General features: G+C 40.7%; 3 protein-coding genes across 8 annotated transcripts in view; 2 read left to right on the top strand and 1 right to left on the bottom strand.

The window, feature by feature from the left end:
* The first annotated feature begins 16,079 nt into the window (after positions 1–16,079).
* On the top strand, positions 16,080–174,970 carry lrp8 (low density lipoprotein receptor-related protein 8, apolipoprotein e receptor). 4 transcript variants are annotated; one of them, XM_018690820.2, is made up of 19 exons: positions 16,080–16,311; positions 17,336–17,461; positions 92,545–92,667; positions 112,145–112,273; positions 127,399–127,773; positions 130,711–130,833; positions 132,430–132,552; positions 135,568–135,687; positions 136,721–136,846; positions 143,474–143,645; positions 146,317–146,541; positions 147,251–147,369; positions 148,814–148,953; positions 155,022–155,163; positions 157,370–157,522; positions 158,959–159,351; positions 163,122–163,190; positions 166,362–166,534; positions 168,584–174,970. In XM_018690820.2, exons 1-19 carry the CDS (start codon positions 16,245–16,247, stop codon positions 168,620–168,622), a joined length of 2,937 nt encoding a protein of 978 aa, XP_018546336.1. In that variant the 5' UTR covers positions 16,080–16,244; the 3' UTR covers positions 168,623–174,970. The 4 variants fall into 4 exon arrangements, with proteins under 4 accessions (XP_018546336.1, XP_018546335.1, XP_018546334.1 ...); XM_018690819.2 differs by having other exon boundaries at positions 166,344–166,534; XM_018690818.2 differs by having other exon boundaries at positions 166,362–174,970.
* Positions 174,971–184,402: 9,432 nt separating this feature from the next.
* On the bottom strand, positions 184,403–255,526 carry kank4 (KN motif and ankyrin repeat domains 4). The gene is given in 11 exon segments (XM_051077119.1): positions 184,403–187,868; positions 190,106–190,306; positions 190,846–190,988; positions 191,118–191,337; positions 191,785–191,869; positions 193,967–194,239; positions 197,601–197,694; positions 201,228–202,616; positions 202,619–204,634; positions 205,173–205,246; positions 255,205–255,526. Coding segments are annotated over 10 exon segments (4,557 nt in total). The 5' UTR covers positions 205,189–205,246; positions 255,205–255,526; the 3' UTR covers positions 184,403–187,748.
* Positions 255,527–258,654: 3,128 nt separating this feature from the next.
* Positions 258,655–259,401, top strand: part of usp1 (ubiquitin specific peptidase 1) — an 8,669-nt gene continuing 7,922 nt past the window's right edge. For 2 of the 3 annotated variants that reach the window (XM_018690815.2, XM_018690816.2), the window contains exon 1: positions 258,655–258,970. The gene's annotated coding sequence lies outside the window, so the exon portion shown is untranslated. The remainder of the gene's footprint in view (positions 258,971–259,401) is intronic. The other variant, XM_018690814.2, reaches the window with a different exon arrangement.

Below are 259,401 nucleotides of genomic sequence, written 5' to 3'. Positions count from 1 at the left end.
CGAGTTGCGTTGCAACGAGTTGCAAGGACCCTCTTGTTTTCGTTCGGTTTATTATTATTATTATTATTATTATTATTTTTTTTCTTCTTTTTCCGCCTCTTTGATCGCCTTTTTGAGGGCCTTAAAATGCGTCAAAACTCCTGAAAATTTGCAGACGCGTCAGGCACGGCGAAAAAATTTAAGAATTTAGGGGTCTTGAGCATGGGTGTGGCAAAATGGCCTCGGTAGCGCCACCTACATTTTTAACGGAACAGCCCCTCAAGCCCGTTGCGCCTAAAAATCTGAAAATCTGCACACATATGTAAACATTCCCATGACGCACCAAAAAGTCTCTTGGAGCCATATTTCTAAACCCAACAGAAAGTATTTTTTATTTTGACCGGAAGGTGAAAAAATTGTGTGTTTTTGGCCATTTCAGGGGTCGCTTGAACGCGAACTAGTCCTAGACGCATTATCCGATTGGACTTCAAAATTTGATAATTTGTTACTTAAGACATAGACGAAGTTAAATTGCAAAAGTTTCGGACTTTTCATTGAAGGGCGTGGAAGTTATGGCCCCTCAAAGTTCGATCACTCGCCACAAAACAGGAAGTTGCTTTAAATTTGCTATATTTCGGCCATACTTTGTCCAAACTGCATCAAACTTTACAGGATTGTTAATGGTACCTATCTGCACACATCCATATGTCAATATTCATACAATTGTTGTAGCACCACCTATTTATAGCAGGAAATGACATATTTTATAGTGTGATGTCCAGTTTCTAGACGGGTGACCAGATTCACTTCAAATGTTGTCAGGACAGACTTAAGGATTTTTGGAAGACTGGCTCCGAAAATTGTGAGTTTGGGTCGAAGCGTGTGCCGGTTCTGGCCCGTCAAAGTTCGGAAACCCAACTTCCTGTTTGAAACCTCAGATTTTGGGGTAACTTCCTGTTGCGACTCTCTACTTTATCCTACAGATGGAGCCATTGTATTACTCTTTGATGGGTTTTTGGAAGGGGGTCTCTGTGTGTTGTGTGTCTGTGTGTGTCTGAGGGGGGAGGGGAAGAGGAGTTGATTGTGTCTGTGAGAAGCTGCCACAGGGAGGTTACAGTCAATAGAGCCATGATCTGTCACAGATGATGAGCTCTGAATAATATTATCACAGAAAATAATTAGCATAAAAGCTTTTATTTAAAATTTTTACATCTGGGAAGTGTGAACTGTTACGCCCAGCGTGTGCCCTGCGACCTGCAGTTGACCCCGCGGTTGCCGGGGTCCCGCGGTCGCCGCTCCCCGACGGACGCCGGGTGCGAGGGCCCGTTCAACGCTGCTCGCAGCTTTAATTATTATTATTATTATTTTTTTTCTTCTTTTTCCGCCTCTTTGATTGCCTTTTTGAAGGCCTTAACATGCGTCAAAACTCCTGAAAATTTGCAGACGCGTCAGGCACGGCGAAAAATTTAAGAATTTAGGGGTCTTGAGCATGGGTGTGGCAAAATGGCCTCGGTAGCGCCACCTACATTTTTAACGGAACAGCCCCTCAAGCCCGTTGCGCCTAAAAATCTGAAAATCTGCACACATATGTAACATCCCATGACGCACCAAAAAGTCTCTTGGAGCCATATTCTAAACCCAACAGAAAGTATTTTTATTTTGACCGGAAGGTGAAAAAATTGTGTGCTTTTGGCCATTTCCAGGGGTCGCTTGAACGCGAACTAGTCCTAGACGCATTATCCGATTGACTTCAAAATTTGATAATTTGTTCTTAAGACATAGACGAAGTTAAATTGCAAAAGTTTCTGACTTTTCATTGAAGGGCGTGGAAGTTATGGCCCCTCAAAGTTCGATCACTCGCCACAAAACAGGAAGTTGCTTTATATTTGCTATATTTCGGCCATACTTTGTCCAAACTGCATCAAACTTTACAGGATTGTTAATGGTACCTATCTGCACACATCCATATGTCAATATTCATACAATTGTTGTAGCACCACCTATTTATAGCAGGAAATGACATATTTTATAGTGTGATGTCCAGTTTCTAGACGGGTGACCAGATTCACTTCAAATGTTGTCAGCCCCTCCTTGACAATTTTTGGAAGAAGTCCTCCGAAAATTGTGAGTTTTGGTCGAAGCGTGTGCCGGTTCTGGCCCGTCAAAGTTCGGAAACCCAACTTCCTGTTTGAAACCTCAGATTTTGGGGTAACTTCCTGTTGCGACTCTCGACTTTATCCTATAGATGGAGCCATTGTATTACTCTTTGATGGGTTTTTGGAAGGGGGTCTCTGTGTGTGTGTGTGTGTGTGTGTGTGTGTGTGTGTGTGTCTGAGGGGGGAGGGGAAGAGGAGTTGATTGAGTCTGTGAGAAGCTGCCACAGGGAGGTTACAGTCAAGAGAGCCAAGAGCTGTCACAGATGATGAGCTCTGAAAAATATTATCACAGAAAATAATTAGCATAAAAGCTTTTATTTTAAATTTGTTGCAACAAATTCAGGTTTCTTACACTGTTTCCCTTATTGAAAACTAAATTCTACCTGAAATGTATCAATAAAAATCTTCTTTTGCAGTTAATGTCACCAGTTTATAGTTTAGTTTTAATAGCATTCCCTGTCACTGATGTGCCTTTAATTATCGGTTCTATCAGGGATCATTTATGTGTTTATCTTACGGGGGTGAGCCACCTCACAGGTTGGTTATATTACCTGTTGACCTCAGCTCAGTGAGCTAAGACAATGTTTAATGCAGTGTTTTTTCTGATATGAAAATGGATATTATTCAGCACATCTAACCTCAGCAGGCCCCTCTTCAGAAACTCATATCTGCAGATGTCAAAGCTGGCTCAAAAAATTAAACTGGCTTCAAATTAATTTGAAGGAATTGTAGGTTATTTTGAATTCATGTAATCTTACCATATGTCTCCCCTTGACCAAAGCTGAGCGTGGATTGATGCTGTCTTTACAGTTTGGTTTTGATCAGTTAGGAAAGTTACGACGGCAACAGGAAAAGTGCATGTCTACATCCACCGGCGTCGAGGTGAACCAGCTGAATATAAGCCACTCAAGTTGACGACAAGTGCATTGAAAAGTAAAAGCTGCTGGCCTTTACCTTTTCTTTGTCAAAGCGCCTGTTCAGCCAGTAGTTAGTAAAGTAATATTTTCAGCGTTGTCCACAGTCTCATGACATGTTTAACAGGAAGCACAGCACGCTGGTTAAGCTCATGGCAAACTGTTACTAACAGCTAAAATGAAAGCTTGTCTGTATGTAGTCTAACTGGTTAGTTTGTCACTAATCTCCAAATTTTGCAAATTGCTATAAACTTCACTCTCTTAAACCAGTAACAGTCTGAGCTGGACTGATAGGGGTCTGTATGGATAAAGATAAAATCCGAATGATACCCATCCCTACAGCTGGTTAGTGGCTTCGCCCTGACTTTAGGCAGCTGAGATATTCACTGTTCAAATAACTTCATTATAAGCCTTGTTTAAGCATAAATGATTTATATATGCACCCAATAACAGAACTTAAAAAAATGCTTTTGCTCAAAGCTCAAAGCTTTTAAACTCAAGTTAAAACTGAGTTTTATCTCCTTTTGGGAGGGGGTATCTCTCTCTGTGTTTGTGTGTGTGTGTGTGTGTGTGTGTGTGTTTGTGTTTGTGTTTGAGGGGGGAGGGGAAGAGGAGTTGATTGAGTCTGTGAGAAGCTGCCACAGAGAGGTTACAGTCAAGAGAGCCAAGAGCTGTCACAGATGATGAGCTCTGAAAAATATTATCACAGAAAATAATTAGCGTAAAAGCTTTTATTTAAATTTTTACATCTCGGAAGTGTGAACTGTTACGCCAGCGTGTGCCCTGCGACCTGCGCTGACCCCGCGGTTGCCGGAGTCCCGCGGTCGCCGCTCCCCCGACGGGCGCCGGGTGCGAGGGCCCGTTCAACGCTGCTCGCAGCTTTATTTTATTATTAGGGCCCGAGCAACGAGTTGCGTGGGCCCAACGGGGCCATGCAACGAGTTGCAAGGACCCTCTTGTTTTCGTTCGGTTTATTATTAGGCCGAGCAACGAGTTTATTATTATTATTATTATTATTATTTTTTTTCTTCTTTTTCCGCCTCTTTGATCGCCTTTTTGAGGGCCTTAAAATGCGTCAAAACTCCTGAAAATTTGCAGACGCGTCAGGCACGGCGAAAAATTTAAGAATTTAGGGGTCTTGAGCATGGGTGTGGCAAAATGGCCTCGGTAGCGCCACCTACATTTTTAACGGAACAGCCCCTCAAGCCCGTTGCGCCTAAAAATCTGAAAATCTGCACACATATGTAACATCCCATGACGCACCAAAAAGTCTCTTGGAGCCATATTCTAAACCCAACAGAAAGTATTTTTATTTTGACCGGAAGGTGAAAAAATTGTGTGTTTTTGGCCATTTCCAGGGGTCGCTTGAACGCGAACTAGTCCTAGACGCATTATCCGATTGACTTCAAAATTTGATAATTTGTTCTTAAGACATAGACGAAGTTAAATTGCAAAAGTTTCGGACTTTTCATTGAAGGGCGTGGAAGTTATGGCCCCTCAAAGTTCGATCACTCGCCACAAAACAGGAAGTTGCTTTATATTTGCTATATTTCGGCCATACTTTGTCCAAACTGCATCAAACTTTACAGGATTGTTAATGGTACCTATCTGCACACATCCATATGTCAATATTCATACAATTGTTGTAGCGCCACCTATTTATAGCAGGAAATGACATATTTTATAGTGTGATGTCCAGTTTCTAGACGGGTGACCAGATTCACTTCAAATGTTGTCAGCCCCTCCTTGACGATTTTTGGAAGACGTCCTCCGAAAATTGTGAGTTTTGGTCGAAGCATGTGCCTGTTCTGGCCCGTCAAAGTTCAGAAACCCAACTTCCTGTTTGAAACCTCAGATTTTGGGGTAACTTCCTGTTGCGACTCTCTACTTTATCCTATAGATGGAGCCATTGTATTACTCTTTGATGGGTTTTTGGAAGGGGGTCTCTGTGTGTGTGTGTGTGTGTGTGTGTGTGTGTGTGTGTTTGTGTTTGTGTTTGAGGGGGGAGGGGAAGAGGAGTTGATTGAGTCTGTGAGAAGCTGCCACAGAGAGGTTACAGTCAGGAGAGCCAAGAGCTGCTTTACACGCGGGATAAAAACTTCAGTTAAGATTTGAGCTGTCACTTGAGAAAGCATCATGCCAAAAACTAAGGAAATCACTGTAGACTTGAAGAAAAGAATTGTCGATGCTCAGGAAGCAGGAGAAGGATATACAAAGTTATCACAGCATTTCCAAGCGTCAAGAACTCAAATGAGAAGCGTCACCGAGAAATTCAAGGAGAGCCACACTGTGCAGAACAAGCCTGGCAGAGGTAGGAAGCCAAAGATTTCAATGACCCTGGAAAGAAAACCAGTGAGAGACCTGTCTAAAAACCCCATAAACGCTGCCAAGACACTAGTGAATGACTAAGTTAAGTCTGAAATTGTAGCCTCAAAGAAGATTACATGAATTCATGTAATCTTACCATATGTCTCCCCTTGACCAAAGCTGAGCGTGGATTGATGCTGTCTTTACAGTTTGGTTTTGATCAGTTAGGAAATTTCACAAGGGGTCAGCTGATTTTTTCGTGTTACTCAGTGTACGGCAACAGGAAAAGTGCATGTCTACATCCACCGGCGTCGAGGTGAACCAGCTGAATATAAGCCACTCAAGTTGACGACAAGTGCATTGAAAAGTAAAAGCTGCTGGCCTTTACCTTTTCTTTGTCAAAGCGCCTGTTCAGCCAGTAGTTAGTAAAGTAATATTTTCAGCGTTGTCCACAGTCTCATGACATGTTTAACAGGAAGCACAGCACGCTGGTTAAGCTCATGGCAAACTGTTACTAACAGCTAAAATGAAAGCTTGTCTGTATGTAGTCTAACTGGTTAGTTTGTCACTAATCTCCAAATTTTGCAAATTGCTATAAACTTCACTCTCTTAAACCAGTAACAGTCTGAGCTGGACTGATAGGGGTCTGTATGGATAAAGATAAAATCCTAATGATACCCATCCCTACAGCTGGTTAGTGGCTTCGCCCTGACTTTAGGCAGATGAGAAATTCACTATTCAAATAAGTTCATTATAAGCCTTGTTTAAGCATAAATGATTTATATATGCACCCAATAACAGAACTTAAAAAAATGCTTTTGCTCAAAGCTCAAAGCTTGTAAACTCAAGTTAAAACTGAGTTTTATCTCCTTTTGGGAGGGGGTATCTCTCTCTGTGTTTGTGTGTGGGTGTGTTTGTGTTTGTGTTTGAGGGGGGAGGGGAAGAGGAGTTAATTGAGTCTGTGAGAAGCTGCCACAGAGAGGTTACAGTCAAGAGAGCCAAGAGCTGTCACAGATGATGAGCTCTGAAAAATATTATCACAGAAAATAATTAGCATAAAAGCTTTTATTTTAAATTTTTACATCTGGGAAGTGTGAACTGTTACGCCAGCGTGTACCCTGCGACCTGCGTTGACCCCGCGGTTGCCGGGGTCCCGCGGTCGCCGCTCCCCCGACGGGCGCCGGGTGCGAGGGCCCGTTCAACGCTGCTCGCAGCTTTAATTATTAGGGCCGAGCAACGAGTTGCGTGGCCAACGGGGCCATGCAACGAGTTGCAAGGACCCTCTTGTTTTCGTTCGGTTTATTATTATTATTATTATTATTATTTTTTTTCTTCTTTTTCCGCCTCTTTGATCGCCTTTTTGAGGGCCTTAAAATGCGTCAAAACTCCTGAAAATTTGCAGACGCGTCAGGCACGGCGAAAAATTTAAGAATTTAGGGGTCTTGAGCATGGGTGTGGCAAAATGGCCTCGGTAGCGCCACCTACATTTTTAACGGAACAGCCCCTCAAGCCCGTTGCGCCTAAAAATCTGAAAATCTGCACACATATGTAACATCCCATGACGCACCAAAAAGTCTCTTGGAGCCATATTCTAAACCCAACAGAAAGTATTTTTATTTTGACCGGAAGGTGAAAAAATTGTGTGTTTTTGGCCATTTCCAGGGGTCGCTTGAACGCGAACTAGTCCTAGACGCATTATCCGATTGACTTCAAAATTTGATAATTTGTTCTTAAGACATAGACGAAGTTAAATTGCAAAAGTTTCGGACTTTTCATTGAAGGGCGTGGAAGTTATGGCCCCTCAAAGTTCGATCACTCGCCACAAAACAGGAAGTTGCTTTAAATTTGCTATATTTCGGCCATACTTTGTCCAAACTGCATCAAACTTTACAGGATTGTTAATGGTACCTATCTGCACACATCCATATGTCAATATTCATACAATTGTTGTAGCACCACCTATTTATAGCAGGAAATGACATATTTTATAGTGTGATGTCCAGTTTCTAGACGGGTGACCAGATTCACTTCAAATGTTGTCAGGACAGACTTAAGGATTTTTGGAAGACTGGCTCCGAAAATTGTGAGTTTGGGTCGAAGCGTGTGCCGGTTCTGGCCCGTCAAAGTTCGGAAACCCAACTTCCTGTTTGAAACCTCAGATTTTGGGGTAACTTCCTGTTGCGACTCTCTACTTTATCCTACAGATGGAGCCATTGTATTACTCTTTGATGGGTTTTTGGAAGGGGGTCTCTGTGTGTGTGTGTCTGTGTGTGTCTGAGGGGGGAGGGGAAGAGGAGTTGATTGTGTCTGTGAGAAGCTGCCACAGGAGAGGTTACAGTCAATAGAGCCATGATCTGTCACAGATGATGAGCTCTGAATAATATTATCACAGAAAATAATTAGCATAAAAGCTTTTATTTAAAATTTTTACATCTGGGAAGTGTGAACTGTTACGCCAGCGTGTGCCCTGCGACCTGCGTTGACCCCGCGGTTGCCGGGGTCCCGCGGTCGCCGCTCCCCCGACGGGACGCCGGGTGCGAGGGCCCGTTCAACGCTGCTCGCAGCTTTAATTATTATTATTATTATTTTTTTTCTTCTTTTTCCGCCTCTTTGATCGCCTTTTTGAAGGCCTTAACATGCGTCAAAACTCCTGAAAATTTGCAGACGCGTCAGGCACGGCGAAAAATTTAAGAATTTAGGGGTCTTGAGCATGGGTGTGGCAAAATGGCCTCGGTAGCGCCACCTACATTTTTAAACGGAACAGCCCCTCAAGCCCGTTGCGCCTAAAAATCTGAAAATCTGCACACATATGTAACATCCCATGACGCACCAAAAAGTCTCTTGGAGCCATATTCTAAACCCAACAGAAAGTATTTTTATTTTGACCGGAAGGTGAAAAAATTGTGTGTTTTTGGCCATTTCCAGGGGTCGCTTGAACGCGAACTAGTCCTAGACGCATTATCCGATTGACTTCAAAATTTGATAATTTGTTCTTAAGACATAGACGAAGTTAAATTGCAAAAGTTTCGGACTTTTCATTGAAGGGCGTGGAAGTTATGGCCCCTCAAAGTTCGATTACTCGCAACGAAACAGGAAGTTGCTTTATATTTGCTATATTTCGGCCATACTTTGTCCAAACTGCATCAAACTTTACAGGATTGTTAATGGTACCTATCTGCACACATCCATATGTCAATATTCATACAATTGTTGTAGCGCCACCTATTTATAGCAGGAAATGACATATTTTATAGTGTGATGTCCAGTTTCTAGACGGGTGACCAGATTCACTTCAAATGTTGTCAGCCCCTCCTTGAGGATTTTTTGGAAGACTGGCTCCGAAAATTGTGAGTTTTGGTCGAAGCGTGTGCCGGTTCTGGCCCGTCAAAGTTCAGAAACCCAACTTCCTGTTTGAAACCTCAGATTTTGGGGTAACTTCCTGTTGCGACTCTCTACTTTATCCTATAGATGGAGCCATTGTATTACTCTTTGATGGGTTTTTGGAAGGGGGTCTCTGTGTGTGTGTGTGTGTGTGTGTGTGTGTGTTTGTGTTTGTGTTTGAGGGGGGAGGGGAAGAGGAGTTGATTGAGTCTGTGAGAAGCTGCCACAGAGAGGTTACAGTCAGGAGAGCCAAGAGCTGCTTTACACGCGGTATAAAAACTTCAGTTAAGATTTGAGCTGTCACTTGAGAAAGCATCATGCCAAAAACTAAGGAAATCACTGTAGACTTGAAGAATTGTCGATGCTCAGGAAGCAGGAGAAGGATATACAAAGTTATAACAGTATTTCCAAGCGTCAAGAACTCAAATGAGAAACGTCACCGAGAAATTCAAGGAGAGCCACACTGTGCAGAACAAGCCTGGCAGAGGTAGGAAGCCAAAGATTTCAATGACCCTGGAAAGAAAACCAGTGAGAGACCTGTCTAAAGAACCCATAAACGCTGCCAAGACACTAGTGAATGACTTAGTTAAGTCTGAAATTGTAGCCTCAAAGAAGATTACATGAATTCATGTAATCTTACCATATGTCTCCCCTTGACCAAAGCTGAGCGTGGATTGATGCTGTCTTTACAGTTTGGTTTTGATCAGTTAGGAAATTTCACACGGGGTCAGCTGATTTTTTTCGTGTTACTCAGTGTACGGCGACAGGAAAAGTGCACTAGGTCCACCGGCGTCGAGGTGAACCAGCTGAATATAAGCCACTCAAGTTGACGACAAGTGCATTGAAAAGTAAAAGCTGCTGGCCTTTACCTTTTCTTTGTAAAAGCGCCTGTTCGGCCAGTAGTTAGTAAAGTAATATTTTCAGCGTTGTCCACAGTCTCATGACATGTTTAACACGAAGCACAGCACGCTGGTTAAGCTCATGGCAAACTGTTACTAACAGCTAAAATGAAAGCTTGTCTGTATGTAGTCTAACTGGTTAGTTTGTCACTAATCTCCAAATTTGGCAAATTGCTATAAACTTCACTCTCTTAAACCAGTAACAGTCTGAGCTGGACTGATAGGAGTCTGTATGGATAAAGATAAAATCCTAATGATACCCATCCCTACAGCTGGTTAGTGGCTTCGCCCTGACTTTAGGCAGATGAGATATTCACTGTTCAAATAACTTCATTATAACCCTTGTTTAAGCATAAATGATTTATATATGCACCCAATAACAGAACTTGCAAAAAAATGCTTTTGCTCAAAGCTCAAAGCTTGTAAACTCAAGTTAAAACTGAGTTTTATCTCCTTTTGGGAGGGGGTATCTGTGTGTGTGTGTGTGTTTGTGTTTGTGTTTGAGGGGGGAGGGGAAGAGGAGTTGATTGAGTCTGTGAGAAGCTGCCACAGAGAGGTTACAGTCAGGAGAGCCATGAGCTGTCACAGATGATGAGCTCTGAAAAATATTATCACAGAAAATAATTAGCATAAAAGCTTTTATTTAAAATTTTTACATCTCGGAAGTGTGAACTGTTACGCCAGCGTGTGCCCTGCGACCTGCGTTGACCCCGCGGTTGCCGGGGTCCCGCGGTCGCCGCTCCCCCGACGGGCGCCGGGTGCGAGGGCCCGTTCAACGCTGCTCGCAGCTTTAATTAGGGCCCGAGCAACGAGTTGCGTGGGCCCAACGGGGCCATGCAACGAGTTGCAAGGACCCTCTTGTTTTCGTTCGGTTTATTATTATTATTATTATTATTATTTTTTTTCTTCTTTTTCCGCCTCTTTGATCGCCTTTTTGAGGGCCTTAAAATGCGTCAAAACTCCTGAAAATTTGCAGACGCGTCAGGCACGGCGAAAAATTTAAGAATTTAGGGGTCTTGAGCATGGGTGTGGCAAAATGGCCTCGGTAGCGCCACCTACATTTTTAACGGAACAGCCCCTCAAGCCCGTTGCGCCTAAAAATCTGAAAATCTGCACACATATGTAACATCCCATGACGCACCAAAAAGTCTCTTGGAGCCATATTCTAAACCCAACAGAAAGTATTTTTATTTTGACCGGAAGGTGAAAAAATTGTGTGTTTTTGGCCATTTCCAGGGGTCGCTTGAACGCGAACTAGTCCTAGACGCATTATCCGATTGACTTCAAAATTTGATAATTTGTTCTTAAGACATAGACGAAGTTAAATTGCAAAAGTTTCGGACTTTTCATTGAAGGGCGTGGAAGTTATGGCCCCTCAAAGTTCGATTACTCGCCACGAAACAGGAAGTTGCTTTATTTTTGCTATATTTCGGCCATACTTTGTCCAAACTGCATCAAACTTTACAGGATTGTTAATGGTACCTATCTGCACACATCCATATGTCAATATTCATACAATTGTTGTAGCGCCACCTATTTATAGCAGGAAATGACATATTTTATAGTGTGATGTCCAGTTTCTAGACGGGTGACCAGATTCACTTCAAATGTTGTCAGCCCCTCCTTGACAATTTTTGGAAGACTGGCTCCGAAAATTGTGAGTTTGGGTCGAAGCGTGTGCCGGTTCTGGCCCGTCAAAGTTCGGAAACCCAACTTCCTGTTTGAAACCTCAGATTTTGGGGTAACTTCCTGTTGCGACTCTCTACTTTATCCTACAGATGGAGCCATTGTATTACTCTTTGATGGGTTTTTGGAAGGGGGTCTCTGTGTGTGTGTGTCTGTGTGTGTGTGTTTGAGGGGGGAGGGGAAGAGGAGTTGATTGAGTCTGTGAGAAGCTGCCACAGGGAGGTTACAGTCAAGAGAGCCATGAGCTGTCACAGATGATGAGTTCTGAAAAATATTATCACAGAAAATAATTAGCATAAAAGCTTTTATTTTAAATTTGTTGCAACAAATTCAGGTTTCTTACAGCATTTTCCTTATTGAAAACTAAATTCTACCTGAAATGTATCAATAAAAATCTTCTTTTGCAGTTAATGTCACCAGTTTATAGTTTAGTTTTAATAGCATTCCCTGTCACTGATGTGCCTTTAATTATCGGTTCTATCAGGGATCATTTATGTGTTTATCTTACGGGGGTGAGCCACCTCACAGGTTGGTTATATTACCTGTTGACCTCAGCTCAGTGAGCTAAGACAATGTTTAATGCAGTGTTTTTTCTGATATGAAAATGGATATTATTCAGCACATCTAACCTCAGCAGGCCCCTCTTCAGAAACTCATATCTGCAGATGTCAAAGCTGGCTCAAAAAATTAAACTGGCTTCAAATTAATTTTAAGGAATTGTAGGTTATTTTGAATTCATGTAATCTTTCTCCATCACCCTTTCTGTTTCTTTCCATCTCTCTACTCATCTTCTCCCATATGTCTCCCCTTGACCAAAGCTGAGCGTGGATTGATGCTGTCTTTACAGTTTGGTTTTGATCAGTTAGGAAATTTCACACGGGGTCAGCTGATTTTTTCGTGTTACTCAGTGTACGGCGACAGGAAAAGTGCACTAGGTCCACGGGCGTCGAGGTGAACCAGCTGAATATAAGCCACTCAAGTTGACGACAAGTGCATTGAAAAGTAAAAGCTGCTGGCCTTTACCTTTTCTTTGTCAAAGCGCCTGTTCGGCAAGTAGTTAGTAAAGTAATATTTTCAGCCTTGTCCACAGTCTCATAACATGTTTAACAGGAAGCACAGCACGCTGGTTAAGCTCATGGCAAACTGTTACTAACAGCTAAAATGAAAGCTTGTCTGTATGTAGTCTAACTGGTTAGTTTGTCACTAATCTCCAAATTTTGCAAATTGCTATAAACTTCACTCTCTTAAACCAGTAACAGTCTGAGCTGGACTGATAGGGGTCTGTATGGATAAAGATAAAATCCTAATGATACCCATCCCTACAGCTGGTTAGTGGCTTCGCCCTGACTTTAGGCAGATGAGATATTCACTGTTCAAATAACTTCATTATAAGCCTTGTTTAAGCATAAATGATTTATATATGCACCCAATAACAGAACTTAAAAAAATGCTTTTGCTCAAAGCTCAAAGCTTTTAAACTCAAGTTAAAACTGAGTTTTATCTCCTTTTGGGAGGGGGTATCTGTGTGTGTGTGTGTGTGTGTGTGTGTGTGTGTGTTTGTGTTTGTGTTTGAGGGGGGAGGGGAAGAGGAGTTGATTGAGTCTGTGAGAAGCTGCCACAGGGAGGTTACAGTCAAGAGAGCCAAGAGCTGTCACAGATGATGAGCTCTGAAAAATATTATCACAGAAAATAATTAGCGTAAAAGCTTTTATTTAAAATTTTTACATCTCGGAAGTGTGAACTGTTACGCCAGCGTGTGCCCTGCGACCTGCGTTGACCCCGCGGTTGCCGGGGTCCCGCGGTCGCCGCTCCCCCGACGGGCGCCGGGTGCGAGGGCCCGTTCAACGCTGCTCGCAGCTTTAATTATTATTATTATTATTTTTTTTCTTCTTTTTCCGCCTCTTAGATCGGCTTTTTGAGGGCCTTAACATGCGTGAAAACTTACCAAAATTTGCAGACGCGTCAGGCACGGCGAAAAATTTAATAATTTAGGGGTCTTGAGCATGGGCGTGGTAAAATGCCCTCGGTAGCGCCACCTACATTTTTAAACGGAACAGCCCCTCAAGCCCGTTGCGCCTAAAAATCTGAAAATCTGCACACATATGTAACATCCCATGACGCACCAAAAAGTCTCTTGGAGCCATATTCTAAACCCAACAGAAAGTATTTTTATTTTGACCGGAAGGTGAAAAAATTGTGTGTTTTTGGCCATTTCCAGGGGTCGCTTGAACGCGAACTAGTCCTAGACGCATTATCCGATTGACTTCAAAACTTAATAGTATGTTCTTAAGACATAGACGATGTTAAATTGCGGCAGATTTTGAGTTTTTGTTGAAGGGCGTGGAAGTTATGGCCCCTCAAAGTTCGATTACTCGCCACGAAACAGGAAGTTGCTTTATTTTTGCTATATTTCGGCCATACTTTGTCCAAACTGCATCAAACTTTACAGGATTGTTAATGGTACCTATCTGCACACATCCATATGTCAATATTCATACAATTGTTGTAGCGCCACCTATTTATAGCAGGAAATGACATATTTTATAGTGTGATGTCCAGTTTCTAGACGGGTGACCAGATTCACTTCAAATGTTGTCAGCCCCTCCTTGACAATTTTTGGAAGACTGGCTCCGAAAATTGTGAGTTTGGGTCGAAGCGTGTGCCGGTTCTGGCCCGTCAAAGTTCGGAAACCCAACTTCCTGTTTGAAACCTCAGATTTTGGGGTAACTTCCTGTTGCGACTCTCTACTTTATCCTACAGATGGAGCCATTGTATTACTCTTTGATGGGTTTTTGGAAGGGGGTCTCTGTGTGTGTGTGTCTGTGTGTGTGTGTGTTTGAGGGGGGAGGGGAAGAGGAGTTGATTGAGTCTGTGAGAAGCTGCCACAGGGAGGTTACAGTCAAGAGAGCCATGAGCTGTCACAGATGATGAGTTCTGAAAAATATTATCACAGAAAATAATTAGCATAAAAGCTTTTATTTTAAATTTGTTGCAACAAATTCAGGTTTCTTACAGCATTTTCCTTATTGAAAACTAAATTCTACCTGAAATGTATCAATAAAAATCTTCTTTTGCAGTTAATGTCACCAGTTTATAGTTTAGTTTTAATAGCATTCCCTGTCACTGATGTGCCTTTAATTATCGGTTCTATCAGGGATCATTTATGTGTTTATCTTACGGGGGTGAGCCACCTCACAGGTTGGTTATATTACCTGTTGACCTCAGCTCAGTGAGCTAAGACAATGTTTAATGCAGTGTTTTTTCTGATATGAAAATGGATATTATTCAGCACATCTAACCTCAGCAGGCCCCTCTTCAGAAACTCATATCTGCAGATGTCAAAGCTGGCTCAAAAAATTAAACTGGCTTCAAATTAATTTTAAGGAATTGTAGGTTATTTTGAATTCATGTAATCTTTCTCCATCACCCTTTCTGTTTCTTTCCATCTCTCTACTCATCTTCTCCCATATGTCTCCCCTTGACCAAAGCTGAGCGTGGATTGATGCTGTCTTTACAGTTTGGTTTTGATCAGTTAGGAAATTTCACACGGGGTCAGCTGATTTTTTCGTGTTACTCAGTGTACGGCGACAGGAAAAGTGCACTAGGTCCACGGGCGTCGAGGTGAACCAGCTGAATATAAGCCACTCAAGTTGACGACAAGTGCATTGAAAAGTAAAAGCTGCTGGCCTTTACCTTTTCTTTGTCAAAGCGCCTGTTCGGCAAGTAGTTAGTAAAGTAATATTTTCAGCCTTGTCCACAGTCTCATGACATGTTTAACAGGAAGCACAGCACGCTGGTTAAGCTCATGGCAAACTGTTACTAACAGCTAAAATGAAAGCTTGTCTGTATGTAGTCTAACTGGTTAGTTTGTCACTAATCTCCAAATTTTGCAAATTGCTATAAACTTCACTCTCTTAAACCAGTAACAGTCTGAGCTGGACTGATAGGGGTCTGTATGGATAAAGATAAAATCCTAATGATACCCATCCCTACAGCTGGTTAGTGGCTTCGCCCTGACTTTAGGCAGATGAGATATTCACTGTTCAAATAACTTCATTATAAGCCTTGTTTAAGCATAAATGATTTATATATGCACCCAATAACAGAACTTAAAAAAAATGCTTTTGCTCAAAGCTCAAAGCTTGTAAACTCAAGTTAAAACTGAGTTTTATCTCCTTTTGGGAGGGGGTATCTGTGTGTGTGTGTGTGTGTGTGTGTGTGTGTGTGTTTGTGTTTGTGTTTGAGGGGGGAGGGGAAGAGGAGTTGATTGAGTCTGTGAGAAGCTGCCACAGGGAGGTTACAGTCAAGAGAGCCAAGAGCTGTCACAGATGATGAGCTCTGAAAAATATTATCACAGAAAATAATTAGCGTAAAAGCTTTTATTTAAAATTTTTACATCTCGGAAGTGTGAACTGTTACGCCAGCGTGTGCCCTGCGACCTGCGTTGACCCCGCGGTTGCCGGGGTCCCGCGGTCGCCGCTCCCCCGACGGGCGCCGGGTGCGAGGGCCCGTTCAACGCTGCTCGCAGCTTTAATTTTTGATTATTTTGGAATAGTTTGACTGTATTTGGCTAGATAAATATGATATAAAAAGTTTGGGAACCAGCCCACTGTACGTGACTCAGCTGTTTCTGCTGATATGACTTTCTTGGCTAATAACCCTTTTGATGTAGTTTTTCTACCTACTACATTGACCGCAGGCACCATCACTCGCTATCCCGCCCATAAGCGTCACTGATTCAAATTGCAGCCGAGGCAGAGAGGGGGAGAAAGACGCGAGCGAGGCTGAGCAGCAGCACACTCTCTCACACACTCAGAGCAGAGGCAGTGAGAGGAGCACAGAGCGAGTGAGAGGCTGGGGATCCTTCAGTGGTTTTTCACTTGCATGAACACATCCGTGTATACCCCCCACAGGATCTAAAGATGTGGACAGAGGTCGGAAAGCTCGTGCTATTACATTTGTTACTCATGGAGCTCCATTGCGCTAAAGGTAAGACACTTATCTCAGCGAAGGGGGTGAATTTGCATCGTATCACGGACGGCAGCGCTTTAGGGATCGCAGCCTACTGAGAGAAACGACCTGTCTCTCAATGGGGTCCGCGTCCTCGGAACTGCTGCACTAATGTGCCTTTCAAAGACTTTGTGTCGCTACATGCATGCAACGGCTCACACCTGGATGTCCACTGTTGCCCGGGCTATGAATGCTATCACGGGTGACATAAGGTGACAATACGCGGAAGAAAAGATAGCACAACCCAACACGTGTCCAAATGCAGTACGCCGATATTACAGCGGCTGTTTGTATTGATATGGACATAAAGTGCAGGCTGCAATAACCTGCGTTTGGTTATTAGCAGCTGCAGTTTAATAAGGCGTAAACAGATTTGCCTTAAGAGATCTTTGTGTTTAAGTGCCAGCAGGACACTGGTTTTAGGCAGCCGTGGTCGCATTAAAGGTAATCTCTTGATACATAAACAACAGGCAAGCTTATTATAAGCATAATGCAAAAGTATAAGTCATATTTTAACAGGGTTGGATTTGAGAAATCACATGAATTTACCAGTGATTACAGCAGCACTGCAAAAGGAGGAAACCTATCTATTAGGTGATTTAGAGACTATAGCACTAAACAACCTCCCAGTACCCAGGGTGGGTAAAAAAAAAAATAAAAAAAAATGTTTGCAAACAACACTCTCCTGGGAAGTATGTGATCCATTTCAGTGCTGTTTAAAACGTGGAGATAGCTGCAGTATATCAGTTAACCTCCAAAATTTAAGAAGCACAGCAGTGTAAACAGTGTTTGTGGTTGAACCCTCTTTTGCTACAGGCTGGTCTTGATGAAGTGCTTATACAGCCTCTTTCCTGTAAATGACTATAATTTCCCCACTGTGTATCTATGGTTCTTTATTGCAGTTTATGAATCTCAACTGTCATATCCTGTTACACTGATATATATTTTCCTTCAGAATCTATCGCCATTCCTTCTGATTACTTGTTCTTTTCTGACAACACAGGAACTCATACAGAGTCAGAGTGTGAAACCGGGCAGTTCCAGTGCAAGAACGGACGGTGCATCCCGACCCTGTGGAGATGTGACGATGATGATGATTGCTCAGACAGCAGCGACGAGGAGAACTGTCGTAAGTAGCCCTGAGTCTGTTACACTGGCAGATAAACATCATCTCTTTGTTTGCTTCTCCATGGACCTTGTATAGACCTGCCATCATGCATGTTTCAAACAGAAGACTTAATCTAGTACAAGGATTCCCAAACATGTGAGGGATCTGTAAGTCTACTTGCATTTGGTGCCAGACCATTACTTGATGAGATTATGCATTCTGCCTTGATATGAGCTGGCGCATATATGGATAACAGTATATGCTGTAGACAACTGATTATATCCAAGTTGTATGAAGTTACACAGAGAATAAGCTTCTTATCATTTTGCTTTGGGCCCCTCTGGAATCTCCCTTTCAGCTGTTAGTCAATGCAAGATCTGCTGATTCTGGACCATTGGTCAGGTCACATGGCCACAGGAATTTTACTAATTTCTTAATAATTTCACATTAGCAAACCTCTGACACAAGCAGAGCTGCTGCCCCGCTGGGTCACTGCAGGGCCATTTCATGATATTATTATTATTGTTACTATTATCCATATCTTGCTGTGAGCTGCGTCATCATGTCAGTACTGTTATCAGCGAGACAGTTCACCCTGCTGTACTGTCTGCTAATGCTTTGGATATATAATGGCTTCACAGATCGTTGTATCTGAAATAAGGTGATAAAATTGCTGTGTTAGGTGTCATGACATCTCAGTGTTGTGTAATGCTTAGGTATGGCTGATCACAAATTGGCTGCTTTTCTGTTCTCCAAGACACTTCTGCTTCTGTGGGCACTGGGTTTATAACTGGAGTTACAGAATACAGAACTGCATATACAATACTTGGCAATCAAACATTGTATTACATCCCTCAGGAAAGTGTGAAAAAGACCAGTAGTATGCGATTCTGGTTTAAGTGCCTCGGACTATGTCCCATTCAGGAAATTGCTCAGACAACCAGCTGAGTAATCATCGCTTATAAATTTGTCACGGTACTAATTGCTTGAATGGTTATATCAGTGGCCAATTGATTCATCACTTATCTTGGGGACCAGCACACCAAACCCATGATTCTCTCATCTCATAAGCCCACCGTGGCGGTGGCCGCCGATATCTTGGGAGTTTCCTGCATGAATGTCGTGACATTTACAAGCACGTTTCATTGACTGGAGAAACTGATTGGTATTATTGGACATTTAGTGGGCAATGCTTGGTGGAAGTGGAATTAGATTTTAATTAGCTCCCCTAACAGGTGATGTTTACTTTGTTGTTTGGTATAGATGTTGCGCGTACTGAATGTGAAAATGCTACAAGGTGACAGACTCCTGTTGTAACTGAGCCACAATGTCTGTGGCAGAAATTTGCTCTGCCTCTTTCTTCTTTCTTCATTCTTTTAGCTACATATCCTGTAAGCTTCAGATGTGGTTATGCTTTCCTCTTGGGTTTCTCTGTCACTCTCCCAATGTCTTCCACACTCTGTCTCTACCTTTATGTACTTTTTCCCTCCTGCTGTGCCTTATAGTCTCTTCCGTCCCTTGCTCCCTCTCTCCCTTCGTTGTACCCACCTTGCGTGCTCTATTCTTTGAGTGCTTCAGCTCTCAGCCTGTGTTGGAAGTTGGGTGCTTCCTTCTAAAAACCTGTCTCACTTCCTCAGCATTGTAGAACCCACTAAGGGGCTTTCCTCCCCCCATTTTTAAAATCTCTTGTGGACACCTTGGCAGTTCGAATGCCAAAGAGGCTATGCCCACTTGTCTTACGCCCACAAAGAGCATCAGCTGACAGGTTGGTTGGAGATAAATCCAACAGCGTGACTCTGGTTGCCGGAGCGATGCTCAGTGGCTGGCAGAGTGCCAGCCCTTCGAGCATATGCCAGCACTACCACTGTGCCCCCTCCCTAAAACCCAATATCACCAGCAAAGCTCAGTGGGGAGAGGGAGGAGGTTGAGGAGGAGAAGGAGGAGGAGAAGAGATGGGACAGATTTGATTGAGAGGAACAGGACGGTGTAGAGCAGAGATGATGAAAATAGGAGCAAAGCAATTTGGAGGAATTGGGGGGTGGGGGTGGAGAGAGGAGATAATTACGAGGGTGAAGTTAGCTTAGCAAATGCAAAAAAAAAAAAAAAAAAAAAAAAAAATAGTTTCACTCACGGTATGGCAGAGATAAATAGGTTTGATATAAGTGTCATTTGAAATAGGCTGTACATCAGATGATTGACATAGCTCTCTTGGCTGTCATTGGTCTTCACTTCTCACTTTCAAGATGAAACTTCATAATGAAAGACTAGAAAATGTTAACGGTCAAATGTCTCTTCATTACGGTCAGATGATAAGATCTAATATCTGTCTGTCTTTTAATATGTCAGTGCATTTTATGTCCTTTTCTTGTGTTGTATTACTTGTGATGCTTGTTCTAATTAATTTCAATGTGTGAATTAGACTTCTCTGTGGTTAACGTTTAAACTCTTAAGAACCATAAAGCACAAGACCTATAAACACCTACATCATTGAGTTTTGTTGTTATTTTGACTCATGTGATTCCCCTACAGTCTGTAGGCAATAATGTGCACGTAAATACACCTGGAATGATTCTGTCACACAGTACACATCCTGGCCAGGTACGCAGGTGTGTTTATGCATGAGCTACAGTGTCTGTGTGTGTGCCATCAGTCAGTAGTCACATCACCCATCTCTTTGTACACATGCAGGTCTCTCACAGCAGGGATTACCTCTGTAGCATTCTCCCACTAGCTGCTATATTCGAATAAGTCTTGCTAGATTGGGTTGTCTTTTGTGCCTTGTCTCTCCTTTCTTTCATTCTCTCTTCTTCCTCCTCCTCCTGCTGCTCTCCTCCCCTCTCTTCTCTTTCATTTTCAACATGCCTCTTGGTAGATTCAGCTCTTGTTGCCCTGGGAGACGGTAAAGTGGTGGTAGGGTTTTTTTGTGCATGTGTGTGCCGTCTTTGTAGTGAACACAACACTCATGCACATGTGTATGCGTACACACGGCAACTCTCCACCTCTGCACGGCTCTGTATGACCTATATTTCGGTTGTGGAATATACAGAAAAAAGGCCTTATCATTTTTACAGCGGATTTAAGTGGATTTAAACATGCCTAATCCAAAGTGCCAGTGTAAAATCATCTCATATCTGAACCTCGTGTTAGCTTTCAATGCCCCCCCCCACCCACACACATTGCTGTATAGTAGTCTCCTCCAAATGGCCTTGGTCACACTGCACTACAAAAACAATGTCAGAGTGATTATCTTGAAATCAGTTGCAATGATAAGTGGTGCAACAGATACTCTGTTAATCAAAGAGTTGATCAATGGAAAATTAACTGCCATTAGTTTTGATGGTTGTCTAAGTCGTTTATCAAGCAAAAATGCCAAACATTTGCTGGTTACAGCTTCTTAAATCTGAATATTTTCTGCTTTTCTGTCTTTTATATAATGTTTATTGAATATCTCTAGATTTTGTGTCATTGGTCGGATAAAACAAGCAATATAAAGATGTCACCTTGGACTCAATTTCCGATACTTGTAGATATATAAGTGTTAGTTGTGGCTCTAGTAATGATTCACATGGTGATAAACACATGTTAAGTTAAAGGATAGGAGCAGATTCCCGATCTTAAACCCCCAATGAACCCTGAAAACCTAGTGTTTCACAACAGTTACAGATAGGGGATAGAAAGAGAATACATAAGGGTGGGAAGAAAGTTTTTGTTGTGTTAAGTGTCAGTGTGCATATGTGTGTGTGTGTGTGTGTCACAGCAGGACAATGAGTCTGAACAGGTCTGAGAAGGGGAGCGTCTCCTCTGCAGTCTGAGATCAGCTTCCCATAGAGGAGACATCACAACACATTTCACGCCACTGCTGTGTGTGTGTGTGTGTGTGTGTGTGTGTGTGTGTGTGTGTGTGTGTGTGTGTGTGTCTTTTTATCACACACTGTAATAAGAGACTGCAGAGAAGCGCTTCAGGCATAAAAGGCATTGTACTGCTAGGCTCACAGAAACACATTTTGGTCACCTGCTGACACACACACACTGAGCTGTGGCACAGCTGGGGTCAGACTTTTAATGGGAGGAGTATGAGGTCAAGGGGACCAGTGGCTTAATCAATTACATACAAACACACACATACAAACACACAATGAGTATGTAGGAGCTGAACTGTGTGGCACCACACGTATAGATTAAAACAAGAGAGACACACTGCTTCTGCAAGAACAACAAACACACACACACAAAGATTTGAACTGAGGGTCAATGCCAGCATTCATCATATTAGTGCTGAGTGCAGTTTCTGAACAGGTATATTTTCTATTTTCACTTATCTAAAAACCTAAGCGTAAACTTACACCTTCGTTCAGTGCAACCACACACACTGACACACACTGACACCCCACTCCATCATTTGGTTTTCCGGACTAAGGACATGGGGTGTGTGTGTGTGTGTGCATCTCTGTGAAAAGTGTAAGCAGCTGCAGTGCCTAGTCTCCAGAGAATGAGAACCACTGCTGTGCTGTGTGACTACTGAGGCACTGTGGGACTCGCTTTGTATGTGGATGTATGTGTGTGTGTGCGTGCTTCATCTGGTTGGCTTTGTGTGTGGAGAGAAAGCATTTCATAAACAGATGACAGCACATAAAGACACATAAGTCACTGAAAAGAAAAAGCAGTTGTTCTGAAACTGGCTGGTTGGTAAACTTGCCAGTTAAAGGACAGTTCTGTTTTCATATAATTTTGGTTTTAAACATTATTTCAATATTATTCCAGTTTTTCTGCACAATGAGGAATCATTTAAAAAAATTTAAATGTGCTCTTTTTTGGTTAACCATGAATGTTTTCTTGTCTGTAATGCATAAAGAAAAAGAGCCTCTGATTTTTAAATCATGAGAACATAAGCACAAACCGTACCGTAAGTGTCAATGATTATTTTCCTCAGTAGCCTGTGCTAAGACTTCAACTTATGTATGTTGAACTTCTGGCAGCCCTGTAGCTAAACGCTGAGGCAGTATGTGGCCACATACACACCAATAAATTAAAACAACACATCTCTGTGTTAATAAAACATGGGGCTTCTTATTGGAGATGATACTCTCTGGCCCTCTGTTGCTCTGTTGACACATTAAAGGGTAAGACTGCCAGCTGGCCAGATCTCCTTGAAACATGATGTATTCCTTGAAGATTGAATATTAAACATAATCAAGTAGACAAGTTGTCACATGCAGCACTGCTATCCTGACAGACGACAAGCCCAGAATGTGCCAGGGCGCCACCTTTGTCAGACACTGTATCATGCTCTACAAGCTAACAATACCTGGTGTGCTGAATAGGTGTTGGGTGCAGCGGTGCAAAACAGCAGCAGGGTAATTTTAGCTGAGGTCAGTGCTGGCCTGAGGCATTTGCTCTCACTCTCTTTCTTTCTCTTCCACCCTTTCCCTGTGTCCCTGTTTATTGTTCTGTCTGTCCTGCTCATTTTTGCCCACTGTCTACCTCTCGCTGTCTCTTTCTGCATCTGTTACCCCTCTCTGTCTCTCAGTGTGCCTCTCTCTCTGTTTGAAATAATGCCTTTGTATTGACATGAAGGGCAGGGGTATGAGTTGCCACAAGCCTACGAGGAGGAAGCAGACACTGTGAGTGTATGTGTGTGTGTGTGAGAGAGAGAGATAGAGAGAAAGTGAGACTGTGCTGTCCATCTACATACTTCTAATCCAATTAGCGAGTGTCTCAGTGGGTGAGACTGCACTGTGAGAAGTGTGTGTCAGAGAAAGCAAAGATAGGAAGAACTAGTGAGTTTGCATCAGCCTGAAGGCTCGTTTCTCTTTCTCTTTGTGTATGTTGATACTCATATAAAAAAAAAAAATAAAAAAAAACAGCTGCGTTGCCCCAATGTTTTTTCCCTTTGTCTTTCTCCATCTCCCCTCACTGTGTCTTTCAAAATAGGGGCGTATTTATTTGCAGAAGAAAACTTTCACTCCACATTTATTCCCAGTAACCCAACAAGGTTATTTTTTGGTGGGAAATTATAAAATATCCCTTCACAAAAGCATAATGAAAGTGGAAGAGCATGATAAAATTTCTTAATTATGGCAAGTTCTTTTGGGATTGGGATTGCCACATCAAGAGTTGATTCAAACCCATCACAGTTCCAAAGTATCTTGAGTGAGTGTTGATTTTCTACCAGCATCCTAATGTACAAGTCATAAAGTTGGTACACTGGAATGATGCTAGGTTTATTTCTTTATTATTGTTGAGCCACAGGTAGCAGAAATTACAGCTCAGGTAGGCTGACAGTACCAGTTCACACAATGCTAATTAAGTGTTAAAGTTGCCCTAAACAATATTTTTATATTAACAATTGGAATTGAAAATTGGAAATGACTGTTGTAATGTGAGATGGTACCACTTGTAGTGAGGAACCCACAGAGAATTACCACCCACTGTGCAGTTCTTTTAGCTCAGTGTGTTGGTTATAGGGCCCTCAACACTACTCACCAGCAGTATTGTAGAGTTTTCAGTAAACTTCCTGATAAACCCACTGTATGTTACCCTGCACCAATATGCAGACAGACAAAGCTGGTAGTAGCTGCTATGGAGCCAAATGCTTTTCTCAAGAGCTGGTGACCAGAAACAAATAAAGGAGAATGAACATTGGACTTACATTCACCAAGCAGACAGAAACATAATCACAAATAAATGCTGCTCTGGGTCTGCTGGATGTGTACAGTAAATATAAGCAACTGTTTGCTAGTATTTTCTGTTTGCTAGCATGGTTGCATGTCAAATTTATGTGGTGATAATATGTCAGTGTTGTGTTGTACTGCTTGTAAGTAGCCACAAAAATCAATTTGCTGTGTTTAGTATTTATTTGTAGTATGAATGCTTTTGTGAGGTGGGTGCAGTTTGAAACTAGAATGGCACTCAGTAGAACACATATATCCACCAAGGCCTGTCTAGATCTTACAATGGAGCCCCTTTAACCAGATCCACACCAAAATGGAATTGATGGGTTCTTCCCTGGCCCACGCCCCATCACTCCACCAGGTTTGGTGCAAATTGGTTTTGTATGTTTTGGATAATCCTGCTGACAAACAAACAAACAAACAAACATTGGGTGAACACATGCCTTCCTTCCTAGAGGTGATAAATTGCTCTTTCTCAATCACTGGCCATCTATTGAAACATGAATGTCAAACAAAAACTTTTAAATGACAGGAGAAGCTGCTTAACACACCTACACTCTCATCTATTTTCTCCTGTACAGAATGGCGAGAGAGTACAGCTGCCAGATGGTGAGGGCCTGCAGCATAGTCCTGGTGTCACAGACAGTCAAGGTGTTCTTTTTAATATAAAAAAAAAAACCGTGTTCGTGGCTTCTGCTTCCACCTGCGGAAGAATGTGGCTGACCCTGAGCATAACATAACTGCCTCTAGCTTGATGAATGTTGCAAATAAAGTAATAGAAGGTTATCATGATTATTCAAGGTGAAACATACTGTGAATGGAGAAGGAAGAAGGAGGAAATCAGTTAGTTGGAGGAAGTATCAGTAGAAACTTTGCCAAAGAAAAGATGTTGGCAGTCTGAAAAGTGATACTTTTGAGTGAGTCTTTGTTTTGGTACTTTGTTAATTCTTGTTCTTCCTCTCCTGTTCTCATTATCTCTCTTCTTTTCTGTATACAGTACTCCCAGTCCCCTCTGTCTTTACTGTCAGAATTAGCTCGTCCGTTTTCGACAGATTTGCTGGTGTTGTTTGTCTGCACCGCTCTGCTGCAAAGTCACTTATTGTTCAAAGTCAAACTCCGATAACACTACAATCCTATTTCCCCACCGTGTGCATGTGTGTATGTATAGCTATGTGTCATTCTCGTGTGTCTCTTCTTTGTGCCTGTGTTGTTGTGTTGTGCTGTTGTTATCCCCCCCCACCCCACCCTCCCTTCCCCAACCCAGCCGTGTCTGACAGGGTATCATGGCATTAATCCCCAGCTCAGATTAACTGAATGTCTTCATGTGCCTCCATTTTATTATTTACATTTGCTGTAATCCTGTTTTTCACCTTGCGCTCTGTCGCCTGGTATGTGCAGGCTGAGAGCGGCGTATGAAATGACAACTAAGAATGCTGATGAATAAAACATGGCTGCTAATACCAGTCTGCTGGGCTGACACCGAGATAGGGCCCTTGAGTGCTGCATGTCAAAAGTTTTCATGAGAAGTTTTACACGGAGGCTACAAAGTGGAGGAAAGAGAGTTTAGTCTGGCTCTCTTTTCTGATGATATTGCCTCAAATTTCCTTACTATATTTGCTATCTCTCAGTCTTTCTCTGTTCTGCTTCATTTTTGTCTCTATACTTTTCTTTTTCTTTCATTTGTCTTTACTCTGTTGCTCTAAATTCTACTCTTTTTGTATTGTCTGCCATTGTTCTCCCCTCTCCTCTCAGTCTCTGTCTGTGACTGGAGAACTAACTGTTTTTCTAACTGTTTGTTCACCTTGATTCATTACATCCTACCCTGTCTCAGTGTCTCTTGTCAAATAAAATGGGAAATTGTGCTTCGAAGCTGGGAAGCAGGAAATCAGTTTGGTCAAAGCGGGAGTAAGGGTTGTGGCGAATTTGGTGGGTGTGAATTTGTGCCCATTGATAAGAATTTGTATTTTGATTCTCAGATGGGTGACACTAGATTTTCTGGCCTAACACCTGCAGAGAGAAAACAGATGGAAAGAATCTTTGAAGGTGTCAAAAACAGAAAAGGTCTTAGAAAATATGTGTAAACAGAGGTTACCCTTCCATCTCTGGCAAAAAATATCTCGTCATCATATTTCATTTAGCAATAGCTGGTTTCTCAAATGTATTAGCTATTTTTCACTGTTTAATTTCATTGTAAATTTAATTCCTTTGGGTTTTGGACTGTGGTTCTGACAGTACTGACAATTAGAAAACATTGTCTTGGATTTTTGACTCTCTGAAAGGTCATTTTTCTATTTCTTTCTCACATTTAATAGACTGAGTTAATTGGCAAAATAGTTGTCAGCACTTATGAACCCTAATTAATAAATTAGATGGTTACTTTTTGTCATTAATGTAAGACTAATTTTATATCAGACAGAAATTCCAAAGAAATGTTGCCTGAAGTGACAGTTCAACCCACACTATAGTCAGTGAAAGTTGATGAAACCAACAACCAAAGCAACTTGAGGATCACCAGCTTGAGAAAATTAGTTGAGATCTTCAACATGTTTTTTTTCCTCTCCCCCACGTTTCTTCCAGTCCAAGTCCACACCTTTCTCACTGTCGTTCTTATTTAGTGCTCCTTCCCTCTCTCTCTTATGCTCTCTTCGTCCCATTCCCTCCATCTGGCTTTTGAATGAAGCTGTTTATGTAGATTACACTACACAACATATCTCCTTCATACACACGCCTTGCCAGCTCCTAAGCCTGAGAGCGAGTCTTTTACCTCGAGGGGATTGTGCTTGTCATTCGTTGCAGGATGTTAGGGCAAGGTGGTGGTGGTGGGGTTATTCTTTGATAATATAGCCAGTGCTCAGTAATACTGGTTATCAAAAAGAAGAAAAAAAAGCTGGAGTGACACAAAATCTCTCTTTCTCTCCCTCACCCTCACACACACACACACACACACACATACACACAGCCAGTGTTTTTTAGGATGTACAGAGTGCTAATGTAAAACTTGCAGCATGCTTTATTATCACTTTGCATTAACACTCCATCAATCTGAAGGGGTAGGGGAAACCAGGAGGTTACATTGATGAGGACTACATTTTCAACTGCTGACTGAGAAGAAAAAAAAAAAATCTTGTTCTGATTATCCTCTGAAACTCCTGGTAAACACGCATCATTGGAGGTGTATCATAAGTAGAAAATAAAAGCTGATACGCTGTGGTTGCTGGTGCAGCATGAGGAGTCTCTTAGGATGTATTGACGTGCCAAGATGCTCTTCAGCTATTAAGGATGTTTAGCTGCTTTGCAAAGCTTTCAGCTTGTGCTTTAAAGATGCTTCGTTGAAAGGTGGAGGCAGATGTATTGAGGGAGAGTAGATTCTGGTGGGAGAAATGGTCTTCTATCTGTTGTGCTTGTTATGACGTAAAAGTGACATGTTTTTTACCCAATACCCTTCCCTCATCTCTCTCCATCCTCGCCTCCTGCAAGGTCTCTATCTTTTTTTTGTCTTTCTACTTTCTTGGCATGTGGTCACGGTGTGTTTAACCAATGACGACTCTCTCCCTCTGTGCCCTTCGCTCTCCACCCCCACACCCTATTATGTGTCATTGGAAGCAGCGCTTGAATGTTTGGAAGCAGGGTGACACCTTCTCAAAGGAGCCTGAGAGGCCCCCTTTCTTTCACATACACACACACACACAAAATCACACTCTTAAAAAGATGCAGTGACAATTGGTTTTGTGTGTGTGAGCATAATGAATGGTGCTGTGACCTTGCATGCAACATCTGCATCATCTTGTCGAGTTCAATACTCTCTGTAGGAATTTTCACACACATTTATTTCCTATTTTAACAAAGCTCCTCATGTTTTCATTTGCTTTTGAAATCACTGTCCTGAAACTTTTTTGTTTGTCTGCTCCTGTTGTGATGATATTTGTTTGCATTGGACAGGTCTTGGAGGTTCAGTGTAATTGAATGAAGGAGGGAGATGTATGCAAAAACACACAGTGTACCGCTCTGTCTCTTTCATTTTGTTCCTCGTGCCATCACTTCTTTTTTCCGTTTCCCATCCCCTCCCTCTCACAAACACAAACACATACAGATGTGTACCACAGCAACAAGGTCTTAGCTGCAGCAGCAGGCTGAAGAATGAATACTGTGACCTTTTCTTTGACATACTCATAACCGAAAATAACCAGTTTTGTACAAAAGTGATTTTTCCCTTTGTTTGCTTGCACAAAGTTTGTACTGACGTTGTCTGATGTAGGCTTTGTGGCCATGGCTTGCTAATGCTGCACTCTTGCTAGATATATTGATTCATACCTGACCTGTATGTTTCTCATCTTTTGATGTAAGGACTTACTTTTCATGCGTTGGATCACTTTTAAAAAGGTTTTCATCGTGGAGTAGTTTAATGCTTTTACTGATGAACAATTTAAACCTTTTCTACTTGAGTTTTCTCTACTGTGCTCATTTTTTTTTTTGCCCTCCTTTTTCTCCACTTTTCTGCTTTAGTCACATTGCAATTCTGTTTTGCAGTTTCCTTATTCAGTTTGTTATCTGCATTGTAAACTCCATCCTATTGCCTTTCTCTCAGTTTACAGCTGATTGATTCTACTAGTAACCAGAAGTTTTTTGGCTGAGATAGAACCTTAAAGGGTTTTTAATTAGAATTCCAAACCATGATGAGCAAGACAATGTGACTAGCTTTGACTGTGATGAAGAGTAAAGCAATGCCTGTCACACCGGAAAGGCAACCAGATTAGCAAGATGAGTCTGTTCAGCCTGAGCCAAGGCTAGTAAGGGGGCTGCCTGGCTGCCACGGCCCATCTGCAAGTTTTCATGCCTTGTTGCTCACGAATTTCCACTCTGCAGTGCCTGCTGTGCTCAGGTGCAACTACCACTAAATCCCACAACTGTATTTAAAAAGACAACATTTAATTCCCACAAATAAACATCTAAAAGAAGCTAAATTCCAAGTACCTTCCAGAGTTACAAACCAGAGAGCCAAGAGCCTGTGATGTGTGTTGATATGGCCTTTAAGGTGGACTCTCACAGATTTGAGACGATGTGTACACAGTACTTTGATACTTAAGTTTCAGCAGACCACTAAACTTCTTCCTTTAGTTACAAAGAAAAATAGATGCACAGATTCCCGTAGATGCAAGCAATGAAGAGACATTTTGAGCTTGGAAACATAAAGCCTGGCTTTTAGTTCTGTTGCAATGAGCAATTAATATTTGCTATCCCAGCTGTGAAAGCAGTTCCGTCTATTACATATTTAACCTCTGAAGTTTCTCAAGAAAAGAAATGAAAAGCTCAATACAAGAAACCAAAGTGATTTTTAAAAAGGAAAACATTTTGCACTGTAACTCTTAAAGTTACTAAATGCACGTGTCCAAACTGGAGACACACAGATTGCTGCTCCTTAAATTATGACAAATATGCAAACCAGACCCTCTATAACACGCACACATACGCACACAACTCTCTGCATGGAGAAGACCCAGTGACCCAGTTGTGACAGAAGGCAGTAGTTAAGCATAATTGACCCATGGTGTTATTACTGTGATGTTTCTCCTGTCTTTATTGGCTTTATTCCACCGCTTTTGGCTCAGACACGGCTGCTTTGGTCCAGTTTTCTGTGTGTGACGATGCTTTCATAAATGATCAGACCGGTTGATTAAACCCTGCCACTATCTGGATGAAGCTCCTTTTAATTTTTACCTTTTAAATTGTACATTGTTCTACTTCCTAAAATGAGACATGGTTTGAAGGGGAACATCACAGAACTCATCCCTTCCATGTTACAGGCTTCTGATTTGCCACATATCAAGGAATCATATTCAGAGTAGATTAAGTGCATGGTCTATAATCCAAGACTTGGTTTAGTTCACAATTTTAAAGGACCTGATTCAGACTCTAAACACAAATAATGTTTTTTGTCAGAGCGGACCACCCCCTACTCCCCAAATGGCAAAAGTGAAAGGTTATTTTGCAGGCAAAGACAATGTCTTTTTTCTTTGAGCAAAAGTATTGATCCCACTGACTGTGAAGGAAAGAAGTGCATGAAGGTGAGTCACAATCAAAGCAGGCAGCCCGTTGTTTTTTAGATGCCCCAAAGTCTTACTTACTTTTTCCACACACATCTCTCTTCCATAAAGCTCGAAGGTTTGTTCACCTAAGAGTCTACTTGAGCAGGTGGCTGTGTGTAATTTTGTGACAATGAACAGTGCAGACAGAAGAGGAGGGTGACAGAAGAGGTGACATTTGCCTCTTTCAACAAGATCTTTCAAAAAATAATTATTATATACTTATATATAAGTTTTCTGTCATGTCCACAGAAGCAAACGTCTATTTGAAATCCTCTTTTCAAAGTGATTTGTCATCTCTTAATTTCTTTGTATCAAGTGTCCTTTGACATAACTCTGCATGAGTTCAAATCTAACTGTAAGTGCTGAATAACTGCCCTTTTATTGCCATGTGCCTTTTGGTTCTGCCAGCAATGGGCAGAGAGAAGGAGAGACAATCTCAGACTGCCTTCTGTAATTAAGACCCCTCACAGTTTCCCTGATTAATTCTATTCACTTCTAACTTCTTCTGAAAGTCATGAATATTGAAATTAAACAATGTCAAAAGGCCCAGACCTCATTTACCTATAATCCAATTTGTTAGATGCCAGAAGATGATGCTGTTACTCTCCAGGATTGTTTTTATAATCTAAGAAACGTTGAGATGCTGATCGTCGTGTGTAAGTGTGCACGTTAGTATGTGTGTTTCCCTAAGCTTCAAAGAGCCTCAAAATGTTTTCATGTGAGCACACATGAGACACATTGATCCATTTTTTATCAAGAGACTCTTGCACCTGTTAAATAATCCAGAGGGAAGACACATGGTTTTTCCATGCTCCAAACTTGAAAGGTGTGGTTGAGTAAAATAAAGTTGGATGAGATAACAGATGCTGAAATAGAGGGAGCGAAGGGAAAACAAGCGGGTGGATTAAATATATTCTGCCTCCTTTCATATGTGCTTGGGGGATTAATAGGGGATGAAAAATTAGTGTGGAAGGAGGAGACGTGCATAGGGATATCAGCTTTAAAATAAGATGATGGACATGTTGGTCAATATACATGTGTCTGATAGTTGCTAATAAGAAACCCAATACTAATGCAGCATGTAATACCTAAGTTTTCTCTACTATCTGGGGCATTCTGTGTATGGCTGCAGCTAAAATTCTTTTGATTATCCATCCATTATCTACACCGCTTATCTGTTAAGGGTCCCAGGGGTGCTGCAGTCTATCTCAGCTGACACTGGACAAGGAAGTGAGGAAGCCAGAGTACATGCAGGCACAGGGAGAACATGCAAACTCCACACAGAAAAGCCCCAGGAGAACCGGGGCTCGAACCCAGAACCTTCTTGCTGTGAGGCAAACGTGCTAAGTACTGCACCACTGTGCCACCCGTTCTTTTGATTATCAAACATTTCTCAGAGCCCATGGTGGCCATCATATATACTATGATATCAAACAGAGAATAGGAGAAAATATTCACATTTGAGAAGCTTAAACCTGTAACTTTGGGGCATATTTGGATTGAAAATTTAGTTAAATTATTGTTGATTATCATAATTATTAGCAAACCACTTTCTTTCAAATGGCTGATTGTTTTAGCACTAGTTCTGTGTCTCTAAATTAAACACACTTCCATACTGTATGTTTAAAATGTGAGGTTGTTTTTCATTGCTTGGCAGAGCTAAATTTGCAGTTGGCAGTATTCTATAATGTTAATTGGATGAGGCTGTTGTTGTGCCAATGGCAGTCATACAAAAAGCTGATCACAGGTCACTTGGCAAAATCAAGACATGCTGCTACACTAACAGCCACTTCTGTTTGTCATCTGTTTCAAGTTTTTTTTTCTGTTGCACACACTGTGTAATGCTATGTCCACTAGATGTAAGTAAAGCAGAAAGTAGGTGAGATCTATAAGTTGCTAATGCAGAAGGCAATACAGACAGACCCTGTGGTTTCTGTGCATGTGTGTGTTTGTGTGTGTTCGTGTGCAAGCCTGTGCTGTTGACCTTAATTCATCACATTAGCACCAAGTCTCCAGAGGGACTATGGAGATGTGTTCAAAGTTAGCAACCCCCGGCTAATTGATTTCAATGAATATCACATTTATACTTCACTTATTAAATTACACCAATATGCATTTGGGAGTGTTTGGTCTCTGTGTGTGTGCGTGTGTTTATCTCTTTGTGTATGTGTGTGTGTGCTGGGGCTCAGTGGCAATCTGTACAGTCAAGAGTTTTTTAATGAGATCAATTCTTTCCTTCCTGCATCCCCACATGGTCATGGTACTAGAAGGTGTGTGTGTTTGTGTGTATTTGAGTGTGTGTGTGTGTGTGTGTGTGTGTGTGTGAAAAGCGAAGGGGCTGCAGGGACATTGGGCAGATAAATCTTTAATCATGTGCATGCTCTCATGTTTCATTTAATTGCCCCCCTAAATCCATAAAAGGATGACAGCATTGTGATTTAAAAACACATAGTGTGCGTGGGTTGTGGGTATGTGTGTATTTTCCATAAAAAGCAGTAGAAATGTGATTTTATTTGTTTTATTGTATATGTAGGTCACTTTATATGTGTTCTTGTACATATGTTGGCAAGTTTCATATCATTTTGCAACGCTCTATATTTTTCTGTGTCTGATTGTATCATGGTTTGGCTTTCTTTTGTGATGTATATTTGTATCATACATTTATTATACATGTGCAGTAGATGGCAGTGATCTCTTCAGAGATCTGTTCAGTGCGTTCACACCCAACATAATCTGCTTTCCTGTGTTGTCCTGTTTGTGTATGTGTTTTGCATTTTAATGCATATTCCTGTCCTGTATGTATGTCAGTATTTCAGGGAGAACTCCTGTTTTCATGACCTGCTCTATTTTCTAACCCACTGTTTTTCCATGTTTCTTTGGGTGATATTCACATCATTGTAGCTTATACATACAGAGATACATTATATTCTATATATTATTTCAAAATCTTTGCCAATCCATATTTGCCAATGTATATGCACTGTGGATGGGAGTTTGTTCATGGGTTGGTTTCTTGAATTTGTTCTCTCTCCTTCTGTCTCTTACCTTCTCCGTCATTCTAAATCCTTCTCTGTCTCGTCCCTCTCACCCTGGTGCATGCTTTTTAATCAACAGCAAGAACTGAGAAGGCAGACAGAGAAGGTAAAGCTGTTCATGTGTGGAAGCATCATGATTGCGTTGCTTCTTGTGGGGTAAGGGGAGAGAGCTAGAGACACAGATGTTTAAATTTGTTTGTATAGGTTTGACTAAATGTGTATCTGTGTGTGTGTGTGTGTGTGTATATATGTGTGGATTTGAGTATGAGGCTTCTCTTGTTCTCAGCAGCTCTCAGCATTTATACACAGCTGCCTAAAATCAATCTAACATTTGTGCGGCGATAGAAAAAGATGCACTGATTGATTAAACTGATTAATGGAGCTGTTTGTTACACTCAGTAATGACAAAAACCATAGGTGTATGAGAGAGACTGTCTTCGTGCGTCTGTCTGTTTTTCCCTGTCCATCTCCCTATTTGCTATGATAAACACAATTTGTTATAGCAGATAGATGAATTATGGCCTACCTTGCTTCCTAAGTTTTAATTTTGTGGCACAGATGTTGTGCTTTCCACAAGGGAGTATCTTTGGGGAGCTATGTAGAAAGCAGCATGAAATAGCATTTAGAGAGCATCATCCTTCTGTTCTTTGACGTTTATCTGTTTTAAACAAAATGAACGTAGAGGTAGAGTAGAGGTTTTTCTTTCTCTGAACAGGAGTATTCTTCTATAAAAAACTCCTTCACCACTATCAGTGGAGAGTGAAATATATAAGGGGTATATCTCTGGCAGGTTTTTAAATTGGTGAGAAAGGTCTGCATGTTCTTGATCTGTCTTTGTATGTGTGTCCTCATCTTCAGCTGTTGTTTTCTGTACTTAGTGAGTCATTTGCATCATTAGCACAAAGAAGGTTTAATGGCTTTGATCAGGTTGTAAACTCCACTATTCAATGTCATGTTAGTTCTTGTTGTTAAATACTGTACACCAAAAAGCATCAGGATATTGACTAACATCTCTGAGTCAGCATTGTAAGACTGTATTAATGTAAAAAGGCTTAAATGGAAAAAATGGTGTAAAGTTATGTGTATAAAGCCAGGGGCTAAGTCTGTGTATCTGCATTTCCTTTGAGCCTTTCTGTGAAGCCTGCATCCTTTATAACTGCGTGACTCTGGTATTAGTGTGTGTGTGTGTGTGTGTGCGTGTGTGTGCGTATGACTGCTGCCTACCGTTAGTGTCACCATGATGAAGAGACTATAGATTGGTGTGTCGGTTAATGAGTCTTTCAATGTGTGTGTGCCTACATAAGCTGCCGAGATGTCCCAATGATGAGTTGATGATGATGTTTCCTGCCTTCTGTGTGGGTATGTGTGTGTGTGTGTGTGTGTATATGTGCGTATATGTGCGTATTGCAGAGTACATTCCCAGAGATGGTCATTAGCTGTGAGGGACTGTAAAGCCAGTGACCCCACAGTCAGAAATGGAAGAGCCTGGCCATTCCCTGTTCACCCCACAGACCCCAGACTTCTGTACTAATGGACTAAAGCAGCCATTGATGAGGGAGGGAGAGACACATGGGGCAAGAAATGGAAGAAAATACACACACACACACACACAACCTCCTGTTCATCTCCACTCTGATCCAGGAAGCTTTACTTGGCTTTGGACAGTAAGACATCATTTGGTTGTGTGTTTGTGTACTACTGAGTGTGTACTAACTGTGTTATCTGAGTCTTAAAGGTGGGAAAATAAAGACCTAATGAAAGAAACCATGTGTACACACTCACACATAGACACATGCAATTTGCTGCACAACATGTCTACAAACAGTTTTTTGTGCATCTGTGCTGAAATATTCATATTGACAAACTGTCTTCATTTTCCCCAGACTGCACGGTGCAATCGGTAATCAACTTCCTCAGTGAGCGATGGTTTCATTTTGATGATTGTGAGAACACTGGGTTTTTGCCATGACAGCTAAATTAACTCAAGTCCCTGAGCTTGTGATAAGCAGACCATACATGTGCAGGTAGCACCAAGGGTTATCTAAAACACTCTAACGGCGAGGATTGTTTTAGATGGTGTACGCTTCGGTGAAAGTTGACCAGGACTTGTGGGGAGTGATCGAAGAACATAATCCATTTTCTCCAAATCAGCCCAACTAACCGAGGAAGCATGGTAATGAGGAGATGATTAGATTTTCTTTTCTGCTGCACGGCTGCTGGAGCTCTCTCCTTCTCTCTGCCTCCTCCCTCTCACTCCCTTTCATGCCCATGGCCACTATGGATTTGTTAAACAGTTTGTTTACCTCTAGCTTGGGTTTTTTGAATTCTAATTCTTTTTGTTTCTCCATTCCTTTTTCATCCCTCTGTTCATGTCCACATCTTTTTTTCCCCGTTTTTTCTCTCTTATAACTTTATTGGGTGTTTTCTGAGAAGTGTGAAGATGTATTTGACACTTTTTGTAACAAACTATTTCACATAAATCATGGTACAACCTCAACTTCTCTAAACTTGCTTTTCACTTGTGAGGCTTTTCAGCTTTTTCTCTGGTCATCAACGTCTGGCCTTTGGACTGTTGGTCAGACAAACAAGCAATCTGAGGATCTCACCTCAGGGTCTGTGAACAAAATTGGAAGTTTGCACAATTTTCTGACATTTTATAGACTAAATTATTAATCAAAAACAGAATGAAAAATGAAAATAATCAGCTGCAGCCCTAGTTTTGTTTAACTCACTGGATTTCGACAGCTGATGATGATGATTTTCAGTTCATACATTCATTCATCACTGGGTTGTATTTAGAGACAGGCAGACTACAGAGGCAGAGAGAGATGAATGGGAAGGTGAGAGACATAACAATAGAAAGGCAAACAGAATTTTAAAGCATGTTTACCATGCTCCGTGTCAATTTTAGTTTAAACTCTCTAGTAAATTGCTTTCATACCACTGCAGGGTTTTGAATTGAGAAACATAATTACACAGCCACACATAAACTTGTGCACACAGGGTGGTGGTAGTATGGAGGGAAGAGACCCAGTGTGTGTCTATATGATGCTGCTGCATTTGTGTGCTCCCAGTCTGGGAGCACCTGCTGCTTTGGAAAAAGGATGGATCCAAGTGGCAGATGAGCACTGTTTCCATGGACTGACTCAGCTATGTGTGTGTGTGTGTGTGTGTGTGTGTGTGTCTCTCTCTCTGTGCTTTAGGCAAAAGGGAACGGGAGAGCCGACGAGCCACAGATCAATTTCCTTTTTATTGTGGCGGAGTGGAGACTTGAGATGCATGGCCTCCTGTGACCCAGATTCATTCCTCCTTTCTCCTTCTGCTACTTCTCATTGGCACAGTGGCATAACATCAGGAGGAGGGAGAGACAGAGGAAGAGATGAAAGAAAGAGAGAGCAGCAGAAAGAGAATGGGTGAGGGAGGAAGGCAAGGGACAGTGTGTTGAATCTGAGCTGATAATGAAAAAGGAAGAATGACAGTACAGACGTTATTGAAAGGACAATGTGAGTATTTCACCTGGGTGTGGAGAGTTACACACAAAAGCATCACTTTAGATGTCCCGCATATAAAAGAATGCATCTGGGAGATGAGTGAGGGATATACTACACAAATGCAGGGATATGGAGAGATGATGGATAACAGAGAAGGGTCAGAAGAGTGGAAGAAAAGGGAAGGGAAAGATGAACTGAAGTCATGAGAGAAGAGATGGAGACAGGGCTACATCACCCAGGAGAGACGTCTTTAGCAGGTATACAGCTGTTGTGTAATGCTAATTATCATTATAAACAGCCTCTATCTGCTTTGCTTCCTCGTCTGCCTTCTCAAAGAGTAGGTTCCTGGCTCACATGTTCCAGGTGGTGATCCAACATAAGGCACTGTGCAGTCAGTCTTGATTGTTGTTTGAAGCTATTTGGACCTTTGATGTTAGAAAGTGTCCTCAAGTCTGCGAGTGTATTTTCAAGGCACTTGAAAAACAGGACAGTCTGTTCAACCTGCTGTGAGAGGCCTGCACATCATTGCTCATTATTGTTGTTTATTGTTGGAGACGCTCTGCTTTTGAGAAATGTTAATTGGAATTATACAGATGCTGTCAGTGCTGTTGCCCCACATTTCATCACTACAGTAAATATATTAATGTTCACATTACCTGTTCAAAGACATCGTCACTGCATACCAGCGACATGAATGTGACACTATAGTATGTTTATGATCTTTGCTGTAGAACTGACCTTAAACTACATGTTAAAAACAATCAGTCACCACATCTAGTTTTGTCATTGGTCTGGTCAACTGATTTGAAATAGTGTTATCCTAATAGATTCTGCAAATTGTAGGCATTGTGTGTTTGCTGTGCTCAGGGGGATAAGAGTGACACAATATAATGCAAACAGTGTGGCAGCATTGTGGTGTATCATACAGGCTTTGAGGCAGCTACAGCACAGCACATTCTGACTGACTTTCCCAAAATCTGACAAAGGCAACTGCCTGTTAGCAGAAGTGCTAGCAGAATCAGCACAGACAAGTGTGTCCATTTGCCCTGTCCTTACCTTCTGTGGCTGCCATCTGTTTCCTCTTCCTTCACTTAACAATTTATAATTCAATTTATAATTTACATTCATTGTTAATTCTAGCAGTTGCGTGTATAGGTCTGCCAGTTGCTTTTGAACCCATATTTACCCAAGCAATTTACATAATATTAAAAAATAAATTCTTTGCACAGACTTTTGGTTTACAGCTCGGTTTGCTTTGGCCCCCTATGGCCTTATTTGGCTCAGTTTGGTGTTCTAACACCCCGGCAGATCCTGCCAATGCACTTGCACAGATCTTGAGTCTGTCCAGTTCAACAGGAAGCCCCCCCAACAATCCAAAAAATTCTTGGGAGGTGTGAAGGTTATCGCATCCAAAAGTGACTTTCTGCCGCCCCCATGTGAACTGCTACTATGGGAGCCCATCTGTCACATGGAGAGGGAGCGCCATTTACACACAGAGACCCACGCACATACACATGATGTCGTGCTGAGGTAGGGGAAATGGCTGATTATCCCCAATGAGAGTGTGAGTGTGTATGCAGTGAAGCAATGCAAGGGCATAGCATGAAGCTGAGTCTCCAGCTTTGTCTGAATTGAGGAAAAGTAGAGTAGCAACTGTCATTAGATACACACACACATACTATACATAGAAACACCCGCCAATTTGCACACCTTGGCAGCATTTTTCTCACAAAGAAAATGGACAGTAAACATGCACACACAAGCAGATTTTATTCACACACTACATACTGGTCTTTCTCGCTTTGTCTGCGTAAATCTGAGGGGTTTGCTGCTGCTGGGTCTTGTGGTTTGGCTGTAATTGTGAGCTCTTTGTTTGAGATTTGACAGGATTTCACAGAGCCTTCTAGGATTTTCTTCTTACATATAGGCTATACACCATTATATGTCTGTGTGTGTACTTTTGCACCTCAGTGTGAGCACTGAATGCAGTTTGTCAAATAAGAGTCCTCATAAATAGAGTACAAATGTGTCTAATGAGTGGGTATAGTTCCACTAAATATATTAATCAGTTAAGATATAAAGATGAGCTATATTCCAAGCACACCCTTTGCTACACACACAAACACTCACATGCAGAACACAAACAGCTCTGCCCCCTGACCACATACACACACACTAAAGCCAGCAAACCATGTAGCTCATTATTAAGAGCCCACTGACCTCCATCTAAACAGGCCTAAATCTGAATTATACTGCTGATGAGAAAACACTCATCCTTCTCAATGTGGTTGTCACCTCATTAAACAAGATGAGATCCCAGTCAGATCCTCTCATCCCTTGCTGAAGCTCCATACACATCTCCTTGTTGAATGTTGTGTAGTGAAATGTCACAGTACTAAACGGAAAAGGATACAGATGAAGACTGATTCTGATACTGGATACTCACTGATAACGAGTACCAATCTGATTCTGTGCTTTTCTTTTCTTTTCATCTTGAAATCTGTATACCTCACTTCACAGATCATTCTTTAATGTTTGCACAACACCTCCATCTGAAGACATACAGTACACCAATACTGTAGACTTGTGGAAATCTTAACTATGTTAAAACCCAACACAGGTCTCACCCTTAACCCATTTGGTTAATTAAAATGGGTTCTCCTCTATTAGTAGAAGAGGGAAAGGTAGTTTCATTTGATAGGTCACTGCACAGGTAATACTGTGTGGTTGAATAATTGTTTGGCAGGTGTTAGTGTTTTTAAACAGCACTAAGCCTTATGGATATATCAGCTACTAAAGGGCCATCACATAGGGTAAGTGCTTTATTCGTCAACACAAGAAAGGATGCAGGTCTTTGTGCTGGATAAAGCAATTAAAAAAAGTCACAGATGAGTAAAGGCACAAACAATATGGTGTGGTAACATACACACACTCACACACACACACCCATACAGACACACATAACTGTCCCAGTATGTTAACAAAGGTGTCTGGCTGGCCACTGAGTCACCTTCCTCCTCCACACCTTCTTATTCTTGCTTTTCATGCTCACCCACCTATCTATCAGCACCTCTCTGTCTTCCTCTCCCACACCTCTCAGCTTGTTATATCCCAACTTGGCAGTAAGTATGCACATATCTGGGTTGTGTTTGGGACAAATGTTGGCACAGTTCAGCCCTGCAGGTTATTAGATGGTGGCAGTGTCTATCATGCTCAGTAGAAGAGGTGCATGTTGTGCTTAAAAATTCTACTGCTGGGTTTTTCATTTGTTTTTCATTTTCAAAACAAATGAATTACTACAACATAGCCAACAGTTTGTACTAAGAAAACACATATTAAAAGATGTATTTATTTATGTTATAAAATATGATTAAGTGTACAATTATCTAACTGCAATACAGACAAAATTAAGATGTCTTAATGTCTGGGAGTGCAGCATGACATCTATCCTTAAAGGGATAGTTAGTCATTTTGGGAAATATATTGAGAAATAGCTTGTGTAACTGACTAATTTTACTTTTCAAATTTCTTGGTGAAACAAACCAGAAATCAGACAAGAGGAATGGTAAGAGTAGTAACTCTATCTTATGCGCTCCAACCCCCAAAGTTCTGCTTATCCCGAGTCAGGCTAGCTGCTCTCCCCTTGCTGTCAGTATTTACACTACACTACGCTAGGCTAAACAAAACCTGATGCCAGCTGTGTACTTAAAAGAATTGTTTGACATTCTGGGAAATACTCTTATTCACTTTGTTGTCCCTGAGTTAGATAGGAAGATCGATACCTCACTTGTGTCTGTGCATTAAGTATGAAGCTACAGCCTGGCTCTCTCCAAAGTTCAAAAAGATGCCAGCATGATCAGCTCCTTTAGTCCATACACAAACAAATACAGTGTGTTAATTAGGGAGATTTAAGATGGGCTCTTAGGTGTGTTTTGAAACTTCAGAATGAGCCAGGCAAGCTTTTTCCCCCTGCCTTAGTCTTTATGCTAACATAGGCTAATCATTTCTGGGCTCTATAGCTTCATATTTACTGCATAGACCTGAGAGTGGTATTGATTTTCTCATATAAACCTTGGCAAGAAAAGGAAAAATATATTTCCCAAAATGTCTATTTCTGTAGTGTACGAACATGAGGTCGATATCAGTCTAATCAGCTCTTTCTCATAAAGAAAGCAAATAAGTGGATTTATCAGAATGTCAAATTCCTTTAAAGCTCACCTCTTTCTACTTTGGGAACACCTGTCTGAAGGATACTGTGTCCTCTTTACTAAACTTTTGCAGCTTGATTCTTTGGCTTCTTTTTGACACTCAGTGATTCTGTTCTCTCTGCTTCATTCACTTAACCCCTCTTCCTTTGACACACATACATGCGCACACACATAAACTCTATCTTATGCGCTCCAACCCCCAAGGTTCTGCTTATCCCGTCTAACTTTGTCTCTCCTTCAGATGGGACTCCCTCTATGACTGCCCTTCCCATCCCTTCCCTTGTTATCTCTGTTTGCTCTGTCTCTCCCTCTCTCCTTCTTCCTCGTCTGATTTGGTTTTCATTAAGTCTTAATCTACGTTGGGGCTCCAGCGTGTCACACGGTGCTCATTGTGTAGGATCGATGTGTCGCTCGTCTCCTCTCCGGCTGGGCCCTTATCAGTCCAGACAAACCACAGGCCCCCTAATGAAGGCTGCCCTTCTTTCCATGATAATTCAGCACCGGCTACAGCCTATTGGAATTCGACTCATTGTGTTCCGTCCAACTCAATGAGGCACTCGGACCTGGAGAGGTATAGGTGTGTAAGGTTGTAGCTTGGCTTCATTCATATCGCTAACAAGGCATTACTTCAGATAGCTCAAGAAAAACTCATTTTCTCCAAATGTGGTGAAACCGTCTCAAATTTAATAGGCAAACACTGAAAAGGTGTACCCTGACGGTAGCTTCCTGTGTCCTTGAGATGCTCTGGGCAGTAATAAATTGCTTATAAGTGTCTTGTGTTCATGCTAAAAAGCATTAATATAACATTTCAGTTGTGGAAACTAGATGGCACGTAGCAGCTTTTAGCCCCTGGCACTGATCCTTATACAGGTTGCCATACTCTCTTTGACATGTAGTTAGTGCATAGATTCTCAGGGATTTGTAAGAAAATGTTGCCTTTTAGTGCTACTAGAAATGTTGTATTCATAAACTGGTCCAACACAGAGAAAGATGGAAATAGCAACTTGGGCTTCATTAGAAATTTTCATTTTCCTGAGGTGTGATGTTTATGATGAAAATGCTGTTTCCACTTTGGAACAATCTGCTTAGATGTTAATTTGCACACATTTTTCCTTTTCACTCTGCTGCTGTTGCACAAATATAGCACACAAAAATCAGATTTCATGACTACAGTCTTTGTCGTCATAGTTATGACTCGAAGACCCTGAAGGTCTGTTCTCTCAATCTGCTTCCCACATGAGCTTTCTACATTTTACATTTACACATTTTCTGCCATCATTTCTGATTTCTCATCTCTGTGCGCTGATCTGGATTTAGCAACATCTGCGTCAAAGTCTGATCAGAGTTGTGTGTTTGTTTACTTATGTTGTCAGGCCACTGTCAGTCATATCTGATCTAACCACTTTCACACAGTCCTGTTTAAGCAGCTTAGCTGAGTCTCTGCTTGTTAAACTTTTAATAAATAACAATAAAAGATGTTTTTACATAAGCTTTGATGGTTGCACAATTATTGATGAGTATTTAATGTTATAGAGATTTGAAACCAAGTTTTCAGGAGCAAAAGTTAGAGCTTATGAGTTGCACTTGAAAGCAGCAGAGAGTCATATCTCAAAGAAGAGTATTTTCTGTGTTCTCACTGTGTGTAACTCCAGAGGTCACATGAATGCTTTGAAAGCGTACTGGATTTATGTGAAGATGAATGAGACAGACAAGGGAATGTGAAGACAGTAGTAGAGTAGACGAGATGAGAATATGAAAGAGGAGAGGACAGGATTAAGAGGTAGAGCTGCATATTAGACAGAAGAATATACATGGTAAATGTATGGCAGTGGTGATACTTACAGTGCAGTGAAGGGTTCCAACTCGATTGCACAGAGCTGCCAAATATACAGTCTGGATTTGTAGCCACACATACAGTTATAGTGGTAAGTGAAGTCCTGAATCTTGTGTGAATGGTGTTATATCAGGACATTGAATTATATAATTAATCCACTGAAGTTGGAGAACTGTGCTTTAAATCAAACATTTGGCCCACTTAGGCACTCAGCTTGAATTTCTTTGTGATGGTTTCGCTGGATTTGTAAGATAAGTTTAAGGAGTGTGTTTTGAGGGTTAGTTATATTCTTATATTCTTTCTTGTCTTAGCTTTGATGAGTTAGAAGTTTGATTTTCTATAGAAAATCAAACTTCTATCTAAAATACATTTTTGACAGAGGATAACGACACACTTGTGTTTGATTTAGTATGATGAAGCTCTGACATATCTGGACTGTACTACAGAGAATTATCACCTGACTCTGCAGTTCCCCATCGCTCTATGGAGTCAGATATTTCTCTGAGAACTTGGAGACCCACACAGAGGCTGACCCAACTTCAAATAAAAGCAAATTTTGCAAATAAGCTGTTTGCTAACACTTTCATTACAACTTTATATGGTAATAATGTTGTTCAGCTGCCCCCAAGTGGCAATAAATCTATTATTATTGCTTTAAAATGTCAGAATACATTCAGAACTGGCCACCACAAGTTCCCAGAGCCCAAGGTGACATTTTCAAACTTTACTCTTACGTGTAAGTATTCAAAATCCAAAGTTATTCAAATAGATGTATATAAAAGGAGCAGATCCTTACATTGAAGAGGCTGGGACCAGTCAATGTTTGACATTTATGCTTTGTAAATGGCAATGAATTCTCTTTCTTTGTATTGACTAATCAATGGCACTCACTACCCTGGCTTAGTACAACCCACTAAGGAAACCGAACCAGTTCATCAATCCATTCATCACTAATAAGTCTTAATGGTCTTTCTTGATCATGGCAGCATAGCAACAGGAAAGTGATGTTAAATGAACATCATTCCTGAATCTATGCAATTTAAATGTAGCTACTAAATGACTCAACAGTGCAGTGTCCAAGGTCTCGGCTCACATCTTATGTAGCCACATGAATGACAGTGAATTGACTGAGGCTCACAAGACTGTGTGAGTCATTTTGCTTTACACTTGTATCAAATGTACATTGGTGTGTCCATTAAAATGCATATGCACAACAGCCTGTTTCCGGCAGTGTGCAGTGGGAGTGCTACACTGCAGCTCAGGCGCAGACAAACAGCTGAACTTTTCAGTGCAATAATAGCAGGCTTTATGATGAGGATTAATGGACATGTGTTGTGTTAATGATGATTGTTAATCTTCACCCCACTGCCCCATCCCCAGCACATACACACCCGCACACAGGCTCACACATATTTTACACTCCCCACCCCCATGTCTAATCATGGGGTATCAGTCGGTAGAGATTAGGGCACGTGCACACACACACTAATAATGGGGTGTCAGATGGTCTTCGTGGGGTCTTTCGCTTATTCTCTTTCTCTCCCCATCCCTCTCACTCACTAATCCTGGGGTGTCAGTCAGTGAATGAGTTGGTACAGGTTTCGGGTTCAGTAATATTGAAACACCCAGTCAACTGTTGATTAAAGACACGGATCTGTAAATGACGGGGGAAAGAGCTGATCTAGCTGCGCACAAAAATGACGTGCTGATAATCACCATGGTGAAAAAGTCTTTGTCTAAGGATTGTCATTTCTGACAAATCCCTCAAGATTTTTTGTTTTTGTCTTTTTCCTGCAGTGAGATTGTTAGAAGTGAGATTGTTCTGAGTGGTTCATGACTCTGTGCCCCTCCACTGCACATGGCACCACATTCCCTCCCTGCCCCGTACCTTTTGATGATCCACTCATGCAGTTAAGACATTCTGACCTCTATTATAACATCTGGCATACCACTCAGCAACTTTTTTATCCTTTAACCCCGGGGTGGGGGCCATCCTCATCTCTGTTTCTCTTCTTTCCTTTTACTGCTGAACACCCCGCTCAATTGTAGTACAACTGTTGTCGATTTATGATGCTTCTTATTATAGATACTCCTTCAGGGCTGAGCAGAAAGGTTACACATGCATGCTCGGCCTTTTCTATCTGCAATCCCAGGACACTGTGGTGTAATGATGATGGATTCTTAGGCTGAAATGAGCACATAAGTGTGTTTATATACTAACGGCTATTGGAGAGCACATGCGAATGACACACTGAGTGTTAGTACGCTTCATTTGTACAAAATATGACATTTTCATCGACACAGACTGATGAGTTGAATAGATAAAAGCGATTACCTCTCACCGGTTCTCCTTATTAAATCTGTTCCAGGTTATTACACAATGAACATGTGAGTAGGGCAAAGAGAGGCTACAGCTTATTATCTGTGAGATTTTCCTGATGTTTATGCATTCAGTGTACATTTGCTTTCTTCAGTTTTTTTATAAGTTCCTTGTAATGTATCTTACTGTCATTATGGGTATTGGTGAGATATTGGTGAATCCTGTGTCACTGGTCATCGTCTGTCAGTGTGAAAAATCATCCAGTCACAATTCACACTGGACAAAATTGACCTACGGTTCCTGCAGTTGCTCCTCTCTCTTCTTTGTTATTTACTTGCCACTGGTTTGTTGTTTGCTGAAATAAGTTTCACCAATAATGCAATTTTTATTCTCTAAGAATGTCTCACACCTGCATGGTCTGCAGTGCTGACTCCTGCAGAACCAGTCTTGGTTCCTCCTCTGCTCCTGTGAGGAGGTGATCAGTCAAGGTCAGAGTGAAACTCCTCTACCTCTTCTGCATGGCTAAACACCCCGCGCCCTCTCTGGTTGGCCCATATTTGTCCTCTGCCTCGCCAAAATCCAATTATTCTTATTCTTGATGAATGGTGGGAGGACTTTAAACATGAGCACATTCATATTCAGTGATTTAATAAATTTATATCCATGCATAATGACACTATCATTTCATATAAAATCACCATTAAATATGAGTAGTGTTACACAATATTTCAATGAATAGGCATTAAAGAGAAAGAGCACTTGGTTATCAGTCATCACTGTATGGAAAATTGCATTAAAACATATTTGTATAGAAACAGCTCAATCAAATGTTTTATATTATAAAGTAAGCTGTTAAAATCCCCTCTGTGTATGTAGTTATTCTGCCTTTGAGCTTGACTTTCATATGAAAAAGCTATTATTTCCTCACTTACACCAAGTGGCCAATTGACTTTCTGTAAACTTCCCCTTTTTTGTTTCGGCTCAACTGCAGTCTGTTTTTACTGAGAGGATTTCTTCTTTACGAATGGCAAAACAGACACCAGCTGCTGAAATGTCAGCTGGAGAAACTGGGAGAAAGAAAGCAGACAGACACACACCATTAGACACAGGTGGTGATACACGCTGAGGCACTCACAAGCGGGCCAGGCCTTTGTGTATCCTCAGAGGCTGCTAATGATGCTGCGGGGACATGTTGATGGAGCTCTCCCTAAGGAGAAAGTGAGAGGCAAAGAGAGAGTCGGTGTCTTTAAATTTTGTGTGTGGCAGAGACAGAGAGAGATGGAGCCTTTGTGTGTCAAGTGAAAATGTCAGCATCCTCGTGAGTAGCTCTGTGTTGAATCACAGTTGTACAACTTGGTAAGAGAGAGAAAAAAAGAGGAAGTGTCTATCTCTTAAGCTCTTTATGTTTTCCCACTTCCTCCCTATCTTTTAGGGTCAAGGCTGTTATGACATGGCCTTGAAGCTTTAAAGCACTTCAAATATCTGCAGTGAAGAGAAGAAAAAGCAAAACGAAAAAAAAATTCTTGATTTCGTAACATGGAAAATTCTCAAAAAAATAAAAAACAGTAGACAGATGCTGTCATGAAGTTACTTTTTTTCATCCAAAGTTTGTTGAGATGGTGGAGTTATTTTTAAAACTGTTTTGGCCTAGAAAGCAGCATCATGGTATAACATGCAGTTGCTGTATATAAATGCTGAAACACCTTTGAATAAGAACTCAAAATCTGAATGAATTGTGTGTTGTGACTGAATTCTGTAATTGGTTTAACACTATACATATGTTGTTGAATTATTACAGTTTCTGTGCTATTCATAACAATACTGGTAGATAATGATAAATACAATATGTTAACTGCTATTCTGTTTGCTGAATCTTGTTCAAGGTAAGCTATTACTGTAATGATGTGTCTATTACAACGGAGGTATCTCTTGGACAATTAAATGTTCCTTAAAGATCATTTATACAAATTGCATTTGCCTGAGCAGTAAATTATTGGTTTAACTACACTCAATAGGTGGCAGTAAAACGATTATTTTATTTAAAAGGAATCATAAACTGTTGCTGTTCAAAGACAATAATTATTCACATTGATTCCCCATCCTCCATCTGCAGCAGCAGCAGAGAAAACTAAAAAATTACAAGAACAAACATCAAGCAAAAAGAAAAAAATAATAATGAGTGGCTGTTCTGATGACAGCCTAATGTTGTAAGTTAAATAAAATTACAGACTATTTTCCAAACAGAGCTTTTCTAATGTGCAGTATGAGTTGCTTTCCTCTAATTTACACAGCATCAATATATGTTCAACATCAGTTTTTGGTTGCTGGTCAGTCACAATAAGCCAAATGAATCACCCTGGATTATTATTTTTAAATTGTTAGATTAATCAGTAATATATTCGATAGTTTCTTCCTGTGAACGCTGAAACTGCTGCAGAGCTGTGTATGGCCACTGCACTGCAGATCCACATCGGATGGATGCAGATATTTTGTGGTAATTTTGCTGGCACACATCATGGGGCTCCTTTAGTGTACATTTTGATTGATTTAATTATCAATGAAATGACTATAATTTGAAAAGACCTGTCTCTCCTATCAATCTAGATGTGATGTGACAGAAGGAATGAATGCAAAGGTCACAGGCAGGAATCAAACTCAAGATATTGCATATCCATCATATATATCTCTATCCAGCTCACTGATCCATTGAGTTTTTATTTTATTGACTTAATTTTTTGACTCTACTTGACTACAAGACTCTATCTATACAGACAGAGAGAGACAGAGGACTTCTGCCTTATTATTTTTAGTACCTATTTGGCCAGTCATACCCCTCATTTTCTGTGGCAGTTTTTTATATTATATTGAATATGAATGTGTTACCTGGGCTTGCATCAGACTGGACTGAATGAAATGACTGTGAGTCTGAAATGTGGCCCAGGTGCAGCCAAACACACACATGATGTTGCTGCAGTGAAGACAGTGGGACGCTAAATCGCAGGGCTCTCATCCATGGAAACAACACCACAGGAGCGGCATGTGCCGCCATTATGCAGCTAAAATCAGTAGAAACAGCTGGTGGGGTTGGCCCTTGCTGTATGGAACATTTGAAGTCAGTGTTGTAGAACACAAGCTTGTGAGGTGTTATAGTTTTGCTCTTCAAAATACTACTGGAAATGGGCTTGTTTATTCAGTGGACAAGTAAAGTGTAAGATAAAATGTTTCAGCCCAGATGCCCCTGGCAGGGTCAGTGAAATTAAATGAAGTGAAATGAAACTTTTCCTCAGTAACGCATTAAACATCAGTCTCAAACACTTGCTGATGCTGATGCTCAGTTTTATAAGGCATTGATAATCCCTTCTTTCCCTCCATCTCATTTTGAGTGTACCAGCCAAACGACCTCTGTCGAGAGTATTGATTTGAATGGGAATGCCTGCTTGAGCCTTTCTAAATCTGTGGGCTCACCGACCATGGAAGAAAATAACATGCTGTTCTGTCGCTCGCTGTGAAAATGTCATTACACCAGCTGTCTCAAGCCCGATGCCCACCACAGCCACTCAGCTGGCTGCTGAAACTCGCAGAGACACACTCCAGCACACACACACACACACAGAACAGAATGACACAGAGCTGCATCGTGGGAGGATTTCTAATAAGATGTTATGCTGATATTCCCACCATCTACAGTAAGTAGAGGCATAATGATAAGTAATATGTAATAATGTAATAATATGTATTTGGGTTTCAGTTTTGGTAGAGGAACTCAGCATCTGCTGCTGGTAGATAGAGATGTCTGGTCCATATAAACTACCACATCTGCTTAATATGACTAATGGATTAGATTAAGTCGGGATGATATGCATGTACTGGTTGTGTGTGTGCGTGTGTTGGGATGGGATGGGGTGGAGCAGAGTGAGAGATTGTGTTTGTAAGCATTTTTATTCCCCCAAGAGTGTGTGTATGTCTCTGTGTGTGTGTGAGTCTGCTTGCATGCATGTGCAATAAATCTGCATAAATTAGACGTGAGAAAAAAACATCCCACAGCCCAAATTTTGGCAGAGAAAACATGATGTATGCATCATGAAAGGTGGAAAATGGCTTTGGAAATTCAAGGCATCTTTTTCTTGTTTTACTTCCAACAACTACACCATTGAATTTATAACATAATGCATTTTGTTTTTATTACAAGGCATAAAAATCATAAGACAGAATCAGTATTTAAGCTTCTTTTGAGGGGTTTTGCTTAACTAACAAAGTTGCAAATGGATTGAATGTAAGGAGAATGTTATGCTCTATTTAAAAGCAATTAGGTGGCTTTATTTTGGTTGTGGAGGCATTATGAAAATGCGAGTGACTCAGTCAGACCAATGCAGTTCAACCTGACTCATCACAAGATACCTTCTTTTAGAACCATAATTAAAAGAACCATTCTGACATTATGGGTAATATAGTGGTTTCCCTCTGACCTGCAGTGAAATGAGATCAATATCAGGTTAAGCTCTCTACACATATTGGACATGTTAAGCCGTATGGACATTAAAAAAAATGCTAAGAAATACAACTTCAGAGCTATCTCTTAAGACAGAAAACAAGCACAAATTCAAAATGTCATCCTTTATCACATGACTTTGTGTTTTTTTTTTAAATAAGACCAAATCCGAGTAACAGAGTTTCCATCTACTAACCCTCAGGGCCATTCTGATCTGATGATGTCTGATGTTCAAAGAGCAGTCTAGATTTTAGATCAGTTTTCACTTAACTTCAGTCATATCATGGACATTTGTACAGCAGAGTATAACAGAAAATACAGAGAGAAATGTATTAGATGAGAGCATAATGGACCGTGAACCAGACTTAAAATCACAACATCATGAGTAGATGTAGTGTATATCCATCTGGGCTGCTGAACCTCAGGCTTCCCTTTATGTCTTTTTTTTTATTTTTTTATCTTGAGGCAAAGATTCCTCAGGCGATTTAGAAATGACAGCATCTACAATCCTCAGAAGCTGGGAGCCAGAGCAGTGAGCGAGGCTTTATGCATGATAGCGTTTGTTAGCCACTGTTACAGTAGGTGTGTGTGTGTAAAGGGGGGTGCCCTGGAGTTGTCACTTGCTGTGGGCTTATCTGCTCTCAACTCCTTTTCTCTTTCATCCTGCCTCTCCTTATCATGGCATGGATTGTTTTCACTGTCACTTTCACTTGCTTTGTCAATATTATGTGATATCAGAAAGCTAAATTTTAAAGGATAATTCTAGTTTATTACAACTTGTATCTTATTTTCCCAGTTTTATTTCTATTGGTAATAGCAGCATTACCCTCACCATGTTTGCTTCAGCATTGCTTTAGGTACTAGTGAGCTCCTTCAGAATAGCTTTTGGAAACCTCCTCCTTCCCATACTTTTCTGATGTTCGATGAAGAGAGGCTGTGTCCAGACAATTCTGTAACTTTCCAAAAACCTGACAATCACATTTACACCCTGAACTCATATCGATGCATTCTGTCAATTTTCTGTCTATTTCTGTCACTTTTCATGTGAAGGACTAAGTGCACCACTATGAATGCCTTCCAGGAGAGACTCTTCCAGGAGAGACTGTCTGGAACTGCATGCTGTTATCCCCATAGTGCTGGCATTCCAAAAAGGCAAGATAGATAAGGGTAGGTCAACACAAATACAATTTAAGGGTGAATTTTACACAACAACTAACAAGACTGAATATAGTAAAAACAAGAATAGAGACTGAAGATTAAAGTTCTTGTACAGATTAATTCTCTTCAGGTCTGTTTCTGAGACAAGAAGCTTTAGCAGTAATATGATCTTACAGGTTTTGGACAAACCCCCAAGTTAGCCAGACTTGTTTGTAGGGAAACACCAATCCAGGATTTTCTCTCCCAATATCAGTCCCAATACCTCAGCTCAGAGTATCTACTAATACCAAATATTGATCCAATACTAGTTCATTCTTTTTCCCAGATTTAAAATGGGTGTACCTCACCACTTAGACTGAGTCAGTGTCACACTGACTGAACTGATTAATGTAAGTGAAACAGACTTTTTTTTGTCAGTCACATTGACAAAGACTCAGTAATGTCAGTATTGATGCTGATACCCAGCTGGTGTATTGGATAGGCACATTCTCACTTATTTGGAAGAGAAATAACAGCCGATTGGAAAATGTGTTATCCAAACTGCAGTGAATTGTTTCAGATTCAGTTCTTATTTGACATTTTTTTCCTGCCCTAGTTGTGGGCAGTATTTTAGGTTGTGCTCAATTTCCATTTTACCAAATAAAGCAGTTTACATAATGCGGCTAAACTGTTGTCTTGTTGACAGTCTGGACTTTGTTGTATTGATTGCGTCAGCACTGAAATTACAAAACATTTGAAATGTGAATCCGTGTTGCAATATATTACAATTAAGCAAAACAAAATGGATGCAAATTGCATCAGAAATGTGGCATAAAAAGGTTTAGTAAGTCTTGCCAACAATGTTTTGGACTGTAGGAATGAATGTAGCACTGCAAATGCCTAAAAAGTGGGACTTGTACTGCTGTATGAATATGCATCTGAAATGCAAGGCCTTAATGGCCCCCTGCAATGGCACGCATTTGTATGCTGTCTATTCTCATAGTGTACAAACCGAGACTCCAAGCCCCTGAGGATGCTTCACTGGCAGGATTACAGTCATTATGCTATGAAATATCTGCATTTATGAAATCTAAATATAAGTGCAGGAAATACAACAGGCAGTTAAAAGCTCTCTGTGGCTAATGGGTTTCAAGAGATGGAAAGAAATGCAGGTCACAGTGCCATCCCTACTTTCCTCTCCTTCCCTGCTGCCCCAATTACCCAAGTATGGTCTGCCATAATGACTTATCACCAAGCCTGTGGAGAGGGAGGGTGTATGGAGAAGAGGGGGAGTGACAGAGAGAGAGAGGGGATGAGCAGGTGATGAGGTGTAAATGATCTCTATCTCTCTGCCATGGTTGCCATCCTACCTCGCACCCACTTTCTTCATGACTGTACAGTGAGCGGGGGTGGGGGTTACATTCGCTGCTTGTGGCCTCTGTTTGCTCCTTGAGATGTACAGTAACGCATCCGTAGACTCGGTATTAGTTGAATCACAGGAGCTGTTGTTCCTGCTTCTATATATCCAGTGTGAAGGCTCACCTCCTGCTCGGTATTTGCACCGTTTGATCCTGTCATCCTTTTCTGTCCTCTAGGCGCTGGATACATCTCAGACCCCGCTCATTTCCCTCATATTTATCCTCAACTTAGTTCTACTTCTGCTCTTCTTTCTTCTATTGTCCCTGATCTGTCTTATTTCCCCTTCTTCTCTACATCGTCCTCTCTACCAGTTTCACCTGCTCTCTCTTCATCTAACATACTTTAAAATCCACATTTGAGTATTCCAGGTTTTGAAATGATATCAGTGACAGTATTCAACGTGTTTCTTTCTAATGGAAGATACAGAAATTTTGTTGTTTTGGTGTTTAATTGGCAGAGCAGAAGTAGGTCATTGATGAATGAAGTAATGGGTAAATAACATCTTCACTACTATGTTAAAGACACATGCGTCAAGCTCACACACCATTCCAGTTGCACACACTTGTGCGCTCACATATCTTTAGGGCATATTTAACTCCTTGTCTCCTGTGGATTACTGCCATTTGTTGGCTCCTTTGTTCAGCAGCAATTAATTATGAAAAAGGATCAATTGAATTGTTCGCCTCCCCCACTGCTGGCAAAGTGAAGGCATACCTCTAATTGTCATGACTGTCCAAAAGCTCTGCTGGGAAATTCAATTTCTGTCGTTGTAGAGTACAGAAGTTTCTTTTACAGTGTCATTACTGATTGTTTGTCCAATTGGGTTTTTTTCCTGTGTGTATTCTAGTAGTCCTAAAGTAGAAGAAAAGTTTTATTTTATTTATTTATTCATGTATACTATTGGTCAAATACTGGTTCTTGCACTTCTGACAATACCTGCCTGTTAAAACCCCACTCCCCCTCTGTCTAACATGGGTCTTCTGTTGAAGGTTAGTGTAGTTTCCAAGCCAAGGTAGCCTTTGTGACATCATCAGGTTATTTATTTATACTTTTGAAAGCTCCCCCCAGAATGACGTTATACAACCATTTTCACAGGCTGAGCACTCTCCATGTATTAAATCGGTGGAGTGCCCGTTTAACATGAAGGCGTACTTCAAAATGCATAGTTTATATATAAAATACATGCCCATATCTCATTATACGGTAGAGCCTCCAAAGATATTCATACCTGCATTTCCAGCAGTATACTTCCACAGACATTACTCTGATCAATTTTATATGGTGCTTTTGGCTGTTATTTAAGCCTCTTGGGTCCATTAAACTGGCCACTTGAAAACATATGAAACCTTCTACTCTCACATGTCAGAATCACACAGAAAATGAATGGCTATTGATTTGTGTCTGTGTGAACTCTGCATTTTAGTGTAAGAATGGTGCAAGCCATTCAATTAAAGATACACTTTATGTATAGATCCTATGTATCTTTAATGAGCTGCCATACATTATGGTTTCAGTTATAGAGGTAAGTTTAATGGCTGTACAGTAGTGCATTTCTTTAGTGCACTGTGAGGTTGTTCCATTGGAAGCATTATATATAGATTCCAATGATTCATAATAGATTCATAATTTCAGTGGCTGTAAAGTGGCATCGTTCGCCAAGCTGGCATCCACCTTTCCTCTGGCAGTCTGTGAACATTTGACGAGTAATATCAGTGTGTTTATAGATGTGACAAGAGTGCTCCTGGTCGCTTAATAGCAGCACTTATGGGGTGTGTGCACATTACCACCTTGGAAGAATAGCTCTTTAGAAATGTGTTAAGGAGAGCTGTCACTCTGAAATGGAGCTGGACAAGATGTCGCGGGTAATAATGATGAACGATGCACCTAAACTGGCCTTTCAGTCTCTATTATTGCACACACCCAACAGCGTCTGGATATTTTAACATGAGGACATCACTTAGCCCATGCCATCTGATGTGATGATATTCAGGGTGTCAGTCTGCGCTCAGCCATGCATGGATTCATTTATTCACTGAGTGGCTGTGTAAAAATATTAGCATATTTTTTCGCCCGTTGTGTGGCCGTGAAGAAGAGGCTTTAGTCATAGTCCAGACATGGTGATAGTTTGTGCCTAAAAGTGTTTGTTGGGTGGGAAGAACAAATCTCTTGCCTCTGGTGCTGCTTCTGATGCATAAAATTCTTGAAACCTACGTGTTTCTCCTTCTTTGGATGATTTGAAGGTTTGCTCTGTCCCACTGAAAACCAAGTTAGTGGGACTTTTTTGTAATATCTGTCATATATCAACTAAATACAGTCTTACGGGTACCTTGCATGGAATATGATTTTTAGTTTTATGCTCTTTATGCCATCATCTTTATAACCAGTGTAGGTAGGTAATAATGCGTAGATTTTTTTCCCCTGTCTTCCTTCAACATCCAATTAATATGAGTGGATGGATTACTTACAGTGCTGATTCAGTAGGTTCTATATCCCCTAACATCCTGTCTTTAATCCCACCCCTGATTACCATAACCACCATTATCACAGGTTGCGGATTAGCTCAATATCACGTCACAGTCAAAAGGTCTTGGGTTTAAACCTGACCATGCTCGCCAGGGCATTTCTATTTTAGGTTGGCATGTCCTCCCATACTGGCTCGGTTTTCTTTCATGCATGAACATCAGTTTGTGTTTGTCAGTTTATGTATGTTAGCTCTGTGATTTACTAGCTATTGCTCCAGAAGGTACTTGCCCCATATATGCTGGGATAGGCTCCAGCTGGATACAACCCTGAAGAGGATAAGTGGGTGTAGAAAATGGATGGAATGCACTGTGAGCCCACTGGTTCTCCAAATTTGGATTTACTACAGGTTTAAGGCTGCAACTAAGGATTACTTTCATTATATATTAATCCGCTGATTATTTTCTCAATTAATTGGTTCATAAAACATCAGAAAATTGTCAAAAATGTCCTGTTTTATTTTCCTAGAGCCCGGGGCGATGTTATGTGATGTCTTGTTTAGTCTAGCCAACAGTCTAAAAAGATATTCAATTTACTGTGATGTTAAAACAAGAACATGAAGCAGATTCTCACATTTAAGAATCTGGAACCTGCAGATGTTTCTATTTTAAATCCAACCTAAACAGGTAGCCAATTATCAAAATAGTTGCTGAATAATTTCTGTTGACAGACTAATTAATCAGCTAATCGCTGCAGCTCTAAAACAGTTTTACGGTAGTGCAGCACTGTGATCTCTGAACATACGAACCACATCCTCAATTTACCTATTGGTTATTTCCCATTCCATTAAGGGTATATGTTCATGCGACCTCTGATAGCAAAGTGTGTCACACAACGCATCGCACTACACCAAACCAGGATAATAAAAATAACTCCTGCTAAGCAGCCATTGTGGCTCCTATAATTTACCCCTGACATCTCAACCTTGCAGATTTCTGACTGTCAGGGTCTTTTCTGCTTGAGTGGGAGTTGATGAAATTATTATTCCTTCTTCCACCCACATACACCTCAACCTGATCCCTTTTTCTGGTGACAGTGTTGAGTCATGGCTTTCTTGCTTCATTAATCTCTTAGCGATGACAGCTTTTTTAGGTGCACCATTTCAGGCAGAATTCTGAATCCTCAGCTTGTTCATATGCTACATTTCAATCACTAAAGATGTGCTGACTTATTCCAACTTTGCCTAAAATTATACATAACCCCGTCACCTGTAAAACCCATCACTCAATGGGTAGAAATTTGCAGGATTTTTAAAGTATGTTATTTCTGAAGTCACCTTTTTGGGGAATAGGCTTTCCTCTAGTTTTACCAGAATATTTTCCTAGCTGGTGGCTTTTCCCAGGCCTTACAAGACACAGATCTGTAAACAGCGCAAGAGCAGCTGAAGTGGTGGGCAGTCCTGCTGGTCAATGGGCAGACCACAATGACTCTGGCACACAGGACGGTGGAGGGGTTTCTTTCTTTCTCTCTTCCCTGAATGTCTCTCTTGCTTTCTCATTATATTCTGACTCTCTACTTTTCACTCCCCTCTCCTCCTCCTCCTCCTCCTCCTCCTCCTCTTCCTCTTCCTTCTTCCTCCTTTTTAACTGGGAATGAAGGCTTATGAAGCCAGTGACCCCAATACCAGTTCGCCAGGGATGAGGAGATGAATGGCAGCAAATGAAACACAAAGACCTCTCTGCCCTGCTGAAACCACACACTGTAGCACACAGGATGAACTTGCAGACAATGTGTGCTTACATCTCCCAGCACACCTGTGGTCCTCCTCAGAAAACGTGTATATTTGTGTTCCGTTGCTTAGATTTTTTTGTATGTGGGTGTGTGAATTTGTCACTCTTTGCCACTACAAGTAAATGTGTAAAAATGCACCCGTGTGTGTTTGGGCATTTTTGTGTATATGAGTGACTGTCCCTTTCACATGCAGCCACTGCCTACACAGCATTTTCTGCTTTCAGAGCCCAGTGGGAGTTTTTAAAAGGCGACTAGATCACTACAAACCGAACCCGCTTATGCCGATAACACGAAAAGACTTTCTCTATCATTTACAGAAAATAAAATTCCAACTGTAGTTACATGTCATGTTCAATCCAGCCTCTACATCCTGCTCTCTAAGTAACAGTGTTTCTGTGTTGAACATCAGGGCTCTGTGGTCATCAACGCTTAGCGGAACAATGGTGACTACACTGATCAGCTGAAACTGTTTCATGTAGTAACTCGCACACGAACAGGCACCCAGAACCCTCAGTCCCACACTGTGGCTTTAATCTCACTCCCACGTGCACACTTGGAGAATGAGTGTGGGTGGTGGTGTGATTCCTGAAAAGATCAAAGTATGCTAAGCAAGTTCTGAGAGATACAGAAAAATGTGTAATTCTCAATTTAGCTACAAAAAGCCAGGGAATAAGTGCAAAGAGCTCTCATTATGACCTTCGACATTGCACAGTGATTAGAAACTCTTATTCTCTTATTTTTAGTGATGGAGAAACAGTGCAAACTAAAATAACTGACAGATCTGGAAGGAAGACATTGGTGAAAATACCATATTTGGAATTTAGCTGATTAAAAATTACTTTTGCACATTAAAAGCAACTTGTGTGTGATTGCTCTCTCTCTCTCTCTCTCTCACACACACACATATGCATACACATACACACGCACGCACGCACTGTGAGCTGCACTAATGAAATCCTTTGCTGTCAGAAGAGCTTAGACCTGTTTCAGACAGTTTACTTTTATATTCGCCTTTAATAAAAACAGGATTACTGCATCCCAGCCACATTGCAGGGCTATGATATAAGGCATGGTACTGACAGACAGTTACATATGGGGCTGATCCCTGTGACTTTTTACCTCTGTGGGACAAGCTTCCAGAACAAGAGAAAAACTCCCAGTATTGATTTGTCTGTTTGAAATCAGTCTTCAAAGGGGGGCTGCCTTCGATTCTCAACTTCTTAAGAGTTTTTAGCTTTAGGATAAACTTAGGAACTTTAAACGAGTATATAATTGTCACCTACAGCTAAAACATGACCCAATACTCAACCAATCCTTCAACCTTTCAACCAGTCTTTTCCCTTTTGTCAGCCTCTCACAAGGCCAGCAACTTTGTGCAAGTGAAATACAAAATTCTTAGGGCGCCTCTTTAATGTTGCATTCATTTTTATATTTGAAAATCACCATGAACTCCTGCTAACCTTGTAGAGTACATACAGTGTGTCTTTCTGGTACAGTTGTGAGAATTTGCTTGTTTTGTGAGACTGTTGGTCCGACAAACCAAGACCTCTGACAATGTTATTTTGGGCTTGATATAGACGACCTAATGAAAATAGTTGTTTAGCAGGCATAGTCATCTTTTATGTTTATTACATAAGGCATAATTTATAGCTAGTCAGTCATGATAACAGGCTAGATTCTGACAGGATGATTGAAGACCTCAACATGGGAAATATGTTCAGGATGAATCATGAATATAGACATCCTGAATAATGACTGCTTATATGTAAATGTGAATTATTTTGTCTTAACACATAAGAAGCCAATTTACATATGCAGTTTTCCTTGTAACATCACCATGGTGAATTAATGTCGTTTCACTCGAGATTTGTGTCATTATACATGCATGAGTGTCTTGCTGCGAAAACATTACCATTTTAGGAAACAAATGTAGAACAAAACAACCGCTGAATGATTTGTGTTCTTTCACAAAATTGTTAAAAAAAGAGAGAAAACTTTAAGGTCTGTGTCATTTTATGTCCCTACCAATAAAAGACGGCGGCAGCCCATCATGCATATGCATTATTCATCTCCACTATACACAGCAGTTATGAAATTCATTGTAATACCAACTCCAGGTAAATGCATTATTGATGATATTTAATGATGTTGAATTAGCATACGGCAAAGACTTGTGCCGTGCCTTGAGCACTCTCCCTTGCATAACATTGGAATATTTTTGCCAGACGCCCCTTGTGTTGTAATGAGGAATGTGTTTATGCACTTTCATTTCCACTGGAGTAAAGTAAAGTGCCCTTAGGCGGAGGGAAGGCACTGAGAGTATGCTGACTTGGATACGCATGTGTGAGGACCGTTTGAGTTCATGTCTGCAGAATTTAGTATTTGTATGTGTGCGTTCATGCAAGCTTATGTAGTTTTTTTAGAATCTATATCGACAAACTTTTTCACTGTCAATATAGTGTGTGATGTGTGCATGATTTGCCTATATTAGTTTTTTAACTACTACACACTAAATAGTATTAGTGCTTTTTCTCACCACATACATTCTTTTATGTATTTTGTAGTTCTTGTATGTTGCTTGTTGCATTGTTTACATGGCCAGTTGTATGTTCATAAGGTGCCTGTCTATTCTTTATTTTCATGCTTTTATTGTATTTTTCCATTTTGTATCCTATTAATTCTTGCTGCTCCAGTGACCTGATTTCCAAACAGAAAGCATTAAAGTTTGATGTCCTACTCATCTTGTTTGAATAATGGTCTTTGGGAAGATATTATGTGTAAGTCATCCTGCTCTTATTTTTCGTGTCAGCGTGCATGCAAGCTTGCATTTGTACAACTGACTTTGTTCTCAGTGGTTGCTGGTACATTTACAGTTTCTGTCATTTATTTTTGGTACAGTGGTTCTTATTTCTGACCGTGGTGAAGCTATTCCTGCCTCCCAAATCTGGCATGCGTTCTTGTTATTAGCTGTAATCTTGCCAGAGAAATCAAGAGGATGGGAGATCAGAGCCACGTCCTTGTTTGCCTCTCCTCTCTCCGCTCATCTTTTGTTCTCCATTCCATCTTTGTAGAGGAGGAAGGGAGACAGCGTGGTGTACAGTAAAAATCTGGCAGAAGGGAAATGAGGAGACGTTATCACCCACTGATCTTGATACGATACAAATTGTTTTTTCTAGGATACCTGCAATACACTCCCCTCCCCCCTACAATGATCTCCTCCCTTTTGTACTGTATGTCTAATCATTGCTCATCCCCCACCTCATCGCTTTTCCCCTCCTTTCCCCTTCTCTTCTTCTCCCCTCTCCTCTGAGACACCCATAAACAGAGAGCATATATCGCTGTCACTGCTCATTTCTTCACCCACCCATAAAGCACGCTGATGGCTCATCCGTTTCCCTGCCAGATAATGTTGTCTTTGTTCATTTTTACCTGTGAGTAAGACGTGTATATTACCGGCTGCCTTTTTTTCCCTGCATACTTGATCATTGAAACGATGCCACATTACCATTATAAATTAGCTCAGGGAGACAGGTAGCCAAGGAATTAAGATGGATGAATAGCCTGAACTCAAGCAAAAGAAGAGTAGGAAGAAATATGTTTTGTATGTTTAACTTAGATGCATCTGAACATACAGGAGGATACAACAGCCCGCATTAAATTTGAAAAAGGCAGCAAGATGACAAACACAATATCCATTTCCAAAGTTGTTTCAGTCCAATTTTTGTCAGTGTAACAACCTATAAAAGACACGTTTTTCTTGGACTCAGACATCCCCATTGATGTCTGCCAAATGTTTGTTGGTACAAAGCAAAGCAAAGTAAGAAGCATCCCTCAGATACAACTTACAGTACATTAGTGTCAACAGTAACTGCAGTGCATTTTGTTTTCAGCGTTAAATCAAAATGGTGATGAGAGTGGAGAGAGTGAGTCACACGTTGTGGACCATAAAGCCAAAACAATGAGCTGAAGGGAACTGCAGAGTCAGATGATAATTTTAGTTTTCACCCATATCTGTTTCTTAGATTATTTGTCAGCAGAATTATGTAAAAAGTAGAGAACCGATTTACACCACACTTGGTGGAGGGATGAGGCACGGGCCAGGGAAAAACCCATTAAATGTTGGTGCTGATCCAGTGAAAGGAGTGAATATGACAAGTAATTCAGCCATGCTATCAGACTACCTTTTGCCTTTGATTTTTCTAGTATTAGAGTGACACAGACTTGAGTAGGAATGTTTAGTCTTGGCAGAGGTATGTGCTCTACTGTGTGCCATTCCAGTTCTCTGGATTTGACACATGATAGACACAAAAACGCTTTTACATTACACAAAGAGATTTCATTCACTGTCAATATAAAAATGTCAGTTAGAGCAGCTTTAATATATCCTTTAGACATGTTGATGAATCATTTCAAGGATACAGAGGGCTGTGTGTGCTGCTTTTTAGCATGTGTGGACTGTGTTAGCTGCTTGGTTTCTCTCTGCATGAAATGTAAGTGAGAAGGGTTTTGTGGTGACTGTAGGTAGAGGCACACACACATACACTGACACTGATCTCTGCTGACGGGCACCACAATGCCAAGGCAAGGTCACGGCAGTTCTCTCTCCTGCCATCAGCCTCCTGGGCATGCAGAGTTCAAAGGCTTATGCGCCTGTCTGTCTTTTCTTTGGCTGGCTCTCGTTCCACTGCATCTCTCCCTCTTTTCCGTCATGTTCTGGTGCAAATAATAGAAGAAAAGCTTGATATTACATTAGGAATATTGTGTTTGATCATTTCACTGTAGTGCTAGATGAAGCTGGTGATTAAATGCTGACTAGCTCTGTTAGGACCTGTAGCAGAAACCAGGCTAATGACTAAGCTTGATTTAGCCATGCAGTCAAAATCAGGCTATTGTAAGCTCCTCCATCTGAATCTATTCCAGGTTGTGTTTTCATTAAAAGAGGGATGAACGATAGCGATGACTCCAACTAGTCCTGCGGGACCTAGTGGCCTACTAATGGCTGCGTACACACACACATTTAAACGATGGTGTATCCAAACACACTCATGCAAAAAAAAAAAAAAAAAATCACTTTTCTTTACACTAATATATCACACAGCTGTTCTGACCTTAATCTGGGTTGCTGCTGGCTGCAGTGTATCACAACACCTTTTATGTGATACAGCTATGATAAGTGTTTGATGAACTCATGAAACAGTGTAGAGTTCCCGGTGTATGTATACACAGTATAACATATACACTACACATGTTCAGAACCTCAGGAATCAGTCCTTTCCCGTCTCACTCAAAAATCCCAGAGTGCTGTCAGCCTCGAGAACCATCTAAATATCGCATTAAGGGAAATAATGGAGGAATTATCCCATAATGTACCTTGTCGCAGGGATGGAAAGGGGATTTATAATACACATCTAATCTCTTCACCTCTGAAATAATTGGACTTCCACTTTCAGATCATCCTGTCAGAGATGTAGGGAGATTACCATTCACTGTAGACATGGATGGGATCTCTGTGTGAATGAGGGATTGAAAGGAACACTGTGAATCTTCTAACAAGGCAAACAGATGGACAGAGAGATTAGTTTTCAACTACAGAGATCTTTTGAAGACATGTTCTTTACTATAACTCAAGTTCAATGGGAATGCTGCAACATTTCAGATTTAACATGATATTTTTGGTAGAGTTTGCTACATCGGTAAATGAATTCATTGAAATTGTTTTTTTTTTTAATTCTTGAAATCCATTTCAAAACACAACCAACCCATGGATTGCAGAAATTGTTTCTCAAGTGCTCTAGACTTAGGTGAAGTTTGATTGTGCACAGGTATAAAGAAGAGATGTGTCTAACTTCTGACTGATCTGAAATTGCCTCTTGATTCCCTCAGTGCTGTCGGCAAAAAGCAGGCAAAGGCACCTATGGACATCTTTTTAAAAGAGTGCTTTGAAATTTTATTTACACCTTCATTGCAGTGTGGTTTAGGTGGTAGAGAAAGGCAATTTTCTAAAAGGCACTTTGGTGTATTTAACCCAGGTGAATTGCAATATAGATGAAATGTATTTTCTATCTGTGCAGGGATGTTAGATTCAGGTTACAACTAGGCCTGTGTAATTTGGGAAAATTGTGACAATTTCTCCCCTTGGTAGGCAAAGTCCCCACTCTTTCCCTGACAGTTCTGCATGCTAAATGTCTGCCAATAGCAAGCACAAGTCTCATCCATTCATTAATGAAATATTAGATTATAGTTTAGGGTACTGAAGAGCCATATCTATGTACATCTGAGTGTACCTGTTACCTTGACACATGCTGCTAAGTTTTGTGTCTTTGTGTTCTTGCCTGAAAAAGATCAAATGTCTCTGAACTGCAGTTGGATTGCATTGCCAGTTGTAAATGGGATTGAAATTGCCTTCAGATCAGCAATGATCTCTGTAGCCTGTAGAATGAGACAGTCATCAGACAGCAGAATGTCGCATATTAAATGATGAAAGATGGAGAGGAACACAGCATTGGCACAGGGGAGGGGGAAGAGAAGGTTGCGCCACCCCCCCCCCCCCCAAACACACACACATACACACACACACACATGCATAGTACAGAGGGAGGAGATGCTGTTATGGTGGGCTTCCATCCATCCCCTGCCCAGTACTGGCAAGAACAGAAGGCAGCACACACACACACACACACACTCACACACACACACACACATGCACCCACACAGTCATACCCCCTAATAACCTCTCTGCTCTGTAAATCTGCTCACACACAGATTGGACTCCTGAGTCTGGTTCCTGGCTTCAGTCACTGTGCAAATTGAAGCCTTCAGGAATCTCATTGTAACTGGCCAAAATGACTTAGACACAAAGCGTTTGTGCGTGCACAAGTGCGTGTGTTTGTGTGATGGTACTTCACATGCAATATGTGGTTTGTGTAGGATGAAGGCATGGGATGCTAACTTTCTGCCGCCCCAGCAGATTTCCATACTCTCTGCATATTGAGGTTTTTGCCCTTCGTACTTCATTCCCACACCAACTCTGTGTGTGTGCATATTATACAGAGCTGTGAGCTTGAGCTATGAGCTTGAGCTGCTTTTAGAGTGAAAGCTGTTGAGACAAAAACAAAATGAACCTCTTCTATTGCTCAGGATTAGGTGGAAAATTCACGTTCACTATTTTAATAGAAAGCGGACAGGCATTTGTCCTGCCCAACACTGCAAAAATATGTGACACAAATGTGATGGCAGAGTGCGAGATACAATTCAGCCTCATTCAGTCATGAATATCGTCACAGTTTAGTCTGCTGCCACAACACTTCTCAGGGATGATTTCTTCACTGGTGAGCTCACACTAATCTCACTCCACGGGCGAACAAAGCACACAGGACAACCAAGGACGAGACACTTAACAGTAGCTATTAAATCACCACAGTGGAAGGGTATTACCGGAGAGTATAACTGCTGCTGGAGTGTCCTGGTGCCTGAGCAGGTTAAGGCACATACTGTGTGCTCATTACCACTTGGATTTAAATGATAATGAGATCTTACTCAAGGGTTCGACCAATATGGATCAACAGTGCTTTTATAAGGAAGCTGAAATTGTCTTTATATTAAATAAATAAATTTGACTCAAAAAATTTGAAATTCCCATCCTAAATATGCAGATCAGTTTTGTCTTTCCCTGAGATCAAAACGATATTTAACAATACCTATCTAGAAACAGTATTGCATCTAATCAATTGAAAAACAAACACCAGCGTCCAAACCATACTAATTAAACTCTTCCAGACAGATTGGCAGCTTTTCAGGGAAGGATGACACACCCCAGTGTATTTATTGCTGTAGTTAAGTTAGGGATATGGTGCCTGTAAATGTAAAAATAATTCCCATAAACATTACTGAACAGTTAAGTATTTGAAAACAAAATTTTAGCAGGAGGTTTACAGGCTATTTTTATGTAGCTGTGGCCAGGCAGCCAATATTTTGTCTGAGATTTGATATTTATAAAAAATATGTTTAATACAGCAGTCAAAGATGGTGTTGTTGAGAGCCAGTCCATGGAGCCAGCTAATAACCTCTCCTATTATATTTCAGTCTGGTACCTGCTCTTATGGTGATGAATGTGGCCAGTTACGAAGCACCTTGATGATGACACCATTGTTGAGGATCTTTTATTGTGATGTTACTGTGTAATGCTGACAATAGAGAAATAAATCCAGGTTCTATGAGAATGACTTCCATTTTTCTTAATTGGCTTGAGGGGAGCCATTACACAGGCTCACTGGAGCTTAAAAACAGCAAAAGCATTTTCACTAGCTTTGCCGTGCCCTGCTCACAAGCACATTGAAAAGGGATCTAAAATATAATAAAAATATAATATTATATATATATATAAAAAACTCTAAACTAGGACTGGAGAGACTGTGAATTCAGAGGAAATCTCTAACCTCTGTTTGGGTTTGGTGTAAATTTGTTGGTCGTTGGCTCAGAAGAAGAATGGAAATAAAAAAAATGGAACAGAAAAAGTGGTTAACAGGACTGTTATTGGTCCTTGTCTGGCAGGACTGACTGGAAAGAACAACAGCTTCTCAGGTTGAGTGATCTGATCTCACTTTGCCTCACCCATGTGGATGTGGATGATTTTCACGAAGGCAAGCTGGCTGCATTGCCACTTCAATCAATAAGCCATTAGCAACCAAAGAAGCGGAGGCTGTCAACGTTTGTCCCGGAGCCCTCACCCTCACCCCCTCCCATCAGGTTTTCATTTTATTAAGTCTCTCACCTCTTGTGTAGATGTGTCCTGGACCCAGACAGGTTGAACTTAGCACCAGAGCCTCCTCGGAGCTTTGTTCGGGATGTGCCTTCACTGTTGCGGTTTTGCAAACATGGCAGTGAGTCGTGAAATGAGATTTCTCTGCTATCATTACTGGACTGAGAAAAAAAAAGCCACATCTCACTCTGAGTGAATGCCTCGCTGCTCTTCCCCTTTGCCTCTTCTCAGCACAGGCATGTCTAACCATCACTAAGACTGATCGATAGAGCTGAGCTCCGTAAGCTGCCTGCCGCCAATACAGGAAATACTATATGCTGTAATGAGATGGGGATATTAAACAGTTAAAGAGGATGGTTTTAGCTAAGCAGTTGTAGTATGTGATTAGTGTAATAAAAAAAGCTTTGTTTGCATAAGTTTTACAACAAGAGAGCCTTTGATCTCCTTGAGGGGCTGCTAGGCGAAATAAAGGCATGAGAGACTGTATCTCTCACTCCTGTGAAAACGTTCAGCTGAGGGTTCATGGGATTTCTGCTGATCTGACACTATAGCCAGCAAGCTATTGAGCTCCATTGTTTCCGCACTGTGTGATTGATTCTTCTCTCTTTCAAAAAAAGTAACTTCGATTAAATCAAAGGATTGCTTTATACAAAGAAATCAGTTTATAGCATGCATTGTTGTCTCAGTCTGTTTCTCAAAGCACACTGGTTTTAACTTTTCAGTGATTTTTATGGCTTGTGTTTTTTTCTCATTAAATACAAGTGCATAGCAACTCCAAGAGGTGTGTTTGCTCGACATTCTGTTTCGAACTGTTATAAATGATTCTGTTGGATCCCCATATGAAGCCATAAAAACCACTGTTTTTGCTAAGGGAAGAAATTCTTTTGAAGCCAAATCTCAATCAATCGAACATCACATCAGCGCATCAGCAAAAGTCTTTGAACGCATCATCCTCACCTTGCTTGTCTTTTTTTTTTTTTTTGAAGAGGATGAAAGTGCATGAAAAAAATAAATTTTGGATAATTTAGCAGTGTTCCCCATATACCCGTTGCCAAAGGGCATGTTTTAACATCAAAGGGCCAGCTGTCAGCCTTGAAGGGTTTATAGTGATGGCAGATGATTGTGAATTGAATGACTTCCAAGACTTGATCAAAGATTGAGTGTAACATTTGGAGACAGTTTGGCACTTTTCTGACCAAGGTCTACAAAGGCTGTGCAATCTGCTTGTTAGAGGGTACAATTGTTTTTTAACAATAAAAACCCATATTTCTTTTCCTAGAATAAAAAACAAGCATATACGTAAGCATCTTTAAAATCAGTAAAGTCTAATAAAAGCCATGTTTTTGGCTCATTCAGCTTGTATTTGCTTAATTTGCATAGTGGATAAAAAGGGAAAAAAAGGAACAATTCCTGTTCAAATCCTTCCAACCCCTGAAGGTGTTAGCATTTTGACAGTGTTGATACCATCTTGGCTGCTGTAGATGTCAGTGCAGCCATTGTCCATTTGGTGCCAGATGCTTCCTGTTGCTCTTGCAGAATAACACGCTGTGGTGTCATGCCAAGCTATGCCATGGTGTTGCCTCTGACCTGGTAAACTCCCTCAGGCTCCTGGTCCCTTTTTGCCTGAGGATGATCATCCATGGTGCATCAGTCTTTGCTTTGCAGAGCTTTTTTGGAGAAAGCTGATTCATTTAGGTTTCACAGGGGTTTTATTTGAATTTGGCTTTTGAAGGGTTAGCGGAGAAAAAAAAAACAGCTTTTCACAGAGCTAAATGTCTGTGTCATTTGTCATAAGCTGTGTCATTTGACTCCAGCAGGCTTTAAATTTAGATGCTAGACATACCTTGTTTACAAGATTATTAGAGATTTTGCTGGGCTTTTGAAAGTCACGTTTTAAATGACTGATGTGCTCGGAATCAATTTTACTTTTGTATGCTTTATGGAAGTGATAATGATGACGATACATTACATTACTTCACATTCATTTGGCAGACACTTTTGCCCAAAGCAGCTTACAATAAGTGAATTTAAACTTCATAAGAACAAGAGCTAGATATCAAAAATTCACAGTGCATCCTTCACAAATAAACAACTAAGTGTGTGTTCAGAGCTACAGAACAAGTGTTTAGAGTTTATATGAAACTGTTTACGTGGTAATACAATCTTTATTAGCAGTAAAGTAGCACTTTAGTGGCTAAACAAATCTTAACTGTATCAATATTCATACTCTGCCATGTAATTGTATAGCCAGATGGTTGGTCTGAAACCATGTTAGACAACTGTGCAAAGCTCCTATCAAGGTAATATTCAGTAATAGGTTGACTTGGATTCAAGGAGCAAAGCAGGGAATTGTCGTCAGCGGCAATGTAAGGACAGCTATACTGATGGTGAGCAGAATTACATCACAGCCTGAATTAACCTCAGTTTCCTTGGTATTAATCTTTGATACTGAATTGCTCACATGTCTAATTCAGTAAGAAAACTGTGCTTTCATCCCTTTGTTGTATTAGTGCCGGAGTGGACCAGTGGTTGACACACCAGGTACAATATGAAACATTAATGATGGACGTCAAATCATTTGGCAATTGTGTGGAATCTTTCATCTTGCTATCTGAACAAGATAAAAAGGTGTGTGCTCCATCAAATCAAAAGTTATTTCAGGTTATGTTTGATCTTTTTTCTTTTTCTTTTTTTAATTTTATACATTAGATATAAAAGTACTAATAGGGATAATTTCTTTCTAATTATTTCTACATTTAATTTGAGAAACTAATTTGTGCAACCCATCAAACAAAAGGATTCTTTCATGGTGGTAAAGTCCCAACAACATTATCTGCCTGCCTCTCTCTACTTTCCTGCCTCTCTCTGTATAACTGCCAAACACTTCGACTGACGAGACACTGTGTCAGTGTCAGCAACCTTCCTTGTCACTCTCTGAGGAATATTATAGCCTCGTTGACAGGAGTCTGACAGGAGTTTAACTCAGTAATTTTTAGGGCAGCTTGAATTGAAACAATCCTTGTTGCATTGGCTCACTGATGTTTAAACCATCATCTTTGTGATGGAAGCAGTCTGGTGTATTTCTTTCCATCTTTGTTGCAACATGTCAAAATGTTGCACAATATGTCCGCCTCTTGGTATATTGCTAGCAGCAGGGGGAGCGTTAACTGTAGGCTGAATGAATGGACTGTACATTGCGACACACGTTTTCAGGTGACATCTAATTGGTCTAAATTAAGACAATATGTATACAATCATATATTGAGTTAGCTTACAACATAACAGTTCAACCCCTCTCCTTTATAAAAATCAATTTTCCACGTGATTGTCTGCATATCCATAGTGCTAAGTGTGTTTATTTCCTGGTTGTTTGTGGAAGGGTTAGTATGTTTGCTTTGTCTCTCAGTGTCTGTGTACTGTGTATTCTGTTTGTGCACACGTCTTCGCCACACCATCACGCATTCACACTTCGCAGCAGACATTTCTGCCTCTCAGCGTGCTCCTCGATCGATTTAATTGCAGCAGTATATTTACAAAGCAAAACAAGCAATTCAGGCAGCTACACCAAAAGGTCTAAAGCACTTAGCTATCAGACAATATTCTCTGCGTTAACATACAGTGCACATGCAGACAACGTCCGTGAGCATATTTGACAAGCAACATAGGGAGATACTAGAACAAGACATTTTAAATTGTTGTAATCCAGAAAGGACTGAAGCGATGACTGACAACTGCAGTGAATTAGAAACGTATCAGAATACAGGTTTGTGTTCTCATTGGGATCTGGTATGAAGTCTTTTTTCTCAAATGCTTCTATCCCTTTAGTTCTGTCTTCTCACTTACCATGGCTCATGCAGTCTCCTCATTTTCTCCACTACTTTATTCAAAAGGTGAATAGAAAGAAAGATTTTTTTGTACAGTGCCCAACAGGATAGCTCTTGCTGGCTTCTCTGGATAAACTACTTTCTTTCTAGTTTCAATCACGTGTAATGAGTCCATTTGTCTCACAGCGCTGCATAAGAACAGCGCTTATCTCTGTTTGCCATTAGAGGTGCTTATTGCACCAAGAACAGCTAACTGTCATTAATACCTGTCACACAGTTATACAAAGTTTTACCAACTGCCTCTTCATTCTCTGAGTTCTCAGCCTCCGTTTCAATGCCTTTCTTTAGGTTGCGGTTCAGAATAAATTGACAGGTTGGCCACTTCGCTCACTCCTTGTTCATTTTTAATTTATTTAATTCGAGAAGGCTTTTTTATTTCACATCACTCGGGACTTCAGAAGAATATACTGGCACTCCCACCGGTGGTGTCTGGAAGTGATGTTCATGTCTGATCTACTTCATTAACTCTCTCTTGCTATCGTACCACTTTCCCTTCCTCTGTCACTCTTATCCTCTTTTCCTCTTTCTTTTCTTATCATTCTCCCTCTATTCTCAGGGTTGAGATCAGCAAAAAGAAGAGAAAAGCCCCTGCATGGATGGAGAGACTCATTATCTTCTCCTCCCGCCGTGCAAATTGCCCTGTCGCTGTTCACATCTGATCAGTAGATAATTGGATACTTCCTTATCTAAGGGACCTCCCAACCTCTTCACAAAGAACTTTTGATTTTTTGCTGTGCTCATCACTACTGTGACATCCCACCTTTCTCTCCCAACTAATCTGTCTCTTGTGTTGGGGTTTAAGCCCCCACAAGCCCCCACTTCCTGAGCTTCCCCTTTCAAGGTGAAAAAGAAAAAAAGAAAAAGACATTTTGCATGTTGAAATCAAAATATGCTCTGTTTTACATTTTGGATTTAGGCCCAGGGTTTTAGAGCCAGTGATCTAAACAGAAACCCTCTTCAGGACCAAAGAATACAGAGGCCTTCAGGAGGCGCCGTCAGGGGTTTTACACTCGTAACTTCTGCTGCCGGCTTTTGTTCAGCGTCGGCCATTACAGCCCAGTCGTGACTTGTCCAGCATTCGAAGCTACATCCCGTACGCCTTGTTTGTGTTCGCCTGCCAAATAGTTGTTGGGGGTTGAGTGAGTATGTGTGGGTGTCCAGTCTAAATGATGGGGAGGAGGCCTTTATAAAGTCCAGGGCCCATGTTAGGGACAGAGAGGGGGACAGCATTAATCTGAGAGTTCAAGCCTATAGTTGTCACCCTGTGTGGGGCGGGAGGGATGAGGAGGGCTGAGACACTGACTTAAAGGCCTTTAGTCTGAACAATGGTTACCCTGTGTTTTGGAAAAAAGCAAGGAGTTCAAAGTTCAATCCTCTACATCCTTTTCTTTGACTGCTCTCCCATTGCACAAATCTTTTCTCACCAAGTGTCCACTTTTGACTCTTCACCTCCATTCCTTTCTTTCTTGCTTTTACCTCTCACCTCGCGTATCTCCACAAATAAAAGATCCACCTTTTATTTTTCTAACAGGAGCCATCTTTCTGATAGGATGAGCTGAGTGATCTGGTGTTGTCTTTGTCAGATAGAGGCGGTGAATGCAAAGACAGACAAAAGCTTTTCTGTGTATGCAGGAGTTTTCTGTTTAGATGTCAGGTTTGAATAAGCTGCCTCAACATGCAGGCCAAATCCGCTCTGGCAATTTGACAGCTCAAGATGTAACATTGCCGAAAACATGAACACATTAATTTGCCATTAGCAGCTCAAACGCACAAGACTAATTTTAGAGCATCCCAGATCCAGCTTTGTTTAATGACTTTCATTTGTAAATGTGAGTAAAAAACAGAGGTAGAGCCGTGCCTTGAATAAAAATGTCCATACAGTGTTTTTAAATGGCGAGTAGTTCTACAGAAAGTGTTAGATTAACATGAGCAGAAACTTTGGGCAAAGAAAACATGTTCTGTGTTTAATTTAGGGCATTTATGAACTTTCTTCGGAGTAAAGAAAGCCAGTGTAGCGTAGAGCTCCTACTTAAATGCTGCTAACAGGTGTACTCAATATCACATTAACAGCCAATGACTTCTCATTGGTTAATAACAATTAAACAACAATTAAGCCAAATTACACAGATTTGCTGAACAGGTGGTGTCCTGAAGACACAAAAATAGCAAGAAAAGAGAAACAAATCTCTAAAATGTTGCAAAATATGAAATGTGAATCAGGTTTTCCAGTTGGGTTGAAAAAAGCACAGTAAAAAGGTTCCTGCATTGATGTGAAAATGAGTCTTTTACGCTACTTGGATAAGTTTATTGGCTTTATTAACAAGTTCATGGCAGTTAGGTCATATCTGGCTATATAATGCTATTAAATATTACAATAAAACATTTATCAAAGGCAAGATTATGCAGATCAAAATGACCCCGTAATGGATATCTTAAAACTAGGACCAACTGCAAGGTTGACTTTTTTGGGGGGTTGTGATAGATGCAAACAAGATATAAGAGAGTGACAAGACTCTTTTTCGATTGTTACTCATAATTAAATTAAACTATTCATTGGGCTGGTCATGTCAAGCCACTCATTAATAATTCAACAAGTGTGTTTCCACTTCCATTTATCGCATAATTTCTTCATTGACTAAAAGATTTTCCACTTCAAGAGAGCATAAACATGTGGAGGCAGTTTGATCAAATTTTCTGTTTACATCTAACTGTTCTAATTTGGTATAATTTACATGGTGGTACTGTGATGGAAATGCAGCTTGTGAGAGAAAAGACAGCTACACCGAGTGAGCGAGAGACATAATAGGAGGGAGAAATCACCTCCAGACTGTCAGCCAGGGATTATTCTCCCCTCTGTTAAATCAAAATTCCATTTCTGTTCCGCTTTCACCAGGTTTGGACGCTCCCTCAGGCCCCTGACGCCTCCCAGTAATGCAATTAAGATCCGTAAGCTTTTCCCAGGAATAAAGGGGCTGAAAGAGGGATTGTTCCATGCTTCACTGAAGTTGGGAAAATCTGTGTGTGTTCTCATATATATGCGTGTGTATGTGTGTGTGAAGATGGATTGATAGAGGGGTGGAGCAAAAGAAAGTAATAACAGTTGTCTCCTTGCTCCCCTCTACTCAACCATTCCACACAAACGGACATGAAGAAAGAGTTTGAGTTGTATTCTACCCCCTCTGACACAAACACACACACACACACACACACACAACCATTTCTCTCTCGCTGCCACCTCCACTCTGGTTGTAAAGCTATTGTGTTGCCATAGTGTTGGCGTGACTTTTTTAACAAAAACATCAACCATTCAGGCTTTTTTTTTTTTTTCTTCTCTCAGCCAATTCAAAGCCATCATGGCTGCCAGTGCAGCAGATTGCTGGTTAGTTTTCTAAACCAAAAACTGCATTAAATGAGTTGAGCATGTTGCAACTTGCCTTCATTTGTTGCAGATCAGTTGTGAGCTGTTTGCTTGTATTTATGCCTAGCTGAGCATTCCACTGCAGTTTTTAGATGAGTGATGCCTTGGTAATTGAAAGTGAATGGGGAGGAAATGGGGCCTAATGAGCCGCATTCCCTCAGGTCAAGAAGAAGGCTCAGAGATGGCAGAGCGATATGCCAGGGTGCCCAGGCTCGTTTAAGGTCACGCGGATACTCACCTCATCTGCAAGAAGTCATGTAACACAAACAGAGAGACTGAGGCAATGTTTAGTTTTTTTCTACTGAAGCTGAATATCTTCTTTGCAGAGCATTTTATTCGTGTAAATTGCTTTCTGAAATGAAGTAATTCAGGTGCATAACCATTTATGGTCATCATTGTCCATTTTGTCCAAGGTGATTTATAAGAAGTGGCAACAAATGCACATGTTTATGTTACCTAATAGGCAGCAACCTCCACCTCTCCATCTCACCCTACACAAACCAGACTCCATTTTACTCAGGTCTTTGTCATGATATTCAGCCTTTTACTGCTGAACAACTGGAAAATAAAATAAAGTCAGCTTTTACCTTATAGGTCACAGTTTAAGGCAGTTAAGGGCTTGTTAAAAATGTGACCACAAACACTGGTGGAACAATTTTTGATTATCGATGCAATCGGATTTTCCTCCCATCTGTTGTCATTGCACGCTCTGCCCTGGAGTTGTCACTTCACCAGCATTGTTGGTCATTTTGTGCGTTCAGCAGACGTGGGCAGTGCCTAAGCAGTGTTGTGGTGCGACTGAGAAGATAATTGGCTTTTCACTGAAGCAGTTTTATGCTGATGCAATTGAACCAGTGCTCAGCGTAAAGGTTAGGGCGATATTAGGCCCCATACAAATGAGAACAGGACGATACACAGTGAGGCAGATGTCAAAGCCAATCTCTTCTTTTAGACTAACCGGGGGGAATGTGTGTGTGTGTGTGTGTGTGTGTGTGTGCAGTGCAGAGGTTTGTGTACTCTGCTGAGAGAGTTAGATCTTTTATGTGGAACAACTGAAAAAGTCAGTGGGGTGTTAAGTGCAGGCGCAAATAAGCAACTTGAATGTCCACTTCTAAGCACATGCACATGAAATTCGGCACAGAAGCTAATGTCCACATATCCGTGAACTGTACTTTGTCTAAGTTATTATTTGTTAGAACTTAGTGATTTCAGTGCAGTTACACTGTAAGACAGAAATACAAAACACTCAGGGAAACACTGTGAAACTGAACTAACTGTCTAATTGTCTCCTGTTAGACTAATGCTGATTGATTGATTAATCCACAGAATCTAGCAACAATTTTGGTAATTGACTTACTATTCGAAGGGATTGGTCAAACCAACATGCAGAGCATTAGCTTAGCTCAGATATTTTTATTGTCAACTGTAATAGAGTGAGTTCACAGAGTTCTGCTTGCCATGCCCGTTGCAGGAATGTACACAACTAAAGCGGAAACGTCCCGTGTTGGCAAATTAACACTGGCCAACAACGGCATCAGCTGTCCGGCAGAGATCAGGAAATTGTAATGAACAATTTTCACTACTTATACACAGGAAATATCAAACAGTTAGACAGCAAACAGTTAATTGGAAATAATTGTGAGATTTATTGATATTAAAAATAATCATTCATTCCAGTCCTAGCAGACATACATACACATGGTAGCACATGCTGGTTCACACTCTCACAAATAACCACATTCCCCTTCTCTCCCATTAATGTAGTGTTTTTTTCCCACTTTATGATATATCTTCAATAACTCAAACCGTTGCCTTCTCTCTCAGTCCCTTTATGTGTGATTGTATGTTGCTATGCTCAGCTCTCTGCTGTTGAGCTATGGTGCCATAGCCTTTGGTTGTGGTGAAGGAAATCAGCTGTGGCAGAGCTGTAAATTATTCCTCTGGAGGGTTAAAGGGGGCTGGAGCCCACACTCGCTCCTGTCTGCCATACCTTTATCAGGACCCAGTTGGTTCCTATGGGCCCCTTATCCGTCAGGTCTGAATGGCCCCAGCCAGGCAACATCAATGACATGGACCACAAAAAGAGGTTGTTTAGTGTGCAGGGAGAGAGAGAAGATGGACAGAAGGAGAGACAGACAAAAAGAGAGGGTAAGAGGGGGTGGCGGCGTGGGGGATCCTGGTGGGAATATTACAGAGAGCTATTATGTGTTAAATAAAATTAAGGACGAAGGAGTGAATCTGACATGTTCAGATGCAGCATTTCACAGCTGTGAAAAACGGCTATTCAGTTTGAGGCACATATCGACTCCATACAAGAAAGAAGTCCATAAACAAATTTTTACTCTACAAAAGCCTTAAAAAAATCTCAATGGTACCTTAAAGAAAATGAAGGGGAGACTTCCTCTTTGGTTTGCTGTCTCTTAGTTTAGCGTTGTAAATGCGATCTTTTAAGCTTTGTTTACATGGTAGACAGACCTCTGCTGTCTCGTCCCCCTCACCCTCACTCCTTCACCGCCTGAAAGAGGACTTCCTTGCATTCTGATCGTGGGCCTGTCTCTTCGTACGGACTCTAAAGAATACTAATCAGCAAGCCCTCCTTCGTATGCAGACTCCATTCAGTCAAGGATGGTAGAAAATAACAGGAGGCATATGATAAATTGGAGGTCCCATATTGCTTAAACTCAAAATGTCCCTTCCCCTGAGGTAGTAATGTATGTCCAGCGAGTGACTATCAGAGTGGACGTGGCAGTATGAGGTTTGACTGGTGAGACTTTTACACAACAGTTGCATAACAGACAGAACAAAGCAAGAGAGTTATTGATCAATAATAGGGGTAAAAAAAGAAGAATAGAAAACGGAGAAACATAACTGAAACTTTGTTATTTCAGTGCAGTTACATAGTAATGCAGAAATACAAAACACTCAGCGAAGCACTGAAACAGAACTAACTTCCTGCTTTGCTACTGTTACACTTTTGCTTTCCAACGTCAACACAAACATCAAAGTTAAACAGAAGTAAATTACAAAAATACATTTCGACATCAGCTTGCTTCTTCTTAACCTTGATGTTGTCTCATCATGTACATAACTCAAGCTGCTGCTGTCTGCCTCTCTGCTGCTGGCCCCTGTAGCATCTTGCGCCTTTCTGTTTGTCCACTTTACCTTTCTGAAACTATGCGTTGTTCCTGTGTGAGTGGACAAATATATTTCAGTGCACACTGATTGCAATCTGCTGATTCAACTAAAAGGGAAGTTTTGATGATAGCTAGTAGATAATATGTTGAACCTCAGCAGAGGTGGGGTAGGCAAATCACAACTTTCTTTCTAAGATTCTAGTGAACTTAAATAGTTAAAGGTAAATTGGGTCATTTGTACTACAAGGTAGGCATTATTCCGCTCACTTGCTCCATCCTTCACCCTCAGAAAGAATCCATGTGTAAAGCTTAGATCAGCTTTCCAGCTAACCATGGCTTTGGGTGGTCAAATGGGTTCAACAAACCCCCCCCCCAGTGCCTGGCACAAGCTGTACAGAACACACACACACTCCCACAAACACACACACAGAGGTATTAGAAAACATCATCACCATCCAGGGGGTAGTTTCCAGAAATGCTAATGTGGTGTATTTGAATTGTTTGCTCTGCTCTACGTTTTTAAAAGCATCCAGACCTCACCAGAATATTGAAAGACAGTCTTGTATAAGGTTAAAGCTCCTCTGCTATCTCACTAAGCCAGAGAGTTCAGGCTATCTTCCCCTTTCCGTAGCTGGCAGCAAAAAGAGAGAACGAGAGGAGGAAAGGAGATGGAAATAAGGGAAGCAGCACCTGAAATATTAAAGGCATCTCTTTGACACACAGACATACATGCACAACTAGGTGTGCAACCATGGGCTTTCTTTGTCTCTCTTTCTCATACATAGGCACAGACACACCCTTCTGCCTTACCTGTGGGGGCATCTGGGATGAGGCTGATCAGGTCTAAATACCCCTCCGGCGTGATGTCTTTGATGGCTGTTGCCCAGCCTAATTTGAAGCAGGGCTCATTGCAAGCCTCCCTGTAGGATACTGGATCAAAAAACAGCCAGTGGAAAGAAAACTGGGCCTGGAGGGATGTGTGTGAGAGTGCTACTGTGGACGCACATGCCCAGTATGTGTGCACATGTCACTGTGTTGTGAGTAAGTGAGTGGATGTGTGCGCTCACCTTGCCATTCGCCTAAGAACCGCCAGTTGCAAACAGTGAAAGAGGACAGAGGACGGGGGTGTTACTGACAGTCCTAGCCAAGGAGCCAGCATTTCCATTTTGTTCGCTGGAAGCCAAGTGTGAAACTTTCATGAAGAGCAATTTGCATCTCTGGATGGCTATGAAGAGGTTGGCTTTGTTCGCTGCCACCGAAAAACCGTGCCCGCACACTGCTGGCTCCAAAACCCTGCCCACCCCACCACCAACCGGCACCCACCCTCTGCCCTTCACCCTCCGCCCTCCTGGCACCACTTTTTTTTGCTGCTTCGGCCAGCAGCCATTCCACCATTGTGTTGTGTGGCCAAGAGCACCTGCTGGGAGCCCTTTCATCAGGCCTCCCTGGGGTTTTTTCAAAGCAATCAAAGGGCACCCCGTCAACCGTCAGCACACACACACACACACCTAAAATCAGACAGATAGGTGAGGATATTGACGCAGGAAAAGTGTGCATCCACATGAAATTAAGGGAGCATTGAAACGTGTCACTGTCTGTTGATAGGAGGATGCAAAAGATAAATGCCAACTGACTTAGTTATACATAACGCATCCCTCATTGTAAATTTTGCATAGTCTTTGAAAAGCAAATGACAAAAAAGTTCTCCACTGTTCTGTGATTTAAAACTGAACCAAGAGTTCATTGTGACTGTCTGTTGAAACAAGGAAACAGTTAATGAAGGGGGATGTTGTTGGAGACAGTGGAACAGGAGAGAAGACATGGTGGTTTGGGATTTGTGTGTGTGTGTGTGTGTGTGTGTGTGTGTGTGGTAACGGCGCTGAGAGGCGAGTGTCTTGGTTGTATTTGTATTCCAGTGGCCCGGGGTATCCGTGGATACACCTAGGTGACTGGGAAGCATGCAGAAGGAGGAAGTGGGAGAGCGGTTATTTCACAAACGTGCCCCTGATACCCACGATGATTAAAAAGAGCCACACAGTGAGAGGTAACTTTAGGTCATTTCTGACCAAAACATGCTCATCTATGGCAGCATCCTCATTGATTTGTTTGGTGTAACTATTTTGCACATGGTTTTGTGGTTAGGATAGAAGGCAGACACAACAGAGGGATTCTTCTAAATTCTACGTGTCTCCTGAATCAATATATTGAAAGCTTTGTTGTTAACATTAGTGGAAACTTTCCTATTTCCTCATGGTTAATTTGAATGAACTACCTGCATGACAGGAACTTGAAAAGAATAAAGGTCTTTTATTTTTCAGATGTCTGAGTTACGATGAATCAGCAGATGCCTGCAGATACTAAAGAAGCAATTAACAATATTTTACTAGCTCTTTGAACAAAACACAGTTTACCTATGTGCGTAGTACTACAGTACCACTGATCAATACTGACTGTGTGTATTTACTGAAAATGCACCAAGGTCCCTGAACTACCTGCAGTGTGCTCTGCAACTTAAACTTTACTGAAAGGTGTAGCAAGCTCTAGACTGTGATGAAGATTCAATACTGATGCAGAGTTTGCACTATACTTATTGGCCTGGTAAGAAACATGATATGTGGCTAAGTTTTGCTGAGTACAGCAACTTAACTAGCTGATATTTGTTGATCGTAGCAGAGGAAATTATCAGCTAGCCACTGCTTTGTATTTTTTATGTGTCATTTTGGTAGTTGTTTGTCATTTTCTACACACAAAGAAAACTTTAAACGTGAAATGTGCTAACTTTAGCTTTTATTTCTATCTTAAGTGGTGTGGTACCAACTTCCTTGAGTCAGTTTATTGACATGTAATTCTTAATTATGATGAAAAGTGCTTTTCTTTTGGTTTGTACCTCTTATATCTCTGGATACTCGAGGATACTTGCCAAATTGAAAATTAGTTTCAGTGAACTGTTAGCATTGTTATGATATGACGCCACAGTAATACATAATCTGTAAATGTTTACACTTTGAAGTCAAATCTGAAAATACTGTAATGTGAGTTAAGTTACCATACACCACTCCCAGCAGCCCTCCATTCAAAGTTGAGACGTCACAAGATTACACCAGACAGACGAGCTCATTTGGCCAGCTTACAGAATATGATGATTCATAAGTCGCAACAAAGGCTGTGTCAAACGATTCCCCCCACATCCCTTTCTTTCTTCCCTCCTAATGTTCCCAAATCAAGCAGCTTTGTGGGCCAATGAAAAGAGCTTAGTCATTGTATAATTTCATTCATGCAGTCGATGATGATGGGACATGTAGGCCTTAAAGGGATTAGCTGAGAAAACATGATTACTTTGACAGTGTAAACCTGCTTGAGACTAGAGGGGTGGAGCTTTAAAGAGGAAGTGCTTGCATTAGTGAATCACAGCACTGACCGAGCTATATTTGCCCTGTGGTGGGAAAGTCATGATCTTCTGTTGCTGATACTTAAAAGACAACAGTGATGCCAATTCACTTTTATGTATAATTGCTCCTGCTTTGTATTTCCCACAATCATTTTGCATTACATTCCATATATAATCATTGGAACCTACCTGAAAATGAACATGGGTGTTATTGGTAACATGTTTTTCAGGGATTATTTCCTGGTGGAGACGTCCTTTTCTTAACATTGATACCTAGTGACTGAAAGGAAGCAAAGGGGATGAGAACATGAGGCTCATACTGATATAAAGCAGAACTTTAGGCAAACTGGAATGGTTTCATGTTTACTTTGACAGTTAATCTTTTTCTGTGGCAGTTTTTTTTATATATTGTACAAAACCCAACCACAGCAAATGTCTTGAAAGATCCCTCCAGCCTTGCTGACTTTGTGTTTTATGCCTCCATGAACAAAGGGCAGTAAAGGGATAATTAAAATGATCATTGTCACTTAAAAAGAAACAAAGAGCTATTATCCAGAGAGTCCATTTGGGATATTGGCGTCCTTAAGCCATAATCATTGTGTAATTTTGTCATTTACTTTCCATTCTCTTGATTATTGGTCATTCATGGTTAGGTGGAACTGCACTCAGCAAAGTGTTGATCTTGAGATTTGCATCATTTTCTTGTCTTAAAAAAGGTCCTCAAGTGGTAAACAACTTCCTTCTAGTTTTAGCATCATTGCCATTTTGGAGAGGTGCAGTTAGAGAAATTAATAAGCCATTTTACTGAAATGAATTGTTTCATTGTAAACGTTGTCTATTTTTCACACCAGTTACCAACATCCACTTGCAACATACAGATCCACATAAAACTAAACCCTTCTGTCTTTTCCTGAAACTTGCCATCTTTATCATTTTCAACATGCCTACACACACACACACACACACACACACAAGATTTATCTATGATTATTCTATTACAGCCTCGAATACAGATATGTTTGTCATATTGAGGCATCTCCCAGTGAGGGTTTGCTGTTTACTCTGAACTCAGGCCACAATCCTTTCATCCACTTCCATCCAATAGGTGTTTTTTAATTTATTTTTCTAATCAGCGATCACAAACAAAGCAGACAAAGGAAGGGACAACTGGCTGTTTGCCAAAGGGAAAAGGGGGTGGGAGGAAGGGAGAGAAGGAGGGAGCAAGCGAGCGCGTGACAGCGGCAGAAGGGGAAGGATGGAGAAGAGAAGTGGATAAGGAACGTAGAACGAATGAGCGTAGCAGGAAAGACAAAAGACGCAAGGCGGTGTACAGTGTTTTGTTTTTGCTCCGCAGAACATAGAGAGAGGTGGGGTCAGTGTGGCACAAAAAAATAATCGCATTCCACCATTGCTTCTGGAAGCTCTAAGAAATGCAAAGCAGCAGGTTGGGATTTTTTTTTTGTCTTTGTCAACTTGGCAAATATTAGCTCCCTTCTTTTCTATCTGCTTTTTATCCAAAAACAATAAAGTCTCCACAAACTTCACACTGTTGTAAACACACACACAGATGCACACATGCTTTAACTCCTGGTGACCTCTGGGGCTCTTTCTTGCTTCCAAGCAGCAGTGATTTGTGATTGAAATGAACTCTTTTTTGCTTGTCAGCAGCAGGAGAATTTTGTCCCTCTCTTTTGTCTGCGGATGCGCGGCGGGCTTTGTTGGAATCCCCACCGCACCCCTCTTCCTTTCACCCCTCCCCAGCCACTCCCTCTGGCAAGTGCTGATTTTTGATAATAAGCCCAGGAGTAATTTGTCATGTGGACCGACCAGCAGTGCGCGGCATGTGTGCCGGTTTGGGACTTGAATGGCGATGGTGGAAGTGCAGGGCCACGAGAGGGGAATTACGAGGCTCACAGCGAGTGTCGATTCATACAGCCAGCGGGAACATTGTTTTGCTAGTAAAAGGCTTTTTCTTTTTGTTTTGGGAGGGGGCTGCTGAAACCTCGCCTGTTTCCACTTGTTAGTCAGTCACTCGCCAGAAGAGCAATTACAGAACAGAGTTTATGAATTTTCATTTTGCCACTCGAGTGCGGCTGCCACACGCATTGCAATTTATGTTCAGAATGTATGATTGCCACTGATTTCTAATTGAAAATTAAATTGCTATGATCATCAAGGTTATTAATCATTTAGTAGTTACATGTTGATAAAAAGAAGTAACCATTTTAAGATGAATCTTACTGAACATTTCTGTGATTGAGAAGTCGGACTGAGTATCTCCCTCTCTTCATGCTGCATTTTACAAAGGATGTGCAGTACGGGCACACACACACACACACACAGAGCACATATCATTGTGCATTGTGTGTGTTTGTGTGTGTAGCCAGAAAGAGGTTGGCCTAACTGAGCTTTCATATACTACTGTATTTCCCCTCCCCCCATGCATCGCACAGGTTTTATGGCCCCACTGGGACATTTATGCTACAGTGTGGGTGTGAGTGAAAGTGCGACTGTCTGTGGTCCAGGTATTATTCATGTGTTTGTGTGTGTGTGTGCAGTACAAGTAGTCTCCTGATACCTGGAGGCAGTTGATATGTTGAGGTTGTTGATTTTTTTTTTTTGTTTTTAACAAACATGGCTTTAGCATCATCACAATGGTTTTTAGTTAAAATATCACCCCTCCCCCCAAAAAAAGTGTTAAAAAGTGTTGAAAAAGCATCACCAGTGGACAAACTTTCCGCTTAAACTCATCAGCTGTACATAGCCACTTCCTGATTCTCCTTTGCCTGTGATGACATTAGTCAAACAGAATTGACAGCACCCTGGTGAATACAGAGCCATATACTCTTTGCATGTGTGGGGAGGGGCGGGCCAGAGGATTGATAGCTGATATCATTAAAACGATGACCCTGTCTAGGAAAGTGAACGTCTGATGGTCTGATGAGATTGGAGTGTTGGGGTGGGACATGGGGGAGGGGGGATAAGGGTGTGTGTCTGTGTGTGTCCACGCACACAAGTGTGTATGTGTCAGTAACATGGCTGGTATTACTGTCAGAGTGTTTAATAAATCAATGCAGGTCAAGTCTGAGAGCAGGATGTCACCCAGATGGCCTGTTGTTAGGGGGATTTGTAGTGTGTGTGTGTGTGTGTGTGTGTGTGTCTGTGTGTGTGTCTGTGTGTATGTGTGTAGGAGCAGTGAGATTTCTCTGTGCATATGTCACTTCTAATGAGAGGTACTGAAGCAGAAGGATATGACCTCATAGAATCTCCAGACATCTTGCTAAAGAATACCATCACACACACACACACACACATAGAATGTTAGCACACACCTATTAAAATGGTACATGCTGTTGTTCTGTCAGTGAGTGAAAGTAGAATAATAAAAAATGACAGTTGCTTATAGGGAAAATGGGACAGCACCAGTTATGATTTCCTTATGAGGGACAGAATGAGTATGATGTGTCTGACGCCATCATTTGAAGGACTGATCAGCTTCATGTTGTAAAAACAAAAACAAGCCTGGCCCTGTTTGTTTCTCCCTCTCCGTGTGCCTCCCACAATGGCCCCTTTTGTGCTGCTACTTAATTAGCAGTCTCTGAAGCTAACACAGCGCGGCGTACAAAGCGACCGCTCTCTGATCTCTCTGACGAGATATCCACTCACCCTCACCACAACAAACACACTCACGTTTGTTTGTCTCAAGAGCCAGCTAAAAGCCCTCCAGGCACACAACACCCCCCACCCCCCCAAAAAAAAGAAAGAAGAGAGAGGAGAGTGGGATGACAGAAAGAAACTATTAGAGGGAGAAAGGATGAGAAAGGGAAAAATGGAATTGAAAAGGGACAATCAATTTGTATTTATTTCATTTTAGGAGTGTAGGAATTTCTGAAGCATGTGTGATGACAGAAGGCTTCATAGCTATGTGTGTAAGGTTATAAAAGAGGGAGAAAAGAAAAAGAGATGATCAAGATAGTATATGTGTGTAGAGAACTGTAACATAAAAGGGGAATAAAAAGGAGAGTGATACTTTCTTCCCCTGACAAGCAATTTCCTCCCATTATATCTGAGTTGTTTCTGATTCTGTCTTTGATCATCACTGTGGCCATGCATCTTTATTCCTCCTTCTTCTTCTCCTCTCTTTTTTTGTCATGCTTGTTCTCCTCCACTTATAAGCTGCTTTGCAGAGCTGTAATGCCCCGCTTATGTAAGGAGGACTGGGGATCGGGGACCCAGGATGTGACAGGATTTGCAAGGTCTTAGACTTTGGCATGTGGCTGATGCAGACGGCATCATTCTGGGAGTTGAAATCCAGGGATCTGGGAACATTATAGGGCCAAGAGGACAATGGCATATCATGCTCAGTGTGATTCTGCTCTTCAACCATCCAATTTCATAGAGACCAGAAGCTGAACAGGACTAAGCACTGGAAATTTGGGAAAACTGCAGGGTTAATGATTGTTTTTCAGCTGGAGACAGGTTCATATTTTAGACGATGAATTTCCTTGCCTATATTTGATCTAAAGATTAGTAATCAGCTTTATAGCACAACCTTTGCAGCAGTGACATCTCTGACTAAACGATCAGGTTGGTTCATAAGTGATGCACTTTAAACTCTCTTCATATGTCAAACAGGTAATAAGGAAATTCCCACTAGCACAAACGTGAATTAAGCTATCATTTTAGAGCACTAATATTTGGTCAAGGAGTCAGGCAAACACGGTTGACTCCAAGGGTGTGCCTGTAATTATTCTTGCCAGTGTGTGAGCAAAGAGAGAGCATGCTGGAGGATGAAAAGGAAGTTGAAAAATATGTGTGCTTCCTTTGCTGATTCTTTGCGTGTAAGTATTTAAAATACTTCAAAATGCATATAATTTCTCTTCACCACAGCCTCTCTCATCAGCTTCCCTTAATGTTAATCCCCATCACAGCAAAGTGATTGATCCAGAGTCTCTTCATATTTCTTTTAGAAGACCCTGAAAGTGATGCAATCTGTTTTCTTAAAATTAATAAACAGATGCAGACCAGAGGTATTAAGAGATTTGTGAGCACACAGAAGAAAGATTTAACCTCTGTGAAGTGGTAGGAGCTGACAAAGGTTACCTTCACAAAGCATCTTAGTTGCCTTGTTATTATTTTGCCCTGTTTTGAAGGACGGCCTTTTGAAAACCTCTGGATATAACTGCTGTGAGATGTGTTTGCCATGTTGCGCTTTGTATTTGCATCATTCCTCATTTGTCAAATTAAAGGAAGCATTTTATTTCTCTAAAGCATGTCTGGACCTGCTGGCACGACTCTTCAAGTGGTTGGAAAGTGAAAGATTTCACTATGGATAGACTACTTTATTGGTCCCAGAGAAAAATTGTGTTGTTACAGCAGTTGAGAATGTACAATAAAAATGAAGAATATAGAATAAGAACCACATTGTACACTGGTATTTTTAAGCATTTTATATAGGGGGATAAAATAAAAATCAAACACTCTGATATATAATCTATATTATATAGGTTCATGAGGCATAGTGCAGCTATAAAAATGCAGTAAACAGACACAATTTATTATTATAGAGTTTATTTATGCTTTAATATTGAGGCGTATTCTACATAAAACAGTATGAATCAAATCAAAACAGCATGAACAAGCTATAGTGTGGCAGTAAGGTTTACAGTGTCATAACATGAAGAATAAAAAATGGCAGAAACCATTATAAAACAGTATGAAACACTATAAATACAAACATGACAGTACTGGAGGTATATGTCGATCAGCTACAACATTAAAACAACCTGCCTAACATTGTGCAGATCCCCTCATGCCACCAAAATAGCTCTGATCCGGGAATGGACACAGGATCTCTGGAGGTGTCATGTGGTGTCTGGCACCGGGGACATTGGCAGCAGATCCTTTGGGTCCTGTGGATTGAGGGGTGGGGCCTCCATGGATCTGGCTTTTTCTGGTGCATCCTGCAGACGCTGGATCAGATTAGGCTCTGGGCATATTGTCCTGCTGGTGGAGGCCACTGCTGCATGCTTTTTCAACAATGTTTAGGTGGGTGGTACGTGTCAAAGTAACACCCAGATGAATGCCAGGACCCAAGGTTTCTCAAGAGAACATTGAATAATGAGATGATCAGTGTTACTCACTTCACCTCTCAGTAGTCTTAATATTGGGGCTGATCAGTATATGTATAGCACGTAATATGTAAAGCGTACTGTATAATGTCCAAAGTCCACCACTGTCAGTATGAGCAGAGCCAGCTTTCTGGTTCAATTTATTGTCAGTGAATATAAATGTAAGTTGGCAGGATCCCAGTTTTCATAGTTTGCCACCATCTCTTTCATCTTCAACACATTGAGCCTCAGGTGAATCATCACATGATGCAACTGTCAACCAGATCTCCTTGCTCTGACTCCCGCTCAACTCCGTGTTCACCTCTGATGCACCTCATTAATGATTCACTTGTGTTTTTATCTCCAAAATCTGGAGTCTGTGTCTTACCTTATAGATCTGATATTCCTGTGTCCAGAGAGGAGATCATAAAATGCTAACAAGCTTCTTTGAACTGGTAGGTGGTATTTGATGTGCTGCGAGGAGCATAATATAAGTGTATTTGATCTGGCCAGCTGTCTGGATTGCCCATCCATGAGTTCTCTTCACATCTCCAATCTTTGTAGTGTGTGCATCCGACACTCACAGCCATGTACACACACCTGGGAGCATACATGCATTTAAATGCAGGTGCAAACGAACTTTCATAGATTTTTCGGCCTGTTTCACATGTTTCTCTTTCACCTCTGATGATTATTAATATAAGGCTGATTCCAGCCACAGATTTAAGTTACAGTTAAGATAGTTTGGCTTTGAAGAGTTTTGGAAAGTTATACAAGTTCAGCTGCCATTTAAGATGCCTTTTTAGTTTTAATCAGTCAATGGATTAAAGTTAGTTGAATCAAAAAGTCAGAAAGCTCAAACTTACTACACAAAAACTAAATGCCATTCCTCCCCACTGTCCAGTACTTTATAGTTCGTATTTTCTCAACTACACCATGTTCTTCTTGTATTCTGGGCCTTTCTCCACAATATCTTTCTGTCTCTTAAGTAATTATTGGGAAACTGGACAGGCCCTTAATCTCCTCAAAAGACCAATATTATACTTGTCTACTTTACTCCAACCCTCTCTCTGTTTCTTGCTCTCACACACACACAAACACACATACTATTCATGGAGTATTCCCCCACTCCCTCGTGGTTGTGGTTCAACCTCTGCTCACTGATTAACGGCCTCTTTCTCTCTACTGACACGCTTCGTTCTTTAGCTCTTTAACCGATCGCAACAATGTGGAGGACCATCTATTTCCTCCCCTCTTTCTCCCGCAATCACTCTTTCTCCATTCTCTCTTGCTCCCTGATGCTCATTTTTCTCCTTTTACTTGCTTGCTCTTTCCTGGGATCTCTTTAGACTTTACAGCCAGGGACATGGTGTACTTTTTTTCTGCTTCCTTTCTGTTTGTCTTTAATGTATGGTGTTTCAAAAAATGTATGTGTGCACTGCACCTGGCTGTACAGAGCGCACAGTCACAGCTTCCAGATGAACACTGGGCAGCTCAATGCACCTTTAAAAGAAAACACAGATAAATCCCTTCTATTGTTCTACTGTATATGTGTTGTGCCATTTAGACTTTAGTCGAGTTTCATGTAATTCCCTGAAATGTGAGAAGTACTGCAAGTAAAAATCATTATAATGAGCAAGAGCAACTCCAGCTGCACAGGCTGATAGTTAATTTTCATAATCATCAGTTTCTACAGACAATCTTTGTTCAGTGTTAACCTAGCTTTTCATCTTCCCACTGCAGATGTGACTGCAGAAATAATTTCAAACACTCAGTAGCAAAATGCATTGTATGTTTCAGTCATTGGTTTTGTTATTCAAATTGAATTTTCTACTAAATACTAATAGCTCAAAACACACACACACACACACACACACACACACACACGCTCACCATGTACTGTAAGTAATGAAACACCTGAGTAGTGCAGCACAGCATTTATTCTGGCTTTTCTCCAGATTTCATGAGCACAAAACACACTGAATTAGTTTGGGCTCCATGTTTCCCTGGTAGTGTGGTGACCTCAGACTGAGTTATTTTAATCCAAATTTCTCTGGCTTGCTCTACTTACAGTCCTTGGTCAAGATTAATCTTAATGTTCAGTCTGGGTACAAGTGTGGTCAGAGTTGGTTTTTAAGGATTTTGGTTGGAATTACATAGATGTAGCAAACATCTGCAGACTTTCTGCATTTTTCTTCTCACTGATAGTTGAGTACCAGCATACAGGTGCATTTAGATAAAGTTGGAGGCAGCACAAGTCAAACATGAATTGAGGTAAACATATGTATTTTATCAAAGATTCATATGCTTGAGAATGTTTTTGCATGACTTCACTTTATATGTAAATACACAGAGACATTAAAAATATTACCCACAGGAACTTCCTGGAATGTTAACTGAAATGTTTACCTATGATGATTCTCTGTATGACCTGCCACCTGCACACGTAATACTGTACAGAGGTGCACTCCACACAAACAGCCAGCTTCTGTTGTTCCAGCAAACATATCTACTGTCAGTCTGGGAACACATCCATTTTTCTCTGTGCCAATAAACACTCCAGCAGCTTGAATATAGGAAGATTAAAATTCTTTTTGCATTGCATCACACAATTCACACTTAGACTATCAAAATGAAATTAAAAGAAGATCCTAAAATGCCTAAAAATGTCCTAAAAACCTTTTATCATTTAAGTTAGATCAAAAGCTAGAGAGCCATGGATGCTTGTTTTGTTTTCTTGCACTGGGAACGTTAACAGTTTAAAAGGTGTCACCGTCTCTGCTTGAAGGGTGGTAAATAATCTCTCTACAGCACCAGTTGTCTGTTTGAAACCATTGTTATTAGAGCAAATCAACATCTCAGGGGCTGCAGTCAACAGATCATAATTAGAAGGTGACACAGTGTTCCTGTAGCGATTATTGTGCTGTTGGATGTTTTATTTCCATTTCCTTTTCAGTCTGTGTGTGTGTGTGTGTAATGGAGTGTGTAAATTGAATGAATTGGAGGACGGCACTGACCTTCACCTGTTCCCAGGTCAAACAATTGCGTCCCAAATCATGTCGTCAGGAGTATGTGGGAAAGAATCCTAAGAGGTTTCCAGTGTGTGTGTGTGTGTGTGTGTGTGTGTTGTGTGTGTGTGCGTGCGTGCATGTGTGTGTGAGTGGGTGGGTGGAGGCCATATGAACATCAGTAGGTCATCTTAGTCACTTATTGATCATAGTGGTCACCAGAGCGTGACATTAGTTGAATGTCAGTGGAAGATTAACACTGTATGTCTATAGAAAAGGTGGACAGCAGCAGCACATTTAATCCTGCACATATCTTGTGGCACCGCCCTCATGGTGACTTCCATGCATTGATACGATTGCCATTACTTTAATGGTTTGGCCGTGCATGACCCTGTAAAGGTATGATATTCATGTAGCGATCACAGGAGTGATCATCCAAATGTTACAGTTTAAAGTCCACAGTCTTACAGGCCAAATCTGAACACGTCCATCATCTTGATGTTAATATATGCATATTTTCCCAGATTAATAAATGAGTAAAGTAAAGTAAATTAGTAGAGGATATTAACAAAATAAATCTAAACAGAAATAAATATAATTTTACATGTGTTGCTTCAGGAACAGTCCTACATTCTGTGAATTATAAACCTAAGAAATCCCTAGGTAAGGTGTAAGTGAAGTGAAGTGATGGATAAGATATGACAATCTGATGATGCAGTTTAAAAGTATACAAAGTTAGTGATGACTGGAGGATATGGATAAAACCTGCTGGTGAGCAGGATGGAGCTCTTCTGGTCTGTCTGCTATTTCACATGAATATTAAATTACTTTTTCTATCTGTGGATAGAAGACTAAAATAAAATAATATTCCAAGAATGGAGGGGTGATTGGTAGGTAAAGGTGTGTGTATGCACAACAGTATGTGTGTATGGTTGCCTAGTGTTTGTCTCCTCCACAATCACTCTCACACCTCATAAGGCTGGTTCAGGCTGTTCCATATGGATGACACTCATATATGACAGGTCCTGGTGCATCAGAATGTAAATGTAAGCAGCTGTTTGTGTGTGCATCAGCAACTCTTGAGAGGCATGGGAAAATCTTTGTGTGTGCAGATTTTTTACACATTTATAGTGTATTTATAGTGTGAATGTCCACATACTTTGCAATGTATGATCTCTCTATATGTATCCATCCACCATTTAGAATAGATCTGTGGAATAGTGGAATATGTGACATTTACATGTATTGTTGCTCCTCTCTTTCTCCCTGTAGCATTATTTTCTTGATATGTATTACAGTCTGCATTCTTTGTGTTAGCTGCTGTGCCTGTTGCAGCAGAAAAATGTATTTTATTTGAACATTTACTTCATTATATGAAAGCTTTCTTTCTGTATATCCATCTGAGGGAAAATTCCCTCGCTTAAAACTAATCACTATTCATTCAGTACTCAAAACCCCAAATGACTGCACTCTCATAAATGTAATTCTCGGCTTTCAAGATGGATGATAATAGCTTTCCATAATATGCTTTACTGAATTACAAACATAGTGTGGATGCCATTTTTAAAGTAAGGTCTTCATACTGAACATATGAAATGTCTTTTTCATACAGATGATTAAAATGTCCCCTTATTATCATATGCTCATTGTCTATCTTATTAATAAAAAGCATGTTTTACTTGCTTACAAAGGAAAAGCTACTCAATGCCTCAGGCCACCTGAATAAGAAGGGGCCAAGGTTAATTGTATTATTTTCCTATTTGTCCTTAATAAGAGGAAATGTGAGTTAAGGAAAAGGGTTTCTTTTACTGGCTCTTGCATTTTAATTAATATTTTTGAGTGAAGATGATCTGTGATTGCAGATTTGATATGAAGTTGCAGGAAAACTGTTATTTGTTAATGTCTGACTTCAGCTTTATTGTGATCTACAGCAGTATTATGAATGCCTGTATATGTGCTGTGTGGCTACAGCTAACTCTGTTATCAGGCTGTGGGTAGAGATGGAGGGAAAGATGAAAAAAACAGTGAGGTTGGACAGGAAGAGATGGGATTTATGCTAACACACTGGTAGGAAGTAAGGGGATTTATTTGGCCCTTTGTGGAGACTAATGCCATTACACTAGACCCCTCCTCGACAGATTCTTTCCCTCCTGACTTTCGTTTCTGTACCCCTATTCCCTATTCTCTCCCTCTTTCTATTTACCTTTGTCTTTGGCTCTGACTACTCTGTAATCCCCAGGGACACGCTTTTCATTTATCCTAGGCCTACACCTTCTTCAATTCCATCTCGCTCATGTCTTTAAGCCTCCCTTTTTCTTTTTTCTCTCTACTCACAAATCAATACTCTGCACTGGTGAGTGTGTGATTGTGTGGTTGTCTCTTATCTTTTCTTCAATCTGCCATGAATTATCATCCATATAAATAAATTTAGATATACATAAAGAGATCATTGCTCTCCACAGCTGAGCTGCTGTCAGTTCCTCTAGCATGTACTTCATTATTATGGGTCCCACTTGTGCCATCAGTCATTACACTGCCTTTTACCACACACCATGGGACATCCAAGGCTATGCACATAAACAACAAGCTAATAAGATGGCTAGCTTTTCCCTCGCTAAGTAAAATATGACTGTGTAGAAGACACCATCTTACTCCAGGGTTGGACCAATTCCTTGTGTAGTTCAGTGCTTTTAATCAATAATAGCAAAGCATATGGTGCTAATCATAGGGGTTTGATTTCATGTTGAACAGCAGAGAGTTAGCTGAGAAGATCATTCTCATATCTGAATATGAAGCTACCTCCACGAGATGACAAGCTTAGTGGCCAAGAAATAGTCCAGTACACAACCCCCCATAAATCCACAACTTGTTGTTTTTACACTTTTTGTTTTTTGCATGGATTTGGACATGCAAAAAACGAGATATAAGATATAATTTGGTAATTAATCAGTCAGCTTTAGAGGTAATGGTAGGCAGATATTTTCCAGTATCATTGTCCAGTGCTTAAGCTGAGCACTCTGCTAACCTACATTTTTAGCTAGTTTGAACTAAGGGTCGGTGAGGTGGTTTACCACCTGACTCCTGTGAGGGAAATGGAACAATAGCAGTCACAGTTACTCTCACTGCTCGTCAGATGAAAATTACCCCACCACAGCACACACAGGGGTGCTCACATACACACACACACCGTCTCGCTATTTGTCAGCCCCCTCTCTGTATATTTCATCATGGCGAGGCAAGGCATTGCTAACACGCCAAGCAAGTGCTTTCTCTTGTTCAGTGGCTCTCGCTGTCAAGGAGAAGGATTTTTTTGCCTCTCTCCGTGACAGAATCAAGTGCTTCAATTTTCCCCTTGCTTGGAGAAAGTGACTGCACAAAACCTTTGGAGTTCATAGGCTATCAGGAAATGGCTACACAGAGCCAGAGCCAGTTCTGCAAAAACTGAGCTGGACTCTGAAGGTGGATCAGGGGTTATATAAAATGGGGCAAAGCCTCTTAAGTTCAGGCAGGAGTGTCACACTGTTCACATGTCACATACTCTATTCAGGGCGACATATATCCAACATGCCCTCACAAAAAAGGGGGTCTACTTAAGCTGTCGGGTTAACGCTGTTGCTCCTCCACCACCTCCACAGACTTTTACCAGATTTATTCATCAGATAATACTTTAAATCTGTTCCAGGTTAGTCCAGTGTCATATGTTTTTAAGCCTTAAACAACTCTATGTGACTGAAACATTTCCTAAGTAAATTTACTGACCTATCATGTCATGTGTATCTCAAAAAGTATTTCAACAATATACTCCAAGCAGGCTGGAAACGTATTCATCCACACTGGATGGTTTCGAGTGAAAAAAGTAGTTGCACACACCCTGATGCATGCACACAAGTGTCATGGCTAAGGACCTTTCAAAACTCTCTCCAGTGGTTTTACCTATCTTATAGCCCTGGTTCACTTAGTCAGCCTCAAAGAACAGCAGCAACAAAGGCTGTCTAATCAAATGTCTCCTCATGTCTCCTGTTACAAGTTGCACTTGAACACACCACAAGACTCCAGCCTGCAACCAGCTGCATCAAAACATTGCCAGCTGAAGGTTAAATTAAAATTGGATTGGAAAATTGGTTTGAAGTTGGAGCTTGGGAATTACTCTTGACTTAAGTCAAATTTTAATTGCGTGGTCTTGTTGCTTTTGTTGAGTGGATGATCAAACTTTTGACATATCTCCGTAGTGCTTGCTAATGTAATGTTTTTGCACTCCATATCCTAGAGATCACATGTGAGTTAGTTTGTGTAGATGGTGTTTTATTTTTTTTCTATTCAGCACTTTGTGTATTCCAGAGGGGTTTTCCAGTTAAATACCTACTTAATACCTACCTATCCAGAAGAACACAACAAAATCAGAAGGCGTCCATAAACTGGAAGTCAGGGTTGTGACTTAATGTTGGATGCTTCCTTTGTCTCCACAGCAAAGAAGACATGTGCGACCACAGACTTTGCCTGTAAGAACGGACAGTGTGTTCCTGCCAGGTGGCGCTGTGATGGAGAGCCAGAGTGCGCAGACGGTTCAGATGAGGCTGATGCAATCTGCAGTAAGTAGCTGTCCAGACACACAGACAGACAAACACAGCCACACATGTAGACATGCAGTGCCACAAAGGTAAACATACAGACAGTGACAGAGGGAAGGCCTTGAACATACAGTCAGATAGGTCAACACACACACATATTTGACATGTCTCAAATGTGTAAGCAGCTACATGTGTGTAGTTCAGTAGTAGTCACATGTATGCACGTGTTTTTAATGGAATGAAAGTCTACAAAATACATTAATTTCCTATAACATTTATATACACCAGCATGACGTCATTGTTTTTGTCTTTTTTACAGTAACTTGTGCTGTGTTGTCTGACCTCCACACACACATGCACATACACACACACACACACACACACACACACACACACACAATTTCCTTAGGCATAAAGCAGTCCCAAGGTCGCTCAATCTCAGTGTATCACATTTTGCTGCATCCCAGCTGCTGTGCCAACCTTCTCTTTCTTGTACATTGCTTCAGAAAATGGCTTTCAGTTGCTTTTTTTTGTTGGCTGCACCATCAGAAGCCTGCCATACATTTTATGATCAAGGCCACAGAGGATGGGAGAGTGGACAAGATGTTTGCTTCTCTCACGCTATTTCCATATAACTCTGAATCCCTTTTTGTTTCTCACAAAGCAGATCATGACCCAGTGGAAGATTTACTGTTCAGGTTTCAGTTACGCAGTGTATATTAAAAGCATTTATGTATTTTGAGTAGGGTCAAGTACCTTTTATGTGTTGATAAGGGTTTTTGTTTGCTGGAAAGTGTTAGCTGCACATGCTGACTGTAGGACAATGCAGCCAGTAGAGCAAAAACTACAATGACCAATGTTTTTTTATGCATGTCCTGGATATTTTTCAGACATACCTTGTAAATATATTTTTAATAATTTTAACTGTTATAAGGCATAATTTGAATAATTATATGAGGCACTTTTGTAAAAGGAACTATTGTGCATGTAGTGAAATTCATTAATGTCATTATCAGCCAGTAAACTGTCCGTCACTGAAATGCTCAAAATCACCAGCTTACATGATTTTTTGTAAGCACATGTTCTCAGCATGCACTTGTGTAATTATGAAAAATGGAACAAAGCCTGTAAACAGACTTTAACTGTGGCACTCTTGTTTATAATATTGGCAGCAGGTGAGGTCACTTGCTGTTGCAATTATGAAAAATGGAACACTGCCTACTGTGATTAGTGATTTTTTTAATCAGCAGCAAGTCAGAGATAAACTGGTATTTACAGGTCGGGAACTGGACTCTAAAGGGGTGCAATGAGGGTGAGGTGAGGCGGGGAGGGTTATACAGCATGTTTGTGTGGAGGGAAAAGAGGATCAGAAAGCAGAGGGAGCGAGGGAGGGAGCAAGTTTGAAGGGAAGTTATTAACTGGCTTTTGGGAACATATGGTAGAGGTTAAATGACTGACAGAAGGCTCTTCAGAAGCTGCCTAATAGCTTTGTGAGTTTATGACTTTTGAACTTTTTTAATTTAGCATTTTAAAATTTCAGGTTCATGGTAAGGAAGGGTTTACATGAGATACCAGAGCAACTCATAGATACTGGGGTCTTAAGACCATGAATGACTCGTAAGTAACATACCATTTGGTAATCCATATCCAAGCTACCCTCTGCCTTTTTCTGTAACTAGTAACGTTCTCTCATTGCATTTTTTTCATCCTCTAACCTGTACGTACCCTAGAAGACTGTGTTTGAGTGTGTGAATGCTGTAGTTGGTTTGAACAGGGCTTAACTGTAATTGCAAAATAACACTGACCGGGCTGGCAGACTTCTGAGGTGCTCTCATTGGGAATCAGCAGAGTTATATGGTGCTTTGTAAACATCATGAGCAAGGTGTTCAACAGCGGAGTTGAAACTGGTCACCTATTAAGGCAGGAAGAGAACAAGTAGAGTACAGACATACAAGCATTCACTGGCATTTCACATGGATTCACACTTTAATCTCACACATAACCAGAGTTTCCTCTGATGATCAGTCACAGAACAGAGCAGAACTACCAGAGGTCAGTCTTTCCAGTTCTGTCTAATCACAAAACTTTCCATATTCGAAGAGGTGATCAAAGAGCCCTTTGAAGTTTCTCAAAGTACTAAGTCTGATTGGGATAGACCAAGGACATCTGTGGATGCATGTACGTGCTCATGTGTCTAAATGGTCTGAGTGTGGGCAACAGTATAAGTGTTTGTATTAAGCTAGAGTCAATGCTTGTATTTAGTATTCATCAAAAGGTGAATCTGTAAGTCATTTCATTAGTGGACTTGTGGTTAAGTCTCATTATGTCTAATCAAGGTCAGACGCTGTGAGATCTTCCCTAACTTTCTCAGCCACATTGATCCTCACAGCTGTATGTGTTCTTTTGCTTCTGTTTCTATCACTTCTTTCTTCTACTGAGGTTAGCATGCTAACCAGCTAGCCCCCGCCTGACCTGACCCCTCAGATACAACATAAAATGTTGTATCTGCATTTCCTCTTCTATTTAGATTTTTCCACCTGCCTTTATGGTATCATGTCACCTAATTTTTGCTTTTACCAGCACCTTATTTGATGTGATCAAACCTACATTTCTATTTTACTCTCTGCTTTCCTTCAGTTAATGTCACACTGGGCTTTATCCTATTTACTGTATCTTTACCTTGCTATGTCTTCTCTCTGCCAGACCACCATCTTGTATCACATCCTCTCGTCTGTCCTCTCAGACCCTTCCCTGCTGTATGTCCTCCACTTTCTGATCTGAGTTCAGTTTAAGTAATGCCTTTGATTGCATTGATTTTCCTGGGAGGGGATCGATGGGCTGATCCCTAAGACCTCTGGTCGACTGCTGATTAACTATGGACCTCCGATGACGCCTCTGAAACCACACACAAACACACACACACTCTAGCTCCTCAGGAGCTGTCTGTAATTACACATCTGAAAATGAATCTCGGCCTTGAGGGGATTGTGGAGTAAATGCTCAATCAGATGAATGGTGGTTGATGCATGAAAGAGTGAACATATCTGCACATAGTGTTCTGCACCCATCTTAAGTGCAGACATCACCCCTCAGTAATAGTTGGGGAAGCGATATGAGTCACATTAGAAGTAGCATAAAGTCACTAATACTAAGAGTGACATTTGAATTAACAAGGCAACAACAAATTACTACTGGTTTACTCCACACCTGAAACTGTCTTAAAAAGTTTAGTGAGCTTGTCACTTAAGTTAAAGCACCCTTTTAATCTATCACTAAGCAATTCTTAGTATTTAATTTGCTACAATAGTTGCTACAAACTTAAATAAGTTGGCAATGTAAAGCTGCACTAAAAATAGCAGAACAGGAGGATTTGAAAATATTTTTGTATCGGTGCCTTAAAAGTAGTTACACACACACACACACACACACACACACACACACACACATACATGCAAAGGCAACAAAGTATACTTTGTGAAACAAATTTCTTAAGAACCCTCATTATTGTGTCACCACCAAATAGTTCATTTTAAGGGTGCTTATTAGTAATCCAGAAAATCTTAACTACTAACTAAATGCCAAAGAATTACACGCAATTATCATTTTCCAAAAATGACTCATCATTGACCACCGCTGGGTCATATATTTTCATGCAACTATTGAATTTACATAATGTGCAACACTGTGGGGAGCCCATCTTTATAATCCATGTACCAGACATCAAAGCTCTGATTTTCTGGGCTCTAGACATTACAAAGTCAGCGTCCATTTACTCTGAGTGGCATCAGCAAGATCCTGCAGTTTGACAGTCACTGCTGATTAGACTCTCTGAAGTGCTATTTGAACTCCATCGTTATGTGTGCACACTCCTTCAGCTCTGCTGCTACATATCTACACTCCAGGGATTAAAGTGAGCCCTTCTTGCCACCCAAGTGTCCCTGTATAGATAAAGGTTATTGAATTGCATCATCAGACACTCAGCCAACCTCACAGTCCCCTGCCAGTCCAAGTGATACTTCAAAACTTTGAATGTGTTTAAGAGTGTTGAAGCTTTGTACTATTTGGAGGATATTTTATATTCATAACATAAAAGTCTTGTATCATCAGCGAAGGTAATCTAATCATTGCAAGTCTACTCAGGCATATTTCATACTTGGAGGCATGCTGATAAACGCAGTACTGAAAAGCCTCTGAACTCATTGTGAAACATGGGAGGGGAAAAAAAGCCAAACACAAAATGAGAATTTTGATAACTTTAGAAGTCAAGTAATCTCAAGTCACACATCACGGTAGAGTAGCATACTGAGATAAAACAGAGAGACCAATAGTCTCACTGTTCTGTTTATTTCTGTTATCATGATATCAAAGCAGTTATATTTTTCATTTAATTACAAGAAGAAAGGATGTTTTGGTTCTTTGATATGACTACCGGTATCTATTTCATCGATGTAAAAATTGTACTGTTTCACAAACTAAACTCTGCAGGGTGCAGGGCTCTGAAATCACCTTCACATTCCAAAAAATGTTTATGTAATAGTATAAGACAGAGTCAAATGCATCACCAAATATCATGAATATAGTATTACACCTTAGTGAATACTGATATGTTAAGTACTTTTTACTGATCATCTAATTAGGTCTTTTTAAACCAAATTACCCAGCACCGTAGGGTATTAAAACTGCCCTGATTTCAAACTTGTCTCATTCCATGTGATGAAACTCATTCATCTAAAGACACAAACTGTCAAAGCAGAGCCTCTCATCACAGCATGACTTCTCTCCCACTTTTAGGAGCCATGATTTATAGAGCTCATATCAAGTCGCTACTGACTTCTACTGACTTCTTTTTCATATGGTAATTACAGCTCTACAGAGGAGAAAACTTTAGCTAGATATTGAAAAGTGGACAGTGAGACAGCTAGAGGATAGCTACTACATGCCTTGCTACTGCTTAATCAAACAGGTATTAAAACATCTTAATTATTGAGCTTCCTAAATATGTATATAGTGTACTATAGACAGGAGGAAGGCTATGGTGTTTTTCAATAATGATTGCAGGATGTTCATGATAAGGATATGGCTGATGACAATGATTGCTCTTTGATTCCTGTTTGGCTACCTGATCTAACTCTAGAGTGGTTTAAAAAGTGGTAGCTGTTGTGCCTGCTTGTTTTGTTACATTTTAAAGGATAACTCCAGTGTTAATAAAGGTTAAAACCTTTATTTTCCAGTGTTTATTGGTGCAAATTATTGATAGTTAAAAATGTTTGGAATCAGTATATCTGGCAACTGTAAGCAGCTGCTGCAATGTAATCTATTGGGTATTTGTGTTTGTTTGTACCACTGACTGATTTTTATCATATTAAATTGTGTCTTAATGGATAAGATTATAACAGAGAGGGACCTTTTTATCAAAGAGTAAGATCTTTTTTGTAATAAGTAGAAATGTTGCCCATTTTAGCCACACTAGTGGTATGGCTGTAGGGATGGCAGTGTCAGATGTGAGTCTGTCTGTCCACCACTTCTGTTCAGGCTGAAATACCTCACAGGCTAATTACTGGATGGATTACCATCAGACTGCTACAGACATTCTTAGTCTCAAGGGAAGTCCTCAGAGAATCAAGCCTCCTAATTTTTCTTCTAGTGCAACCAGCAAGTCAGATTTGTCACTTATCTGGTGAAATATCTTAATAGCTGTAGTGCTAATGAGCAAATGTTTGCATAACACACTAAACTAAGATGGTGCTAGAGACATTATATGGTCAAGCTCACAGAGCTGTTAAAGTGGCTTTAGACTGAAACCCAGACTATTACTGATTTATGTATGTATTTATTTATGGGTGGTTAGCAGCTCTTTACTGTAGGGTGACCCATTCTGTACATTTATGTGTTCATATGAAAAAGTGACATTTTAGTGTGAAAGTGTGAAAAAGGTGTGAATTCAGTTGCAGAAGAATCTGGGTACTCTTGGCCAGTATTGCCCAATATATCAGTCAAGCACCACTGTGAAGCCAACTGCCCTTTGGTGACAATTAAAGTTGAAACTTGAACTTCTACCTCCCCCTTTACCCCCTCCATCTTTCTCTCTCCATCCCTGCTGTCTTCAGTTCCACCTGCTCCTGTGTAGTGATGTGGGTTTTCCCTTGTCTGTGTGTGCAGAGACAATAGGCAGGTCGGCATATTATAGCATGGAAGCAGGAGGTTGTGCTAGTTAATTATTTTGGAATATGAACGGGAAGGATCCAGTGAGTTGCGTTGTTGGACGGCTTCAATTTCATGCTTGAGGCAGCGGCAGCGCCTGCCGTAATTTCCCAGGTGGCCCCTCTCTCTCTCTTTCTCCCTCTCCACCTGCATTTCTCTCCCTTACTCTTTCAGTCTTGTATAACTTCAGTGACCCCACCATCAAAAGACACACAAGTAACTAATACATTCAAACAGATGTTCACAAATATTTAGTACATAAAAAGATGCACTCATATAAATGTGTATGTACAACTGTAAGAGTATGACTGAGTATTCTGAGGTCACTCTGATCTTCTACTTTGGAGTCAGAGTAGTCTTAATTTGTCTCTAGTCTCTGGCTACATGTTCTTTTAATGGAAAGCCTCTGCTGCCCTGAGGTGAATTTCATGCACTAGCCACAACGCGCGCACACACACGCACACAAGCACATAAGCACACTCACTTCTTTCTGGTATGTCAGAAAGTTTGACAGCATTTAATCTGTCAAACTGATCAAATAACATTTATCAGTACATCTTCTATCAGTACTGTTTCAGTCTGTTTCAGTGGTGACTTCAATCAGTGGGTGAATGCAGATTTATAAGGGAATAAAATTAAGGAGTTACTAGCTCAGCCACTAAGGGCCAGTGAAATCAATGCAACAGGCTTTGTGTGGCCAACATGAAACTCAAGGCTATGAGTTACCACGTATTTGTTGTGATTGACTGAGCATTACTGTGTCGGCTGTTTTCTTCATGTGGTGAATTATAGTACACTTCAGGGATTAAATTGCACATTTAGTGTTCTTCTAAAAGCCATAATAACTTGTCATTCTTGAATTTGTATTCAGGTACGCAACAGTGTTCAGAATGTGGAGCTTTTTCAGGCCTGTACACTGAGCATTAGTCTCACAGGGCCAGGGATACATTATGTTCTCAGAGCTATTTGCAGTGTACAAGGCAACAAGTCCTCTTAACAGCATAGTAGAGAACATGTTAATGCCTTGAAAATTCCACCACTAGTTCAAAAATGACTCACAAAAACCCTTCCTAAGATTTTCTGTTACAGTATAACAGTGCCATAACATGATACAACTCCTGCCTTTCTTACTGAGAGAGGACATATGGGAGAGGACAGTCATTATTGACACAAAAATACAATAAGCTGCTGGGGATGAAAATGTAAACACAATTAGTTTGAAGCATTTGAACAAACGGTGCTGTTGTTTGTCTGGTGAGTTTACAGTGGCACTGTCCACCATCAGAGTTCTTAGTAGTTGTCTCCAGATGCATAATCTCAAAATGACAGGATTGTGTGTGTGTGTGTGTGTGTGTGTGTGTGTGTGTGTGTGTGTGTGTGTGTGTTCGTTTTAGCTTGCACGTTAAATCTGGCTCATAAATAATAGAAGATACAATACTGACAGTGAGTTTAATGTCACCTTAAAAGTTTCTGGGGAAAAAAAACAAACACTAAAAGGTCATGTCTCTCTCCTCTCTCCTCCTCCTCTCCTCTCTCCTCACCTCATATTTTAAGCCCATCATGTCATGCCTTCATGTGCGTTGTTCTGCTTATCTTGCTGTATCTTGTGGCATCTCATTAACCACAAATGTCGTTACCTTGATTTATATCAGTAATAAGGTAAAGTGTATTGATCCCTTAAGGAGGATACAGAATAGGTACCTAACCAGAATATACACAACAAGAAATACCCTAGACATTAAGAACACACTTCCTTTTAGCTGCCATATGGTAATTCTGCAATAACAACATCAACAAATCTAAAACTAAGAAGCCCTGTGAGAAATACCCAATTTGTGAGACTTCTATAAATATAGTTATAGGTAGGGTGGCGCAATCTGTTGTAGGAAATATCTGTCAGAATGGACTACTGCTTCTATAAATGTTGTTATGAGTAGGGTATGTCAGTGAATTAAATCAGTTATTTATCAGAGCCTATGTGGTAATTAGTGACATATTGTAACTCCCATAAGTTACACAGAAAATCTCAGTGGTTCAATACGTTCAGTACTGACTCAGTTCCAGGTACTTTAGGTTGAGCTTTGTAAATTTTGTAAGATGAGGAAGTTTATAATTGGGTATTTTCTTGATTCCTGGAAAGTAAACCTTTAATTTTGAGTTTATAACAGCACACTTTTGATCTTTTAATTTTTTATTGATCATTTTCAAGTTTCATATATATAATATGGATTTTGGAAACATGCTGTTCAAGTAATTATAACTGGGAAAACCTCTCTGAGGCCATGTTTTCAGATCTGTCTTATTTATTGAATTAGAATTAGTATCAGAGAACATTGGGACTCTCATGTTGTGGTTGTGTGAAGCTGAAACTGCTGTTTATGGCAAACTTGCTTCCTTGTTTACACTATACAGTACATGGCAATCAAACAGAGAAAACCACCTACGCAGCAACAGCCACCATGTGATTTTTTTTGTCAATTCCATTCTTCCGTTCAATTAGTGACCCTTGCTCTTGGCTGGTTACGATTGATTGGTGGTCAATATGTTTTTGCTTTCAGAGGGCGTCTTGTGGAGCTGGAACTGCCTGATGGGATTGCTTTTGCTAGTGTTTTGCCCATGTTTGTACATACTCATGCATAATAACAATTAGGTTTATTTTTTTCCTTCTTCATTTAACCAGTATGAGTTTTTTGGTTTTTTTTAAAAAAAGGAATGTTATATTTTCTCCTCATATTCCTCATCTTCTAATGAAACCCTAAACTGTAACACTGGATAACAGATGTGGCGTCCAAAAGCAGACTCGGGAGATAGAGCAGGTGTGATTTAGACATTTTTTATTAGGTCAAAAGACAAACAATCAGACATGCAAACAGGTCCACTACTGCAGGCTAAGGCAGAAAAGTAGCAGTACAAAAAAATACAGCAGATGGGTCATAAGAACAGGAACAGTCAGGAAGAACAAAACAGGCCTTTCTTGGTAGAAGACATTTTTTGACTTATCATAGTAGGAACAACACAGGTGCAACTGAAAACTTAATGATAAATATGCTCCATTTATGTGTCCTAGTATGCACAATACTGTGGCCCAGACACTTGCACATCTTAGTAATTCTTTAGTAATCCCTAGCTGAATGAACTAAAAGCAGAAAAGCAAAGAGGCAAAGATGGAGCAGCTGTCTCCATGACAAAAGCGCATGCAACATAAATTAACTGTTTTTGACCAAACTGGAGGCAGCAGGCATCAGTATAAAGTTTACTTTTTTCAGTTAATAAAGTACAAAGACTATGATTCATGCAGAAGTTCTTTATGGATGATACCCAGAGAGCGGTGTTGTTTTCAAACATTCTCTCTGGGGTTTCACATTTTTCTGTAACCAAATTAATTTTGCAGGAAATTGTTTTGCCAGACTGAATCAAAATTCGGATGTTTTTTAGGCTACAAAACTTGCTAAAGCTTATAATTTAACAAAGCACACCTTACATAGCAGTGACTTTGAAAGGCAACTTACACAGCCAGTAGCTGTCTTATAATATTAGAAAAGTCCATTCAGAAGCCTTCAGAAGTCAACTACGCTCTCCACATAATTTGGCTGCCTGTTTTAATCTTCACACCCCTGCCTTTGTGCCCCGACCCAGCCTTTGAATAAACTGCCACAGAGGAAATAAGCTCAGAGTTCGGCTGTCAAGTTCAGCTCCCACGCTGTGTGCATCCCAAAATACAAGCTCTGACTCTCCTCCTCCTTCCCCTTCCTTTTGTCTGCCCCCTTCTCCTGCAATCTCTCATTAGTTGAGATGTGGCACTTGCCACTGGCGGTATTTTTAATGCCCAATGTGTCGTCTACTAAACAACCATTAAGAGGGACCTGTTGGAAGAAAGTGGCAATTTCCTATGAGAGCACTGGTGTCGCGCTGTATGTCTTCCCCCTCCCACAGCACTGACAAGACCCACAGTCTAGACTGTGCTAATGCTTCCACATTTAACAAGCCCCCTCTCTCTAGCTCACACAGCCTAGAAAGAGAGAGAGAAAGATATGGAGCCAGAGAAAGAGTGAGAGAGGGGGCATCTTCTTCAGTTTAACTTTGTAGCAGTCTCTACTTCAGAGCCCTGGAAAAAACAAACTGCACCACCTGAGAGACGCATGAGGAATCTCAGTCACATAAACAGACTCTACATTTCCATCCACTTGCTTTTATACACATTTCCATTTTGTGCATTAAAAGACTTGAGGAGAGGAAATGCCAGAAATGTAAGAAAATAGTCAAAATAGAAGAGGAAAAGAGGATTTATGGACGGAGACATTTACCAAAATTTCAGAAATTTGTATAAAGCTCACACAATATTTTACTGGCAACATAATTTCCGCCTATCTAAGAATCTTCTTATTAATTCTAGACTCCTTTTGAGAACTATCACTAGTTCCCTGTGTTTTGTCGTCTGATTTTACTCCACTGAAAGGCGTTTATTAGCTTCTCTCCTTGTATTGTGGACACACTTCTTCCTCCTTTCTCTGCACCCGCTCTCTCTGATCATGTTTTTCTCTCTCCTTTCCCTTGACTTTGATCTTTCACTCTCCAACATACTCCCCTCCCTCTCCCGACATCAGGGCAACAATAATTGGAGATCAGCGTTCCAATGAAAGCCACTAATCAACACTGACCTTCATTTAAAATGTAATCTGATATTAACCACATATGCCCTATCCTTAAATTGGATTTCACATCTGAAGGATAAGGGAGGGGGAATGGAGTTTGCAATTTGGCAACATCGATGTAGCAGGTCGGCCTTGGCCTCCAAGTCCCAACTCACCCTCATTTACATTCAGTGCCGAGATGTCGACCAACTAAACCAAACTTAATAGTGAAAGAGTGCACAGTAATGTGTTGGAAGAGGCATTGTTATAACATCCCTTTTATCTGGAGACATTGGAGACTGTTGGATGGATGGTGCATACGGGGATCGAGATTGCTCCATCTACAAATGCACCACCCATCTTATGTTGTAAATAAGGACATGTACGCAAAAAAGGAAGTTAAGGCGAAATCATAATTGTGAAATACTGCAAATATTACACTTTTCAACCTTTCTCTTGTCTCAGGAAACTCTTCTCTCATCCCATAGTCTTCCTTATTTTCCATGGCCATGGAACATCATGCTCCAGTGGCCTTTGTGTGTTGTCAGGATCTGCAAAGTATACACACTCATGCATTCACACATATATTATGTACCACAGCTTATAGACAAATAAAAACTCACACATTCAGTCATGCATACACAAATATATGTAATCATCCTTACAGTTATAGTACACACACATGCAGACACATACCCACTTTAACTCATGCATGCACTAGTTATGCTTATTGTACATGCTGAGACACACACACACACACATATTCCATCTCCAAAATAACTCACATGAAATAATTGTGAACCATGAACTGAGCGAACAATGGATGAAGCATTCTTTTTCTGCGCATTGTGAGTGATGTGTTGCTTTGTAGACTGATTTAACACCATAAAGGGAAAGAACTGTCATTGACCTGTGAAGTTAGATGTACATGTCATGTGGGTCCATCAACTTCTTTTATCCATTTCAATGACTTGACAGCTCACACTAACCCTCTAGGGTCACTTCATGTCAGATGATGCTTTAGGTTCCTAGAGGAAAATCAAGCAGTACTAAAACACCAAATAATGATTGTTTTTGTCATAGTAATTGCAGATTTTTTTTTTCTTTTTGATTAACTGATTGATCGTTTACTCTATGAAATGTCAAGAAATAGTGAAAAACCTTCCAAAACCCCAAAGTATACATCAACATATGACAAAGAAAAAAGCAACAAATACTCTCATTTGCATAGCTTGACCCAGAGAATGTCTGGAAAATGTTTGCTACCTTTTACAACTGTTGATTGTCTGTTGACCAACTAGTCGATTAAGCAACTACTTGTTTCAGCTCTAATGTGTATATAAAACATTATTGTTTAATAATCTTGATAGCCTGACCTGTGTGGCCTGACCAGAGGCTAGCTTAAAGCAGCTGTTAATGATTAGATAAAGTAAGATAAACAGAGGGTAAACTGCATTTTAAAATACCATCCCCCATGGAGTGACCACACACCTTAACCCTGAGATTTTATACATTCCTAATGGGCACACACACATAACAAGGATCCTAAATAAGACCACTGCTTTGAACAAGGTTAATGAGCATCACCATGACGATGTGACCCACTACAACCGATCACACCATTAGACTTACAAAGTCCTTACAAGCCGAATAATTGGCTGATCCATACATCTCTCATCTTGTATGAATCATTGATGCATACGAGTGCTCTGTGAGCTTAAGGCTCCTCTACCTCCCGTCCTTTGTCTACTGCAGTCTTTTCTTCTCCTTTATAAAGGTTATAGCTCTAAAAGAAAAGCATTTCATTCATACTGCATGCACTGCAATTCCTGAAAGAGATTAACTATGCATCCACTACAAGCCTTCCACTTATTCGAATGAAATTGCAGAATCTCAAATTAGAACAATATATTCATTGTGGACTACTTCTCCACGTCTCTGCTAATGTTAAGATGCAATGCAGCTTACATCTCTAAATGGATTTGTAGTATGCAGTTTTATGCTTGTGTGTTTTTGTTTGTGCACGTTTATGCATCTGGCGTTGAGTTGGTAGAAATTTCAGGTCTGAATGAGTGAGTGACCAAATGAGAATTTCATGTCTGATGTGTGATGCATTTGTAGGCCCTCAGGTCACAAGAAGCCCCAGTTTGATCAGATTCCAACCCAGTGCCTCTGCCTCTCTCCCTGAGTGTGTTGCCCTCTAATTGCCTTGGTCCCAATTTGTCCTCGCATTGATATTTGCTGTTCTTTGACCAATATCTGACCCCACTTCCCCCTCTTACATCTCACTCCATTTTCCTTTTTCTGCTCTCCCCTATTCCCTCCTTCTTACCCATCTGTCTGCATCCACCATATATTTTCTCCTGTTTCATTTATTGTCCAGATTCATCCAGGTAACTGAGGCTGAAAATAAAGACATGAGCATGAGGCATGTTAATGTTAGTTGCCTGGCATATATTAAATTGTCTGAAATTAAATGAAATTTAATATGGTTTTTATATAAGCTGACTGAGCTACCAGGAAGGCACGGTATGTGGTTGTGTATTGATTCAACGGATGCCTCAGCCCTGTTTTTACTACACGGAGTAGCCAAGCGATAAAAGTTTACTGTTCTCAAGCAGGCACTCGTCAATTTATGGTGCAACCTCATGGCTGAAACTTGAGTTTAATTATCCTATTTCACAGACGATCAGATGTTATGGACCCCCTGTTAGTTTAGATTTAATTGATGGTCTGCCTAACACATGCAAGAAATAAGTTCAATGCTCTCATTCTCTCTTACTTCATACATAACATACATTCTCACACTCACTCATATTTTTATGAAACTGTAAATGCCTTCAATATGGCATGCATTTTGCTTTGGAGGACGTTTGGAGCGAATTGATATTCACAGCAGAGCAGAGTATTTGGGTATTAATAATAATCCAGCGATGTGATGCGAGACATGTTTCTCAGGTGTTTGCATAAAAAAACGTTAAAGAATAGCACTTCATCAATCAGTGCTGTGCTGTCTGGTGTGCAGGGGAATTCAGTGTACCTTTAAGCATTTTAAATGTATGCAACTATAATCCTTAGTGCCCGTACTGGGTAAATCATCTATAAGCTTCCATTCCTCCCCATTCATCATGTGCCATATTATCACATACGCTCCTCCCATGTGCTTTCGTTTTGACACTGCATCTCACTGTGACAGACAGTGACTTGAGGATGACTTATATTACCTCCCGGCCTCATACGCACACCTCATAATAAATAAATTATCTTAGCATTAGCCGGTGGGGCTACGAGCCTTCTGAATCAATCACCTGGGAGGCTAGCTTTGATGCTAGGCAGGCAGCTGTAGAGTGGACGTGGTGCCATGCTACAATCCTCCAATCCTCCAATCCCCTCCCTGCTTGTGAAGGAAAATTAAGAAGGTAGTTAATCAAAAGTTCATTAGCATACAGCTCCTTGCTCCGTCCACCCCTATACCCTGTTCATAATAGACACTTAGGCAGGCCACGTGAGGAGAATAACAAGTCTGTACCACTTCTTGTCTGAATTAGACTGCATCATCCCTTATGTGCCAAATGAGTTTTCTGACCCCAGGACCAGAAAAACCTATTTAAAATCCACTGTAAAATTTGAAAAATACTAAGAACAAGAATGTTAGAAAAAGACTTGTTTTGAAACACAGAGTTTTTCCTTCAGAATATGCAAACACACACTAATAACAATACACAGGAGTACGAACATTGATTTGTAAATAGTTTGAACTGTATTTTCTATTAAATATAACAGTTTTAACTAAGGATTCACTTAATGGTTGTATTTTTACAGCATGATCTTTACCAACAAACTCAGAATAGCCATATTATATTTCCTGGAGCCAACGAAAATCCAACTTGTGAGAGATTACTTTCACTTTGCAACTCAAACTTCTATTAATATGTGCATACAAGAGTGAATATAATTTGCAACATTTAACTATTGCATACTGTCAGATGTTGTATTTAAGGACAATCATTTTCATTGGGTAATGTATTCGGTGCAAAAATAAAGCTATTAGTTGAGTGATTAAGCACTACAGTGACAAAGTTATCCCTTTTCTTCATGTTATAATAATGATTTCATGCATTTTCCCCAGTCGCCTCTCACAGCGCTAGCCCCTCCATCTAGATCCATCATAGCAGTCGTGCTGTATGAGAAACCTGCTTTGTCTCAAGCTAAAGTCTTCCCTATTTAACAGAATTTGAGTTCTGTGAAAAATAATCTATGGCATCTTGTCCCCTGCCACTTTCTAATGCTGTGCTTTCTAATAGCGAGAAAAGAACCTCACACACTAACAGACAAATTACTGCTAACCCAGGGTGACAATGTGAAATAAATTTATGAGTAAGGCACTGAGCTGAATCTGTTTAGGTCTGCATGACACTATGTCTGTTTTACAGAAATGGAAACTGAGGGAAAGGTCTGACCCGATCATCTGACCAATTGCGTTGTTTGCTTTACCTTGAGTTATCCTGGATATATTCACTGACCGCACTCGCTTTTTTTTTGACCCTGTGTTGCATTCATTCGATAATGCATAAACCCACCTGGGAGCTGCCTTGTCCAACCACCATCTCTTATTGGTCACCACCAAGCAGCTCCACTGGAGCATGGCTAGCATCAGTTCCTCAGTTGTTATTTGCTGTAGGCCTTGGCAGTAAGCAAACTAGCTGGCTGCTGCTAACAGCCCCATGTTCATCTCTGTGCCCCAGGAGTTATATCCCATGAAATATTCATTCTGTACAAAGTTTCAAGAATTGTGATTTCAGTTAAATGCCTATGGCTGGCAGCTTAGAAAAGGATATAAAGCAATAAGAAGTTTTGTGTATGTGTATGAGTTTGTTTGTGTGTGGACAAATGTGGGTGGTGTATCTCACTTGGTCATGCACCTGCCTCCATGAACTCTTCTATGTATTCAGTATATAGTATCTATATGCACGTATCTGAATACTCTTAGAAAGATTCAACCTTTACGTACTCATCTGTGGTGAGAGTAGCAGTCAGATATTGCACTTGGCTTGGTGTATGACAGTAGTCGGCAATATCTCTGCAGTCACGGATGTGTCTCCAGCTTACTGTCGATAAGTCCATCAATGCTCCTCAGTGCCCGCTCTGCCAATGGATACACCTGTCAGCATTTAGTGAGAGGGGAACAAAGAGAGAGGGCAAGTCTGTGTGTGCACTGACTTTCAAAAGTCTGGGAAGAATATTTAGACTACAACTTCATTATCTTTCAACACCATCACCTTATGGACTGGCAAAGTCAAACAAGCTAGATAAAACACTTGAGATTATGTGCTGTCTTTTATTTTGGCTACTGTTTGGTGCTAACTTTGTAGTACAACAGTGTTTAAATGTGTAAATGTTCACTTAGTTAATGTGATGTAGAAGTCCAGACTTACTAGATTTATTCTCTGTAGAATTTTGCTCCTTTTTTTTTTTTTTTTTTTTTGTCTGTGCAGACATGGTGGGTGTTGTTGATGACGCTAATTACCCTCATGTACTACCATTTCTGTTTATTCCAAACAAACTGCACTTGCTTCTGCAGGCAATGTAAAACACATTTCTTAGTTTGCACAAGCTAATTTTCTCTGTGAAACGCCTGCAATACATGAAATGGAAAAACCTTTTATGCTCTGTATGAATGTATGGGTATAACTATTATTGTACATCATCAAAGGCCAATAAAGAGCAGCTGAACAGAGATTTTAATAGCCACAGATTATTACTTAAACATACAATAATAGAAAATTGGAATTGTCTTATTCATTTAGTGAATTATTACCCTTGGGGTGAAAATCATCTAATTTATTTTGTCATAATCAATGTCAGTGGGGCTCTTTTGTTGTTCTTGCTCCTCTGTATTCAGTCATATAATTGGCAGCTGATCCAGGACTCCGCCTTCCCAACTCCCAGGGCCCAAATGGACAGTCAGGCAAATTACATCCTTTTAAACCAGCTGTCAATCAGACACTTAGTGGACTGAATCCCTGGGGGTGTGTTTCTGTGTGTGGGTTCGTATTAGAGCGAGAAAGTCTCTGACAGTAGCCCTTGCACTCTGCTGACCCACACAAACACATACACACACTTATATTAGGTAGATAATGTGAAACATGAGACCAGTATTATCTTTATATTGCTGTATCTCTCGGACGCACATTTATATTGATTGAACAGTAAGCCAGGTGTCAGGCAGTTCACTACCCTGCTCCTTCACATGAACACACCTGCACACACTTCCCATTGGTATTCATATTTACATCACCACATTGACCGTAAGAGCTGCATTTTGCGAATCAAAGACACAAGTACATGGACAGACACATACATATTGTACACACAGTCCTTTCAGTCCCCTTGGCAGTAATAACCAGACTGTGCTGATATGGTGCTTGCTCATTCACTCTCTTAAAGGGGATTTGCAGGAGGCTTTTATTCTTTAAAGGCCAAGGGAAACCTCATTTAGAGGAGACACATTGAAAAGATGCTCACACAAGAGTCTGATATTCAGTAGGAGGAAGAGCAGCAGGGAGGGAGGGAGGGAGGAAGAGGAGGGGGAAGTGGCCATCCTAAAAGTACCCTAGCAAAAGACAGGAGAGGAGAGGAATCCAAAACCTCACCCCAGCCCGGTTCCATAGAAAAATAAAAGGCAAATAGAACCTGGCAACCTAAACTGCACAGTTGGAGAGAAAATCCTGGCAATCAACACCAGCAACGCTGAAACTCCCAGCGTCCCTCCACGAGGGGCAGCATTTGAGTGGCAGCAACTTATGCTGCACAGTACTGTTAAAAATAAAGATGAGAAGAAATATGAGATGAATAAAATAGAGAACAAGACCAAAATGAGCAATTCCCATAGGTACTATTGATCTGTGGCTACAACACACACACACACACACACACACACACACACACACCACACACACACACACACACACACAGGCTGGTTGCCAAGAAGAATGTTGGTGGTCAAATATGTATAATTGATGGAGTTGAGTTTGACACAGCTCTGCAATGTAATCTGGGGCTAGAGTCCCTATGGTGTTCAGAGTGTGTGTGTGTGTGTGTCTGTGTAAGAGAGAGGGAGATGGGGGGGGGCATGAGGCACGAGGCATGAGGCAGGGTGAGGGAGAGCAGTGGTTTGCAGGAAGAGGGGATAGGGATTTGCTGTGGGGACTGTGTAAATTTGATGTATTGAGCGGCTGTATTTTTCCTCCCTGTACCAACCCCACGGGCTACATATGTAGGAACAATGGCCTTCTCTACTGTAATGGGCTTTTACCTAGAGGGACCACTTCCTCACTCACACACACAGAGTGGATGTGTGCGTGTGTTTAACAAACTATAACCTGTGATTTAACACTTCATTCAATTACACTGATTTTCAAAAGTAGTGCCCATCCTAGAGCCCAAGGTGACATCTACAAATTGCTTCTTTTTTTAAACAAATAGAGCTTTTTTCTTGTGATTTGCATGGGAAATTACATAAATGATTAACTAATAATCACAATGGTTGCTGATTAATTTAATTTCTAACTAACTAATCAGTTAATTGACTGATAATGTCAGAACTCTGTGTTCTAATGTATTTTGGTTCTGCGTTTGTTGTTGTCCTTTTGTGTGCTTGTCCCTGAAACTATTAGTTGATTAGTTAATTAGAACCGTTGTATTGATTGTGTCATTTATTGTTTATTCATTTAATTTACCATTTTAATTCATTTATCAAGCAACAATGCCAAACATTTCCTTGTGCCAGCTTTTTGATTTTCCCCACTTATAATGTTTTAATGTGAATACCTTAGAGATTTGGAATGCCGGTCAAACTCACATCGTGTTGAGACTTTGGCTCAGGAGTTAGACTGTCTTGTCCACCAACCACAGAGCTGGTTTAATTTCCAGCTCTACCAGTCCACATGTCATGGTAGCTCCCTGCCATCGATATGTGTGTGTGTTAGTGTTGCAAAGCAGTTTGTGAAAAAATGCAATATAAAGTCCATTTACAAGTAAAGTAGTAAGTACAAGATGTCACATTGAGTTCTGGGATCTTGATAGAGGCTTTTAAAACTATTTTTGACATTTTCTAGGCTTAGCCTTTACTCACTTAATAAAAAGGAATAATCAATGCGTCAATCGATAATGAAAATAAGCGGTCCTAATGTATACTTGGCTACATACACACCAAATAGTGCTTTTCTTTATTGTGTTGTGTGTATTTTCCTGACTGTGTGTTTCATGTCTTTTTCAGTTTGTGTATGTGTGTGTGTATTTTCCTGGCTTTGTGTCTGCCTGACAGTGTTCCTGCTTCTTTGTTCCTCTGTCGCTCTGTGTCTAGTTTAATTGCAGGCCTTTGAGAGGGAATCGATTTGAGCAACAAGATAACTAAGTTATCAAACTGTTTCATTGACTGGCTGTCCCTTCTCTCTCTATCTTTTGCCTCCTCCCCGTTTCTTCTCTCATTTTGCTCTCCCTGTCTTCATTCTGTCTCCCTCTTTGCTCCTGTTTTCTTCCATCCATCCCCCACGCCCACCCCAACTTTTTCATCGGCCGTCCATTTTCCTCTCTCCTCCCTGTCTTCCCTCCTCTGTGCTCTTTCTCCCTTTGCCGTCTTTCACCTCCGCCCTCTCACACAATAGGCCGACAGACCTGTCCACCAGAGAAGTTTGATTGCGGAGGGGCTGCCAGCAAATGTGTTTCGTTGTCATGGCGATGCGATGGAGAGAGGGACTGTGAGAACGGGGCAGACGAGGAGCAGTGCGCTGCAGGTAAGTTTGTGGTTGGTTGGTGGAAATGTGGGATGGAGGGGGGAAAGAGGATGACTGAACGGAAAAGAAGATGGAGCAGCTTCCATTCTGAGTAAACGCTTCTTGTCCCCACTGGGTGTTGGCAGCAGAGGTGATGAAGAGAATTGTTTTGCATTAGCTTTAAATGATCGCAACTAAACTTGACTGGACTTGTCATTTGTTTTCTAGTGTATAGTTTTCAGTGGTGTATTGTGAAGAAATTCTCTTTTGTAATCCAAAACTGTGCAAACTCTTCAACCACTGAACAATCTTAAAAGAGACAGGAACAGCAGAAAAACAAAATTGTGATGTCAGAGGTGAGAAGCAGAGAGTAGACGGAGAAAAATAACTTACAAAGCTAAAATTCCCATGTGATTATATTTCTAGAAATGTAGTTTTAAGACACCTCTTGTTTCAGTAGTAACTGAGTTGCTGGATGTGTTTTGACAGATTTTCAGACCCTGGGGTGATAATCAATTCTAGGTTCAGATCTAAAATAGTGTGTTAAAAAATGCCTAAAACTGGAGATATGTAGCTTTCACCCAATATCAGATATGCAAAGCAAGCGTAGAAGTTTTCCATATACTTTCTAGTCTGTCACCTAGGATGTTGCATATTTTAAGATTCAACTACTATCTGGTCCAACGTGCAATCAGGAGTATTTTTAACTCCACATTATATCTGCAAAAAAATGAGATGTTTCATTTCATCATTTATTTATATATATATATATTCTGTGTTATGTGTCTAGAGATGTCAGACATGATCTGTTTTTCCTCCCCACTATCTTGTCCTTGTTCTTGGCTGTTGCTTGATGAGCTGGAGATGGGGGAAAGCAGGTCACGCTACAGACTAGGATTGTTGGGCCAATGGTATTTTAGAAAAAGGAAACCAGTTATTTATCTTGCAAGTGTTTCTTTATTGGTGTGTCCTGTACACCAGTGTGTCCTACAGTATGTTTACATAGATGGACTGATGCAAAAAATCATACTCACACCAGTGCAAACACAGTGTTACACAGTGTTACACATTCAGTAGGGCTACAATACCCAGTCAGTGTGCAGAGGGTGTGGTAGCACACACAGTGTTTATAGTTACAGGTTTTTGGTGCACCCTCAGATCATAAACCAGTTGGCATAAGGAACAATATTACTTTTATAAATCATGAGTGCCCACATGAAAATAGAGCCCATTGTCTCACTCTTAGAACACACAAGGTGGTCAAGGAGCATCTTTGTTTACACTGTCAAAATAAGACATGACTGTTTCAAGAAAGATCAAAACAAGTTGAGTCAGATTTCTTCTTGTCAAAATGCAGTATACTTTCCATATAATCAATACATCTCGACCAGCTTACTCTCTTTTAAGACGTACCGCCAACATGTGTCCGTCTTGGTTTCAGTCATTCGGCAAGACTGAATGTCCTGTCATGTAGGACATCTCACACTGGGCAGAAATCTTCAAATGCACACTTGCTTCATCTGCAACACCCTCACACTAATACACATACATGCTCACATTTCTTATCCTACATCCTCACAGCTGGTATCAAAGCTGTAAAAAGGGCATTGATTTCCATCAGTGTAAACATCTGGCCCACAGCATTATTGATTCTAAACCTGCGACGGACACAAGTACACGAACACACACATGCACACACAGCACTTTTTGAAGTCTATAGATTGCATGTCATATATGCCCTTTACTAAACCTGTGTTCTATTAGATAGAAAAAGAAACCACTTAAAATGTATATGTACAGAGAAATTCTGTATGACTGAAAGTGTGGTCACTGTGGCCAGACAGTGCCACATCTACGTGAAGCTGCTGTAGTGTTAGGGGGAGAGTGAATGTAGCAGGCAAGAATCTTCATAAGGATAGAACTACAAGGTTGTGTATGTATGTGTGTGATGCATCTGTTTGCATAATGTTGTCATCATCCCTCAGGCACTGTGACATTCATATATTCTCATGCTGAAAGTGCATATATGCACAGATGCATGTATAATCAGAGACACACACACACATGAACATGCACACTCCTAAGATTGCTCCTGGATACGGTTAAATGATATATATGATGATATTTAATTAACTTTATTAGAGGCAATTTAGATAAAATGATATATGAGAGTTTGCAGTCTCATTCCATCGAATATCATGATAATCCAGCAAAACTCTAAATACTATATTTTATAGTTGTTGTTTACTGTAATGTTTTACTCTCAAATCATAAAACTAACCATCAGCAACAGACAGGAGTCACAGAGTTATATTTTAAGCACATTGGCACCATCCCCAACGTATCAAAAGTTGTAAAATCTTAGTATCCGCAGTATTTTCCCAGAAATTCACAACATGTGATCACAACATTGCAACTACAGAACACCCATAGCCCGCTAATATAAGTATTTATGACACTCAGAAAGCTTATTTACACTATTTGCTTCAACCCAGCTGATGCAAACGCATGAAATTTATCTCAATTTTGCTACATTTCAAAAGTTGTGGTAACATTTTCTTGACAGGTGGTAGAAGCATGTCTTCATGTCTTCATATTCCCTCTACTCACTTTCTCTGTCTGTTTCCCTCGTGTCTCTCCACCCCATCATTCATCTCCATTTGTCTCATCTCAAGTTGTGAGCTAGTACACCGAGTGATCACATTAGGGGGTTTGTGGCTGTGAAAATAACAGCCACTGCTGATTTAATCATGTAACCCGAGCCACCACTGCACTGTTCACATCACATCTGTCTCTCTGATGTCCAATATAAACAGCTTTAAAAAATAGTGCCCTCTCTCTTCTCTTCTTTGTCCATCAGAGGCACCTGTAATTTTTAATTCTCTTTTAATTCCTGGGTATTGACACAGAAAGCAATCAGAGATCATGTGTTCTCTCCATTGCCTTTCATCTGTCTGACCTGTGTGAGCCTCTGCCCCTTATTGCAGTAGAAAATTAAGTGGTTAATACAGCTGTGAAATATTTCATAGGGGTCTTGATGATAATTGATTTCCTGTCTGATGCTCTGAGTGCATATGTGTGTGCGTGTTATGGGACTCCTGCTGTTATAATAACCTGCAGAGATCAGCTTTTGATCTATCATTTAAAGATGAGGGTGGGAGTGATGAATATTAAGAAGTTCATCAGGTGCATTGAAAAAAGAGCCATGTTATCTGAGTTCACACACAAAAGTCCACTTCAAAAGACACAGACTGAATGCCTTTTTAATTATATCAAAGTAAATCTTCGCTTCACTGTACATGTCACAAAAAAACTCAAGTAGGTGTGCAAAAATAACAACACTTCACCTTCTTGTAGTCTCACAAGGTAATGATAGAGACCTTAACCAGGTCTGTGCAAGGCACCGACAAGCAGCCATGCAGCCACAATAGGCAACTTCAAAGAATACCTTAACAAAAAAGGCTATTTTACATCACCACTCCTAGTGTGTTGCATAATATATGTATGTTTTTGATGTGATGTGTTCTGTTTGTAGTATATACTATATGTATAGCGGTGTGTATGTGGCGATTTCTTAAATTGTATTGTTTTTACTGTGGGACAGTTGTCTGGCATGAAAATAGTTAATTGAATGATAGACTTCCTGCAGCCTGCAACATGACTGAACAATGTTCCATGTTTTTCCCTTTTTTTCTATTGGCCAAATGAGGTGGCTTTTGAATCATCATATTTGATTTCACACAGTGGTAAAGCTCAGACAAAGCAGAAGAGTACTACAAATATTTGCAAATGAGAAACAAACATTTCATCACCACATGTATGAGAAAAAAGATATATCAGGCATATCAATCTAACTTCTTCCTCTCCTGTCACTCTGCAGTCTGTGTGTTTATTAAAACAGAAGATAGATCAAGAAGAAGATAAATCAGACCAACACTCAGTTTGCGCAGCAGAAAACCTAATCATGCTGCTGCTGTTGCATTTATTATTCTTGGAAAATTGATTTATTCGTAATGTTACAGACATAGACGTAACAAAGAAACAAATGAATATTGTACCTGCAGGTAACAAAGCACAGCTACGCAACACAGCAATCTGATAGCAGCTGATAGTGGAAAACTGTATGAATAGCTCTGCCAGACTGGCTTCCTGATAATGCTACCATTTCTGCAACACAAAACACCATGCAGGGTTGCATTTTGATGAATGTTTCCATAGATATTAAATATTAAAACTTGTGTTCACTTCGGTGTGTTCACTCAGCAATGTAGAAAGTGTGTATATATGTAACACTGTACCACCCAAAAACACACATTCATGCTATCATCTAACCCAAATAAAAACACACTTCCTTTAAGAAACCTGCTCTTTTCACCCCTGCCCCCTTTCAATCCATCTCTTCACTCTCCTCACCACCACCTTCTTTTTCCACCTCCAATCTCCTCTCCTCTCTCCCCAGCATCTTCCTCCCGCGGCAGCAACAATTGGAGTACAGCTAACGTTAATTAGGGATGCTAATTGAGCATATCCAAATGTTGAATAAAACATGGATCCAGGAAGAGAGGTTCTTTATTACATTTAGAGGAGGCCTCTGAAAAAAAGTTTATGAGCCTTTAATTTACGTTAATGTGAAATTGCGTTCAGTCAGGCACAGACCTGAAGCTAGCTGTGTGTTTGCATGCTTCAGGGTGTGTGTGTGTAGGTAAAACATCATTTTTCATGTTTGGGTAAAGGCGGTGTTTTCATGAAGGATGGCCCTTTTGTTTGTTGAATACTAATTTAGCATTTTTTCTCATTAAATGAAGATTTGAAACAAAACATAATTTAAAAGAATTATTTACCTGCTCACCAATCAATGTTCAACAAATTGGACTAGGTAAATGACTTCAGCATGTGCATGGGCCTCTGTATGTGTGTCCGTGTGTCCCATTGAGGTGCCGATTCAACGAGTGCAGGAATGAGCCAGCTTGCTCAAGGTTGATCATCAGAGAAGTTTATATCTGTACAAACCCAATAAGATCACGCACATTTAAATGAGAACAGACGCTTGTGAGATTAGGTGATTTCTTTCCCTGCATCTCTCAATGCATCACAAATGTGCCTGTTGATAGAAACAGAAATATGTGTGTCAGGGTTAGAATTAAGAATTAAATTGAGTTAATAAAATAGTCTACATGTGAGGGAACTCATTTCCCAAAACATTGATTAAATATGTTGTTTGTGTTATTATTACCTGGGAAAAAACAAGGTAGAACTTTTCTTTACTGAAACTATATTTCTAATTTTCCCTCTCCTTAGCGCTCTCATCTATGTGTGGAAACCCAGTGCTAACAGCAGCTTAGCTCTATCACAGTCAGGCAGGCTATTTCTGATCCTTAGAGAGCTATGAAAATACTATAATCAAATCAGTGTGGATAGCATGCTTACATAAAAGCCATACTAGAGTTACCCATCAAACAGCACCTACACAGCCTCTGCTTAAACGTACTGTTACATATATGTAAGCCTTCAGGTGCAGGATCAATATCATATACCACTGGGTTTCCTGAACAGACAGATTAAAGCAATTTTATACCCTTGCAGCCGTTTGAAATCCTCAACAAACTGTTGTATCTGGTATATACATTAATATGCCATAAATGCACAAAAAACATTCTTGCTTTGTTTGTTGGCTAAAGATTTCAACCAGTTACAGGTCTCATCACAACTGGATGTTACGTCCAGTTGTGGAATTGGCCTACTTCCTTTGAATTTCACAAGACTTTTCTATTGTTATTCATATTTGTTAACAAATCTCTGCTTTTTATGTTGTTGTTCTCTGAACCGCTGCAACAGCATTGTTTAAATGTTAACACTCAGACTCAGGTCTGATCCTTGGCCTTGATACTTTTTGTATTGTGTTTTTTGGTTCTCCATTTCAAAGATACATAAGTAATCTGGAATACGAATACAGTATAGGTCTGAATGTGTCATTTAAAGTATTTTCTCCCTCTGTATGTTCACTGAATTAGTGAAACGTTCATTCAGAATCCTTACATACTATGGATGTAAAGGTACTTTTTTGGGTGCCTTTCTCTTTTAGCCTTCGTTTTACTTTACTTGAATCCAGTCAGTTATGTTTCTACTCGCTCCACAGACACTTTCAGCACTTTGTTGGCAGGGACAGAAAGGGGGAAACACAAACAAAGAAAGAAAGCCAGACACAGAGAGACAGACAATAGTCAGAGAGGCTCCTGCAGGCCCTGGGGACCTGTTGCTCTTTTCACATCAGCCTGCACTGCTATGTTACATTACAGCAAGCTGCTGCTGAATCGATGCCACCAGGGATATGTTAGTTGGTGTTTTATGGCAGGGCAGAGAGGGGCAGAGGAGAGGGAGAAGTGTGTGTGTGTGTGTGTGTCTATGCTGTATGTGTGTTAGTTATTCTGTGGGGAAGCAGAGGTAAGAAAGTAAATAAAGTGGCACGTCTTAAGTGTTTGTATGTGAAGATACAAGTTTGTCAGGTGCTTTCAACATGGTGGAAACTCCCTACGCAAACACAGTGTGATACGAACCATACACACACATAGACATGTAAACGTGCGCATCCCTTAGGCGTCTACACACATCCATATAAGTTACTTAGTCCAGCTTGCTGAAGGCTACAGTAAATGTAACCTATATTCCATTATTTGATAACAGATCAAAGGGGACGAAGTAAAGTCCACCCACATAAAAAATACAACGTAGGTATGTGAGCGCAGTGTGTGTGAACATTTGTGTATATATGAGAAAACTGTGTATAGTCGAACAGAACGTGTGGTTGTAGTTGTGTGTTCGCCCTCTTTTATCTTGCTTCACCCACATTTCCACTAAAAGAGGTGGCTACATAGACAAAGACTGGTAGCCTCTTGTCTCAGAGTTTCTTCCCATTACTTTCCCCTTCATTTATAATCCTCTGACTGCTCTCACTGTGTGCGTAGGTGTAATGTAATGGAGCGCCAGTACACAAACAGGATCACTGTGCACCCAGAGGCAGTTGCGCTTACTCCAGACTAGAACAGGCCATTTTCTCAGATTGCTTTAAGAACATTTCTCATTCCGCTTTCACCCCCAACTTCGTCCTTTCCCCTGCACGCTACGCGGACTCACACGCATTCAGTATCACATGGAGATGACAGGGAAGGCGTGCTAGTCTGAAAATTGACCAAGGTGACAACACAGCTTTGCTCCTACCTAAGGGACATGCCAGAGAATATAAAAACGTCAGAGAGGAAGGATCTGTTCCTGGCCAGTAACCTATAAAGCCAAAGACCCACCACACTTAAAGCAAGCGAGTGTTTTCAAAGCCTCATTTACACATAATTTTTCATTAGTCTCTTTGAGAAGATAAAAATCAATTTTGTGACCTAAAAGGCTACTAGCTGCTAGCTACTAAAGTTAGTACATGGTAACTAGCTAGTAAGTGATTATCAACTACCAAGAGTTTGTTTGTTTATTTTTTGCACTTTTGCAGATATTGGAGATGTAGTTGTTAAATTAATAACAAAGTTAATTGTTGCTATACAATAACTGTATATCAATTTTTTTAGCTTACATCAATTTTTCAATACAGACTAAAAAAAGACACATCCGACCCTCCGCAACAGAGGATAACCTGGCAGTAAAATGGGACTATGGGTTTCTAGCAGAGATATAACTTGTTAAATAGCTGTAATAGGGAGAAGGAGAGAGAGAGATCACACATAAAAAAGAACAAGTCTATCATGATGAGTCCATCTAAAATGGTAATTATGTCATTATCATGCAGCACCCTTGCTAAAATGCAGGATTAGTTATTTATTGTGGAGATGTAATCATCACACTTAATCACAATGACCTATTTTTAATGCATTCATAGACTTACAACTTGACAATTATCTGAGGGAATGCAATTATTTTCCAGACAGGCATACAGAGTGTGTGTGTGTGTGTGTGTGTGTGTGTGTGTGTGTGGAGGGGGCAGGGGCTACTGATAAGATTTAAGACTGTGTAGAGCCATGTGGATGGAGCGATGGTCATGTCACATTTTACATTTAATGGCTTAAATCCTATGAAATATGAAATGTTGTGACTAATAGCATGCACAATGCACGTTATGTCAATACACACGCCTACATGTACATAGAGACATGCAAGGACATCCATCACACACCACACACACCACACACAGCCACAGCCAGTCAATCCACTGTGATTGCTTGTGCTGCAGTTAATATTCAAGTCTCAACTGCTGTCAGATGGCATAGTGATTGAGCTATTGAAATATCCTGTTCTATTCAGTATACCGTCCCTGTTGGCCTGTGTGAGTGTGTACGTTCAGTGTGTGTGTGTGTGTGTGTGTGTGTGTGTGTGTGCAATCCCTATAGTCCCCACTCATGAAGGTGGTTAAGAGAAAGTCTTTCCCTGGTGTATACCAATCAGGTTACATAGAGAGTTTCAGTCTCTCAGTGAATTTTGTGCCATTTTTCCCTTCATCTAAGCTGCCATTTCAGTTGGATTCCCCAGGCTGTGCTGCCACTCTACATCGAGGTCTTATTTTCAGTGGCTTTTCACACTCAGTTTGACATGTTTTTACCCTGAGCAAAGACAGTCTAACCAGCAAAGATAAAGTCTCTATTTGAAAGATGATGGCAGAGGTTAGAGAGGTATAGATTTTTTTTGTGATTGTTTAGATCTGTCAGTTTATTGTGCTGCTAACAATGAAGTTGCTATTGTTGTCATGCTGACCCATGTGCAAGAGGTAGTGTAACTGTAGGCTTGATTGAGCCTGGGGTTCGATCATTTTACTGATGCAAATGGTTTTGAAGTAAAGGTCAGTTTATCCCCATTTTTAGACTAATATATAGAATTTCATGCCTAAGAAATGGTAAAGTTAGTTCAGCCAGACTGCATATTGAGTTTGCTGAACACAGAAAATGAGACGTTGGGGTTTTTAGCTGGATTTTCTCTAAACAAAGGTGATTGTAGACTATTATTGCAAATCCCAAACCACATTATAGCTCACCTTTCATCTCTGCAGCTACATTTACTCCTGCATCTCCATTTTCTTAGTCCCTCAAGCATTTTCTGCATTGCTGGCTAAAATGAAATTTATTGAAAACCAAGTTCAAACTAATCACAACATTTGAGAAACAAACACCGAAGATGAGTTGTTCGCTGCATTAGCAGGCGTTGGTTTGAATCCCCGAGGACATGGCTTTGTTCCATTAAGAGGAATTGGCAGATTTCACTGAGGAAAATCCTGCATAATGTTATTTAAGTGAAATAAGTGTGCTAGTATTACACGTTTGTGCTTTTACTGCATGTGCAGTGTATAATAAGTGAAAGATATCATATTTCTTTCCTTTTTTTCCCCCCATATCCTCCAACCAAGACATGACATGTTAGACTCCCACCAATGCTCCAAACATGTACTATCGGCTCTGTGCCTGGTAAACCCCATTTGGGCAGGCTGTTGGAGAGTAAATTTTTTCTGAAGCTGCCTTCTGTTTGTCAGTCAGTGATAAATCTATTCTGAATTTCATCTCTCCTCACTCTCTATCTGTCTATTCCATTAGGAAAAGAGGATCACTTTTATGTTACAGCGAGTCGAAGAGCTGAGGGCTCAGTGCCCGCCTGTCTGTTGGTCACGAGTGTCTATGTATGTCTGTGTCTGCGTGCATGTGTGTGCACCAGCTTCTATCCTCTCGCGTCAATGCTTCAAAGATTTAATGTAGCCAAAGCACTGATAAACACTTTGCAAGAGCCCTGGAGAGGGACTGCATGTCAACTTGTCTATGTCTGTCTTCACCCACACACACACACTCACTTACACTCACTCTCGGCCCCTCTTGCCCTCCTGCAGAATGTGTTGCATCAAAAGCATAATCTAAAACTGCCTCTACTCCCTCTTGTCCTCCCCCTTTTTCTCCCACACAACTCCTCAGTGTTACGACCCCAACTAACTGGCAGGTTAACCTTTCTAGACCTGTACGACACACAACCATATTGTTACAGATGCAGGGATGCCAACGCCTCCGGTACTCTTCTTCCTTTGACGGTTTGCTGCTTTAAAGATATCAAGGGTAATGGTGCCTGATACATCGCCATCGCTACATTAGGTAACTGTACTAAAAACATTGACTCAACACATGCAGATGTGTCTCAGCGCCATGTAGCTGTGGAGTCCAAGAAAATGATGTGAAATTAAGTCAGCTTTTTCTTTTCATTCAGTACACCCTGTAATTTTGTTCATTGGTGGCCCTAAAGATGTTTATCAAGTAATTGCACACTGATTTCACTTTAAATACTGTACTTCCTCTTAAACACTGGTTAGGGTGAATGTGGTAAAGTGGGTCAGCCATCGTTAGTGAGACCTGGATGGAGAGCTTGCTTGCTGTTAACAATGTTGCACTGCACCATTAGCTTTAATTCTTTAGTTGTCACTGTGCATGAAGAGGATTATCCTCCACTGACCAAACTGACAGAAATTCACAATAAATAGGATGAATGAATAGAATTTGCCACACCATCACTCCTCTGCTGTGGTCCTTCTTTGTCTTTGATACTACAAGAGCATTTTTGTTGAAAATAGCATTTAGCTCTTTCAGATAAAATTTCTATGTTTTCTGAGTACATGACATTTTGCCTTTGTTTTGGTGTCGGGGATCCTGTTTTATTAGGTTAGGTTTTCGCTGGAGAATGGAGAGGACAAAGTGACAGCTCATGCAACAACACCAGTCTCAATTTACCTATGAACTAGTAGAACTATTGTAAGCTCCTCAGTCTGGTGCCCATCTCCATTTGAAAATAAATTTTTGAAGCACTGGGTACTCATGCTCCACTGCCCCAATTAAAACACACTCTGAAGTGGAGGATATGGTTTGGGCTGGCATTTTAATAAATATTGAATAATTTAACTGAAATTCTTTTGGAATTTTTTTCTCTCTCATCAATCCTCATGAATATAGATGGTGATTTGTTTGCAATTACCCATGTGTATCTGACAGTACAAGGCATGCTTGACTCAACACGGATTTGTATTTTTATTGATGCTCTCATATGAAAGATAAGGCCTTCATATTGATATTCCATAGAGTAGATGAACATGTTTCTCGTCTACTGTACGGCCCATTAGTCCCAGTCTCCACTCAAATGCCCTCAGGTGTTGCTGTCTGTGTTTAGCTGATTGTAGAGTGAGCGCGTGTCTGTTCTCGTATAAATGCAGCACTTTACACAGTGCTGTGAAGTTAATGTTTTATTTCCATTTCTGGTTGTTGGAGTTGATCTGTGATCTTCAGCTTGCTATTCTGAGAGAACACCTGGTGACTAAGGTTTGTAGGCAAGTGTGTGTGTGTGTGTGTGTGTGTGTGTGTGTGTGTGTTGGGGGTGTGTGTGTTTGTTCTCCCGCATCACGGCTCAGTGGCTGACATGTTAGACCAGAGTCTGATTGGATTCCATGCTCCAGAAACATTTAACTGAGTGACTCACAGACAAAGGTTGAAGTGAGGTTTTGTGTGTGTGTGTGTGTGTGTGTGTGTGTGTGTTGTTTTCACATTACAAGTGTTTGAATGCATATCTAAGCATGTCCACCACCTGTAGTGAGTGTCTGTGAAGTGTGTTTCGGTTAAGATTACATATCTTTTCCTCTGTGTGTGTGTGTGTGTGTGTGTGTGTGTGTGTGTGTGTGTGTGTGTGGGTGTGTGTGCATATACATAGCTGCTTGCTATAGACTAGTGCATGCTGGAAGAGAGTTCAATTGTCCTTCAGATCAAGGTCAATGAGTTGTGCCCTATCTCCCTGCTCCATCTATTAGCTGTCCAGGGAAGGGTCTGGGGATGGATGGATAGAAAGCTTTGACCCTGAGTTAAACACAATCACCTACGGGTGGGGAAGGTTACTGTCAAGATGTAATCAGTTACAGATTACTGATTCCCTGTTTAGAATTGTAATTGGTAGAATAATCCATTGGATGGATGTGTTTAATTAACTGTCAAGAGTAACATAGCCTGATTGCTTCTCAAGTCTTAGTTTTTAAAACTTTCCTCTACTAAATCTTATACAGGGTAGAACTTTACAGGTTGAATTAAATAGGATTTCTGAGACACCCATTAGAAGTAACAAATATCAGCAATTGTTTTATTTTGAATCTCATTGTAACATACGGCTTCCTCCTACCAAGTCTGTTTACTGTAATCCTATCGTATCTATTCTGTTTCCCCTCACATCTGACCATCTATTCCCTCTGCCTTTATCTGCTATTAAATCTAGCTTGCCTGCTGTTCTGGGGATGGGTCCCTTTAGGTGGTAAAGGACATTTCTACTTTCACATCTATCAATGGATCTACCAATCCACATGCTCCTCTGAGCACCTGTCTCCTCTCCAATCTCTCCCTTCTCTGTTTCTAAGGATAGGTGTTGGTCTGTGTTAACTGAACGGCAGCCTTCACTCACTGATCGACCACAATCTTCTTGGCTTGTGTCAGCTTTGACGTAGCCAGGCAACAGGATGAAGGGATTGAAGTGACACACGGATGACATGCCCCTGTGCTCTGTGTGGATTTAGAAAGCTCTCGCTGGAAAATGGCAAATACCACTATGTTATATGTGGTGATTTATCTGAATGCAAGGTTGGAAATCTTCTGGAATACCTAACAAGTCCATGGGGAAACTCTTTAATGGCAAAAACAGGAAGGCTGTACGTGTCTTCTAGCGCAAATAGCACAAAAACTTTTCAGTGTTCCTTATAATGTCAGAGGATAGAAGTGAAAAGTTTTAAAAATATTTATTTGGCTATGGGAAGCTACAGAAAAAAATAACATGCATAGACAGTAGAGCGGAGGGGTTTGGGCTCGAGGCATCAGTTTCCCTGAAACCGAGAGCAGTTGAGTTTATGGGAAATGTGCACATAATATTGGAAGACATTAGCACTACCAGTGACAGTGATCTGAGATAGACGCACATACCTCTGAGTTGTTTAAAAAATGCACTTTTAACAATATTTGAACAATACTCTCAGTAAAGAATCAGGTACCAGTTTAAAGTCATGAATGACCCTGTCCTTGATTTGGTAAAATAAATTAAAAAATGTCATATGAGTTTTGTGTTCTTGTATATACTGTTGTATAAATTGTTTTTCCACTTTTTCCATATTTATCAGGTCTTGGTTTCCTGCTATCAGTAACAGAGGAAATAGCCAAAAGATGGGGAGGAACCTAGACCAAAAGAATATGCCATCCCAAACCTCTTGTTACCCTTGGAGGATGTTGTGGAAGGATGTTTTTAATACAGCCTGTGCCATAAGACACAAATTCGATGAACTTCAAGCCACCTGCCTGTTCCTGTAGTGGAAATGAAGCTATTGAGAGCAAACTATCTCTCTTGTAGCTCAGCGTCCCGATGGGAACCATACTAACAAGCTGTTTATCCCGGCACTGCTGCTTATAGCGAGCACACCTGGCTGACCAAGCTTTCTGCTTTAATGAAAACTCTTTAAAGCATAAAAAACAAAGGTGTTTAGTCTGACTAGGAACACATTATCACCCTCTGGGATGATGCAAAATATGTTTAGAATTTTCATAAGCAAAATGCCTCTTATTATTGTGCGACAAGTTTGAAAAAATAATCACTTTTTATTTGCCCAAGTGTTTGTTTGTACAAACACCTTACGTGACCCCCAAACCACCTGAGCTTCTGCCGGGATGCTGCTGATGTTGTTTATGCACTCATGTTAATTAAATTACTTAGATCTGAGTGGGGATGATTAGCATGCTAGCAGTAATAGCTAGCAGGGAATCCAATAGCCTATTATCATAATGAGTCCCTTTGGCGTTCTGTGTGGGAAGGTAAAGGAGAGAGAGTGAGAGGAAAGCGGTTATGTCTGTCGCCCAGAGAAGAGAGTTACATCAAAGGACAAGTGTTTTTTTTTTCTAGCAGAATACATGATTCAAATTGATTTGTCCAACCTGGCTAGAATTAGATAATGTCACTGCTGGGATGTGGCAAAGAGGAAACACTCGCTTAGTGAAACACAAACACAGAAACACACACACACATACACACTTTCACAAATGCAATACATAAAAAACTGAAATATTATTTATCATGCTTTTTGTGATTGTTTCCCAGCTGTCAGAAGCCTTGAGCTACTGTGGAAGTAAAATTCAACACTTGCACAAATAAACATACACATGAATAAACACAGTTTCCACAGGTACTCCTGTACAAATATTCACACACACACACACACACACACACACACACACAAACACTCCTGGAAGGGGGTTCTGCACTGCAGCAGGCACCTGCAGCTGTGCCCCTGCTCTAGTCATTATACACCTGTTTCCACATACTGGACTTCTGCTGCACATATGCTCTCGACCTTGTGCTGAATATGGTCAGCATCATGTTTATCTGGTGTTTTAATGTAATGACAGTTGCACTCATTGTTTGAATGGTTGAGATTCTGTGGTTGCAGTTGAGATTATGTTTATTTTTCTTGAATAATTCATAATATATCTTTCCCCCATGAGGCAAGTTTACCTGTTTTCTTTCTCTTTTCCTGGCTCTTTATCCCTTGTTACTTTAACAGCCACCGCGTCCTTTGTTCCTCCACCAGCTACACTTTCTTCTGTCAGACTTTCAAGGAATGTGTGTTTTAAACACGTGCTCCTCAGCTCCATGCACAATGACCAGTTTGACTTTAGATCAAACTTTTTCTTTTAGTTTCACCAGACACCAAAACCCAGGAGCAAAGAAGGAAGATCTAGAATTGCCCTCCGCTCATTAACAATTTTTTTACACCAACACTGTCTTTTATTTCATCTCCAGAGGAAAAGAGGAGGACATATTGCTCCATATATTCCTACTCCCCCAAGGAGTTTGAATATATGCAGCGATAAGTTAACCACATCTGTCCTCTAACTCACATTTTCTCTCATCTACTCCCACAAGCACTAATGTCTGTTTCAAAAAGGACTTTAAAGTGGGTGTACACTTTGGCTCTATTAGCAAGAGAACAATCAATCTATATTGTAGATTGCCTATTGTGTACAGAACACATAAGATATAGTGAAAAATGAAAGAACTTTTGCCTTTCAAAATGTTAACCTCCTGTTTTTCATCCACCTGTCCCATTCCCTCTGCAGATGCCAAGGCCTGCCCTTCTAAAGATTTCCAGTGCCGTAACGGGAAGTGTTTGGCTCCAATCTTCGTGTGTGATGGCGATGATGACTGTGGGGACGCCAGCGACGAGGGGAAGTGCTCAGCTCCCACCTGCGGCCAGCATGAGTTCCGCTGCAATGACTCAGAGTGCATCCCCGCCCTGTGGAGCTGTGACGGGGACCCGGACTGCAAGGACAAGTCAGACGAGTCCATGGAGCGCTGCAGCCGAAGGACGGAGCCCCAGAAACCTCGCTGTCCGGTGGGCGAGTTCCAGTGCGGGAGCGGCGAGTGCGTCCATATGAACTGGAAGTGTGATGGAGACGCAGACTGCAAGGATAAATCTGATGAGGCAAACTGTCGTAAGTCAACTGGGTGAATGATCAGTGTGTGAATGAATGTGTAAGTGAAAGGATAATACTGTCAATTATCAAGAAAACCCCAAGAGCCTTAATTTATCGTACTAACAAGAATGTGAAGCATGATGTAGCATTTACCCAGTGCCATATAAATCCAGTGCTGTTCAAAATGATCAGAAAAACCCATTTAAGAGTCATACTGTTGACATATTCCTTAATTAAAATGAACACAGCCAGTGTAGTTACTCTGAAACAACTTCATGATTTTCAGTCTCTGCAGTGTGACCCTGACGTCACTGCACATACTCACAGATGCAGCTTTTCCACTTTGATTTACTGAGAAAAATAAAGTGAAATTACATCTATAATTTACAATAAATTACATTTGTAGTGTTCATTGTAATGAGGGAATATGTTATACAATTTCAATGTTATGGTTCTTTAACATAATTTGTCTGTTATAGCACAATGGCTACGCAGAGATGATAAGTTTATTGTTCGATGGTGTTGTAGTAATAAAAAAGTTATTAGCCGATAATGAAGGTGATTAATGGATACCAATAGTAATGCATGCTTTGTTGCAGAACAATGGCTGCATGTGGTGCTCCCCACTTCTGAAAGACTGTACTTCAAAGGCTTACACACTGTGTTTTGTGAACAAAGATTACGTGCCAAATCTCATTGTGCCGCCAAATGATTGAAAGAAGATCAATGCAAACTTTATCATGATGATCCATAGAGTGTGTTGCCATGCAACCATGTGATCTGCAGAAGCACACAGAGAACCTCTGAGTGCGCATTTGACCGTATGCAGTTGTTGTGCTAGTGTGTGTGTGTACGTGCATGTGTGGGAGGTGAAGGTCCCGTGGGTCACTGTGCTGCCACACACACATGCCTTCACAAGGCTGTGACAGACACATATAAATACACAGGGAAAATACCTGTTCTTATACATACAAGCAGATGCAGATTTTTTTGCATACAAACTCTGAAGCTGAAATAATCACACAATCATGGAGCAATGGTACAATACAATACTCCAGTCTGCTGTAATAACTCTAAAAGTGAATAACTATATGCACCAAACAGCTGTTCCAGTGTACTGATCATTGCACATACTGTATAATAATACACTCCCATCTCTGCGTGGCAATGCTTGTTGTACCTCAGACACAATTTCAAAGGGATAATAAATATTTTATTTCTCGTCTATGAGATCCAAATAAGTATGTCGGTATACACTGTATGATGGGACAGATTTTGATTTGAATATAATGTGTCAACAAAGATTAAAAGGCCTTTTTATCTACTCCAAAAAAGCTGTGTTTAGTTTTCTAGCTAGCTTGCTACATAAGATATGATTTTAAAAATTCTGTTTTCCAGGTCTGTGATTCAGGGTTTTATTTTGGTACATAGTACACCTACATGAACAAGAACAAACCCAGTAACATAATAATATAGTCATTTCTGACAGAGTGACATCAAGTCAAGTAGTTTTGCCTGATCTACATGTGTCTGTGGAACCATCTGTCTCAATAACCTTGTTTACTGTCTCACAAATATGATCAGACAGGATCTGCATGTACTATAGGTATTTAATTGGGTCTGTGTGCGTGCTTATCACAGTGTGAATAAAAGTGGGTGGTTGCTGGTTTGTGTCAAACGCGATGTAATAGTTTGAGATGCCCTGTGTAATGTAAATGAGAGAGCAGAGCTCAGCATAGGGACGTGCAACATTTTAATATAAATGAGATATGTGAGAATCGTTGCATATCTCCAATTTGTTCTCTCCTCCTCCTCTGTTCCATCCAGCGTTGTTCATTCCCACAGACCTGTCCCCTGATTATCATCGCCCACCTTATTTGAAACATCTGTCTCAATAATCTTGTGTTATTTCACAGACTTGCTGAGACAAGTGAGGTTAATGTAAATGAGAGATGGTCAAATTGTATCTGTCGTTGGTTCTCTCCTTTCCCTCCTGCTGCCATTTCTGCAGATGGCAATCCATTATTATTACTATTCATCCTGGGGATTTATCATAATTAGCTGAGCTCAGATCCCAATCATTTGGCTGAAAGAATCAGCACATTTTGTGATGGCACAGGATTATGTCTTCTACACTGCTGATTTTAGTATTAACGTGTTTATTTTATTTTATTTTATTTTATTTTTAGCACTAGAAGCCTGAATCAGCTTCTCTGTGTTCTGTGCTCATACACACATTTAAGTTTGATCATTTAATGCATCTGTATGTGTCTGTTCACCTACAGTCCATGTCTAAATTAGAGATTGTTTTCTCTGTTGGTGTGAACCAGTGTGTGTGGCTGTGTTTTATACCATATTTCCTGATACAGTGATTATGTGCCAGGCATTTTTGTGGCCTCCACAGCAATTGATCATGTCTGCCTTCATTCCCTTGGCAGAGCTAGTCCAAAACACAACACATGAATAATTAAACAGCCAGTTAAAAAGACGAATGAGTTAAATAAAGCTGCCCTCTGCCGATAGAGCAAGCACAAATCAAACGCCCATATACACTTGCACCAATACACATACTCAATAGGTCACTGGATGTGGATTTTCCTCAGACAGTGAATGAATACCTGCCTGGTTTTCATTTCCATTGGGGCTTTTTCTGTGCAGGTAGGAGTTAGTATGACTGATTACTGTTGGATTAGAGTGCACTCCAAGTTGGTCTGATGAAGGAAACAAAATCTATTCTGCACTCACACGTGCACATCTTCAGAGATACAAAAGAGGAAGAGAATGATGGGCTGAATGTGATTGCGTGTACTTTTGAAAATGCTCTGTACTTGTGTTATGAGCCTCTAGATTTGTATCATCTCATAAATGAGACCAATAGATTATATTTTTACTGTAATGGTGATATAACAACTCACCTAGCTCTAATATATGTGTGTGTTTGTTTGTGTCTTTCAGCCGTACTTACATGTCGGCCTGATGAGTTCCAATGTGGTGACGGCTCCTGTATCCATGGCACCAAACAGTGTAATAAAGTTCATGACTGTCCGGACTACAGCGATGAGGCTGGCTGTGTCAATGGTAAGTGCCAGATGAGTACAAGAAGGAAGGCAGCCATGCAACATGTAAACAACTCTAAATAAAATATGTCATCACTCAGATTATGCAGGTAGTCAAACACTGGCTTTTCATCTGAGCCTTAAAGTAAAATTCTGCAACCCCTACAAATGTAATCTCTGTTCGCATATAATCATCTTCATGAATTTTTAAAGTCGTTATACTTGATTTACTCTAAAAAATGGTCCAATTTCAACTTTGATACTTCTAGCAAGGTTCACAGGGGATATAGCAGAGAGTAGCACAGATGGCTGCATTTGGCTGCACTAGTTGATTCTGCCCCATGAGAAACTGTTTAAAGAACTAAATTTTGAATTGCTAAGTAAGAAAGACATGGAGGAATAGGAATGTAAGAGAAAACAATGCCAGAGTATTTAAAGAGTCTCAGGATGTTAATATTTTAAATCTCCTTTGATGCATACAAGAAGCATTTTTTTGTTTCATTTATTTATTATTTTACTTAAAACACTGCATATGGCAAACACAAGACTGACAAATACTGTAGCACACACATCTACTTAAGTTAAGTTGCTGTATGCATTAATAGACGCTGAATATCACCTCTGTTATAGCATGTGTCCACTCTTCTTCCATATTGAAATTTTTATTGCTTTCAGGTGAGCTGGGGTGTCTTTCAAGGGAGCTCCCCTGTCGTTCAGATCCTGTCATGAATAATTGTGTACAGAATCTGAACCTTTATTTTCTGTTGGCTCAGCTGTATAGTGAGTTACATTACATATGATATTCTGAGATTTTTTTTCTTGCCTAACATGCCTGCCACCTTGACTTTACATATTATGTCACATAGAGAAGCTCAATGTCGTCATCAACAGACTCTGTGACTGGCAGTGAACTTTATATTGAGCAGTTTCTGAAGTGCAGCTGTGAACCTGAAATTGATTTTTTACTCTTCACAGTTTCCAAAAAGGGCACAGTACAGTGCATGAGCATGCACCTGAACATGGGATACAATTTTTTTGTGAGTGGAAAAAAAAACAGAAAAAAATGAAAAACAGGCAAGCAGAAAGAGGGTGTCATGGACTGTGGAGCTGTTTTTGTGCATCTCTCAGTCACATTGAAAGTGACACAAAACAGTCACAGAACAGTGATGCTCATAGATGAATTAACTAAATGATCTGCTAAATTGTTTTCCCTTCCTCCGGCTTTGAGATGTTGCAGTCGCAAAAAAAACCCAGCAATTTTAGTTTGCAATTATTTCCAGTTCTCACAAAGGAGAGATCAAATCAAAGGAGTTGCAAGTTTTTCCAATCGCTACAACAGTCATTCATTTCAGAATCACTGCTGCAAGTCTAAAATCCAACCTTACATTCAATAAACCAACACCTTTGAACTGATATGGTCACAAACCATTACACCAATTTGCATCTTGGAGGGATTAAAGTTCATCTTAAAAAATACTAATTTGGCTCAACTCTGCATGATTTTTTAAGACACCAACTAAAGCTCCTAGACATTGAATATTTTTGGCTGAACAGGGATGTAGTACAGTAAGTAAAAGCAGAGAGTTTTACCTTGTTGTATGTTGTGTCTTCACCACAGTTACAAAGTGTGATGGACCTAGAAAGTTCCGCTGTAAGAATGGGGAGTGTATTGACAGCAGCAAGGTGTGTGACAACATAAAAGACTGCAAGGACTGGTCTGATGAACCCATGAAGGAGTGTGGTAAGATAATTTCTCTCCGTTTCTCTTCACACACAGGAACACCCACAAACCCAGATACTCATTAGTTCTTTCACCACCTCAGGCATACATGGATGTACATACATGCTAATGTGATAGCACTGATGCATGCATTAATTGCCGGGCATCATTACTTCACTACTTCTAACATGGGTGGCCACTCTTCCTAGTTAAAGGAGTTTCATTTGATCAATGCAGAGTAAATCAGGACATTTCTGAACTGCCTTGTTATGATCAAAGCACCGAGCAACTCTGCCCTGTAGTGTGATCTTAGCTAAGAAAACGTGACCGGACTATGTTACCCATAAGGAGCCACACAGATTATCCACACACCATAGATAATAACCACTTAGCGAGGTTCAGTCACGGATTTCACATCACACGCAAGGCAATCCAGCTGAAAACAGAGTCAGGCAGTTTAGAGAAACACACCTGTTAATAAAATCTATCAAGTAATGTGGCTCATGTAATTGCAATTGAAGTAGCTTGTGATGTATCAGTAAAATTTTACTCAAGTGCATGTACAAGAAGAAGTCTCTGAGATTACTCAAGGAAACTATGTTTCATGGCCTTTACTCTGAAAAGATAAGTGAGCGTGCTGCCCTCTCAGCTAGCTCTGATCTCGTGGCAGATGGATATAAGCTATAATGAGATCGCCCTGTAACTATATCATTAATGTTAAACATGGTTTTCTGTGTGTCTACAGGCAAACCTGCACCTCCTCTTTTTTTAGTTAGATCTGACAACTGTTATCATCCACAACCTAGAGAATATCATAGTTCCTGAACAAAGAAGAAAATGGGAATTTATGAATGACAAGTCAACAGGCAAAAGGAAAATGAAATCCTGCGCAGTGCAATTTACTGAACTCTCTTACGGTTGGGTTACACTATACAACCAAAAATATACTGCATTACATTATATCCATATATGATTGTTGAAGATGTAATTTCTAAACGATTGGCATTAATATCCTGCTGGAACAGCCTCCACTCTTTTGGAATCTGGCTGTTGTAATCTGGTTCCTTTTGGCCTCCAGAGCATTAAGGAGTCTGCGAGCAGCGATGTCTGGCAGTAAAGCCTGGCTTATAGTCAGCATTGCAGTTCATCCTAAAGGTCCAGGCCTGCCAAGTTTTCCACTGCAAACTTTGAATACAATTTCTTTGTGTTTGTGCTTTGTGCACAAGGGTTTTGTCATGGAAAGTAGACAAAGCTGGAATAGACTAAATTGTTTATGCTGTAACACTGAGATGTCTTTTAAAGGGAAACCCCACAGATTCCATACATAAAGATTAAGTTAACTAGTCATGGGGAGTACTACTCAGCCTGTGAACATAGTAACCCAGAGAAGGGTCAACTTGAAAATTTCATGTCTTGAAAACTCAAGACATGAAATTTGAAAGACTTTTAATAGGCAAGAGTGGTCAAATGAAAAGCACCACAGTATTAAAATACATTGTTAGAAGTGTAGTTTCCAGCATTTTTAGAGTTTGGTTCATACTGGGGACATCCATTTTGACCGTTTTTTGGCCAAATGAAACTGCAATCACCCAAACCACAGCTATAGAGATACAGACTTGATTGTCCACATACTTTCAGCCAATAGTGTAATCTTCAGCTGTCCTGCTAGATACAAATTCTTTCCCTTTCTTTTTTTACTAAAACTACACTGCAGAACTTGTCTCCCCCCTCTGCCAGTGCGAGTTATTACACAAACACTGTTTATGACCTTGCTGTCAATCTAGCATCAGAAACTTTTCTTGAACACTTCCTAGATTTTTCCACCATGGGCTCTGCCATAGTTCCAGTTGCTGCAGCCTGCTCTGTCTCCGTTTCAATGGTTGACCCCCTCGTCAGCTCTGGCAAAACCAATCGTTGCTGGTTGATCGAAAACACAGCGATTCCAGTGCAGCAGCATGGGAATGTCACCACAGACACCAGATTTAAAACTGTGGTGTGTGAACTCATTTGGCAAGGGCTTTAATGTAAAAAATGTTCATTTATATGTTAAAGTCCTGCACTCCAGCTTTAATATTATGTTGATACAGAGCTGATTTGTTGTTATCCGATAGAACACACCAGCTATGCTATAAATGTCAGCCTTAATATTAGTTAAATGTCATGCTAATTTCTCATAGTCTTTACTTCCCTTCTTTCTCTCCCTGCCAGTCTCTCGATTTCTATTCTTGCTCTCTCTCTCTGTCTTTCCCTCCCTCTCTCATAGTCTCACTGTCTCACAGCAGTACCTGTAGCCTTGAAGCTTAAATCTTTAATGTAAACCGGTAATGAAGTACCAGCTTTAGCTTTCTGCAGCGATCCCTCTCCACTCCCTGGAGGGTAGTTGAAAGACAAAAGGATAAATGGAGGCGCAGAAACAGATACAAAAAGGAAGGGACACAGAGGAAGGATGGCTGAGAGATAGTCCAATCTGTTCTGCTAAAAACAAAACAAGGAGGAAATGGAGAGAATGAGATGAGAGGGTGAAGGAGAGCATGTGCTTGTGCAACAATAGGCATCATAGTGGAGTGGCACCTGGTACACATGGCCAAGCTCCCTGTTGGAGAATGGATTGGTTCCAGGTGCGTTTGGCCAAGACTATGCCTGTTGGCCATGAGCACACACACAAGCAGCCCCACATAAATGTGCTGTACATACATACCCATATCCTTGTCTCTCTTTTTCTACCTCTTTTAAGTTCACTGTCCTTTCTTTTTGAATGGTAATTTGATGTGTGCAGACAGACTTGACAGGAAAAAATTATCTTAACTGGCAGGATGATTAAAATGAAGCACACACGCACACACTTATGACCGTGTGTGGTTTTTGTCTTTCTGTCGTTCTCTGTCTTTGTGTCTAATATAGGCTGAATTGTTCTGTCCAAAAGCCTGCTGGAGTTATTTCATCAATATTCAGCTCCTCTCTCCTTGCCTCCATCCCTCCTGTTCTGTCCCTGACCCTTCCTCCGTCTTTCCTCCTACCTCCCTTCTCTCTCTGTAGGCCTGAATGAGTGTGCAGATAACAATGGTGGCTGTTCCCACATCTGCCGGGACCGGAGAATTGGTTACGAGTGTGACTGTCCCTCTGGCTATAAACTTCTGGACAAAAAGACTTGTGGAGGTAAAGAAAAAAAAGTTATGTGACAAAACTACTGCCAAACCTAGATGAGCCTCTTTTGCCTTTGCTTTGGAGAGCTCTATGAGAGATCTGGATTTCACAGGGCTACTAACCATTTTCTTGGCTATATTCTGGTTAAAAAAACAGGTCGACATGACTTGACTTTCATTTAAGATTGCTGGCAGATCTGCGTTCATGATAGACACACACCTGGTGTGAGTAGTAAACTGCTGCAAAGTCTATTTTGTCTGTCTAGAGATGCTGCACAGAGTTGACAGGCAGAGCACTGCATGGCTATTCAATACATATATCAAATCTTGTAACTGTCTCTAAGACTACAGTAACTCATTTATAAAGTTTTCCTCCTAAATCAGTTAAATTAACAAGTTACAAAGCATAAATGAAATTGCCTGAAAATTATTTGTTTTACTTTGGACAGAGCCAGGGAAGCAGTTTCCCGTGGTTCATGTCTCAATGCTAAGCTTCACCAAACATCCTATATCCTGACATCAGTGAGATCAAATTGGTATTGAATGCATCAGGCAGTTGTCTTAGCTTTCTCTGGTTTAGGGTGTTCACGTTGGTTGGTTGGACAGGTGAAATATCTTGGGGACAGAATATTGATTCATATAAAGAACAGTCCAGTCTATTAAAACTACATTAAAACTGTTCAGCCATCCTCTCTTTGACTGACAAGTGGTATAGCATGGACTTGTTTTTTTTTCATAAACACTACTTCTAATGCACAGAAAACAAAATGATGGTCTAAATAAAATAAAGTATTGTTACAGCATTCACATTTCTCTATCCAAGAATTCATCGTTTTTAATGAAGCTGTTGTTCAGATAGACATAAATCCTGGAAACTCAATATGAAGAATCAGACACATTGAAGATTCTCTTTAGAAAGCTTGTTAACATATTAGATGCTAAACATGTATCTCTCCTATTTCTCATTCTTCAGACAATAATGGTTTTGTGTGTGTCTCCATGGTTTTGTTTTGATCTTTATTTTTTTAACATGTTTCTCTCCACAGACATAGATGAATGTGAGAATCCAGATGCCTGCAGTCAGATCTGCATCAACTACAAAGGAGATTATAAGTGTGAATGTTACGAAGGCTACGAGATGGACCCTGCCTCTAAGACCTGCAAGGCTGTGGGTGAGCTATTTATCCCCCACACACAGACACACCCACACCCATTTGTACAGGTAAAAACACACACTGTCATAGATGGATGTTCTCACCAAAATCGTCAAGATCTACTCTTATATACACACTTACTCTCCCATTCCAGTGCCCCTAACTACCAAGTCACATCAAACGTTATTTTCACTCTGTGGGACTCAGTGAAAGGAGAGGCTTGCTTTGTATGCAGGCCCTGAACAGCAATCTGTGCAAAGATAAATATTTGCCATCTTTTTCTGCAGCCCTCACTAATGAAAAGTTTGCAGCCAGCTGCCTCTGCTCTCCCTGGAGTGTCAAGGGAAGGATGCTGTGTGGGGAGGGGGCTTGCCCACTCACTATAGGACACAGGCAGGGTCTGTGCCCCTCATTGGCCTGGGTAAACACTCTGGGACAGTGGTATGAATGAAAATAAAATCTTGTCCTTAAGGCTGCGCCAGGCAAGATTGTCACAGGAACATGGTCTGCCTAAATCCTGAGAGGAGAATAGAACTGTAGCTTGTTAACTGCACCTACGACTGCCTTTTGAAAGGCTCAGTGTGAATTCTGGGTGTTTTTAATCAGTCTCCCCCATTCTCAGTCTGTTACAGCTGGCTTTACTGATAACGATGCTGTCTGTCAACAACCATTCAAACACCTGCACATTACGTTTCCTGCCACTACTGACAAATTAGAGCCTCTGATGTGTAGTGATGTTACGATAAAAGTGGATATACTGTAAATTTTACTTCTAACAGGGCTGAAAAGAATCCATAGAATCCTGCACAGTGATAATCACTTGTGCTCACTTCATTAATGATGTTTCTTTCTTCAGACTTTCATTGGGTAAGATTTATATGACCTAACAGTGCTGAAAGCTTGCTAGACTCTCAGTGCTGTTTAAAATGCACAACAGTGTATCCTTTTCATTTAAAAGAATCAAGGAGTACTTGCTGTACCTGTAGACCTAGAGGGGATTAGAGACTATAATCGGTGCGTTATCAGAGTTTTATCTCCACTATTAACTTCCACAGGAGACATAACCTCTTGCTATGGCAGTGTTAATGCCTTGCAACTACACCCTTACTGACAATAGGAATGGAACCTTCAACTGATTGAGTTACACAGCAAATTAACTTTTCTGCAGGAAAAGAGAGAGAAGGGAGAAGAGGGTTATTAGTGATTACCGCCATCGGTCTTAGGTTGGGTCATTATAGGGTGAACTGGTCTGATAATGAGAGATCTTAAAGCAGAAAACAGGCCTTCACTCTTGAGCTAAGTGGCATAAAAACCACCATTGATTGCTCCATGTCTCTCTCTGTGAATCTTTATTACTGTTGGGCAGAGCAAGCAGTCCTTGTCAGAGGATAGGGTATTTATTCGGAGGGGGAGATAGGCGAGCAGATGAGAAAGAAAGACGGATGGATGCATTGTATGAATTTCTCTGCTCATTGAAGTAATGCAGAGTTGTATCTGCACTGTTGATTGTGGCACGTCACGGCGTGCCAAAGGAGACAGAATAGACAGAAAATGTGAGAGGATTATTGTTTACATTGAGGTTTAGTTATTCAGAGTCACAAATAGAGACGGGACCATAAATATAGAGATGCCTGCTTCGTGAAGCTGAGGTAATGTGGACTTAATGAAGCTGCATTTGCCGGTGAACTCATTCCTAGACACACGCACACGTGTACGCCCAATCACGCACATCCACGCCCAAACACATCAGCAAGCATGTACACTTAAGATTCTTGTCACACAAATGCATGTGCAGTTATTTTGAGGAGTCATGTCAACATTCGTTCAGAGATACAATTCCCCTGTGACTGACTGGCAATGAGGAATGTTGAGTTCTGTGATGAGATGTGACACGTACCAAGTGCCAATATCATTTGCACATATTGAAGTTCAGGCTTTAAAACGCCAGGCTGTTTATTTGTGCTTCTGTCTTGGAGGCACATGGCAAAACACAATGTCATTATCAAGTTACCTGCAAAGACACATACAGATGGATTTTTTTTCTTCATGTCCCACTTTGCTGTTGTTACTGCAGTATGAGCCTATGCAGATGACAGTGAGAAATGTTACTGAAAGCTAAGTGAAAACCTCGGCCCTGTGTGTTCTCCAATGTACAATAAGTGCATTTCATCCTAATCCTAACACGTGGTTTCTGGCTCTGTAGATGAATTTCAGACTAATATGAAACTGTTACACTAGCAGTGCTAATTAAAAGTAAAATCCCAGGTTGGAGTCATAATGCGTTCCCCCTTCTAAGCTGGCATTTGTGTGCGTGAATATGCGTGCATGTGTGTGTGTGTTAGTCTGCTGCAGCGTCCATGAAGTCCCCTGAAAAAAGCCTTGCTCTACACTAATTGCATTCATTGTTTTTGAGTTTACACCTTTATGGGTGTGATGCCACTCACTGAGTTGTCGGCTTGAGTTATTATTGTTTGTGTGTAAGAGAGAGAGTGTGTGGGAGTGCTGTATGTATGAGACGGATAGAGAGAGAGGAAAGGTGGGGGTGTAAGAATAACAACCAATCCATACTGACAGGATTTTCTGAAGCATTTATTTAGCAGTTTCGTTATCCATCATACGTACAGTGAACCAGAGTTGATACAAAAACTGCATTTGATAGGGGAAAGACCAAGAGAGAGTAAGAGATGGATGGAAATATGAAAGCAAACGCTAAGGACAATATCACCTATCCCCCAGGATATACTTTTGTGTTGTTACTCCTCATTATTGTCATTATTTTATGCCATAACTGATGTAATAATCAGTCACTGAACATACAAACAATTACAAAAGTATCATGGCTGGAGAAAAATGTTTTGCCAGTGTCCACATTCATCTTCTTTTACCATTATAAAAGATGCTAAATGAAATAACTCAATTTTAATGCTGTCAAATGATGATGACTACCCTGCAGATTTGAAGTGTCACTTGTCATCACAACAAGCGGGGACAACCTTGGCTGTATCGAAATATATTTGAATACATGTAACATCCACAGGCAGACAATTAAAACTGCTCTTTCACGACAGCAGACAACTGAGCCCTTTTAGGTAGTCAAATAAAAGTTCACAGACAGGAGTGAGGATGAGGGCGAGGACTTTGTGATTTGACGGTGGGAATAGATTACAGGTACACACACAAACTGGTTGATAAAAGCAGGACACACCGAGAGAAGGAAATTTACAAACTGCCTTTGGACCAAAGTCTTTCTTTCTTTTTTTACTCCTGTTCCCTTCTCCTGTTTCTTGTTCTCTGTCTCTCATCTACAGTGTACTGCAGGCTTAACCACAGTGCCAAGAGCAGTTTGTGCCACACTTGACAGTTTGAGCACACACTTTTCAAAATGGGTTTAAAGTACTGGTCAGATTTTCCCCATTGTCAAAAGATTTTGCCATGGGACCCAAGATGTTGTGGAACGCTGTCAAACCTCATCTCAGAAGTTTTTCCTGTGGTTTTAGGCTTTTAATGGACCAGCCCACAACATTTCACTCTGCCTCCCTGTAGGAGTATTGGCAATGTTAATCCAGAATACAAATTTGCACTTATCTGTTTATCATCTGTGTCCTGTCTTTTATTCTTTCAATGGCTTATCAAGCTTTATAGTGGTCACAACTTTAAAATCCAGATGCACAAAAAGATACAAATATTTACACATTTATCAGGAAAAAATGCAGCAATGTTTCATGGAGACTCTGGTCTTCCACACAGAAATAATGAAGCATTATATAACTTGCTTTGACACAAAGAATGCTAGCAAGTAGGATGACTTTTTGGCATTTGACACAAGTTGTTGACAGAAAGTTCACTTCTGCTCCGTGCTGCAGCATCTATTCATTATCATATATCGTGGTCTATATGTCTTAACGAGCATGGCTGACCTATGTGTGTCTACTTCCAGACATAACATCATTATAATAACCTCATCCAGAGTAGGGCTATTCACACCAACTACAACTAAACATCCCGATCAGCCTGCAGAATTTCACTTTTTATTTCTGACCTTTCTGTCTGCCTGCATGTTGGATTTTTCCTCTTACTTTGCATATCTCCACAACATAACCATCTGCTTTGGTGCGAATGAAATCAATGCTCCTGCAGTGCCTGACGGCATTTCCCCTGCTCGTATTTATCTTTTCACCACATTATCTTAATTGGCTAACGGAGCAGAGCGGTTCTAAACTGGCAGTGCAGATTAAAATATATCTAGGGGACCTTGTTCTTGTTAAGAAAGCTGGCTGTTGCTCCACTGGGATCTATTGAGGAAAGATAATATTGCACTTTTTGATGACATCTCTAATGCCTTGGCCTGAGGAAAACAGTGACTCAGCTTTATTTATTTATTTATTTATTTATTTTTTGCCGTGAGGAGGACATATTGCTGCAACAACAGTGATGAGGAATAAGAGATGTCTTGAAAAAGTGAGTCAGGGGGACTGATGAAAGAGAAACTGGATCTATCTCTGTCATTATTATACTTTACATAACTCAAAATGCTCTTACTTTTTTTTTTTCATCCTGTCTCTCTTCACCACTCACCTGACTTTCCTCCCCTTGCTGTCACTTGATCTGATTTGATATCTTTTTCCTCTTTCTCCCTCTCTTTAATTACGTCCTTTTGCTGTTCATCTCTCAATGACACATTTGCTTGTGCCTGTCTCCTCTCTCTCTTTCTCAGCAGGTGAAATTGATGGTTACAAACCCAGTAGTCAGAGGAAAATGATTGGATCCAAACAGTAGTAGAAATGTAATATTTTCTCTCTGTGCAGTAGCCCATAGTAAACCGGGGCTGAGGAAACCTACTGAGGCATGGTTGGCTCTGTGCGAAAGTCTGAGTTTGTGTGTGTGTGTGTGTGTGTGTGTGTGTGTACGTCAGTGCAAATGTTGCCTAACTTTGTCTCTTTTTTTAAATGCTTTACATGGCGTTTCTGCTTTACTGGACAGTGGGGAGTGAAGAGCAACATGACAGATAAGAGAGAGAAGTGGAGATGAAGGAAAGGAACTAGAAAATGAGATGGATGGGTATCAGTGGGAATAAGAGGGGAAAGATAAAGAGGGAAGCAGGCAGACAGACAGACAGAAATCCAAAGCAAAACCAATTAAAGTGAAATTACAAGTACAGTGTGATTAATGATGGTTTAGGGGTAGATTTAATAGATTTCTTATTGGAGTCTATACACACAGACACACATTTTGTGTGTGAGGTGAAAGTATTTGGGTGTCTCTACAATCTGCAGCCATGCACACAAACTGAGATATTTTTTGTCTGTGTGTACTAAAGACGAATTTGACCTTGTCGACTGCATGGGAATTATTCAAATGCTTGAGTCATGCTCACCTTCAGCCTGCTGAAAAATGCGCCCCGGGTAAATAATGTGCCGGCAAACGTCACAGACCCTCTGCACCTGAGGAAGAGAACCCAGAAACACACTTTTGACACACTAAAAATAGAACAGTGTGTCACGTCTAGTTGTTGAGCTACTTTATTCACAAGCATGGTGTTATTTGTGATTCTAAGCAGCAGGACACGCACACACTCACACACACATTCAAAGACAATGCTTTTAAATGGATGTCCTTTTTAAGCCTTCTATGCTTTCAGTTTGGACCATGTCACATACTGCCTGTTACTTTGCTGCAGTGTATAATTGTGTGAATAATTCAATGACCAACATTATGTTGTGCCAAAAATGTGTGTGTGTGTGTGTGTGTGTGTGTGTGTAGAGAATATATTTTCCTTTTAAAAAGGTTTATTTGTATAATTTATTTATGCTCACATCATCAAAAATACATGCTTTTTGGACCTGAATAGTACAAATGCAAAACAAGACGTCAGTTAGCTTGCATTATGTTCCCTGTTGGGAATAAGAATCACCACTAACCATGGTATCTTAATAGACAACAGTATGTGTAGGTTGTTAATAGTACTGCTGAAATCACAGCGGAGAAAGACTTGAGCACACTGATGGAGCTGTTAATAGTGCAAACAGACAAATGTTTTGACACTTCTGTCTTCATCAGTGTCAAAATGGAGAAAACCAAGAGGGAAATACACATATAGCAAATCTAAAACAGACACATAAGTGTCATTGTATAGTTAGTTTAACAAGACTTCAGATTTATTGGATAATGAATCCATGTCATGTCAGCATCACTGTCAAATGGGAAGACTGATTCTGTGTTAAATGTTATTAGAAAAATTGCAGGACAAACCTTTTATACTCATATAAGGAGTAGAGTGGATTTCACTTCTGCAAAGATGCATTCATGCAGGTTCACCTTAATACAGGTTTGAGTTGGCACAATTTATGTGTCATTGTCAAGATCAGCAAATGTTTCCTTGTCTTGTGTACACTGTTACATTTATGATTGACAGTATTTTAAATGGACCATGTCTAGAGGAGAGCGTGTTGAGAATGATAAATGTCCTCCTTTGGGGTCATAATATCAGGTTAATGGCTGTCATGGGTCTCCACCTACTCCCTGAGCTTTGTGGCCTCCTTGTCCCATCTTGCCAATGTCAAGGAGTGTATAAATGACAGGAAAAATGTTCTCCAAGAGAAGTCCTTATACATTATTGTGACATTAATGTCTTTCTCGCTCCATCAGGAAAGAGTCCGTACCTGATGTTCACCAACCGCCATGAGATCCGTCGGATTGACCTGCTGAAGAGTGAATACACACAAGTTGTTCCCACATTGAAAAACGCTGTGGCTCTGGATGTGGACGTTTCCACCAACAAGATGTTCTGGTGTGATTTATATCATCAGAAAATATACAGGTATACACACACACACACACTCACACACTAAATGTACAGTACACATTTGTGTGATATGAGTAATGCCTATAAAACCCACAAATCGTACTGTACTGTAGTCAGGACTTTAGGAGTTTAGATAACCTCGTCCTCGTTCTTCAGCCATTCTGTCATTCTGTTTCACCATCCATCCATCTTCTCTCCATCAACCTGTCACACCTTCTGGTAGCGAGACAGACACACCTGGAGGCTGTATGTATGTGTGTGTGTGTGTGTGTGTGTGTGTGTGTGTCTCTGTGTGTCTAAGAGAGAGCGTGTGTGTCAGTCACACCTGGAGGGCTGTGTCATTAGTCTGACAGTAAAAGGTGAAGCTGTTTGTCCTTCACACACACACATGTGTGCACACGTACACATTCATGCAATTACACGTGTGATTTTATGTGTGTGTGTGTGTGCGCGTGCGTGCGCGTACGTGTGTCACGCTGATGGCTGGCAGGTAGTGGGAGGGGCCTTCTATCATCTCAGCTGAGCCATATGCTCCCTCTAATTTCACTGCCTCAATAATCACCGCCATTACTCATCTGCATACACACACATTTACACACACGCACATACACGCACTCCTACACAAACTCAGTGATACACTCAAGGGCTTGTGACAGAGAAAGGACAAGTGGACTCATTCGTCATGATAAACTCTACTTTCGAAGAAGCAAACAAACACATTCACAGTCACTTTAAATGGCTCGCAACAAGTGAAGCTCTATAGTTTAATATACTTTGGTTGTTCTTGGTTGTGTTGTCCTCCTTTCCATCCATTTAAAACAAATATTTTTATATGTCCAAGAGTATAAAAGTATACCTGTTGCATATCATGCTTATTGACATTTCTTTACCACAATTTGACAATAAACAAACCAGAGCTTAGTTGGCAGGACTGAGAATAGTGAAGTCATCTTTCTGCATAGCTCACCTGCCCTTTAAACTGCTGTTTCATCTCCACTTTAAATTGTTTCTTTTCTCAATGACATGAAGTTTCCTCATTGTTTCTAGACTTTTTTTTTCTTTTTTTCTTTTACCTCTTCATTACTTGGTTTCTCATATATAACATTTCAAGAGTGTTTGACAGCTTCCATTGTTTGCAGTTATTTCAAACAGCTGAATAGCTTGACTCTTATTGCTCCTGACATGATTGAGCACACCTCCTACACAGGCGTTTTACTCTCCAGTGAAGTAGTTTTCCCACTGATAAGGGTGCATTTTATCAAACAGAGATAGCAGTGCATTTAAAAGTGATTCCTCCTCATTGGCCCTCACAGTGACAGTGCGGTTTTCCAGGCTAATTCATAGTGATTAGCATGCTACGGGTCAATGACTTGTTAACTTCTCTCCATGATGGAGATGTCTGTTGCAAACAATAATACAGCCAATTAAAGATGCAATCTGCTCAGTGGTCTTGGACTCATCTGTCTCTGTCTTATTCCTCACTGCAGCCTATCTGCTATTCATCCCTCCAACCTGTTCATCCCAGTCTATGTAAATGTGTTTCACAAAAATAACTCTGTGTACTCTGGGATGTGTAAAAGAGTTTACTAGAATGGAAGTCATGACACAGTTAAGAACATACATGCTGTCACAGTGTGGCATCTTTAAGACTGAAGTTGTGTAAATTCAGATTTTTATCCCAGGGTTGTTTGTTATGATAAACCACTGCTGCACCAGTATCATGAGAGATTTCATCCACGTCCATTTTGCTCCCTCATTTTAATTTGCCCCCTGAGTGAGAGACAGGTGTTGGATCAGTGTTATAAACCCTGGGACACGAGAGAGCAGCCTTGGATTATCTATCACAAGGCAGCAGCAGGCTAACTTTTCCCCCCATTGATGGAGACGTCTGGAGTGGCAAACAGTAATTAACAATGCAATCTGCTTCCAAGCCTCTGACTTATCCACCTCTACCTCATCCCTCACTCCAAAAACCTCACCAGCCTCCTCTTTAGCTAAGCCACTCCTCAATTCCATGCCTCTTATTTTTGTTCCTGTACGCTTTGCTAACATGTAATGACGGGGCGTAAATTGGGACATTGTGTCTCTCAACCTTTCAACAAGGTTGTCTTGTATTGTCTTGTTTTATAGCCCTTATGGAGTGAAAACATTAATTTGCTATGTCTGAAGGTGTGTCACTAGTGAAGGAGTTTAGGGAGCAAGGGGGAAAGAGAAAAGCAAAAATAGAGACAGAGGAATGGGCAAAAAGTGAGTGGGAAGCTGGAAGAAAATGAAAGAAATTGAAAAGCACAAGAGGGACAGACACAGATAGGAAGAGTGACAAAAACACAGGGAGAGGCAGGTTGTTTTATAAGCTGCTGATAGAAAAAGACAGACTCATTCTTCCTGGGAAGTGCCATTTAGTGGGAGGAACAAGGTTGTCAGGTTTGGGTGCCCCTGACATAGCATTATCTAGGGAAAAGAATACCTGTTACCCATCACATCAAGCCATGGCGCATAGTACGCTCAAATCTTCCTTTCTCAAGAAAAGGGAACCAGAATAGACAGCAACAAATCTAGCAAGGGCAACTTTTGTAATAGATTAGTTGTCTGTCTCCCTTTTTCTGCCTGTTCCCAAATTATCTGTTTTTTTTTTATCACTTCCATGACACTGACTGAACCGCACCTTTCCTCTGCCATACACCAGTGCTTACATCAACAAGGCCAGTGACTCATCGCAGCAGGTGACGCTCATCGACTCGCTCCACTCCCCTGAGGGCCTGGCAGTCGACTGGGTCCATAAGAACATTTACTGGACCGACTCAGGCAACAAGAGCATCTCAGTTGCCACGGGAGATGGCAGGAAGAGGAAGGTGCTGATAGCCACTGAGCTGAGCGAGCCGCGGGCCATTGCAGTGGATCCACACCAAGGGTGAGAGGGAGAGGTTTAAGGGTGGAGTGGATTTAAGTGGATTTTGTGTTTAGTGAAAGGGCAGCAAAGGATGGACAGTATAAGAGCAGGAAGGAAGGAGTGGCAGGGCGGTTGAACAAACCTGGGACCATCATTGTCCTTTTCTGAATAGGGTGAAAGGCATGAAATTGTGTCTAAAAGTAAGTAGAAATATTTTTACTATAGCAAAACTATTTGTAGTGGTGCAACCATCTGTTAGATGAAACAGCTTAACAATCATTTGCAGATACGAAGTGACTCTTCTGTTGCTCTATCTGCCTCTTTCTCTTTGTCTTGGATGTCTTGAGCTCCCCAAAGGGCTCTTTTCACAACTCTACAAAGCTAGACTAGCATGAAATACATGCAAATGAAGCCAGTCTTTCACAGGTTTCTCATGGCCACACAAACACACACACACACACACACAGATATGTGCACACATTTAAAAGTGGTCTAAGTTTACAGCACCTGCTGTTTTGCACAGTTTCCTTTAGTGTCTTCAAGGCCTGCCTCAGAAGTAAATTTGATTTGATTGATTTGATTGATTTTGGGGAGAAAATGAGACAGGGAGTCAAACAGGGGAGGTTGTGTGACACATGGAAATCTATTCCCTGCTCCCGGAAAGGGACTCCTCTTAACACCACTGAATTAGTCCTGTCCATGTCTAACTTGTTGGTACATGTTCCCACAGGTTTATGTACTGGTCAGACTGGGGAGGTCAGGCCAAAATTGAGAAGGCTGGGATGAACGGAGTGGACCGACAAGTTTTGGTGTCCGAACACATCGAGTGGCCCAATGGAATCACCCTGGGTAAGGAAAATGAAACGCTCACTAAATAGGGCAGAGAAAATTACACGCTGATACAGCAATGAGAATATCACTCCACATTGAGCTCAGTTTAAAAACAAAAGTTATCATGCTGATATTGCTTTTGGAGAGAGAGGAAAAAAACTAAATTCACAAGAAAAGAGACAATACCGACAAAAAGAGGGAGAGAAGCAAAGAGAGACAAACTGCAAGAGTTGGGAGAAGAAAACAGTCTAGGGGTGTGCAACCCCTGAGTAGCTCTTATTGTTATAGCTCAGTTTGTGTCTGGCTCTCATCAATCAAGCCAGCGAACACGGGCCTCCGAATTAATAAGCCAGACGCTATGTGCCGTCGATACCTCCCATCATCCCTTTCAACTCCCTCTGCGGCACCAGCCAATTTCCCTCCACTGCCCTTGCCTGAGGAGAAAGAGAGGCACACAGTTGCCACACTCGGTGGAATTGAGGTGTCGCTGCATCTGTATGAAAACAAATTATTTTTTAGAGTAAGGAGAATGAGAGAGTTGGCCAGAGTCGTGCTATAATTCTGTGGGAGGAGGGGTGGATTATTTTCCCTCAGACATTGATTTTATATAGAACAGAGAACAGAGCAGGTGATTGTCTGAGTCAGGAGAGGTGAAGTTGTGAATGAAAATTTCTCTATGATTTCTCAGTTTCTCTTTGGCATGATATTAAATCAGTTTCCTCAGCTGTTTTGCCTATAGCATGTGCTCAAATGCCTGCTGTTAAAGAATATTGTATGAAAATATATTAAGGAAATTCTGTATTGTAAAAAATTTAGTCAGTCAAAAATGTACAGGAAGATATTTTCACTGATTTTGGAAACCAAATAAACATCTACACCAATGACGACATAGCTAATTTCTAGTTTTAAAGGCGTTACACCTTTACATATGTAAGTGTTTCTTAGAACTATAACTATAAGGGCAAAGTCATTCTAGGATTATTTCCTTTGCTGTCAATACAATGCAATCTGCATTTTCAAGCTAACCACCACTCTACTCTGTGGCCCGTAGCAAAGGCACAGAAGTGGAGTCATAATGTAAACAGCACTGGGGACCAATACAAGTAGAGAGAATTGTAAAACATTGACTTTACCCTTTAAAATAAGTCCAGCAAGACTAATCAATTTGCTCAAGGGCACATACATTTTTCCCAGCAAAGAAGTCAACCGGCAATATTACAATCACATCTGTGTTTTCTCAGTGCAGGGTCTCAGCCGTCATGTCAAAGAAGATTGATGGTGTAGCTACTGGGCCATTACATTCATATACCTCTCACCCTAGGCCTTTTCTCTCTGAATGACCTCTCGCTCTCTCTCTCTTTCTCTCTCCCTCTCCCTCTCCCTCCAATTGTCTCACTCTCCTTCCTTCCTTTTCTTTTCCTTCTTGTTTTTGTCTCTCCCATCTTCTCTCCCATCTTCACAGACTTGTCCAACAGGCGTCTTTACTGGGTGGACTCCAAGCTGCACCTTCTGTCCAGTGTGGATCTGAATGGAGACAACCGCAAAGTGCTGCTGTCCTCCCATCACCACCTGGGACACCCATTTGCCCTCACCGTGTTTGAGGTATGGGAGGGTTGAGATTAAAATACAGCCACAGTGCGAGTGTAACGAAAGGTATTGGAGAGCTTTGGTCTCTCAGTAAGGTGGTCATTTGTTTATATAAGCAGTACCATACCATTACTTACACTTGTTCTTTAGTGTTGTCCATTTTCCATAGCATACCAGATGTTTTTAGATTGGTTTTCTATGTTATGGGCAGTCATTGCTTTTAGTTCATAGCAACATGATATGGTAGACAAGTCACAAAGACTCAGATTGGTTAAACATAGTTTATATTTTTCATCAGATACATTATCATCATGTGGTGATCAGTTAAGATAAGAGTTTGTTTTGAAAGCCTGTTTTTGTTGAGGCCATCGTTCCTGTCCAGATTGAAGACTGAACTGTTAAAAATGCATCCAAAATCCCCCTTGCTTGGCTAGACAGCAAGTACCTTAAATCAAGAGAATAATCAAAATTAAAAAAGAAATAAATAATACAGCCAGCTTTGGCAGGAGAATAAAATTAATTTCAACCTGCTTGCTTTAACAGCTTAAATGAAGCTGAGCACAATACTTAAAAAGAAAACGAGTGAATAATAACCTTGAAACACAGTATAGATATATTTTATTTATTTTCCCGTTCTGGAACTTGGCATGGATTTTGTGGTAGGTCTCTACCTAAAAGGCAAAGAAGATGCTAATGTCCTTATTTGACCTCCAAAAGATTTTGTAGATATACACAGAAAAATAGGTTTGTCCTCACTTCTCTCTGCCGTGTGGGACGCTCTCATATCCTGTTTGTTGATTCCCATCTTGGTTGTGTGTTTCTAGGTTTTCAGTGAGCCAAATTTAGGCATTGGACATGGGTTTTTGCTGTTGGCAGCAGGAATTAATACATGTTGTAAGTTCTTGATAAATATTACATGTCATTTAGGATCATCTGTGGTGTTGCTTGTTACTCTATGAAACACATTCAGGTATTTTCAGGGTATACTTGGGAGTGGGTGGTCAGAGGTGTGTGCAGAGATAGGTCAGCAGAGGAACATAGACTGACTAAGAGATTGACTGAGAAGAGATGAAAGATGGAGATGTTTTAAAAGCATAGTAGCAGGGTAAACCCAGAGAAGGAATGATCTTTTCGAGGCCTAGTGAGTGTAGAGTCACAGTAGAGTACAGCAATCGATGAAACTAATTTGGGTGTATTTATTGAGGCAGGAGTAAGTCAGTCTGTTAGAGGCCATCAAGTATAGATGGTGTGGAAGGTGGAAAAGGGAGCCAGAGAACCAGGGGAGAGCGAGGAGGACGAGGAGGAGAGAGAGGGAAGCGAAATGTGATCAGCTGCACACACTGTGATGATGAGAGGCAAAGGGAAGAGGGGGACATCCATCATGTCCAACTGAGTGTGTGTGTGTGTGTGTGTGTGTGTGTGTGTGTGTGTGTGTGTGTAAAAGAGATGAATAAAACCAATGTTTCAGGCAGCAGTGAAAGTTCATCCCTGGAGATTAATAGCCCTCAGCTCTTCTGGTCTTTGTTCTGTTCTGGAAATGATACAGAACAAATTAAAAATCCTTTAGTAGTGCAGCAGCAGGTTGTTCCTGGTCTCAGCAGACTGATAATGGGAAGTTTGTTTCTTCGGAGTCGCCTGGGACGAGTTGTGAACTGAAACGCTGAACTTTTTTCTGGTCGTTCTGCAGACTTTGTGTAATATCTGGTAAATTAGCTTCAAGGGAGCATTTTTGCCTCAGGTTATTGGTCAGTGTTAAACTGCTTACAAGGCATAGTCAGCCCAGCTGTAGAACATGCCATGCCATGCCAGCTTTAATACATTTAAGAGAAAATGTGTTATTTTTGATGAGATTTGATTATATGCCACAAGAAAGATAAGGTTTATTGAGTTGTTGATTTTTTTCTTCATTGTAAACCCGGGTTGTCAGGCATATTTGCGCTGCTGCATGGGACGAATCTGACCAGAGCAGCAGTAATTATTCGATCAGTTGATAAGTTGGGCAACTATTTTGGAAATTGGTTAATTGTTTTTGTGGTTTTCCAAGCAAAAACGTCAATGTGAGACAAAAATCTCACATTCAGTCACATTTCATCATACATGAGTATAAAATCCCCACTTTTAAACATTACTTACCCATGCATATAAACAAGCAAATGTGTGTTTTAAAGTGTGGTTTATGGCCCAGACAGCACTTCATATTTCTGAGTGATTCCCAGTGAGTGTTAAAGTCATTCCACTTCAACATATCATCAGTAAACTTCACATCAGCACTGATGTGCTAATGTTTTTTAACACTGCAGAGGAAAGACTCAGGGTTCCTCTATCAAAGTCTGAACACGCCACCACCAAACACACATGAAAAGACACACGCATACAAACCCTTCCAGTCAGTGTCCACCCCCCACCAAGACACCAAGCCCTGAGGAAATGTAGATTGCAGAGGCACGCAGAGAGCAATGTTTTCTCTTTCTCTAGCTTTAGTATCATTGTATTACTTTTTATCCCCTCTTTGTTTGACTGGAGGGGATAGAAGAGGAGATGAGATGCGTTTGGGAGGAAGAAGCAGAGTGGGGGATGGTGATTGAAAGAAATAAAATACGGGCAGGAAGAAAGAAAATAATGGTGTTAGAGCTCGTGTTTGTCCATTTGCCATGAACTCGGCACCACCGAAGGACTTAAACAGGTTTTAAAAGCCCTTGATCCACACATTTCCAACAAAATGTGATCATATTCACCTTGAGTCGAGCGAGATTCTATAGCACTCAGCGTCCAGAAAAACACCAATTGACATTATAAAGAAATATTGGCAGCAAGAGCTGGTCGGTGTAAACACATTCTTCAAAACAGTAAACACATTCTTCATTAGTCACACAGGGATCAATTAAATGAGAGATAAAGTGAAAATTCGTAGATTCTTGAGTATGTGTGACCAACCACACCCACAGTCCAGAAAAGACGTCTAATCAGCTAAACTGAAAACACCTGTGTGGGTGTACGATGCATGTGTAAAGGCTTTAATACTCTTTTGCAGTTTAGCAGAGATTAACCAAAAATGTCTCCTAACATTATTTTGATTCCTACACAGATTTAACACCAAGCCCACATTAATATTTTATGACTTGGATTGATACAACAAAGAATGCAAAAAAATCAAAGACTTCAAAAGTTGAGTGGGTTGGTTTTGTTTGAGCTTTCATTTGTAGTTTTCTGGCATGACATGTAAGTAGGCAGGAGGCACCAGAAGCTCATCAGGCAGATACGTCAGTCAAAAGGCCCCAGCATTTGTTCTTTTGGGACAGAATCATGACAAAATCATCAAGGGCTGCTCTTCCCTTGACCTTAAAAACACTTCATATCCATTTAGATGTACTCTCATCCCTTTGACAACTGCAGACAGACAGCTCTGAAGTGATGCTAATGCCATGTGTTCGGGAGAGCTTGTGTGTGTGTGCATGCTTATAAGTTCCTCAGCACATGAAAGATTCACCTTGATCCTACAGTGAAGAGCATCGACCTGCTCAAGGTCTGCGTTGCCTTTTGAAGTGTCAAGGTGGGAAAAAGCGACAGATGCAGAGGCTGACAGAGGAGAAAGAGAAAAACAGAGGGAGACACTGACAGGGAGACTGAGAGAGACATCCACAGAGAAAGAAAGGCAAAGGGAGAGATGGGATGATAGATTTGAGCACTGTTTTATCAACATGGTTGATATTTGTTCATTGTTTCAGCACTACTGTCATGTGAGTAAAGGTTATCTGGATCTGAGATGGGGGGGAGATGGAGTGATAGAGAGCTCAGTGAAAGATGTAAAAGGGAGAGGGTGAGAGAAAAGGTTAAGTCCACTGACAACCCACCACAAAAGGAGAGCATGGATTTCAACTATGACTGAGCCACACACAGAGATGCAAATATTTATACACACAGGCAAGTCTGTGGTTGGACCCCTACAGATCCTTGACCTTTGAAGGACACCATACAACAATATCAGACTAATGAAAAAATACATATGGGAGAGTCCATGACTTACTGTAGCCTCCCTGTCTGATTTCTCTGTCTCACCTCCTGAATTGTCTCTTCTTTCTTTTTCTTTAACCTTTCTATGATAGCAGTGCCTCAGTGTTTTCCCTTGCTATCATTTTCTGTGTTTTTCTTAATTGATGTGTGTCTGCGTAGAAGAAGCAGGCTGCAGTTGCCGTGGAAACGATGTGCCATATCCTGTTATCCTGTAGTATCACTAAAGAGAACTGTGGAGAGGTGTTAGAGAGAGAGATGGAGAGTAATCGAGAAAGAGGCAAAAGTGAAAGATCCCGCTGGTCTGAGCCTGCAGTGTTTATCCCTTTATTTCCCAGTGAATAGAAGCAGCTAATGGAGGAACAAGGCATTTTAACTAAAGGGACTTTTACAATAGGGAGAATCTACCAGGCAGACAGCCATCATGTATGTCAGATGGCTGCTAGATTAATTTAAATTTGGTAATTTCAGTTAGTACACTTACAGCTAGTACATTGCGTACACAGTATACTCACTTGCAGAGTGTGTGAATCTCCTTTGTTTGAAGTTTGAAGTTTGAAAATAAGTTTGTAGTCCCTCCCCTTTTGTTATTTAGCCAAGATAGTGACCATTGAGGGTGAGAGGTGTGCATCATTTTACACTCAACTTTTTGACCATTTTGAGTGCACTGTCCTGGTACTTATAGTGCACTGTATGTTTCCATACTTGTCAGTGTGCATTTATGCACTTACAAACTCAAAATAGTGAGTGTGAGTGTGGAAGTACATGAGATGAGACACATCAGTTGTATGCCCAGCCAAATGTGTCACTATTTCTTAATTTGGTACTGAGCATAAACACAAGTTGTTTTAAGCTTTTACAACAAACTAGGGCTGATGTATTTCTGAAGCCCACTGTTATTGTGGTAAACACTTTTTTGCTTGTTTATTCAAGTGCACTTAGAAGGCAAGTTATTCTGACTCTAGTATAAACCATCTCCAAAAGATGCCAAACTTCTTTTGTCTCATTACGTTTGTTAGATAGCAATTATAATTAAGATGGCTAATAATAAAAATAGCAGAGAATGCCGCCTCCACTGTATGACTGTTACTTTATCACAGTTTTGTTTTAATCAATAAAATCTTAATCATTTCACTATCTTTAATTACTATTGAGGTTTCTCATAATGCAAGGAGGGGTACAACATTTTGACAAAACATATTGCCAGAGGTATTATTTGCTCAGCATTAATTGATTGTCAGCATTGAGTGCTGGATGCTAAAAGTATCAGAGGATACAGCACACTCCCCCATTACAGTATAACTTGTTCAGTTTGTTTAAACATCGCCTTGATTAAAAAGCAATGCTTTTAACCTTCCTTCAATAAATGTTTTAAATGGAGCCCTCAAGCCAGTCAGTTCTCATATGCCCTCAATTAAAAAGTGAATTAAAGTTACCCCAGGCATAAAACAACTCCTAAACTCCTGTCAAGTAAATTGTAAATCCACAAACTTAAATATACTCAAATTTTCTCACTGAAGAAACTGATGAGTATTTGGACTTCACATCCTACAGGCATGTTTTCACACAGACAGTAAGATCCCCCATTACAAACAAAACTTTAAACAGCCATTGCTAGGATGCGCATATACAGTTTCTCTGCAACAAACTGCAGAACATGTTTTAAATGGTGTCCTTTGATCACCAAAAAATCTTGCAGAATCCCCCAGTGCAATTTCCTTGGACAGTTACTATTTTTTACTGTAATGAATTATTCTAAATAAATGTTCTGCTGTTGTATGCAGATGATGTTAAATGTTCACTTGGGATGTAGTAGCATTTTGAAGTTCAGGAGTACATGAGTTTGATTTACAACAAATACATGACTAGACATGGAGAAACAAACTTTCATTCAGTGTAACATAAACAAAACAGTTTTGTGTTTAGCCACAAATATGATTATGAACAATTTCTGCAACAAAGTCAAGCTGCTTGGTAAAACTCTAAATGATGAAATTTCTCAGTGTGAGGGTTCAGCAACTAGCATGTACAGTATGTTTTCTTTTTTTAAACAGTCTTGTTCTCTTTTCATGCAGGATCGCATATATTGGACAGACTTGGAGGATGAAGCGATTTACAGCGCCAACCGACTGACGGGACACGATGTGGCAAAGGTTGCAGAGCACCTCAACAATCCGCTAGACTTAGTGGTATTTCATGAACAGAGGCAGCCAAAGGGTAAGACATGAGGAAAAAATGCTGAGAAACACAGCAACTAATGATACTGGATGGGCATTTTTGATGCTTTTTTTTATTGGTGGTTCAGTTTGCTAACAAAACCTTGAATCATCCAGGTGTAGACCAAAGGATATACTTAGTAAAACTGTCTGAAACAGTAAACAAATAACCTAATGTGTGTGATTATATTGATGGGTGTGCTGGGCATGTCAAATGATGTGTTTATCATATTTCCCAGGATGGATGCATTCCCAGGTGTACATGTGTGCCAGTTAGGATCTCCGTGTATGTGTGTGCACTTCAGTGTGTTTGACAGTGGGTTCTAGCAATTTGTTTGTGTGAGTCTGTTTTCATGCTTTGTTTTCTCCCCTCACTCAGAGCTCAAAGCAGTCCTGTCTGAGCACCAGTAGGGAGCTAATTGCATTCTTTCATTAATAAATCAAGAGTTCTGCTCAAAGAGATATCACGGAATTAAGCATGTTTTCTCCAAAATGCCACCAAAGGCAAGACATAAAACAACCAGGCCTAACTAGACTAAATGAAGACATACTGAATGAACTCTAGGTACTAGTATGATCGATAAGTGAAATACTTAATAAATGACTGAAGCCAGGTCAAGGTCAACCTCTTCTCATCTGTTTCTGTCACGGTTTTATCCTTGCTTTTCATAAGATTTTTAGTCTGCCAGTGAATACAGTGCATGTATCTCAACAAAATCCCAAAGGGGAAGATTATCACTAATGGTTGGTTGCCACAATACATCTTCACACATTCAAATATGGCTCAAGTATCTTCTGATACCCCATTCAACATTCTTCATTTTTTGACACACTTCCTAAAAAGCAGCCTCTCTTCCCATCCACTCTTTGTTGTGCCTATTTTTTTTTTTTTTTAATCCATCCAGTTGTGCTTTGAAGCCCAGATTCCATGTTTTAGTTCTTTTTCTAGACCTACAGGAGGCAGTGCAGAGGGAGAAGAGGGGACACCAGAGCTGTAGCAACTTCAGAAAAACACAATTTTCCAAATGTTTTTATCTCAATCCTTCTCCTGTCTTCAGCTTTCTTTACCTTTACATCCTTCCTTCTCATCTTATCCAGTTTCTTTTGGCGTTGCCTTTTCTCTCTCTTTCTGTTCTTTGACTTTTCTCCACTGTTCTCCATTCCTCTTCCCACTCTGCCCCTATCCTCCCCCACCCTAGAATTTAAATGTATCATCATAGTGTGTCATGGCATTTCAAAGACCTTCTTAATATGGAAAGCATGTATAGAGTATATTTGGAGCTTCTGCTGAGAATTTCATTTAGATAGTCGTTCATATTGCTGTACTGTGGTTGTTATGCTGAGATACTGTACTGAAGCACACATATATTCCCAGCTTATTAAAATCTCAGTGTGTGTAGTGAGTGATGTTGCTTCTTCCCCTGATGGCTGATGATTCCTCTGATGTGCTACTTTCTAAAACTACATACCAAGTCAGGAGGCAGAATCGACCGCGACCTGACCTAATTCTGGTGCTTCCCCACATGACAAGAGTAGCAATAGTTTTTCATTACTCTGAGTCTTGGCTTTGGAAACATGATGTAAATTTTTCATTTCAGTGTAGAGATTAAAAAAAAGAAAGTTTAGACAACCTTATCTTAACCTAACCATATCTTCATCGAACACTAAAACTGTCATCATCTTTTTTTTTTTTTTTTTTTTGCTTTTCTGTATGGTGCACAATAAATTTGAATAGGTAGTACAAGTATTTTTGCTGATATATTTCTGACTTTAATCCTGTGCTGAAAATGTGAAATGAAATGTGCTCACAGTAACCTTTGTACATGTGCTTAGAGTTTTCTTTATGGTTTTCTTAACTACTTTGATGCTTTTGATGCTGACCAGGACCCAAAACTGAGGCTCCGTCTTCAGCTCTTAATATCCTTTTCCTCTCTAATTGTTCTGGTTTTTAGAGCATATAAACCCTTTTGCACATCAGCCTGGCACTAACATAAGATTTCAGTTTGTTGCACACATTTGGAAAAAGCACTAAATGTTTATAAAGGTCAATACTGAAGGTTTATAAATTATGGTTTTCAGTGGAGGTACAAGGCTGTGGAACTGGAAAGTGAAAGATTCATTTCATTTATCTGTAAGGAACCACTTTCAAAAATCATGTTTCCCCACAGCCTTGTAATCCTCTTCTGTTTCTGCTTGTGTCGTTCTAGCCCCTGACACCTGTAACATGGGCAGTCTACCCAATGGTGGCTGCGAGTACCTCTGTCTGAAGGCCCCTCAGATCACAGACCACTCCCCCAAGTACACCTGTGCCTGTCCTGATGGCATGGAATTGGGACCAGACATGAGGCGCTGCGCTATAGGTAAGTCGGTCACACTGTGAACTAATAAATCACACAGTCCGGGAGCACACCTAATTAAAGGAATTTGCTGAGAAGTGTCTACATCGCTGTAATCACACTGACATGATGGAGTGCCAGGTCATAAGGATATTAAACTGGACTGTAGCTCCACTCTCTCAACACTGCTAAAAGGAGTACCACCTCAAAATTAAGTATTTATACACATCTATAAATAAATTTTCCACTTTAAACTATTCAGATATGATGTAGGTTCCTCTCTCACCACAGCTGTACCAGACCAGTTCATTTCTTTATAGGTTTCAGCATCAGAGTTGTTGCTTCCCATACTGGTATTCCTGTGTGAGCCTACACTGAATCCTTTTAAAACTGTTGGTAAAATATGTACAGTAAATGCCCGATGTATTAGATACAGAAATAAGAATATAATATAATAATAATAATAAAATTGCATATGCATTATTAAAGCTTTTATCCAAAGCCATGAGTCACCAGTATTAAACCTAAACAATGAAATTTGTATCTCTTTATCTTATTGTATCAATAAGATGAAGAGATACAAATAATGGACTCAAGAGCCAGTTCCTTCAGGGAATCTGATACCTGTGTTTACAGTAACACTATCTTGGGAAGTGGGTCAGGGATTCTCCCAGCTTGCACATGTTCACAGCCCACCTCCATTATTTCTCTGACCTTATTTCTCCGCACAGCCTGGTCCCCACTTTCAATACAGTCACCACATTTGTTAAGTTGTTATCCTTAATACACCTGCTCTGTTTTGCACCTCATCGTTGAACAGGTGAGGGAAAATGGAGCTGACACAGAGAAAAGAGAGGTGATGTATGTAGGCCACCGTTCAGAGAATCCCCTTAAGACAGAACATGGTCACTGAGCGTACAGAAAGAGAGAGAGAGACAGACAGAGAGAGAACATTTGCACTTCCAATTTTTGGACTTCCCACAGAAATTTCTGCTGAGCACTTATTAAGGTTTGATAAAATGGCCTCTTACATTATGATTGTCTGGCTCTCTGGGTTATGTCTCTGTCTATTTTGGACCAACGATAAAACCTTGAAGAAATGAGCTTGGAAACCCCCAATTCAAATCTCTTTTTTATAGTCATTCAGTCGTCTGACAACACAAACAGAAAGGTACGTCGATGTTGACCTCTGCATGTGTGTTATATATGATATTGATGCACATAAAAAAGGTCAGAGGCAGAAAGAAGGTAACAAAAAGATGGATTTTTAAAAAATATTGACTGCAGTTCTTTCTAAAACTAGGCACTTGGGAGCATGTTGTCATCTTTTTTAATTTCCTGCTACATGCTGTATATTGGTGCAAATACCACAAGAAGTGGAACCATTGTTGTGACATGTTTTGTCAGCTGCGAGAAAAATCCCTAGTGCTAATGATTTTTGTTCTGTTTCTCTTGTGCAGTTCGACCCAGAACAACCACAACAGCTGCTCCAACCACCACCACCACCACCACCACCACCACCACCACAGCTCCCACCACAACCACTACAACAAGCACTACAACAACTAGCACAACTGTTAGCACCACCACAACTCGTCCCACCACCACTATGAGCACCACCAGCACCTCTGCTGCTACCACACTCAGGCCCACACCCAGACGCCTGACAACAACAGCTTCTCCCCCGAGAAGCACCTCCACCGAACAGCCTCGGACCCCGGCCGCCACAAGTACAGAGACAACCAGTTTCAGCAGCACAAGTCAGACATCGACATCCACGCGCACACCTCTGTTAGCCCCAGTGGCCCCCAACAGCATTCAGAGAGAGAGCAATGGAAATCTCTCCCACAGAGGTAAGGATCATGGTGAGCCGAGTTGGTGAATAGGAATGTGAGTTTGTGTGAAGTGAGTGTATGTATAATAGTGTGTGTGTTCCTCTGCGTGTGTAATGCTCCACTGCCATTGCTACAACTACCACCTGCCATTAAAGCAGCAGGGAGCCCAAAAACCAGTACTTACATCATTTTCCCTCCTTTCTCTGGCTTCCCCTCTCCATCTCTCTGTCTGACCATTTCACTATCTACTGTATGTCATCTTTCTTTCTGTGCCTTTCCCTCTCGCACACACACAACTACACACACTCAATGGTGTATCTCTTGGTCTGCTTGCTGTTGGTCCCTCATGAGCAGCGTGTAACAGAGCTGTCAGAGCTAACAAACGACAGTCCCCTCCATTCTTGCCTTCCACCTCTCATCACTCATCCTCGCTTTCTGACAGCCTCTCTCCCTCTCTTTGTCTTTCTCTCATCCTCTCTCTCTCTCCTCTCCTTCACACTCATTCTCTAAAAACTGGCAGCATTTTTTTGTTCTTGCACCAGTTAAGCTTTACTGGCGCACCAGAAAAATACTACTTTACAGTTTGTTGCCCAGACAAACAATGACAGCAGAATATAACAGCAGTAACAATGGTTTTACAAAGCCACGCTAAGACTTAAAATTGTGTTTGGAAGCAGAAGAATCCTTGATAGCACTGCAAAGCAAAATTGATAAACCACTGTGCTGCACACCACATGCTATGTTGTAATTTTGTTGTAGAAATTAGTGTTTTCAGCTCTTAGATTTTCTAGCCTTTGATACAGTACATGGAGACATTAACATGAGATAGATGTAACTGCCAATTTGTCCTCAAGTCATTTGTTCTTTTTAACAGTAGAAAGATAACAAGAATCCTCTAAATGAGTTGCTTTTTTCAGCACTTTGCTCTTAAGGATGATATTTAGAGTTCTTTTAATGAAAGAAAGTGTCTTGAAATGTGGATCTGTGTATTTGTTTTTGCATCTGCTGATAGCCCCAGTGCCATTTTCGGACTAAAGCAGGAGACTTAACAGTAAAACAATGGCAAAACTGACTGATTTATACACTAGAAGAATATTAAGTAAGTAATTTCTGATGTTAGAATGACAGAGCCTACTCCTCAGAATAAGAGATGGAGTAGAAGATAGTAGTGGTTGGGTAGTGAGAATGATTGTGAGCTGCTGCACTGTGTTTGAACTCATATTTTACAATATTGCATTTACATCAGAGACATTTCTCATTATACCGAGAAACCAGGAGAGCAAGGCTTAAGGATAAAAAAGGTATACGGAGGGAGAGGAGCAGGGAAGGATGATGAAAGTGTAAAATGGGTGTAAGAGCTGGAAGGAAAGGAAGACAAAGAGACAAGAGGAGGACAGGGAAATGAATGAGGAAAGAAAAACTTAAGGATTGTTAAATAAAAAGGGTACAGTGAGAGACAATAAAGACACCATAGAGGAACAAGAGTGAACAGGGAGCAAAAAGGAACATGACAGTCCAGCTTTTGAATGGGGAGGAGGGGAGTTTAAAAAAAATGACACGCAGTTGGGAGGAAAAACAGCATTTACAAGGATAAGAAAAGACAGGATGGAAAAGAGGCAGGAGAGAAAGTCATTTTCTGGGAATTAAAGAGAATGGCTGCTCCAGCTAGTCTCATCACTTTTGGGGGTCTGGGTTTTTCAGACTTACCAAGAAGCAAGAACATGTTTCCTCTAGTCTCTGAAGTTGTCAGCCTCCTCGCCACACCACAAGTGCTCCAGATGAGAGGTGGAGCAGACACGGTTGAGAAAATGGGGCATGAACAAGACACGTCTCCAAACCCACGGGCCATGTGTCATAATTTTTAACTCAGTGCACACTGTCAAGTTTGCCGGCATCAGCTGTTACACATGTGCAGTGTTACAGCTGGCGTAGTGTGGCAAGGAAGAGCTGGGAGTTTCACAGAAATAAAAAAAGATGAAAGATAAACAACAGCTGGTATACAAAGCTCATACACATCTATATACAATTTTAAACCTTCACTTTTAATGCCAGTAATTATTCAATCAATTCAAGCTTTAATTTACATTGGACATGCCTAAAAAGTACCATCTTCTGCATTACTAATGTACAGTAAGTGATAGGGGACAAAATCCACAGTGCTCATTCTGTTCAAAAATGCAAATCAAGTGAGTGACATTTCAGAATTATTCTTTGTAGCACCAAGTTGTTAGTACCATCCCACCACCACACCCCAGCACAGAAACAGTCTGTGGAATCTATAAAAGACTACAGCTTGATTTGACGAACTGAACTGCTGAGTTCACCTCAGATAAACTTAGGAATTTTTGCACAGAACAAGGACCTTGGATTTTGTCCCATGTTATAATTGGATACTTTAATGGCCAGTGTAAAGAAGGATGAGTAATTACAGCAGGCAGAGACTTTCTCCATATTGGCGTGTGAGTATCGTTTTAAGACAGACAGTGTATGCACTTAATATTGGGATTCCTACATGATACATTGACTTAAATATTATTTACTGTATATGCTGTAGGTAACATACACATTAGGATAGTTGTATTTAAAGATAAGGGATATAAATAGGGACATTTCATAGAGGCAGACAACAGCAAATTTCTTTTTAATTTAAAATCCCTCCAGCAATAATAGCCTTAATGAAATTGAGACTTTCCTCCTCTTTCTTTCTCTCTCTGCCTTCACTTTCCAGAACTGCCTCTTTCATAACTGCTACTTTAATAAGATTCTATTAATCCACCTTTTAGAGTCTTAGGACCCATTGGATGTCACTCATACTTAAAGAAAGGCTAAATTCACTTCTGCTGACTCAGGACTCAGACGCTTCACTGCTGAAGATATAAAGCGGTACAGCAGGTGATACTGACATCGTATCACCTGCTGTACCCCTTTATGTCTTTGTCTGTATCTGTGTGTGTATGTGTCAAAATGCAGTTTATTCTCTATGTAACTGCCTTTATGAGATCAAATGTATTTCTTAATTCTTTGTCCCATCAGTCACATCCCATCTGTGCCTTTTTGTCCATGCATACAACTACAGTCTCTTTCTAGAATGAGCCAATCAGTATGCAGGGCCAGCGCTGTGATCTCTTCTGTTAATCTTCCTCGCTAGACTTCATTATAGCCATCTGATCACACTTTGGCTAATGGCTAGCCTGCTGCTAATAGGAGTGCTGGGAGCAGGATTAATGTCAAAGCTGCACACCAACCTGTTGGGGTGAGAGTTGAAGGGGAGTGGGGATACGAGGCATGTCTAGAATAAATGTATAGCTGTGTTGTGTCGTCACACAATATGAAGACATTCTGTAGAAAAATAATGATTCGCCACACAAGGTCATGTGTTTAAGGAAACTCTTAAGGTCACCCAAACTCTTGCAGCCTGTTTTCAACCTCAAGTCAATAATGTATTGTTTCCTAAATCCAGATTTGTTTTTGAATGTAGTATTAATCCAAAAGTCTGATGCATTCCTTGCTGAAATTGCATTTGTCTCCTCTTAAAAAGCATCTCACTGCATTTATATGGCATGATATGATTCATCCGCATTTCATTTTCACATCCTGGTGTCCACAGTCCAAAGTGAAATCAGATGGATTCTCTCTGCCCATATATTATGTAAATATGTTTTCCAGCATGATGCTTCTCAGATGCAGCAAAGTTCCTTTTCTCTCTAGCAAGGTCTTTGGGGAGGGTGTTTTGGAACAGAACTTTTTGCTTAGTTTTACTTTTTTCTGTCTCCTTCTGTTCATCTCAGCTGCAAGTGATCACTACCTCATAGGTAACAACATCACAGTAGCCGTTCTGGGAATAGTCATTCCTATCGGTGAGTACTCTTCACTCTCTCGTTGTTGTCTTTGCTTTCTGCCTGCCTGCTTCTCCCTCCTCGCTTCTCCGTCTCTGCTTGTCGCTCAAGTCCTGCATGTTGTGTATGGACGTGGTATTTTATCTGTCTGACTGTATGAGTGTGTGTGTGTGTGTTTGTACCTGCACATGTGTGTGTCTGACTGAATGATTTTACTTCCACTTAACTGATTAAAATTAAGATGTTTTAGATTTCATTTGTGTCTTTAGGAACATGTCAGCCCTGCATCAGTCACAGCAGTGATGTTTGAGCACAAAATAATAATTTAGTAACTGAAATGTACTGAGCTGTGGTATTATCCAACAATAGCCTCCTGGCCAAGGGCTAGAAAAAGCCTTTATGGGCCAATAGGTTCATTAGCCAGCAATGGCCAGGCCTTTGTAATGTGCATATTATGTCACTAATAATGTGTATTTGAGCAAATGGAAAATTCAGTTCAGGTTTTTCCATCACATTTGACCAGCTGTTATGGCATTAAGCTCATGTTCCCACTCTGATCATACAGTATGCTCACAGTGCAATCAGTCCTGTGCTCTGACCCATTTCTGTGACCCAGTGGACTTAGAATGGGTTACACAGTTGCTGGAATCAGTTTGAGAATAAGAGGAAATATCAAAGGACTGAATGGGGGATTAATGAGATAAAAAAAAAAGTGTTTTTGGCTTGGAGCAGTGGGAATTTCTGACCTGGGAAATAACATTATTGTCAGTTTAGGGTGAAAAAAAAACTACTATCAGGCCACCACACCATACCATACTAATAAAGGTTACAAAGAGAATGCAAGTTCTTACAATCGAACCAGCTTATTAAAGTTAATCTATTCTATTAACTCTGATTTAAATTAATCTAATTTTATGGAAATATGTAATACTTTCATTCCTAACCTAACAGCAAAATCAGCTGAATGTGCAAATGACCTTATAGTAGCAGCATATGTCATTAATTGAGATCTCTTTCATCCCCAGTATTGAATACTCTGATAAGCTATGGGAGCTCTAAAAGATCGTAAAGAACTTTTTTTTCTCTCTTCATTCTCAACAATTGAGATATCAGCTCATTTAAACAACCCCAGAGACTGTTAACGCTTTCCGCTCCATCCCCCATTCTGTCCTTCTGCTGTTCACTGCAGCCATAAATCCCCCCATTCTGCATATTTTGGCAGCTTTGAAACATTAATTAATGTGGCGGTCCACCAGGGCCGGATTTCTGCACCCCATTTCTCCGCTCAGATCCACTAATGCACCACGCCCACCCATAGGTTCCGCAAGGGGAAACAGCCCAACAATGATTATCAGTGTTTAGCCAAAGTCAGGCTGTTATTCCGCTCTCTAATTGGAGTGAAATTCGCTAAATGATACAAAAGCTGATGTTCATTTAAATCAGCGAGATTTTTTTTTTTTTTTTTTTTTTTTGAAAAGAACAAAGGAGGATCTGGGGTTTCCAGCCCAGTCACACAGGGATCTCAAGTGCCTATCCCACAAAAGCGCAATTAGATGGGGCTTACACAGCCGATGCAGACACATGTATGGATGTGGGCATGCATACATCATCACACCCCACACACACTTGTGTTTTTCTCTCCTCATTCACACACCTCTAGTTTGGTCTCTCTCACACACACACATACACTCATACATTCACTATACACTCACAGGTCCCTACAGGACAGCTAGGCAGTCATGCTGATGTGGTAATGAGAGGAGAGAGACAGAGCTTATCTCAAATCCTCCAAACCCCCCCCCCCCCCCCTTCCCATTCTTTCTCTCCTGTCCATTTTCCTCTCATAACCCCATGCAGAAAACACCAGAGTCAGGCCGTCTGCAGATAGTGTTTAATTTTTTAACCCAGACAAGTGCTAAATTATAAATCAGCGCCAAAACGTAGCACAAGCATAAAATGCTGATGGCATTAAAGTAACCTTGCTGGACTTTTATTCAACAAACCTAAAAAGCCTAATCATTGGCTTCAGGACCTGAATGCTACAAGGCTTAATAGAAAAACCTGTGTAGTTCAGTCTTTGTGCGTGCATGTATTTGTGTTTGAGTGTGTATGTTTGTGTGGAGTTCACAGTGTGTGTGTGACAGTGCATGCAGGCATTCATTATTGTAAGATGTGCATGTGTTTGTGTGTTTTTGGTCATTCTGTAAGACTGAATAGATAGAATGATAGAATGTATGTATGCAGTATGGAGGCTCATTGTTTCAGTTTTTTTTTACCAATTTTGTATAACCAGATGTTTTTTTAAGTAGCTGATGGGTTTCCCATGATCCTGACTCGTCATGTGATCATTCATCTACAGTTTAGTTTGTAGATGGATGCCTAAATAATAGCTACACCTATAAAATATATGGCATTTGCTCTGTGAAACAGCACCTCTGCTCCTCTTTTATGATTGACATTTTATATCAGACGTGCCTTTTTTTTTTAATGTAAGCGGAGGTGGTCTTTGATCCTGGCAAGGTGGTCGATCTCCACTTTAAAACTCTGCAGGAAACTGATTTTCAGGAGAATTTTATGTCCTCAAACATCACAGACTTTCTGCTGCAAGAAGATGCTGATTAACACGGCTTAGCTACAATAAACAAGGTCTTCTTGTTGCAAGCACTATTCAGGAAATTCTTCATGTTGCAGCAAGTGAAGAGAAAACTTGGCCTTAAAAGTAATTAAAAACAAAATTATTATACATTATACTTATTACATTGAAACAGTGCTTGTGCTGAAAATATCTATAGTCCAATTTTCACTCAGAATTTTGGAATCACATTTTCATATGTTTATTTAAAACAAAAATAACATGATAAATTCAGAGGTTTTTTATTTTTGTTTGTTTGCTCTCTTTAGTTCATTTTGAGCCACTGAAACCACTGCTTCTTTACTAAACTATGTGCTCAGTCCACCACTTATTGCCCTATAAATCTTAGAGGTCTGCATGTGATTATGTATGATTTTGAAAAGTCAAGTCAGAAAATAATGAGCCCCCAGTACGTGAAGTGAAGTGTGCGAGGTGTGTTTGTGTGTGTGTGAGAGAGTGCTTAAAGCGCCGCTCTGTGTCCCCTGGGCTGTGTTAACGCTCCCGCCGTGTGTTGTTGTTGTGTGTGTGTTAAACACATGCAGTCCCTATCCTTGCCACAGTGGTCATTGGATTGCTCTGCACCGGCGGATACCTGGTTTGGCGCAACTGGCGGCGCAAGAACACCAAGAGCATGAATTTCGACAACCCCGTTTATCGCAAGACCACGGAGGACGACGACGATGAGATCCACATCGGCCGGCACAGCGAGTCCATCGGTCACGTCTACCCAGCAGTGAGTGGCAGCCACAGTCAGCCATTCATAGCGCTTCCTCTAGGGGGAGGCATCACAGACAGCAACTCTCACTGGTACTCAGGGGCGCCGATGCTCTCCAGCGGCAAATGAGAGAGGCCGCAGAGGAAAGGAGGGAGTTTGGAATATTTGAGAAATGGGAGGAATGCGCTGGGGTTTGGAAAAGCCCAATTGTTGTACACGTAGGCCTGGTGGAAAGAAAGAACAGGCTTGCACACGCACACGTCCACACCTTCTCGCATCATTTTTGCAGCAATCACTGAAACCACCAATCACATAAGCCCTTCGCCACAACACCATGTTCACATCATTCACCTCCATAGACCATAATCATACAGTACATACATTTGTCAATGCCACATCCTGGCCGCCAACCTGCCACCCCATTTATTTGTACATTGTGTTAGTTTTTCTAGTTGTTGAGGTGTTTGTCCTGTTACTGGGAGACATGTCTTTTAATAGGCCCCCATGTTTCTTGACAAAACTCCCCACATAGGCACATATTATCTTTTGTTCACAGAAGCAGCTGATGTGAAAGTTCTGATTTTTTTCAACATGGTCACTGAACAACATAAAATATGTGCCGCAAGGTAGCATGTTTGTCAAAGAGGAGTTTTGTGGATGTTTCTTCGTTATGTTTTCTGCTAAAATGAAAACAAAGGACCACCCAGACATTAGAGCGCCACTGAGGCTTAAATAATTACTGTTGTCTTGATGCAGTGCAGTTCATACAAAAGATGGATGCATACAGTGGCATCTGCTTATTAGCAGAACACAAATTATTTAGTGTTGAGAAAGACAACTAGCTTTATAGTCACATTAGAAAAGTTGACTGAAAGAAGAGCAGAGTACAGGACCACAGCACTCTGCAAATAAACTGGATTTTCAGAGTGCACAATAACATCATGACATTCCTTTTATGTGAATTTTAGTTTGTCGTTACAGTATAAGTAAGACATGAAAGATAAAAAGGGAGCACAAATCAGAACCAAGTACAGGTCAAGATGGAATTTACCTCCTGTTCTGTTTTGTGTACAGCTGCAGAAACCATGAATCTCCACATCATGAGTTACAAACTACCTTGTTGATTTCCCATTGATGTAAATGCATTTTTGAGAATCACTTACAGAGCGCAAAGCTACATTTTCCACAAGCTCGGGAGACAATGCCGGCTGTGATTTGCACTCAAATGCACTTAAGTGTAGAGGGCATGTTTCATCAGGACACTTATGACATTTATTGAATATATTTGTTGCTTTAGGTATCGCAGAGCAAGCAGGGAAGGGCAGCCAAAAAGGATTATGGAGTGGGGCGGGGGGTGGGGGGTAGAGTAGCGCTTTGATCGGTTGGCATGGTAACACAGATTTCTTTGTGTTGCTCTGGAGAGAAAGGAGGCAAAGAATTCTGGGTATCACTGGCATGATGACAGGCTGACACACACACACACACACACACGCACAAAACAGGTGCACGACTGAGTCATATTAAGATTCAAGGTCGCAGTAACAACCGCCCTCAGTGAAAGGCTGGAGAGAGAGAACTACTCTCTCTCTCTTGTCTCCACATTTTATTATTTACTTCTGTACAAATCTCTCTTTTATTGTCTCTTCATCTTTTTACTTATTTTCCTCCTCTCCTCTCCTCTCCTCTCCTCTCCTCTCCTCTCGTGGCAGTGTGGCAACTCAGACAGCCAGGGAAATCAGGTTGGCATTATGTGGGCCAGACATTCGCAGCCGTAGGCATGCATCCTGCATTCCTTGCATAGAAAGAGCCAGAGAAGGAGGGAATGAACAAGGGGGGGAAATTGGAAAGAGGTAAAGAGGAAGGTCAGGAAAAGGAGGGAGAAGTGAGGGTTTCAAGGATGAGAAAGACAGTAGAAATATATGAGCCTGCCATTTCTTTTCCTGGGTTCCACCTAGACTTGAATCTGTCGCTTTCTTCATGCCAGTCTGTTTTCTATCACAATTCTCTCTCTTCTTCTCTCGTTCAGCAGCCCACTGTAGTAACAGTCTTTTTATCTGCTGTTTGCAGCGCGTGGCACTCAGTCTGGAGGATGATGGCTATCCCTGAGGGGTGGGATGCAGCCTGCCCTCCCCCAGTCCCCATCCTGGCCCCTCCTCTCACCACAGCCTCTACACCACTACAATGAGGCCAGTACAACGCAGAGGAGAAAGAGAAGGAGTCCTCATTTTGCCTCCCCTTTTTAAGGAGCAGGGATGAACATGTACATTTCATATACCCCCTTTCCTCTTCTACTTTCTCCACTGGAGTAACAATACTACCACTACTAGCCACTATACTACTTCCTTTAGTGCTAGTTATCAGTTAGTATCCTCTGCTCCACTCCTCTCTTCTCTCTGCCTCTTGTTAGTAGTAGTGGTGTATTAAAATGCTGCTTGATGATTTTGTTCAAACTAACCTCATTCGGCTGTCTCAGTGCACATTGTAAATAGAAGGCTGCCTGGCCACCGTACAAGGGGAAAAAGCCAGCATGCATTTATTTTTAATTCCTCATATTTTGACTCTTTATTTATTTGTATGTCTTGTGCTGTTGTAAATATGGAATCAGCATCTCTCGGCACACAGTACTGAAAGCAGATTTGTTAAAGTTTACAAGGATATAAAGTCGTAGGCAAGGACGTTATTTTTCTTCATAATTCCCTTTACATCTTGAGTTGACAAGACAGATTTTTTTCAAGAGGGGGAATGTCATCCTTTTTCACACTCAACCCCTCAGATTCGCCCCTTGGCATACTGTATGTTGGGAGAGAAAAACTAAATATAGCCAAGGGGAAAGGAGACACAGAAAAAAACGATGGGGTTGTCTCCATGTTTGGAGGTGATTTTGGGGTGAAAGAATAAGGGAGGGTGCATCTTTTTTTTTTTTTCTTTTGAGGGGAATGGGAAGATTTGTGCCACCAGAGGGTAGCGCCTCAAGGCAAAAAAGCAGCAGGGCAGAAAAGGCAAAGGATTATGGGTAATCCCCTCTCCTGGTATCAGAGGTATGCATTCAGTCGATAATGAACTTGGGATTGTTTTATCATTTGTGTCGCAATTTAGGATTCATGCATTTGTTTCCTGATTTTCTGTAACATGGAGTATTAATACACAGAAAATATGTCATTATTTCAGAAATTAATGAGAGTGGACAGGCCTGTTGACTTTGTGACTTTATGTGTTTTTCAGTTGTTTAGTGCCTTTACATTTAAAAGCATAGCTGCACATGGTGTATTGGAATCCTGTTGAAATGAAGTATAAAAAATGAAGTATGAGAAAGCAAGGGTAACCAGGGCATCAGAGAGGTTCTGCACAGCCACATCAGTTTTATTTTTGACTGCTGCTGTTTAAAATGAAGATTCAGTTGCAACCTCATGTAGAAGAGGAGAACATCAAATATGTAATGGTCTCCTTATATATCCTGACAGAGCAAGAAACAGGAAAAGGAAGAAGATAAGAGCAAAGTGTGTTGCTTGTTTCTTAACTTAAACATGAAGTTTTTGAGCTACTGCACAAACATTAGTGTTTCAAATTGAGCACCGTCTAAATATCAGTGCCAGTGTTTCAGTGACTACACACACCATTGGTTTTTGGCGATTCAGAGCCTGATAACTGCCACATCTTTCCTCCCCCTTTTTAACAATGTAGCTGTGTGGTTGTTTGTTTTTTTGTTAGTTTTTTGGATGAGATGGTGTAGAAGAAAACACTTCTCTACTGTCACTGACTTTTCAGTGTGGTTGTGAGGAGTCCTGTTTTGTATGAACAGATGACTAATATGCGGAGGCTGACTGAGCCGAGCACTGATTTGATTTGAAAGCTGGATATGTGTAAACCAGCGTAAAGAGCTGATCTTCCATTTGCTTGCCACAGACATGATTCCAGCCCATTGAATCAGATGGAATTTATGCCCAGTGAATATCGCAATAATTGCTCATAATGTGTTGTAAAAGTGACTTACTGGAAGCAGTTATGACAGAATAACATCATAGCTGTTATACGTTGTCGTGGCAAATTTTCTTCTCTTGATGATACTTAGTCTCAACAAAGAGCATTGTGACTATGTTAAGCACACTTACAATGCATTAAATATAATATGGAGCTGTTTTTCTAACCCTTGACATACCACACTTCCACGTCTTCCATTCTTAGAATAAAAGATTTGAACAGTTTTGAATTTTGGCTGAGCAGGGCCAAGGAATTCTTTGTTTGTCACATCTTCTGTCTTTTCACAAGCCTGAAATATCACTGAATAACAAGCAAAAAAAAGGTATGTAATGCAAACGTGAATGTCTTCCAACATAGGCTCAGTATAGGCTCAGCATATGTACTCATCCAGCTAGATAGACAGCATGTGCATACAAACAAAATTATTCACAGTTCTCACTGTTTCTTGGAAAGGTGTTCTCAGTGTGGATGCTTGGGTAACCACCAGGGAGGAAGAGAGACTGTAAAAACAGACAAAGACAAAGGAAGGCAGGAAATGACTGCCAGGTTTTAGACTGTACACCATATGCGAATAGGTTTGTACTTGGAAGATGAATGGTGGGTCATTTATTTTGCTGGGTATCTGCTGATGTTGTGCCACAGTGTTCTGACACCCGCTCCTCTCACCTCCCTCAGAAGGATGGCACTCTCCTCCTCTCGGTTTATGATGCACAGTGGGCAATTTGTATCTTCTTGTATGTGACAAGTGGCGTGCTAGACAGGTAAATTGTAGTCCTCTTCAGTACGGCACTCCCCCTACGTCTATCTAACAAAGGAGGATTGAGCACAAGGGGGAGGCCATCTCCCTTCATCATAACCTTGCACAGATGAAGCAAAATAAAATGCATTACATGGTGGGAAGACTGTGACTCAGCTCAGCATGATCCTAGACTGGTTTGGTAGGCCCCTGCAGTATTTAGTTTGCAGGCTGGATTTAGAATTACCATGCATGAAACAGTTTAAGTGGACACAGCTCCATTTTGGTTTAAACTCTGGTCATTTTTTTATATTATCAGGGGGTATTATGGCTGTGAATGCTCACATTTTTTTTTTCATATAAACCTATCCTGAAGGAAAGATAAAGATAAATATATAAGGTGCCAAGAAAGATTGCCCCGTCAGATATATTTGTGAATTTAGAATTAAATAAATCACAGACCCACTGCTGGATTGAACCTTAGGCTGAGTCAGCTCTTCACTCCACACTTTCCTTCAGGTCCATGTTTGCTTCAGGTCTAATGGAGTTCCATCATACTGAGGGGTTTGCAGTTAGGAGAATAAATTGCTTATTTATTGAGGTGACTGAGCGTGGCATTGTAGAAAAGTTATTATTGCTACAGTGTGAAGACAGATTGGCTGGTCCACTCTGTGGCCACCTTGAGAGCAGCAGACACTGAAGGACACCGAAAAAGTCAGGAAAGGGGATTTCGTCATTCATAATATTTTAGGTAGTAATTGTAGTGGTAGTAGAGGACATGATTTGACCGTATGCTTTCTGATGCACCTGCCACATTGTTGTCAGTATTTACAGCGAGCATTTAGGTATTAATAAATGCTTTAATGTCAGCATCATCATAATTTTACTATGGGTCAACCTCATAAACAGCAGGCTGCAGTTATATAGAGCAGTTTGAGCACTCTGCCTCATGCTGTAGAGGTCATGTCTGAGTTTATATGCATTCAATTTATGTTATTCAGTTATTGTACTACTGTGCTGTGTAGGTGTGTGTTTCTCATTCCAGGTTAGTTAGGTTAGGGTTTTTTTTTTTCAGTCTTACAACCCAGTAGTAGCTGCTTTGAAGAGCCACGTGCTACATGAAACATGATATTTTGCACAAAGTTACTCAACATTCAACCAGAAATGTGCTGAGTGCAGAAGATTTAACTTGTTGTAATACACTGTGTGTGTGTGTGTGTGTGTGTGTGTGTGTGTGTGTGTGTGTGTGTGTGTGAGAGAGAGAGAGAGAATTTAAGAGGTCAAGGCCCAGCTGCACCAGCAGTTCGGAAGTTCCAATGTAGTGTAGTTTTAACCTAAGTGGGGATTTACACATCATTAATTTAAAACAGGGTATAAGCTTGTTCTTAGGTAGAGAGTAGTTATTACTAAAAATTTACTCCCGCTAACAAGTGTAGCCAACTTACAAAGCTAATCTTAGCTGGCTATTATCCATTTAGGTTGAGGAAGAGGTAAAGAGATGCGGCTGACACGTCTCACAAACACAACACAAAGTGTTGGTGCAACCCAGTCCCTGTTCTACATCTAAACATTCACTTTTCCTAGGATGCATTAAATACACCTGCTCAATCAACCATTATTTAGGCCTGTTCGTCTAAATATTTAACTCTCAATTTAAACTAATACATGGACAAAATATTGGGATATTCCTAACAAATCCTAATCCATAACAGGCAGTTTACTATCACAATAGGTTAAACTAAATGATGTCAAACCCTCCATGACAGGGTTTAGTCTGGAAAAGATGTTACATGTTATTAGCTGATGAAAGTGAATACTAACAGATAACTGATAACCCATTATCTAATGTAATTATATGCTGTAATTATAGTGTTCCTGATTTGTGCTCCCTGTTTTTAACTATCCTGTCGCTTGTCCTCTCTTTCCTCTGTGCACTCTTCTAATCTCAGTCTTTTACTAAACAGAGTGTCTGACCCTTGCTGCTTTAAGCTCTAAGATGCAGTGATTGCTTTCATCAACATCACTCACATCTCTCTACCGCTTCACTTCCTCATGCACTGAATGAAACTAATGCCAGCTGCGAGGCTTCAGGTCTTTCTGTGTGTTGTTTAACTACTGAACTTTAGTTTAGAGAGCAAAGTCAGCATTGTTTTCCCTGTGCACTCTCATTCTCTTGCCCTCCCATCTTCATCTTAGTCATCAACATCTTTCCTTTGGCAAGGGCTATCAGTCTTTGGGTAGACAGACACACACACTGGAGGAATGGGGAAAAAACACTGTAGGAAATAACCTGGAACCCCAAAAATAGTAAGGAAACCCCCGGAGATGAGAAAAAAACCCTTCCAATTGCAAACCAGCGAACAGGCAAATGAGCACGCTCAGCCAGGAGAGGCAGCCCCCCACCACCACCACCACCTCCGGCTACAGTTTCAGACCCCCACTGACTCCACTTGGCTGGCATTTAGCTCTTGTTGACCCAGTGACTTTCCTTCACCAACTGGTTCCTCTTATTAGCACGTGTTTTTTTTTTTGACTGTAAGTCTATAAGTGATCTGTTGTTGTTGCTCTCTCTTTCTCCTCTCCATACCATTCCCAGTTTCATATGTAATCTTCTTGATGTTTGATTACTTGAAGGGCAGTGTTCAGTCGCCTACATTTTTCTACCAGTCAGTGTAAAATGAAGGTTCGGGAGGTGGAGGGGGAGGGAGGGAAAACGATGATGGGGGGGGAGCTGTGAAATCTGTGTGAATCTTTTTATGGGTTGGAATGATGATATACAGGGATAACATTTTGATAAATAACAGTATTGTCACAGAGTTTTACATTTTACTTCAACAGTGATTGAGGTTGGAGAAAATCACCTCAAATATAAGAAACTATTGGTTCTAATTATTGCAAAACTGTCTACCTGTACTTTGTCAAAATGTTGCTGATGTGTCATTGCCTGCAAGGAAATCTCAAAAACCATTCGGGGCTCTGTCCATTCCACAGCCATACGACAGGCATTTTTTTACGCTGTTTGTTGCACAAAACTTTTCAAGAAGCCTTCTGCACTGTGTAAAGAGATAATGTTCTTAGGAGGGGAGGAAAAAATTGGGGGGAGGGGGGTGATCCAATGGTACAGTCCAATGGTTTTGAATCATGACTTGTAAATACGTTTTCATACAGCAAAAACTTTTTGATAATGTTTTAAATGTATCTGTAAAAAAAGATGTACATAAACCTCTGGGGTATAAAGGAGTGTAGACTATATATGAATTTATTTGTACACAAGAGCACTGGATTTCTTTACTACTTGATTGTAACTAAAAATTAATAATCTGCCAAAGTGTTTTTATTTTACTTTTTCTCCTGTCTATTCTGTTTGTTTTGTTTGTTTGTTTTGCTTTTTAACAGCATTGCAGAATTTTAGTGTTCATACTGTATTTAATTCTGTTGAATAGATTTTGTTGTTGTGTGTTTTAAAAAAAAAGAGGGGTTATCATTTTAATTTATTGGTGCCTTGTTTTGTGCTCCTGTATACTTTTAGTCTTTCTGTTTTTCTGTGTTCTGTGTCTGCGGGAGGGTGGGGGGTGGCAGGGTTAACTGGCGGGTCGGTGTGGGGGGGAGTTAAAAACTTAGCAACTTCTGTACTTACATGGAATATCTGTACTGTATGCCAAAATGGTCTCACTCACGTTTCTATGAAATCAAGCTGTTGATAAATATCTCTATATATTGATATATTAAATTTATAAAAACTGTCCAACCTTTAGTGTTGATGCTTTATCCTGTGTCTTTCTGTGTTGCATCTGGAAGCTGCATTTCAATACCTTTAACTTCCAAAAAAATGTTTTGATTTATTGCCATTTATTTATCTTGCTTGCCAGCACATTTCACTATCACTTAACCTAAGCTGCATGTCTTTGGACTGTGGGAGGAAGCTGCAGTACCTGATTCTCCCCAAACCTGACAGGAGGGAACCCACACAGGCACAGGGAGAACATGCAAACTCCACACAGAAAAGCCCTGTGTGAACCAGGGTTTGAAAGATACTGTTTGAACTCGACAGTGCTAACCACTGCACCACTGTGTCTCCCCAATATGTAACATTTTTAAAACTATGGTGATTAACCCCAAATGTTCTTTAATTTTATAGTTCAGTATCAATTTATTTGTCCCAATACAAAAATTACTGAACTATATTCAAAGACTATAAATAAGACACACTGGGGTGAATGATTTCTCAGGGACGCATGGGCAACTTTGGTGTCTGTATGTCCCAAACAAATCTTCCAACATTTGTTGTTTTCCTGTGACAATGGACCAAGATGACACTAGCACCCTCCTTGTTTGTCTCCTGTTTGTCTACAATGCTCAGCTCTCCATAAAACAAGACAAGTTGCCGTAAAGTGAAGGAGAATCAGAACTGAGGTGAGAGGGTGAAAATGGACTGACAAAAAAAAAAAAAGTAACAGGAGACAGGGGATGTGCGTCATCCCCTGGTGAGTTGTGAAGTGTGACAGTTCATTGGGGGTTTGATGGATGAGCTGGCGGGGAGAGCTGGCTCAGGATATGGGCGCTCTTTGGCCTGCCCATTGTTCCAGGGTTGCTGTTGCTCTTCATTGAAGATTCAGCCCTGCCTGTGCCCTGCGCTGTCATCTCCCCAAGCATTACAGAAGTCAAGGCGGCTCAGGTGGTTTCATTGAAGATTCATGATAACTGAAGGACTGGTAGATCAAAGGGTTCCAGTATTATGGGTAATGCTCTGTACTCTGTAGAAAAAGTGCATTTTACTCTTTGTTGTCAGAGTTTCTGTCAGCAAAGCAATTTATATTGTTTATAATCCTCTCCATGTATGATTGTTAAAAAGCTGTGCTAAATTAATGTAGAAGGAAGCCTTTGAAACCTTTAAATACTCCTCTTTTGACATCAAAAACTGCTGTTTTAGTTTGCTAAAATTGTTTCTATGATGTTACAGAACTGTAATCTCTCTGTCCATGAATGAATAGGCTACTTTAATGCCTTAAAATACTTTGACTGTCTTGAATTCAAAGGTACAAATATTAATCCTTAAGTCATTAATGTCTTGTATTTCAATCAGTGAAGTTTTTATTTCTCATAATAATTTGATCTGATTTATGTTTAAAAGTAAAACAAAGCATCTACACACTTTCTGCTGCATAGTTATTCCTACATTGCAGTCTTTTTGATTTAAGCTCTAGAGATTAATTTGGCACACTGATTTCAGTTCAATTCAATAGTCACGTAGAGACAGACAGATATTTCTTACCAGAATCTTCAGGGCAAACAAAACAAAACAAAAAACGACTCAAACATAAAAATAGAATCCCTAGATAGAAAAGGCATGGACCAACAAACTTTGTTAATAGTCTTAGTTCTGTGGAGCTCTAGTAGTTGATGTCACGCAATCCCGGCATGCAGCAGGCGAAATTAGAACACCGTCATATTTGGCAGGAGAGCGGCCGTTTAATTTGCGGCCCTGCAGACAACCGTTGGCAGCTAACTTGTTTCTTTGCCTGCTGTATTTATAAGAAGTGAACATGGTGGATAACTGTTGTGCCCCAGGACCCCAGGAATAGTTGGATGACAAGCAAAAGGGAGATCATTTTATCGGATTCCCAAAAATCCTGAAAGACGACAGAATTGGATTACTGCCTTAAAACATGCTAGGAGCCAGCAAAGAGACCGAGCGATGGGAACAGGAAGGCAACGGATTCTGCTTTTGTAGAGTGACCACTTCATATCAGGTAAAGAATGCAACGCTTCCTAACTTTGATATCTTGTCCGTTTTACATGCTTTTATTACGATTTATATCAGTTCTGTTTTCATAAAAGGCATTTTAGACATATGCATTGTGGCGTGGATTTTGCGCGGCTAACTTGTTGGACGACGACTGACTCAGTACTCGTGAAAAGTTCACCGGGTGCATTGTAAGGGTCAGGAGTGTTTAATTTACCGGGTTTTGCGACATAACGTTCCGTTTCCGCGGTTTTAATGTGAAGTGAATTTTGACGGCTTGAAATCGGCGCTCGGCACCATTTATTTTTTTTGTCAGCATGGCGGCGTAAACAAACCGAGTCATGTGACGGTTAGTGTGGGTTCTATTTCTAGATTCAGGTTGATTGCCGGGAGAAGCCTGACTTGAAACACCTGTTACTGACACTATGTATGTCACTCAGGTGACTTTGGCTGTAATTCCGAGGAAGGCAGCGTGCGGATATGCTGCGCTCTACAGTGACATTATAGAGCTGATTTTTTTTCTAGATATAAGTTTGGAGCTGTCCCTTCTTTTCTTGAATACCTGCCTGTGCATTAGAGCTTCAATTCTTCCTTTAAATGAAATTGATGCCCTCAAACAACAGAATGAACTGTCACAACATGAGAAGAATATCTCTCTATTTTTTTTTTTTATACTACTGCACCTGATGTTGCAGAGGTCATCAAGTTTCAGGGTCATTTTACTAAGTTAAAAACCTTTCTGTGATCACAAGGAATTGATGCCAAGTCCAGCAATGGACAGAATTGCGGCAATACACCCTCAACAAACCATGAGTTCATCACAAGTCTAACAGATAAAGACTCACGTTATCCCTCTTGGAAATCCAGACGTTCATATCCATCCACCTGACCATAGATGTGTCTCTGCACTGTGGGAAGAGACTAGAAAACCGTGAACAAACACAGGGAGAACATTCAGAATCTTCACGCCATCCACATTGCTGTACTTTAAATGTAATTTATTTTTTCTGTTCAATCCTTTACAGTCCCCATAACAGTCCACTTTCACAGCACTATGGTGGCAATCCAGCCTCCCTCCACAACAACACTCCATCTCTCTTTCTCTCTCTCTCTCCCTCACACCAGAGATTTTCCTCTCCTCTGCTAAATGGAGCTCCTGTCGGACTCTATTAGTTAACATTTGGAGTTAGTGGGGCATCCAGGTGGCTGGATGCAGAAAATCTCCTCTCTCCACCTGTCACTTAAAAATTGATAAAATATTTGGGGAGCCTGGAATGATAACTATACTTATGAAAATTATTTGGGAATAGCAGCGCTGACCTTTGTGTGATCACGTCCTCCTCCCCAGAGAAATATGAACAAAATTGTGGCACAATTTTTGGTATATTTCAATTTGTACAGAGAATTTTAGAGATTTTTTTTGCCATTATAAAATATGCAGGCACAAAATTGCAGCTGCTGTAATCAGTATTTCCATATTAAGAAAAGATGAAAGGGGAAAGGGGTCACTCATAGTGATGAACCCACAGAGTAATCACCCAACTCTGCAGTTTTCCTGGGCTTTATGAAGCATTTCAGTGACTTTCAGCTCATTGTTTTGATTTTATGGCCTGCAGATTTACTGTTTTTTAAGTTCACACTAACTGCTCAGCATGATCAGCATGGTTTCCAGCAGCAGCACACATCTGTTTTCAGTGAAACGCTCTTAAAAATCCAGCTGTACACAACACACCCACTACCAAACAATACAGACAAAGTTGGCAACTAGCTGGTGAGGAGCTGAATAGCCAGATGTTTCCCTCAGGAGCTGGAGGAGGCAAAAAAATAAAGCTTAAAGTAAAGAGAATATTGGGCTTACGTTCGTCAGGTATCCAGAAACACAACTCCAAATGAGTTTGTTCAGTACGTCAGTAAACAACTATTTGCAAATGCATTCCCTATATCAATTTATAGATGATAATATGATGTCATGTTGTACAGCTTTTTGCACTGCGCCCAAGTGGCCAAAGTTTGTAATTTTTTCCTTTTCATAGTTGTAGAGTAGTTTAATTAACATGTAGTAGGGTGCAGAGATAGAACTACATAGGTTTCATGCTCTGCTGCCTCTGCTGGCCGGAGGCCCCTATCACACTAATGTTGTTTCCATTAAAACTGTGATTGCAATCAGATGCTGAAACCCAAATGGGCTACTGATCTGCACTGCTCTTGTCAGCCAAGAAAGATTTTATATTCAGGGCAAAGCACTTTCTGTAAAATGTAGCAACTTAAAGTAGAGACTGTGCTTATGTTTGCTGGTGTAATTTCTTTTAATCATTCTCCATTATTGTCTTGTCTCTTTCCCCTTTCCATTATTCCTTCCTCTCTCTCATTACCTTCATCTCCGCCTTTGTCTCTGTGTTGCCTTTGAGAGCTTTGCAGAGGAGGTGCAGGTTTATGATGCTCCTGTGTGTGAACAATTTTGCAAAATTAACAACTGAAGTGTTTCACAACCATCGCAATAAAACTTGATTGTAAAAAGCAAATTAACATTCACTCTCCCTTTTCAGTTCTTTCCATTTGCATCAGCTCTTTCTCCCTCTATTTTCCTTCTCTCTTTCTGTCTTTCACTCTCTGTCTCTCTTGGTCCATTTCATTTTTACCTCTATCAGCAGTTTTGCTCTTCCCTTTTGTAAAACTTTTCCCACTGTGGCACCATTTTGCTGCAGTGATAAGGTGTTTCGGTTAATATGCCACATCTGGCCTCATAAAGTTATTGCAATAAAGTCTCTCTCTCTTGCAATGAACACATGGCCACCCCTCTGCCTCTCTCCCTCCCTCTGTCTCCCTCCTTCCCCTGCCTCATGGATGACAGTTCCTATTATCTCCTGGATAATAAGTTGCACAGATTAGCCATGGGGGCAGACAAGGGAGCAGGAATATGGCACACTTTGTGTGTGTTTATGTTTGTGTTTGTGTGTGTGTTTGTGTGTGTGTGTGTGTGTGTGTGTCAGTCTGTGTGTATATCTCTGCGTTTGTGTGTATCTGCTTGTTTTCATGGATTTCTGTTTAGCGTTGTGTGCAGCTATTAATATTTGCCTGTCTGTATTTGTGTGTCTGTCTGTCTGAGTGTGCTTCTCTTTGTATTTGTGGATTTCTATCCAGCTGTGTGTGTCTATGTCTTAGTGCATCCATCTGTCTATCTGTATTTGCCAAGACGCATGCCAGCCATGTGTGTTTGTGTCTGAATACGTGCGTATGTGTGAGACAGTGCGTGCGGTGGGACACACTAGAGGAGGAGTTGATGGGCTAAGTGCCATTACCAGATAATTACAGCTAAAAGTCTCCATGCTAACGAGGACGGCTCATCATCATGGCGCTGGCAGACAGAGAGGCCACAAAAAACATCTGCAATTCAGATTAGGAGCATTTGTGTGTTTAGTGTGTGTGTGTTCTATATTCCTCTCCTGCTCTGCTCCTTCTCATTCTTTCTCTATGTCCATACATTTGTTTGAGTGTGTCTGGTTGGTACTTGTATGATGAGGGGATGAGGGGCTTACAGCTAAGCACTGGGATTCACATTTTCAATAAGAAACTAGCCTCTCAGTGTTTGCATTGTGTGCGGGTGTACACACACAAATATGAACACTGTATATCAGTGTAATTGGCTGGCACAGGAGCCCAGTGTGAGTTCAGTTTGAGGGCATACACATCCATACACTGCACACTGTGGATGTCTGTAATGGGCTCACTCTTCACTCCCTGTGATGGGCTTATTCGCCTCCTAAATGGTGTCTTGTCCACACACACACACACCCACACACACACACACACACAGACAGCAGCAGAAACATAAATGTGTAAGATGCAATTATGCAAAAACATCAAAACAAATATTTTACTCTATTGTGCCGCAGATGTTATCTTTGCATATTTGTGAGAAATGAATTTAATTAAGATTTCTACCTGTTGGGACAGGTAAGGGTGTGTTCAGACCCTGATGTATCACAAAATCAGACTACAGCCAGCCTGGTAAGGCTTCATCTTTACAATCCTCTGGCCTCCAAAGAGGAGTTGATGAGGAGAGAAACACATCATTTTTACTCATTATCCTCCCTCATACTAACCTTGTGTATGGGAATACTCTGAGCATGTGTGTAGGGTAATTCTGAATTACCTCGCTGTATGTGCCACATGTTTATGTCTGCATGTCAAAGCACTACGCAGTGTACTGTGTGTATGTAATTACTGCAGCTGGAACAACTAAAAAAAAACAACACTAACACATCATCCACTTCAGTTAAGAGCAAATCACTCTCTTCCTCTCAGTTTGTGATTAACAGCCATCTGTTCTGTGTAAAAATGAAATTTCAGTCTGATTTATTCAAAGCAATCATTCCAATAAAGTAAAGAATTGTAATAGCAATAGACTCCATAGACATGTTTTTTATTTTTGAATTACCCGGATGTAGTTGCTCTGTGCTGGTTCACTGTCTCAGGGTGTGTTAAGTGTCTTCCAGTTACATTGGGTATGTTCACACTTTGATATGAATGATAAAGAAACAGAATTCAAAACTTTGAAAAATATCATCATGCAGAAATTATATATATACTAAACTAACTGCACAGTCCATGGAGTTTAATTTGTTCTTCTTTATAGTCGTCCTTTTCATGCCTGCTAAAGTCGTGTCAGTGAGTGCTCCTGAAGTGATTTAAGTCTCCTATTTTCCCCAGATTCTGTGATCTTCATTTTCTTTTCTCTTTCAACCAACACTTAAAAGAGCACAAAAGTACTGTCTTGATTATAAGAGATGAGACAATCTTCTGTATTGCAGCCCCACTGGTAATTTTGAGTGACATAACAGCTGAATTTTTGCACGAATATTTTGTCTTGGGTGACTTTAAAATCTGAGGGTGTGTTGGGCTTCGTGTGTGAGCAAATCACAGCAAATTTATGGCACTAATTAATTAAGTCAAAAATGAGTCCTCAGTAAGCCCAGGAAACTGCCTGAACAAAGGAAATTCTTGAGAAAGAAGGGCGTAACATCTTTTGATTGCAGGTGCTTCCATGCATATGTAGTCCCTGAGGAAATCAAGCAATTACTGTGGCTTAATGATTAAGGTTATCTAATGATTGGCACATCTAATTGTCCAATATGTTGGTTGCCAAGGTTCTGAAGTACAGAGGAGCCTTAGAGAAGACTGATTGTTGGGGAATGCCTAAACTCAGTGTCCATTCCCATAGCAAACACACCCATTAAAATATGAGAACAATGTTTAATTTTACTATTGCAGTTGTTATCTTAGTATTGCTGCAGTTACTGTAAATCTCTGGTTGTGTGTCTAAGGTTGCCCTTTCATGAAGGGCACCATGTCAGATTAGGCAGTCGTAGGGCCATAAATTCTTTCTGTGTCTTGGTCGGGAGACTGGCAACACTGCAAGTTTGACCCTGACCAGTCATTGTTCAGCTCCTTGCATGTCATCAGAGAGGACAGTCAAGAAAACTTGCTGTCAAGAGCAAAGCAAAAGACAGCAATATAACCCTTAGAGAGTGCTCTGTTATTGAGCAACATGAATCATAAAAGATGTCAGACTGGGCAGGAAAATACAAAAAATTCTGACATGCTCAACTTTTTGTTGAGATGTCAGGGGACGTCTCAGATGCCACATTGCTGCTCTGTCATTATGTTGCACTACAAAGCGCGTTTTTCGTTCCCAAAGTTCATATTCTGGCCCAACAATGGAAATTTGTCTGCCACCACAGCACTGTGTAACAACCGGGCTGAATTTTTGTAATCTGATCCCGATGTAGGCAGAAAACTTCAGTTAGGCCAGTCAATTATGCTTCTTTTATGCTGCTTATTTCTGTTTCACTGGAGGACTTACTGGAGGACTTTCACTTGGAACATTTTTATAGTGTGGTACTGCGTCTTGGACTTGAGTACATGTCATGAATTCGTCCTCCACCCCTGATTAAGGGCTTATTATTTCTCATTACTTTCTTGACCACACATGCCTGCTTAGGAAGGTCAGAGAAAGTTCTTAATTATCCAAGTCATGGTATATTTAGGCAAAGGCAACTGGACATTCCCACCTTCACTGCTATGATTAAAACGACTTTCACCTGACTGTGATGAGACATTATGACCCACATGTGATCTGTGAACACCTTTGCAGAGCTTAAATACTTCTGACCCTCAGAGTTAATCAGGACTGAGGAAGCCTTTTGGATGAGAGGTAAAATGACTTGAAGAAATCTATGCTAAGTCCAGTTACCTCTGACTTAGGAATTGTAGCTATTTAAGATGTGAATGGCTCAGTAGTGACAGAGACTGTTGTTCTCCCTCAGCTACTGTGCTCTTACCACACAGTAATACCACCATCTGCTGGTCACTGGTTTTCATTACACCATATAAATGGCAGTACATACATCACCTTCAGATTGGATAGACTTAATTCTATCTTGATTGGCAGAGGATTCACGGTTAGGACTGTATCAAACACAATGTATACTTTGTGCATCAGAAATGAAACATAGTAAAAACATGAGGCTGCATAATATGCCTACTTCTGCCAGGATATACAATATTGTCAAATTAATCACTTTTATTTGATGTATTTTAAATTAAGTGTTCACACACAAACTGTTTCATGTGAAAGTGACCTTGTGGGTGCATGTCTGTTGCAGACTGACCACAGTTTTAACTCTGTTTTTCCTGTTAAAGCTAAAATGACACTTAAATGAAAAATGAATCCAACTTAGTGGTTTATCTACCAAAGTTGTTCGAGCCTTGTTAATTATTTCTTTATTTTTGGATTAATAAAAGAATACTGGCCCAATCAGCAGTCATTTGCACATAGTGTTAATGACAATATGAACTATTTTTTCTTAAACAAAAACACAGTGACGACGACTCCACCTGCTTCTCGGAGCAAAGTTTGGATACCAAGAGTTAAGAGTTAATCATGTGATCAAGATCTGATAATGCTGCTGGTGATTGGTTGTAACGTTACACGCGGTAGAGACGCGGCAGAGACATGTAGGAAAAATACTTATTTGGTTACGCCCACAGTATTTGTTGTATTTATTTTTTTCATGTTAGAAAACTGCTTTGAGGGGAAAAAAATGCCAAAGCTGAAAAATAAAACTCAAGATTTGTACCATAATATGTAATTTTCTTTGTTAGAATTGATTTGATAAAATTGGTGTAGAAAAAAGTATCGTTCAGGAACCGGTATCAAAGTCAAAGTATCTGTACCGGTACTGAAAATTTTTGAATGATACCCAGCCCTATGTGTGACTAGATCTTACTTTAGGAATCCAAATCAGTCATTCAAACCCAAAATCATGGGAAAGTAAAACTCCTGTTCAAAAATAGAGTTATTCCTTAACTTTGTAGTAGCTGCTGTTCTCTGTTAGAAATGATACAACAACATGAGATGTGCATTAAATAAGTTTTAAATCTTAGTATTTATTTATTTAGAAGTAGTTCTCTGGTTTGTAACATACAAGCCCGTTGTACAAGGAATATTACAGAGAGGTACAGGTTTTTACATTTGACTCTGTCATGTACTTAGACTCCGATTTTCAGACGGGTATTCAAACAAGGGAGACCCTGCCCTTATAGCTTAGACCAGTGTCGGACCTGCTTCGTATTTTCCCCCGCAATTTCAAAGGTAGCATTAAAGGGCACATGACACAGTCCACAACCTCATCAAATCACGCATTTACTATACCACCCAACCAGGCAAAGTTATGTCAGATAATCACATCATCAGGGAACACTCAGCATAATGTCTAATCATCCCAATCCCCTCCAATAGAACCACTGGAATATTTGTCCATGCATACATAAGTATACTATATATGGTAAAAAATATAGCATTTGGAATAAATACTTAATATTATTTTTAGAGCAAACTGTCAGACAATACTTGTTATACTCTTCACAATACTGTATGTACATGTATTTGGCTGGATTTACAGGAACAGATAAAATATATATTTAACCCCATGTGAAACAGATTTTGATTTCAGGTCTTTGGTGTTCAGCCAGTTATGAAACCTTATTACATCTGGGTCACACTGGATTAAACATATGGATGCAATTTTAAGACTTAATACACAGGCACGGAAGACCAGATACACCAGATACTTGTCACAGCACAGATCAGATCATCCTTTAGCTGTCAGTGTTGTGAGGAAGCTACACAGACTAATTTTTGATCCCTTAAAATACAGACAAGAAGTAATGATCAGATGTGCTGCAGAGAATTAAAATCCAGACTTACTGATCCTGTGTAAATGCAACCTCAGTGTTGAGAATCTGTGCTACGTCGTGACTCAACAAATGAAGATGATCTGATTACTAAGCCACTGTTAAAAAATTCTCATTGTTAAGTAAATGCAGCCACTAATATATATCTGAGATACTTTATATAATAAGTCTATCTTCATGTCAGTCTACAGAGTCCCATATTAGCACCCATATTTATAAAGTGTCCAGGAATGAGAGTACTGGTTCAGGATCAGTGGTCAGACCACATTGCATCTCAGAAAATAGTTGTTAAATTTAGATAGCTTACAAGACTGAACTATAGAGGCAAGGCAATATAATTCTATTATGATCGGAGAAAGCTGATACATTTGGAATCCAGATATATAAATTGAATGAGTAACTGATAAGTAATAGGAGCAAAGATCTCACGTTTGTCAGTTAAAAACAAATACAAATTCTCTCGAGTTGATTGTGACCAGAGATCTGAAACTTGATTAGTTGTCTGGAGTTCTTGCTTCTGTAGAAATTGAGTCTAAATGCAGACTGCACTGTCATAAACCACAGATATGGCAGTTGTTGAGTGGTATTCCCCTTTTTTTAAAATTCTATATTCTCTATTCAAAGATCATATATGAACAGAGTGCAGTTATCTATCTGTTGCAATTAAAAATAATAACCAGAGACTGCCACCAGTTACTTGTTTACAATTAAAATTATTGATCCCTTTTGTTTCTTGTAAACTTACTGACCTGTTTGACATCTGCAGTGATCACCGAGGGGGGAATGTTGAATTGTAAACATTTTATCAGACCAGTGCTCCTGCTTTAAGATACTTTAGGAATATGGGTGTAGTTTTTGTGGTAAACAGGAGAAAAAAGGCCACTCTCCCTGGAACACATCTCTTCTAATGAAGGAACTGTCATCTGATTTAAGACTAAAGCCGCTCCTCCTACTTAGTTTGTGACTGAGAAAAGATAGTATTCAATTTTTATTGCTTCTTAGACTGAGAACAAAAAAATAACATTTGTCACTCTGGGATTTAACATTTCGTCAGTTTACCATTTTTTAAATGTGAACGCCTGGAGGCAGGAGCAGGATGAATTAGTGAATTAGTCATTTTTTCACACATGGTAACAGACTCATTTCTATATCTGGTATAGCCACTGATGGCTTATATATCTGTTAGTCCCATGATCCATGCCGGTACAGTTAGACTTGCTACATTTTTTTTCTTGGAATGTGTCACAGCCAGCCTGACATTCATTGTGCATTTTGTAGCAGTTGCATACATGATTTGATCTGAAACAAGCAGGCGAACAAGACATACATTATATTTGAATTGGAGGAGTGAGAGAGAGAGAGAGAGAGAGAGAGAGAGAGAGAGAGAGAGAGAGAGAGAGAGAAGGAGAGAGATGTTGACCATGAGAATAGACAGTATTACAACATACTGTTGCTTTAGTACTACAAGACAACCTGCGGGGGGAGTAACTGTGTATTTGCATGCAGCACCTTCTGAACAATACAATCTTCTTATTAGAAGACTTTTGTCTTTCTTTAATCTGGTTATATTATGGTTATATAAAAATCACTTCTTCTGTGTCCAACAGAAACATTTTATCTCCAACCAAACCATTTAGTTTTTCAGTATTTCACAGATGATGATCACCCATGTCAGATGAAAAACAGAACTATGTCATAAACAATATACACTAATGAATGATGACAAAGATCCACTGAATGATGGCAAATTTGACCAGACGTTCTAGTCTATTAAGTTACTTTGTAATTTATACTTTTGGAGATATAGTTTCTTCTGGACACCAATATTTGAGAGGATTATTTACTATACACAAACACAATAAAAAAGTGCAGTAGAAAATACAGTTTCTGTGTTTGTATATGATTATAATCTGTTAGAATAACATTCTACACATACTATGTTCTCAGTAATGGCTTATGTCCAAATATGAAAAGGATGATGTCAATGTCAAAAGAAAAAATATAAATCATGTCATATTTAATATCATATATTTGAAAGGTAGATCATGTGCTTAGTATTTTGCTTGACAAGCTAGTTTGATGATAAGCAGCAGCAGCTCTCTTCATCCACTTGCCAGTCCATATATAATATATTCTATATCCTCACTCTGTCCCCTAATGTAACATCCTGTCAATCACACTCGTCACTATGGCAATGTCTTATCATCAGTCTGACCAGCCGCCTTTGTTGTCTGTCCACTGAGTGGTTGATGCAGCATATCCATAAACACCCACGTCGGCAGAGATGTGGAAGAAAAATGTGGCCGTACATTGCAGGACACTCCAGCCGCAGAGGTTTTGTAACGTGAGCTCCCATAATTCCACGGTAAACAGAGCATATCCACTTTTTCCACCGGTCAAACAGAGTGTGTCCTATGTGGTGTCACCGTGTCTTTACTTCAGCTCTTCTTCTCGAAATGGGAGGGTTGGGGGTTGGCAAGCTGAAAGTGGTTTGGAAGAGTAAACATGGTCGGCCTGGCTCAGAGGAGGTCTGTGGCAGACAGGGGATCAGAGGCTTGGGTCTCAGCGTGGGCCTTCAGAAGGTCAACTATGTCTTGGTGGGAGGCTCCCTCTGCCACCGACAGTGCTGTGTGACCATTCTGAGGGAAAACAGAAAATGTTACAGCTTCATATTAAGGACACTGCAGTGACTATTCTTATCCTGACAGTGGCAGTGTTGTGTTGCTCTTAGGCTAGCAACTGGACATTACGGTACATCTGTACAAGCTGCACAGACCCTGATACAGAGCTGGGTTCAGTATTTGGAAATAAGTCTTAGCATTTTGCCTTTCTTGAGGCGCTGTGGAAATGATCATTTGTTGTGTTTCTGTAAATCTGATCTTGTAATTCGCTTCTGAAATGACACATCAGAATGTGCAACAAATATTATAATAATATACAGATACGCTTCTTTGCATCATGCAGAAAATCCTTGTGTAATAAGCCAGAGTTAAATCACAAGCCTGGGGAGGGAAAAGGAGAAAATGTTCCAAGGCAAACAAAATGTTAAAGTGATATATCAAATTCTGTATTATTCTGTATTGTACTGTATATTCTAACTTCTTTCTGTAGCTATGATACCACAAATACAGAAAAAAGTTGTGTCACAGTATGTCACTATATGTTGTGGCTCTGGTGCTCTGTGCTAATATTAAGCATGTGCTACATTTGTCAGATGATACCATCAAACTGGTAATAACCAAAGAGGACTGATATTTTAGCAGTTATTAAAATGACAGAGTTAAAACTGTTTGTGTCCTTGTGGATAACATTCTTCCTGCCACTAGAAGAACAAACCGCTCCAAAATGCAATCTATTGCAAGCCTGTCTCTTTATAGTTTAAGATGGGTTGCATGCTTGACACTGAGACATCAGTTAAGACACACAGCTATAAATTTTCCCAGCTGAGTAAACTGGCAATGTTGGCAATGTTCTGTGATGTTGTTTGTAACTTCCTGCATCATTCTCACAGTGGGTCTAGGTGCTTTCCATTTATTCTTTTCATCAAAGACTACATATTAGATATAACGGCAAAGTAGAGCAGACAAGGCTGCATACTGAGAGAGACCTCTCGTCTCATGGGAACACAGATGTCTCAAACAGTGTGCGTGCTCTCTGTTATACTAAATTGCATCAACCTGGTCAGGAAAGTGTTTGACTTGCTTGCATATAATTTTAAATGGCTTTCCAGAGAAGCTTATTTCCTCAGTTTTTAGATTACATTTTCCCTCATTGCCACTAAATATAGTGTGTGTTCATGTGTTGTCATGGAGTCACACAGAAAATGGTCTACCAGAAGCATATGAATGATTTATAGGATGATTGTAGGATACATCTGTATAGTTTCAGCTTAGTTATCCAGCAGGCAGGTTTTGTTGAATGGGGACTGACGAACCTTGCGTCCTTTGGGAGTTAGAATCTGAGCACACAGGTGGGTGCAGGTGTGACTTATGAAATGTTGTGTAAGCAGCAGTATTGCAGCAGTGTTTACAGCAGTGTTCACGTGATTTTTTGCAATGGAAAAGTTCACTGGCAGAGCTAGGCATCACTCGTCACATGGCCGTTCTCCAAATGGACACCTCAGACTTCACCAGGGAATCAACAGTCTAGAGGAATCAATAATGCACTTGGTTGAACAATCAATATACTATGTGTAGGCCAGGCATCAGCCGCTGTGTGGCTGTACCTTTACTGGCCGCCTAACACTGAACACAGATGAAGCCTTATATCTAATGACCTGTAGTTGTACAAGCAGCAAATACTGTCAGTAGCTGCTGAAATGAAGCAGTGATCCCTGACATCTCTGGAAAGTATCAGCCTTTGTGGAGGAGGAACAATGGCCAAAATTAAGCCAGAGAGGCACAGTCAGTCTTTCTTGCCACCTGCTCCATGCCCCTCTGGGTTTGTTCCTGTATTTTATATATGTGGTGTATAAAACACAGGTCTGTCAGCGAGTATATTTCGTGTGGTTGAGCTGTATTCTGCTATTTATACAACCGTGATATATTTCAAACCTGGCACCGCACTCAGGCAGCAGTTCACCCATGGGATTGCATGTTTGCACATCAGAGGAGCCACACTTTTTATGCAGAGATGGGCGGTAAACTACGTATAGACATGTACATTGGTGAAACCCAATAAATGTCACTTTATGTCCAATTACAAGACAAGAAAAAGATCTTAAAGATGTCTTATATGTCAGACTGGATGGGACGTCACTTGGTGAAGGGACAACATATTCAGAGGGCATCTCACCTTTTGATTGTTTACCTTCTAAACCATATTGAATTTTACAATAGTCCAGTTGACAGTGTTATTTCCACTCATAACATTATACCTTATCTACAAGGCTGGTGTCACAGCGACCTGTCTCCAGGAGCAGACGGGCGATGTGTGTGTGTCCGTGTTCGCTGGCACACATCAGGGCCGTAGATCCCTCGCGGTCCTGGGCATTTACATCCGTGCCGCAGCTAAGGAGCAGCTTCACCATGGCAACGCGGCCATGGCTCACTGCAAGCATAAGTGCCGTCTGGCCTGCCTGGAGGAAGAGTGAGAAACGCAGAGAATTAGAAGTAAACAGTGAGAGGGCATGTGTTAGGGGAAGATTAAGAAATGTGAGAAGAGATGCAGGGTCGGAGATGAGGAAGAAAAAACGGGATAGGGGAAGAAGGGAAGAACAGGTGAACATGACAAAAACGTTTCAGAAAATCTGAATCTTTGTATCAGGAGAAGCTGATAAGTAGATATCTCCTTAGACTGTGCTGATGTTTAAACAGGACATAAGCTCCTGACCTCAGTATGCTTGTGTAGCCTAAAAATGCTTTTTTTGTGATCAGTCAGTTTGTTTTCCAGTGAAGATGAACTTGCTGTCGAGTAAAAGCAGCTGATGTTGTGTTTATTCCTGTAAAGTGACCCACTTGTAAAAAATGCCCTAATATCCCCTGATTTCTTGGGAGGATTTATTAAATTCTTTGATAACAACATCACATGAAGCACAGTAAGTCCTTTGGTAATCAGCCACTTCTATAACCTTACTAAGGAACCTATTGGTAGGTGTGAGGATAAAGTGTAAATTACCTGTCTGGAGCGTGCATTGACGTCCCCCAGTCTCAGCAGTTGTTGTGCCACCTCCAGATCGTCAGGGCTCTCAGCTGCTGTTAGTGCAGCGAGCATCACCGGAGTATAGCCTGCCTTGTTCACATTATCTGTTTCACATAGACCTGAACACACACACGGCAAGTAAGAGTACATTGCTTGATCTAGCCAGTATCTTGCCTTTACTTGTCTGTATTTATGCTCATTTGTTTTAAATTCAGCTGTGATTGCAGCTGTGTGTTTTTGTTTCTCACCAGTATCCAGCAGCAGTTTGACCACAGGGAAGTTTGAATGTGACACACTGTAGTGGAGGGCCATATTCCCGTTGCCGTCTGTCAAGTTTACAACATATGGCAGGAGAGTGGGCGTGGTCAAGCCCACTTGTCGCAGGTATAATCTGACTGTATCCGCCTGCGAGTCTTTCTGACTGGAGACCCTGAACCACTCCTGGTATAGCACCACTAAAACCTGACGCTGAGGAGAGAGAAGAGGAAGGAGATAAAAGATAATAAGTGAAAAAGCCGCCTGTGGCAGCATTTTTATTGTTCCCAGAACATCATTTTTACTGTTTGGGCTGTTGAGCAGCTTGCATTTTTAGCCAGAGGAAAAGCACTGTAAACCACATTACTCCACATTATTCTACTCATTGAAGTCAGAAGGCTCTAAAAGAACATCAGAGGAGAACCTGTAGCATTTTCCCTAAACAAAAATTACTTTTATCACAGTTTCAGAGGCTACATTTGGAAAGAGAAGAAGGCATAATTTTCTCAAGCATTAGAAAAAGACACACATTACAAAAGCCTGTTGTTTATACAGTGTGCTGGAGAGATCCACAACCATGACCATTAATTTTACAGTCAAATCAGTATGGCTTTAAGAGAGTACAAGAAAATCAAAACAACAGACAAAAGAAATCCTTACCATTTCTTTATCTGGGGATGAAACCTCCTCCATGCGGTCCTTTACATAGAGGCAAGCATCGATAAACCCTTTGTCAACTTTCTCCCTGAAAACAAAGACCAGATGACACAGTAAGGAGCAGTCCTGTGTGGTCCATCTTAGATTATTTTAAAAATATTTTTGTTAAGAAAAAAAAAAGTATCAAAATTTAACCCAGTTCACTCCACATCTGTACTTTCCATTGTTTTCTTCACTGCTTTTTCAGGTTTAATGTGGAAATACCATCATGTCTGGATAACATATGGCCAAGAGACGGCTACTTTGGTTCTTGTGTAAATTCTGTCTTGGATGAAAACAAAAGATAAAAGATCCCTTATGGGCCTGCACAGCTCCCACACACATCAGTCAACAGTCTGACACATTGATAGCACATGCCAAACCTAGATGGTAACAGTTTATGCTGATTCACTGCCCAGTAATATTCACCAAGTGCTCATCATGCACAGTCATACTGTACTATCTCATGCAGTCCTAAGCCTGAGTAGGTCACAATGTGTCCTGTACCCTTAGGTGTACTCTAGCAATAACACACACACACACACACACACACACACACACACACACCACACACAGACACACACAGACATAGGAATGATCAGACAGGTGCTGAGTGATGGCTTAATACGTCCTGCCTTCTCCCAGGGGTCCCATCTACTGTCTGGCCCTACAGCCCTCAGCCCTGTCCACATACCTGAGAGATAAGTGATCATTCAGTGACAGTGAGGACAACACTGCTGGTTATTTGCTTACTGTCCCAGACCCATGGCACTTAAAGGAATGAAGCGGGAAGAGGCTTATAGTGTGTGACTGTGGCAGTGAGTCTGTGCAAGATATTAAGAGGTAAGCAGGGATGTACGAAACTGTAAGTAGGCATGAGTGTATCTTAATTGGATTTCTGTGTGTGTGTGTGTGTGTGTGTGTGTGTGTGAGGTCCACTATATAGAAACAGCACCTGTCAGACAAAATATGTAGGCTGCAGCTGGACACAAAACAAAGCACTCACTTGTGCCTACACAACATCACTGTTGTCTTTATGGATGTATTGTACAGGAGCCTGTTGTGTGGAGCTTTAATTATATGGCTCACAGTTAATATGTTTACATTCTGTTGTCTATGATGTGATGATGGTGGGAGTGTCCATCTTGTTTCATTACTGAATATGAGACTATTCTGTGCTCTGGCTATGTTTATGTTCTTTAATTTACTGTGACAGAGAGCAGCAATCACGGTGAGCAGCTTTGTATATGTGTAAATATATGCTGGAGATAATGAGTTCATCCCAGTATGCGCACTTGCAGTCTTGAGCACTTGAGTGCACGTTCATGTACTAAAATATGACAACACACAACACAGAGTCCACTTAACCCACACTGAATGCTCATTTTCCCTAATATTGCTCCGCTGCAGTATTCAGAGCCACATCTATCCCACAATTTGCCACAGTCTCCTGAGTCTCATCAGTCCAGCTGTTGGTGGTAATGCCCCAGCAGACACAACAGAAGTTGAAGATGACTTGCTGGATTCAGCATGAATATTATTATTATTCACATCCACACAAACTACAAAATTATGGCAGAACCTCCACAGATGGTTATCATATAATATTAACAATCTGCTCTTCTTTGTGTCCTAATGAGACAGATAAGAGTTATTGCAAATATGACATTGACACAATTAATATTAAAATCATATCCTTTTATCTAGTCTTTATCTAGTTTTATGTGAAATATATTCCTTCCTTCAAAATTTTATCAGATGGAAACCACTCAAAATATTATGTCTCTTTTATATATAGTAGATCCACATGCTTCTAGATGACTCAATTTGGTTTGCTTAATAACTGTAGGCCTACATATGTAGGCTTGGTAAACCTACTGACTGTTTTGTCATCTGGCTGTAACTTACTGCATAGGTGATCCTATATGTTTGTTGATTAAATGGAAATTAAATAAAACTAACACAACATCTGAACTCAATCAATAAGTGTAGGTACTGGGTCGTGTCCAATAACAGAACCTTTTATCAGTTTGGTTAATCTAGCCTTCAGTCACAACAGTTTCTATTGTCAGTGGAGACTGAGGGAGAGGCACATTAGGTGTGGTGTAGCTTTAATGCACACTATAAGCTTGGCTGTCTGACTCACCCTTCAGCCTGTTCCTCCTGGAACTCCTGGCTGCTCTCTGGATCCAGCAGCAGGCTTCTTTCACCCTCCTTCTCTTCAGCCTCAGCACCTCCTCCCTCAGCTGAGACCTCTGCATCCTTCCCCTGGGTCTCTGCTGCCTCCTCGGGCTTCTCTGCTGGCTGAGGCTCTTCCTCCTTTTCCTTCTCCACCTCTGGTTCTGAGCTGTCTTCCTCCTCCGCCTCCACCTTGGACTTTTCATCTCCACTGGACTCTTCACTTGATGTCGTCTCATAGCTGGAAGAGGACACAAACAAGTACACATATTAACAAATCTGAGCATAGACACCAAAATAACCCAGGTTATGCCACCTGTGGTGAAGCTTTTGCATACTCTGGCCTGTTCATTCAGAGAGTGAGGAAGGTCTCCTAGTTAAACAAAAATACATCTTTAAATTATGAAAGAAAGATTTAACTCATGTTTCTTAACTACAAATAAGCATGTGCATAAATATTAGACACATAGACAACACCTAAGCAGCTAAAACTAATGTGAAAGCAGTAAAGTCAACTGTGGCCAAGGCTAGATAAACACTAACAGGTCATTCCCTTCTAGACCTCAAATTTTGACATAAAGAAGACACTTGTCTGGTGCAACCTTAGCCCAGATATCCAAAACATCCTTTAAATGGTTAAACATATACATAAAAATCCATATATATGTTTGCAGACTCACATATGGAACTTTGGACTAAACACAACCTTGTTCAGTGAGGAAGGCTAATGACATATTTAGAACAGTTTGTGTGTGTGTGTCAGTGGGTGGGGTTGAGAAGGTTGGTGATCATTGGGGTGTAACATGAAGGCATCTCTGTGAGGGCAGTGATCAGATAAGTCTAATACTGAATAGCACTGATTCATGCTTATTTGTAGACACACACAGGCATGCACACATAGAGACATCACACCAGAAGAGGCGTTCAGGGGCCACAACATTCTCTGGATTCCAGAGAAGCTCAAGGGAGAGCAAAGATAGGTTAGAATAGAAACACAAACAGCAGCCTACTTCCTGGTGTGGGCAGAAACCTAAAGATAGTCATAGAAAATATTGTTGTCTGACATATTTGTCTCATTATAAATAACATCTGTTCAATTTTGTTTGGAGTCGAGCAGTGTAACATGGAAATGGAGAGATATTTATTTCCTAGAATAGGGGTTAAAATTTCACTATTTATTCTGGAGAATGGCTGTTGGGCTATGTTTGCAGATCATTCTCAGACAGGGAGGAAGGAATAGACCTCACCACAACACTGCTCTGAAAAAACAAAGCAAAGGCAAGCAGGTCATAAAACAGTGAAGATGAGGAATTTAAGAACAGGAACGCAGGAATAAAACAAATCTCCTAATGGCAGCCATTTCCTTGATATGCAGGAGATAATACCACCCAGGCATTTCAGTCACAACTTTCCATATAGAGTGATGAGGAATATTGAACATGTTGCACAAAGAAAACAAGGAAGAAATGCATGATTAGATATTATTTTACAGACTGATAGAAAACAAAATAAATATTTAATGGTTTTATAGTTTTTTACAATCCATTAAATTATTAAAGCAGCTCTATTATTTATGTATTTGTTTACTCTTGTGATCTATAAGATTGGTGGCTCCCAACCTTTTTGGGTCATGACCTCTTATTATAATCCATCATTACCACTTCTATTTCCATCCACCAGAGGATGATTCTATTGTTTCCTGTTTCATTTGAATATTATTTGAACAACTTTGATAGCATAAAGATAAAAAATAGCTACTATTATGAATAACAAAAGACACAAAGTGGAATAATAATAAGTGGAATATCTGAAAAAACTAAATAGAATTTTGTGTAGTATGAATATTTCTTCAGCTTTCTTGTTCTGTTAATAGGACCCCCATTTATCTTCTCACCGCTTGAGGGGTCCCAACTGCCAGGTTTGGAGCCTCTGTATTAGATATCTTTGCCATGGGGATATTTCACACAATATGAGAGTGGCATTAATAAGAAAAGATGAAAAATCCCCCCGAAGAAAAAACTACAACAAATGTGTTTGCTGCTGTAGCTTTGACAGAGAGGTAGATCACTGTCAAGCCCCTCTGCGCACAACGGAGGTAATTACTATGTGTGGATGTGTGTGCAGCTGTGTATGTTTTTATTTGTCAACAAATGTGCACATGTATGTGTATGGCTAAATCAGGTTCCCCACAGGCTTAACCATTTTTTTATTTTTGAGATAGACTTGTTTTTTTGGTTAAACTTTGGTTTACATTTAATTTAGACAAAGGGTTAGGGTTAGCCAAAGTTATGGTGTAAGGTTAGGGAAAGAATCCTGGGAATTTCTGTCAGTCAATGCAATGTCCTCACTAGTTTCAAAAATGTGTGTGCGCGCATGTGTTTGTGTGTATACAGGTGCTTTATGTTATAACTGTAACACCTGACACATAACTAGCATCAGACCAGCCAGGGAGAATAATCCTCCTGCCTCGAGACATACCTTTGTTCTTCCAACCACTACCATCTGCTACTTAAAATTCATCAGCTTTCACAAGCACACTTAAATGCACACACTTAGAACACACACTTACAACACAAACGCGCCCTGCATCCAGCGATAGCAAATGCTGACATAAGCGTACTTGCACAAAGCACTGAGGTATCATCAACGCCTACAAAGATATGAACACACATCACATGCTGTGCAACATGTATTCATATGCGCACACATTCTCACTCGCAGTAGCAGGAATGAGGTCAAATTCAGGGCAGCATGCTTTCACATGAGCCTTGATGACTAACAGCATGAAGCACACGTGTGAGACACAGCTGGACTTAGTTCACAGTCACTGCGGTCAAACTCAGAGGAACAGTGAGAAAGCTCAAGTCAGTGCTTCAGCATTAACAAACATCTTGAATTGAGAGGACCCTTTTTATGTATGCATCACAACACTTCTGTGACTATCATCTGTACTATAAAAACAGGTGGGGAATACTGCTGCTTGAAAATTCAAACTGTTTAAATGGCTAAAATTTCCCACAGTTAATATAAACAAAATCTTACTAATGAGACCTACAGTATGCGTGTCTGACGGGGAAAAAAAAAATTGTCTGGTTATACTTTATGTGTAAATGAAATTGTATTCTATACATTTATGGAGTGTTTGATCACCTGAATATAAGTAGCCACAAATATTCAAAATGAATGATTGCTCCCTCTGTGTTTTAGGAAAATGCATCTTTCTAAAGGAAAAGCAAATATCCAGGTATTACTAACTGTGACAAACTCTACCTCTTAAGATTACCTTGAGTCATTGTCTGGCTAACTGGCTAATCCATCTGAAGCCACTTTGTAGAATGAAACACATTAAGCCAGACAATTCATAAAAGTGAAGCCATGTAATCCCTGTTTTTGAAGAATTTCTTAATTAAATCTGAAGAAACTTGAATATTAGATTTAATTACTCTGCATTTATGTCTACAAAGGTTGTCTGAGGTTTACTTCTCCTGTATAAATAAGAGAAAACATGCATAGACACAAAAAAATGCACAGAAACACACTGCAGCCCACACAAACATATTAATCACTTAGAGATTGGACGTTGATTAAAAAGACGATTTTACCCTCCATTCACCCCAACAAACTTCAGGTTTTTCTTCGCTCCCTTATTCCCCTGCTTGTCAGCAACACCATTTTTCTTCATAATAGATTTGAGACCTGGTGAAGAGGAGGACAGAGAGAGAGAGAGAAAGAGAAGAGGGAGGAAAGTAAAAATTCATTAAGTTTAGGTGGAATTTGGGTGTATATGTGTTTCTGTGTGGTCTGTGTGCATACATAAAATGAATGTTATCCAAAATTCCTCATACCCAAACACAAAATACGGCAGAACATTCTGGAGAAATACGAGGAAATACTGACCAAATGAGTAGAGAAGGGACATGAGGGTCATGAGGATGAATGATTTGAGGAGTATGAAATTACATGAATCATGTGCTATGGCCTTCACAGTCATCAAATCTAAATCTAACTGAATATCTATTGGAGATTTTGGGAACCCCACCCCCCAAAAAAAGAGGAAAAATGTGGTTCATCCCTCCAGCACAGTCCCAGCCAAGGAGCACTGAATTTGTCCTGATGGCTCATGGTGGCCCAACACCCTATTAAGACACTTCATGCAGTTTTATTTATGTATTTATTTTTTTTTTACCTATCTATAAATGTGAATATTACTGTGAAAAGTAGTTTGGCCTCTATAAAAGCTCTTTCTTTTATAACATTTATGAAGAGGAAGTGCTTTTGAGCACCATGAGTAGTTTATACTGTAGTAAAGTTATAAGTCCATCAGCAATGAGTTACAGCAGTAATTCATACTGGTAACAGTAGCTGACAGACATTAATAGTTTGCACATGGTGACTGTGTTCCCTTGAGCTAGCGTATGTATTTGCATAGTTGTTTCTGTATGTACTTGTGTCTGTTGTAAATGCCAGAGCATCTGAAGACTGTATGATATTGAAGAATCTCTGGTCTCAATTATAAGCAAGTATAGCTCATCAAATGGTGTGGAATCCCTGTGTTGGCAGACAAAGGGGAAGCTGGGACCACATCTGTATACTCCATACAAAGAAAACAATGAAACCAAATGTGAACAGTACCACACTGTAAGGAAAAATGATTTCTTAGTAAGAGTCCCACATAAAAGATAGTTGACAAGAAGACTAAAAATAATATGATGACAATTAGACTAAAAATTTGTTAAGTTCTGTCCAAATAAACTGACTATTGTGGTAATTTTTGCTCTACAAACGTGTTGAGTATTTCCAGGGCGATGTGCACAGGTCAAGATTATAGGCCTTATTGACAACATACAACCTTGACATTGTCAGGCCTACTTATGTATGTAACTGCCCAATAATTGATTCTGCATGGGCGCCTTTGCTGACTCTCCTTGGCTCCAAGCCCAGTACGGCTGTCTTAGTTGTGCCTGACAGCAGACATGGTGCAGAGGCTCTGTAATGTTTTATGCAAGGACATAAGGATGTGGCTTTGAGCCAAAAAATCGCCGACTGAAAAGATCCCAGCGACCACCATCATAGAAGAATGATGCCTTTAGATCCAGTATCTCTCAGGCATAGCAGCAGGCAGCAGGGAGAGGGAAGGTTTAGAATATATTTGGCATTTGAATACGTCCTCTTACTGACTTCTAATAAATAAACCAATGCGGTGATTTAACCTTCCCTCACTTTGTCAGAGATACTTCCCTCCGCCGCTTAAATCTCCAGCTTAACTCCAGTCTCTGATGACTCAGATGAGTGAGACGTTCTCAACGTTAGTGGCACTTTCTGGTTCCAATATATAGCGAGGCTGAACACCAGTGTAATTTGAGGTCAAAGAAGTCCGACTGGGAATCTCAGATGTCAAAGATGTAGACAGTGACCCCAAAGAGACAGTGACAATCTTGTGAAAACACATATAGGCACACACTCTCACAGAGCACTCTTGTAATACTGTACTCCCAACGCTGAACTTAAAATGAACTCTCAACATAAAATATGTGTGTGATAGCAGAGTGATTCTGTACTTCAGCTCCTGGGCCAGAAACAGAACAGTCAGACATCAAGGGAGGGAAGAAAGGCATCACCTGTTTGATATGTGTGTGTGTGTGTGTGTGTGTGTATGTGTGTGTGTGTGTGTGTGTATGAGGGCCTGTGCTAGTGTATCCCTTCAACTGTGTACTGTAAGTAAGTGCTTGTATTTGTGTGTATTTCCTTGTATGAGGGTGTGTGTGTGTGTGTGTTTATTTATCTATAATATATGAAGCAAGAAATATGCACTTGATGTGCTCTTGGAGGTCACTGAACCATGTATCTTCACCAGTTGGTAACATGTATTTACAGCTTCATATATGATTGCTAATAGTTACTCTATCTTTTAAGCATGTATAGCCATGCAAATGTGCTACCACTCCTATTAAAAATGTAATAATAATATTATTACATTACCTTACTTCTGTTACATTAATGTTAGTGTAATTCAAAGCAGGTATAAATGTAAAAGAGGGCTTGCACTTGTATCTCTTATATATATATATATATATATATATATATATATATATTATATATATATATATATATATATATATGATAAGCTAAAGATAACATAATTGTGAACTAGAAGGCAAGGCAGACATTTCCCTTTCAGGAAGACCACTGAAAATAATTGGGAGAGTATTAATGAGTAGATGTGACTCTAAATCATGAAGTCCGTATCACTCAGAGTCATTAGACTGCTGGCAAAGTATCCGATAATGAAGTACCTAGAAGAGTAAAAGGTTTTCTATTTCAGACAGAAGGGAAATAAAAACCCTTTTCCTGACATCTTTTCTACTGGAGCTGATCAAACTGTTCTAATGTAATTACAGTCAGTGATCAGTGTGCCACACTGTGTCTCAACAATCAATCAATCCGGACACACTTGATCTTTAAGTAGTGATATAAATAATTATACATACAGCTATAGATTTATTTTGCCTGTGCAGAGAAACACATTAAATCCAAGAGAGCATCCTAAATTGTCAAGCAATACCTTTCATTCTTACCCCAACCCTTGTGCTGCATATCTAATGAGTCAGATACACAATACTCTTTGTGTTGATATAGTTCTGTTGATAGAAGCACCAAAAGGCTTGATTTGAAAGCATACTGTATCTGTTGAGTATTTGTAAATAATGGAATAGAACCAGTGTGGTTTCAGGTTGCAGTGAAAAGGAACTACAGTCTCTAAGAAGCAGCCCAGCTTGCTATAAATACAACACCTTGTTGTCAGTTTGATAGTAACACTGTGTGTCTTACATCAGCTAAGAAGAGTGCTAGTATCCAATGCTACAAGCTCTACTTAAACTACTACAAAGCTTTATACAAGTGACATCACAGAAACGTGTCAAACTATTGTGGCAATGTTTGGCTGCTCCCATAGGTCCTCTTATTAGATATAAAGAGAGCAGGATGGGAAATAAAAGTTGAGTGAGTTGTACATGTACACATTAATCATGGGACTTCTTGGCAGACATGAGAAGGGACATGTTGTAATTAAGTGGCATGGAGAATAGGAGCTGAGAAAGAATCATTTCAGTGAATATGGAGAGGAATGGATTCAGCTCACTGAATGTATCACACATGGATAAGCATGTATGTAACAGACTGATGAACAGTTGTGTGTACAGTATAAACCATGGGGTCCTAACTGAACCTACCTTGTTCTTGCTGTTTGCTGGCAGCAGCAGCTTTCTGGCCTGGTGAGTAGAAGGCAGAGAGGACACTGAGAGAGCTGACCAGTTGACTCTGTATGGAGCTCATTTTGGAAGGACCAGGTTTCCCTGCTGGTTTCCCTGTTGCTGCTGCAGGGACTGCTTTCCCCGTGGGCTTGGCTGTTGCTCCTTTTCCTGCCTCTGCTCTTTTCACTGCTGTCTGTTTCTGTGTAGTGGGGCTCTCCTGCTGGCTGGCCATCTGTTGAGCTCCAGAGCTGCTCCCCAGCTGTGCCCACTGCTCCCCCAGAAGCCCTGTTAACCGGGTTACAACTTGGCCCAAAGCCGCAGGTGAGGTTGGTGACTCACTGGAGCCTCTGCGAGGAGCTTGGGCTTCATTTGAACCACGACGCTGGGCCGTTTCACTGGAGCCTCTGCGCAGGGATTGCGTCTCGCTGGCATCTTTGTGAGGGGACTGAGTCTCACTGGAACTTCTACGAGAGCCCTGAGACTGTTGCACATCACTTGACCCTTGACGAGTTGGCCGGGTTTGGGCTTCTCCTGATCCACGACTAGGAGGTTGTGATACAGTGGATCCCCTCTGTGGTGCTTTTAGCTCTTTCGAGTCCCTTCGAGTTGCAGAGGTTTGAACATGAGGCTGGGCTTGAATTGATTTGGGAATGGTTTGGGCTGCACTGGAGCCTGGAGTCGGGCCCTGAGTCTCAGCTTGAGGTTGCGATAGTGATTTTTCCTCACTAGGCTCCCCTGGAGGTTTCTTTGCTTCGGTCTTCTCCTCAACTTGAGACACAGGTGGGGCTTTGTCTTTTACCTGTGGTTCTGATGGCTGTGCTGGGGATTGAGCCTCCAGCTGAGGTGCAGCCTGTACTTGCACCTGGGCCTGGGGCTTCGTCTGGGGCTGCTGGGCCTGAGTTTCACTGGATCCCCTACGAGGACGCACGGGTGCCTCCTGAAGTTGAGGAGGTGATGGTTGTGCCTGCTCTGCTGAGGGCTTCCTGCCTCTCTGAGGTCTTACAGGAGTTACTGTCTTCACAGCTGCATTCTCTGCTGTGATTACAACCATGTCAGTGACCACAGTTTCTCTGATTTTTGCACACACAATTTCACCCTCTGTTGTTTGTTTCTTCTCTACACTCTCCTGGGCAATCTCCTTTGTTTCAACAATTTCTGCCACTACTCTCTTTGGGGGTACTACTTCTTTTTTCACCTCCTCTTCATTCTCTGCAGCACTTGCTTCAATCATAGATTCTTTATTTTCTCCTGTTGCAGCAATGTCTGAAACTATAGTTTGATCAACTACACTTTCTAGAAATGCAACTGAACTCTCTGTTACAACTTTCATTACCACACTTTCGCTAGCTCTTTGAAGTCTTTCATCTGCTTCATGTCATCCACCCTCTCCACCGTTTCACTGACCACAGTGACAACATCTTCTACTCTTTCACTGCTTGTACTTTCACTTATTTGACTCCCTGCATCTCTGGCTGGATTGTTGTCCTGTCGTCTCTCTATCTCTGTCTCTGTCTGCTGGTCAGTCCTGTGCGCTGCCTCTGTCTCTGTAACTCTGTCCACAGTGTCCACCCTCTCTGTCTCTGTGCCTCGGTCTGCGCTGCTGGTTCTTGGTCTCTGTGGATGGTCTGTTACTGTCTCTCCCTCTGTTTCTGTGACTTGGTTTACCCTTTCAGCCACTGGCGTCTCAGTCATCTGATCCTGAGTAGCAATCCTCTCGGTTACTGTGCCTCTTTCCATACTGTTGGCTCTGGGTCTTGGTGGGCTCACTGCAGTTACTTCTTCCTCAATCTCTGTCACCTGGTCATATGCATGGACTTTAATTTCTGTTACTTGATCTATACTCCCAGCCCTTGCTGCAGGTACACACACTTCAATACAGATTCTATCTGTATCTGTACCCTGATCTACTGTACCAGGTGATTCTGTCTCTGTCTCTTGGTTGGCAAAATCTACTCTTTCTGTCTCTGTCCCTGTGTCAATACTCTCTCTTCTTGACCTGTTGTGACCCTCTGTAGTACAAACCTCCACTCTCATTCCCTCACTCAGTTGTAGTATTCTCTCCTCTTTTACCTTGTTTTCCTCTATTTGTTCTTTCAAAAGACTGTTAGTTCTCTCCAGTTCTTGGCTAGCCTGAGTAAGTTTAGCCTCCAGTATCATTAGCTTCTCCTGCAGCACCTGCATACTGTCTGGTTCCTCACATTTTCTTGCTTTTTCTGCATTACCATCTTGAATACCGCTAGTCCCTGCTCCTTTAATAGCCACTTTAAGTGGTGTTAATTCCTGTCCTGCTATGTCTTGTGATAGCTTTTGCACTGCATGCTCCAGAGGACTCTGTAATGTCTCTTTTTGTTTGTCTGATTTTTCCGATGGCTGTGTTTGTCTCTCTGATTCCTGTGCTGACAACCCACCCATTTTTCCATGTGCTGAGGAACTCCTCCTCTCTTTCTGTAACACTCTACTTTTCTCTGTTACACCAATAGGTTGAGTCGTCAGAGCTAAGTTGAGCCCTTCTGAGGGTCTGTGTCCTGGCAGCTGGGTACGCATCCCAGCATCAGAACTTGGGGCTATTGTAGAGGGTGATGTGGAAATATCTGCTTGGGCCCGGGCTTGGAGCTGTAGCAGCAGCTGCTCCCTCTCCTCCCTCAGTGAGCAGATCTGAGCCTTTAGTTCAGGGATAGTTTTGACCTGCTCTTCCAGCTCCCGGACCCGCTTCAGTGCCACTGTGATCTGCTGGTGAAGCCCCGCTCGATCCTGGGGAACACAGCGTCTTTCTGTTATGTCTGGTGAAGCACGGAACATGTTCTCTGTTGAGCCATTCTCTGGTGTTCCCAAAGTACGATCTGGACTGCTTGAATCAGAGCCTTTCCTCTGCTGCAGGGTGATTGGCATGCTTGACGCTCGGAGCAGGTTTGGCCGACTTTGAATCCCCACAGTTTTTTCTTCAATGCCTCGAGCCCCTGCGCCTACTTCATCTCTGGGCTTAGCTGAAATATAACCACTTCCCTGACTGGTTGTCCCCCTACTGCTCTGGCTGGAAGTTCCCCCTTCACTTGCCCTGAAGTCAAAGATTTGTTGGACCTCTGTCACACGTGATTTAGGCTTGGGCCCCAAGGTGGATGTCCCAGACCATGTGCTATCCTTTTCCTTAGAGGCAGGCCTGGCTCCATGGCCAGGGAGGCTGAAATTTCTAGGTAGTGTGCTGAATTTGGGTGGGCCCTTGACCCTACGCTGGATGTGAACCCTTTTGATGGTGTTGCCTTTTTCAATATCGTCAACATATTTGAGGAAGTCCAGGTCCAGGTGGAAGCCATAGGGAGTCTCCACTGAGTAGGGCAGCTGCTTCCTCTGAACACCACCCTCACTGGCCTTGGTCTGAAAGCCGTTGGCTATAAGAAATTAACATAAAAATCATTCAGTCAATCAATGCTCCTTCTCCTACTCTACCAAATAATAACAGCAATAATATTAATAGCTGAAATTATACAACTAAAATTGATTCCTACGTGCAATTGCTTGACAAATGAACATGAACCAAATCACACATTATCATCAGTATTATTATTATTCTTTTTCATCCACTTGTACTGACAGGCTGTACTGTGCTGCACACATGGTGCTTCATTATGTAAAACCATATCACTTACTGGGAAGTAATTATCATGCAGTGATTGCGCCAAAACAAACTAATCAACATGCAAAATGCTGCTCACGCTGTGTCAACTTATGAATACAGTATGAAACTGGGGGCGGTTATCACTTGAAGGAAATAAACCCTTAAACCCGTTTTTGGCCACATATGGGAACAGGAAGTTAGGTCAAATATTGTATTATGTAATGAACAAAAATGTGATTCTACATGACTAATTTCTGTTCTTACAGACACAGAAAGTTAAAAGCAAGGGTACCGTTTGAATATAGACTTACCACTCTTCTTGTCCATCTTGGGAGGCGGAGTTCTCAGTCATCGACTTGTGTTTGCTACAGTTGGAGCTGGCAGCCTGGATAAAACAGAAATGAGAGAGCAATCTTGGAAAGTGTAATATTGTAAATCATTATCATCTGAACAGAACTGACTTCTACACTCTGGTGTGTCTGATTTTTACAGGAAAATGATAGAACTCTTTCTTCAAATGAAGGAAGGAAAACGGTGTCTGGTCCTTGTGGAATAAGGCTCCAGAAAATGTGCAGCTTGAAACATAAAAAGTTTCTTTTATTGAGATTATGTGTTCTCCACAATCCACTATATATTTCACTAAGTCAGGAAATACAGGAAATATCCTTATGTGCTTATACAGGAAATATGCTTATGTGTATTTGACTTATGTCAATCTAATCTAAGAAACAACAATTACAACTGTTTTTAAGTTAAACCGATTTTTGATATAGCTCTAATGTACATGTAGCAGTTAATAGCTCAAAAACAGCACATTTTATTAAAAACACAAGTAGTTGCATTATTCAGTAAACAGCACAGCAGCAGTGCAAACAGTCCAGATTGATATACTAAGGTGGTGAAAGGTATTTGAATTATACTTTTCCTCATAATTCAAATACAACTTACATACTTGTAATAAAAAGGTAAATATGCAGTTAATTATTGTGCAGTCTCAGCTACTCTACTGAAGATAAAGTTGCTTTACCAATAACAGAAAATATTAACATAACAATGAAGGGAACGCCACTGCCATTATGTCCATTAACGTAATTTCATTTGCCTTGCTAAGCCAGACCTTTATAAGCCATTTAAAGTCAACACGGCCCTTGACAGGCCCACAGAGGGGAATACGTTCCATTTGGTGCCACTTTGTATCATTTGTTCCAGATGAAGAAGCCAAGAAACCAGAGCCGTGTACCCATTTTTTACAATGAGCTTACTGCAGAGTAGAGGTGAGTGAGATAGAAAACAATCCAGTGAGGGAAGTCAAAACTTTTAAGGGCTTATGTAAACCTTCCTAATAAAATATCCAATGCTAATAATGAAATCCAGGCAATTCGCCCAGCTTTGAGTGAGCTGCACAGTTCAAATCCATATTAAACGAACACTTATGCCCTTACAGCCAAATATCAACTCTAAGGCTATTTAGCAAATAGGCACACATTATTCACACAATTTCCATGCAAATTTGTGTCACTGGAGAAAATATCTGCTACATAAGCGACATAATGTGCAAGTGCCAGAGGCTCTGTTTAATAAGTGCCACTCCAACATGTGAGGTACTTTTAGAGGTGTAAATTAGCATTTTCATTATTTTTAGTAGGTGGTCAGAACAGATACTACAGATCGAGTTTTATGTTTTATATCGCGGCTCTAGTTTTAGACTCCAGGTTTTCCTTGTGTTTCTCTGTGCTCTCTCTCCTGCATTCCCTTCTGTCTCCTCTCCCTCAATTTGGCGGTGTGTGTTGAGGGTGTGGTCAGCTCATCAGGCACCTGACTCATCTTTACACCTGTCTCTCATCTGCCAATCAGCACCTGTACAAAAACCCCCAGCTCTCCTCTCATTCTTTCCCAGATTGTTTCACCTTGTATGGCGTACACTGACTCTTGGCCACTCAGCAGTATTTTTGCTCTCTGTTAATTTCTCGAGTAAATCTCTTGTGCTTAACCCTCGTGTTGTCCTCTGGGTCAAAGTGACCTGGTGGACTAAAGCCAAGCCATCACATTTTGCTTTTTTCTACACCAGGCTTTCATACATTGTATTTTATTTTGCCATTGAGTTGCAAATTACAGTGGATATTTTACCTGGTGCTATATTATGGTGCAAATAGTTCAAATAACAATGCAACAGTTCAAGCCATTTTACTTTGGTGGTGTTTCCTCTATCATATGTCATTTCATTTTGTATTTTGATACTATTTTTACACTCAAAGAAGATTGAAAGAAGCCTTGTAGGAATACAAAAACTCTCTCCTAAGAGGAAGTTTTCCTATTTGAAATGGCTGCTTTGATATCTGGAGAAAGAATGGGAACACCTCTATGTCTCCTTTATCTCTAAAAAGTATGTGATACTGGAAAAAAAAAAAAAAAAAAAACTGGAACGCATAGACTCTCAGTACTCACAAACAAGTTGGCATTTTCTCTGTAGCAGTTCTGACAATTTTCAACTGACCTTGTACCAAATGTTATTACCAAAAGTTACCTACACTCTTGCATATGACAGACCCACCGCTGCAATTGAACTAAACAGTGAAATTGCATTAAGACTTCCATTGCAGTATGTTTAGATAATGTTTGCGTGTTTGTACAACACAGAACTTAGCTGATATACAGTAATTTGGAGTAGTCCCAGCCACAGGGCAAGCTGTGTGTTGAGTTGCAGTGCTGAGTAGGGACATATTGCAAGGCAAGCATTACATGAGCTGGCAATGTAATCAATCAAAATGACAGCCAGTCCACCCAGGGACCTAAACAGGAACTGTGACAAGCTCTATTTGGCCTCTGTCCCGTCATCATAGATAGAGCTTTAATGAAAAGAATAGGTGACTTGGAGCAGAATTGTTGCTTACGTTACACATGAAAACACACACACACACACACACACACACACACACAGACAAGACAGAGACACGCACATTCAGAGAGACAGGCAGATCATCAGACTGACAGCCACTGCACAGGATCTGACACTGTGTGATTGCTACCATGGCAACCATTCTTCAATCCACTACTGTGTGTCCCAGGAGTGAAGAGAGCACAGGCTTTCCTAACTCCTTCTGATGCTTAATGCGACTACGATCAGCTCGCTGTCCTTAAGGCTTAATTAGCTGATTTGGGAGCAGAAGAATGCTGTTCGTAATTGCTGAGTGAAGTACAGGCAGACCCCGCTGGCAATTACACACAGTGGGCAGGCAACAAAACCCTCCTTAATTAGATCATTACCGAAACGGAGAGACAGAGGTAGAATGGAGGAGGGACCGGAAGAGGGAGGAGGTATAAAAGGAGAGAGGATATAAGAAGAAATAGAGATGGGGTGAAGAGTTTGAGGAGAGAGATGAAGAACAAAAGCTTAAATCTGGCAGATGGATGTGGCAGGAAGTGGTGAGCAGACAGAAGTGGCAAAAAAAACATGATGCTGTGGAGAAAAAAAAAGCCACAGTACCAATCTGTGACTTGACAGAACTGCAAGGAATTTCCTTAATGAGAAAGAGTCTACCTGACCTACCCTACAGTGCAGTTGTGAGGATTTTTAAAGTTTCATCTTTTAATTAAAGTCACTCCTAATGCTAGTGTGGCTAATGAAGGCCTCAGAGCAACAGAAGAGTCATGTTGTATTTGATGAGCTTCAGTGGGGTAATATGGATGATTACCATAAATAATGAGCCATAATATCAGTCTATAAACATCCACTGGGAATGCATGAGTTTGTATATGCAGACAGTGTTACTGCAGCATGCTAACTAGTAGATTATCCAGGTTAAGTTAGTGATAAAATATTGGAAGCCCCTGGTGACACTGATGTTGCATGATCCACACTGGATTATAGACATAATGACTATGAGCTAAAAGCTCATAAAGGCAATGCTAATCCAAATTGATTGTATTTGCTACAGGCTACACAAGGCTAAAAGGAATCCATGGGTGTGTGTGTCCAAAATGGTGTTTGTGAGTGTGTCAGCACCAATTTAGTCACTCTCTGTGTGTCACTGTTTGGTTATGTGCATGTGCTTACATTGCTTACAATATGTATTTTAATATGTGTGTCAGGTTGAGTCACTATATTCAAGCGGCAAACACAGTCCAAGTATCTCACATGCACATAACCCCTAAAGGACACGCAGCAATCTCTCAACACCAATTCAATAAGTGTGACAGCTGGGCAAGAGGCGATGACATAGGTAATGTGAAGCCTGGCGGATGGGAGTAATGAGGGTACAGTAAATAAGCTCATACTGACAGCCAGGGGTTTTTACATGTCATCAGCATGGAAACCTCTACCATATTAGTATTGTTGTTTTGGTTTTGGAATCACACACTACGGTGGGGAAGAGACGTAAGCCAAAGCCAAAGATAATGATAGTTTAACGTATACAGCATGTGATGATATGAAGCAAGGTTACACCGACTGCCATCCTTTTCAGATTATACATACATCCACCCACTCATGGATTCACACATATACACCAAGACCAATGCACACACAGACATAAAATTACTGCTGACCCAACCTATCGAGAAGGGGGAACAGCATTAATTGAATGTCACGGGTCATTACATTGGAGTGCCTGTGTACTGGAGATTGAATTAGTCTAATACATTGACACAGAGCAGGCTTAGACAGAAGACAGGCCAACAGGAAATAAGATTGGAGAGCACAAGCAGGGGACAGGAGGTGGGCGGATGGGAGAGAGACAGTGGGTGAGAAAGTGAAAAAAAAACAAGGCAGCGATGGGAGTGGCAGCTGCACACACTCATATCTCCTACATGCAGAGTGGGTTTACTGTTAATGTTTTCCCTCTCTTCCAGATCTCCTTTTGTAATTTTCTGTCTCAGACTCATCTCATTAAGAAAAAAAAACTTGTGCATGAAAGCATTATGATCTCTCACACACACTGCACTGGCTGCAGCTGCAGCTCTAAATAGGAGTGTTCATCAGCTATGTGAAAGCAGCAGTGAGGAACTGCAAGCGGCAGCAGGGCAGGGGGAAAGAGAGGCAGACCAGCAACAATAACACAGGTCCCATGTCCTTATCACAGGCCTGACATGGGAGCAGCTATCTCTGTTTACTCTTGTACTACCCTGAGAATATAAGCAGGACTGTCCAGCTTATACACCAACTCTCAGCCCGAGATAGACACAAACAAATTCAAAAGAGAGAAGAGAAAGAGCACATGTGCAGACAAGCACAGGGATACAGATAAATATGCAAAGAGCTAAATACTTCAGTTATATGCCTACTAAAGCACAATCTTGCAGGAAAGCAGTTTCAGCACAGCAGAAAAAGGCTGGTATCTCATGGGGGCACCGCAATAAAAGATTATTTTGTGACCTCATTTTGGTGTTCAAAGCTCCCCTTTTTAACATTTAAGGCCACTTGACATATTTAAAGTTGTTGATGTTGAAAATCCAAGCAGTTTCAAACTCTAGCCACTGCACCACAACCACCACTCTCTGTCTTGTTTTGCTCTCCTCACCAAAGAAATCAATTGAATCCAGCAAGTTTGGAGGATTTAAAAGCTTTCACTGAGCAGGTTTACCTCATTCACATCAGAAGAGTTATTGCTGTTAGTCAATCAACTGTGATTGTTCTGTCTGTGAGGAGCTAGACCTCTGCCTACAGTGCTACACAGCTGTCTTTTTTTATTTTTGAGTTGTTTTTTTTTTTGTGGGGGGGCTTTTTTGTTATTTGGATGACTTGCTAAGAATGTGACTGCATGAAAATAGAGGAAATGTGGGTGTCTCAGCATGTGCAAATTTGGTGTCATGGATCATTACAAGGGACCGTGCTTGTGCTACCTACATGTGGTACACCTGCTTAAAAGCACACAATACACAGTACAGTCTGTCCTGTGCTATTTTCATACCAATTTGAACCGAGACTATGTTACTTTGGAAAGAGGAAATTATACAGTCTTCTTCTGACAAATAAAACCTGAATTCATCAGCAATAAAATGCACCAGTGCACATTTCAATATACTCAAGGGTTTTGCCGCTATAGCTTCACATGGTCTGAAATCTTAAGGTGGCTAATTTAAGCAAATTTCTGACAGATGTTGCTCTGTTACTGGCCATACTCAGCTCCCTGACTCTTTTCCACTTGTGCTATTATTAGGCAATCTTTTAGCATTAACATTAGCCACCGTCCAGCTAAAGACTCACTTTAAATGACTGAAGTACTCATCGATTATGTTTCTTTTTTCTGGAGATTTGATTAAATCCAATGATTGTTATCCAGGAGCATTCTCTATGATACAAATGTGAGAGGGGGACGCAGCTGATGGTGCAATTAGTTCAATCTAAGGAGTTGCAGGTGTGGATGACAATTTTGCATAATGACATACGACAGCGTGGAGCTGCTCCAGAGCAGTGAACTGAGAAAATTGAGAAAATTCACTGACAAGACAACTGGGAACTGGAAAGTTTCTGATTGCTGAACCAGATCGAATGAAGGACACTGTTAGCATCCACATCATGAAGACAGAGACATTTATCTGATATCGCAGAGCTTAGTCTGTGTGTGCTCTGCAGGAACAGATCAATCCCTCTGCTCTATAGGAGCTATTTGAGCACAGTCTATTCCATCCCACTCCAGTCGAAGATTATCTTTGTCTATGTATAGTACATTACAACAGTGCAGTACTACTAGAATACATTTCTCAGGCTAATTTGCCTTTAATCTTCTTCACTCCAGTTCTGTCGGGTCCATTCTAGTTCATCAGCCAGACTTCTTCATTTCAGTCCTCATCCAGTATGATCTAGTCGAGTCCAGTGTGACAGTTTCTGTATTCAGCAGGGGCCAGATTGTTCCCTTTTGTGCTAAACAACATCTGGCTCTCAACCCCAGAGAGAAAATGAAAGAGGGAGCGTCTGTCTACGGGCTTCATTAAACAGTGGCAAAATTATTCCGCAGGGCTGTAGTGAGTAGTAGTACTGTTTTATTATAGGTCCGTTTTTTTTCTGTGAGGAGCTGCAAATTAAGGTTATGGGCTGTACTGGATAGAGAATCCATCTTTGAGTAAAACATGAAATTTAATGTCGCTATAATGAGCAGACGTTGTCTTCAAAGTACAATAGTGAAAGATGCAGAAAAAATAAACTAAAGAGCTGGTTACTTCCAGTGGTGGTGGAGGTGGTTATCAGTTATTTGCAGAGCCCAAAAGAGACAAAAAAATTGTCTGTGTCTGAAAAGAAATCTGTTATCACTATTTTATTTTAGCTCACATTAAACATTATGTTCTGTTTCTGGCTGCTGAATGGAAATTATTTTCTTTCTATGCTCTGGGCAAACAATAGAGACTCATGCTTTATACAAAAAAGACCAAAAGGTAGAAACTGATGGCTCTTAAGTATATCTTTCTATTATTCACTTGCAGTTGCGGGTTTCCTTTGCCTCCACGCAAGGAAATTAGTTGTAAGAACATAAAACACCACAGAGCCCAAGGATTCCACTCATTGTATATTTAGAAAGATGATGGAGAAAGTACAGGATGCATGTGCAGGCTGACCTCCAATGTATCTCTCTGAGCAATGTGGAAAAAATCTGAAGATGCTGCTGAAAGATATTACTATTGTGTCAGGCTGCCCCATGTAATGCGTAGGCTGAAAGAAGTTGTCATCTTAACACACCTGAACGCTTCATTTCCTGCATTTTAGAGAAAAACTTTCAGAGAAACTGAGTTCACTGACTACATGCGGGTGAAAAAGCAATGGCAGTGAAGAATAGAGTGAAGAATACCATGGTGCTCTGAGCCTGGTTGTTCAATTTAACAAAAGTTGTTCTCTTTAAAATTTGAGCAACAAAAGCCTGAAAAGCTGGGGGGGGTCTGTGTGATGTATATTTTGTGATCTGCCCATGTTTGCAAAGGTCCAAGTCTGACCATCCACATGCAGTCCAAAATTTAGGGCAGTATGTGCAGACTGTACACAGACAAATGTGTCAACACATCCTCCTATGTGCAGACACCAAGAATAATATAAAGAGAACTCTTTGTATGTCCACTGTCTGTGTGTATCCATCATCATTCACTATCAGTTATATCAAGCCCTTTATTTGGACCACGCTTAAATGTGTGAAGGCCTTTTGTGAACATGGCCCAACATATCAACAGCAGAATCACTTTGCATGTTTGACACATGGTTCTGAACCCTTCAGCAAGACCATGTTGGGCTCCCAACATTGCTCAGATTTACACCACGCTGATGATTAAAACTTTAACTATCCAAGGTTTGTCCAATCAGATTTCAGCCAAATGGGGGTCTGAATGAGGCTTTCCATTGAAATCTAGAAATGAATGAGAATGTCATGACAGCAATTAGAGCTTCAACGCTTGGTTTGCTATTCTGCAAAACTGGCTAAATGTTTCTATACTACCATATAACATTTTAACGACAAATGTCCTTGGGCTGGGATCAAGTCAATAGACTGTTTTTATAGACTGTTTTACACGTTTACAGCTATGTTCTGTCACCTCTGACCTTTCTGTGATTGTTAATTCTGTACTTCAGTACACTGTAGCTGAACACACACTCCAGGTGTTCCCATTTACACACACAGTCTCCTTCTCCTGTTGGGTGACTGCATGAGTATAAAACAGTGATTTAACGGAGTCATAAATGGTGCCTGCCATCCAAGGTAGTAATTCCTGGACTGCTGCATTAAGACCCTCAATCAAATCACAGTTTTATACTCAATCATATATGACACCTACACGATTGACTATTTTTAAATACAAAGAGTGTCAGGTGGAAGAAAGGTTTCTGAAAGGTGGTGACCTCTTTCATATGTGTTCATTTTGGAGAGTATCTTTAAAAAGCTGCTGGTGGTGGTGGAAAGCAGTAGTTGAGGAAAGTACAAAAAAGAAAGGGGATGCCATTGCAACTTTATCTGCCTTAGCTGTGGACATGACTTTAGTGTTACCACCCCTGTCCTGTTTTGGCCTGCCAAAGGACAGATAACCCTTACGTCCATGCCCTCCCTGCAACTGTTTTCTTATCAGTCTCTCGCTTGATCTCTACATCCCTCCATACCGAGAATAAAAGCATTTTCCTTTTTTCAGACATCTCTCCTCACACCCTATAGTGGTATTTCAGCATGAGGAGCAGCTGCCTGCTTTCATTAGCGATAAAGGAAGTGACACACCATCTATTATTCATTGGAGCACACAGCCATCCCCTTCTAGCTGCAGCTACGTTAGCATTATGGCTACTTCCGCTCATAGAAGTTAATGAGGGTGTTGAAGTAACTGCTACCGCTAATTAGCACATGGGCTATCTGACTATTCCTGTGTTGACAGTTGGAGCTGTTTAAGGGTGCTAAAAAGAGATAAAAGGGAGAGAAACAACAGAAAGAAAGGGGACTAAACCTGTTAAATAAGTGAGAAAGAAGAAGGAATGTATGACGGATGATAAAAAAAGATTTAAAAAAAAGGAGAAATGTGGCAAAGGACAGAGGAGGGAAAAGGAGAGCTGTATGTTGACATAGGAGACTAGATCACTTACAGTGCTGCCATGTCACATTACATCTACTTTCACTTGCTGTGACAGGTAAAAACAACTCACACACACACACATACAAACATCAAACATGTATAAAATATTCAAATGTACAGTGTAAGCAAGTCTGAGATGATGTGTTAACACGTTCTCACATAAGTTATAAATAAATCTGGGTCCCCTTGCTCATTAATTACTACTTTCTACTTACATAGCCAAAATTGAAGACACACACACACACACATACTTGCATGTAATCAGGAAATTCTAATACAGTCGAGTGAACATGAAATAGGACATTTGTGCATGCACAAATTTTATTCCCCCAAACAGTCACACACCTCCTGACACCAACAGAGTGCCAGCCAAGCCAGGCAGGCGATGGTGGCGCAGTACAGTCTGCAGAACAGGCAGGATAAATCAGTGGAAGAAATCAACACAACTCATACTCTATTGATCATAGCATGATGACAGCCTTCCAGCTCAGCTTTCGCCTGCACACTCATAAAAACACACATACATGTGGGAGAACACAAACTGGACATGTGGCATGTGCATTAAAATACTGCCTAGGAAAAAAAGAGTTGGCTGATTGCCACTGTATTGCTTGTGTGTGTGTGTGTGTGTGTGGGGCTGTGAACGGCTGAATGCATGCATGTGTGTTGCCTGATTGCCGACCTGCCCACTTACTCCTTCCACAGTGTCAACTGCCAAAGCTGTGAGAGGAGTGCTAACATTCTGCAAACATACATACACACTTCCATCTTTCACACTCCTTCTCACACATCCCAGGCAAACACATGAGACCTGCGTTCTACCCTGCAAAAATAGACCGGGAAAGAGGGAGTGCGAAAAGAGAGAGAGGAGAGGTGTAGTAAATCAAAGGAGAGAAGATGAGCAATTGAGGTAAACAAAATGAAATTATGGCAGATGAAAACAAGGGAAATCCAGAGAGCAAACTGTTCATGAGAGAGGTTAATGGTTTAAGAGAAAATAACGAAGCAGCACAAGCAAACACAAAAATGGGAGGATGAGTCAGAAGAAAGGAGTAAATTCTCATGGGGTGGTTTGCCTCTCACCTGCCATGCTGCTCCTCTCACCTCCTGTCCTTCCTGTTTCTGTTTCTGTGAGTGCTACTGACCCTGTCTCCCTTTTAACCTCAGCAGAGAAAGAAAGAGGAAAAAAACAGAAAAAAGGAGGGAGGAAGGGTGGGAAAGGGGTGGAGGTGTTGGCAGATGGCGCTAAGGGGTGGAGAGAGAAGAGAAGAGAAGAGAGGAGAGGAGAAGAAAGATAGGAGAAGAGAAGAGGCTGTCTAGCTGGTCAGACTATCGGCTCTTTTAGTGTGATAGATTCACCAGCATGCCCACTGCAACCAACTGGCCTAGAAAAAAATTACACCCAAAAAGATAAATGGGTTCAACAGAGAACACGCACGCAAACAGAAACACAGATACACACCAACATGGTAATCAACCACCACTGTCTTTCTGTATGTATTGATAGTGCAGCAACTTTAGCTGTGTGTAGATGTGAGTGTGTGTAACGTTTGGAATTTCCTAAAGTGCAAATGACCACAAGGGAGACGAAGCAGTGCTGTGTGTTTGTGCGTGTATGCCTACTTTTTGTCTAAGAGACTGTGTTCATTCATGCATCTACTGGTGTGTGCTCCCATGTGTGTTTCTAGGTTATGTGCATGTGTGTTAGTGTCTATGTGTTTTGCCTGCGGACACTACAGTGCCCTACAGTGAACTCCCACCACGCACCACTCTAATTATTACTGGAAGACTTTAAGTCAACCCCTGCTGTGCTGCCACCGGGCCACATGTGGCCTGCTTTGACCAGGTCAAGTGCCACACTGGATCAACAGTACCTTTCAAAAGCATCAGACTATCCACGCTGTAGTAGGTATTATCTCTGTGAAATCTGAAGTGTAAACCCCCTGGTTAGCTCTGTCCAGCTCAATAACCGAATGCAGTCTAATGAGTAAACCCTGGCTAGCCCAGTTAGCTCTGAAGTGTAAATGAGGTAAATAATTAACTGCCTTTTAAATAGGCTAATTGCCCATGCTAATGGCTCCTATCTCTTATCTCACTCCTGCACCAATCCCTCAGACCACCACTACCTTTAGTGAGAGTGTGTGTGTGGAACACATTTTCAAAACATCTACCCTAAAACAGCCCAGCAGCAAGCACACAGCATCTGTAAAAAATATAGCCTGTACACTTTGGCTTGATATACCATGTGAGTGAAAAGATATATGCAGTACATGAAATATTCATGTGGATATATGGCACAGCTGTAGCAATGCCAGGCTTCTAAATCAAACCAGTGTGTGTAGATATTCTCTGAGGCCAAAGGGTTCGTTTTAATTAAGACTGGAGGGAGAAAAATAAGTTTTTGGGTTCATGACATCAGCAACAACTGAGAGGATGATTTAGCAAGAAAAGTGAGTTGATACTCATACTGCTGATAGCTTAACTGCTACTTTGCACTTTAATTGTGTCATAAATCAGTTTGTTTTGTTTGATGAGGCTGTTTGCAATGATTAAGTAAGTTTAAGGGAAGCAGAACATGTGAGGATGTGTGGGAGAGTCATATTGTACTGCTGATGAGCTAATAAGTAGAAAGTAGACATAGTGGACCATAAACCACAGACAGCACCTAGACAGCTCTGCACAGCTCAGTAACTTTGCTTTACGGTCTGACTTGACATGAACAGGAGTTAAATATTGTGTTTGGTCTGTAGCACTAGCTTGAAAGGAGTGCTCAGTATGCAGACCATTCTTTCTTTGGCCCAACAGCAAATTCACATCTTGTGTGATGTGTGTTTTGTATTTTCAAAAGTGAGAAAAGAAGACAACATTTCTTTCTTAAGAGTGTTCACTCGCATAAAGTACTTTTGTCAAACATAAACTCAGGCAATGTTCACAGCTTCAGTGGCTAAATCCTCCCCTCTCCCTATATGTCTAACACACTGCATGAAATCAGCTCACATCCTTTCATCTAAAGCAGCGGACTGAAAGAGGATGTGATGCGGCCTAGAGGGTTAAGCTTCCCTCTTGCCGATCACATGAACCGTCTCCTGTCAGGAGGGATCAGATCCTACCTCAGACCCCTGGGACTTCTGGAGTCTCATCCCTCTCTTGTATTTCTGCGTGTGTCGAAGTTAGACATTGTCTGTCCATCTCATTCATCATTATGTTAAAAGAATTGAAAATGCGATGTCAAAATGATGTGCACTGAGACAAACAACAGCTAAAAGTGAGCTGCTGCCTCAAGTGAAGAAGTTCAAGTATCTCGGTTTCATTCAGGAGCGAGTAAGATGAAGTACGAAATCGACAGGTGGATTGGTGCAGCAGCCCACAGTAATACAGGGTTTTACACTGACCCCCTCCATCATGGTTGCAGGATCACAAAGCAAGGCAAATGCCATAAGGGCATAAAAGCTGGGTGAAGCTCAAAACAAAGTAGTTTGTATGTTGTGCTTTCTGACCACATCTGAAAGCACATATGTTTTATAGCTGTTCAAAATGGCCACACTTGAACAAGGGGTGAAAAGTCTGCTTTAGAGAGGAGCAAGGTGTGATAATCATTTAAACATGGGGATACTGGTGCACGCTTTCACTTAAAAACCCATGTATTTTCTCACCACTGTGTGAAGTAGCCTGTGATTGCTGGACTCAGAAAGTTTAAAAACTGGCAGATGCAGCCGTCCAAATTTGACATTGGAAGGGCATGGGCGGATGGAGTTTTAGAGACTGTTTAACCATCTGACAAGCACTTCAGCTGAAACAAATGAGCCGCCTCAGAGTGATCAAAGTCCCCTGTGAATCACTTACAGTGGGGAAAAAGTGACTTTGCCTGGAGACTGAGACCCTCTGTCAAGGCCTTGCAGATGAGCATCCAGGTTGTGCTAATGAGGCCCAGTCAACTCAGCCTAAAGAAACCACAAGGTGCCCTCACCTCAACATGCAGGACTAGGTGTAATGGTGAAGGTGGAAACCTTTGCGGACCAACTCCTGACTTCAGAAACTTGTACTCTAAAACAGAACTTTAATTTAGCAGTCCAACATTCCTGTGTGGGAACATGTAACACGATGTATTGTTGTATATAAGCAGTCTCCCTGCTTCAGTGTGGGTGAAAAAACACAGTTAAAATGTTAAAATAACAACAGGCAGTGTTTTGCCAAGTCTGGTACCCCAGTATTCTGCAAATGTGTGCGTTTAAATACGTCTGGCTGTGTGTAAGTGTGAAAACCTAAAAATGTTTTAACTGCTGCACTCCACAGCTCATAACCATATAGTTCAGCGTAACAGCTCGAAGTCATATGCAGAGTGTTTTCACAACTGTGGGAGATACAAAGAAACACTCAGCGAACAAAAGTATTTGTAATATGCAGGATATAATTATAACTAATGGTTAGTGGGCACCACCAGGCACTGCAGTCATCACTCACCATCAGCCTTACTTAAATAAGTTTTCCTCCTACTAATTCTTCAACTCACCTAAAATCAAGTTACACTGTCAAATATTTAGACTTTGCATGCACGTTTTTAAATGATCTCAGTTCTGGGAAAAGCAATTAATCTAATTTTCCATTATACTGTGAGGAATTTACTCTTGCTAATCATTTTAAATGCCTGCTACAGTTTGTCTCGCAACATAATTTCGTGTGCTGTTGCAGTTTTAGAACTCTGGCATCTTGACATTTATGCCAAGTTTTGCAACACACAATTATCTGTGAGAGTGTAGTCCGCAGTATGTGTGTGAATGTGTCTGAGTGGGAGCAAGTGCGAAAAACTAATAACTGTTTTTATTGGCAAAGCTCACAGTTCTGAAGCATCACATCCAACAGCCTGAGGCCTTCTGGAAATTAAAGTTTTCTTCTCAAAATGAACTTTACATACACACACACACACACACACACACACACAATAGAAAATGTAATTAACACACGATCAGTTTTAGGATGTATACCTTTTGTTTAGGCTGTGTAATGTAATTTGCTTCCATTTTATACCTTAAAGGTAAGCTCACATTTCCCAAATGCAAATGTGGTGGTGTTTTGAAATATAAGACAGTTTAGAATTGAGTTTTAAGAATTAGGAGGATATTCACAAAGATGCTGAAAATCAGGGAGCCCATGTTTAAGAAAAAAATCCAGTTTTTATCCCGTACCAGTAATAGACAATTATTCACAAATGACACCATGTTTTCCTTGGGGATACATAACATTTCTGTTAAATCCTATTTGGCGGTACATCAATGTTTAGGCTTGCCATTCTTTTCATGGTTGTAGAGTGTGCCTCATTTATCAGCAAATAGTCTATATATATTTTGAACAGCGATCTTTTTAAGATTCAGCACAGGACATTCACCATGTCTTTAAAACTGACTTTAATTTACACTGTGATCGTTCTTCAGTGTTTTGAACATATGTTATGTGCATGTATTATTGAAGCCATACATCATTGCTTAGATACACACACACACACACACACACACACAATATCAACTATCTGTTGCCTGGAAGTAGTAAAACTGTAGCTCCTGACCATATATAGTCTAGACTAACCTTGCACCACCGACTGGTGATATCGTTGGCCATCACCTCATGAATCTTTTTTTTTTTTTTCATTCTTCTGTTTTCTCATTCCTTCAAGGAAATCACAGGCACAGAGCTAAGAGCAACACACAAGATATATACTTTGATGAAGTGTTGCAGGCAGATACTGCTGAATTTTTAGCTTTTGCAAAAGTTCCATAAAACCTCTCCTCTCAGGTCAAATCTTCTGTTCTTCTTGTAGATAAGAATATGTTGCTTTGTGTATCCCAGAGAGGGAGCATGAGAGAGAGTGACATGACATGGTATTAGCGCTAAACACTTTTCTAATGTTAAGATCTCGTTAAAAATCAGTCAGGAGTGAAATTAAGTACAGCTCTTGTCATTTCGGCTGCCAACTGAGCAGTAAGTCAAAATTTCTCCTGCCACCAAGACATTGCACTAAGAAAACAACAAGTTGTTCAAATGTGAGGGTCAGGATGCAAAATGAGTCATGGCAAATGAAGCAGTTACAATTATAGTATCACTATTTGCAGGCTAAATCCACTTAATGTGGGTTGCACCCTGACTCTAAATAAATACTTGAAGCATTGCATGAGGAAATTTCAATTTCAGCTCACATATAACAATAAATATCCATTACCAAGATGGAAAAACAGTGAGTCAAGCTATGACCATGATTTTCCACTGTGAACGTGTGTGTGTGTGTGTGTGTGTGTGTGTGTGTGTGTGTGTATTTGGGCCAGGACTGGCAGACATCCTGAGGAAGGCCAGTTGCTGATAAGGCCTTCAGGCAGGGAAAAGACTGTTTATACATTGAAACGGACGCCCACTGAACTCACCACAGTACACACCTCACTGCTCAAGTGGAAATGACCTGAACTGTGGTCAGTGATGTGTGTGCATGTTCATGTGTGTGTGTGTGTGCATGAGGAAAAAAAGCAACAGAAAGCATGAAAGAGTAAGAAACAAGACAGAATAAATGGTCTTAAAGATAGAAGAAAGATGCAGTCTTTTCTTGCACAGTTGTTAATTGAACATAGTGAGAAAATGAATTATAAAAACTCATGTGTGCTGCCCTCTACTTTCCCTCTCCAATCATGGGGACACTGCACACCTTACTTTAGTCATCTCTCATCCTCCATCATTTTCTCCTCTCCATATGTAGGTGTAATCCGTATCTAAATGTGCAGGTTGACAAACAAAAGCAGAGAGAAAAGGCCTCCTTGTCATCATGCAAGAAAGAAAAGTAGCCTGGACGGACAACAGGGAGCAGAACGAAAAGACACACAAGAGACACAAATCTAGTTTTCAGCCACATTCTTCCTCTGTATGCCTCTCTCGCTTCTTATGCATTCTGACTTGCCCAGATGCTTTCCTTTGTATTTCATAACAGCACATTTCCCTGGTTTTGTCATGTCATTTCAGGCTCTCATCGGAGCCCCAGAAGAGTCACTATGACCCACAAATTCTACTAAATGTAACAATGTGTCACTCTAGCTGCCACAGGGAGCCTTGTTTTGAAAGAGAAGTAGAGCAGGGAAGCATCTGTACTGCAGTCAGAGGCGTGCATAACGACAGCTTTGGTGTTTTTTACTCTTGAAAATGTAAACAAACGCTAAGCTACAAATACTGCAATATAGTAACAACCTACAGCCAAGCACTTGAAGTAAATTGTTTTTTTTGGTTTTTGTTTTTTTTGGATAAAGCGCTGCAGCCTTTCCTTAAGTGGGCATGATAGCTTATGTGGATTCCATTCATTATATGACTTTTTTATTTGAGTCAATAGACCATAAAACAACAAAATCAATTTTATTCCTTGTTGGTTCATTGCACTAGATGGAGATGAAGATGAGCATTGGCCATTAGGAATTTAATCCTGGCAATATTTGAGTTTGCACGTTTCCATCAGGTGTGAAACAATGCATCCGAAGCTCGATCGCAATGTGATCAGCTTTCATTGATTTTTAGAAGAAGGAACTTTCCAGTGGCTGATGGCAGGAGTGGAACTGCGGCATTAGTTTCCCCCATTGTCTGTCTCCCTTCCTATGAGATCTGTTTTTATTTATCACCCAGTGTGACTCAATGTTACCCTCTCTCTGTGGTGATCTAGTTTGGGAGGACAGGAGCAAAGTGTAGAATTGAAAAAAAAAAAAAAAAAAACTTGGAGAAAACTAAAATGCAGAGGCCTGAGGAAAAAAAAAAAGGATTTGAGGAAAGACGGAGACCGAGGGAAAAGAAACAGAGAGAAAGTTTTATCATTCAGTATGGGTGAAGCATGGCTAAGCAATAACCTGATTGTGGCTTTAGTCTGCTCTCTCCCACAGACAGCCTCTTCCTGTAGGGCTCAACTCTGCTGACCTGTGGGGGCGAGAGACTACACAGACTACAGGCTGGGCTCTAATATCACTAATAATCACTGCAGCCAAGAAACCACAGCTAGAGAGCACAGAGGGAACATGGAACAAAGTTGAGAGGTTGTGTTTATGAGTCTGTTATTTTTATCTGTTTTACTGTCTTTATAGAAGTACATCTTGTATTTCTGTCTTTGTTGGTATATCTCTGTGTTTATTCCCGACTATGAATCAGCCCTAAAGCCACTGAAGCCTAAACAATTACCAGAAAGTCAGCCAGTGTGTCTCGCCCTCCAGTCTATAGGGGGATAGTTGTAAGTTGTGCATGTAAACAAATGCAATGATATACAAGCAACAATGGGAAACATTGGCCTTGTAGCTGTGATCAAAACAATACTACTATAAACCATCTCTTTGCAAGTTGGTTTCTTTCCATCTCATAACATAAGGAAAATCAACAGCTGCAAGGACAACACTGTCTCCAAGAAATTCTGTTTATATACAACAATACATTTTGCAGGAAACATCATCTCTAGCTTGGTTATTTTCACTGGTATCTTTTTTTTTTTTAATGAATGAATGGAGTAACAGCAGCAGTGGGAGGTGGCTGGGCTTACAAAGCGCCAGAGTTCAGTCCACAGTCCTGTCTGTGGTTAGGTTAGGCAACAAAGACACTCTGTTTAAAGTTAGGTAGATATTGTGGTTTTGGTTAAATGTAAATAGACACATTGTGTCTGAAGTCACTGCGAACTTTTTCTGTATTACACCAAACCACAACCTTTCCGAGCCCTGACCAAGTGCTGTGCCTAAAAACAACCATAAAAAGTTTAATGAGGCTGTAGTCACTGCAAATGGATACTGTGCTGCAAGATCAGATGTTTTGTTGGAAAAGGACTTTGCTGTCTGTGAACATTTTAACTTGTTTGCAACAGTAATCGATGGATATCTGTAATTTTGTAATTTAATTTGGAGCACTCTGTGCAAACAGTGTTGCTGATCAAAGAGCAGGGCTGATATATGGGAAAATGTAATTTTCAGTGATCAGTGTGATTTCTGATGATCAATGTTATGATTTTTCATTTGCTCAATCGGCCAAAAACAATACCTTCTGGTTATTTTACTAAAGTGTTATCATGGCCTATAATAATAATGGTCAGAAATATGAAAATAACACTCAAGATATTCACTTAGGAACCATGAAAAATGGCAACAAACACAGAAGCTGCTGTATTAAGCCCAAATGGGAGGATAAAGAATTTCAATAGATTAAATTACACTCAGTAATTCTTTTGTTTGCCATAGATTTACTTTTACATTTGTTCCTCCAGGCGCATTTGAGCATACTGTGAGCCACACTGTACAAGTGGAAAAACAGCTGTGTTAGCCAGGAGCCTGCCTCAGCTCTCTCACAGCACAGGCAATTTGTTGAGTCTGAAAGGAAGCTACATGGGGTCGCGACCTTGTCTGAACAATTCCCAGGAATCTCTACTTACATAAGTGAAAATGGGAGGGGGTGAGAGATGTGTTGTGGGTCAGAGGTGTGTTGATGCTAAAGGGGTTAAATATATTCTGTTGGTGTTCACGCTGTAAGAGTAATGTGTTACATGTTACAAGATTTGACAACAAAATGCTATGATTACCAAGAAAGGGCCTCACAGAAATGAGATGTGAGCCATAATCATGCAGTGAAGAGGCTTAAAGGTTATAGAGACAAACATCATTTTATACAACATATACTCATCTCATAGCCCGCAATACTCCTACTCTAGACCACTGAGTATTGCTCACACAAAGCGGACCCATCTTTATCTGCCCTAAGGGAGTCCTTTGTGTGAATGTAATGTTTTCCTTTGAGTTAAAAAGGGAAAACCACAAAATAGCATGTACATAAATCTTTATAATTCAAACAAAATGCTTTGAATTTTTAAAAACTGGGGCCACATGTCAGGAATGGCTTTGGGGATTTGCATAATTGATAATAATGGAAATTATTTCTTTGGGTAAATAAACTGTCTTTTGTGGGAAATTGTTCCTGGTCTGGTTCCAGCAACATGCGAACAACAACAATAAAAAAATAAAAAAAAATTGGACTCGGGCATTTTACTCCTTCTCTGTGTTTATTATCAGTCTGATGAGACGAGATGAGGAAATATTCAAAAAAGATGGTGAGAAGCTAGACAGAAGGATGAGGGGATGTAGAAGGAGGCAGTGCTGGTGACTCAGCTGGCTGAGGTTCCTACCATGTTTGTGAAATCGAGGGTTCAAGTTTGGCTCACAGCCCTCTTTGCATGTCACACTCGTTCTCTTATCTTGCCTGACACTCTCCATGGTTCCCTATCTTAAAAAGCCAGTGTCAAACTAATCTGGAGGATGAAGTGCAACCAAAGGGGGAGAGGTTTGTTTATTGGCATTGTAGAGCAACAGCTGCCTACGGCTATAAAGAAAAGAGTCAGGGCTGAACCCTTTCATTTCTCCAACCTCCTTGTCTCACCACCTGTATTTCTTTCAATGCTTCACTCCTCCTCTTCTATTATCTGTCTTGCCACACTGGGAAGCACACTAAATACAGCAGAGCGCTGCAGGCAGAGGGACTGCACAAAGAGCAGTAGCAAGATATTGGACAAGCGTGAGGAATGAGGCCTGCCGGGTTCACCGCGACAGATGTGACGATAGAGATGTTGACTGGCCATTCTTTATGTGTGGGGTTATTTTATTGCCACAAATAAAAGAATTATCTGAGTCTGAATAAGCCTCAGTAGGAAGAGAGTGATGGATAAAGAGAGTGACAGAGTGATTGTGGGAAATAAGAGAATTAGGAATAGTCAAAGAACTAGGCTGACGTTTGAGGGAGCCAGAGAGTCCTAACTGGAGGAGGCTATCATCGCTAATTACTTGCATTATGTCGTCCACTTTTATTTACCCCTTGTCTGTCTGAGTATAAAGCTTGATTTATAGTTTTACATTTAGAGGTTTTCTTGTAGCTACAGAGCCTATATACACAGCTGCCATAGCTGATGTGTATTAAATCAAAAACTGTATGTATGTGTTGGGGCCAGTAAATCTACAGAGATACCTCATGAGGATCAGACGAGCTGTGATTGGTTGCTTGTGCTTACTCTTACAAGTTTCTGATGCCAGTGGAGACTGTTGATAGTAAAGAAAGCATTTAGGAAGTTGAAGAGAGACTCCATAGTCACCATTTCATTAACATCCTTCAAAACATATTGCAAATGAGTTGTATATGAATGTAGTTTCCAGCAGACAGGGTTGCCACATCAAATTTAGACAGTGGTCCAATCGTATGATTACAGCAGTACATGGCCTGCTTTACTAAAACCTAATCTGTAGATATCCACAATGGGACTCCTGTTAATATAAAATAAATGAATTAAAATAAATCCACCTTCAACTGCTCCACAAAAGAAATGGTTTCAAGACAGTTATGAGACAGAGGTCAATTTATGCAGCATAATTACGTCTTTTGAATAAACTTTGCGAACAGCTGAAGTTGAAATTGTCCTATTAGCAACCGTGTTAATGAGCTTACCAGCTCAGAGACATTTATTCCCCCTTTAAAAAGTCATTATTGAATGAACTGACGTACAATCCTGAGAACAAAATGACAGGGGGGAGTAAACGGAAAACCAAAAATGACCTGGTGCACAACTGGGATGGGTGAGCTCACCAAGATGAACTTGGAGTGAGACTCAAAAATGATGCCAAAGATTCAGAACAATGAAGGGAACTCAGTGTGGCCCTTTATCCCACAGAGGACAAAGAGGAACAAGTAAGAACAGAAAAAGTAGAAAGATGCATGTTCCCTGCTATCCCTGCCTACATCAACAAGCCTCTAACATCACCCCTTGTGCCAGGATGCTCACCTTAATTTCACTGTACCACTCTGAGCTGTGATCAGGCCATTTTTATAATTGATGGTCATGATGGTAAATAAGCAATTAGGGAGTGCTGAGAAATGCAGAAAAGAGAACCGAGGGATATTAAACAGCCAAAAAGCAGAGAGAGAAAAGGGGAAAAACAAGGTGTTTGAGGAGAAGTGCAACGAATCAAAGCAAATAGAAGAGATGTAATGACATACTAAAGAAGGATGGGAAGGAGAAATGACAGGCAGACAAGATGGAGATGAGGGGATGTAATTATTGGACATACCCATAGTGCACAGATTGGACTCATTTTGACAACAGGGCTTTTAATTTTCTTCCTGTCTTGCTGCCAGCCAGGATATCATTAGCTGGGGTGTCAGTATGGTATATTTTGTATTTTCAAAGGGGGCTTCTAAACACACAATTTCCATTAATTTCTCTGAGAGTTTTTCTGTGCTGCTTCCCTGCACTTTTGTCTTTCTGATCACGTCCATGCAATCGTTTTAATTAAGCAAAGTTTTTTGTTTTTTTTTAAGTGCTTTTGATCTTGCGCTGTAAGCATTTTCATTGGGTCCTGACCAACCCTCCTTCAGCCCTGCTGCAAAATAATGTAGCTACTTGATTTTCATATTGACAGCAGTGTAGTTTATTTGCCCCAGAGATACTGGGGAGATGCTGCGACTGCTGCAGCATCCATCTGTCTGTCTGTCTGTCTGTCAGCTGCCATATGTGTTTGAGTGGGTGGATAGCCCACATTTACACCGGTTTGAGAAGATACAGCATGTGCACAAATTGCAGGAATACACATTCCCACACAGATGTTAAGGATCTGGGACATGCTTAGTTGAACAATGGGGACATCATTTCAACGTCCCCCACCCCACTTTCACTGTAGCTGAATTTTAAAATGTCATCGACCCCCAAACCTATCAAAACAATATGTCCCACGGGAGCTACCTGCATCTGTGTAGCTAAACCCCCTACTCAGCTCACCTCATTCTGTCTCTCACTGTCTAATAGAGGCCATCCATCTCTGCAATAACAAGTGTGGGCTGGGAATAAGTAAGTAACACAAAATTCCAGCTGGAGAAAAGACCAAAAGCTTATCTCTTCTTAAAGACACAGAGAGAGAGAAGGAGGTGAAAAGGGAGAGACGATGTTCAAGCAAAGACCTCTGCTTGTTTATATGGAAACCTCCCTGCACTCCCAGTTCTCTGATGCCAAAGCAAACATTTCACAGTGGAGACAAGGGCCATGAGACAATGGCTTTCTACTTCTGTGGCCATGATGAACATGTGAGATTATCTTTGTCAAGCATGTTTGATACGCATGGATATCCTGTAAGATAAAGGTTGAGGCCTTGAAGCATACTGACCAAATATGTGCCGTAACAAGTGGAATGCTGTTCAGATGCCTTCTTGTTTACTCTTATAATATATGATATGGAGAAATGCCATAAATTTTTTACATACACACGCACACAAACACACACACACACTCCGCCAAGCTAAGTTTTTATCCAGGTCTGTTGGTTGGTTTGTATGTTTCTCATCAGGATTACGCAAAAAGTACCAAACCATTTTATATCAAACTTGGTGGAGAGATGGGACATGGGCCAGGGAAGGATCCATTAAATTCTGGTGTGGATCCAGTTAATGGGGTGGATCCAGATTTCTGTGAGGGATCTTTAGTAGAATGCAAAATACAAACAAGCATACTGAGGTGCCGTTTGTTCCAGTTTTACCACTGCAAATTTCCATTTGAAAGTTTTATTTTGAATGATATGCTCAAAACTCCCCATCACAGAAACAGAGTATCCTGGATAATCTAATAATATTGTAGGTTTATTCTATGATCATCAAGAAACACAAATCAGAGCTGCAGAAAATTCACAAACAAAACACAACACAGCACCACAGTTACGGAACGTATTTGAAGTTGAACATAACTGTTAAATATGTCATAAGTATTCTACAAAGCATAGTCTTCAGCTTTTGCTTGACGTTAGCGGCACATGAAGCAGAATTTTATGCTTAGTAATTAGGTGTTACTGAAATACTTCTTTGAAGTTGTCATTGACTCCTCTCCTTGAGGTTTTTGTGGGTAAGCCTGCACCTTTGACTTTTGATATTTTGTGTAGTTGCTCATGTTTTGTACAACATTTAGATTCAACTGGGAGAATGCCATTCCCATCCAAGCCATGGATGTGCTCAGACTATATGAGCTGCCCAACATCGTCTATACAGTTTACATATATATTCTTTGCATCAAACATTTTTCTGATACAGAAGTATACATATTATTATCCTAACCTGTACAACAGAGATATATTCATCATCTGATAACCTTGTTTTTCTAAGACTGTTTATCTGTGGATTCTGGCATGTATCCACTCCGACTCCACAGAGACACTCAGCTGATTTGTTTTCTCGTTTTGGGCCAATCTATTTTCAGTTGCTGATTCATTTACTAAATCTGTTTCTGATGTGTTGTTTTGTAAGCCGTGCTGATCTAACACTGTTTTGTTTTGCTAATTGCTTGATTTCAAAATCTCCATATACAGTACTGACTAAATGGGGACATCCTCAAAGATGCTAATTTTCTTCTGAGTTAAGTGAATTTAGAAGATTGAGTGTGTCCACTCAGAGAGATTTGTAAGAATATCATTTTTGAAAATGTAAAGAGATTTCAGACCAGCACTGCTTTTGTAATCTGACATCCAGGTAGAAACAACCCAACTTGTATTCTCTCCTCTTCACATTCTCTTCTAATGAGCAGCAGAGGCTGTTTGGGAACAAACTCTTTCCCCAACTCTGTGCCACCCGGCTCTTGCTTTGAAGTTCTAAATTTTCCTCACCTCGTTAACCAACTCCCACTTTTTTAATCACCAGTCCATTTCGGCTTTGCCTTGAGCGAAATCGAACATCTGAAAATAAAACATTCTCTGTCTGTGTCGTGTAGCGTGAAATATGATAATGTATGTAAAAGAAACGTTTTCTCGGGGGAAAATTGATTTTCCACTCGGTTGCGACTGTGGCATAATCCATCACTTTTGCATCGTGGTGAACTGAGATGAAGAAAGTGTTGGTCAGAGGGTTGTGGCTGCATTAGCTGCACCTTGTATTTTCTGATGTGGTATATTTCTTTTCAACTGGCAACTTTTAGAGGTGTTGAGGACATAAACAACACTTGTAATTTATGGTTAAAAAAGAGGTGTACTCAGTAATTTGTTGTAGCAGTACCCTCTGTCGTATGGGTACATGGGTTTTGGAAAAAAGGTGATGATGGATGGACAGCAGATGTGCCACTACACTCCTCTATTGGTGAAGACAGCCTGAGGGGCAGGTGTTGTTGAGGGCCTGGAAAAACAACTATTAAACACTGGGCCAGTGCCAGAAAGATTTACATATTACAAGAATGGAAACAGGATTAGATTCCGGATGATTGATGAGGTTATCAAAAAGCGGAGAGATTGAAACCATCAAAGAAGGATTTAAAAAATGTGGCTTAGTACCAGCCTGAAGTTGTGTGTTGATCTGAGTGTGTATGTGTTTATTTGAGGTAGATTTAATGTTGTGGGGCTTCCGCTTTCTGTTAAATAAAAAACAAGATGTGAGCGCAGTTTTTTTGAGTTTTCATTGAGATACACCGTCTCTTATTCTTTCATTGTTACTGTTTAATCATTTCCAACAGGAGGTCTCCTGAGATGCCGAAGTCATTTTTCAACCAGTCAAAAGACAGAAAACTGTATAATACTCCACTTCAATGAGGAACAAGTTAGCTCTGATGACTTTAACTGCAGGAAAAACTGAAATGATTTCAGTTCTTTTCAGTTTCTTTTTCTCTGCTACCACTAGAGCTGCAAATGGTGGGGACTGTAGATGGTATGTCTGGCTTCTTAAAGAACCTGTAATATGAAACACAACTGCACATATAAAAAATCGTATTAAGTATGGATGTGAAATGCAACATTCATTAGCAGCATGGGTGTATACAACAGCTTCTTTCACCCTACTGTTTTTGCTGTTTTGCTGCACCTAGAACTTCTCTGGATTGTGTCAGGCAAAATGTACTTGTGTGATGTGGCTAATAGAAGAAGGGACAAGACATAGCTGTAGGGTTGTGAGCATTAACTGAGAGTCCTGGAATAGCTAGCAACAGCAGTCCCTAAGTTGTAAATTATACTGCATATTTACTGTCTTTAATATCTACCACTGTCCTTACAGCTCACTACAGGTATAATTCTGCAATGTAGCTGTAAATATGAGAATATAAAATAAATAATGTCTGTCAAAATGGTTGGACAGTGACAAGCCTCATGGGAACAATTCACGACTGGAAGAAAATGTATCTCCTCCCAGTCTTCATAAAGGTTAATGGAGATCTACACCTTCTTTTTTTTGTCTTTGGGTTTATTGTCGAATTGCAAACCACCACCTACATTATTTATGAGTGTCCAAGTATCTGAATACTGATTGGTTAAAAAAAAGTAAGGTTACATCATTGTATCTCTAGAATATAACCCATCAACTGACTTTTGGGTTCCCTGGATGCTTGACCTTCACTCAGTAATGCTTTAAAACTCTGAATTGTATTTACTATAGTGCATAACAATGTGTTCAATATCATCCAAACTGTTACACCACTGATAAAACGTTTTCAGATTAAATAAAACCTGCATGCACAACCCGTAGTCCTGTAAAGATCACCTCACAGACTTCTGTATTCTATAATAATGTCCTCCTTTGGCATTTGAATCCCAATCCTTCACTGGACTGCATCTTTACACCTTAATATTTTTTTTTAAAGCATTGGACTGTGTTGACCTCACAAACCAGCCTCACTGTCCCCTATCTCAACCTGAGCAGAGGTCTAATCAGCCAGAATAAATGAAAACACCTGTGTAGGTCTGCAGGGCCTTTAAATGGGTCACACTCAGTGACACAGGTGGTGCTTGTTGAGCTAATTGCTGGTTCGCACTAAAAAAAATGCACAAGTGAAGACAGAGAGACAGCAAGATATATTTTTTCTTTGCCATTCTGTCAACAGACACTTAATATACAAAAAAGGAAACATTTCATTTCACCCACAGCTTGCACACTCTGTCAGTGCACTTACACTGCCAGTCCAGTACTATTGTCTTCTCTCTTTGACTGTCTCCTCCTGTGCCTCCTGCTCTCTTTTCTCTCTCTAAAATCTTATTTTTAATCATGACTCTTCCTCTCTCTCTTTCGTCCTGTTAAAGCTCACTGCCCAGCATGGAGTGTGTTCCTCTCCTCTACTTCCACAAGCAAGCAGTTAAACCACTCACTTAATCTCATAATTATTGTTTAGGTATTTCTGACTCATTGGATAGTACAGAGGCAACACAGTATTACAAGCACATGGTGCTGATGTACCACAGAGAGATCCGATTTAATTGTGTTCAAGCTGGCTTAACTTCTAGCCAATTTATCTCCTGGTCACAGCTATAAGAGGAGAAGGGAAAGTATTGATCAGTGTTTTCCTAACACCATTGCACGAGACAGCTGGTAGAAGTTCAGTCAAACGTAACTCTGGCAGTAGCATCAAGAACTTTGGAGGATGTTAAAAGTCTCCTTGAAACATTTCTACTGTGTATGTTTTGTGTTAACAAGGAGACTACACAAGTGGAAGCGGAAAATGACTTTTTAACAGGCTAGAGCAGACGTTAGGGTTTGTATACTATTATATATCATCATTAAGTGCACTAATTCAGGTTTCATAGAGGTCACAGACAGTGCAGCAGTCAGCCCCATAAAATCCATCCATGATCCCTGCATAGATCATGTGTGAATTACATGTAAATGGAGACAAAGATCCAAGCCATTAATTCCAAGGGCAGCTTTTATTCTGCTGTAAACCAAAGAGAAAGACGCACAGATAACCAGACTGAGAGAGGATAGAGGGAGTATTCCCTGAGCAGGGGGGAGATATCAAATGAAATCCGTCTCCCACTCCTTTCCTCACCGCCTCCTCCTCTCTCCTTCAAGGAGAAAGACGAGAGAGGGAAAGAAAGGGTTGCCAAGGTCACTTTCGTTCTCTCTTTCTCTCTCTCTCTCACTCTTTCCCACACACACACACACACACACACACACACACGCACGCACACAAAATCAAATACATACACATAAATGTATATTCTCGGAGGACAGAGAATAGACATCATTTCCGCTGATGATGGTATCCCTGCTTAATTATTCACTGCAATGGTCATGTGATTGCTACATACACACACAAGCACTCTAAAGATACCCATGGCAACATGAAGCATTGTAAGCATCAGTTATGTCTGTCAAATTAACTGACACCTTGGAGAAAAAAATTACAGCTGGAAAAATTACAGCCAGAGAAACACTATTGATTGTATTTTTCTGTTATAGATTACACAAAACAAAACGTTGCCACTGGCACTTGGTTTCAGGTGAACATTTTGTTGCTATAGCAACCACTACTGACAGTTCCATAGCAGTGTTGACGGGAGTATTTATCTACTCCACAAACACACTATCTGTATGTGCTGTCTTTTTGTAGATGTTTTTGTTATTGTTTTGATTTTTTGATTTTGTGAGTTTTCTAACCAAGCTACCCACTGTGCTTGCAGAGAACAAATTCATTGCATGCATTTCTTGAAAATGTTACAGAAACTTTATACATACACTAGTGTTCCGCCAAGAGGATGATCCTGTGAGTTTTCTTCTAGCATCATCAAAAGATTGACCTTTTTTTGTTTTTATATCCTTTGGTGATTGCAGACAGCTTGACAGCTATGAACTGCTGCAAAGTTTGGTCCACACATTCATGTTACTCTCAGAATGAATTACAGTAACTTTCAGGTCAGAATTTTTAGTTTAAACAATACTAATTCTACAGACACCTAATGGTGCTGTGGAATTAGTACTACAAGGGAACATGTGGCTAAAAGCTCCTCCAACATCCACTCGTCAAAACAAATGCAATCAAAACAAAATTTCTTGACACTCTGAGGGAGGAAAAATGAGCAAACAGAGGTAGAGGAATTAAACACCCATGGACAGATAGAGATAAGATAAAAACATAAAAAGAATAGAAAGTGCAAACAAAAGTTGAAAGGGAGAGGTAGAAAGGTCTGCAGTGTCTCATTATCTATCTCACTGTCAGGATAAATATAGCTCAGTGCTGTTGGAATATAAACACATGAGCACATATGCACACACAACACACATTAATCATCTGGAGGACAGACAGAGCAGACAGCACAATCACAGTGCACAGGAAGTTCAAGTACAAAGCACGAGAACAAAGGTTAAAGGTCAACACAAAGATGATTGCAGATGATGGATGCAGAATGTAAAACTACATGCATGTGCGTTCACGGATATGTTTTGAAGGCCTAGGTAAAAAAATTATATTGTAGTTATCGTCATTTTTAGAACATATTAACGTTGGAAAAAATGTCTTACACTGATCCTGTGGAGCTTAACAAGTTTAATAAATCTCAAAGTGCTCTTTCTCCATCTGAAGAAAAAGACAGCCTCCAGTTCCTCCTCCCCTCACCTCAGCTGCACAGATATCTATATCAGCCAGTCTGAACCGTATCCAGAGAGCAGACAGACAGAATGAAAAAGACTGCTCTTCCTGCATCATTTTGTTTCCGAAGCTTCCCAAATTACCAGCTTCTTGAAATAGGCTTGAATGCTCTCTCTGGTGAGATGAAATGGGTGTATTTAGGTTCACTGCGGGACGAGGGGGGGGGGGGGGATTCAGGGACAATTTCAAGTGACACAGACACACTCTTATACACACACATATTGTTATATTTGGCAAGACATAGGCTCACATGTGCGCACTAGCGACTGCTTTGTCCCTGTGTACTTTGTGAGATTATTGTGAGCTACCATCTGAAACAAAATCACTGGTTGTGCTTTAATTGCAGCTAAAAATAAAAGGCATGAAAAAAAAACAATAAACAAGTTTCAAGAGATTGTTTTTGTTCCTCAGCAAATCTAACTGCAGAGGAAACACAGATGACTTGCGACTCCTCGTAAAATGCTGGGTCGAGACTACAGGCATTTTCAAACCTACAGTTCATTTGCTCTGGCTGAAATCAGTGGATGAGTTGGTAAACTTGCTGGATTTTTCCCCTGGTTCAGTTTCTTTTCACTAAGACCTTGGCTTGGCTAGCTGCTAACAAATGTTGGCTTTCCTTATCCACATCCCTGTATGTAAAGTGTACCTAATTATAGCAGTTGATTAGCTCAAACTTGCCAAGTGTGCCTTTAGTTAGGTCATATTTAGGTTGGATCATGGTCCCACTACAAACAACCCGCTCCACTATTTGTTACCAAGACCACTTCCTCTAAAGGATATCAATTTGGTCAGGTGAAATTGCTGTGTACAAATCTTCCCAAAGTAATTGCACCAATGAGGACAACAAACCAGAGTCTGATTAAAGAAGGCAGTTTTGAAAATGCTTTGGGATTCAACCACATTTAACATGGTTACAACATTCCCTGTGGCCACCGATGGTGCATCCCAAGAAGGAATCCTGAAAATGTGACTGTGGAAACATTGAGATAGCCTCTTTGATGTCTTTTGAAGTGATGTTTTGAAGCTTGGGGTTGGATTTGTCACCAACTGTCATCTTGTTAGTTGTCCACAGCCAAAAAAAATTTAATTTGGGCAAATGGGCTGGAGCATAATAGACTAGGACATCTGTGAATCAAATCAGCAAATGTGCCTCTACTTCTCCAAGAAAATATTTAGTAACTTGGCATTTCAGGAGAAATTATGGAAGAGAAGATGGCTTCCCCTTCACTTCAAGTGCAGCCAGCATCTATCCTTGAAGCAGCATCTAGTGGCCATTAGGGGAACCACAGCTTTGGGCAATGATGCTGAACAGCCCACTTAAATAGGTTTTGTAAGACTTTGTTAAGAAGGCCACAGTCAGACCAGGACATGGGCACTGGGTCACTCAACTGCACATTCACACACAGTGAAAGCTAGAAAATCTAAATGGAGAGAGCACAATATGGTTCAGCCTGAAGGGTGCTAATTTAAAAACACTTTGTGTGTGGGCAGCAGAAAGGACTCTAAAACAAATGGCTGGCTGGCTGACTGAGGGCAGACAAAGTGCTTTGAGGCAGTTTAGATGTACATGAAAGAAAGGGGAAATGGGATGTGACACAAAATTCTAAATTCAATATCTTTACACTGAAGTTAATATAGAGCTAAAAAAAAAAAAAAAAAAAAAAAACCATATGTGACAAGTGATGCATAACACATTTCACTGATCCCTGATGTACTTGCCAATGCCAACGTAGAGACAGTATCAGACAGAGACACCTGCTTTAGCTTCGATAACCCAAACTGAACCACAGCTTTCACATGTGCAAGGAAAGGGCAATTTTTACAATTTAAATTATAGAGTCCTGGCAGCCAAGGAGAAAACTGATGAAGTTGTATTGCTTTCCAAAAGCAGGCAGTAGCAGAAGGCACTCAAACAGGAAAAGAATACACCATGGTCTGTGAAAACTTGGCTGTGTTCAGGCAACCCTCTGTGCTGGCTTGGAGCACAGTTTTGCTCATGCATGTACTTCTCGATCTGAATGACATTTGCTATGCAATACTTTGTAATATCAAAAATACTTTTAATTCAGTCATTCAGGCATTGGATTTAATGTGACTTCAAGTGTCTGTGAGTGCAGGGGAAAATGGATTATGAAGAAATTCAATGTAACTTACACACAGAGGGGTGTTGCTGAACTTGTTTGTTTTTTTCCACACTGAACAGTGAAACATTCATACAGTTTCTGCCCAGTACAACCATAGCATTTTACTCTTTGGTCAAGGGACAACTCAACTGGTGCTGTTGGGATTTAAGTTCCTAGCTGAAGGAGGACAGAGCTTGACTTATTTCCTTGACCAATACTTCCCTCCTTCTGAGATATAACCACAGAAGTGTATTCTGGACCGTTTTCTGTTTGCCAAAGAGCGTGCTGTAAGGTCACAATCATGTGGTTTAAGCAAGGCGAACCATTAACAGAAAACTGGGAGAACAAGGCATTCTGGGAGCTGGTCACCTCAGTGGGATTCCCCCCTGCTTATTCAAAGGACCATAACTGCATGTATGCGCACACATTACTTCTTTATCTCTGTCTTCAGTAGATGGAATAAAGCCATGTTTGTTTCCTGCCTCTCTTATTTTCTGTGTGAGCTGAGCCCTTTCTCTAACCTGTCTCTGCTTCATGCCTTGGCTCTCTCTCTCTCTCTCTCTCTCTCTCTCTCTCTCTCTCACCACTGTGGGCACAAACCCATGACAGCTTCATGTTGTTCCTCTCTCATTCCCCCTTCGTGCTGGACTACTGACCTGGGAAATACATGGGTTGGCTGTCAACCTGCCAGTGTTGAAAAAGCCACTTTGAAATTACAGCTTTGCAAGCTAGTAAAAATGAGGACACTTCCTACCGCTGGGAGGGCTGGACACAGTGCTGAGTGCCTTTTCTGGACCTTCATACTTGTCAAGATGCGGAGAAGAAGTGAGGGAGGACAAGGGAGTCAAAGGAGGTTGAATCTCAAAACAAGAGGGAAACTAATAAAAACATTTAAATAAAAAAATGAAGACTGAAAATATACCCCTTTCAATTATAGCCAAAAATAGCATATAGATAATACCAGCTCACAGCGAGACTACATTAACCAAATTTTAATCAAGCTACACAGCGAGAAATTAATTGATTAATCATTTAGCTTATAAAATGTCAAACAATGATAAGTGCCCATCACAGCTCCCTGTAGCCCAGGGTAATATCTTCTAATTATTTTGTGCAATAGTGGGAAAAAACACCCGTAGGTATTTAATTTTCAATAAAATGAAATGAAGAGAAACAAGCAAGTTAAGTTTGAGAAGCTGTGATTGTGATGCCCAAGGTCATGCATTCTGTTTTTATTCTTTGTCATTGTATTTCCTGCTTTATTTTGGTGTCTCTTACTTTTCTGTCTTGTTTCGGATCCTACTTCCAGCCTTCACGTTTCCTGCTCCTGTGATAGTTTACTCCTCCCTAATGTGTTGCACCTGTGTCTCGTTGTTTCCCCTCTCTTAGTGTAAATAGTCTGTGTGCTCTTTTCCCTCTGTGCCAGTTTGTCTGTGTTCCCTGCAACAAATGTACCAGTAATTTGTAGCTCTCTAGTGTTAGACCAGTTTCTCTGTTTTTTGATCTTAGCCCAGCCTAGGCCTTTTTGGTTTTATTTGCCTGTTCTACCTGTGTAACGAGCCTTTTGCTTCCAGTAGAGGCTTTAAGTTCAACATTTTGGGAAAGATACTTATTTGTCTTCTGTCCAAATGTTGTATGAAAAGATTGGTAGCACTCTCATGTCTGCTGAATACAGAACTAGAGCCAGAGGACCATTGGCTTAGCTTAGCACAAAAACTGAAAGTAGAGGAGAACAGCTCATCTGTCTCTGTCCAAAGTTCAAAAAATAGGCCTACCAACACCTCTAAACCTTACAAATACACTCATAATATCTAGTTTCTTTAATTTGTAAATAAAGTAAATGTAAAAAGATATGGTTGGTGAGTATATGTTTAAGTCTGTAAAGGTGTGTTTGTACCAAATCTGGAAACCTCAGTGAAGTTACTGCACCTGGCTATAGCTTTCTGTAAGAATGGTATTGATCTTCTCATTGAAGTCTCAGATAGAAAGCAAATATGCTTATTTCACAAAATGATTAACTATTGCTTTAAGTGTCAGTGACCACAACATGCTGAGCAACAAAATCATGGAGAATCACAAAGGCACAGTAAGTATGCTGATATGGAAAGCCATTACTGTGCATCTGTGACTCATGATGAAATATTATGGCGCCCAAAAACCAGACCAATCTTGATAATACCAGGACACAACCCTCCATCATTTATATCCCCTCATGCTGTTTAAGGTCACTGGGGGCTCAAACCTGCCCCAGCTCACACTGTGCAAGAGGCGGGGGACAACATTGATGGGGTTGCCGGTCTGACACAGAGCTGACAGTATTTCCTCAAATCAATCAAAATCAAGTCAGCGGTTTCCAGTACGCTGGATGTAGCACAGGATGTAACGGATTAGCATACCATTAAAGAACCTGCGCTGTATGTTTATTCGAAAATCACCTTGAGGGAAGTGCCCTTCAAATCAAACCATCCCGTCTCTTCACAATGCTGATGTAAGAAAACCATCTGTTACTTTATAGCTTGTTACTATCGCACACTGTGAGCGATGTGTCACCATGATTCAAAAAGTTTAATCTGCTCGCCTCTGCATCTAAAGCACTGACTGACATTTAGACCACTGTCGAGCGGTTGAGAGAGCAGATGGCCCGAGACATACAGTACAGATGGCTTAAGATGAACTCTATGTGCCAGGCCAATGTGTCTGAAAGAGATTCAGCTATTGAGAAAGAGGCAAGAGAAAAACCTGAAAAGCGATGATGAAAAAAGTGTTGAACAAGCAAATTAGACAAAAAGGGAGAAGAAACAATTCAAAGAGAGAGCAAATGGATGGCTACAGCCTTGGCTGCTTGCTTTATTTTCCTTTAATCATCAAGATTATGACATATAACCCATATGTCATAAAATGTCACCACTACACATCCTGACATGCCTCCATATGTTAACATGAAAATACAGCCCAGGAGGGTTTTTTTTTTCTCTTTGATGACCAGAGAATTGCCACAGAAACGAGGTCAATAACATCTCTGTCTCTGTCTCTCCACATACCAGCATGCATCATGTTACATCTCGCCTCTCTATTATTCTCACAAAATTTATTTCCTTTCCTGTCCCCTGCTTTGTCTGCCAGGAGAAGATGCTATCACTTGAGTTGCTATGATATTATGAAAGAGGGGAAGAGAAATGTACAGCTTGTCCAGGTGAGATAAATATGAACAAGGGGCGATATTTTGATGAATAACTCTATATAATCACCCAGTATGTGTGATTTTTTTGAGACGCTGAGATAAATAGCCTGGGTGTTGTATTATAGCTGCCTGTGAGCTGCCATTAGTTTTCTTGCTTTTCCTCTCCTAATTGCCAGTATGTACTACCACTCTTTGTTCTTTGTTATTCCCTCACTATCCACTTTGTTGCAATTTCTTCTATTCCCTCTCTCTCTCTCACACAACCCGCAGTATAAATGCCAGAACAAACAGTTAAGAGAGAATAAATAAAAGACCCAGTTCTTATGTTATAGGCTGCTAACTGTGTTCCCATACCCAAAGCTGGACCACAAAGTCACCACAAACCCCCCCATAATCACATCCTAATCTCCCTCAGAACATGACAAATACATTACAGCTGACTTTATCCAGACCATGGATGTGTTATATGAACCAAAAATAAATAGCTCTCTTCCTCTGTTGGGCTGCAGGCGAGTTCCCATACTCCAGGCTATCACACAGAGACTCTACAGAGCTCAGAGTGTTTCTTTCCCATCATGATAATGCCCGACTAAGTGCTGATAGTTGCCTTCAATTCCATGCTGCCAGTGTCCCTCGTGCACAGTGTTCTCATGAATCACACATCAGAGAACGAAGCTTGGAAACACGGACGCAGTTCTGTGTGCCTGTGTGACAGTTACCACCTTACTGTCACAGCGCTCATCCAAGGCACAGCGTATATTGGCTGCTGTCATCTTGGGCTACAGTTGTTTTATTACCAATTCATTTGTCAGTTATTCTATCCAATTAATTGTTTAGTCTATAATGTGTCATGAAAGAATGAAAAGCGTTCCCAGAGCCTAAAAGTGATATGATGTAAGGTGTTTTATGTTTTATGTGACTAACAGTCCAATAGCCAAAGATATTCAGTTCACAATAGAGAGAGAAAGCTGCAGACCCTCACATTTGAAAAACTAGAAGCAGAGGTTTGGTATTTTTTGCTGATGAATGACTTAAATGATTAATTATCAGACTTTAGGTTTTGGTATTTGGCATCACACAGCCAGCATTCATTTTGGTTTACCTTGACTATCTGACAGGGACATCTTTTATAAATAACCAGTTCCAGCCAGATAACTCAAAATACGATAACTGTCTCATTGGATAGTTGCACATAAATTACCTTCTCCAGTATTTCCATTATTACCAACTGTATAAAATGAACCGTGGGAAAAGGAACATTAGTCACGAACTATTCAGACTCAGAGGAAACACTTGGATCTGTTGCAAGTGTCAGCAGAGTCTACCTGAGTTCACAATAAGAAACAGGGCATTCAACATTAAAACACCCTCATTAACTATTTGCTACTTAGTGCACTGTATTTACTTTAATATGCACTCATTGTACAAAGTAGTGACAATGACTTTCAGACAGTGTCTCTCTGTCAGTCAGAGTCAGTCAGTCCTTTACTTGAACATAAATCACCAGTACAACCATAAAGTGGTGTGAAGGAGACCTATTTTTCCACTACCTGAGTTATAAGCTCAACACAAGCCTCTAAACTGTCCTAATGCATCTTAGATAAGTGACAGATGACATGACAGCTAGAGTTCATTTTCCACCTCTGCCAACTCTTGTCCATTCCACTTTACCTTTTCTAAGAACTGGTCATCAAGAAAAGACATAGTAAGAAATGAAAAACAAAGAATAAGACAGAGAGCGTGAATGTGACCGGAGACGCTGTTTGTTTTTGTTTATGTGTGACAGAGATGGGGGGCTGTGCGAGAGTGCTGGCCACACATGTCACATCAGGAGGCATGATTATCCACCAGGATTACACTTTAATCAATCTAAAGCACTGGTCCCTGTCTGCCACTGTGCTAATCCCATCAAAGGGGGGCTCTTTCTGCCTGTCAGCTTATCCTCTTCCCATTCACCGCCATGTTAAACACCTCACAAAGCTGCATGTCAAGAGTCAACTGGGTCTCAGCATGGAGACGTCGGGCTCCCACTCAGCAGCAACGCATCCAAACCACAACAATCCATTCAATTTCAAGATGCTGCAGAGAGGATTTTCCTGCTGATGAGGCAAATTGATTGTGACAATGCATTTTCACATTAACAGTGTGAACACAGGTAAAACAGCATTAACAACTGGTCACTATTGGTGGCTGCTGTAGTGATTAGCTATATACTTTAATGCAGTTTAAGTACAGAAAATAGCTGTTTGCTAAAAACATAAGTTGACTGAACAATTGTCGACTTACAAACACTAATTAATGAGACCAGTCAATTCATCATTTAAGTCATTCATCATGTAAACAAACATCCTGTGGTTATAGATTGATTATCTTTGGATTTTTGGGCTGGTGGTTGGACAAAAAAAAAGATCTGAGGATGTTACCTCAGACAGTTTAAAGACTACATGATTAAACTGAATGATGAATCAGAAAAATTACAGATTTATCCATACTGAAAATATCTGTTAGTTGCTGCCCTAATGCAGTGTGTGTGTGTGTGTGTGTGTGTGTGTTTGTTTGCATGTCTGTGTATGACAGAGAGAAAGTGTGTACATATGCCGACAAAAAATACAAAATGTGTATGCTCTTACTCACATCCAGTAAATATGCATGCAACCACCTACCCACACACATACAGACACGCGCACACTCTTTGTAAAATCTAAAATGCACTGTCACGGTACCTTGGTGGCTGACATTTTGTGCTTAGTGTACATCTTTTACATTTATGAATTCTTACGATTTAGGCAGCTCCAAAGTACATTAATCCTAATTTTCTGGGAGTGGAACGTGTCATTTGCTTAAAAACAGCCTTAATTCTAGAAAAAGAAAAAAGAAACACTTGTACTCAATTCAATACACACAAAGTACCCTAGGAGAACTGTGTGTACATGCGTGTCTATGATGAAAACCTCTCTCTGACGTCTTTCATCTCTTCTCTCGCATGCTACACTCTCACACAGCTTTGATGAATGGATGGATGGAAAGAGGGAGGGGGTGGATAGGGAGGGAGAGAAAAGAGATGTGAAAGGAAGAGAGAAGTCACTGTGGGACAGAGGTGCGTAAAAAGGAAGACACATAGCTTACTAGCATTCAGGATAAAAATAACCTAAGAGCCAGGAAGAGATGGGTTTTTTTCTGCAGACCTCTTTATCCATCCATTTGCTCATGCATGTTTGTGTGTTTATGTATGTGTGTGTGCACACATGGTATTAAAGCTCAGCTGGAGGATGAGGGAGAGAATCGTGTTTTTAAACGTCAATAAAGACAGATGAGCACAAACGCACGCACACTGTGCATACACTCGCACCATATACAGAGGACACAAACTAACTATAAATCTACTGGAAGATAAAGGACACAGAGACATACAGGTTGTCAAAGATAGCCTACATATTTTCACAACCAGATGGCCACATATGATGATATGCCAGATAAGTGTGCAAAACAGCAAGACACTCAGATAAAGAGACGACAGGGATGAACCAAACAAACACACTAAACACTACCCATCTGCTTGATCCTGGTGACAAATTGGGTTTGTTACTCAGGCTAGTTATTTCTCTCCACATTAAGCCACAGTTGGCACAACCGTCCTAACTGAAATGGTTTAGGACAAATCTGGGGCTCTGGGTTGTGGCCAAACTGCCACATTGCATACAGAGATTTGAAGCGGCTTAGTGAGCTGCAGACAATGCACAGCAGTGGCATCATGACACAGGAAAACAAAACGTCAGTGGGTCACTATTGGTTTGTGTTTGTGCCACGATGCAGGCTGGCAAAGCATGTGCTGGCTATTGCTATCTACTGGGAAATGGCATGACCACACAGTAGGAACAAACTGGGATGTACTCAGGCCTGATGGTGCAAACAGCCGTTTTGCAAATTCGGAATGATTTTTTCCAGTTCTTCTGTTCACAGGTGCCTACATACCATGTAGCGCAGTCTGTAGTGTTTGAATAGAGACATTTTGTATCATTTTGGCTCTGAAATCACTGGATTTAAATGAGAGCAAGTGCTGATTTTCAGCTGTTATGGCATTCGAGAGTAGCCCTTGTGGACATTTTTATTCACAGTCCCCCAATTTTTGAACAGTCCAACACCATTCACACAACTATGAATGTAAACCCACTCAAACTAAAGCTGAAAGATGACCTCGCAGTCATTATTTATTTTCAAATGTGCTGGACTGCAGAACCAACACAATTAAAAATGTGTCATTGTCTAAATATTCACAGACTGCCCTGCTCAATTTAAGTACCTCTATTGTGAAACAACACTAAGAGTCTTGGGCCATGCTAGTTGCTTTCTGTGAGGCTGCACAGCAGTCATAAGAGCTAAACGCTAGTGTCAAAATGCTAACATGCTCATGAGAACAATGCTAATGTTTGGTGTTAATAGTTACTGTTTACATGCTCATCTTAGTTTAGCATGTTAGCTAATGCACAAGTTGCCTAAAACTGAGGCTGATGGGGATGTCATTAGTACTGCAGGCATTTAGTTGTAACCAAAGTCTTGGAGAAAAGTCAACCTGATGATGGCACTGTAAATGAAACATCAGGGGATCACGAAAGTGATAATGATTCATCCAAATATCGTATTTTCGTGACAATGCTTCCAAATAGTTTTCAAGCGTCAGATGGGTAATGGGTAAAACTGACTAAAACAATACAAATGGTAAAGGTATGCATATGGAAATGTGCATGTCAGCCAAGAAAATTAAACAAAGCTTACATGTAATAATTTTGCAAATGCATTATCTTGAAATGCTGACTGAGAGAAGGAAATAGAATACATTCAGCGTAAACATGTTCCAGTACACCTGTATTGCTGATTGCTTATTGCACTCTACTGCATTCAGAGCTTGGTATTGATTGTTTACAGTATTTGTGGAGTGCACAGGCTACAATGACTGCTCCTTTCTGTTCTGCCTCTATTATATGCACCTGTGTGCACTATGAAACTGCAAGTTGTCAGTATGTCTGCACCCCTACCACAAAAGAAACATTTATTAAACTTGATGATTAAAATAATTCACACTGACAGCTGACCAAGCAGCCTAATTTGAACAGGAAAGCCTTCTCTGTCCGTTGCAAATGTGCGGTTCAACCAGAGATTGTAGAGGAGAGGAAACTAATTTTCTCTGAGGCCCGGTCTGGGCGCAGATGAGAGTTTCATTGAGACACTAATGTTGCTAAGGAAATATGACTGCGGTGCGGTGAAATATATTCCACAGAGTCTGTGTACTGGTGCTACCCAAACCCTCATTTAAGATGCCAAATATATCAGAGATGCAAATTCTGCTCCCTCCCTCACTTCCCTCTCACCGATCACTGCTGCCTACTCACATCTCTTTCCTCTCTTTCTTTTTTCCCCTCCCCTTTCCCTTATCAATCTCTCCCTCCTTCCTTTTCTCCATCTCTCCGTATCTGATTTGCTGAATGCAAAAAGAGATGCTTCAGTGTTTCAGGGACCCACTGCTGACGAATAGAAATATCTGATTAGGAGACATACAGGCTGAAAGATAGCAGGGAAAATGTGGCCTCTGGAATGCTGTACCAATATTCCCTCTCTCTTTTACTTACTCTTTCATTCCTTTAATGTCTCTCTACCAGGCCTCCTTATAGCAGACATGGGAGAGGGGAGCTGAAAGAGGGTTTCTGTCTCCCTCCTACCATCACCCCTCCCTCCTTCAGTCCTATTCAACCCTTGCCTTCTATTTGTCTCCAACCTCCCTGCTTTCATATATGCCCTTTCCCTATCCTACTATTTTCCTCCTCCCTTCATTCATTTGTTTCTCCATCTTTAAGACCAAGCACAAGCTCATCCTTCTGTCTCTTTTTCCCCTTGTCTTCTTTCTCATTGTGTCCATTTCTCAGATGCTGCAGAAAGTAAACACTCCGCAGGATCCTATCTGTCTAGCAAAATGCTTTCTAGAAGCAGGATGAAAGGCATGGTGCACTGACTCGAAATCAGGGGCTATCTGTTATCTGATTGGCTGACATGGAGAGCTGTCTGTGGATTTTAGTTACCGGGGAGAACAGGGAGATAATGGCACCGTGTCAGCAACTTCGGGAGCTGCAGGGGCCAGAAGACGATGGAGGAAGATAGGATGACCAGCCATGTGCAAGTATGGAAATGCTTTGTCACAGTCTCTGCATATTTGGTCAAGAGATATTTGAGTTCCATTTTCTAGGAAACATGGTGTGAGCAGTATATCCAGGGTTTACAAATATCTAATATAAGAAATACTAAACATATTTTAGACAGTCCTTTGACACACACATTTCCCTTTACTTAACACACACATTTCCCTTTATTTAACACACACATTTCCCTTTCTATGACTTCTTGTGTGCTGCCAAAACACAAAAACAACTACTTTTGAATGCAATTTTGTTACAAAGATATTCAAAGGAAATGCTCTTTTAAAACGAGGAACAGCTTCAAACACTTGGCCCTGATTGACAGTCATAAGAGGCTTCCCTGATGATACAGTCCTGCTGATTGGAGTCATTCATGGTGGGTGTGCCAGTTCAAGTGCTGCAATCTAGCCTGATTGTGTAACAGTGACACCTGCGCTTTCCCACTCTCCCTTCCCTTATGCCTCTGAGTCTCTTTTTCGGAATCTCTGCAGCAGAGTCCCAAGTGGATCTCCCCTTCAAAAGTTGCAAAGTGAACCAGGGGATACGAAAGGCCACATGTCGCAAACCCTGCTCAAAGGGGGACAGGCTTTGCAACTCATTTTGATGTATTAATTCTTGTAATGCACACTTCAGATGAAGTAGATCCTGAATTAGGATGCAGTTAAATGTAGTTTTTGCTTTTCAACTATTGCCAGATTGTCTAATTAAGCTTAAAGTTGCTATAGTGGCAGGTTTATGTTGATTTCAAGCATTTTCTGTTTCTTTGTCTGCCTCTCACCTGTTGCCTGCCAGCTGTGTATGTTATGCCTGCCAAGTCTGCTGTTTGTTCACCTGATCCTGCCTGCGTGTCACTAAATAAAGTGTAACCCTCCATAAACTGCCTTTTTGCTAACATTTGGATCTTATCACCTGTTGCCAGCAAAACCCTGTAATGAGCTAATGAGCCTTTATATTTATTTATCATCATTATTATTTTTGTAAGTATCCACACACAGACATTTATACCACAGAATGTATTTAACACACTGTTTTCATCTGTGCACCTGATATATGGAAATACTTTAACAGACGTATGTTTTGTTGGTTTTGGCCTTTTTGAGCATGTTTTTTGTTTGTTTTTTTTACACTGTATTATGTAAACTATCTGTCTGGCAGAATTACATTTGTTGGAGCCAACATTGGTTTAGCTGGCACTGGGAATTCTTTGGAAATGACTGAAACAGTATTGACAACAACTGTGGCTGTACATGAATAATAGAGAGCACTAGGCAAACACACTGAAATACAGAAGTGTCCATCTGGTCCCCAGTGGGAAATGAGTGCTTTAGCAGCTCCAACAAGACGTTGCGAGAAACTGAAATGCTCAACGAACACATGCTCACAGGTGGAGAAACAGACAGAGTTCAGGGCTCATTAAATCCCAGTCAGGCAGCTCCACAGAGGCCAAACACTCTGCAACTCACACGGGAAAGGATTTCTGACTGAGATAAACACGCACTCACACACGCACAAGGTTCATAACCTGGTCACTTACGAGCAACTACTGTGTGTGTGCTGTGTGTCAGCACTGTGTGCATGCGTGGCGTTATTTCACACCCTCACACACAAACACACAGACAGTTACATGCAGCAGGGAAGAATTCATCTGTTGATCTACATTCCTGAGCTTCATGCAACCCATTAGAGCAGGCTATCTCACCACAGTTAGTTTGAAAAATGGGAAGAACATCAAACAACCTTTGGGCACACACACACACACACACTAAAAAAATCTCTCCCATCTACTCGCTCTCAGTCATCTCATCTTTTTTTCCTCCCTTTTCATCTTTGTTTCAGCTCTGCCTCTCTTGTGTTCATCTTTACATCTCTCATCTCAAATGTGTGCGCTTTAACCTCTGGGAAAGCAATAACTACATTAGAAACAACACAGGTGTGTGTGTTCAGGTGTGGGTGTGTATGTGTTGTGTCAGTGATGAGACCTCACAAAGATAGGTGTACATAGGTGTGTGTGTGTGAGAGAGAGAGGGAAAGTGCCAGACAGAGAGGGAGGGAGCCAATTTTCTCTTTGGCTTACAGATGGAGACATAAAACTTTCATTAGAAAAAACGAGTCATCGGACAGAGAAAGCATGTGTTTAGGTTGTCCTGAGAATGAGGTTGGGGATTTTGAGTTCAAGGCAGACATAAAAACCATCACTATGTTCTCACAGGTGCACAGAGGTACACACACCCACACTAGAGCACACCAGGGCAAAACAATATTCCAACACAATCTGAATACATATTGACTTCTGCCATTCATTACTGACACCCTCTGGGGCAAAATCCAGAAAACAATGAAAACAACACAGTCCAGACACAAGAGGGATGAATGCAGCAAAAGCTAGAGCACCAGCGGCTCACACAATCACAAATGACCTTTAAATAAATGGCGTCAGAGCCTAAATATACCTAAGAGGATGAACAAGGAATTTTAGCTGCCAAATAGCTCACTGAACTGGCTCATGACTGACTCACAAGTTCACAGGTGTAAAAGATAAAATACGACACCTCAGCAGGTATTAACAAAAAGACAAACAGATCGACGTGCCTGCATCTGCAGCTTCACACTGCTGCTGTTTTTCCTCTAACTCTGCTGGCACTGCAGCTCTGCAACTGGATGATATTGGTTCTGCCTGGTTTGGGTGCTCACTCTGTGTGTGTGTGTGTGTGTGAGAGAGAGAGAGAGAGAGAGAGAGAGTTGTTGTTTTTTCTCTCTGTACACTTGAGAAGTATGTCTTTAGACATCTTTGATTTGCTCTTCCACCCTCCTAAAGGATGTAGCTTTGTCCTCTCACCCATCTGCAGCTTGCATGCAGCATTTACGATGCTTACCACTGCTCACATATTGGCCATGTCGACCTCAGAGTCCAAAAGAAATGGGTCATACAGGTGCCCACCACTAAAAATTATTTTTTTATTGTCATCTAATGTGCCAATTATTCTATCAATTAATTAATTAATGAAAAGCATCCATTAGAATTTCCTAAAAGCCCAGGATGGCATCTTCAAATGTCTTTTTTCTTAGGGCCAACTGTTCAAAGATATTTAATTTGTGATATAAAACCAAGAAAAGCAGACAATCCTACAATAGTGCAGCACAGATGAGACGGGGGGAATGATAACTTCCACATGAGGAAAACACATCATCAGAGCCTGCAGGTGGATGATAAGCTGGAAGTGGGACTGATGAGATGCTGTGAAGGCCAGGGTATGCTCGAACTTTAGTTTGTATGAAGTGTTGGCAAATGGCAAATGTCTGCAGTCATAGAGTTGGGTGAGATAAGAATTTTACAAATGGAGATAATACCACGCACTTTCTGACTTCAGAGGCAGGGTGAAGTGGTGCTTGTTGATTTCATCAAGTTACAACAGATGATCAAAGCATAGTGACATCTTAATACTGAGAAATGATGATCAGCGATCACTGAGCCTGAAGCAGCATAGTAGCAAGCAGCAGAGTACTGATGGCTTAAATAGACCACTGTACTGGAAATTATGCAATGCAATAAAAGTGCATTTGCATATGCTTCAGTGAACAAACTATGTCATGTGTGAGTGTAGCAGTAGAACTCAGTTTGCCTGAAGTAGCTCACAGCCAATGCTCAATTTCAAACTTCTACTTCTTTGTCAACACAAAAGCCTCAATATTCAAATGTACACTCGCACAGGATTCTACTACAAACACAAATGTGAACACACACATGCCTGTACACACTCCATAACTCTCTGACTTTTTGCAGGGACTGGCTACTTCCAACAACACTCCAACAGGAAGTTCCTGCCTCCTATAGCCAGCCAATTACAACGCAGTATTTAACGATGAAGGTTCCATTAAGGAAGTCCCATGTTCCCCTCAGCACTCTCGACTCCTCTCACGACAGACTCTGTTTTTTCCTGCCTGTCAATACCAGGAACCCATTAAGGAGCAGTGGTGGGGATACCGGGCAGGGAAACAATGTAAGGATGGACCTAGGCATTGTTCCTAAGTGTTGCTCCTTGAGAAATGTCCGGTTGTGTTGCGTTATTTCTGGCTGAACTGCAGTGCAGGACCTAGCTTTAAATTTTAGCAGAAAATGTGGCTGTATAAATGATGACTGCCTCTAACCTACTGGAAAGCACATTCCTACCTCTAACCTATAAAGGTCATACCTGTGATTTTACATGTTTTAGCTCATAAACTTCAAGCATAAATATGGTCTGATGCTGCGCTGTATAACAACCTAGTCAAACCTTTTAGTCACCTTTTCTATTCTTTCAATCTTCTATTTTATTTAAGATTTTAAACCTTTTTAATGCGAAGACATGCTCAAAATAGTCCTTCCAAGTAACTACCCCACTGTAAAATTTATAATGTAAAGGACAAAGTAAGTAATTTGGTGACCTAAAGATATAAATTTGCTTTGAAAATTCCTGGAATTGCTGTAAAGTACACACAATTAATCATTAATAGTCTAAAATATGCAAAACTGGAGGTAAACCTTGGTTTTCACTAGAAAATGAAAACCAGGCTCGTGTCCCCCACCCAACCAGAAGCCAAAGAACAAGTGAAAGCCTTACAGCTTGCATTGTTCCTCTGATCTCCATAGCTTCCCTCAGTGATGAACTGCAGCCCACCTCAGTGACCCCTGTCCGACTAAACTCACCCACTCATGCAGCCATGGAAACTCCACAAGAACACACATACTGTTGTTGAGCTCTGTAACAATGCTAAAAATGCAAATCAATGCACAACAAAACTCACACACACAAGAGTAAAACTGATTCCCAAAGGTACATGTCACAAGAGGACATTTAATACTGTCAGTCTTGGTGGTGTTCAGTTATTTTCCAAGCACCACTTTTCATAATGGTTCAACAGGAGTTGGCACACAGGCATTGTTCTGACCCAGATTTAGCAGCTGAAAATGTATTGCACAAGAAAAATTCAAAACAGAAGCTTCCGAAAATGCATCACATAAAAGAGGATGTTTCCATTGTCGCTAATGTTTGATTTGATTAGCAGCACAAAACACTTAAGAGTAAAAGAGCTGGAACCTCATCTCTCAGCAGTAAACTTCATCTGTGGCCATTCTTAATACCACAATCCAAAACAACTGCCATTGTATTTCTTTCTCATAATTGTCAGTGCATCAAACATGACACCAGGTGCAATAGAACTGAAAAATAAGGGGTTGGCCTGTGTTCACGCAATGTGCTAATTTTTCTCACTGGCAGTGCTCCACTGTGGCTTTTCCATGAGATATGACTTGGTTATATGCTCTGTTTGTTTATATGTTCTTTTAAAAGCTCTGCAATACAGAGGTTAAAAGGGTAATGGTGACCAACAGGATTTCATTTTGGCCCTGTAGCACAACATAACTAAGGCCTGTCCTGACTGATAAAAATGCATCTTTCAAAATACAATCACAGTGCCTCTTATCGTCAGATCAACTATACTGTTGTCCACAGTGTGGACAAAGGCAGGTGTAGGTTGAGGGAGGACACTGACATTGTCCATTTTACAGTATTCTCTCCACTCTTTTCTAACAGTTAAACAGTCTACAATTACAACAAATCAATCTTAACTTGGACAGAAATAAATCCACACTGGGACAGACAGGGTGGGGGTCTGAGTTGTGATGCGTCAGGTCATTTGGACAGCTACACTGAATGATTCAAATTAGTTTGCTAACAGGACCAAACTGGTTAAATGGGTTCAGAGTCTGTAGTCAGGTTGTGCTATGTACAGATCTAAGCCAGCTGACATTCCTTTAAACACAAAATGTGCTTTCAGGGCAAAGAAAGAACTCTGCCTACCTTGGCAATGACTTCAGTGCTGTCTGGCTTCTGTCCAAAAACATGGGCTGGATCAACCTCAGCCACAACAAACTCATGAATTGTCAGGGGCCAGAGTGCTGATGTCTACAAAATCTCATTTTGTCAAAAGTAAATGAAGTTTAACATTTTTTCTAGCTCAACACATTTCTATTTTTATACTTTATCTTATGGCTTTTTCTTTATATCTTTAATTCATCTTTTCTAAAGAGCCACATGTCTGAAATAAAGTCAACACTGGATTGTGCTGAATTTATCCTCAGTGTATTCACTAGAGTTGGATAATTCGCTGAATTAGGTTACTCAGAGAATTTCTCCTCTCATGCTGCCCACCTTAAAAAAAGAAAACATCTGAGGACCGCAGAGCCACTTAATCCGAACTTCTGCAAAATCCCACTGTTTTCTAAAGTCATGCAGTCTGTGGGAAGCTGCGGTTTGCAGAACAGATGTGCTGCAGGCACAAAGTATACACATACCTCTGGCCCGGTGTGAACCCACCCTTCTGCTGACACTGATAGGAAGGAATACACCTCCAGCTTTAGGATACCAACATAGGGAGGAGAGGGGGAGAGAGAGAGAGTTGTGAAAGCATGGCACAGCTGAGGAATAGTGTGTCAACAGAGAATGAGATTAGTAGTGCTATCCCTAGGCGTTCGCTCAGCTGGTGTGTGTATGTGAGAGTGCCGACTCCTGGCTCTCATGTATCCGTGTGTGTTCTCAGCAAGGGGTTTTTTTGGCTTCTTTGACTGACACAGACAGAGTTTAGGGAGTCCCTCTCCCTCCCACAGCATGGCTAAGAAGCCCTAAAGCTCCTTAGCCCAGACTGTGCTTCTTGTTTGATGAAAGCACATCTCTTATTTTTATTTACTAGAAATACTGTGGAGATAAAACAATAAAAAAAAAAATCCAACCTGGTGTCACCCTGCCTGGCTCATTCTCAAGCACACTTGCAAGGAAGAATGTTTGAAAGCACATACACACACCTCACACTGTTCCCTTTTCTATTTTTGTTTTGTCTTTGTGGGGGATTATTTTGTTCGGTAAAAAAAACTGAACACCTTTATCCTTTTAAGCAATCGACTTAGCGCACACATTAGTGCACAAACACACTCACGCTGTGTGGGCCAACAAAAGCATTTACAGGTTCAGAGAAGCCTTAGGTGGAGTCAGTGGATATGAAAGTCTAGAGAATACGAACCACATGGGAGCACCGGGCACTCGGCCAGTTGAGACAGAGCGCAGACTGGCATCGACTGGCACTGGTCAACATCACACACACAAACGCACACGCACCATTCACATTACTGCCCGTCTCAGCTCTCACTCAGCAAGAAAACAACCTGCAGCACACTGCTCCAGACACGCCAGACATACACACACACACACACACACACACACACACACATCACTACAATGTTTGCGTGAAGGAATCGTGTCATGCACCATGTGGTTTGTGCTGAGTTGTTTCTTTGCTGACAGCTATCTTTGGAAAAATACATTTGAATAATTCTCATCGTGACCATCACACATACTCAGAGGCCATGACCAGAGCAGTGTGTGTTTGTTCACTGTGTGTGTGTGTGTGTGTGTGTGTGTGTGTGTGTGGGGTGATGAGGGAGGAAAAACATAGCATGTCGAGTTGTTCAGTGTGAAGCAAATGTTCTGTGCCTTTCTCTGTATAAGAGCAGCCAACCCAAGATGCTCAGTCGAGTGGCTTCAGATTCTGGGTGGGCCTTATGCGTGTGAGGGTGTATATGTGTGTCTGCTTCTGTGCTTGAATACACTTTCCATCAGATTAAGCTGCTAAACCTTTCCTACACAGGTCTACCAAAGGCTGGGTCCCTAATGGTCTCGTTTCCACTGCAGGACCAAACTAGGCTAATTTACTATTCATGCCATTTAGTTTAGCCCAGAAAATACTGTACGCTTTTTATTTTTCCTCTTGTGGGTAATGTAAACAGTGTTGCTTTGAGGTAAATGCTAACATCAGCATGCTAACACACTCACAGTGCTTACATGCTGATATCTAGTATGTGTAATTTTTACCATGTTCACCAGCTTACTTTAGAGTGTTAGCATGCTGGCATAATTAGCACCAAAGTAGTAGACAAAAGTTTTGAACTGATGATGACGCTAAATGAAAAGCCAGGGGATCACAGAGGTCCTTACATTCCAATTCATTCTGAGGGGGACATGAATGTGCGTACCAAATTTCATGAGAATCCATTCAACAGTTGTCGAGATATTTCACTCAAAACCACAAATGTCAGTCTCATGGTGGCTGTACAGGAAAGGGTCAGGGGATCACCAAGTAATTAGGATTCATCCTCTGAATACCATGAAAGTCTGTTTTCATGACAATCTATGCAATAGTTGTTGAGATATCTCAGTCTGGACCGAAGTGTTGGGCCAGCTGACAGACCGATATTGCTATCCATTGAGTCACTGTGTTAGTTTCTTGTCACAGAATTCTTTGAGACACTAAAAGATCACTTCAGAACAAATTTATCATCTTAATGCTTCCATTGCAATGCAAACCTCTGCTTTTGCTGATATTAATATTTTACTCAATTTTAAGGACTACAAGCTCTGAGTGTTGACGAAATTCTGTGAGACTCAGGATTACAAAACCTTCTCACATCATACTGGATAATCTTAAAAATTAATGGGGATCAAGCCTAAAAATGGCAGTTTTGCTTGTTTTCCTTTCCTGAAAAGCTGACATTTCACAGATATGTGATTTCATCAGACAGTGTCAATTTGCAAATCACACATCATGGCATCGTTACAGTGAATGGCTTGAACAGCCACCAGCATGCGAGCTGGTGTGACTCACCTCTCTGCACCTCCAAGGAAATTACACTGACAGACACAGACATACAAACATAAACACACACACAGAGCATGGGACGATTGCGCTAATGCAGGTCAGCCATATCTCGGAGGACAGTGCGTATGTGTGAATAACAATGTGCCCTTTTAACCTGAGCATGGATGGAGAGTTCTTAATGTCAGTGAATGCAGCATACAGCAAACACACACAATGTGGCACCCTGTAAACATGCTCCATGTAACAAGAACGCTTTGCCTTTTTTAATGTTGTGTAGCTGCGGTTAGCCAACCAACCATGGCCAATGCTCTGTGGCAGGCAGGGCAGTGACCAAGACTAACTGAGAATACATGCAGACCGTAAGAGAGCAGAGATGGAGGGAGAGAGGTAGAGAAGCAAAGCAAGGATGCACAGCGAATGTGTGCAGACCGCTGAGAAGCAATCATGCCAAAGTTGCATATAAGATCACTCAAAACAACAAACATCTCCTCGCTTTTCCATCTCTGCTCCATCCTTTGCCTGCTTAGCATGCTTTCTACAGTATTTGTGAATTGTAACCGTATGTATATGCGCATGTCAGGCTCCAGCTGAAAAACATTAGTCAGGCCAGCAGGGAATTTGACTGAAACCTGGCCCGGCTAATGAAATGCTTCAGAGAAGGGATCAACTGGTATAGAGAGATGTGAAAGAAACAGAGACAGAGACAGAGAGAGGAAGAAAAATAAAGATAGAGGTTTCCTTTGTCAGTATGTTTGTACATACATGCACAAGTATGTATATGCATGCCTGGCTCGCAGCATCTGATTAAAACAGATGCTGAAGATCCCAAAGCTCAGCACACAGAGCGAGAAAGATGATAAAAGCTCGAGTCTTCCCACTTTGGCTGGAATGCATAAACTCTTCTGAGTTGATGTGAAAATGTAGATTTGGTACCAGAAAATGCCAAAAATGTAATTAAAATGAACTGTGCAGAGACCAGAGGGACAGAAATCAAAAACAGAGCACCAGCTAGCAGGAAGGAAGAAGCAAAAAAATTGAATAAAAAGAGAAAGCAAATAGGATGAATGAATAAGTTCAATGTGAGAGAAGATACCTTAAATAAAAGAGAGCAGGGGAGGAGAGGGTGGCAAAGAGGGTGCACAAGAAATGAACTAAATAAACAGCTGAGCTAGGAGGAATAAGAGCAAAAGAGTAAAATAGAGAGAAAAATATAGAAGAAAGTGCACACCACATCAGTCCTTCCCTTACCTCTGCAGCTGTGTGAGGTATCCTTTGGGACAAAAAACGTAGCGGGGAAGAAACTTCAGCTTCAGCAGCACTGCTACAGATCCCAACTTTCTATGTCTTTCCAAGGCAATGGACATATATCTCTATCTATCAGCCAAAAGCAAACTCCTCAGTCCACTAGCACTGTACTGTGTCTACCTACGTGGGCTTTTGTAAATGTATCCTAAATGGTGATGAATACTGGTGAGTGAAAGGAGAGTACTACGCTAGAGGGCAGACAGACTGGCTGAAACAGGAGAGCAGGGAGAGAGTAGAGAGCAGACTGAGTAGGATGGAAGAGTTACTGTTTCCTAACATCAGAGCGGCTGGGCTGGATACACCCACCTCCTCAGCATGCATCAAATAGGAGTCGCTCAGATGCTCTAAAGTATGCAGAGAGAGCGAGGGTGAGAAATCATATGTGCAGCCTGAGATCTGATCTGATATATGCACATATGCATGCAGAGGTTATGCACACATTCATATACTCATAAAGTATCTCATTAACTGTCTTTTTCTGACACACACACACACAAAACTACCCTCAGTGCCTGTGAGAAATGCCTGCCAGGGCTTTCAGTGAAAATAAATAAACCATCTGATGTGAGAGCAAAGTAAAGACAGTCTTCATGGCAAAAACAGCATCTAATGAGTTGAATTTTATGCTCACAGTCAGTTATTATTAAGTGGAAAAAGTTTGATAAATCCAGTGTTCCCAATGGATCCCAAGATAAAACAAGATAAGTTTTAGGATCTGGGATAGAAGGAAAAGTTCAATACCACTACTATTAAACCACTCTCTTGTCTGTGTGCTAAAATATGAGTAAAAAGCAACAAATTGCCATTGCACAGGAAGTTATGGGCCAGACTATTTCTTTCTACCAGTTGACTCCAAGAAACAGGCCCGAGCTGTATTCTGTCTACCTGTGCAGTTTGTTGTATTTACAAATTGGTTTTTGCGCAGATTAAATCTGATCCTTTTAGAGATGCTCTTATACAGACTTTGTTACTTTGGACAGAACCAGCCTAACAAATCCCCCCCGTTGCTGGCAGTAGCATCATATGTACAGTGCAGACATGAGAGTGGTAACAATCTTCTCTTCTAATTTTCTAATTCAAGAAGTGGTTTTTCCAAAAATGTTTAACTTTTCCTTTAATTTACTGCTTAAAAAAAGACTAAAAGAAAATACTCATCAGTTCTAGACCTAATTAGTTGGTAATGTGTTTATGTGTTTGCACAATGGTGCATACATTAGTGTACAGAGGGGTTTGTTGTTGAGAGGTAAACTATAGTAGGTACCTCAGGACATGCTTCTCATTCTTGGAACGCACCATTGCCTGTCGCTCAACATGCCTTCATTTTCCCTCAAGTGTTCCCCCTCCTGGGAGAAAAAGGTGGGTGGGGATCTGGAGGGGGGGCACATTTTCATGTCATGGGCCAGGGCTTTGAGCCACCACACCACCCACCTCTGCTACTCCGGCCGTGAGAGCTTCGTGCCTCCTGGGACAAAGCCTGCCTTGATAAAGGCCAATTCTACTGCTCAGTGCATGGAGAATGATCCTCATTACTATACTCCAGGTTAGGGGTTAAATTCCTGCTGGATCTGCCAGTAGGTGGCAATATCTCTAACATGTTTGCATACACTGCTGGGGCAGTTTGTCCAAATTTAGCAAAATGGATGTTTTTCCTCTTGTTTTTTGTTGAAGTGGTGGTTTCAAAGTCTCCTCTAAGTGTAGGAACATATTTCCAGGGAAAGTACATTTCATTACTCAGATCTGTCCGGTGACCTCGTTCTGTGTCTGACAATCCTGTTGCATTCGATGTGTAATGTAATAGCCAATCCAAAACAAGGCCGTGTTTTGATTTTAGCAGTGTAGTATATCCTCAGACACGGGTGGCAGGCTCTGCTTTGCTCAGATTACTTTCCTTCCCTTGAGAAAATGATGTTATCAGGAGGTGATGAAGTAAGTAATCCCCCTTTATATTGCATCTCCTGGTTAGATTTTAGATGGGATGTGAGAGAGCAAAACACCTCCCCAGCAGCCCCCTCCTCCCCTTTTTAAATCTGGATAAATCACCTTCTGGTTATGACATCTGTAATGAAATCTTTTTCACTAACCAATTACTGCACATCGCATGTGGGGATTAGAATAAATTTAAATGAGATAGGACTATAATGTTCTGGCACAGTGATTTAGTGGGGGAAAAAATTCTGCTAAAGCCACCACAGAGCTGGAGATTGAAGCGATAACATATTCTGAGGCTTCAGGCTGAGGATGGTGATGGTGGTGGCATGCAGTGGCTCCATCATCACCTACAGTTTGGGGGTACAAGGGGTCCTTTGCCTCCAAACTACTCCCATCCACTACTGTATCAGCATCCTCTTATACTGCAACACTTGATCACCAAGCCAGAAAACATGAGTGGATTCTGGAAGCTGAAGCACTGTAGCTCATGCCCATCGATAGTACATCTTTGCTGCTGACCAAGCAGGCACTCCGCAGCAGCAGCAGCAGCAGCAGCAGCGGATCGTCCTGCATACATACCATCGTACTGACTAATGTTTCTACTGGGTGTATGCGAGGAGGAAACGACACACCTGTCAATTCGTATTTTTGCACTGCGTTCAGGTGCAGCAGTACTCCTCGTATCGTAAAAACGCACGCCAGCAATAACACTCTGTAGCCTTATTCAAAGCCAACACAGTGAAACTGATACAAATAAGCCGAAAAACAGATTAAATATGCTCCTGTAGCGGCGAGTCATTCAAACAGATTTGGGTTTATCTACTTAAACAAAAAGCCTGGAAATCGTAAATAGTATCTTACCGTTAAAATCGTAGAAGGGTAGCCTCTGCTGACTGTCAGATGAGGAGATGCTCCAGTGAAGGTAGGAATGATGCTGCTGGACAGCTCAACATCCATTTCCATGGGCAATATTGCCCCCTGCCGGATGAAGGTGGACACTGACCGTTTCCGACCGCGTACGGTGCGTGGCTGTTTTGTTCTTGCGTATTTATGTATTGGGAATGTATTCCTGCAATAAATCAAAGGGTCAATGCTACCACACTTCGGTATAAAATATCCACAAAACATTTTTTTTAGGTTGAGTTCCGCAAATAGACCCGTTGTCAAGTCAGACGAAATAGAACGATACTTCCGTTTAGAAAAATAAAAGCCGAAAAGCCCTGTCAAGAACATAGAGGACAAGAGCAAGACTTTGGTAGATGTTTAACTTATAATAGGAGGAAATATTCAGATACTTAACCAGTCAATAATACTGCGGTACAAATTCTAAAATTGAGGATTCACTTGCAGGCAACTACATATTTACTTTTAATTTGAAAGAAGACTCTAATCTGTGTCACTAGTCTAACTTGACAAAGGACTACAAAAATGGCTTCGAAAGGGGCCTAAATTAAATAGGTGTCTTACTCTAAGCCTAAGATGTGGGCCGTTACTCTTTATGGGTTTATCATTTTACGGAAGTCTGTACACCTTTACAAGTTTTACGCATAAGTCTGAGATACGTTTACTGTTTAGAGTGACCGTTAATCGGACGTTTTTGTTGAATGTTTTTATGTCGCGCCGGTGTTTGACCGGCGGCTTAGCAGCCACTGGGTCTTCCAGCAGGAAAAAGCGCCAACTTCTGCTGCACCGTCCGAAATTATCAAATACTCCGCAAATGACTCTAAAACTGGATATTCCGTGAAATTTATTAAACCTCGGCCGGGGATGACTCATTTAGGTAAGGTTTAAAAAGCTATAGACACTGTAGGGGTTTTGAGATTTGGCTTGTTCTTGAAGTGAACAGTTAAACACGGCGTGCTCCCTGTTCTCTCGTCACCGCACCGTTTTGACCCAGTTTTGTGGCTGTGTTGTCCGCAAAGTGTTCAGAAACACCGGTTTACTGTGCGATATTTACTGTGTCGCAACTGCTCTCTGACGTTAAGTAGATAACGGTTGCCAGTGTAAACGGTTCTGCTTAATGTGTTTTGGGGGACAATGAAAACGAGAGGGGCATCAGTAAGTTAGCGTTAGCCAGCTAACGTGTTATATAATGCGCTGTTCACTCGGTAAATGGGTCGGACTTTGTAAACCAGAGGTGTTTCCATTAATTTAATGTAGCGAGTTTGGTTGTAGTAGCGTTGTTACGGTGCATTAACTTAAGTGCGTAGT

This window comes from Lates calcarifer, linkage group LG17, assembly GCF_001640805.2.
Source record: "Lates calcarifer isolate ASB-BC8 linkage group LG17, TLL_Latcal_v3, whole genome shotgun sequence".
In the NCBI taxonomy this organism is placed as follows: domain Eukaryota; kingdom Metazoa; phylum Chordata; class Actinopteri; family Centropomidae; genus Lates; species Lates calcarifer.
Note: the sequence above shows the minus strand (reverse complement) of the source record. Positions and strands in the feature narration are given on the sequence as shown.

Bases quoted from the DNA above. Each gene is read 5' to 3' on its own strand.
- lrp8 (XM_018690817.2), top strand. From the start codon at position 16,245: ATGTGGACAGAGGTCGGAAAGCTCGTGCTATTACATTTGTTACTCATG. The intron at 17,462-92,544 runs GTAAGTAGCCCT...TTGTCTCCACAG, and splicing joins CAGCGACGAGGAGAACTGTC to CAAAGAAGACATGTGCGACC. The intron at 92,668-112,144 runs GTAAGTAGCTGT...CTCACACAATAG, and splicing joins TGAGGCTGATGCAATCTGCA to GCCGACAGACCTGTCCACCA.